We start from the raw sequence: 288358 nt of genomic DNA on the forward strand, positions 1-288358 counted from the left end.
TGACAGGTTTTTGCTGAACTAAAGTATCTCTTTTTTCTCACCTGGACTTTTCTATAATCAAGAGAATGCAGCCTTGAGATGACAGGGTGGAATGCACACTGTACTAAGGAATAACTTTTCTCTGCATGGCTAACTGGCTACTAAAATAGCAATAGAACTTGGCCTCTTTAACACCATACTTTATCGGGCTGACTAGCCAGAGCTTATGTTCAGGGTTAACAACATGCCTTCAGAATCTCTAATGATAATATCCATCCAGGAATAGAATAAATAAGCCAATGGTAATAATGCCCTAACAATTTACACTTAATTAAGGTTGCTCTCATTCCAGGAGTGGGCACTGCTGTCTCTGAGTCCAGTTGCTTAGCATTTAGTTACCAGCATTCAGCTGCCAATTCCCAGGGGCTTGAGAGATTCAGACCCTGGCAGCCTGACACATACTAATCAAATAAACAAAAGATCTGATTTGTAAATCAGAATGTCACTGTCTTACAGGGAGAATTGCCACTTGCTAAAGGACTATATTTCTTGTTACTCAATCTGTCCACCCTTGTCTGAGAAGGAAGCTAATGCAGTGCTTAGCAGGGGACCATAGTTGTGTAAATTGCTGTATTTGCGTTGCTAGATCCGAACTAGAAAAGGAACAGAGATTAGAATATTATTGCAGGGGTTGGATGGGAGAGGGGATGTATCATTTGGAATTTGTTGATTGCAAATAACAGAAAGCAATATTGGTTGACTGAATAAAGGGGAATTTATGGGAGGGTCATTGAGGATTCTCAAAATTACAGGAACCTGGAGATTCAGGCTTGGATACAGCAAGGGAGCAGCAATTAAGACCACTGAACAGTCTGTCTGCTCAGCTGGAGAGAAGCAAGCTAGTTCCCGTCTTTCTGGACCTCTGCTGGATTTAGCTTTAAAAATTTCATCAAGCTTTTAAAATTGCAATTAGACCATATCTAGTGTTTATATTATCTACTAAGAGTTGTAAAAGTAAAGACCCTACACTCAAAGAGTTAAGAATCCAATACTACATATCAATACGTAAAACACGTTAGACCAAGTTCATGGCAGAGGTGCCAAATCAGGGCTTTGTGGTTTGACAAATGAAGCAAGAATATGGGGTTAGAAAGATGGGGAGAGACTTCAAAAGAAAGACACTGGATATGGGCACTGGAGATGGCATGATTTTGCTAGGGAAGTTGGGAGCATTTCAAACTGAGATGTAAGTAACAAATACAGACCCAGATGTAAGAGCCTAATGTGAATCACATACTTGGTTAAGTTCCCTCCTCCTCCTCCTGTGACTGGGTTTACAGGGTTTACTAAATGAAGAGAAAGGTTTTGCAGGGAGAGGCCCCTGTGCTTTGGAGGGAGGAGGGCTGTGTGGGAGAGAAGGAAAGGTTGGAGGGGAGAGCAAGACCCACACATTTCACCTCCTGCAGACAAAAGTGTGCTTCTCTCAGTGTATCTGATGGAGGGTGGGTGGTAGGTGACAAACCTGGAAGCAAGGAAATGAAGGTGGTCTTTCCTTGATTTCCCCTCTCTAGGAAAGGGCTCATTAGCCCTGTTGATACTGGGTCAGGGTCCAATGCTAGTGGCAGCATCCAAAGGTACAAATTCTTATGTTAAGTGCCATCTACCCCAGAACAACCATCTGGGTCCTGCACAATCCATGCTTTAATACAAGGCTATTGGGTGAAGGCTGTTGAACATCAGACCCAATGTTGTAAGAATACAGCATCAGTGACAGTGATAAACAGTTCAATCATTCATTCATTCATTCCAATCTATATTTATTAACACTGACTGGAGTCTCTGCCCAAAATTGAGGCTAGAGGTTGAAGTAGAAAAAAGTAATGATAAGTCACTTCCTTTCCCTACTTCTGTGTTCTCTTCTGTCAAACAAGAAGCTGGAGTTTAATGCCTTTGCTTTGCTATGTCTCCTGTGCTTCATGAACTTACACGTAAAGGCAGGAGCAGTTTGCCCTGGCATGGGCCAGAGGAATGGCGTCAGGGGCTGAAGGGCAAAGGATAAGAGGTACTGCTTGTCCTCTGCCTCCTTGGAATGAGGTACCCTCTGAAAGGTGCTAGGGATGTACCAGCTCTGTGCAAACTAGAGGTCTGGTATTTGCCAGAAGCTTTGGCATAATGCAAGGAGAAATAGTGCATGAATGATGTGATGGAATTATCGCTGACCATGAATTTCCTGCCCAATTAGTGAGATGAGGTTGTGTGGGGTTTCATCTAATTGGAACTTTCCTCAGCAGATCTAGGTTTATTTACCATTTTACGTGATCTCAGGAGATGAGAGGGCAGCATGTTGAATTACAATAACCTTTCATTAAACAAAGTTCTTCCTCATTGACCTTTGATTCCCCTTTCCCGCATTGTGCTTCTGTGTTTCTCCATAGAACCTCGGTCACAGCTTCTTTGCAACCGAAGAGGGTACTTGGGTTTGAATTTTTTTCAGTGTCTGGTGCATTTGTCCCTCTATATTCAAGTCACAATAAATGTCTGTAAGAAGACTTTTCTGAATTGCTAGACTGGAAACTCATTGGGGTTCAATGTCTAGTCTATGTGCGTCTTGATATTTCACCTTACCATCCATCCCCCAAACCTCCTACCGATGCCTGCTAGAAGGAACTCAACAAATCTCTTTCAAAACATCTTAATTTATAGGTATAAATTGTGGCTTCCATAGAAATACTGGGTTTACATGAAATCCAGAGGATATCTGGGAGAGTTAACCATGGTTTCAAAAAGATTTAAAGTCCTTTCTCCCAAGGTAGTTCCTTTGAAGGATGAGCATTCTAAGGTGGTAGATAAAGAATGAGGGAAAGAGAGAAACTTGTTTTTGTTACATTTAGGGTTCCGTTAAGTATTCAAAGTTCTGAGGAGACTTTTCAGGGCCCCCTTTCACACCATTCACATTTAGAGGCCAGAGCTCATGCATCCCCACGCCCTTCCACTTTGTAGATTAATTGCTCTATCTCTTAGCAGCTTCAACCAAGGCCCATCCTTTTCTGAACATGTTGCATTGCTTACATCAGGAACCAGGTAGGAAAAATTAACTATATAATACTTGTATTATACAAATAATGGGAAAACATTATAAAAATTGGGAGACTAGAGAAAAAACTTCATTCCTAATATCTTTACTCCAGTCCAGGGGTTTTCAAAGTCTGGTCCCGAGACCAGAACATTAGTATCACCTGGGAACTTGCTAGAAATGCACATTCTCGGGCCCCACCCAGTCCTAGTGAATCAGAAACTGGCATGTGTTCCAGCAATTTGTGCTTTAACAAGTCCTTCGGGGGATTCTGATGCACACTAAAGTTTGAGAATGGCTGTTCAGGCAAAACTATTATTAGCATTTTATGGCAGTCTTTTCATGAGTGCGTGAGAGAGAGAGAGAGAGAGTGTGTGTGTGTGTGTGTGTGTGTGTGTGTGTGTGTGTGTATGCAGGCTTTACCAAACTGTTGGAGTACAAAAGCAGCCATTGTAACACTAACCCGAAATCTAATCTCTCCTGCCTAGGGCCCCACCTAGCCCTGCAGTGAGTCCAAACTCCTTCAGAGTTTTCTAATATCAAGAATCTGGGAATCATCACGGTGGACCTTATAGATGTGAGTATATGTGCCCTAGGCAAACCACTCCATGGGACCTCAGTAACTTCACTTTACTGGTTTTGTTCCTGGGCTCGGATGGATAAGTAGCCCTACTTATCTATCGGCAGGACTTTCATCTTTCCCTGTCTGACGTCCCTGTGAAACACAGATTGTCCCTTGCCCTGACATTCCTTTGGAATTTCCTATGGATCCCCAGAGCTAATTGTTCACTGTCTGTGGCTGGTAAGGAAAACACAGGGTAAGAGTTCAGGGTATGGTCACTGCATGGCGCCACCCTTTCCTCTGACCCTCAGGCCTGGGGGCTTAGTCTGCGCACTGCTTCAGTGAGGCTGCAAAAAAGAGAACACACCTCCCCAAACTTCAGTGAGGCTTTTGTAAGAAAAAAACAGGCCACTTCATGGACATCTAATGACAAAAAATAAAATACACGTGGGCCATGGCGGGAAATGGAAAATCTCCCCTCATCTTCTGAGAAATGGGAAAGCATTTTCTCTCTTGTGCATTAGTCAGGAGAGACTAGTTTGCCTACAGTAACAACCCCAGACTCAGTGAATTAAAAGTACTCAGGTTTATTTCTCACTCATGCTAAATGTCTTTCAACATTAACTGGGGACTTTACCCTGCTTCATCCTCACCCTGGATTCTGTTTGACAGACCACAGCGACCTAAAATACTGTTGGAGAGGGGAAAGGGCTTTGTAGCATCTCATTCCAACAGTTAAATTCTCTGCCAAGAGGTGACAGTCACTTACCTTCCTAACCCACTAGTTAAAACTTGTCACAGTGCTCCACTTAACCACAAGGGGTTTGGCAGGTGCAACTCTACCATGTATGTGGAAGGTACCTGAACATCAGTCATGACTAGCACGCTGGAGATTTTCTCCTTTTGTCTGCTTCCCTTTGCAGCCTCAGTCAGGAGTCCATGGGCTCTTGTTGCTCTGTGATCCACCACTATCTGCTTGATTCTGCCGTTATGAGTTTCAACTCACATTATCAAGAACTGTGATGGGTAGATCAGCGGGTGGACAGGATTCCCTTGTACCCGCTGTTCACCCCGCGCCCAAGTAGCCTGGCTGGCAGGGTGGGAGTGGGGTCTGTGATTCCTCCCAGGCAGCAGGGTTTGTAGAGGTGATGCAAGGCATTCCTAGTACTCCCACTCTGCCATTCTTCCGTATTCTTGGCAATGTCTCTCATCTTGGCTTCTGTCACTCTGGCTTCTTCTCCTTATAACTTTTGGTCCCCACATGGGGACCAAAAGTTCTTCTCTATGTGCTTCTCAGCCCTAGAAAAACAAGAGGAAGTGACTAATTACCAGAATACAGAAGCCGTCTAGTGCTGCGCTCTTAACAATTCATCTAGTTACAGCAGTTTCGCTTTAGCTCAGCCATATGTACTTCGTTGCATATGTAGTATTTGTACAATTTTGCGTCATGCTTTTTTACATTACATAATGCTTATTTTAGGTTGAAAATCCTAAATCCACTGTCATAAGTGAGTGCCAAGTTCATGTTTGGGCTTTTTCATAACTGTAAACAGAGGATTAAATGCTATTTACCTGACCAGCTTTAAAGTTTAAAATATTTTTCATCTTCTTTTTAAGTCATTAAATTGTGTCACATCGAACCCCCCCCCCCCCCCCCAAACCCAGCATTGGTGGCTTTCCCTAACGTTATGTAGGCTTAAGGGATAGTGAAACCAGGACAGAGAACTGTTTCTGTGCCCAAGCTAGCACGGAGCAATAACTTATTCATTACCCGAGAGAGAATGCCACTCCTCCTTTCCAGGCTGCAAACAGGCCAGGCTCAAAGGGCAGGCGGGCTGGCTTAGGCAGCGCCTCTGCGGCTACCTGGAAGCCGAACAAGACACCTGAGTCGTGCCAGTGCCTGGGCTGCCAACCTGCAGCCACCGGGCCGCAGTCCGTGGGGGCACAAGGACACTCCCGGGGCGGGAGGACCCCCTTGGTCCTCTAAGCAGGCAGCCGGCCCGCGGGTGCGGCGGCGCCAGGTGCCGTTGCCCAGGTAGCGCGTGCCCCGGCACCTGCCGCTCCAACCCCGCGCCCGGGGCGGGGCTTCCCGCGTCCCCTTTAAGAGTGCGCATCGCTCGCCCCTGACGTCAGGGTGTCTCTCCGCACGAGCCCGCGTCCCGCGCCTCTCCGCGCCCCCGCGCCCACTGCCCCGGCGGCTGCACGACGAGCGGCGGCCCGGCCAGCGCGCCGCACCGCTCGGTCCTCCCGCCCGGCTCCGCCGCCGCCCGCTCCCCGCACCGCAGCAGTCCCGCGGGTCCTCCTGCGCCATGTCGGTGGCCGGGCTCAAGAAGCAGTTCCACAAAGCCACTCAGGTAAGGCGCGTGACAGGTGCGCCGCGGGGCGGTCCCGGGAGGAGGCGCTGAGGGCGCGCTGGACGCCGGCAGCGGGCAGGGAGCGTGGGGACGCCGGCCAGCACCGAGCCGGGCCCGGCCGCGCCCCGCATTGCTCGCCCAGCCCGCCGCGGCGGCGGCGGCCCGGGTATCCCGGGGCTGGGAGCCCGCCTTCCGTCCCGCACCCCCGGCTCAGGGCGGCGCTGCGGGCATCCACGGGTCCCAGGCGTCCAGCCTAGTCGCTCCGAGTGTCGCCCCCGCATCGCCCAGCGCGGGCGCGACAGGGAGGGGGCCCCGGTGCAGCGCCGCCTCGGCGCGCAGGTGCCCGGGCGGCGCTGCGGTAGATTATGTAAAGTAGCCTTTTCCCTGGCGACCTTGCGGTGTCGGTGCGCCCGGCTGTCCCGGGATGTGCTGGCATGAGAGGTGGCCCGCTCTGGGGGTGGCTGCGGAGGTGCCCGCGGTCTGCGCTCTTCCCCTGTGGTCTCCGAATTCCGCCTTCCAAGGCGTCCGCAGGCTCCCTAGGAATGGGAGGATGGGGCTTCCTTCTGGGAAGCTCATGCGTTAACTTTTCCTTGGAGAACTCGGTCATGAAACTCCTTTGAGGCCAAGGCTCGACCGGCAGTCTGCATGCCTTTAAAAAATTCCCATGGGTTTTGCAGCGTTAACATTACCAAATCATCATGTATTTCAAAGTATTATTTTTAGTGAGCCTTTTACATCTTGGATGTGGCCATCTTTATGGGGTTAATAAGCTGTGATTATAATAAAACTTCTTTAATTCAGATTCTAATAATTTAAATCTTGCTGGGCTGGGTTGAAGAATTTTACATAGGGAAAAATAAGTGAATACTTATAATGTGACCTATTTCTTATATAATGAGTATGGTTACTTTTTTTTTTTTTTTTTTACCCTTCTGAAACAGTTCTAGTTTAAAATAAGAGGTCTTAAGCTAAGGACTTTATTGATTTCTTTAACTATTTAACCTAATTTAGCCTTAAATATTTTTTCATAGATTTGCTCATAATTAATAGCGAGCTTTCTCATAATTTCTCAGAAGTAGTGAGGTTTTTCCCAGGCTACCACAATAACAGTCCTATTATAAACCACCTCCAGAGAAGGTGAGGTTTATCTTTTACAGAATTTTGGTTAAGTTAGGGTGAGAGATGCAGCATGAAGTTCATCCCATGTGCCCACGTGCCATCTCTGTCACCACAGACCTGCCTTTATAGAATCGGTTACATTTGTCAACTTGGGAAATGGAGAAAAACTAAGACTATTTAAGTAAAAATACCCATTAATGTATTTTGGCTTTTCACCTTGGATCTTTCTGAGACTTCTCTGCCAGAAGAAATATTTGTAAGTATAAGTGCATTGTTGGTGTAATTTGGAAGGCCTCTAATAACTTTATATTTCACATTCCTTCAGGTTTACAGAAGCAGCATATGTGCTATCCAGAAATTGTCAGGCAGGATTTCTTTGATGTCACTAACCTTTTTTATTTCTGGTACTTGTCACATCTATAATGCATCACCACACCCCCAGCACCAAATTGACTAACACCACATCCTTTTTCCACTTTGATTCTGAAGACTTCCTTTGCAAACCTTGGTGTCCTACAAGGCAATTGGGAACCTTGGCTTCGGAGTGGGAAAGGCTAAGGATTGACCCATTTCTGCTGTCTATGACCTTGAGCAAGTTATTTAACTTTTGAATCTCTCCTTGCTAGAATGAGCATAATAACCATTTCTTAAAATTGATGTAAAGATAAATGAGTTTGTAGAACACACATTTAAAAGTGTTCAATAAATGGCATTAACATTAAAAATAATTTTTTTAGTATAAAATACTGTCCTTTATATTAGTAATAATGAGACATGAGGAAATTATAGAAGCTGGAATTTCTAGCTTTGCTACCTTAACAAAAAATTAATCAAACCACTCCATTTTAGCTAAATTGTGAAGTTACATGCAACTTTGAAGTTCAGAATAAAAACTTGAATTGTGGTATGAAAGAACTTCTTAGAGCCTTGGAGGAGGTCTGCTTGTGATGAGATGAGATTAGTATTTATCACACTGAATCCAGATGCAGAATCACTATGTCATTTTCATTTTTTTACTGAAAAGCCTTTCATTTTAAAGGTGAAGTGACGCGCAATCCCTTATCCATAACTTAATGTAGCACAATCTTAGAAAGCCCAAGGCAAATGTTTTTCTCCCTGTGCATGTGTGGGCATTTTCAAGGGCGTGTAAAGCCAGCGCTAATGTTTGCATGTGACAAAGATATTAGGGGAAGTAGCCATGTCCTACTTTTTAAGCCATTTCCCCCCATACAGTTCCATGAACTTGATCTTATCTACAGAGGAAACTTTAGACCTAGAATTACTCCTTTTTGAGAATGGATATGCTAGATTAGATACACTATGTTTTATAAGTGGAAGGCCCTGCTTCAGGAACATTCCTCTTGTCTCTGTGAAACTGAGTGTTTTGCTTATGTTTGTGAGGGATGATATTTGTATTAATAAAGCAGTTTATTTTCAGTGTTTACCCACTGATTGGAAATCTCTGAATTAGATGTGTCACCACTGTTCTCTTGGTTTGGAAGTGATTATTTCTGCCTTGTTGCTGACAATTATTTTCAACATCTCTGCTCTTTGGAGGTTAAAAAATGCCTTTGCCAAATAAATTTTGTTAAAGTGGAAAATCCTTTAAGCTTGAGAACATGTTAAAATAGCAAAAATTGATCTTTTTTACTTGAATATAATTTATTACTTAATTGCTCATAAAGATATAATTTATCATGCAATTAGAATAAATAAGATACAGTTTTTTAAACTGTAAAATAGGGCAAGTGAGCATGCATTATTCTACTTTAGTGAGTTTCATGTATATTGAAATTTCATTTTAGCAAGAGTAATGCCATTTTTTTTCATTTGTTGGTTTAAACCAGCAGCAGATTAGGTAAAAATAGCTCTCCGGTTCCAGTTAACATGCTGTTCTTACAAAATCTATACTTTTTAAAAAAAACTTTATCAGGCATTTAATATGGACACACCTTGCTGTATAGTGAAAGGTTCTTCAGAGTATGATTTGTTAGGTCCCTGTATTAGTTTGGTAGAGTTGCAACAAAGTATCACAAACTGAGTGCCTTAAACAACATGAATTTATTGTCTCACACTTCTGGAGACAAGGTGTTGGTAGGGCTATGCTTCCGCTGAAGGTACTAGGCAAGGATCTGTTCCAGGCCTCTTTCGTAGCTTCTCGTGGTTTGTTGGCAATCTTTGGCCTTTCCTGGTTTGTAGACACATCACCCCGATATCTGCCTTCATGTTCACATGGTGTTTTCCCTGTCTGTCTATGTCCATATTTCCCCCTTTTGTATAGACACCAGGACAATAGGGCGGATTGGGGGCCCAACATACTTGATGAGTATGGCCTCATCTTAAGTAATTATATCTGCGTGACCCTATTTCTAAATAAGGTCACATTCTGAGGTACTGGAGGATAAGACTTTGGCATATGAATTTGGAGTGGGGGCTAATCAGCCTATAACAATCCTTATTTTCCTAAAAGCAATCACCACAGTGTTCTTCTAAACATTGTGTTCGATTCAATGTAAAGGGACGACTCAGTCTGTAAATAATAACTTTTAATTGCATAAAATGAGAAATGCTTTCTTCTTTTCAATGAGTTTGGTTAGGCTATATACCTATTATAGACTATATCTTCTGATTTTTTTAAAGGATAAACCATATTTGGTTAGCCTGTGTTAATTATGATATAGTCTGGTATGTAATTATTGTCACACTCAGATTCTTCAACTGGAAACATTTAATTACATTGGTATTTTATGCTTTTCTGTTTTAACTAATTTCTTCATGCTTTCATCACATTTAAAATGCTGTGTTTTATATAGATGTTTTGCTCTGGAGAATGTTACATGAATCTGTTTATGCATTTGTTGATTCGGTGAGACTTAAAACTGGTTAAGGTATTTAATTAAATATATAATTAGTTATGACTTTATCTGAGTGAGGTTCTCAGTTCCTTAATTGCCTGCTCTAAGCAGTAAAATCTCTGCTGCCTTCACAATCTTCAGTATGACTTATCTCTATCCCTGCACCCTCTGTCAGGTTCTTTGCCTGGGGTCCATAATAGACTGCAGAGGGCCTATTTATTTGCTAAAATTATGCCACATTTTATATGTGCATTTTTCTGTGGGAGAGTGTCCTTAGCCTATCACCAGATTTTTAAAGGAATTCCTAATCCCTACCTCTCTTCCCCACAAAGTAAAAATACATTATAAGAAATTGATCATGTCATCAGGAGAGAATGAGGTGGTTCTTATAATAGTGATCACTCCCTCCATTCTTTTACTGGGCTTTAGAATGTCTGCTCGAAATGCAGCCTTCTCTGAATGAATTTTAGGGGCAATCAAATATAAAAAAAGTTTCTAGAGGTGTCAGAATTGAATGGGATGTTTGTGATAATGTATGTAATAACTTCCTGATACACTTGGCAAATGGACCTGTGGGGTGTTTAAACTGAAAGTGGTGACTGAGAATAATTTCCCTTGAGACTGAGATTCTTCTTGATTGAAGTTTTTGTTGTGGACACGGTTATATTTTTGCAAGGGCTCTTCCCTCACAGTGATTCTTTAATGCTTTAAATTGGGTTTATATGAATTTTGGTTTCAGTCTACTTGGAAAATTTAAAGTACCTCCCAAATTAATTAGAAGTACCCTTGAAAATGGCAAGGCTTTGGTTGGGGAAAATGGTGACTGTTTTGAGAAGAAATGTCATTGTGGAAGGAGGGTTTGTTAACACTGGGATGCTTAAGCTGGCAGAGCAGATTCCATTCTGCTGAGCCTGGCTGCATAAGGGCGTCAGGAGCCCTGGGCTTTCTTTAGAGTGGGTGGTTTGAGGAAGTGAGCAAGAAGGGTAAGACCACAGGTGAGTGAATAATGAGAATTGTGTGAGTTGAAGAACAGCTCCAGGGTTTACAGTGGTGGGGCTTGCCTAGGGATGAGAAGTCCTTCAGAAGTTAGGGCCAGATGGGCAAGATTCTGGGGGTTAGGAAATTAAAGGATTCCCTTGGCTTTCCTTTTTCCCCCTTTCTGTTCTTTTAATCCTTTGTACCCTTGTTTGTGTTCTTTTATGTGATGACCAGTTGGGTGTGGTCACAAGTGGGGAACACAGAGGTTTAGGAAAACAAAGTTTATCATACTCACAGGTCCTAGAGAGACAGAGTGACTGCACAGTGAGAGAGGTCACAGGGGAGGAGGGCCAAGAAAGTGGGCTCAACCAAGCAGGTGGGGAGCCAAGAGAGAGGATGAAGACCCATGGACAAGCACCTTTATGGAAGGTCAGGGTGGAGTACGCAAGAAAAGGCATGAGGGAATTTCCTTGGTGCATGAGAATGTTACTAGGTCACGGTCAGGGGCAGGCAGAAAAAAACAACCTTGTGGTGTGGCCCACCTTATCACACGGGTGCACTTAGTCACTGGGGTGGGGGGCTCACAGCTTGAGTGTGTGGGGATGTTGAGGGAGCAGGAAACAAAATATGAAGTTTTAAAGACTTTACAGTACAGCTTTTCTCTCTCTCTCGCTCTTTTTTTTTGGTTTAGATTTTCTTTATTTCCCTGACCAATTTGGAGCCAAAATGTTTGAGTGATTTATATGGTCTATAATGGATAATAAAGACTGAGGAGAGAGCTGTGGATAGCTGTACCTATTAAAATGCCATGTTGTGAGACCCTGTCAAGTATTCTTGCAGACTATCAACGAAGTATTTTCAAATGATATTGAAACTTCAGCTGAGTCTGATGCTTCGGGAAATTACTGTTTATGAAGATTTTACATTTAGTACAACTTCTAAATTCAGAATATGATGTTCTCCTTGCTTTGCTCTAACCTTTCTCCTCTAGCCCTGGGTCAAATCATATATGGTATATGACTGTGGAGAAGCTATCTGTCATTCTCTAGAACCACTCAGCTCCTAGGAGGTTTGCTCAGATTCTTTTCTAGCCTCTTCTGACTTGTGATATCTGAAAGAAACAGAAGTACCTTTCTTATAATTCAAACTGAATTTACAAATAGATCCTAATTGGAGCAGCTTAAGCAATATCTCAATATCAAGGTACAGTTCTTGTTAGGCACATACGGATGGTTTGCCTTTGCTTTTTAGTGTACAGGAAAGATCATCCACAGTGAACACTCCCACTTGGGAAGAGAAAGAATGGGAATCATGGCATTTATGGTCCGTAACAGTGATGCCGTCTGCTGAGTAAGGTGAAGTCCCCCGCCCCTACAGTAGAGGAAGTTCCTTGGTTTTACCCTGTTTCTGCAATCAGGGAAGAACTCTTTTGTTCTTTCTTTTGTTTGGCTGCGTCTAAAGGGAGTGACAAGGAGTGTGGCCTCTGGGAGCTGCAGAGCTTCTTTAGGTGGCTTCCTGTTTATTTAAATTTGGGGGTCACTTTCCAGTCACAGGCTTTTAACTACTCATGGCTCATGGCTGATTTGACCAATAACATTTCTTCAAAAACTTAGAAGACTTCTGCTATGTTTTATTCTTGTCGTTGCACTTGCCAGTTACCACAGTGGAATCTTTTTGTTCCCCACTGGATCCATTTGACCTTTTTTAGATCTCATTTTCAACCAGTACACTTGGTTTTGTTAATCTGAACTTTGCACGAAGTCCTAATGCTTTGGTTTAACCAAGGGGTCTTAAGGGATCTTTGTTGCTCTGACTTCTTTTCCTTCTTATTTCCTGTTATTTGCTTCAGGGATCCAGGATGACTAGGGTTCCGCCATCTTTAACACATGATTTTCAAGATTGCCAAAGGGAAAGAGTGTGTTGGATCAAGCATGGGAGATTTTCATGGGCCAGACCTGGAAGAGGAATGTGGTTGGCAGGACATTAAGACCTTCAGTGACCCTCCCTCTTATGTGGTCCCCTCCCCTTTGAGTGTGGGTCAGCCTGTCACTATGAAAAGATGTCCCTCCTGAGATTATTACTTTATATGGCAAAAGGGAGATTATACGGTTGGGATTAATCTAATCATATGAGCCCTTTAAAAGAAGAGCATTTTTTTCTGGCTGGTAGCAGAAGGGGAGGTCAGAGAGGACTGGACATGCTCTTGCTGTTCAGAGATGAAGGGGCCATGTGACAAGGAGTGTACTTAACCTCTAGGAGCAGAGAGCAGCTCTTGGATGGCAGCCTGCAAGAAAACAGGGACCTTCTAAGGTCCACAGCTTTTAAGAACTGGATTTTGCCAATGATGTGAATGGAAGAGACTTCTTCCCCAGAGTCAGCAGATAGGAGCCCAGTCTAGGTGACACGCTGTGGCCTCATGAGACTCTGAGCAGAGACCCAGGCAGGCTGGCTCAGGCTTATGACCTGTAGAACTCTGAGCAAAATAAATGGCTATTGTTTTAAGCTGCTAAGTTTGTGGTAATGCAACAACAGAAAACTAATAGAAGGAACAATCAGTTATGTTTAGGTTCAGTTCGCTGGAACTTGTAACCTGGCCAAGCCATGGAATACCTAAATGCAAGGGAAGAAGGGAGGAGGCTGGGAACTGTGGTCTATCAGGTGTACCCAGAATGTAGAAGTGGGTGTTGGTAAAAATCTAGAAGCCTTTGCGATGCCTTGTGTCTATAACACATTCATTTGTATGGGTGCTTAATGTGTGTATATGTATACACACACATATACATACAATGTAAACACTCACACATAAAATTTAAGTCTCATTTGCTGTCAATCTTATTACATAAGGTTCAGTGTTACTTATGCCTCTTTTAATACATGTTATATTTTGCAGGTTTTTCCCCATGGTTAGTTGTTTTGGTATTTTTCTCTGGTGAAACACAAGTTTCTTTTTGTAGTCCCTGATCAGTGTTAAACAGTGAAGCTGTAAATTACTTTCTGAGCCTCCTCTTAGCTTGGTAGGCTGCTTGTGCAGTGACAGCTTCATTAACCTTGGAATGGAGAGACTGTAGAACATTGAAGAGTTTTTTGAATTGTTAGTTTCCAACAAGGCACCAGGGATCCTTACCAGTGAGAGCGGAGTGGTTCACTGCTCATCCCACATCTGTTTCTGTGCTTGTGGAAGGCTGATGCCACCACAGGTACAGTGAAATGCCCTTATCTTGTATGGGCACATTAGACAGCTACATGGTAATTTGAAGTTGTTCATAAAGTAGTTGTTGAGTGTTCCAGACGACTGTGGCACACGTTGTGTTGTTTGTCAGTGATGTGTTAGCTTCATGTTCTTTGACATGATTCCTGGATCCAAAGCCCTGAGTGGTTTTCTAGGTGTAGCTGGTGGACAGTGCCAGACCTCTTTTGGAGAGGATGAGGTCTTGCACCCTGAGATGTCCTGTGAGGGCTTGGTGTCATTTGACAGCTTGGCCAGGGAGAGACTAGTCAGACAGTGTTCTGTGTCTGAGTGAAGTAACCTAAAGGTGATGTATCCTGTAGGAATTGATTACAGAATGAGTACAGCTTTCACCCTTGTCATTCCCTGCATTTACTGCTCACTGAAGTGACCCTGGAGTGCTTCTTTATGTTGCATGAATGTTGGCCATGTTTATAGTATTCATTAAACTGCTTAAGTGGCTACTTCTGGGCAATAGGGACCTGCAAACCCAAACCCTTGGCCGTGGCTGTCCTCCATCATGTTTGTAGACTGACTGAGTGAAGTGCTTTCTGGAGATGTTCTCTTCATTACTGTTACCAAGATTTTACTCATGCAAGTTAATATCTTGTTATCCAGAGATTCTATGCTGCTTCTTAACACTCAGCTTTTCAGTTGAGTGCTGTCTCCTATTCCACTTTCTGATTAAGTTTAACAAACAAAATTGTTTTTCATTAAGCTCTTTTCTGTCCATCTCATCCACTACCTTCTGTGTGACTTTGGTCCCTTTGAAGCTCACAAATCCAAAATCTTTAGATTTTCCACTTTTTTTTGCCCATTACCTTTACCTTAAACCCAATCCAGAATTTCCAAAGAGATACTTACAATGCTCATCATCCATCTCTTCTCTAAATTTTTTTGATGTAGACATGGAAAACTCCTTTTTCTTAGCTCCAACAGAAGCTTGGAAAGCTTATCATTGTTTACAAAATTTAAACTGTTCAGCAAGTATTTTGTGATCATTAAGATGCATTTAATTCATTTTTACAAGCTCTTTCAGCTACTTTCTGTGTCTCAAGATATGCACATTTAAATCATTTTGATCCATTTTCACCATAAACCCCCTTATGTGAAAGGATGTGTCCTAAACAGAAAGTTTATCATAAAATCTCTATATCAATGCATTTGTCTAAATTTGATTACTGTTAACTCTGCTTTTATGAGGCAATGAGTTATGCTGATATCATGTGATATGTATTGGCTTGCCCTTTATAACATTTAAATTACTGCTGTCTTATGTCACTGTGTCTGCTGGTTGCTGCCGTGAATGATTCAAGTGAATTTCTATAGGCTGTTTTGATTTCTGTAGGCTCTTTCCATATGATTATGGTGGAGTAATTTGACTGTTTCCCATATTTGGCATTCAGCTTTATCTTCATGACTTTTTGACATCTGCATTCATCTTTAATTTACTGACTTTAACAATGAATCGTTATCCTTTGATAAATGGAAAAACCACTGTCACTTATCATAAATAGAGGTATAGGAAATTATCATACCAAAAAGAGAGTTAAGTCCTACGTACTCTTGCTTGAGTAAATCTGTGAGCTTGAAGTTTATTATGCTTTTGTTAAAACAGGAGATTAACAAATGTTAGACAAGCAGTAAATACCCTAACAATACACTGAAGGCTTTTTCCTTTACAAAATCAGAACGATTGTAAGAAGACTAAAACAAATGATATCTTCATTGAGGGAATCAGTGTAATTGAGGACACAAGTCTGCACCAACTGTGTTGTTCAAAACTTGCCCCCTCCCACAATTTCACTGTGTAAATGGTCGGCTATTCTCTGACTGTCAGGGAATTTTCTGCCCATGATGTAATTTGATTATGTATCATAAAAGCGAAGGTCATTTGTTTAGAGCAGCACTGAGTCATCTGTTCCGTGCTTAATGTTCAGAAGGGAGCCCCAGGCGTGCTTCAGGAGAAGCTCTTGACATCCTGTAGAATATGGTAAAAGACTGTCCATCATTAGGGTAGCGTAAAACATGAGCAATAGGAACCTGGGATTAGAAACTCAGAGACCTCCGATATCCTCCTGGTTTTCCCATTCTGAGGGCCTGTGAGACCCCAGACAAGTCATTGGTCACTTGATTTCATCTCCACCCCCGCACCCCCCAGTTCCTAAGTTCCACAGCCGAGGCAAGATGGACTTGGACATGCGTGTAGGTTCTGACGTTCATGCTTCTGGTCTTGTTCCCCTCTGATTCGTATCTGAGTGGAGCTATAATCATCTTTCTAAAGAGCAAATCTAACGTTGCTCCTCTGCTTAAAACTCATCAGTGGTCCTTATGGCTCCCAATATAAAGCCCTTGTCAGTCCCATGAGAGAGTTTGCAGTGTGGTCTGATGCTTTTTACGTGCTTAGTCTCATCTTTCACAGCTGTGTAAGTGTGAGATGATCTTTTACCCCGTACTGCACACACTTACCTGCTTTTGGGCCTTTGCACCATACTGGCCTCTTTGTGGAAATTCCCCTTCCCTCTCTTCCACTTTATACTTGACTAATCACTGCTTCTCTTTCAGGTCTCAGCTTGATAATTTCTTAGGTCCCCTTCCCTCATTTGGTATGGGTTAAATGCCCTTCCATGTGCAATGAAAAGTGCCCATAGGGCTTCTCTTAAGTATGGGGCTGGGCCCACTGCACTGCTTGTTGGTTTATTTCCTTGTTGGTATCCCCCAGTGTGGGTATAAAGAAAGGGACTCTGTTTTGCTCTTCATTGTTTCCCTAATGCCCGTTCCTTAGTGGGTATTCAATAGACGTTTGTTGCATGAATACATCCTTCCTGTTTCTCTTCTATTTATCCGTATTTATGTATGTTTAAAAGGGGTTATCTTGTGTATGTATTTTTTACTTTATTTCTGCTTAAAGATACATCACATATTTTGAGTTAATTTAGAAGTTGAATTAAAACATGCTCTTATAAAATTGTAAATTTTTAAATTTAAAATAAACTTCCCTAATTATAAAAATGGCTAGCATGGTAGTTAACTCATTAATTACCCAAACCAACCCCATAAGGGCATTATTATCCCCATTTCACAGATGAGGAAACTGAAGCACAGAGTGGTAAAGTAAGTTGCCCAAGATGACGCAGCTTTGGTGGCAGAGTTAGGATTTTCGTCCAGACTGGCTAGTTTCAGAGCTGATAACTGCCAATAATTCTCAACTACGAGTCCTATTCCAGGCTTAAATGTCAAACTAAGAAATATCTGAAAGTGTTTAGTAGTCAGTAAGATAAAGATGAACATCTTAATAGAAAAATTAGAAAAGAATATGGAAAGGCAATTCAGCTTTCCCTTGTTATCCACAGGGGATTGCTTCCAGGACCTCCATGGATACCGGAATCCATGGTTGCTCAAGTCCCTTATATAAAATGGTGTAGTACAGTTGGCCCTCTGTGTCTTCAGGTTCTGCATCTGTGGTTACAGAGGGCTGACATTATAGGAAAGGACTACAAGTGGCCAGGATACAAATATAAAAATCATGGAAATCAAACAGCAATATATGACATTTCTCATTATTTACATCGGCATGGATTAAAGGGATGGTAACATTCTGAGTCAGCAAAGGTAAGTATGTGGGCTCTCGTTTGATGGTGGGAGTGTAGATGTCAGCAGTTTTCTTCCTTGTAATTCTGTTTTTAGGACTCTATTTACAGAAGATAAATGTATGAGCTTGCAAAACTTGTGTACACGGTTGTTCAGTAGTTATTGTAGTGAAAAGTTGGAAAGAACCTAAATGTCAAATGATAGGTGATAGGGAGGTAAATCGTGGTATGTCTGTATCATGGAATATCTATAGCTATTTTGTCCATAGGGGAGTATTTATCAGTGCAGGGAAGTATTCATGATGATTCCTAAGTGAAAAAAACAGGACATAAAACAGATGTGCGATAGGCCTAATAAAGGGTAAAGAGCTACAATAGTAGGTAAAATACACTGAGAATTTATATGCCAGGCACTTTGCTATAATGCTGTAAGATCATTTTTTAAATTAACATTTAAACAGTGTTTTTTCCTGGTCACTTGGGCTTATGGATGAGCAGTCTGTATTTCTGCATTTCTTCATCTTTTGTAATTAAATTTTCTCTATCACTAAATTTTCTTTCCACTCCATCATCCTCACTTCTTATTCCCATCCCCACTTCCTCAGGTTAAATTGAAAACAAGGAATAGAAGAATCTTGCAAGCCATCTCTGGGATTGGGAGCAAACCCCATTTCCAGCGAAGTTCTAGAGCTGTCAATCAATGTAGGTTTGCTCCGTTAAGCGTTTGGCTTAAGAGGATTAGAACACCTGCCTTGCCCTCCATAGAGCCCTGAATTAAATTGTGCCGCTTGGGTTTCTTCTGAATGCGTGGCTGCTTTTCCTGTTTCTTCAAGAACTGTAGAGGCCCCATGAATAAGAATGCTGCTAATGACTTTTGCTTCCATTTCTTTTGAATGATTTTTTTTTCTTCCAGATCCCTAGTCTTATCCTTAGGAAAGACAGTGTCATGGCTTTGACTCTGTTTTGCATAAAGGGAAAGAGGGCAGCTAGGACATGTATAAAAGAGTGCTTCTGCAAGATGCTCTCGGTCATTTGGTGCATACTGTCCAGCCTCATTCTTCAGCCCCTGTACCAGGAGTCTCCTGGGCATCTGTCACTTCTTAGCTTCTCAGCAAAAGGCCCGTAGGCAGTGCATCCCAGCAAAGAAGAATGAAGCATGGTGGAGACTCTCTAACAAGATAGGAGACATTCCAAGTGATTGTCTTTGAACGTGAATGCAGAATTCTGTTAACAGCCTCTCGTGGGCTTCCTTCTATTGAGGACAGAAAATGCAGAGTTTAGGGCATAAATAGAAAAATAATACCTTCTTCTTTGCACCCCAAGCAAAATAGAACAGAATGGAAGAACCATGACCAGGGGGCTTCCCTGGTGGTGCAGTGGTTGAGAATCTGCCTACCAATGCAGGAGACACGGGTTCGAGCCCTGGTCTGGGAAGATCCCACATGCCGCGGAGCAACTGGGCCCGTGAGCCACAATTACTGAGCCTGCGTGTCTGGAGCTTGTGCTCCGCAACAAGAGAGGCCGCGATAGTGAGAGGCCTGCGCACCGCGATGAAGAGTGGCCCCCCTTGCCACAACTAGAGAAAGCCCTCGCACAGAAACGAAGACCCAACACAGCCATAAATAAATAGATAAAATTAAAAAAAAAAAAAAAAAAAAGAACCATGACCAGGAAACACAGCCTCAGTAATGAGATGGGCCGGCCACCTTCAGGTTCCTCCCAAAGAGGACATGTCTGGCGGGATCAACCAGAGCACTGAGGGTGGCTGCCGGTTGGGTACCAGTGTGCCTTTATGGATAGTTTGGCTTTCTCTGGGGCCTGGCACTCTTTAATGGCTTCAATGAAAAGTGCCCCAAGCTCTAAGACGAATAGGCTGTGAAGTCATTTCTGGATTAAAGCTTGTTTTTCCAGCCTTTGCAGAATCGCTTTAAATTTCTGGAGCCAATATTTGTTTGTAAGTTGAGAAATAAGAGTTGAAGACTCTGCCTCAAGAAATTTGTTTTCCAGCATAGTAATCCTGCGTACACTAAACGGATGCTTTTACTTGCTGCAGAACTTCAGATTTTGGTCCTCTTAAGTGTTTTTGTTTTTTGTTTTTTGTTTTTTTTTTTATAATTATTTATTTATTTATTTATTTTTGGCTGTGTTGGGTCTTCGTTTCTGTGCGAGGGCTTCCTCCAGTTGCGGCGAGCGGGGGCCACTCTTCATCGCGGTGCGCGGGCCTCTCACTATTGCGGCCTCTCCTGTTGCGGAGCACAGGCTCCAGACGCGCAGGCTCAGCTGTTGTGGCTCACGGGCCCAGCCGCTCCGCGGCATGCGGGATCCTCCCAGACCAGGGATCGAACCCGTGTCCCCTGCATTAGCAGGCAGACTCTCAACCACTGCGCCACCAGGGAAGCCCCCTCTTAAGTGTTTTGAGACTTGAATATTTAAATATATCCCTGAGAAAGAGTGATTTTTGAATTAAGGTATATGTAGCATGATAGAACTTTGTTATCTATGCATTCTGTACTGTGCCCTTCTTAGGTGGTTCTCTGAAGAGTGGAAGAGTTTTGCAGGACATTTCTCTCATAATTGGGCATTACTGGTGGAAGGTGAGGTGTGAGTCTATTTGATTTGTAAGTTTTTTAGGGCAGGTTATTAAAATACGCTTTAAAAGCTATTCAGTGAATTATCTTGATTTAAAAACTATCTCCATGCAAGATAGATTCTTATTTGTATCAGTACTTTAGTCTCTTTTTGTTCTTGAATGGACCGTTGGAATCCTGAAGTCTTGGTTTATGGAGTACCCATGGACTGGGAAAAGGTGTGCAATTCTGTTCCTGTAGATTAAATTACTTCACTGTTTCGTTATACTTTTGAAGATGCTTTACCTTTGCCTCATGCTTCGTTCAGTAATGATTCTCACTGCAGCCTACCATCTCTGCGGGTAGTTTAAGGCCACTTACACTTATGCAGTGGTTCCCAAACCTGGGTGTGCGTCAGTCACACTTGGTTCCTACTGCATGGGAGTCTGAAATAGATCTGAGGAGGGGCACAGACATCACCATTAGAAAACTCAAAACCCCTAAAACAGCTCCTTAGCTTTAGGGACTGCTGTCCAAAGAATCTTCTATTAATACAACATGGGGGAGAGATACCTACCAAGACCAAATAAGTTTGAGAAATACTGGAAGCAAGGTTAAGCATGTTTCTGTACTGCAGGACTTTCCTGAGCCTAACCATCACAAAATGTTCAGAGTTCTTAAAGCAGGGTTTGACTACGGACAGTTGATTTACTAATCCTCCTGCCTGTTTCCTCCCCGCTCCCCTTCTATTCTTCTTTCCTTTTTTCCCTCATTCATTTCTCTTTTTTAAAAAAATTAATTAATTTTTTCGTCTTTGGCTGGTTGGGTCTTCGTTGCTGTGCGCGGGCTTTCTCTAGTTGTGGAGAGCGGGGGCTACTCTTCATTGTGGTGCACGGGCTTCTCACTGCGGTGGCTTCTCTTGTTGCAAAGCACGGGCTCTTGGTGCGTGGGCTTCAGTAGTTGTGGCTCACGGGCTTAGTTGCTCCGCGGCATGTGGGATCTTCCCAGACCAGGGCTCGAACCCATGTCGCCTGCATTGGCAGGTGGATTCTTAACCACAGCACCACTAGCAAAGTCCCCATTTCTCTTTTTTTTAAAAAAAAGTTTAAAGAAAGATTTGTTGTAGACCACCCATATATAAAATGATGGTTCTCCTTCAGAAGTTCTTAAAGTTTGGTTTTGATATGTGTTTCTTTAAGTGGAAGCATCATCTATATTTTGAAATAAATGTTAGGGTCTTTTGAATAATCCCTTCTGCCAGATGAAAGTTCTTTATTCAGTATGTCAGTTAATTAGATCATCATGATTTGGCTCTTCAGTAACTACTCAGATACTTGATTTTTTAACATCCATCTCAGGAAACTCACATTAACTTTTCCCTTTTTGTTGATGAATGTGGAGTGACACCTTAACATTTTATAGTGTGTATGTACTTATTTTACTATTCTAACACCTCTCTAAGGAGAAGGCATGTTGATACTTAACCATTTAACATATGAGAAAATGGAGTCTGAGTACCTTGCCTATAGTTTCTGCAGAAGTGATGGTATTATGAGAGTCTGGGCCAAACTTGTTTTGCATCCTTCTTGCCAATCAGCAGGCTCTTTGTGCCTAAACCACTACCAGCAGTGCCAGATGTGTTCATGGCAGCTGTGAGGGATCGGAAGGGAGAGAAGCAATGCAGGAGTGTGATGTTCTCAAGATACTGCAAGAGGCAAGGGCTGTAGAAGGCTTGCCCTCCCCGAAAAAGCCATTTGCAAATACAGAAACTCATTCCCTTCTCACATTAGAAAGAACTTAAAAATATGCAGTCGGAGGTTTTTCAGGAATGTTATGAGGATTGAGGAGTAAGCATTCAAAATTTTTTGGTAACATTGTGTATCATTTACTTATTTATTTTCCTAAGAGTAATAAACCACGGTGCTGTTGAGTTGCAAATATGGCAGTACAAAGGCCTTTAGCCACTAAGCTTTGTGGTCTTGATTTGATATTGTTTGTATATTCAATATATTTAATACACAGGAGCTGTCTTTTCATGGTTGATAATTCATGTCCTTTGGATGAGTGAAATTGCTTAGAACTGGGACTCTTCTGTGGGAAATAGACTTTATCTAGTTCCTACTCCCATTTGGCTTTATAGGTCCTTGATTACAGTGACTTATTTCTACATTGTACAGTCTCACATTTGTATCAAGGTTACTAATCATGTAGAATTTTCCTTTTTTAAAAATAAATTTATTTATTTATTTTCGGCTGCGTTGGGTCTTCGTTGCTGCATGCGGGCTTTCTCTACTTGCTGCAAGCGGGGGCTACTCTTCGTTGCGGTGCGCGGGCTTCTCATTGCGGTGGCTTCTTTTGTTGCGGAGCACAGGCTCTAGGCACACGGGCTTCAGTAGTTGTGTCTCGTGGGCTCAGTAGTTGTGGCGCACGGGCTTAGTTGCTCCACAGCAGCTGGGATCTTCCCGGACCAGGGCTTGAACCCGTGTCCCCTGCATTGGCAGGCGGATTCCCAACCACTGCGCCACCAGGGAAGTCCTAGAATTTTCTTTTCTGATGCCAAACCTCTCCTGTCAAACGTTGGCAGTTGTTGTAATGTCGGGTTTTTTTCTTTTTTTTTTTTTTTGGCTGCACCCTGTGGCATGTGGGATCTTAATTCCCCGACCAGGGATCAAACCTGCGCCCCCTGCCATGGAAGCGTGGAGTCTTAACCACTGGACCGCCAGGGACGTCCCTGTAATGTCCATTTTGAAATGCTGTGGAAGTCCCTCAGTCCACTGCTCACCGTCCCTCACCCCCCACCATCGTGGTTCAAGCTGTGACCCAGCATCTCTCCTGCCTCCAGTCAGGTCACATTTTAGCCAGAGGGATCCAAAGCTGAATATATCTTTGACACTTAGTGTGCTTAAAACCTTTCAGTGGCTTCTGGTTGCACAGACTAAAATCCTAAATCATGAGCTGCAAGGGCCTGTCTGATCTGACCCTTGCCTCTCCACCCTGATTTAGTGCCAGGTTTCCGCTCGCACTGTGCTCTGGTCATCCATCTGTCTTACAAATAGTAGGCGTTAAATCGATTACCTGCCATGGTCTGTGCTAAGTTCTCAGTGTAGGGAGGTGAATAAAATACTCATTCCCTGCCTTCACGGAACTGGCAGCGTAGTGTGGGAGACAGACCAATAATCCTGCAGATGTATGGTTAGACATTGTCACAAATGCAACAAAGAAATGCTGGGGTGCTATGACGTGAGGTCATACTTGACGTTGTGTTGTGGAGAGAGACCACACTCTCTTCACACCTGGGAAGGTTCGGGGTGCTTATCAGGGGCAGCAGGGGAAGCTCTTACCAGCAGAGACAATTCCAAATGTGAGAAAGGGACCATTATTTGCACATAAAGAGCAGATGATGGTTTCAGAAAAACCTGCATATGTTAATTCAGAAAGGATAGCCTTGAGGATAGATACTAATTCTTGTATTTTACTGAAGCTAGGATCTTGGAACATCTCTAGCTGCAATAGTTTCTGTTGAATGAATAAGATTGTATGATCTGATTTACAGCATTAGCATTCTTATCGAAGACCATATCTCTGGCTTTTCAGAGTGGATGATCATAGAGTGTCTCTCTGAGGGTGAAGAATTTAAACTGAGAAGAAACCAGCCCCTTGTGAAGTTGCCAGTAGAACAGGCAGATGTGGGGCTCTGCAGCCAGGCCTTTGTGGCTGGATTGTGTGTGCCTGTGGTCCCCTCACCCTGGGGACACTTCACTCCTACTCATCCTTTAGCCCTTAATGCAAATGTTACTTCTTGGAAGCCCCTTCTTGGATCTGATAGATTAGATGAGGTTCCCCTTTAATCCGTTTACTGTGGTTTGATACTGTGCATTAATATTGTGGCAATTTGATTAAATGTTTATCTTCTTCACTGGTCTCTAAATTCCTGAAGGTAGGGATCAAGTTTCTCTTTGTTTACTTTTGGGGATGATGATAAGGATAAGTAACATAAAAATAGTGCTTACCATTTAGCTTAACCCCATAAAAAATCTATGGGGTAGGTACTATTACACCCATTTTACTGATGAGGAAACTGAGGCACAGAGAGGTTAAGTGTCTTTTCTGAAGTAAGACAGCTATTAAGTGAAATAAGTCAGACAGAGAAAGACAAATACTGTATGATATCGCTTATATATGGAATCTAAAAAATAAAACAAACTAGTGAATATAACAAAAAAGAAACAGACTCACATATAGAGAACAGACTAGTGGTTACCAGTGGGGAGAGGGAAGGAGTGAGAGGCTAGATAAGGGTAGAAGATTAAGAGGTACAAACTACTATGTATGAAATAAATAAGAGCTCCATCAAAAAATAAACAATCCAATTAAAAAATGAGCGGAAGACCTAAATAGACATTTCACCAAAGAAGACATACAGATGGCCAAGAGGCACATGAAAAGATGCTCAACATCACTAATTATTACAGAAATGCAAATCAAAACTACAGTGAGGTTATCACTTCACACTGGTCAGAATGGCCATTACCAAAAAATCTACAAACAATAAATGCTGGAAGAGGGTGTGGTGAAAAGGGAACCCTCCTGCACTGTTGGTGGGAATGTAAATTGATACAACATCTGTGGAGAACAGTATGGAGGTTCCTTAAAAAACTAAAAACAGAACTAGCATACGACCCAGCAATCCCACTACTGGGCATATACCCTGAGAAAACCATAATGCAAAAAGAGTCATGTACCACAGTGTTCATTGCAGCACTATTTACAATAGCCAGGACATGGAAGCAACCTAAGTGTCCATCGACAGATGAATGGATAAAGAAGATGTGACACATATATGCAATGGAATATTACTCAGCCATAAAAAGAAATGAAATTGAATTATTTGTAGTGAGGTGGATGGACCTAGAGTCTGTCATACAGAGTGAAGTAAGTCAGAAAGAGAAAAACAAATACCATATGCTAACGCATATATATATATATATATATATATATATATATATATATATATATATATATATATATATATATATATATATATATATGTATATATGGAATCTAAAAAAAAAATGGTACTGATGAACCTAGTGGCAGGGCAGGAATAAAGACGTAGACATAGAGAATGGACTTGAGAACACGGGGAGGGGGAAGGGTAAGCTGGGGCGAACTGAGAGTGGCATTGACATTTATACACTACCGAATGTAAAATAGATAACTAGTGGGAAGCAGCAGCATAGCACAGTGAGATCAGCTTGGTGCTTTGCAACCTAGAGGGGTGGGATAGGGAGGGTGGGAGGGAGACGTGTATATATGTGTACATATAGCTGATTCATTTTGTTGTACAAGAAGCAATTATACTCCAATAAAGATCTAGTAAAAAATTAAAAAAAAATAAATAAGATACAAGGATATATAGTACAACATAGGGAATATAGCCAATATTTTATAATAACTATACATAAAATGTAACCTTTAAAAATTGTGAATCAGGGACTTCCTTGGTGGTCCCGTGGTTAAGAATCCGTCTTGCAATGCAGGGAACGCCGATTCGATCCCTGGTCAGGTAACTAAGATCCCACCTGCTGCGGGGCAACTAAGCCTGCACGCCACAACTAGAGAGCCTGAGTGCTGGAACTACAGAGCCCCCATGCTCTGGAGCCTGCGCACCACAACATAAAGCCTGTGTGCCACAGTGAAAGATCCTGCGTGCCACAGCTAAGACCCAACGCAGGCAAAAAAAAAAAAAAAATTGTGAATCACTGTGCTGTACACCTGAAACTTATATAATATTGTACATCAACAATGCCTCAGTAAAATAAATAAAACCAAAACAAAACAAAAGCAAACAAAAAACAAAGTAACACAGCTGTTGATGATGGAGGCAGAATTTGACCCTGGCAGTCCATCCTTTGGATACTGGAGTAGACTTTAAATCAATCACTTAGCGTTTCATTTATTCAGTCAGTGGAGCAGAATAGAAGGTCCAGTGATAAGTAGTGCAGGTGTATTGTGGTAATTTGGTATATGATAAAGGCAGCATTTCAAATCAGTAGAGAAAAGAATGGGTTATTCAGTAAATGATGTTTGGATAGTTATCTGTCCATTTGGAAAACTGGATCCTTTTATCACACTTTATACTGAAATGGATTTTAAGTGGTTGGAATGTATGAAGGTAAAAGAATATAAAGTAGTAAAAGGAAAATATGGGTTCTCTTGAACTGGAGAAAAACTTTCTGAACATGATTGATAAGGTGCAGAGACCGTACGGTAAAGGTGGGCGATTTTTTGCTACATAAAAATGAAGAGCTTCTGAGTAGCCAAAGCATCCTAAATATGGCTGTAACGACTAGTGGGATTAAGATATGCAGCATACAACTAAAGAATAAAATGGACAAAACCCAGCTTTGGCACGTGTGTGGGGTCAGGGGTTACTCTCATGTCCTGCAGGTTCCTCCTTTCTGGGAGCCAGTTAGGCAATGTGTCAATATGTAAGTTCCCTTTGATTAAGGCACTTCTTAGAATTTATCACAGATAGGAGAATAGGAAGTGTGGTCGAAGAGAGATGTTCAGAATTCATCACTGTGTTAATGGTAGTGAAATATTGGTGTGGTCATCCAGTGGAGTTCTGTGTGGCTAATGAAAATGACGTAATCTAGATTCATTCACGAGAACACCTTTCCTTGATATCATCGGGGCCAGGGGGTGGATTTTAGCAAGATGTGTAGAGCGTGAACCTATATGTAAAATTGTAGGCAGGACCTGTATCCGAACATGTGGCTGGGTGCATGTCTGGAATAAGGTTCACAGTGTTAATAATTATCTCTAGATATGTCTTTTAAAAGTTTTCTCTTTCTTAAATTTTTTTGGATGTTATTTCTTTCAAAAGGTATATGCTCATTGTTTGTATTTTGTTTTTAATAATAACAAAACTCTCCAGGAAATGAGAAGAAATATCTAAGGTGTATTTTTTTCCAATCTGAACAATTTTCCAGCTTATGAAATAAAAAAAATTAAGACGTTTTGTTATCCTTTTGTAAGTATTTAAATTCTTTTTAAATTTAAAAATTTTTATTATTTAAAGAATTTTTATGGAAGTATAGTTGATTTACAGTGTTGTGTTAGTTTCAGGTGTACAGCAAAGTGATTCAGTTTCATATATATATATATATATATATATATTCGTTTTCAGATTCTTTTCCCTTATAGGTTATTGCAAAATATTGAGTATAGTTCTCTGTGCTGTACAGTAGGTCCTTGTTGGTTATCTATTTTATATACAGTAGTATATAAAATACATATATAGTATATAGTATACAGTGTATATGTTAATCCCAAACTCCTAATTTATCCCTCCCCTCCTTTCCCCTTTGGTAACCATAGTATTTAAATTCTTATAACACTTATTTTTGGCTCCTATAAATGCTATTCCCACTTTTGTCCTTCCTAGCCACTGTATTAGGGTTGTTTGAAGTATTCAGGGTACTGAACAGAAGGTCAAACCCAAGGAAGGAAAAGGGGTTCAGAGCATTTTCATTAAAATTGCATGAATACTGGAGTTTATTCCACAGCACAAAGCCTTTCTGCATGAACTGGATCAATGTTTAATGGAAACAGCCTTTTAAGCATTCTTAAACTCTCTGTTCTTAAACTCTCTGTTTTTAATTAAACATACTATGTTCTTTAGCCTTAAAAGATGGAGTAACTAACACAAAGGAGGGGAAAAAAAGCATCAGCGTCAAAGATAGGAGTATAATGTCGAAGGGAGAATTTCAAATAAAGCACCCACACACACAGCTCCCTCAGAGATAATATTAAACAGCACAGCTGGTTCAGATTCTGATCTTTTTTCAGTTAGATCTTCAGAGAACAGTTTAATAAAGCATTAATTATGTAGCAGCCCTACACACACTGTTGACAGGGATAATCTCGCTGCATAATTTTGCTAATGATATTTCTGTAGGATACTATTTCTATCCTATTATAAGATATCTGTTCTTTAGTGACTAGAGGTAGGCTTATTTCAGAACCACAAGCAGCATTTGATATTCAACACTCTGTCTGGTTCAGTGGATATATGTACCACTCTTTTGGATTTTGTGAGGAACGGACTTTTAAGAATGGTTTTAAGATAATCTGCAATGTGTGGACAGATTGGGGATTTTTAAAATAATTTTTACTCATTGTCCTAGGTGAGGAAGATTGGAAGGCAGAGCACAGGGAAGGATGGGATAAATTGTCTACATAGGTGAAAAATGCCACATGGATTTAGGGTTTAGGGTTTAGGATATGGAGATTGTAATATGTTGATGGAGCTGCAGTAGGTAACAGATCTCTACAAATTTTTGTCTTTTTCGTTAGCTCTGTGATAAACACTGTGATTTTTTTTCCCCTTTAATCAGTGTGTTCCTCAGCCTTTTAAACCATTGTGTGCATGCATCACCCGAGCTTTTCTTTTTCTTGGATGCCTTCTGCATGTTGTCGTATCTTCGTCTTTATCACACCGCTTGGCATCTTCATCCCATTTAGGTCCTGTTGGGTGGTTTTTGTTGTTGTTTGGTTGGTGAAGCTCCTGTTGTCTTAAATGAGATCATATTCTTTAATCTGAACCAATCTGTTACCAAAGGACATACAGAAAAATGGGTGAAAGGTGGAAAAAATAAACACAGGGCTCAATGTTCAGAGGATATTTTTAGACTTAGAAGCAGCTCGCTGCTTTCCATGAAGTGGTCGCGTGTAATTAATGGCTCATGTTTCCCTCTTTGGCCAGCCGTTTTTCTTTAACGGATGAAATGCTGATTTTTAACTGCACGTGTGCGCTTGTGTGTATGTCTGTGTGTGTGTGTCTGTGTGTGTATTTGGTTCTCCAGGTTCACGGAAAGGAGTGTGGTTATTTTGTCTAATGGCTATGTGGATAGTATTTCCTTTTATCTCTTGTAAAGTATCCTTTTTAGTTGTTACAGAAATCAAGTCTTTTTCCTACATTAGCTTCAGAAAAGGTGAAGTGGTATATAAAAATAAACCATGACTGTGAGTAAATTAAAAAAAAAATTAGGTATAGAGGAGAAACCCAGTGAGTGGTTAAATGACATTGTTAATTTTCAGGTTCTCTAGAATGCTTAGGTACAGCCAGAAGTAATTTTTTTAGATCATTTGAGTTTATTTGCTGACTGTTGAATCCTCAGAATTTGGATGTGGTCATTGCGGGAGAGAGTCTCATTGTCGGAATCCAGAGTAGGTTTGATTCTGTCAAATAGTTACAAGTAATTCTAGTTCTAGTAGTTACAAAAGAGAAATGGTCAAGCTTGGGAATCATGAATTGTATTTTTAAGCTGGTGATTTTACAGATCATTTGACATAAGTGAAACTGAAACCTCACCGTTTTAAGGGCATTTGAGAAAGCCTTCTGGCTTAACTTGATGAAACCTAACTCTTTCTTCCCAGATTCTCTTCCTCCTTTTGAAAACCGAACTGGCATTCTTCATATAAAGTGCTAAAAAACGCAGAAGTCTTGTTTATTGGTGGTAGGACTTAAAAGAGGAAAAGACTGAAGAATGACAATCAGATATCCTTGCATTCTCCTCTGGACATGAGACAGAATGCTCTTGGTGTCCCAGCACCCTTTATCAGGATCAGGTTAGCTAGAGACAGAAATGATCTTAATTCATGGGACCATGACTTGAAGTGGGGTTGCTGGGCTCCTGGTTTTCTTTAAAAAAATGCTTGCAATAACCTTTGAGTTTGCTCTCAGTGCATTGTCTAACAAGCCAGGTCTGTCCTGCCTCTCTTTTGCCCTGAGGCTTGGCTTCTTACACACTGCAGTCGTCCCTTGGTATCCCAGGGGGATTAGTTCCAGGACCCCGCCCGGATACCAAAATCCATGGATGCACAAGTCCCTTATATAAAATGGCCTAGTACGGTTGGTTCTCCATATTCACAGGTTCTGCATCCGTGGATACGGAGGGCAGACTGCACCTCAGCCCACTTGTCTCCCCCAAGATGCATTGTCACATGTAAGGACATTTCTTTACTTTAGCTTATTTACCTCAAAAACCTACTCAGTGGTGTCGGTTTGACTGCTGTTATCTGAACTCTTTTAGTTTTACTTGGGTAGTTTGTGGTAGGTCACAGTTGAAGTCAATTAACTTCATGGCTGGGTTATGATGAAGCGTACAGAACTATCTCTGATTCAGTACATTTCATCCAAAACATTTTGGTGCGACTTTGGCTTCTCTCTTTCCAAGTGTTTTGTAGTGGCTTCTGCTGTAGAGGCCACCAGCTGCTTGTATCTTTCACCCTTGCCTCCAGGAGATTGACGGGTCTGATTACTGTCAAAATGGTGGATCTTGCCCTCCAGGTGAGACTTGACCCCTGGTATAGGGAGGAGTAGCCTGGTCTCATAGGGACCTAGCAGTGTAAAAATAACAAATATTACTGATATGAGAAAGAAGGATTACCAACAATGGTAGCAAGACAGTTGATCGTGATGTTTTCCTCTTTATTCATCCATTTTTTGGGAAAATGGAGTGGGCACAGATAGGAAACACCTGTACCAGAATGGAAAAATTTTCTTGTAAGAATAACAAAGGACTTCTATCATTGAATCTTTTTTTTTTTTTTTTTTTTTTTTGATGTTTGAACTAACTGCAGGGTGTTCAACATAAACAGAAATCCTACAGTTATTCTAGAAATTGATGTGCTGTCAGGAAAACTCCACCTTAAATCCCCTTTGGAGTGCATTCAGATGCTCCTGTTGTGGTATTTTTTTGGGAGATTATTTTTCTTGGGTAGCAAGTGTTTGTTTTATTTTTCAGTTACAGGCAAAGAGCCATATTAGGGATGGGGGCCTGGACCCCGTGATGGAGCAGTAGTGTGTGTGACTCTGATTCTTGAGATATGCTACAGATGCTTGGGCCTGTGTTGAGAGCTTGGCTCAGTTCAGGAAGATTTGTTTATGAGAGATCTCCTGATTTGTTAAAATTTTTTTGAACATTGATTGAATCCATCCTGTTCATTAATACCCCAGAGTTACTTGTATAACCATGTTCATAGGAACATGAGTCACAAGAGCCAAAAGGTGGAAGCAGCCAAGTGTCCATTGACAAATGAAGGGATACACAAAATGTGGTATATCCATACAGCGGAATATCATTCTGCCTTAAAAAAGGAAGGAGTTCCTGTCATGTTATACGATGATCCTTGAGGACATTATGCTAAGTGAAATAAGCCAGTCACAAAAAGTCAAATACCGTATGATCCCACTTATACCTAGAGTAGTCAAATTCACTGAGACAGAAAGTAGAATGGTGGTCCCCCAGGGACTGGGGGGGAGGGGGAATGGGGGGGTCAGTGTTCAGTGGGTAGAGTTTCAGTTGGCGAGGATGAAAGTTCTGGGGATGGATGGTGGTGATGGTTGTACAACAGTGTGAATATACTTAATGCCACTGAACTATGCACTTAAAAATGGTTAGTGTGGTAAATTTTATGTTATGCATATTTTATCACAATTTAAAAAAAATCCAGAGTGGATCATTCTGCTTTGTTCTGGCTTCGGGGCACAGTGGGGTGTGGCTCTCCCAGTCCTATGATTGTTGATGGAAACTATCGGCTGGAAGGGACCTTAGACTGCATCAGCTCCGACACTCTCATTTTGCAGGTGAGAAAGCCGGCTCTCAAGTGAGGGGATTTACCCACTTCATTGGTGGGCATAGTCCTCCAAGCTACGGCTCACCCAGTTTTCTGTGGAGGCAGTATAGAGAATATTAAGAGGCGGGCTGTGGGGTCCTAGTGCTGGGCTTCACTCTGCCTCTGCTACTTAACTCAGATTCACACAGATGGTTCAATTCTCCCATCCTGCTTCTGAATCTATCAAGTGGAAAACATAGTAGTATCCCATGAGGTTGTTATGAGCTGATCCATATTAGCACTTAACACTTAGCATAGTGTTTTGGCATACAGTAAGTGACAAATGAATGTTAGCTGTTTAAAACCTGGTGGTCCATGGGTTAGGACTTGGTGCTTTCACTGCTGCGGCCCGGGTTCGATCCCTGGTCAGGGAACTACGATCCCACAAGCCTCCCAGCGCGGCCCAAAAAAAAAAAAAAAAATTCTCATTATTGTTCTTGTATTGTTGCTGTTAATAGCTTCTGCAAGGAGGATTTGGAGACCAAGGTGTTGGGATCGAGGCTCAGCGGTAATTACATCCTAGCTCTCTGTCCTGAGCCGACCTGCTTAGTGTGTCCTTGTTAACCGGTGTGTGAGCGGGGCAGAGGAAGTGCCTGTCGTGGGGTGGCTGTGAAGGAAGCAGTGTGGAGCCTGACAGAGCTTGGTTCATGGTTACGAGCTGGGTCAGTCGTAGTGGTTAACCGGAGGTCGCCGCGGGCAGGAGGCCTTGCAGCTGCAGCTCTGCAGCCGTGGTCGTTAAGAGCGGTGCTGAGAGTAGACGTGCTCGGCTCCCGTCAAGGTGCGAGGCCGCAGGTGTGTTCTCGTGGGCCTGCTTTCCGGGGCCTCCTGAGGGAGGGCTCCTCGACTCCTCTGGGTCGGGGGTCCCTAGCAGTTGGCCCGAGGTAGGCGTGCAGGTAGGACTCGGCTTAGTTCAGGGCAGGGCACAGGCGTTTGTGTCATCTCACAAGCACTTCTGTTTCTGGTCCAGATGCTAAGCACCCCCTCACTACCGGCTCATTGTCTTGTCAGCCCTTTTTTAGCCCTTCCACCAGTTTATGGTGGAAGACTTCATCCGAAATTAAGCTTACCAGGGAGGTCATTTGTGCTCAAGGCAAATTCAGGTAACAAATAGGTATTGAGCGCCTGTGTGCCTAGCCGGGGGTAAGAGTCTGGAGCTATAAAGAGAAATGAAATGATCTTGCCCTGGAGGGGCTCAGCACTCTACAGTCAGTATACAGTCCTCGCCCCTGAGACCTGAGAAGAACTGGGCAGAGATGTTCATCTTAGCCCAGATAGCATCTTGGTGAGGAGGGCTGGGGCCAACATTGCAGTCATACCATGTATTACTTAAGTGTGTGTGTGAGTTTGTGTTCAGTGTATATATAAACGTTCATGTGTAAGTGAAATATATATATGGTAAACTTCCTATCAAAAAATTCATGGTGTGAGATTTGTCATAGTCTCTGACATTCCTAGTTAAAGAATCTCCTAATAGTGTAGACATCCAAACTGGATGAATCCTGAATGACTTTGAAACTCTGGTGCCAGAGTGGACAGCGGACATGGCTTCCTGTCTGGGTGTGTGCACACTCACCCAGATCAGGGTCAAGCAATAAGTCAACTAATTGTTTTATCTGCTCTAAAATTTCTGCACTTGTCCACAAGATCGCTGTCACTAATGGCTTATTCTTTCGTTCAGTAGTCTAATCCAGTGGTTCTCAACCCTCACTGCTGGGTTAGCTTTAAAAAAAATGCTCAGACCCCAACCTTCCCCAGACCAGTTAAACTCAGGTGATATCACCGTGCAGCCTGAGTTGAGAACTGTTAGCCTACCCTTTGCTTGAATAGCATCTCCTTTCCCTTTTGATGTGAGCTATGCTAGTCTTCTTGCTTTAATGGCATGGCTATGCCAGTTGGGTTTTTTCTTGTTAGCCATCCTAGAGGTTTTTTTTTTTTTTCTTTTAATAAATTTATTTATTTATTTATTTTTGGCTGTGTTGGGTCTTCGTTGCTGCGCGTGGGCTTTCTCTAGTTGTGGCGAGCGGGGACCACTCTTCATCACGGTGCGCAGGCTTCTCATTGTGGTGGCTTCTCTTGTTGCGGAGCACGGGCTCTAGGCACGTGGGCTTCAGTAGTTGTGGCACGTGGGCTCAGTAGTTATGGGTCACGGGCTCTAGAGCGCAGGCTCAGCAGTTGTGGCTCACGGGCTTAGTTGCTCCGTGGCATGTGGGATCTTCCTGGACCAGGGCTCGAACCCGCGTCCCCTGAATTGACAGGCAGATTCTTAACCACTGCATCACCAGGGAAGTCCCATCCTAGAGGTTTGCTATAGGAAACAAAAAGCTAAAATTAGTTTAAGAAGTTTATGTCAGATTTAACTGATGCTCTCTAGTGAAGGGAAAGCTTGATATTTTCCTGAAGTCTGAGCTGCCTAACATTTTCTGTTTGACGTTTTACTTTCTCTCCTTTAGGTGAGTAAAGAAGGAATTTAGTGTTCTCTGTTCTCTGTCCCTCAATGCTGAAAGCTACCACAACGGATAAGTAAAAGTATGGAATTCAAGATGTATTTTGACCAACTTCACTTCTTGTCTAGGCAGCTTCTTCTCTGGTTGTGAAATGGCAAATTAGAGTGTCAGCAGTTGAAAACGGGGCCTTGCTGTGATTTCGCATGAGTTCATGTGAAAGATGGAAGCACCCCACAAGCACACTGAGCTTCAGAGGAGCAAGTTCATTAGCTGTTGCCCTTTCTTCCTTCTCTTCTTATAGATATAGAGGAAGAGAGTTTGTGTGCCAGGGAAAGGACCACTTTACTATGGCTCTTTGAAACGATGACACGTTTAGCTGAAGGATTAAGTGAAATAAATCATACAAGGCCTTTTCCAAAGTATTTTTTACAGGTTACTATTCACAGTCCGTATATATTTACATCATATTCTGGGATGTGTGTAATATGACCTGCTTCTTCAAAATTTGAATGGATAAAACTTCTAGCAGCCTCCAAGAGTTGTCTGTTGTTTGTTTCAGCCCATAGCAGAATTGCCTGTATTGAAATTACATGAAAATAGTTGTGTGAAACATGATACCATCACAAACTGATTATTCAGACTCATGGATTAAATACAGTTTATTTTGTTTTATTATTTATTGAATACTTTTCTGTCCTAAATATCTGTGCTCAGTGCTGGACGTATTGATGATGTGAAATTTTTTTACCCTGAAGAAATTCAGGATTTTTCTTTCCCCTCAGCTCACCTGTTGAAATTAAAACAGAATCCTGGTGTTTGCGGGGGCTGAGTTGCACTTGTGTATCAACAACTGAGGAAATTATATATTTAGAAATAAAATCTTTTTTGAATTTGGAAGCAGCCTTCCTTATGGTCAGCCCTTATTAGAGAAAGCTGGTGAAGGAAACGTTGGTAAACACATTAGGTTCTCTCTCACCCAGTTCTCATCCACCCAGGTTGGAAGCAACAGTTATTTTTCTTTTGACTCATAATTTATCAAGTGACATGACAATTTGTTGATGGATGAAGCACAGTGATATTTCAGCTTCTTTGACATTCCCTAGGAAAGCATTGTTTCCTGCAGTTTGAAGTTTGAGATTGCTCATGTTTTCATGATTCTTCACTGTCTCTCCTTACATAAGACATTTTGAGACAGAAAATAAAATTATTCAAGGCTCAAAGCACAGGAGTTGTCATCTGGATTTGAGGTTAAAATTCAGTAACATAAATGTGGAAATACAATTTAACCAATGCTTTTTACTTCTAGTGAATATAAGACACTTAAAATCCCATAATTCATAATAATTTCAAAAATAACAGCTTTTTAGTAATTAGCTCTGTTTTGGTGGATGGAGGTCTAGGTGACCCACTGACACATAAAGGTGATCTGTTCTTTCACTGTCCTTATCAATAATGGCGAACTGATGCAACATCTTTTGCTTCTGCATCGCAGTGTTGGTGTCATGGGGGATGCAGAGCTGATGAAGACGTGGTCTTGCCCTCAGTGGGCTTTAGTCCAGCAGGTGACAGTGCTAGTAATCAACATTATCCAGCCCTTAATGAAAAATAATTCAAATAGCCTAGTGGCACCCCCTTTTATAGGTATGGCAGTGACATGCAGAGAGATAATAGCTTGCTCAAGATCACAATTTATATGAGAGAGAATTAGAGTTTCCACCCAGGTAGTCGGGGATGTACAGCCCAAGAACCAAATAAGTAGTTTAGGTGAAATTTTTCTGGGATTTTGCGAAGGAGGATTGAGACTGAAGAGAAGAAGCAAAGATGCCCAACGTTGTGTTCAAGCAGATCCATCGAGCACTTTTTGGGTCATGGTCTCTGTACCTACGAAACTCTGACAGGTAGCGGGGCTTACAACTCGAATGCCTGCAGGAGCCCGGTGGGTAGAGTGAAGCCTGCCAAGTGGGGCTGTGGCGAGCTGGAGATCCTCGCCATGGGACAGCCTCGAGGTGCAGCTGTAGCCACGGGGAGGTGAGCTCTGTATGACTGCTCTTCAGAAGGGCAGCTAATTAAAGGTCTGAAAAACATCTGTGGGCCATGACAAGTTTGTGCGTCTCTAGTGTGCAACCCTGGACATGTACTTGAAAGGCGGTTGGGGAGAATTTTTGAGAATGTGGGAAAAACACTTCGTTCTCTAAAAGAAATTTATACAGATCACATTACAGAGCTACGGCTGAGCTCTGTGAGGCTGCCCCTGAGAAGGGCCTGGGCTCCCCAGATCATGGCTGCCTGGGCTCTCATTGGTGGGTGGGAGGCTCTGGGAAGTCACAGCAAGATGCACCGCACTTGGGCTTCTCAAAGCATCATTATGCTGCCCCGAGATCTCCAGGCCACTAACAAGAGTACTTTCTGATGCAAGTGTACGGCTCAAGTACTTCTTTGCTAAGTTAGGGTGGAGCCCTTGGTACCATTCAATCCGATTTTTCCTAATTTGGTCAGTGTGTTATGCAGTGTTAACTCTCTGGGCCTGGATTTGGTTTGAGGCCCCACCTTATTGGAGCTTGGCAACCGTGGACCAGTTCTGCCTTCTCAAGATTCCGCTTCCTCAGGGTACTGGAAGGATTAAATACCAAAATACACATAGGGCTCTGGCATATGGCAAATGATAGTTTCCTTTCTTTTCATCCTTTTCATTGATCACTTGATTTATGGAAGTGATATCAAATGAGCTTTTCTGATCAGTGCTGTGTGTGAGCCAAGGGCTCTGATTTTTTTAAATATTATTTTATTTTTTATTGAAGTATAGTTGATTGACAGTGTTGTGTTAATTTCTGCTGTACAGCAAAGTGATTCAGTTATACATACATACATATATATATATATACATTTTAAAAAATATTTGTTTTCATTATGGTTTATTAATTATGGTTTATCATTATGGTTTATAGTTCTCTGTGCTATACAGTAGGACCTTGTTGTTTATCCATTCTGTAAATAAACGCTTACATCTGCTAACCCCAACCTCTGGCTCCATCCCTCCCCCCACCCCCTCCCTCTTGGCAACCACCAGTCTGTTGAGGGCTCTGATTCTGTTTGCAGTCTGTTCTGGCTGACAGGCCGGCTTGGGCATTAGGAGACTGAAAGATGGGAGTGAAAGGCCTGTTTCTATTCTCAGGGAGTTTGATTTAGGGTGAGAGACACGTAAAATTGGAAGTTTGATGGTGGGATTGGTTTCAGTGTTTGATACCTTTGGAATGGCTACAATGACTTTAATGGGGTGAGTGCACCCTGCAGTGGGAACTGAGAATTTAGGGAGACCCTCGCAACTGTTAAAACATATACTTAAAAAACAGGATGTAAGCGTTGTGATGGCTGAACAATATTTAGATTTTTTTTTCCCTTTGGGGGGAAGCACAAATTTCATACAAATTTTTAAAGCAAAGCTATTCTAAGAACTCTAGTGAATTTTCTAGTTTTTTTTTTTTTTAAATAAAACCTTAGATTGTCTTCTGTAAGCAAGTTAGCTGATTCACTGGAGAATTGTAATAAAAATAGGGCAATGACCCCTTAAAATGAGGCCTTTTCTTATGTTATAGGAACACTTTTTTAAATGAATAATTTATATTTACTGATCCCTTTCTTTAGGTGGTAGGCTCCTTACACTAAAGTTAATAGTTAAAACATTACTGTCTGGATAAAGAAAAGTTGTTAATAATGCCAAGGTGTTAAATAAAACTCTCATTTCTCTTCAGTGAAGCATCTTGTTTTGAATCGGCAATTAATGTTTTCCCCCGTTTCTCTAAGACTGTACTGAATCATTATGACAAATTTCATTTTATGAAAGATGTGAATAACTTCTTTAATTAGTTTTTGTTGTTTATGGTGTAGACATTATATATGAATGTAACTTGCAAATAGGAAGATATGCTTTATTAGTCTTTTGTTTCATAAAGTTTAACAATTATTTTGCTATAAAGAAATACACAGGTAAAGTAATTCCATCTGATTTTAAGACAGTCCTGTAATAAGTAAGTGGATGACTCGCTTTTTACAAGTCTTCTAAACTTGTTTTTGAAGCCATTTATAGAGAAATACATCATAAATATTTATTGAGTATTTTCATGATTATGAAAGCAAGATTAATTTTTATGGGGTAAATATGCATCCACAATAGACATATAGTACATTTTGGTTTCTTTTTTTCATTTTTGCTTTTGGTTGAAATTTATCATGAAAACTAAAATATATTCTACAGTGAAACAAGTTTTATCCTCAGGGCACAACAATTTCATAGAAAAGAAAGCTCATTTAGAACTTTATTGGCTTCAGTTCCATCTAGCTACAGCAAAATCAGAGACGTTGAATTTTCATGGCACTGCAGTGGTGTGTTCGAGAGGTGCATGAATTGAGTGTGGGACATTATACCTGAGACTCCATGACTGGTAACCATTATCAAGTTTGTGATCTCACACGGATATTCTCATAGGAAGCTGGTGGATCCCAAAGGCATGGACTAAGGCTTTTAGTGCCTCTCAGAACATGTCTTGTTTCACTTTGGTCGTTGAAGCCTTCCTTCTCTGGGAATCGGTGCTGCCCTCGCTCAAGCCCTTCAGAGGGATCACAGGGGGCAGTGCCTTGGCCTCTGTCTGCAGTGCTCCCAGGAGGGGGCGGCAGGAATTGCCCATCCCCAGAGTCTAACCAGCTTCTCTTGTCTTTCGGGTCCATCAGGGGAATTGGAACGAGAACTTGCCTATCTCAACACTTTGCCCCATCATACAATAATATGGTACTTTATGGTTCTTTAGGCTCTTTTTGCAAGCATTTTTTTATTTCACCCTGGAAACAACTCTGTGAAGTCCTCATCTAGTGGTATTGGGTCCAGTTGTACATATGAGAAAGTTGTCTCAGAGGTGAGGGTGCTGGGGGAAGGTCTTGCAGCAGTAGAGCTGGCGGAGAAGGCAAGCCCATGCGCCATCTGTGTGTAAAGAAGTCCAAGGGTTCAGTGGAGGAGTTGCCTCTCGTCCTGTCTGTGTAGCTGTGCCCGGGAAGCTCAGGGAGGAAACACCCTTCCTGGGATACTCCTTGGTGTGGCTCGTGGCCGGACTGGGGACAGTAATTCTTGTCAGTGCTCAGTGCTTTAGGATATGATGAGTCTGTATATGTGATACAGCCTCTGTGGTGTGGGAAGCGCATGACCCTCTTAACATTGCCATCCCTGAGAGCTTGCTAGAAATGCAGAATCTCAGGCTCCACCCCAGGCCTGAGGAATCATAATCTGCTCTTTCACAAGGTCTGCAGTGATTCTCATGTACCTTAAGTTTGCAAAGCACCATCTCTAGAATGCAGAGGACAAGAGATCCTCCAGTTGAGAATAAAGTGAGGAGGGGGGAGTGTGAGTGTGAGTGTGTGTGATTGAGATGATACTTCATTTTGCATATGTGTGTTTATCTCATGTAACTTTAAAAAAAATAAGTTTAATGAGCTATAATTCATGGGCCATGTAATTTGCTTATTTAAAGGGTACAATTGAGTGGTTAGTTTATCTACAGACTTGTGCAATCCTAAACACAACCAATTTAAAAATTGTTCACCACCCTAAAAGAAACTCTGTACCCGTTAACGTGCACTGGCCATTTCCCCTCGAAGCCCACCTGCCTTCCTAGAAGCCCCTGACAATCACTAATGTACTTCTGCCTTTTTGGGTTTGACTATTCTGTACATTTCATATATAAAGGAACTCATATAATATGTGGTCCTTTGTGTCTGAATTTTCTCACCTAGCATGGTGTTTTCAACCTTCATCCATGTTGTAGCATGTCTCAATACTTCATTGCTTTCTTTTACTGTCATTGTACTTGTCGTGAGTTATTTTGAACAGGAGTAAGGAGATGCTGCCTTTTTTCTTAGCCTTGATGAAGTTGAGACAGTCTTTTCACCATACAGTAGGAGTCAACAAGAGTAATTTAATTTCTTAGTGCAGTTGTTGCTTTCTAATGCCACAAACTCTAGGATCTGAGAGCTGTGTGACAGTGAAATGGAGCATTGCTACATGCTTTCAATTGAAAAGAATAAAGTATTATTTTCCATTTTCTTTCCAAGTGAAGTTTTGATTCCTTAATTTTCATCCACTTTTTCTGTGAAAGCAGTGGTATGCCATCCATGTTCTGCTGAAAACTCTGCCTGTCTTTACAAAATATCCAGCTGATGTTGGTGAAAATTAAAATGACAAAATATTGTGTTCAGATAAATAACAACAATAGCTATGTTTTTGGCAAGAAACCACGATTGTCCCTCCTCCAAGCAGTCTGTTCCCTGTGGTTCTGAAATGTTAGTAATTTTAAGCTTCCCGAAGGAAGACTACGTTCTTTCCTTTGTTGTCTGTGCTAAGCTCTGAAATTTTTGTTTGTCAAATAAAGGACAAATTTTCCTCTAGATGTTTAAAGATCTTTAAGAAATCTGTCATACAGAATACCTTACTGATTGAGGAAGATGTTTGCTTGGCCCTTGGGCTTTTTTTTTTTTTTTTTTTTTTAATAGATTTTATTTATTTATTTTTGGCTGTGTTGGGTCTTCGTTGCTGCGTGCGGGCTTTTCTCTAGTTGCAGCGAGTGGGGGGGCTACTCTTCATTGTGGTGTGTGGGCTTCTCATTGCGGTGGCCTCTTGTGGAGCCACGAGCTCTAGGCGCACGGGCTTCAGTAGTTGTGGCTCGCAGGCTCTAGGGTGCAGGCTCAGTAGTTGTGGCTCACGGGCTGTGTTGCTCTGCAGCATGTGGGATCTTCCCGGACCAGGGCTCGAAGCCGTGTCCCCTGCATTGGTAGGCAGATTCTCAACCACTGCGCCACCAGGGAAGCCCCAGCCCTTGGGCTTTCTGAAGATCATTTCATAATGCATTGTAATGTGTGATGACCAGGAAAAGAATGGTAACAAGATATTTTTATACCTGCACAGAAGTCATTTTAGCATTTCATTGCTCTGATGGTGTTACACAGTCACTTGGAAATGCTTCCTCTGGTTTTAGCAGTGTGAGAAGGTTTCCCTTTCCCTCGGCTCTCCTCCCTGACTAAGCTCATCTTAATGCCACTAAATTACCAGCGCCTTATTTGGCTGGCTGCCTGGTAAATCAAATGACTTGAACATACTGGAGATCTTGTGTGGCCACTTTCTAAAGGGTTTTGTACTTCTTTTGTACTCTGTCTCCCTCTCCTTCTTTGGTGGGTAGAGTCAATTATTTGGCTCTGTTTGAGAAGGCTCTGGGCAAAATGCCATTTATCTATCTTTTCAACTTTTGGGGACATGCTTTCTTAACAGATCTCTTTGGGAAGTAAGTTTCTTCCTTTAACCTAACTACTATTTTTTCAGTGCTGATCATTCTCAGCAAATCACAAGCATTCTGTTCTTCCTCAGCATCCCAACAAAGTTGCTGTTGTGTGTATGTGCATTTGTGTGTGTAATGCTGAAAATGCTTGGTTTCCAAGAAGAGAAAAAAAGATAAAAATCCTTGCCTCTTTTAGTCTTGGAAGTTAACATGACTGGGTTAACCAGATTCCTCTGTTGGAGGAAATAGGAAGGATTGGATTGAACCCTTTTATCAAGGAAGTTGACTTGGCTGGATTTCAGGGAGCAAGCTGGGCTGCCCCACTAAAGATTTGTGTCAGTATCTTTAGTAGCCTTGGAATTGGCACAGGATAGCTATCGTTTTGTAGTAGGTCAAACTCTGGGGAAAGGGGCTGGGACCAACATTGTAGCAACCTTGTGAGCTTTGTATTACTATTGTTGTTGTTACCACTGTTGCTTTATAAATGGAAAAACTGAGGCCCAGAAAGGTTATTCAAATTTCCCTGCATCCAGATAACTATAAGCAGCATTTCCAAGACAGGGGAAAGCTTCCCTGGCCTCCAGGGACCCACAGAGGGGCCCAGCTGCCAGTGACACCCCCTCATTAGTGTAAGCGCCCCCTTAGGTCCATCTGAGAATGCCCTATCCTCCCTCCTCTGAGGGTCCTCTCTCCTTGTGGCCCCTCCCAACTATATTGGATATTTTGGCTGTGTGCTGCTTGCTCACAGGTGCTAAGTGACTAGTAGCAACTCATTGTTGAGTGTTTCTTGCACAATTTGGTGAATCAAAGGTTGACCTCCTGGTGAGTACCCTCTAATGGGCTGAGGCTATGGACCTGCCCAAAGTCTGTTTTGTAGGAAGTGTTTTCTGGGACCTTTCAGCAGTTCTCAAATAAAGCCATGTAATTGACCACCTGTATTTTCTATGAATAAATTTGGTCTTTTGAAAAATGTATAATCTTTCCATCTTCAAAATTTCCCCTGTAACACCTTATTTTTTATTTCCCTCTATTAATACATGCTCATTGTAAAAAAACTTAGAACAAAAGTTAAATTAAAAAAACCCTACCCCATTATGAAGAAATCCTTATTAAAAAATTCTATATTTCTTTCCTATAGAAAAATTTTAACACTAACCTTGTAGACCTCACTTAAATGGCAGCATAATCATTTTAATCAGTTAATAATTTGCTCTAGTAGTTTAAAAAATAGTTTTGCACCATTGAATAAGAAAGTTAAAATTTGTGCTCGGTGGTAGGATCCAGAAAGGTGTTTATGGGAATGGAGGTTCTGAGACAGTCGGCATTCTGCCTTCTCCAGGCTTCCCTAATTAATGGCATGATGACTTTCTAGGATATACAGTGAATCAGTGATCCATTTTTCAGGAAGGTAGCAGCTGCATTTTGTTCCATTGTGGGGAAAACATAATATATGGGTACAACTTCAACTGTAGTTAGTTGGTTGTAGTGATACCTTTTAAAAATTGGAATCAACAAGGAGAAATCTGCCAAAATGAATTCCATATGCACTATGCTAATAAAAGAAGCTGCTGTATTTTTTTTTTTTTTTGTGGAGGTGGTGGTTTTATTTTTCTTTTTGTGAAGGGTGTGCAAGAGGGAGGGAGAAGGGCCTGGGAGTTGGAGGAGGCTGCAAATGATAGAGCAAAGTGAATAACTAGATGATGAATCTCGAGGAAATCATGAGGGGGAATAAAATATTGTTACTGCTCTATCAAAAAGTATTTTCTCCTTTATTATTTTAAAAACAAGAAAGTATCAGCCTTTAGAATCGTATCAGTGATAGGTTGTTTCTTGTTTTGCCTCTTTACTAATAGAGCCTGCAGTTTTAGTAACTTCTTTAATTTCTGTTTGAAAGAGACTGGTAAAATTAGTTTAAGTAGTTATTTTTAACTTTATTATTTTTTTCTGAGCATGTAATGCAGTCAGTATAGTACAAAAGATTAGACAGAGTAGTGTTCTGTTGTACTAGTATTGTGCCATCACTTACTTAACCTTTGTGCTTTTGGTGAATGTTTTCAATTTGATCTTTTGAATAATGCTGCAATTTATGAAATTGTAAACATAGGTACATTTGTGAGGAAGGAAGTGGAAATCAACAACTGAATGATGGTTTTAGGATTGTCTCTGGAAGTTGGGGCTCTGTCATTGTTTCCCAGACTGGTGCTCCTTGGAACCCTCATCAGGGAAGTAGACGTTTTTGGAGTATAAGGAAAGTATTTAATGGCCAAATAGGCATGGGAGATGTAGTGTTCTCTATTTTCTCTTGGAGCTTCATGAGCAAATAAGCATATTAAAGACTTAAAGTGATCACATGGTGCTAACAACAACCAAAAAAAAACGCCCAAGATAATTTTTCAAACTTATTTGAGCATCACAAATATCAAGATGCATATTAACATCTGTCAAGATGGTTTCTGGGAAAAACCAGTTCAGGAAATGTTGACCTGTGTGATTCTTCCCTGCCTCCCCACTTCCGTAGATAGTGAAAACTAGCTGAACAGTAGATTTTTCAGCTGAAAAATTGCTTGCCTTTGGAGTCATGTTTCTTGACACCTGTAGCTTGCTTACCTCTCTGGTCATAATGCTTAATGTGAGAAATGCCTTCTTGGGAAAGCTCTATGTCAGGACCATCTTCTGTTGGTGGGCATGAAGACAGGTGGATCAGGTGTTCTGGGCGGAGCCCAGTGTGAACTAAAGCCTTGAGTTGTGAAATCATGTTCTACTTGGAGGCAAAAGCAAGAAGTTCATTTTGACTGGGATTCAGGGTATTGTAGGGGGTGAAGGAGAGTGGTGAGACTTTCTAAAATAAGCAGCACTCCCGCAGAAGTTGCAGTTTGGAGTTTCTGTTGTGGAATATGGAGAGGAAAGGGGTAGTTTTTTTTTTTTTCTGTCATGCCCTGGTTCTCAAGGAGGGATGATTTACATCCCCGCAACCAGGGGACATTTGGCAATGTCTAGAGACATTTTTGGTTATCATGACTAGAAGGGTGCTTTTGGCATCTAGTAGTGACCAGGGATGCTGCTAAACAGCCTACAATTATACAGGACAAAACACCACAACAGAAAATTATTCAGTCCAAAAGGTCAATAGCACTCCGTTGATAAGCCTGCTCTAGTGGGATCCTGCCAGGGTTGGGGACTTAGTAAATTTATTTTATTTTTTTCCAAGCATCTGAAGTAGCATAAATCAGCCATGTGCCTTTTTGGAATGTTGCTGCTGCTGATGGTACAGATAATTTGATAATACAGATTCAGGACTTTTATTCACAGTTGTACATTTAAAAAGCTCTGAAAATGTAAAGTTTCTGCAGAATTTATTTAGCGGTAAAATCTCACCTGTACTGAGTTGTCTTGATTTATTTGATTCTGTGTGAATGTTAGTGTTTTGATAGTAGGGTGCTGGCCCACACCTGGCTTGGGGGTTTTATATCGAATGGTCAGTGCACACTGTATCATCTTTCTAAAATATGGAACATTCTGTATTTGAAAACACTTTGAGCCCCAAAGGTTTCTGATAAAGGGTTGTAGATTTATATATTGAGCTGAATTTTTGCCTAATTTGGTTTCTTTTAAGAAATTAGGGACTATTAGTGGATATTTACTGATTTTTTTTTTTTTTTTTTACTTCAAAAATGACATGGGATCCTTGTAAAGAATTTGATAAGTACAAAAAGGAAATAATATGATTAACCACCTGTGCAGTGCTTACTGTGTGTCAGGGGCCGTTCTCAGTTTACATGAATTAACTAATTCAGTCTTCAGAATTCTGTTGTTGATGTTTACAAGTGAAGAAACTGTGGCATAGTAACTTGCCCAGGATCCCATGCCTAATAAACGGCAGAGCTGAGCCTTTTTGAACTCAGCAACAAAGAAGGAAATCATCCATAGTCTGAACAGCTAGAGAGGTTAAAGGGTAGCTGAATGAACTATAATTTATTTAAACAGTCTTCTATTGCTGGGCATTTAGACTGTTTTCAGTTTTTCACAATAGAACATTGACATGAGCATGTTTGTCTTTAAATGTTTGTTCACATCTCTGATTATTTCTTTAGGGAATATTTTTAAAGGGAACCCTTAGAGTGCATAACTTTTTACAGACACTTCATATATGCTGTGAAACTCCCACTAGCACTTCACCCTCATCAGCATTTGAGTGTTAAAGTTTTTTTTCTGATTCTGAGATGTGTAGTATCTTGGTGTTTTCTGAGAAGATGGGACAGATGGCTGGACATTTAGCATGATTTTTTAATTTTTCAGGATACCAGAGTTAAAAATAAAAATTTCCCGAGAAAAAACACTCAAGTAGTTGGAACAACTGAATTTTAAAACTTTACATTTCAAAAAATTAAAATTTATAGCCACTTTCTTTTCAGGTTGATTCCTGAAGTTAAAGTGAGGCTCCATTTCAAATTATTATGCAGGGTTGGCAGAAATAAGGATATCTGGCATTAAGGAATATTTTGGTCAGAATCTAATTGGTATGTGATCAGTGCATGACTCAAATAACCATTCACTAAATATTCACGGAGCATTTTCTATGTGCCAAACACTGCCCTTTGTGTTGGAGATGCAGTGAGGAAAAAGGAATAACAAAAGCAAACGCTTGTAGTGCTTCTTAGGTATCAGGCACTGTCCTAACTGCTTACGTATATTAACTCATTTAACCCTCACAGCAACGTTATGAGGTAGGTACTATTATTATCTCCAGTTAATCGATGAGGTTGAATCACAGGGAAGGTAAGTAACATGATCACAGACATACAGCGGCGAAGTGGCAGAGTCAAGATCTGAACCCAGGCAAAGCCTGATTCTATGACTTTGAGGAGCAGACATAAGAGTGTTAGTGCAGTGATCTGGGCATGAGAAAATGGTGGTCTTAGCTGATGATCCAGTAGTGGGGTTGGAGAGAAATGGAAAGATCAGAAAGGTTTTTCAAGGTGCAATTCATCAGACTTGGTAAATTCATCAGATTGGCTGTGAAGGAAGAGGGCCACACCTAGGTTTTCTGGCCTGAGAGACTTGCTGGATGGTGGTACCATCGGTGGATTGGGGAAGACCAGGGTAGGAAGAGGAACGTGTTTTGGGGAGGTAGAGATGACTAGTTTTTGGATTGGTTATGTTGAAGGGGTCTGAAAGATGGAGATGCCCGGAAGGCCATTATCTCTAAAATATTTGAGAGTTATTAGGTTTGATGCCCAGGTAGTTTATTTATCAGAAAGTTATTTTCTTTAAATATTTACAGTGTGTAGTTTATGAGAAGGTTCTGCAGCTTTTACAGATGTCAACAAAGTTTCAGTTGATGGCTTTGGTTTTCATGTATCAAACATGTAAAAATTTAATTGTGTCATTTTAATGCCCTTTAAAAAACTCATTTTAATGCTTATAGACTGTTTTATAATGTGGTTGTACCATTATTTCTATAACCAACAATCTGTGAAGGGATAGGTTATTGGCATTTTTTCTTTAGATAGAGTGTAGATATAATTTTATAGTTAGTGTCTTTGTTCATAAAACACTTCTATCATTCGGGATTATTTCTTTGGAGGTCAATCAGAATGAGAACTACTAGATATTAGTGCCTATTGCAAAATTACTTTCTTGTGCTAATTTACGTCCACCAAATATGTGCAGGACTTACCTCTTGATCAGCCATTGGGTTGAATGTTGTCTTGATTTTTTGACGCCATCATTCACTTCCTACTTTTTATAACATATCCTATAATCACAATCATATGATGACTTTTGTATACTGTCTTTATTTCATTTTGATCAATACCCGATTCACATATTCACAAGAATTTTTACAAATCTCATCTGATAAGGGTGTGGAGATTATCATCATTGTTCTTGAACTCTGTCTAAAATATTACCAGGATGATATTTAAAGTCATTTGAGATTGTCTGCCAAAGTCTGGCTGATGATGATATAAACACCTGGAATTCAGCAAAAGATGCCTGTTCTTCAGTGTGTGGTTTGCCTGTCTCTATGTGATAAGTGGAGAATCAAAGCCATTATATGGATAATTCAGGACAAAAACAAATTTTACTATAAGTTATCTGGTTATTTGGGGCAAATAAAGATAACTTGTTGACTGGAATTATGCCAGTAATGGCTTCAGTTTTGTACTTTGTTTTCCACTTTGCTCAGTAAAAACTTTGCTCTCCAACCTTTAATTTCTATAAGTTTTCCACCACCAATATCCCTATTTTGTGTACTTTTCTTGAAGTTACTAATGCCTGCCTCCAGAGTCATGGTATTTGGCTTCTTTTGATTATTCTCAAGTGATATTTTGATAAAACTAGAATCAGGCTATTTGTCATGTTAGAATTTTCTGCATTTATAAACTGACCTTCTTACAACCTTTTAATGAACTTGCATATGAGTTGTGATGAAGGTTTATTATTCAGGGATTACTTATTAGCCTGGTTACTTGTCAGAGTGACACATTAAAAGAAAGAAATTTTTCTACCCATCTGCTTCTTCCCATATGCCCCCAAACAATCATCAACTGGGAGAATAATAATATGCAAATAAGCCATCTGCAATGTCCAAATGGGAGGATAGCTTCCAGTTCTTAGTCAGAGATGTGTCAGAAGCTGGGTAGTAATTTCAGTAGTTTTCTTAAGAGGGCGGGGATCTCTTAGGAAGTAGCTTGATTGAAAATGTTCCCATAGTATTGATAATAAGGACATTTGGATTTGAGTGCCCAGGCCACTTGTGAGTTAAAAATCTCCTATTTCCAGATTCAGCCTATAACTGTGGGATGCCTGTGTTTCATCATAGGTGTTCTCAACTTAATTTTTTTATCCCTCTACAAAGACTCCTCCCATCCCCCCCCCCAAAAAAGTGATACCAACTAAAAAATATGAAAGAATAGTAGTTCAGGTTGAATAATACCTTTGGTTTTCTGGTGCAGTTCTGGGCCTGTGTTGTTCTCTGAGAAAGTGGGTACCCTTGATGCCCTGATGTTCAAAATGAGGAAGGTGAGAGGCAGCCATGGCAGGTCAAGAAAAATGGATCCTGAACCTGACCTGCAGGTTCTTCTTTTGGAAGGGTATGTGTTCGGGACATGAGAACAAAGACTTAAAATTGTGACAGCTGGTGCTGTAGTTTTTGAGAATGTGGACTATACTTGGTGTCATATTGCAGAGTGAAATTATACCTGCTCTTTTCTCAGTTCCTCCCTTTCTCTTGAGCTTTTGGGTAGTCACTCTCCTTTAGCTTGCTGTTGTTGGAAAGCGGGAAATAGAGCATGGTTCTCTTCCTGCTCCTTTCTCTTCCATCTGAGTGGCCCCCTCAGTGGTGAGTAGGAGTGAGGAGTAAGAGTTTGGTGTCCGGTGGTGTTGCTTTATCAGGCCCCAGGCTGTGTCTGAATGTTTTCCAGATCTGGAAGCTGTGCCCTGTCAGTGCTGAGTGGCGTGTAAGGAGCTCGTGGGAATCTAGATGGAGAGGTCCAGTAAGTAGAGTGTTTGGGAATATAGACTTAGGTGGTGGTGTGTCCGTGTGTAGTTCAGACTTTGGGTGGGAGTTTATATAAGACACGGTGTAGACTGAGAACTAGGGACCTAGCAATTTTAGGGAATGAACTGAAGGAGAGTTGCCTATGAATAAGAAGTCAGAGAGGAAGTGGGAAATCCAGAAGAGAACAATGTCAGGGAAGCTAAGACATGACAATGATTCAAGAAGAATATAATCAGAGGATGAGAGCATGTGTGGTTTTTTTGTTTGTTTGTTTGCTTGTTATGTTTTTACTTGGAAATAATTTCAACTTACAGGAAAACAAGTACAAATAATAACTCCACTCTTTATGCAGATTCAACTGCTATTAAAATTTAACACTATTTGCCTTGTTTCCTATATACACACATGCACCACTATACACCTCTACACACCCACACAATACATTTTTCATTTTGAGGATATGTTACATACATCATGGCCTTTTACCTCTAAATTCCTAAATATTTATTTCGTAAGAATTGGGCTAGTCTCTCATATAACCACAGTACAAATTATCAACTTCAGGAAATTGAACATTGGTACAGTTTTTAAAGTCATATCTAACATTCATATTCTAACTTGGTCGGTTAACTCAATGATGTCTTTTTTAATATTTTCCCCTCCAATACAGGATCTAGTCTATGCTCAGATACTTACTTTTATTTCATTCATTAGCTTTCTTTCATCTGAAACACTTCCAAAGCCTTGTTTTATCTTTTATGACATTGACAGTTTTTAAGACTGTATCCCTCCCCTCTGAAAAAAAATAGAATGGTCTTAAGTTTGGGGTTGTTTGATGTTTCCTCATGGATGGATTCTGGTTATACAATCTCAGTTGGAATATTGCGGAGGTGATGTTGTGTCCTTCTCAGGATATCACATGTGGAGGCGAATAAGGCCTATGGGTGGCGATAACTTTGATCACTCTGCCAAGATGTGGTCCAGTTTCTTGACTGTATGATTGCTGTTTGCTTACTAGTTGCAGGAGAGGGAAAACAAATCAATGAGGAGACACTTTAAGATTATGAAAATATCCTGCTTCTCATCAGAATCCATGTAGTGTTTGGCATCCATTGGTGATTCTTACTAGATCTGATTTTTCCTGTGATAGGTACAAAATCACGGAATTCCAGCTCAGTACTCCTTCCATATTTACCAATCAGCTTTCAGCATTCTACTATAAGCAAGAGCGTGCCATTCATTCTTGTCTTTCTCTCTCTCTCTCTCTATCAATCAATCAATCAATAGGTTATTGGTATAGACTCATGAATTCTGTTTTCCAGTGCTTTATAAGTCACAGGTGAACTCAATTATTTGGTGCTCAAATTCTCCCAGACTTGGCCAGTGGGAGCCCCTTCAAGGTGGCTCTTGTGTCCATGTGGTATTTCCCCATCATTTTTTTGAGACCTTTTCTTACTTTCTGGCATAAAGAGATGTTCTGGGATCATTTTGTCCCTACTCCACCCCACCCCTGAAGTCAGCCATTTCTTTGAGGAGCCCAGGTTTCTTTTAGTAGAGAAAGGATACAGTACCTGAAGGTCTATGTTTTTGGTGATCCTCTCTGCTGTATAAGGTGTTGGGCCCAGGATTGGGAAACTGCCAATTTCTTGGTTGATGAATTTTGGATCAGGTAGAAATCTTGTGGTCATGAGGAAGGGCAGCTTGATTTTCAGTTGTTAAAGAAAGAATATATATTCAGAGTACGTCTGAGATGAGGATTGTTCTTGTATTTAATTTATTTGTAAGCCTTGGCTGGAGTTAGCCTGGCAGATGGTATCTCTTTGCCTCTGGCCATACCTTTTTGGAAAGGGTCTGGCCTGCATCTTAATGAACATGCCGTGAGTATTCTGGTCCTCTCCCATACCTGCATTTTTAGGTGTCCCTTTGTCACCAAGCTCTATAGACTATCCTTTAACACTGGATCATTGTGTATGAATGGACGGGCAGGGGAGGGGAGGGGAGGGTGTCTGGCTCCTCGGCGAGAGCAGTCTGCAGATGCCATTTAGTCCACGTCTGTCTGTTGTTGCCCGGGTCCTGTCTGGGAGCCCCACCTTGTACTGTGGTGTAGAATGAGCAGAATCATAATTGCAGGGCTGCGCGGACACATGGTTCCTTTTATAGTCCACCCCTCCTAATTTCCCCCATACAACCCACGGCTTCTGACCACTGGAGCTATTTAAGACGTATTCCTACCTGTCCCATCATGGGGTCCTCTCGACAGTAGCCTTGTGTAGCAATCAGGGAAAGATTAATTCTGTCTTACAGGTGAGGAAGCTAGGTAGAGAGAGATGAACTTTCCGAAGGTGAAACGGCTAGTAAGTGGCAGAACCGGGACTTCGGTCCAGCTTATCTGTCTCTTAATTCCACACTCTTTCACCTTGGTTTTGTAAATTTGAAGACTGAGGAAGGTAAGTGAGCCCTCTAGAAATGACCTAGGCATGGAAATTGGTGGGGGCAGGATGTGGGGTAGATTTCTCCCTTCTCAATCAGCTTCCTGTATGGGACTTCACATATCGAGGGTGTAATTTTTCAAAGTGAAAGAGAGGCCAAGGTCACTCTATGTCCTCATGGAGAACCAGACCCAGGAAGTATGTCCAAACCCCAGGGTTACCCCAGGGTAATTAGGGGAAACAGTATAAATGAGCCTCACTGCTTTGCGGTTGATGAAGCAGAGCAGAAAAGCTGTTCTTTTCTCCTTGTCTTTAGGTTGCACTTCCTCACCTGATCCTCCTTGGCTGACCTGATGGGCTCTCTTGCTGGACTGGGAGAGGTATCCTCTTGTCTCCCTGGCCACAGCACACAGCAGATGGAGCCAGTGGGAGCCCGTATTTGTATGCCTCAGCAGGTGCAGTCTGGGATGGGTTCTGACCTCTGCCTGGTACCGTATGTCAGGAGGATCTCACCCCATATGAGTATTTCCAGATTTCCTCTGGCCTGGGGCCAGGTTTGGTTTGGGAACACCAGCAGTGATGTTGAGGGGGGCCTTTGTGAGGGGCCCTGGAGATAGCCTGAGGTTAGAAAACCACCGGGCTGTCCCTTCTGAGCTGAGCTGTCCCCGCGGAGCTGAAGCTTCACGAGGGAGCTGAGCCTGAGGCGTAGCTTCAGAATGGCTGCAGTTAGGCTGTGTTCTCATCTCTCGTATTTCCCACTCTAGTTTTGTTTTCATTATTTTGTCACAGGCTCGTGAGCTTGGCTTTTTCAAATGGCAGTGATGATATTTTTCTTGTTTTTTTTTTTTTAAATATATTTATTTATTTATTTATTTATTTATGTATTTATTTAATTTTTGGCCGTGTTGGGTCTTCGTTGCTGTGCGTGGGCTTTTCTCTAGTTGCGGCGAGTGGGGGCTACTCTTCGTTGCGGTGTGTGGGCTTCTCACTGTGGTGGCTTCTCTTGCTGCGGAGCACGGGCTCTAGGCGCATGGGTCTCAGTAGTTGCAGCATGCAGGCTCAGTAGTTGTGGCTCATGGGCTCTAGAGCGCAGGCTCAGTAGTTGTGGCGCACGGGCTTAGTTGCTCCGCGACATGTGGGATATTGCCTGACCAGGGCTTGAACCCGTGACCCCTGCATTGGCAGACGGATTCTTAACCACTGCACCACCAGGGAAGTCCCTGAGCCCTTTAATTTGTGGAAGAGTCCAGGGAGAGGAGGCCTTGAACATGGTCTCTCCTCACTACAACACTGTGAGTCTTGCCCTCCCCTGCCTCCTCCTGGTGCCTTGAGCCGCACCCTGAGCCGGGATGACTTTCTTTCTTCTGGACTTAGTGTCAGGCCCTGGACTACATGCTGTGTGCACCTCCCCTCGTTTAATCTCAAGATTCCCCTGTAAGGGAGGTGGTAAACATTCAGTAACGCTTTTAAGCTATTAAATAGAGGAACTGGGACTACCAGTCACATTTGCCAGATTCCAAAGCCAGTGTTCTTCCAATACACTCAACAAAAATGCCAACTGTCATTGTCTGAGCTCCCACCAACGGGACACCCTCTAGTGTGCTCCCTCTCAGCCATCCTGCGGTGCTGCAAGGCACCGCACTGCACAGCGAGTCCTGGGGCCGCCTGGCAGCCCTGCTTCCCGTGAGAGGCAGAGGACTAGCCTGCTCTTCGGGGGACAGTGGCAGAGCTCTCAGAAGCTGCCCCATCCTCAGCCACTTCGCTGGATTCTTCATTCCTGGCCCAGATGAAGGCTCTTCTCAAAACGGAGACCAGAAACTGTGGCCTTCTTGCCTACAGTGGTTCTGCTGGAAGAAGACAAGTAACGCAAATGAACGATTAGCAAGCAGACACCATCCGTTATCTGACTTTTTAAAATTAGAAATAATTAAAGTAATCATAATTACAAGGTGTTTTTTAATGTAGTCACATTGGCATGAAAAATATAAACCCGAAGCTCAGGGATTTTAACTCTGGGGGTGTAATTTGTGTGTAATGCTGTGAACATTATCAGTTAAAAAAACAAATTGCTGCGGCTGTGCTCTGATGGCACTCTGAGAAGGTAAAGGTATTTATTATCTTGCCATGCCCCTTCATCTGTCGTGATGACCACGTAAACAAAGGATAAAACCCAGGTAAAGCTCCTGAGATAGAGGCTCCAGATGGCCTTAGCTGAAAGGACACCTGGCATCCAGAGTGGCCGTGTGGCTCTTCATACATGAACCATGGGGAATTTTTTTTTTTTTTTTTCACTGCTCTAGTGACTCAGGCACACAATGGTGATCTGCGAAGTTTGGCTTTTAGCCTCTCTGCTGTATTTAACCTCTCCATACCTCACATTTCTTCCTTTTTTCCAGCCATCACACAGGCTGACTGTGAAGATAAGTGTATGAGAGATACAAGCGCCCTAAGCTCTCTAGGGTCAAAGGAGTGCTGTCCCTCTGAGGAGTGTTTTACAGTACAAAGCAGAAGTCACTGCACATCGGAGACTGATGCTGTGGCCGTGGGAAAGTTACTTAAGCTCCCCTGAGCCTCAGTTTCCTCTTTTGAATATGATTCCATCATTCAAAATCATGGGTGATTGTTGTGCAAGTGAGCCAAAATAGATCAAGCACTTAGCATTGTCACTGGTACATGGGCACTGGGGGAGAATGTGACTCTTCTCCCTGCCCCCTCACCTCCCTGTGTGCCGCCAAGCCAAGGAGAACCTAGAGTAGGAGCATTCCTCTATTTCTCAGACACAGTGCCAAGCTTAAAAATACATCTCTGGGGCTTCCCTGTTGGCCCAGTGGTTAAGAATCTGTCTGCCAACGCAGGGGACAAGGGTTCGAGCTCTGGTCCGGGAAGATCCCACATGCCGTGGAGCAACTAAGCCCGTGCGCCACAACTACTGAGCCTGCGCTCTAGAGCCCGGGAGCCACAACTACTGAAGCCTGCGTGCCTAGGGCCCATGCTCCGCCACAAGAGAAGCCACTGCAATGAGAAACCCACGTGCTGCAACTAGAGAAAGCCTGCGTGCAGCAACGAAGACCCAACGCAGCCAAAAAACCAAAATCTCTAGCTCTGGAGATGGCCAGGGAACTTTATTATGGGGTGTGTGTGTATTAATCTATGTGAGTAAGTATGCATAAGTCAGGGTCTCACCTAACGAGAGGAAGCTTGCCTTGGTGGCTTCAGTTCTTTTTACTCTGATTTGAAGATCTTAAGGTGAGGAAAGATAGAGTAACAACATATATTTGAAGCTAGAAGACTCAGTGGCTTGTTTGGAGGATTTTTTTTTAATGGATAGCTTAAATTTCCAGCAAAAAGTTCTGGGTAGGTTTTGTCTAGCTAACGGGAGAATTGCATATCGGGCACTAACTATTAATGGATGAAATCCTGCCAGCTACCCTTTTATAGATCTTCATTGTGAAACAAGGCTTCATATAGGTTGCCAGCTAAGAATCGATCTTGGATCCAATTCCATCAGAGCAGTTTTAATATTTTTAGAAGTAACGCTCACCCAAGCACAGCAGACGGTGATATGGAATACCAGCTGTTTATAAAAATCTATGTTTTAATTAATTTCTAGAAAATTAAATTGCCTTTTTTTTCTCTCCGATGCCTTGTGTCCAAACTGTATGAAACTGCATCAGGGTTCAGGAAATGGCCTTTGCAGAGAATTTAGAGGTGAATTGGGATGTTGACTTGTAGGACATGTGGATAGTATGGTATTGGGATAGCTGGGGCGAGGAGACCTGGGCTCTAGCCCCAGTTCTGCCTTTCATGAAATGTGTGATCTGGGCCTGGTCACAAGGCCATTGTGGCCCTCAGATTGTGCAGTTATTAAATAAGGGGATTTTATGATCTCGGGGATTTTATGATCTCTAAACTCCGATCATGTTTTCATTTCAATAAGTTATTATTATAGCTGCATGATAGAAATGAAATACAGTGTTTGTAAGTCTCTATCCTAAAATTGTGATATTATATCCTTTAGAACCATGTAGCTTGGGTGATTCTGAAGAATAGTTTGGGAAAAATGAGATTTAAAGAACCAAGATATTGATTTTTAGCAGTCTGGCACTACATCCTCGCCATATTAAGTGGATTCTCTTGTTCTGTATTTGAAGGGCATGTTCAGCTTACCTTAAACCTATTACTTTCCCATTTACCCAGGTTTCACGTTTTGTGATCGGCCACTGTAAGGCCCACCTTCTGCATACACCTGTGATCAGGTTTCTCGGTTCCGTGAAGTCCTGTAGTCTTGTTCATTGTTACTGACTGGGGCTCTAAGATGATTCCTTGAAAATTTCTTTCTGTATATATTCTGACCGCTCTTAGGCCACTGATTGAAGTCTAGTTCCCAGGCCACCTGCAATAGAATTACTTGGAGGTTCTTGATAAAAGTGTGGTTCCCTGTTCACATCCCATTGTTACTGGAGCCAAGTCTCTTGGGATAAGACATAAAAATCCTAATTTTTTTTAGCAAGCTTCCCAAGTGACTCTCAAATTTAAATAGGCCTCAGAATCACTGTCTTTGGGAACTGAGGCTATACCTTTGTTCATGTTCTCAGGATCTAACATAACTGGAGTTCAATGATTATTTTTTGAGTAAATGAATCCGTGCATGAATGGGTGAATATGTAGTAGTTTATTGGAAAGCTATAAAATACCTTTACCCGCCCATTTGTATTGAAGGCTCTGAGATATTTATTGAATGAATGAATGGTGCTGATAACAAGGTGATGGAAGTAGTATTTTCATCGATAAATTTCTAACCTACCACCTTTCATTTCGTAAGTCTTCCTCAAACAATATATCTGTGTTAGAATATTATTGAGTGCGTACTGAATGTTACTGGAGGCGGCTCTGCTTGTGCACAGGTGTCTTTGACCTTGTGTTCAGAAGCACACCACTCCCTTGGTGAGAAGCTTGTAGGAGAACATAGGCATCGGGTTTCAGTGTTAGGAAGGCCATCAAGTGGACTGACTAAAGGGCGGGATGTGGAGGGTGGGTAAGAAGTAAAAGGCACATGCTCTGGCTCCTTGCTTTTGCTTGTTGTTTTAGAGCTTTGTGGTTGTTACATAACACCCTTAAAACTAGAGACTAGGCAAGGCCAAAGATGCACTGATTAAAGAAACTACTGCTAATTAGCAGTTAATGTGGAAATGGCCTATTTCCTTACTTCATTTTATAATGATGATGTAGCCTGAGGGGCTTCCAAAGCCCATTTGGCTGCTGGGGGGTGGTAAGTGGATTTTGGTTCTGAGGCCCAATCTCTGCCTGCTCTTTACAGTCAAGGCAAGGCTTGATCAGTGATAATTTCTTCAGTCATGGCCCCTTTCTCCCATAATGACAGGAGATGGTTAGGACCCTTTGATTGTTGAGGAACTCGGTTATTCAGCAGATAGATGCAATCAGAATGATGGGAAGGAACGGTAGGTAGCAAATGATTTAATATGTGGCCTTTGATAGAGATAAAAAGTATCCACAGCCTGTGAACGCTGCAATTGCTTGATAGTATAGTTTTAGTTTGAGTAATGGCATAGAGGTGGTGATTCTCTAGAGGGGTGGTTGAGAGGAAGAATTGAACTGATCTCTAGGCTTCTTAATTGTTAGAAACTTTTCTGTTAATAAAACCAGCCTAAAAAGGTGAAACGTACAAAGTTAATAGCGAATAATGTAAGCCTAGCAGACTCTTCACTGTTGTCACATTTCTTCTAAGTAATTCTGTTCTGGCAGTACATGTTGTTCTTAGAAAATAAAACAAAAATTGTAGTAATTCATTTTTCAGAGAGCGAGGATCTCTGAAATAGGATACTATCCATCTTTATTCCCTCTAGAATTCACAATAGCCTCCTTCACACAATCCCTGTTGGTGTGAAATATTTTTCTAGTCTTCTAAGATGAAATTTTTCTTCCTAGTCTCCTGAGTCTCGGTTTTCTCACGTCTAAAATGAGAGTTTTGTATCACAAATGATCTTGGATGCCTCTTTCAGCTCTAATAGTTAGATTCTGGGTAAGAGACAATTTTTTCTAAATGGATAATAAATTTAACCAAGATCACACTTTACTTGCAACATTTTAGATCTATTAATATTTGTAATCTAGTCCTAATAGCTTTCCTTAAAAATTTTTTTTTCTTCCTCCATCCTCCCTTTTGTAGATTTATTGAGAATGTATTCTATAGTTTGATTAATTTGCTATAGAAAGGTTGAACTTAGATTTTAGATAAACCGTGTGTATTCCAAGGATGAGCTGCAGTTTCCTCAGTTCCGTGAAAACTGCCGATGGTGGGTTTCTCTGCTGTGCCTTCCCCTGGACTCCGTTGGCCAAATTCCCTCTCAGGTTTCAGCGCAGTGGTGATGACTGTGACAAGAGGCCCTGCTTGTGTGGACAGGGAGCGAAGAGACCCAGGAGTCTGTGCGCACCAGGTTTCTGGGAACCCTGGCCATAACGTAGTCCTGGTTGTGCCGTGCATGGCTTGTGTGACATCGGTGGGGAGAGGCCACTGGTTGTGTCTTTGCCTTTGCTCAGCAGTAAAGTGAGAGGGTTATAGTAGACAGGCGTTGAAATAGATGACCTAATACTGACTGAATGCTTCAGATAACCAAAGTGTCTTTTAAGTCGTCAGAGAAATTACGCTAGTTATAGTTTGAGTGTAACACACACTTACATTCTAATTCACCAAATATTAGTAATGTAAATATGGAATAGAATAGAATGGGTGGTTTCACACTGGGTGTGTAAGATGGTATGTGGAGATGTAGGAAAAAATATTAGAAATGAATATTTCTACAGTTTTCTCCAGCTTAAAAATTGTTTTTATATTTTGAACTAATGTAGGATGCATATTGTTTCTAAATAAAAATATCAGGGCCCTGCATGCTGAATTTTTACTGATTGGGGTTTGTATTTGGGGTTAGAAGACCACTAGAATAGATTATATGTCTCTTTTGCCCAAAATAATGTATTTCATTAGGACATTCCAGTGTCTGATTGATAAGCAATAGGATCTTCTGCCTTTCCTTGGGAAAGATTATGATAAAGAATTATTGTTTGAGTGTGTCCAATTCAGCAAACCTTTACTGACTACTGTGTATCTTGGGGTGTGTTGAGAGGGGAGTAGGTTTAAGGAGGCAGTTCTTGCCTTCATAGCATATAATTAAAATAAAAACAACAGCTTATGTGTTCTCATACCCTCTTGTTCAATTCCTATGTTCACCTGGGTATGGGATCTATTTGGTGAACCTTGGCCATTCTAACTATTCCTGCTGCCATCTCTCTTGCTATTCTTTTCTGGGTTTATTGTAATGTAAACCGACCAAACAAGACTTCTGGAAGCCCTTTAGATGGAAAATATGAAGACTTAGTTTGATATCCTGGAGAAAATGAAGCCCCACCATACTGGATGTTCACATCAGCTGGGCTGGGTTACAGTGCTGGTAAGTGGGTGCTTTGAAGGCACTAGGGTTAAATGTTTTGAATACCACCCTAAGCAATAGGATCTTGGGTTCTGTGGGGCTTTAAAACATCCTTTATTCTATCCCACTTTTCACTGAGCTCTGCAAACATTTTATAATTTTCTATACTCTTTCTGAAAATGAGCTTTTTTATATCCCAATCATGTACCTGGAGGAGACATACTTTGAAAAGTAGAGAGGTTGGCTTATTGATGGGTTTAGGGCTTCTCCTTAGGTGCTCGTGTTTACATTTTTGAAATTGACCTAAAACATCAATGCTTTGCTTTAGTTTTGAAATTTGTATGATAATTCCTTTCTGGGCATGTGAAAATATTAAGTTTCTTGGCAAAAGCATTTTCTTTTTAGGGTTGAGCATCTTCTTTTTAATGGATATTTTGGGGAAGATTTTAATAGAGCTTAAGTACTTTCTTAACCACATACAACATGATTTTTTCTATAAATTTATGGGAAAGAGGATCCATGAAAGGGTTAGCATAACACTAATTAGTGAATGTCATTTTCTTTAAAGCTGGCCTAAAATTGTCTTTGCACGCAGAAAGAGTTTGAAAAATTGATCAAAACTTAGCACCAGAAATAAAAAAATATTACAAACAAATAGGTCTTTCACTGTAAAAACAAACTATCTGTCACAGCAAGGAAAAATAATATAAAAAATTCACTGTCCCTAGCTCAACTATTTTTATTGAGAGTTTTGCATGTTGTTTTTATTTTTGTCCATATAGTTTCAAATCACTTATTTGATCTGGAGCAATTAGTTTGTATTTTTGATATTTATCTGCCATTTATATATGATCACCCTTTTAGTTTTTCCATTTACTGTACAAATATTACTGAAATGGCTACATATTGGGTTATCCAGTTGATTTACTATAATCAGTCTCATATTGTTAAAAATTAGATTGTATCCAGTTTTTTGACACTGTAGACAATATTGTTGGAAAAGTATTTTTGCCTGTAGTGTTTTCCTTTTTTGGGATTACTTCTTTAAATTAAATTTGGACTTTACATTTGGAGTTTCTGGGTCAATGTTACTTTCATGGTCCTGAAATAAAAGTTTGTTTTATACTTTTTGGAAGAAGTTTTTCTTTTTCCAGCCAACTGGGTCACAAATGATGGGTAAGTTTTAAGTTTAGTGCATGAAGGGATCAAATAACTTAAGTTATTTATGTTTTAATGCATTCTGAAGATTTTGTGCACTTAATGTATGCCTGTTATTTGGGGTCTGCCTGAAAGGGATTCTGCCAGGGGCTTCTGCTAATTAAATTAAGTTGGTCCAGTATTTTTATCAAACCGGTAGCTGATTGTGGTGTTCTAGTCCTTCATGCTCATTCCTGGAAAAGGTTTCAAAAAAATGAGAGGATATTGATATTAGCCTGAGGACAAAAAATGTTTGGCGTTCCGCAAAAGAGCTGCCACTACTAGCCAGACACCTCTTGGAACTTGCTGGTCTCGCCTTTTCCCTCCTCTGAGCCAGCCATCATTGGTCTTTGGAGCACTGCCTTGCGCTTTCTGTCAACAGAGTCTTGTGCACCTTCGGGTGTAGGCTTTGCCTCTCAAGGGAGTGTGTCCTCAGTGGTGGAACTGAGTAATCTAGGAAGGTAACTTTGATGACCCAGGCATGTGGGAATGCCAGTAGAATAGGACTCTACGGTGATGTGGGTACTAACCACGCCTGGCAGGAGTGGACTAGAAATCTCGTGGGGTCACTGTGAGCCCTGTCCGTTGATGCGCACCTATGACGTGAGACGATACTGCTTTGCATTGCTTCCAGTGACATTGAAAAGTCTTTTGAGAGACCATGCAAATGGCTGGATAGCTGTTTAGAATGTATTAAATGTAAAAGCAAAATACAAAATGGTCTAAATATTGTGCAGGTATCCTAAAAGTTTTGCATATGTTCAAAATAATATAAGAAAGTATAAATAGTTATAATAGGGTATGGTGAGATTAAGGGCCTTCCCTCCCTCCCTCCCTTCCTTCCATCCTTCCTTCACACCTACATGTTCTTTAGTATTTTAGCACATTTTCAGTAGCGTTTTGAAGTTATTTTTTCAATTTAGACATGTAGGATTCTAAAGTCTCTGAAATGAAGTTGAAAGAGGAGGATTTGACTTTCTGGTTAAGCCACTGGAAAATGGAGGTTGAAAACAGCAAGCTTTTGTCTGCGTATCTTCTGGAACTGAAATGAACACTGTGCCCCTTCTGCTGTATGTCTATGTGAGTATGTTTTAAGATCTCTCTAGAGAGGAAGTTGTTATGTTTAGCAGGAAAATTGCTTACTATCCTAATACCTTTAGGAAGCTAAAGGAAAGGCTTGATGTATCTAAGAGTGCCTCCAGTATCCTTTGGCTGCCCCTTTTTGTGCTCCCTTCATCACTGTGATACATATCTCGCATTACCAGTTCTCTCTCCCGGCTCATGGAAACTCTGAGCTCAGTTGTGCACCCCTCGTGTGAAGCAGTAGAGCATAATGGTAAAGATGCTGATCCTGGGCTCTGGCTGCTTGAGTTTGAGTCCTGGCTGGCTTTGTGACTTGGGGCTCCGTACGACGGTTTCTCATCTGCACAGTGGAGACCCTGATAGTACCCACCCCTCAGGGTTATTGTGAAGATTATGTTGGTTAATACTAGCAAAGCCCTGAGCACAGTGCCTGAGCACAACAGAGTACTCTACTGTAGTTATGGTGATGATGATACGAAGATAATGATAAATATTCTAAGATTCTTGAGATTTTTACATAAATTTTTTTATCCTTTTTCATTGTGGAAAATCAGAAAAATAAACAGAATATCACAAAGAAGAAAAAAATAACCCATGATTTTTGTTTTGTTCTTTAAGTCTTCTACGATGATGAAATGAAAGGTGCTGTCCATTTAAGGAAGTAAAATTCTCTGTAAGTGGAGTGTTTCCAGCACCTCTGAAATAGATCCCCCTATTTTACCTATACTTAGCACAATAATGGGCTCATTGGCACTCAGTAGAGACTTAGCTTCATGTCTTGATTCTGCTACTAACTTTTGTTACCTGGGCAAATCTCTTAAATGTTTCTACGTGTTTTTTTAAAGCTAAAAACTAAGGTTAGGCTGGCTTTGTCATTCTCTCTTCTCTTAACCTTTGACTTGGTCTACAGTTTGTTCAGTGCCCTTTTGTGTCTCCTGTGAAAGAGCAGAGAAGATGTCTTTGGACACCCCAGTTGGCCAACAAATGTTGAGCCCCAAGTAAATGCTAGGCACTCTTGTGGAACAGGGAATTACAGAACTAGGCTATGCAGGTATGCTTTCTGCCTCATAGAGCTTGCAGCAGGATCCTGGATGGAGGAAGATAAGCATCCTCTCATGTCATGATGTGATGAAAGCTTCTGTGGGGAAGCACAGGGTCCAATGCAAGTACTTATTTGAAGGTCTCTAATTAGGATGAAGTGGAAAGAGAAAGGGATGGTGAGATGAGCAGCCAGACCTGAGTCATGAAGCCTGGGTTTGAACTGCTTCATTTCTTTAAAATTAATTAATTAATTAATTAATTTTGGCTGCGCCGGGTCTTAGTTGTGGCGTACGGACTTCTTAGTTGCGGCATGCGGGCTTAGTTGTGGTATGCATGCAGGATCTAGTTCCCCAACCAGGGGTTGAACCCGGGCCCTCTGCACTGGGAGTGTGGAGTCTTACCTACTGGACCACCAGAGAAGTCCCTAAACTGCTTCATTTTTAAGAGCTCAGTTTAATTAAGAATCCTGTAGGTCCCTGAAATGTATCAAGCATTTGCCTTCTGGGGGCTGGGGATGCACAGTTCCTGCCTTCACAGAGCACCTAGTCAAGCTGAGAAGGCATGTGCTTGCTGTGAAGGATACACATCAGGGGAATTGGATGGTCTGTGTTATCTCCTTGGAATGTCTGTTGGAGTCAGCTGTGGTGCCCATGGGGGTTCAGGAACAAGGGAGAAAAATGAGTTGTCCCCTCAAGGCTTTCTGGGGATTTCTTGGTTGTTCTGGACTCCCATGGAAGAGTATCACTGGAAGCTGTGGAAGGACGAAAGTCGCTCTTTTCTCTAGCTGCCATGTGTCAACCAGGTGCCAGCAGCAAGTAAACAAGAGGTCCTGAATGCAGTGGCTAATCCCTATGTGGCATGTGACCTGCTGAGGCATTCACGCACAGTGACACTGAAGCTTTACTTTTTTAGCACAAAATTTGGTGATCTTATCTCTTGTCTTCTTGCTGCGTTTTTCATGGAATGTTCATTGGGGTTGGATCTTGGGGTGTGCTTATGCATGTGTGTGTGTGTATACGCATGTGCAGGTGCTTGTGTGTGAAGTGTTAATGATGGGGTTTCTGAACAACAGTAAGTCTTCAAAAAGAGGCATCTAGCACAAGATGACCTTGGATTTAGAAGTCTAAACTACATTTTATCACTGTATTTCTGGATTCTAGCACAGAACTTGCCATTGTGAGCAGCATGGAAGTATTCAAAAATGGATGGATGATCTATGTCATGAACAACCTTCCTGACCTATCTGGAGTTCCCAGCATTTTATCCCACTCCAGGACTCCTTCCGTCTTTCCAAACATGTTGTATTTTCCTTTTAGCTAAACTATTTGTGTAAGGCAACCTTATCATGTACAATAACGTGCTGTAGCCCAGGTCCATCATTCCATTCTCCATGTTGATCGTAACTCTGAAGAACAACCTCTTCACTACTGGAATCATGTCAGGACACAACTTCCAGCAGTTTAGCTGTTTTTATAATGTTAAAAGAAATTAAATACTTTCTTTTCATCTAGGAAGATTATTTTCCCATTGTGCAAGTTTTCTAGCCATAGACTTAATAACCCTGACATCAAGTCAAATAATGAACCTATGCTGGAAAACAGTTTAAAGTAGACATTTAATTCAAATATTGTTTCTCTTGTGTCCACTGAACTGGCACTAGTTACTTTGTCCTTGGCATAGTCTTCAAAGCCACAATCAAAATTAAGGCCTGCTGTCTCTGTTTATGGTTGAAACAGTTGCCTGTACTGCTTTTCCTGGGTGAGTTTCTCTGTGGATTTAAATTCATAGTAAGTACTCGAGCATGTTGGACACTAGAGCAAAAAGGTCTTCAGTCACTTCATACATTTGAGTGTGTTGTTATTGCTGAATTTCGTTCATTTTGCTTTTAGTAGAATACCTGCTCTAACTTGCTGATTGCCTGGAAGGAAAAAGGATTCAAAAGATGGACTTAATAGGTGTAGTATTTATTGCTAAAATGGTGTGCCTTCTGAGAAGAACTGATGTTGTTGGGTGGAGCTTGCAGTAAATGGTAGCATTTTGGTTTGGACAGGAGGACAAACACTTGGTAGTTAATTCAGCTTATGTTATATTTTAGCCCAACAGTTAAGATCATATCACAGCTTTTGCAACATATTTTATTAATGAAGATTACTACTCAAGTAAGCGTTGCTGGTAAATGGAGAATGGTTGGGATGTGGCCATCAGATTCAGGCCCAAACATACCATTCTCAAATCCACAGTCTTAACTAAGAGTTGGTTTGGAACTCTGGGAGCTCCTTCTGAACTCCCATAACCCCCTGCTCTCACTTCCCTTGTAGCACTTGTTACACTGTTTATTACCTGTTGTTCTGTCTGTGTTCCTCACTTAGCTGTGAGCTGTTGGAGTCAGGAACTGTGTTATAACATCTCCAAAAGAATGAGTTCATGTAAAAGACAGCATTCCACACCGTTCTTTGTAAGGACAAAGAAATAGTGGAAACAGCATGCTCTTTGGATACTGAAGTGTGACTTGAGTCTTGTCTGCTCACTAGCTGTGCACCTTCAGACAAGTGTCTTCTTTTTTCTGAGCCTCAGCTTCCTTACCAATTAAGGTGGGGAAATAACCTCAGAAGTTATGGCTACTGTGTTCAGAACAACCTCAGTGCTTGTTTTGAGGGAGTTGGGGAATGTAATTAAGGACCCAGCACAGTGCCTGTGATACCAGCAGGTGCCCAGATAGTAGTTGTTACTCATGTCATTACTTGGTTTTCACTCCTCCATGAGGCTTACCTTTTGATCTTAAAACACTGCTTTCATAAGACTGGTGTTTTTCAAGATGTCTCAGAGAAGCCCTAAAAATTTTCTCGGTTCCCAGCATGTTTTTCAAGTAAGTAGCAAAAAAGTTATTATGCTATTGGATGTCCTTTTATTTACTCATCCATTATACAGATATCTTACTGAGTGTTTGCAGCATTTTAGGCCTGAGGCTGAGAGCTAGAGATACGAAAATGAACAAAACAGGTCAGTTCCCTGTCCTATTGGGACCTCCTAGTAATAGTAGAGACAGACAGACAGTGTCAACAAGCAAATGAAGGCATAGTTAGCTGTGAAAAATGCCACGCAGAAAACCAAATGATGAAGGCGGGGAATAGTTGGGCTGATGGAAACTATTTTGGACACGACGGTGAGAGAAGGGTCCTTTGAGAAGGTCACGTGAGCTGAGACTTAGAATGAGACAGGGCCACCACATCTCTCTTCTTTGTGGCCCTGGGAGATCTACAGAACAAGGTCTCCTTGCCTTGTGGGCTCAGCCTGAACCACCAGCCTCCACTGTGGTCAGCTCGGCCTTTTGAACCAACCTCAGCAGGTCAGTGGGCCTCCCTTCAGCTAAGTTGCCATCCTCTCTCCAGTAGAGTGGTCCTTCCATCCACCCCCTCCCCATCAGCCTGTAGGTGAACCCCTTTAGACCGTGGGGCCTGGCTTCTCTCATTCCCGGGTTCTCAGACTTTAATGGACGTCAGAATCACTGGGGTTTCTCAGAGCTGCATTGCTGGGCTCCACCTCCAGAGTTCCTGGTTCAAGGAGGCCTGAGAATTTTCATTTCTGCCAAGTTCCGAGGTGAGGTCAGTGCTTACACTTAGAGAGCCGCTAATACCTTTTTGCCCTCAGACAAGTCAGTTTGTGTGTCTCATCCCTTTGATCTATCTATAAAGCAAATACAAATGTGGGAGAACATATGCTAACATAGTGCTTACTACATGCTGGGCACTGAACTAAGTAAGTGCTTTGCACATGTTATGTCATTAATATCTCTAGTGATCCTTTGAGGTAGGTGTTACTGTTTTTCTCAGTATTACAGATGAGGAAATGAAGGTACAGAGAGGTTGGATGGCATTAAGTTCCCTTAACCAGGAAATGTTGGAGCTGGGATTTGAACACAGGCAATCTGGCTACAGAGTCCATATTCTTAACCACTAGGTGAAAACAAAGGTAGTGACAGTATCTACCTCCTAGGGTTTTCTATGACGATTATATGAGATAACCTTTGCAGTGGGCTGGCACATGTGTGTGTTTAAAGTCTCCTTCCCTTATTCTTATTCCATATGTAAAAATAAAGTTTAATTTTCCAGCTATTAAGCCCTGTGGTGTGTTAAAACCCTGACCAGAAAGTGACTTTTGGCAGGAGAGGCTACTAGCCAAGTGTAGTTTATGTCACAGTTGCTCTATAAAGGTATGTTGAATGAATATGTGAATTCTGAATTGTCAGAATTAATGTGAAACCATTGCCGTTTTCTCTTGTGACATTGGATTAGATTTCTAATCTAAGATTTCTTAAACAGGACACAAAAAGCACGAAGTACAAAAGAAAATAGTGGTAAAATGGACTTTGTCAAAATTCAAAACTTTTGTATCTTTCAAAGAACACCTGGGGATAGAAAAGCAAGCCGTAGACTGGGAGAAAATATTTGTAAAACATAAATCTGGTAAAGGGCTTCTGTTCGGAACATATAAAGAACTCTCACAATAATAATAATAAAACAGGGCTTCCCTGGTGGCACAGTGGTTGAGAATCTGCCTGCCAATGCAGGGGACACGGGTTCGAGCCCTGGTCTGGGAAGATCCCACGTGCCGCGGAGCAACTGGGCCCGTGAGCCACAATTACTGAGCCTGCGCATCTGGAGCCCGTGCTCCGCAACAAGAGAGGCCGCGACAGTGAGAGGCCCGCGCACCGCGATGAAGAGTGGCCCCCGCTTGCCACAACTAGAGAAAGCCCTCGCACAGAAACGAAGACCCAACACAGCCATAAATAAATTAATTAATTAATTAAAAAAAAATAATAAAACAGGCAGCCCAATTAAAATTTGGGCAAAAGATGTGAATAAACATTTCATTAAAAAGGTACATAAATAACCAATAAACACATGAAAGGATGCTTACCATCACTAGTTGTCAGGGAAATGCATATTAAAACCTCCGTGAGATACTATTACATACCCACGAAAATGACTGAAGTTAAAAAGACTAACAATGCCAAATGTTGGTTAGGATGTGGAGCAATTGGAACCTTTATATGCTGCTGGTGGGAATCCAAATTAGATATCAGTATGGCAGGATCTTATATAGTTAAACATAAATTTGCCATATAACTCATCACTCCAACTTTTTGGTATTTGACAAGGAGAAATGAAAACATATGTCCGTATAGACTTTTATATGAATGTTCATAGCAAGGTTATTCATAACAGTCCCAAACTGGACACAACCTAAGGGTGGCATATCTGTACTCTGGAATACTACTCACAAAGGAACAAAATATTAATACATGCAGGTACATGCTGACTTTTAATGAATCTTAAAAAATTATGCTATGTGAAAGAGGTCAAACTCAAAAGAGTAAGTATTGTTTAATTCTATTTATATGAAATTTTGTAACTGGAGAAACTAATGATAGAAAGCAGATCAGTGATTGCCCGCGCTGGAAGTTGCCTGTGCATATAGACTGCAGAGGAGCCCCAGGAAGCATTTCAGGGCGATGGGATTGTGATAACTTGAATGGAGGTTGTGGAGGTTACAAGGTTGTGCATAATTACAAAATTTATCACACTGTACAATTAAAATGAGTGGCTCTTATTGTAACTTATTATTTTAATTATAATTAATCAGTGAAATGATAAATTATACCTCATAAAGTGAAAACGTTTAAAATATATATAGCCTCTGCCAGTTTATCTTACTTGCTTCTACCAGTGAAGCATTCTGCAGTGTTTCTTAATTAAATGTGGTAGTAAAGAGTTATTCTTCTAAGCATTTTAGACTCTTAGTCTTTTACTAGTCATTATGTGAGTGGAGAATTTAGAAGGAAGTTACTTTTTCCCTTTCTTATTCTATGTTTTTTTAAACCATATTAATCCAATTTGCTGGCCCTTTATTATTTTTTTCCCAAGAGCATTTTTTCCACTTACTATTAAAAAGATAGGACAGGTTGAGGGGACACATATTCTGTTTTGTACTAGAGAGCTTGTACTTCATAATAGTAAAGAAAAACAATAACATTTGTATTTTAAAAGGGCCTCTCTCAACCTGTTTTCTTACCTGTGAAAGAGCCCGAATACTGCCCCTTGCAGGGCTGCTGTGAAGGCGAACTGAGACCACCTGTTTGCTGCGGCTGTACTGTATGCCCAGGGCATGGCCCTCAGCAGGGCCAGTGACTTTCCTGTGCTTTTCCATGACACTTGGTTCAGGTTTCTCAGAGCCAAGGCCTGGGAATGTTTTAAAAGGTTTGCTTGAAATGTTTATTTTCTGTGACTGTTTTATTTATTCCTTTACTTACTATTACTGTGTCCTTAAAATGAAGGCTGTATTATACAAATATTCTGATCAGATTTAACATATCATTCAGCCCTAAGAGAATATTCTTTTCTTTCAACATGTTGCCTAATGTAGCATAATAGCATAGGATTTCAACTTTCTAAATTAATTCCAAGGAAGAATGTAAATATAGAAAAGCTTGCCTTTAGAGATTACCTAAATTTATAAATTCTAAGTAAAATACTGGCAGTGCGTGTAGATACAGAATCACATAATCCTTGTGATTATAATGAAATAGAAAATTTTTGTTTGGTTTTTACCTGGATGAGTTCATTCGTAAAAATTATTTTTAAGCTTTTAAAAGGAGCCTTTTTGGGTGGGTAGATGCTGATTCTTTTTATCAGTTTTCTAATATTCTAGACTCTGTGCTTAAGTTGAAGTTTATATTTTCACCGCCGACACTCAGTAGTGTTTCCAATCAAGTAGCTTTTCCAGTTGTCTGAAATTAGGCCCAGTTGCTGTCTCCCTACTGCTCCTAGAGTACGCACTGCTTCTGGTAACAGATGAGAGCAAAGGTGCACCAATGAGATCAATCCATAAATATTTTGAACTCAGATTCTTCTCAGATTTCTATGGATATGAAATTGACAAGGCACAAACTGCTTCTCTAAACTGACTTGTAAAAGAAATTTATTTTAAGAAAAGATGGAATATTCTCTAATCACACATATATTGTTTGTTTCTCCAATGTATAAAAACACTATGCTATATATTGTGGGGAAAGACTAAAATGAATAATAGCTAACGCTCAGCAAGAGCTCATTGTGTGCCAGATGCTACACTAAATGCTTTATGTGGGTGATTTCATTTAATGCCTACAACAGCTCTGTGAAAGAGCTCTTGTTAGTTACACACACACACACACACGCACGCACGCTTGAGGAAACTGCTGCTTTAGGAAAATGCAAATGACAGAACTGGGATGCCAATTCAGACCACAGAGCTAGTGTTCTTAACTCCCATGATTAACATCCAAAGCCTCACCTTCCTCATCTGTAGAATGGGGATAACAAACAAGCTTGTCATGAGGGTTAAATATAGTCATGCTAAAAAACACTTGGTAGCACATAGTAAGTATACTTAATGGTAGTAGCTATTATGGCTGTCATTGGAAAGGGATTGTAAAGATTAAAATAAATAAAATGTATGTAAAGCACTTAGCAGAGTGTGGCACCTAGGTACTCAGTGGCACGAAGAGACACCCTTTGAATTGGACCTTAAAAATTGCCAGGGTTTTTACATATGGAGATCAGTGCTTGGGGGAAAAACCATGACCAATATTAGGGAAATGCATGTACAAAGACACTGAGATGGGATTGAGGACTGTTAAGTAGTCAGCTTAGCTACATTAAGGTACCTAGGAAGAGTAGGAAGCTGGGTAGCAAAGGTAATTTGGGGCCAAATCATTAAAGGTGAATGTCAGGCAACCAAGTTTGGCTTTATCCTTCTTTTGGAAAGCCAGTATGCCGATTTAACTTGCTCAAAATGTGCTGTATTTTTCCTTAGCATTAGTAAATTAATGATTTAGACACTTGAGAAGGAGAGTTCCCTTGGATTATTTTCTTGTTATCGTATCATTTAATACATTCATTTTCCAAAATGTGGTGAGATGGTGCCCTGATAGAATCAAAGCTGCTCAGAAAATGAACCATTGGCTTCTTTCAAGTAGCTTCTTAGGGTTCTAAATTATTGTGTTGTCAGGTCTCAGATACTGTCTAAAGTCTGTCTTTTGTTATATCTGATGTATTCAAAAGAGTTTTCCGTGATTTGGTTCATTCAGGTTGAAATGATGAAGATAGCTCCTAGAGAAAGCTGACAATGTAGGTTACAATTGAAAACCCGGAAGCAAAGTACTGTGGGCTGTTCATCACATCAACAATTGATTTTCTTTTCAAATTATTACAATGAAATCCAGGTAGAAAAAGCACTGCTTCATCAAGTATATTATTTTATTCTGAGTATAAATGTGTTTCCTGTGAGACATTCAGTGTGAGTGTGTGTGTATAAATCTGTTAGTGTGGGCTTTTATGCCTTTTTCTCTGAACTCACGTATTCATTATAAGGTTCTACAGTATATATTTTTAAAACATTTACTTTTTTATTAAAGTATAGTTGATTTCCAATGTTGTGTTAGTTTCAGGTGTACAGCAAAGCAAATATATATATACACACACACACACACACGCATACATTCTTTTTCAGATTCTTTTCCCATATAGGTTATTACAAAATACTGAGTAGAGTTCCCTGTGCTATACAGTAGGTCCTTGTTGTTTATCTATTTTATATACAGTAGTGTGTAGCTGTTACTCCCAAATTCCTAATCTATCCCCCCCCCAACCTTTCTCCTTTGGTAATCATGAGTTTGTTTTCTAAATCTGTGAGTCTGTTTCCGTTTTTTAAATAAGTTCCTTTGTATAATTTTTAGATTCCACATATAAGTGATATCATATGATATTTGTCTTTCTCTGTCTGACTTACTTCACTTACTATGATAATCTCTGGGTCAATCTATGTTGCTGTAAATGGCATTATTTCATTCTTTTTTATGGCTGAGTAGTATTCCATTGTATATATATAAACCACATCTTCTTTATCCACTCATCTGTTGATGGACATTTAGGTTGCTTCCATGTCTTAGCTATTGTAAATAGTGCTGAAATGAACATTGGGGTGTACAGTATACATTTTTAAAGACAGAAAACAACTATATTTTGTACTTAACAACTCACTTTACCTCACAAATACTGCATTCTGATTTGGCCAAAAGGTCTATGTTTTCAGTATGATTTAAATGAAAAAATAATTAATAATGGTATGATAAAGATAAATCTATGTTACCAAATGGTATGATATTTAAAAGGGCAGGGGGGATGCCATACAACTTTACTTTTTTCTATTTCAAATGAAAAATAAATTAGTTTTCTCTGTGCCTATTAATTAATACAAGTGAGTTTGCTTTATTAGACTTAGCTCAATGAGGCAGCACAGTTTTCTTTTAATAAAAACCTATACAAGGCATCATTTCAGGCATGAGGAAAATAATGAATGTTTTTAGTTATTTTGAATAAAAAATGTATAACACTGTTTTTCTTAGAGCAATGTAGGTGCTTTTTCTGCTATGCCTAAGTTTTGAACAGATAAATGTTTCAAACCAATTTGTCATACATCTGTTATAACAGAGAAATGAGGAACAAAAATCACAGTTAACAGTTTTGACAGGTTTGTACCAAAATGGTATTTAATAAATCCAGATGTTCTACCCGGAAAAAAGTGTAGAATGACTCATAGTTTAACTTAATCTAAAAGAAAAGCCTTCATATTCACCAGTTTTTATTTAGAGTCCCACACATTTCTAATATACTGACAATGACATCTTCCCTGTAGAGAGTAAAGTTGACTTCATACCAGCTCTGATTAGAATTTTAACTAAAAACAACAGTTCAGATGATGTACTTTTCATTCAGATTCTCAACTCAGTTATGGAATAAAATATTGCACATGTGTATCGATATAAAATAAATAAGATGTGGTTACTGCCAGGATTTTACTTAAACTAGAAATAAATGACATTCTTGTAATCATTTGAAGTACAAAAAAGAACATGAACTCTGGTTTGTGTGTTCCCCAAGGCTTAATAATCATGTTGCAGTCATCCCTTGGTGTCCGTGGGAAAGATCCAGGAGCCCTGTGGATACCAAAATCCACCAAAGCTCAAGTCCCTTATAGTCAACCCTCCACTGCCTCTGGGTTCCGCATCCGTGGAAATCTGTGGTTGAAATGTGTTTGAGGTGATATCCACGTGATGTTTTCAGTTAACTAACTGAAGCATATTTTTGTAAAACTGTTGGTAAATGGTAATATTCAGGATAAAGCAGATCTTAGTACATTATAGAATCTTGTCGTATTTGGAATATATAAATACATGAGATTGCTCATGATAATTCTTTGTTATAGAGCATCTAGAGCCTTTCCTCTACTGCATAGGTGTGTTTCTTATTCTATGGAATACATGGTTTCCTTCCCTTCACTGGTCATTCTCATATCCTAATTATAGAGCCATAGAATTTCCCCAAATCTGAATTCTGACACCCTATCACTGACCCCAGACCTTTTCTCTGATTCCCTTCTTTCCCCCTATTTATGTGTGTGTGTGTGCGCGCGCACGCGCGTGTATGATAGAAAGAAAGAAAACACGTATTCTGTTTCGTGACTTTGCTTCTTGATTCTTTTTCATTAGTTTTTACCGTTCTCAATTACTATGATATGATTAATTTTAATATCTGGCAGGATAAGCCCCTTCAGCTTTTGCTTTAGTTTCTTCCAAAAAATGTCTTAGCTGTTATTTTTCTTTTTTTCCTCCATACATATTTTTAGAATTAATTTTTCAAGCTCCCTCCAATTCCTGATGGGATTTTATATGAAATGCAGTGATGTTATAAGTTAATTTTAGAGAAACTTGATATCTTTAAAAATGTTAACTCATCCTGCCCATGAGCATCTCCTCTCTCTATTTATACAGAGATTTTTTTTTAAACATCTTTATTGGAGTATAATTGCTTTACAGTGTTGTGTTAGTTTCTACTGTATAACAAAGTGAATCAGCTATATGTATACATGTATCCCATATCCTCTCCCTCTTGCGCCTCCCTCCCACCCTCCCTATCCCACCCCTCTAGGTGGTCACAAAGCACTGAGCTGATCTCCCCGGGCTGTGCGGCTGCTTCCCACTAGCTATTGGTTTTACATTTGGTAGTGTATATATGTCAGTGCCACTCTCTCACATCATCCCAGCTTTCCCCCTCCCCATGTCCTCAAGTCCATTCTCTATGTCTGCATCTTTATTCCTGTACAGAGATTTTTAAATGTGCTTTAAGGTTTTAACGTTTTCTCCTTGAGAATCTCGTGCAGCCTTTGTTAGGTTAATTCCTAGATACAATGCTTTTGTTGTTGTATATTGTTTGTTGTATATTGTTTGTTGTGAAGAGGAATATTATTGATTTTATGTATATTGGTTTTGTACTTGACAATTTTGTAAAACTCTCCCATTTAGTTCTCCATTCCCTTATCATACACCTCTTTGTTTTATTTTTAGCGGTCTGTGGGTGATTAATTCTTTTGGCTTTTGTCTTTCTTAAAAAGTATTTCACATGCTAGTTTTGCTGGGTAAAGATGGTTGATGGTTTTTTGCTGTCAACATGTTCATCATGTCATTTTCATATTTCCAGGATTTTCTTATCGTTAATATTGATGTTACTTAACTGTTTTAAATTCTTATTCTCTTTGTTCCCTCACTGGTTATTTCAGTAGTTATTTCCTCTCTATCTTTATTCTGCCTTTAAACTCCTTGGATTTTGCTGCTTCTTATGGTGTGAGGGAGGGATCTTTGCCATTTCTTTGCCTTCTCTCTTGTCAGTCTTGCCTAAGGCTATTCTAAATCATTAGCCTTTAAAAAACACCACTTGGTTGTTTCTTAATCTCTCTTTTTTTGTTTTTTGGTCTTCTTCTAGTTCACTGATTTCTGCCCACATCTTTATTCCCTGCCTTCTCATTTCTGACTTTATTCTCTTGGCTTTGTCTTCCTTAATGAATTAACTTATTGGCTCAGAGTCTCCTGCTATTACTGTTTCAGGCACAGTCCATAGATTTTTGGCATGAGTTCTTCCCTTGTCATTATGCCATAAGGATTGTTAGTTCTCCTTACTGTTGCTTCTTGAAATCACATATTATTTTTCATTATGACTTTTACATATATTTCAGATAGGTAGAATATCTTCTAGTTATCCTTTTATTATTTGTTTCTGCCTATTATTATATTGAGGTAAGAACATAATCTGATGAACTTTTTGGTAATTTTTTGAGGATTCCATTGTCGTTTATGAAATGGTCAGTTTCTGTGAATATTCCATGAGTGCTTAAGAAGAACACATAGTCTGTGTTTCTAAAGTTCTATGTGTTACTATTAATTAGTATATTTACATTTTCTCTTATCATTTCTGAGAGGAGTATCTTAATATTATATGTAATATATATAATATTATTAATCATTTATTTAAATATTCTGTCAGTTTCTATGGGGAGCATATTAAAGTAACTGATGAAAATAGTTGATTTGTCTATTTATCCCAGTAGATCTGTCACTTGTTTACTTATATATTTTGTGGTCAAATTTTTAGGTACATAATACTTCTGTGATTATTGTAGTTTTGTTCTGTTTCATTCCTTTTCTTAGTAGGCAGATTCTCTCTTTGTCCTTGATGATGTTTTGGCTTTAAAGTCCATTCTGTCTGATAGTAAAATTGCTATATTGGCTTTCTTCCGTTTTATGCTCCTCTGACATATATTTTCCATACCTTTAATGTTGATTCTTTGAGTCACGATTTTTCAAAAATTCAATCTGAGACTCTTTTTGGTATTAAGTTTCGTACATTTACTTTATCACTGTTCTGTCAGCCTTATTTATGCCACCTTATTTTGTGTTTGGTCTTCATAGTGCTTGTTTTTTTCTTGCCTACTTGCTTGCTTTCCTGCATTGCTCTTCTTTGCTGCCTTCCGCTGGAAACTCTTTCAACTGGACGTTTTAGCCCCACCCCCCCACCTCAGTTCTTGGAAATTCTTGACTGTTAGCTTTTCAGCTTTTTTTTTTTCCCCATCTGTTTACATTTCTGTATCCTTATGAGACTCATCTGGAGAGTTTCTTGACCTGGTTTCCTCAGAGGATATAGATTGTTGTCTTTCATTCCAAGTGCTTGTGTTCCTCAGCTGCCTTAATATCTTCTCTGGACTCATTTTAATTCCTCTGGAATTATCACCTGTCTTGGTAATGATGTCTGCCTGAGACTAGAAAACTTTGATAGGAAAAAAAAAGGAGGAAAAACCTTTCTCTAAGTGAGAGTTTAAGACTCTCTCTGAAGCAAGAGTTGTGTGACCTTATGGGATAACGTGTTTGGACTTAGGTTTTCCCAGTAGGAAAAGAAAGGAATAAAAAGAATTCTCAATAATTGAGTTCTTTCATGTATTAACCTCTATGCCAGGCACTGTCCCGCAGTATCCTCATTTAATTCCAACAGAAATCCTCTGAGGGGTAAGTAGCTACCATTCCCATTTTACAAACAGACCTAGAGGGAGTAACTGACAGAAGGAGGTAAAGAGCAAAGGCAGAGCAGAGTCTGAGGGAGAGTCACCAGCTTTAGATACCCTGGCAAGACACAGTCATGAAAAGAGGAGCCCGGAAAAAGTCATAATGCTTGAGATTATGCATTCACTGCGTGATGATGTGTGGAAAGGGGTAGGGAAAGACCAATGTGTTGAAATGATTTGTTGCTCAGAGGAAGTTAACTTTTTCATGGAAGCTGGAAGGGTGAAAGCAGTTCATTCGGTGGGCAGCTGAATTGGGCTAGTCCTATGAAAGAAGAGGAGAGATGTTTCTTTAGCGAATGTTCACGGAGACCTTCATAAGAGGCCAACATGGAGGGTACGTGATAGCTTAGCTTCAAGTAGGTAGAAAACATCAAGTTCATAATGAAAGAAATGACTAGAAAGGTTTTTTTTTTTAACCCTGGGAAAAGTAGTTGTACAGTATATTTACACAGCCAGGCTTCTGTCATTATTCAGTCTACATTTTAAGCTTTGACTTTTCCTTGACTCTAATTAGCAACGAGCTGCTAGAAGGTGTCAAGCCAAGGAGAGAGCTGGCAGGTGGTGGGAGGACAAGAAATCAAGAGTCCAATGAGAATCCTTTTCCCAGTCAAAGGAAAACCAGGCTGGAAAAGTTAATATGTCTCTGGCTGCCCCCTTCTCTTCCCTTCTCTGTGTCTTTGTTCATAAATCATTCATGATCTCTCCTTTCTCTGGTGATTGTAACTTATTTCTCTGATGGGTTTCTGTGCTGTTTCCCCTGAATAACTGCAGTCCAGGAGAGAAGGGGGACTGTTGTGTTTTTTCGTATTTGTTCACTGAAGTTTTGCTATACAAATGAGAGGATAAGCAGTCATGGAAAATGTAGCCGTAGATATGAATCTTGGCTTTCTGCTAAGAAATGAGGGTTTTGATTTGTTTATAGGAGAGCTCTGTCTCTGAGTCAGTATGCCTGTCTGTAAGGCTAGCCCAGAAGAGTAGATTAGGGCCCAGAATCAACAGAATTTAATGATGAAGGTGATATATACCATGTCCAGGGATGTCCAGGGATCTCGTAAGAGAAAGTAAGAAAATGTTTAAAGAACATTTATGAAAATGAAGCTGTGGGTAAAAATGAATTTAATCACCACTGACTATATTAACCAGTAATTACTATGGATAAGAAATAGTATGCTGAAAGATAAGAGAACACATTGTTTTGTGACAGAAGTGTAACACTCTGTTGCAACTTTAAGAGTATAATAAGTAGAGAAAATGAGGTAATGGTAAAAAATGAAAAATAGCTGGGTGTGGTAACATGTGGACATTTTTCATCTAAATTGTTCCTTTTAATGACAGAGACATGCTGCTCCGGGAGGATGTGATTGGAGGTCTGCAGTGAGATTAAATAGGTCCCGGAAGAAACCATGGTTCAGTGTTCTGCAGATGTTCAGACATCAGACAGTTCTTTGCCTTCCTGTGAAGTATCCCTCAGCAGAGGGCGGTGATGAAGAGAGGAACTGGATCAGCGTGCATTTTTCTTTTTCTCTGGAAATGCTCTGGACCCCTAAGAGGCTTTGAGCCGGGGTCCATGAATGGGAAGCTGTAAAGGGGAAAAGAAAATCACAATCCAGCAGGTCAGAAGACCGTAATTTATTATAAAATAAGTACCTGGATGACATTTCGTTGCTTCATCTTTCTGAATTCGCATAGCACTTGCTTTTTCATATAACTATGGGAAGATGACGACAAGGAACACACTGCAGGCTCTTTTCCATCCCTCTCCCCAGGTTCAACTCTGTAATAGGGAAATTGGGTGTTTTACTACACGCTCTGGCTCTGCCTTCCTGATCATGCAGCTTGGGAAGCTGGTGACATGAACTGAGTCCATTCTAATAAAGCACTTAGCAGCACGACTTAATATTTCACAGTATGTTTTGTATGGTGGATCGATTTATGTGCCTTGTAAGTTGAGTCTGATTAGTCAATTTTCAAAAGTCATTTACGAAGAAATTTGTTTTACATTACACCTTGATTCCCTAAAGCCTTAAAAAAACCAAAATAGTGTTTATTTAAACATACCACTTAAAACCTAAATATTTTGAAGTGCTGATTGAAGCACTTTTCCTTTATTTTTCACATCAGCTGACCTAGTTGCTGTCACATCTTCTGGGTCTACCTCCTCTGGACTTCTAGCCCCAGTAATGTTCTTGAGCACACTGAACAGATCCAATCCATGTGGTCTGAACCGGGTCATCTCTAGGGTCACCATACCCTTCCTGCCTGCTTGCCTTCAGCCAGAGCCTCCTGAGTCAGCCCCACCTGCTGTGTCCCAGGAGGAGGGGAGAAAGGGGGTCCAGGTGGCTCTGAACAGAGACCTGTGTTTCTTGAAGCTGAAGGAAAGTACTGTTAAGGCCTAATGTGTTACATTTTAAGTTAGGATGAGATCTGAGGTTGGTTCACCCCTTCTGTTCTGTCTCAGTGCCCTGAAATCATACTTGGAATGAACCGTGGGTATGTATAAATAAACTCTTTCCTCTACCACGTTCATGTGCTGCTGTTGAGTCATATGCTGACACAGTTTTGGTTTAGCTGCCATATATAAAATATATTCATGCTCGGACCAGAACTAAAAGTGTTTGTATTCACCATATAGAACTTTGAATTGGTTCGGAGTATCTGCAGATACTCTATTAGTTATAAGCTTAGCTTAATTTCAGAAGCAGTAAAAATACCAGAGCAATACTTTAACTTTCAGCAGTGGCTTTGAGGTAACATTAGCCTTAACTTCATGGGCAAATGGACTGCTTAGTACAAAGGAAACTAACTCTTTTTTTTTTTTTTTTTTTTTTTAATAAATTTATTTATTTCTGGCTGCGTTGGGTCTTCGTTGCTGTACGCGGGCTTTTCTCTAGTTGCGGTGAGCGGGCGCTACTCTTCGTTGCGGTGCATGGGCTTCTCCTTGCGGTGGCTTCTCTTGTTGAGGAGCATGGGCTGTAGGCACAGGGGCTTCAGTAGTGTGGCACGCGGGCTCAGTTGTTGTGGCTTGAGGGCTCTAGAGCGCAGGTTTAGTAGTTGTGGCGCACGGGCTTAGTTGCTCCGCGGCATGTGGGATCTTCTCACACCAGGGCTCGAACCCGTGTCCCCTGCATGGGCAGGCGGATTCTTAACCACTGTGTCACTAGGGAAGTCCCCTCATTGTAGTTTTGATTTGCATTTCTCTGATAATTAGTGATGTTGAGCATCTTTTCATGTCCTTTTTGGCCATCTGTATGTCTTTGGAGAAATGTGTATTTAGATTTTCTGCTCATTTTTTGATTGGGTTGTTTGTTTTTTTGACATAGAGCTGCATGAGTTGTTTGTATATTTTGGAGATTAATATTTTGTTGGTCAAAAACATTTTAAATTATTAACAAAATGTGACTGTTCCTAGGGAATGGTCATGAAATAGAGTTTAGTCATCAACCTCAAAGAGGAATATAATCTAATAAACTTAAGCACGTTGAACTAGTATTTCATTTCTGCTTTTTTTTAGTCCCTACTAGTTGCCAGCCACTTTATATTGAGAATTAGTATATTATGTGATGAATAACTGTGTGATGAATCACTCATCATCTTGCCTTCCAGGAGCTTCTTGTCTAATAGGAGAAAAAAATGCATGAACAGGCCATTTTAATATACTATAGTAAACACTGTGATAAAGGTATGTACACGTGACCAGTTGGAGAATTTGGGGCAGGAAAGCAGAGAGATTTAAGGAGCAGATGGTCCTTGAGGTCTCCCTGTGTCATCCTACGTAGAGGTGAGATCTGTGGCAGTAGGTCCTTACACGCCCTATGTGGGTGGACTCTTGTGGTTGACTTGGTTTCTGATGTCAGCGCCTCTAACTACTTGTGCCTTTAGGCAAGTTACTTACCTCTCTAGTTGGTTTCTTCATCTATGAATTAGGGACAGAAGTAAAAATACCTGCCTCACAAGGCAGTTATGAGGACCAGAGAGATAATGTGCCTTAATGTGCTTTGTAAACAGGGAAACGGCACATGCGTGCTATTAGTTGACATTCTTGGCACTCACCTTGTGACTTGAGCTAATTACTTAATCTGTCTATACTTTGTACTTATGTGTAAAATGGAATAATAGTAGTTTCTTTGTAGGGTTAATTGTAAGGATTAATGAGTTAAAATATGTAAAGCCCTTAAGACAGTGTCTAGCACACAGTAGAAATTGGTTATTATTTTGATTATTATTGCAACAGAAGAGGTTGACCCTACCTCTCAGTGATTCTGATGGAAGATTTTCAGCATACTCATTTTACAGTGCTCTCAGCATAAAGATTCCATGTAGTTTTAATGGCTTAATAAAAATTGTGTGTTGTTGGACTGCTGTTATAGATGAGCATCCAGAATTGGATTAACTGCAGGTAGGATTGTAGGAGGTGCTCCGTATTAGATCACTCTTGAGGCTGAATTGTTTGGAAATGCTTCTTTCTGGCATTCATACCATATACTCTACTCTGGCTGCAGAAAGTTGGTTTAGTGAACAGTGAATAAGATGCTGCTCTTTTTAACAGTCTTTAATAAATTGTTAATTAAAAACTTCAGTCTGGAGTGTCTGATGCTGTACCTTCAGTAGGCCACTTATAAGGGAAAACCCTTTCCTTTTCTTGTGAGGGCTATGTAGTGTTGGTGGTTGCTGTCTTTTTCCTCCTGATACTTTTTTTTTTTTTTAATTTAAATAAATTTATTTATTTATTTATTTATTTATTTATTTATTTATTTATTTTTGGCTGCGTTGGGTCTTCGTTGCTGCGCGCAGGCTTCTCTCCGGTTGCGGAGAGCGGGGGCCGCACCTCGCTGCGGTGCGCGGGCTTCTCACTGCCGTGGCCTCCCTCGTTGCGGAGCATGGGCTCTAGGGGCGAGGGCCTCAGCAGCTGTGGCACACGGGCTTAGTTGCTCTGAGGCATGTGGGATCTTCCCGGACCAGGGCTTGAACCCGTGTCCCCTGCATTGGCAGGCGGATTCCCAACCATTGTGCCACCAGGGAAGTCCCCTCCTGATACTTTTTCCTTTCCTAGGAAAAAATAAAATCTATAATAGATCTATTTTGTTTATGCAACTACAGCAAGGTGAGTAGCCATTTCTGATAACTTTTCTTTTTTTTTTAGTAGTAAATTATAATGCTTCCTCTTTGTTTGATTTCTTCTTATGGCATATTTTAATTCCCTCCCCCTTGGGATGTCTAACAAAAGCTTTATTTCATCTGAATTTCACTAGATGTGTGAAAGAAAATGGGTTTATAATAACAATTAATGAAAAACAGTACCAAACAACATTGCTTATTAAATGTTTACTATCTATACCATCCACAGTGCTAGGCATTTTAATACATAATCTCATTTAAAAATCATTTAAGAACATTGGGAGATATCCCCCACAGTAATTTTTTTTTAAAAACTGGATGTTTATTTGAAGGTGGCTTGAAGCTGCATTTACATAGTAGGAACTCTGTAGTGTATTTACTGGGAGGGGAACTGTTGGAAATTACGGGGAGGAGTGTGACTGAAGTCCTCCAAGCTGTACCTTGAGGTCAACACCTCTCGCCCTACCAAGGGACCAGAAAATCTACCATGAGAAATGAGTCCTTTAGATTAAGTCTTCCCATCTTTGGGAGCCCCCGCTTAAAATGCAAATGTCCCTGAGAGGTAACTGATTAAATAGGATATCAGTCATGAAATTATCCTCCTCTGAGCAAGAATGGAGCTGAACAAAGGCTCAAGTGACTTTTAATGGGAGATGGAGAAATGGTGATGGAAATTTTCTTGCTAGCGGTAGTTCCTAGGGAATTAACTGACAGGAGAACGGGGGACCTAGGGAGGGAATACAGAGTGGGGAGGAAGAACGGGAAAGGGGAGAGAGCGTGAGGCGCCTCCCTGTACTTACATGGGGATCCCAAGTTACAAAGGAAGTCCCTGTTTGGCTCCGATCCCTCCCTCAGACAATGCTTTGGTTCTCTTTGGTCCGCTATTGTGTGTTCCTGGGATGACTCTCAGCCCCATGTGCAGGCTCAGCAGTAAACGATACAGCTGTAGGATAGGAGCCAGCAAATCCATTTTTGAGATGCCTGGTCGGTGTGGGGACAGAGACATAGAAGTTGTCCCTGGAATGTCAGCCCTTGAAGTAAGTGTGGTGTGTGTATGTTTTCACACCAACATATTCTGTATGTCCATGGGCTGGAGAGAGGTTTATGAATGAGTAGAGGTTAAGAAAATAGAATAGTTAATCTTTTGGGTGCCAACATTTAGATTCAGGGAGAGAACTCTTAGTCCTAGTTACACAGAATATTGTGTTTACATGTCCTCTTGAATTCAAGTTAGGAACTGGTGCTAAAACACAGAAATGAGTGTACTCTCAGGGTTTACTGATTATTTCATCAGATATACGGCTCATAGTGTTATTTATTTGTTCCATTAAAGTTGAAATTGGCTTACTTTAGAGGCACAAGAATCTGGACAGTGACCTCCAAGCTAAATAAAAAGTGCAGGTCAAGAAATATCTTCTAGTTTTAAGACTCACTGCTTGAGAGTCCTTCATCCCTATTTAAACTGGAACACATAAAACTGGGTTTTTGGTATTTCAGGGGATAATCTACTAGTCATTGTGACTTACTTCCCCCAATCTGTAAACGTGGATAATGGTAACTGACTCTGAGGGTGGCTATAAGGATTAAATGAGGCAGTATAGTGCAGGTGTTAATTAAACAGGCTTGAATTATGACTCTGCTACTTCTTAGCTATGTGGGCAACCTATTTAATCTCTCTGAGCTACAAGTTCCTCATCCATTAAAACCCTGGTTGTGGAAAGAAAGAAAGTATGCAAGATGCCTGGCATATATTGAGTGGTTTGCCAGTTGGATGTGGTTTCTTTGACCGGGACTGTGTCAAATTTGAAATCGTTGCTGACGTTTAAGCCTCAGAAGAAATCAGAAGATCTGGCCGCCTTGCACCTGTGTCTCTGGCTGCCTGCTTGAGCTGTGTGCCTGTGGGGTCCTCTTTGGGTGGGACCACTGCTCCCAGCTGGCTATACCTTGCCTGCTCATTCACTTATGCTGTCTGGCTGATCATGTAGGCATTTATTATTTTGCCCATAAATGGAGGTTTTGGTTAGGAAGTATGCAGCACTGGCTGTGACACTTGGCATACATCACCATGCTCAGTCAGTGTTTCCCTTTTTCTCTATTAGGCCACTGATGATGTAGTGAGAACCCAGGTTTAATCCAGATGATTTCAGCCCTGAATTAGATTCTGTCTCAATTGACTGGGTGACCTGAGAGAACCACTTAACTTCTCTGAATCGCAGTGTTTTTTTTTTTTTTCAGGTAAACTGGAGCATTTGGACTGGTTGGTTCTCAGGGTTTCTTCAAGTAGTGAACTTGTCTGACAAGTGGTATATACCACACTTCCACTTCCACAGGGTGTTTGCAGAAATCTTGTATGATATCCTAAAAAGAAAATGGTGAAGTATGGATTGTGAGAACAATTAAGTGAATTAAAAAGTGGCTGAAAAAATGTGTTCAAAGTTGTTGGTAATCCCAGTCTGACAAGCTGAAGAATTAACCCTGTGCTGTTGAAATTTTCATTCTTGATTGAATAAAGCTATTGAGGGCAGGTCCATCAATGTAGCAGCTCATGTGAAGCTGGGAGTGACAGTCAATGATGGATGACAGGCTTGGGATAGAATGGAGCAGTGGACCATAATTGAACAAGGATAAGTGGGCAGTGCTATAATTTGGGTGTGAAAAATGAACTGTATGAGTAAAGATGGGGAAGAAAATAACTTAAGAGCAGGTGAAAGAGAGGTAGGGTTTTGGATGGAATGCTCAACCTTGAGGGATATCCATGACCATCACTGTGTTACATAAAGAAAACATTAGGACCTCTGTTCATGTTTATTTAGACGAGCATCTTTTCAAAATATCTACTTTTTGTATGTTGACTTACATAGTAGGATGGTAGTACATGAATAAAAACATTTGGAACACAGGCTTTTAAAAAAAATAATATGGGAGGGTGTGATCAAGTTTGGCAATTACTGGATTGGAAGCTCTGCTTGTTGAGAGGTAACATAGTATTGTGGAAACTGTAGACTTTGGAGTCAGATATTGAATAAAATTTTTGGCTTTAACACTTAATGCTTATGACCTTACATAGGTAGCATAGCTTCTTTGAATCTCACGCTTTCATTAAGTGTACAATGTGTGTTACAGTACTTATCTCAAAAGTATGTTGGGATGGTTACAATGAGATAATTTTCTTACCGTCTTTCAGCTATTGGTTTCTAGTTTGGTGCCATTACGGTTGGAGAATATACTCTGGATAATTTTAGTTCTTTTCAACCTGTTGAGGTTTGTTTTATGACCCAGGATGTGATATGTCTTGGTGAATATTCCTTGGGCACTTGATAAAGATGTGTATTCTGCTGTTGTTAGGTTCTATAAATGTCGGTTAGATCTCATTGGTTGATGTGTTGTTCAGTTCTCTGTCTCTGCTAATCTTCTATCTAATAGTTGTATCAGTTGCTGAGAGTGGGATGTTGTAGTCTCCATAGTGAGATGATTTTTTGTAAAGTGCCTGCCCGGTGTGCCCGGAGTAGTGAGCATGGTATACCTCAGAGAAGAGAAGACTTAGTACCTGCATAATATTAGGTCTTCAGATACTCACAGGACTGCTTAATGGAAAACAGAGGTAGCCCCTCTGAACAAATGCAAAAAAACCACAGGCGTAGAGTTTTCAGTACCATACAAGGGAAGTGTTCTCATCTTATGGCTTCCCATGAATTCAATATCTGATTCTCTCACTATTAGCTCTCTAGGTTTATAGAAATACTGTCCTGCCTTTGTACCCTTCATGGTTGTTGAGCAACCTTGAACACCAGAACCTCCAATTTCCTCTCTATAAAATGAGTTGGATAAGTTATTCTTCTAGTTTTTAATGACTCTTAGATACAGATTCAAATATTTGGCCCTTTCTTTTGACACGTAGCACACAGAATTACCATGTTTTCACATTTCACAGTAACGTATGTAAAATTATATGCCTTCTGTTCTTTGGCCAAATCCTATCTTAGTAAACCTCTTGGGGAGGACATATTCTAATGCAGAAGAAAGGAGTTACATGTTAAGTGACAAAAAATAGCCACAGGCTTTATATCTTAACAAAGCAGTCATTCATCACAGTAACATTTTGTTTCTTTGTGCCTCATTTTCTGGAGAAAGCTGTCAACTTCTTTGGGTGCTTCTTTCCCTCTGGGATTAAGAGAAACTAAAGCAGCGTCTATTGGTGTCAAAAAAAGACACATAAATGTGACTGCTGAAACATCAGTATTTAGTAATAACCATAGCAGAGCAGTGCCATTATATTTCAGATGGGTCTCTTTTAAATAGCATATTGCTGGAATTAAAAAAAAGTCCAACTGAGAATTGATCTGTTAGCTGGTGATTTTTATGTACAACAGATATATCAACTGTGATGGCTGTTATATTGAGATTTATTTATTTCCTCAGTTTTTTCCTCCATTTTCTATTTACTTTTGCTTTTTTTTTTTTTTTTTACTATGCACTAATGCTTTTGCTTCTGTTTTTTTGTTTTTTTTAAAATTAATTTATTTATTTTTGGCTGCATTGGGTCTTTTTTGCTGTGCGCGGGCTTTCTCTAGTTGCGGCGAGCAGGGGCTACTCTTCGTTGTGGTGCGGAGGCTTCTCATTGCGGTGGCTTCTCTTGTTGCCGAGCACAGGCTCTAGGCACGCAGGCTTCAGTAGTTGTGGCACCTGGGCTCAGTAGTTGTGGCTCTCAGGCTGTAGAGCACAGGCTCAGTAGTTGTGGCTCACGGGCTTAGTTGCTCCGCGGCATGTGGGAATCTTCCCAGACCAGGGCTCGAACCTAGGTCCCCTGCATTGGCAGGCAGATTCTTAACCACTGCGCCACCAGGGAAGTCCCCGTAATGCTTTTTCTTTTTTATTGCTTTACCCTTATTTATTATATGGATTAAATGTTTTCATGATTTCCCTTCCACTGGTCTGGAATGTTACGCATTTTATTTCTGTTAGGCTTAAATTTTAACCTGTATGCTCTGGTTCATTTTACAAAAGATAAATCTGGCTTTTAGCAAAGTTGTTAATCAAGGAAGTAGGAATTTATTATGGTATCAAAAAACATGAGCACCAAGTTCTGAAATATGGACTTGTTGTTGTTCTGTGACTGCAGTCTGACATTCAGTAGTTACTTGTTAATTATATTCTTATTAATGGTGCTGGGGAATGATCCATCACAGAGATGTGAAGGCTGATGTAAATCTACCGTGAGGTGATTTAATCCATGCCTCAGCACTGCAGACTTGCTGTTAATGCATCTGTAATTAAAGTGAAGTTGCTGCCAGTGGCTGAACTTGAGTTAGGAAATGAAATAACAGTTAAAAAGCAAAAATAAACCTCTCTTATGAAACTAAAAAATATCTATTGGAACAGCATGAATTAAAGACTCACCATTTCATTAGTGAAATGAACTTTTTTTTTCAGGTATGGAAAGAGACGCTCTACCAACCATCATCTCTTGGTTATAGTCACCACCTGTGGCAGTTTTAAATGCAAGAATGCCAAGGGAGAAAAATTCTGAAACAGAAATATTGCTCTCATTTAAAAAAATGTCCTTTGGAAATGGTGTTTAGTTTTAGCTTTCCTGTATTCATACGCAAAAGCTTTCATTTATGCCTAAATGAAGTTGGTAGCAGCTGAGCAGCAGCTGTTGGGAATGCTATTAGGCTTAAATCTCTGGTTAAAACATTGATATTGTTTTTTTAATCTCTTTTAAGCAAAAATGAATTCCCATGAATATGTTAGAAAATGGGCTTCCTATTACTATTTCTCTTACCATATGTAGTATTCAGAAATGTGTGATCCAAAACAAATCAAATCAAGGCAATTGTGATGTGGAAATTGGATCAGACTTGTGGAGTTTTCCGTTCTTGGCCTGCCTTGCATTATTGATCCTGAGATGCATGCGCAGCACTGTATGACTTTGCTTTTAGTTTTTTGCTCTTTAAAAATGAAAATTATAATGAGTTTGAACTCACATGGTCGTGAGGCAGTTGAGGCTCTGAAAGAGGCAAACTTTTGCATTTAAATACATTGTAATAGAAATATATTAATGTCAAATTTATGAGAAACAAACTTATTTGACAAAGACAGGGAAAGTGACTGACTCTATGATTGTATAGAAAATTCAAAAGTACCTTTGGAAAGAGTCAAGAAATATTTTCCAACTATTTCCATGCATAACCTTTCTTTCCTAGACCTTCTTTTCCCTTTAATTCTCTCAACTCTCTGGAGAACAGTGACATTTCACGGGGAGATTCATTCAAAACACAGAGGGAGGTTTAAGAAGGTTTTCTTTGCTTCAAAAAAATGTTTCTATTTCTTTGCTTTGATTATATTTTAAAGAAACTGATGGCTTTTGAGTAACTTTTTATTTTAAAATGATGTCAGATTTACAGAGAATTCCATGATTTGCTTAAAAAACTACCAAACATACACATTACCCAAATTCGCCAAGGTTTGACCATGTACTTCACTGGCTTTTTCATTAGCTCTTTCCCTCTTGCATACATACTGTTTTTTTTCTGAACTGTTTGAGTTAGTTGTAGACTAACCCTTATGTATTTCAATACATATTTCCTAAGAACAAAGACATGTTCTCACATAACCTTATTACATTGATAAGAATGAATACATTTAAAATTTTATCTATTGTCCTAATAATGACTTTTGTAGCATTTTCCCCTTATACTGGGTCCAGGATCCATTTGTATGGATAGTATTTAATTGTCATGTCTCTTTAGTTTCTTTTAATTTGGAACCATTCTTTATCCTTACTTGTTCTTGCATGACCTTCGTATTTTTGAAGAGTACAGGCAAAGTATTTTTTAGAATGTACCTAAACTTAGATTTGTCTGATATTTCTTCATATTGTATTCAGATATTTGTTTGCTTGTTTATTTCTTCATTTCCTTATTTATTTATATTTTTGCGAACTCATGGATTCTTAGTCAGTGGTTTATAAACTGTTACTGCCAGTACTTACTTCGATGCTCAAATTCTCCCAAATTCGGCCAGTGGGAGCTCCTTCAAGCTGGCTCCTTAGCCTTTAGACATGCCCTCATCATAATTTGAGTTATTTACTTACTTTCCGGCACAGCATGATGTTCCAAGCTCATTTTGTATTGTGTACTTTCTCTGCTTCAGTCCTGGAATCAGCCAATTCACCAAGGAGCCCTAGTGCCTTTTAGGGGAGAACGGTATTTAGATCTTGGTGCTAGGTGTGTTCATTGCTACCAGGGTGTCGTAACTGTTAGGCCCTCTTGGAATTCCAAGCTAGAAAGAAAGAAAAAAAAGATCTATAGACAGACACATTACACATAATGTGTGTATACATATATACATACATATATACATAATGTGTATGTATACAACTATCTGTCCATCCATCCATCCATTAAAAACCATGAGTTCTTACTGGTACCACCACTTTCAGTCTAGTACCACAGAGCTCTTTCTGGCATTCATCCTTTCCCTATTTGTAACTCATTCACCATCTGTGAAAAGCCTGACTTCCAGTGTTCTCAATATACCTACTTACTTGCTCAATCCTAAAAATTTTTTTAGAATTTTTTTACCTATACTACTGTGAAAAAGAAACCTAGAGTTCAATATTTATTTATGGTTCTTTTTGTCCTTAGACTGAGGGTATGTAATGAAAGTACTGCATTCAGAAGTTGCTTGAGCTAATTCCCTTTTCCCTTTCTTCAATGTGATTGTGTTCTTTATTTGAAATACGGTTACATTAATATGTACCCAGAAAGTGAAAGTGAAAGTTGTACCCAGAAATGTCACAACTGCAATTCTTTTCACGCCCCCCCCACCCCAGTTCACATCCTAGCTCCTAGTACCTATAAGTAACTACAAGTGTCAGTTTCTGGTTTATCTTTCTTGTATTTCTTTTGCAAAAATATGCAGATACAGATGGTATATTTTCTTTTCCCATTCTCTCATACACACAAGGTGACGTATGGTATATATTTATGGACTTTGCTTTTTTCACGTAACCGTGTATATTCTGGGTTCTTCTTTTACAGCAGCATAGTGTCCTTTGTCTCGATATCACGTGGTTTATTCAGCCAGTTTTCTAAATGTTCCCATGTAGGTTGTTTCTAGTACTTTGCAATCAGAAACAGTGCTGCAGTGGATAACTTTATGTATGTATAATTTCATAATGTTAGAGGTGTATATTTAGGGTAGATTCCTGGAAGTGAGATTGCTAAGTCAAAAGGTAAACACGTAAGTTAATTTTGTTAGATATTGCCAAATTCCCCTTGGCTATACCAGTTTTCATTCCTAACAGTAAGCTATGAGAGGGCCTTTCTTCACAGTCTTGGCTAATATGCCTTGGTAACTTTTCTTTTTCAGTGATTTTCTAGCATGAATGGGGAGAAACAGTTGTTTTATGTCAGTGACATGATTTTGTCTAATTTAACCTGCTTATTGAATTGTAAATGAGCCATCAAGTAGCATGCCCTCTGTTTTCCCAACTTCAGTGCTATTTTTGGTCCAATTTAGCTTGGAAAATAAAGGGGCAGAATCAGGTTTTATCCCTCTCTTATCTATTCAAAGCAGTAGGACTTTATATACAATACTTAAGTGGTTCTCAAACTTGAGTGGGCATCAAAATCACCTAGAACACAGAGTGGTGGCTCCACCCCCAGAGGTTGATTCAGTAGGTCTGGGGTGAGGCCAGATTATTTGCATTTCTGTGATCTCAGGTGATACTGATGCTGCTGGTCTGGGGACTGCACTTTAAGTCTAGGGGCTTCCCTGGTGGCGCAGTGGTTAAGAATCTGCCTGCCAATGCAGGGGACACGGGTTCGAGCCCTGGTCCGGGAAGATCCCACATGCCGCAAAGCAACTAAGCCCGTGCGCCACAACTACTGAGCCTGCGCTCTAGAGCCCACGAGCCACAACTACTGTAGCCCACGTGCCACAACCACTGAAACCCGCACACCTAGAGCCCGTGCTCCGCAACAAGAGAAGCCACCGCAATGAGAAGCCCGCGGACCGCAACGAAGAGTAGCTCCCGCTCGCCGCAACTAGAGAAAGTCCGCACGCAGCAACGAAGACCCAGTGCAGCCAAGACTAAATAAATAAATAAAAAAGAACCCGTAGTCTATATTAATACAATGGTTTATGGAGTATCTCAAGGAAGCTGTTAGATCTTATGATTGATACTGTATTTGAGTGATTGTATAGGACAGATGTCATCATGTCTGTACTGCTGAAAAGGCAAGATATCTAACAGACCTTTAAATCTTTGTACTGAAAGGCGATAGAATAGTCAAGCTTTAGGTCATCCATTTATTGAATCATACATTTATTAATCACATTTATTGGTTTTGAACTGTATTTGCTAGAAAGTGCAAGCGCTTCTATTTTACATATTGAAGGCTTTTATTTAAGGAAAGTTAAATGTATTTTCTAAGATCCTGCATTTAAAAAACAAAAGCCCTTGACTTCAGGACCTTTTGAATAACCTTAGCAGTTCTGTGCCTCTTTGTGCACATAATTGATATTATTGCAGTGGAGCTGAAAGTTAAAGCTGAAATCTAATTTCACGAACTTAATAGTGGCCTTTAGAACTGGTAATGACACCTTGATTACCTTGAGATGATGGGGCTGTTGGTTGAAACACTATTTTTTTAGGTGTTTATCTCGCCACATAACAACTGTGTTACCTCATCAGAGATTGTACCTATACCTTGACTCAAATGAAACTATACCAGCCAATTAATCCCATTTAAATCAGTGTAGAATTGACTGGGAGGTACCCACGGACTAGTTTCAGAGCCTGGTATGTCACAGGAGACCTAATAGGAAACTGACCTCTGCAACATGATGTTTTATTTTGCCCTGAATCTACTCTGCCATGTGAAATACAGTTATTTAAAGATATGTAAAAATGCAGATATTGAATTTTCTTATTTTGTTGTGAAGGTGATACACAGACATTTCTGGTTTGGCAATAGTTAAAATTGGGAGTAGAGAAGGAAAATTTGAGAAATTTTGGTTTCCAAGCAACTGCACACATAATATCAGATCCGTGTACCACTTGCTTAATGTTAAGATTCCTGAAGTGTAAATAATTGATTGAATAGAGATGAAAACAGCCATTATAGTCAGCTGAATTCTAAACTCCTTGACCTGAGCTCATTATGGTCAGATTAGTGAACAGGATGACTAATTCTCCAAGAAGAGGAGCCCACATATAATCTTTGGCATATACATAGATCTTGAAGAGTTGATGGACTTAAATAAGCATTTAGTTTCCAATCTTTGATCTTGTGAATGTGGGAAACCTGAGCTATAACCCATCAGGAGGTGAATGAGCTGCAACAGAGCCTTGGGCTCTCTCCCTTCACTTCCCTCAATACAGAGGGCATAAGGAGTGATTATTGCTATAAACGAAGCAAAGTGTAATATACCTTACATTCATCAAATCCTATAATAACTTTCACTTCTAATTCTCCCTCTGATATCTCTCTTTTCACTCTAGAAGCTTTCCCTGGTTGATTTCACCTATACTCATAGTTTTAATTCTTTCTTCTTTTTTTTTTTTTAATGTAAGGGATTTTTTTTTTTTTTTAAATAAATTTATTTATTTATTTTTGGCTATGTTGGGTCTTTGTTTCTGTGCGAGGACTTTCTCCAGTTGCAGCGAGTGGGGGCCACTCTTCATCGCGGTGCGTGGGCCTCTCACTGTCGCGGCCTCTCCGTTGCGGAGCACAGGCTCCAGACGCGCAGGCTTAGTAGTTGTGGCTCACGGGCTTAGTTGCCCCGCGGCATGTGGGATCTTCCCAGACCAGGGCTCGAACCCGTGTCCCCTGCATTGGCAGGCAGATTCTTAACCACTGTGCCACCAGGGAAGCCCCATAGTTTTAATTCTTGTACTTATACAGATGACTTCCATATGTACCTCCAGCTATATTTTGTTCATAATTCAGACTTGTATATTCCAGTACATGCTGTGCATCTTAACTGTTCCATTTGTTAAGTCAAACTCAAAATGTCCGAGAAGGAATTTATCTCTTATCTACCTTCTCCTCCAGAGAAGACTACTGTGCCTGCCCTGCTCTGTCCTATTTGGAGGTGATACCTGGGAATAGTATCGGGCTCTTTGATTTCTCCCTTATTACCCTTTACATCCAGTCATTTGCCATGGCCTGCCAATTCTTTATAAGTAGTTCTCCCCAGTAAGTATACGCTCTCTTCTCCTATGGTCTCTCACCTTGACCTTGACTGTTCTACCTGTCACTGGGTGTGGCCCTCTCAATCTTCTGTATCTTACTTACTGCAACCATAGTCTTTTAGAAACATAATTCTAACCACAGTACTCCCCTTCGAACACTTGGATGATGCTTGATCACCAGCAGGATAAAGCCCAGACTCCTTATAGCCCACTGTGATCTCACTCTTGCCTACTTCTCCAGCTAGATGTCTTGCCGTTCTCCACCCATACCTCAGAATGCAGCAGTTCAGAACTGCTTTTAGTTCCCTGAGAACACCGTGATGTCTCCACATCCTCACTTGTGACTGTGCTAGTCTTTCTTACTAACCTTTATGCCCCTTGTAATTCTTTTGCTTTTAAGACTTTGCTCTGGCTGCTCTAGGATGCCTTCCTTAATTTCTCTTGCTCACTCACCTACTACCGTCTCAGATTGTCTGTTGATTTTTCTCTAAGGTCTCCATAGGATACTCTATGCATATCTCTATGGTGGAATCTTGTCTACTTCATTGAATTCATTTTTAAGTTCCTTGAGTGGAGGGTCTCTGTTTTGTTTCTCCTTGTATTCCTCTTGCCTAAAAGGCTCCTGAAGTCATAAATTGATCTACACATTTACTTATGAAGATGTGCAGAATTAACTGCATAGTGGTAGCAAGGAGTATCTTTGCCTTTTCAGTGACAATTTGAGGTAGTGACAGTTTGGGGGTATTTATTTAGGGTGTCTATTGATGCATACCAGAACACTCTAAAACTTTAGTGCTTAAAACAACAAACGTTTTATTTATTCATGATTTTCTTAGAAAACTTTGGGCACCTAATTGGGCTGGGCTTGGTTGGATGTTTCTTCTTTTGGTCTTGTCTGGGCTCACTCAGGTGTCTTCATTCATCTGATGGCCTAACTGAGGCTGGATGGTTTAGAATGATGTCACTCACATGTCTGACAGTTTGGTGTTAGCTCTCAGCTCTGCCTCTCTCTCATCCTCAAAAGAGCTGGCCTGGGCTTCTTTACATGGTGGTCTCAGGGCTACAACAAAGTGAGGGTGGAGGATGCAGGTCTATCAGTCACATGGTGGCACCTCTGTCACATTTTTAGGGCAGAGCAAGTCAGCAGGCCAGCCCAGATTCAAGGCATGGGGAAATAGGGGAAGAGCAGTCATATCACATTGCAAAGGAGTGTGCATAAAGGGATGGGAGGAGTTTTGTGACTTTTTTTTAAACCTTCTGTATTCCTTGTTAAAAATGGATTGACTTCTCTACTTTTTGAGTTCTTTTTGCACATTGTATTACTTCCATGGTAGTCATCTTACATGCTTTACAGCTTGTATGTTTTACTTCCTTCTTTAATTAAGTGATCTTTTTCTTGCATTTAGGAAGAGTATAATAAAAATAGATTTCATAGTGCATACCAGATTTTTTAATTTGGCAGGCTTTCAATAAATACTTAGGGAGTGAATTATTTTTTTCAATTAAGAAATATTTCAAGTACACAGAGAAGTAAGAGAATAATATAATATATAGCTGTCTACCTACCACTCTGAACATATTTCCTGAGATAGAAATAGTGCTGTGAACCGATAGCTAAAATAACATTGCCTGTGCAGTTACACGTGACTTATGATAAGATGTTGTTGGCTGACTTGAGCTTTTAACAACCATTTATGACCCTTGTTTCAAAGGGAGAATGAATTCAGGCACTCTGCCTTGCAAATTTAGTTGAGTCGTAATTTGGGGACCGCTTTCAAAGCCAAGGAAATACCCCTGCATGTGAATATTATAAGCATTTGGATAATGTCAGTATCTATCTGAAAAGAATGAGCTAATTACCGAATTCTTTAAGTTGTACAGAGGTTATTTTTTTCCCTGGAACTTCAAAATTCTTTGCTACAAGAGACTGAGGAGTAGATAGAGGTGCTTTAAGGGTGTAGACATGCTTTGTCTAGTACTGTTATTTGTTGTCAGTAATACCCTGCTAAAAATCTAAAGCTCTAATTGCATATTGGATTTGCTTCACAGATGACCAGCAGAACCCAGTAAAAAATCCTAAGGCTTTTACTTGCATATTGGATTTATTTCATGGATGGCTTTTCCCAGAGTGCTTGGAAGCTATGTGTACACCATAGGGAGCTGGAGAGTGAGAGAATGCAACAGGTTAGAAGAAGGGAGAGAAATACATTCTAGTTTAGGGACTGTGTGTACTGTTCAGTTCACTGTGCGCTGTGTTATGTCTGGAAAACATAAATCCCTGCAGTTAATCTTAATTCCTCATCTTAGTCTCTGATGTCTCCCCCTTTTTTTCTACCTCCCCCAACTTTACTATAAAAATAATTAAGTATCTAGAATTATTTTTGCCAAAAATTTGAAAAGTATATCACAGACCTCATTACATTTTCTTCCGTGATAAATAATTATGCATCTCTAAAAATGACACTTTCCTACATAGTCTCAGTATAGTTTTCACAACTCAGGTTTGTCCTCTTAAAATGAGAACGATGATTCCACCCTCACTGAGTCAATGGGGTTGTGGCTAAGTAGGTCTGAGACATAACAGGTGTTTCCCCAACTTGCTTTTCCATCTGTTCCTGGTTTCCTTTATGTCTTTTTTCTCTATTTCTTTTTTCCCATATTTCTGCCTCCCTGTTTCTGCCCTGAGTTCTCTTATTGGCATTTCCACCTTGTGTGCCAAATATCTTAACTCCTCTGTCTTGGTTTCTTGCTGAAGTGACTGATGGAAGCCATTGCAGCACCAGGGCTGCTCAGAGGGGTCACTGGCCGGTACCCCAGGAAAAGCATCCAGAGAGGCTTCCCCCTTCCTCATTTGCCTTCAGTCATCCCTGTGGACTTAGGGATTTACCCACAATTATATTCTGACTTGTTCTCTGTGAAGATTTCAAAAACATTTTTTTTTTTCTGAAAAGCTACATCTGTGCCCATTTGTGCAAACACTGGAATCTGTTCATTGTTTCCTTTTTTGCCCATCCACATGTTCACATTCACTAAATAATCTTGGTTTCGGCTTATGTGTGGCCTTTATGCATACGGCATGGATTGGATAATTTTCCAGTGATGCAGTGCTCTGACATTGTGCAGGTGATATTTCAATATTGATTTTTCTAGTGAATGCTTTGAAATATTATCAATTAGAAGCATTTAGCAGTTTCTAACCTTTCACCAGGCTCTTATTTTGGGGTCTACAATGGTTCCCTTAATATGTTAAATGAACAAATTATTATTTCATACAACTCACACCACATCTTTTAGCCACCTCTGCTTCTACAAGCTCTGCAGAGTCTGAAAGTAGCTACATTAAAATGAGCCAAAAAAAAAAAAAAATAGGTAGAAACTTATGATGGAAAGTACCACAAATCATTTTTAGGAAATGCTGTATTCTTAAACATAAGGGGGAAGAGAGAAGTGGCAAAAAATGTCTTAGTGTAATCAGTACAGGGTTGGAAGCCTGTGCTGTAGGAACAGCGAGTGACACCCTGCTAATATTATCAATTCATGCTTTTGTTCTCTTTTTCTTTGCTCCCCTTGTGTTGTCCTCTCACAACTTACCTGAAAAAATAAAAGCATATTTCTACACCTGCTGTAGGCTTTCCTGTGATACATGTCTGTGTCACCAGAAAGCCTCCTGACTCTTGAATTAAGGAAACTTGGTATCAAATTGGAAATGAAATGTTCCTCCTTTGCAAAATCCATCAGGGTTGGATCACTTCTACGAGATAGCATTTTAATTTGAGTCTCAAACGCTTGGTGATGTAATTCTCCGTAGCAAGTTGACATGATGTATGTGCATTTGTGTATTTCAAACACCAGACTCTTTCATGTTAATAAAAACAAACACACAGACAAAAACTCACAAGAACAAGCTACTGCTAGGATGTGGAAAGCTGGAAAGAGTATTGCCCCTATGCTTACAACAATAAAAAGCCAGATAATCTACAAAAGTCACAACTTTTCTTGAATCCATCAGAGATTGGATCATAACACAAATTAAATTAATTCATGAGTCCATACTAATATAAGTAAATAACTGAATAAATTAATAAATGGAGGAGAAGAGACAAATATCTCATGCAGAAGAATTCCAAATAACTTATGTACTCTGCTGTAAAGGAGGGGGCATGTAACTCCTCACTCCTTCAGTGTGGGCTGCTCATAGAGCCTTCCTTCCAAAGGCTACAGTATGTCAAGGGGTTGTGGGGAAAAGAGTAACTTTACAGTGGGGAGACCTGACAAACACTGTCTGAGCCAGGTGATCTAGGTTCATATTAACAGTAACAAGTCATATTGATAGTATGTACCCTTGATGTGTTATGATGAAAATGGCACTTTACCTCTGTGGTAAACCCACACATGCAGTCTAATTATGAGAAAAACATCAGACAAACCCTAGTAGAGGGGCATTCTGTCATTTTCCTGACCAGCAATCCTTATGACTGTCAAGGTCATCAAAACCAAAGAAAAGTCTGAGAAACTGTCACAGCCAAGGGGAGCCTAAGGGGACATGAAAACTGATGTGATTATGTGGTGTCCTGGATGCATGCTAGAACAGAGAAACATGTTACTAGGTTTAAAAAAAGGAAGGAAATCTGAATAAACTATGCACTTTGGTTAATAATAATGTATCAATATGGGTTCATTAACTGTAACAAATGTAGCATGCTAATGTAAGGTGTCAATAAGAGGAGACAAACAGGAGGCCCCTGGACCCTCCTTTAGACTATCCTGACCACAGGCTGTGAGGTTCCACACGATCTGGCCTTCTCTTTTCAGCTCCAAGTGTTAGCACTGCCCTCTTTAGCACTGCTCCAGCTGCATCGGCTTTGCTGGTCTTCCTTGAACACATCAAGGTTCTTCCTGGTTTTCACTGGCCATTTCCTCTACCGGAAATGTTTTCCCCCGGATGTTCACATATACTATTCACTGCATTCTAGTCTTTTGGCAAATATTACATCATTAGAAAGCCCTTTACTGACCATCCTACTTAAAGGTGTGTCTCTTGGAGTCTGTAACCACAAAACCTGTGTTCTTTTTCTTCATGGTACTCAGTATTTCCTGAATTTATTTATTTTTAAAGTTTTCTATCCACCCCACTAGAACTTAGGTCACATTTGGTCAGGAACTTGGTTGGTCATATTTACTCCTGCATCTGTAGCTACTGGACCAGTCCTTGGTACATGGTAGGTAGGCACCTTATATTGATAAATATCAGGTGAATGAAAGAATTCTCTAATTCTGCTCTTTTCTATTAATGCTTACACCATATTTCCTGTGCCTCTCAGGACAACTGTGCTCTGCTGTGCACTATGGTTCTGTATGTGTGAGACATTGTTTCCCTTCTAGATTGCTACACTGCAGCAGTTGGGTATCTCTCATTTATCTCCTGTCCCCATGGTATCTAGCTTGTTGCCTGGCAGGTCATTACTGCTCAAAAGCTATTTATGGGATAAATATTTGTGTCTGCATTGCATCTGTCTTATAACTGCTCTCAGCATAGCCCAGTGGGATGCCACAGGCACTGCATCAAAAGTTAGATACATCTGCTTTGCTTGGGGACATTACATCTTATATCCCTACTATTATTCTGAACTTCTCCATGCTTTAGCTCCCTGGATTTTGACCTCTTTGGCTTTGGTCTTGGTTTCTCCTGCATCATATGTGCTCTTTAGAATTGGAGACATCACTTTAATTTTTTACCAAGGCCATGACATAGGATGACATCTCATCTTGCCCAATAACTGGTTGTGAGGCATCTGGCTCCTGTGGCCAGCTAAAGACCAAGACAGATGTGAGGGCATCTGGGGAGGAAAGTCAACACTGTGAATGTATCCTGTGGCTTGCAGGAGGCAGGCAGTCTGCTTAATGGGAGATTGACTCGCTCCCCACTCCTTTCCTAGCTCCTCACTTTTATTAAGAATGACAGGCAAAGTGCCAAGTACTGGGTACACCTAGATGAGAAAATACAAAGACTTTGAAGAACTTATAATACAAATAAATGGTCTTCATATAGTTGAATCATGACACCTATGGAAAGCCAGGTCATTTGTTCATGATGCTTAAGCCAGGGTCCCCTGTTCACTTGGTACAGCTTCCATGAATGAATTGTAGGCATAAGGATTAGCTAGAAGCAAACAGACTTCTGCATTGTAGCCTCCCAAAACTTGCTCCCAAAGCAGTGGCAAATATACTTTTAAGTAAGCTCATCCTATGAAGAAAAGGGCATGTTTTGCGGAGTGGAGACTTTTGCAGTACTTCATAACCCATCAGAGTCTTATCATACTACTTAAGTCAGTGATGGATTTGTCCCTTGTAGGTGCAACACGCTAGATTTCTGCTATTTACGTTTGTAACATTTATATTTCTGTTTTCACCTTACTCTGCCAAGAATTAACTGCTGTGTTTTTTTTTAGGTTTTCAAGGGAGTAGTAGTGACCAAATGACTAAGGTTTCTATGCATTTATCTTCTTTACTTTGGGAAGAATTTCCTTTAGGAGTCTCATTCCAGAGTCTGAGTAACCTTAAGCACTGTGTTTTTTATAACCTCAGGACCCAGGAGTTTTAGAGAACAGTTTATTAAGTGATCTTTTGAACTAAGAAAGTCTCTGTAGTTAAAGCCATGCCTGTGTTTTAAGACTGTTTTTATGACTGTTAGGTGTCAAGGTTGGTTCAGAATAATTTTTGCAGTTGTGAAAACTGGCTCAGTTGAACATAACCGCATTTTTTTAAAGCAGGGAATTATGCTTGTGGCAATGCCCTTGATTCTGTTCAGCTAATTTCTTTTCTAGATGATTTCTTTGTTGGAGTACTTATTCCCAATTTATGGTCTCAGTTCTTAATTTCTCATGGACTAAATTCTTTATACAAAGTATAGAGATGGCAAATTTGACCTTGAAAAGAAAGCAGTTTCCCCTCTCCTCATATCTTTAGCAAAGAAACAAAACTCCTTTTCCTTTTGTCACATTTCTCATTTCTTCTATTCTCATTCAATTGATGATGAAACTATTTTCTTCTGGTAACTTATGGCAAAACAGATCTAGAGCTTAAAGGATCTATTTATAGTCCATCTTCTTTAAGACAAAATTGAAGGCTCTTTGGATAGGTAAGTCAAAATAGGCATTTTTTGTCACTATGCCCCTACAGTTTCCTGCCAGGTACTTGAATTATCAACTTTTGAATTTTATTTTCTAGGATTGACGAATATCCTTATTTGAGTATAGAGGGACAAGACTTGAAACTGCTCATAGTCATTTGCAATTTTGCATGAACTGTTCAGATTTATTGTTTGCATTGACTGGGCATTGATGTGGTAAAGTTCTGATGAGGGAGAACACAAAAGTATAATTTGGGGCTGTAAAATAATGCTTATGGAGAAAGATCTGTGAGGGTGCTGTAGTGGGCAGCCTGAATGGTCTAAGAAGACTCAGTTATTCCTTCAGCAGTTATGCCTTGAGCACCTGCTGTGTGCCAGGTACTGTTCCAGATGCTGAGCATATGCCCTGAAGAAAACAAAACCCTTAGACCTCATGGGACTTGAGCACTAGAGGAGGCGATTTTGAGAAGAGGCTAGTTCCAGGAGAATGCCTTAAAGTTCTTGATAATGTGGCCCAAGATTCATGCTGCTCCCCTTTCTTCCCCAGTAGTTTTGCACCTTGATATTAATTCTGCTGTACACACGCCGTTGAATAGAGCTATGGATTGTTAAGCGCTTTGCCAGTAGAATCATGTCCAGGTATTTCTTCAGTTGTCTTTATTCGTTGTTCTAGTTGTTGCTTTATAGGTTTTTACCAGTTTTGAAACTTTTTTTTGAGACCGCAATTGCCCTTTTACTTCCTTTCTAACCCTAAGTCCACTAGTGTTTTACCTTGTTAGTCAGAAAAATTACCATCATTATCAATAAAAACATTAAAGACGTTTTATTTACTTCTTGGACAGATAATATACAATTGATTAATAATACATTGCTTAGAAAAATATGAGTACTTAGTGCATTTCTTAGTAACTTTGATTTTTCAGAGTAATCTACAAATGAGTCCCTTCTATAATTGGTTTTCGTCAGTTTATTACATCTTAAGCCTGTTTTTCAATTTGTTTTCATGTGATTCCTATGTGTAAAAGCGAAAGTACTTTGTTTATTGAACATATGAAGCATGACTGGGTTTGTTTAAATCTACAAATAAACTGAATTGCTTTCTTCTTAATTTGCTGTTTTTGTTTTCAGACAAAAATTGATGAGATTTGTAATTACAGAAGATTTTTACACCAACATAGTTGGTAGTTAATTAAAAAAACAAATGTGCTGTTCTAGTAACTATAAGGATTATAGATTTTTTTTCATTCTTGAACATTATTTAGATTTTTTTCCTGGTCATCATTTGTCATTTTGTCAATATTCTATTTTGACTTTAAAATGAATGATTTTAAATGCTTTTGGCAGTTATTGTAAAGTACTACATACTCCATATAAATTGCCTGATAGTCTTTGAGGGTATGTACTGAAGAGGGTATGTATTTTAGTCATTAGAAGAAATGGCCCAATTAGGAAATATCTATCAAGATTACAAATGCAGTCAATTTCTGAGCATTTATTCTGAGGTATACTTATATGTGAAGTAACATGTGCAGAGGTACATTTTTGAAATGGCAGAGTATTGGAGAGAGACCATGTAATTGTATATTAACAGGGGATAGATGATGATGGTACATCAATAATGGAATACTGAGCGAGTGTTGAAAAAGCAGAGGGAGCTTGCTGTGTATTCACATGGAGGAAAGCAAGGTGCAGAACACTCATATCATGACAGGCTTTCTGTAGGAAGAGGGGGTGGTGGTTCTGTTGCAACAGTAAGGCTGGGTAAGAATCACCGAATTGGAGATCGATGAAAGGTAGCCAATATTCAGTTCGAGAATCACTTGGTTTATTTCACACCATTACCACACAAGTTAGTCAAGTAGTGAAAGTAGAAAAGAGGGTCACGAGCCCCTCCAAGAAGTCCGGGAAGGAGGCCTCTCAGCTGGAGCAGTGACCCCTGGTCCAGCAATGGGCCTCTTGACAAGTGTGAGTGGGAAGTTGCCTTCTGCTCCAACCGTGGAGCAGATCTTCCAGCGAAGATCTGTGGAGTTGTGTCTTCCAGCGAAGAGCCAAGTCCCTTGCCCAGTTGTCTCATTTTAAGGAGTCCATCAGTAGGGTGTTAACAGTTGCACTCCAAGCTGTCTTGTCTCTATGTTTGCTCCTTCTGTCCCGGTGAAGTCTCCCTGCAGACATTACCAAACAAATTGCTTATCTAAGGTAACACTCTTAATTTATCACACTAAGACACTCACAGTCCTGGATCAGATGTCTCAAAACAACTAATATGAAAAAGTCATTGCTGTACTCAAGGTTTTCTAGAATTTCTATGTTTTCATCGAGGAGTTTTATAGTTTTTGCATTTTGTATTCAGGCCTGTGATTTGTTTGAGGTGATTTTTGTGAAGGGTGTAAGATCTGTGTTTAGATTCATTTTTTTGCATGTGGATGTCTGGTTGTTCCCTCCCATTTGTTGAAAAAACTGTCTTTACCCCATTTGATTGTCTTTGCTCCTTTGTCAAAGATTAGGTGACTGTATTTACGTGGGTGTGTTTCTGGGCCCTCTGATCTCCTTGTTTATTCTTTTACCAGTACTGCACTGTGTTGTTTACTTAACTTTATGGTAAGTTGCCATTGAGTAGTGTCCGTCCTCTTTGTTTTTCTCCTTCAGTATTGTCTTAGCTATTCTGGGTCTTTTGCATCTTCATTTAAACTTAAGAACCAATTTGTTGACATCACAAAAATAACTCCCTGGGATTTTGATTGGATTGAATCTGTTGTTCAAGTTGGGGAGAACTGGTGTTTTGACAGTATTGAGTCTTCATTATTTAGGACTATCTCTTCATTTATTTAGTTCTTCTTGGTTTCTTTCATCAGAGTTTTGCAGTTGTCCTCATAAGGATCTTCTACATATTTTGTTATAATTAATACATAAGTATTTCTTTTTTTGGGTGGGCTAATGTAAGTGGCTTTGTGTTTTTAATTTCAAAATCCACTTGATTATTGCTGGTAAATAGGAAAGCAGTTGATTTTGTTTAATAACCTTGTATCCTACAACCTTGGCATAATTGCTTATGAGTTCCAGGAGTTTCTTTGTTGATTCTTTTCGGTTTTCTGTGGAGACAATCACGTCATCTGCAAAAACAAAGACAGTTTTATTTTTTTCCTTGCTGATCTATATACCTTTTATTTCCTTTTTATTATTTTTATTGTCTTATTGTATTAGCTAGGACTACCCATACATTGTTGAAAAGGAGTGGTGAGTGGGCACATGCTTGCTTTGTCCTTAATTTTAGTGGAAAAGCTTCTAGTTTCTCACCTTAAGTATGATGTTAACTGTAGGGATTTTTGTGGATATGCTTTATCCAGTTGAGGTAGTCCCTCTCCATTCCTAGTCTGCTAAGAGTTTTCAGTTGGTGTTGCGTTTTGTCAAATGCTTTTTCTGCATTTATTGATATGATCATGTGATTTTTTTCTTTAGCTTATTGTTGTGATGTATTATACTAGTTGATTTTTGAGTGTTGAACTAGCCTTGCATTCCTAAGATAAATCACACTTGGCTGTGGTGTATATATATAGTCTTTATACATTGGTGGATTCAATTTGCTGATACATTGTTGAGGAGTTTTGTGTTGATGTTCATGAGGACTGTATGCTTTTTAATACTGTTGGTGTTTTTCAACCATGTCACTGTATTGCCCACTAAAATTAAAAAGTTTTTAAAAAGAGTCTTGGCCACTTGGGACCTTACATGTATACCACTATTGATAACGAGTTTTGTAAATTTGCTGGGTGTCTCTGTGAGCAAAGAAAAAGTGATGTTTGTACACTGGATTGGGGTCCTCTTTTGAGATTTTTGATTGCTGGTGATCTTTTGTCCTTTGGCAAGCACCTGAGCTCTGGTTCCTGGAACAGAAATCCCAGCAGTAAGAAACCTAGTGGATACTCTTTTGGTTGCATTAGATGCATGAAAAAAACAAAGAGATGAACTAAATACACAATTTTCATTTTTTAGGAGTTGCCAATTGCTTCTTTGTAAAATGCGGATAGAGGTAATATTTTTGTTTTTATTTTGTTTGGTACAATGTAAGTGGTATAAAGGCTCTTCAAAGAAACAAAAAAAGAAAGGTTGCTTTTTATTCTACTGTTTTGTACAAGAGCCTTTCCATACACATGAAAGAGGACAGCAGAATTGCTGTGTGAACATTTATAATTTTCTCTCTAATATTGTTTTATAAGAATTGAGTTGAAATTGCTAAGAACTTGATTCATTCCCTGCTGGTTGAAATAAGCAGGCAGTGAGCTGAATGCATGGAAAAGTCATTGATGGGAGAGGGCTGTCATTTGGCTCTCAGGATAGGCACTGAACTTCGCTATATTTGGAATAATATTAACTACTTATTTCTTGGTTGGAAACTTATGATAATTTAATTCCTGTTGATAGAAGAGTTTATTATTGAATGTATAATGGAAATTTAGGATAATTATTAATGATCTGAATTTATATGAAGTATATGTTAGCTTTCATTTTACTACTTTCTTCCATGCCTACTATTTCTCAAGATATTCATTGGCAATGGTTCTCTCTTTTAGCTAGTTGGAAACTTTCATATTATTCAGAAAGGAAAAATCCTGGTAAGGAAGTTGGAGACAGGAGCAGATCTTGGAATGTACCAAGAGTCTGGTGTTGACCGCCCACTTTTTATGCTAATAAGAAAACATTAGTTCTTTTTTTCAGGGGAGTTTCTCAAGTGTTTTATTCTGAAAGGAACTATTGCTTTTTTATACCATAATCCTGGATTTGCTGTATGCTAGGCATGCCTCTACCAGCTTAACAGTATTGACTATCATTTAGCCTTCAGAATTCAATTTATAAAATGTCACTTTTTTTTTTCTTTCTGTCAGCTGAGACAGTAGAGCTGAAGCCAAGAGAGGAAAAAGCAACTATTTGAGAGTGTGAATATTATAAGTGTGTGACAGTTAGAAATGAAAATATCCATCTCTAGGTAAAGTGAGCATATTCTTTTTAGATTTCTATGTGCCAGTAAAATGGGGATGAGTCATTCCCTAAAGAGTTGCTCTGAGGTATTAAAATAATTGGGGTAAACACCAAACTTCATATTCATAGATCCCACTAAAATTTTTGCAAGTAGGAGTTACGGACTGGACTAATCTTTTTTTTTTTTTTTTGGTAGGGGATGGAGTAAGAGAGAAAGCACTTCAGTGACATCTTTCACAGCAATCATGATGTTGAGTTTTGAGAAAATCCAATAAAAATTATAGAGTGCTATAGAATAAATAAATAAGAAAAAACAGAAAATAGCCAGAGATTGCTACAGGGGAAAGAGGCAAAAATTACTAGAGGGAATACAGAGGAAGAAAATAATTAGAAAACAGGTCATAAGAAATATCATCTTATTCTCTCCCCTGGCTGTTTTTTATGGCTTTATTCATTGGGTGAAAATTCTGGAATGTTCGGTGATATCTCTTAGCTCAGCATTTTATCAAGATCTTTTCATTTTCTCATAATGAAATGCAATCCCTCTCCCTTCTTATGGTGACGGGCACATGATGAATGATGGGAAAGGAATTCAAGGACCCCAGGATCTTGTTTGTGCTTGATACACAGCATATGAGATGCCTGAGGTGTCAGTAAATATCGGAGATTTTATTTCCAAGTGGTTAGAAGCTTTCTGTACCTCCTCTCCTTTGCACACATACGGAGTAATTGGATTATTTTCACGGAGTCAGTCAGGATTTTGGTGTCACGTAACATCAGTGAAAGAAATGTGATTGCTTGAGTCTCACTCAATATACTCCTGCACATCGAAACTTTCTCTAACCAGGAGGTATGTGAACTCCTTGTGTGCTCGCCTGGAGCCTTCTGACCTTCTCTGTCAAAAGCGCTTTCTGTCCTGACGCTCCCGGTGATGGTCGTGGGTCCGATGGCAGTTACATAACCACAGTCCCTTTTGCAGTCAGGCTGGCCTTTATTCAGAGAGCTAGGACAGGATTTCTTCTTGGCAGAAATAAGCAAAGAAAAAGCTATTCAGATTTTTTTAAAAAATGGAAACATTATGAAAAACAAAGTATCTGAATGGCTCTGAAATTTGAGGATGGTATGTTATCTGAAGGAATTGGTGGGGAATATCAGGGTCATTTCTTAGATCTGATCTTTGTAAGTAATAGGGGCCTTTTTGTATTGAGGTTGCATTTTTAAAAGGCATCTTGACATACTGGGGGTTGGGGTCGGGTTGGCGGGGGGGTGGGGCACTAGATCAGGAGGAGACAAGCCCACTAGTTTAGTCCAGGCTGTGTTGTGGTCTCACTTGTTCAGCAGTCTGATTCACGAAGGCCCTGTGTGATCCCAAGGGCCTCGCAGTTCTGAAACTTGCTGTTGTAATTAGGGGCAGCTTGAGGAACCAGGAGGGCCACGTTATTGACATTAAGAAGACACCTATTTTTTTTTTTCTTTTAAAGAGGATATCTTTGAAAGCTAGTGTTGGAACTCAGGGAAGGATATTTTAGCCACAAATTGCTGTTACATTTGTATTTTATAATGATGATTTCAGATTTATGCTTGTGCCCTGAAGCTAACTGATTGTGAAGAAAACAAAAGAAAAAGGAAGAATGCTCGCATGTATCACAGCAGAAAAGCGATCACTTGACTCTCAGGGATGTGGCTCCTCACCTGCTTTTTCTGGGTTCTTCTAACCGCCCCCCTCTTTCGTGTGGGTACTAAACCTTAAATTGACCTCCATGCCTATCTTTGCAGCGTATCTCTGTGACCCTCTGACATTCCTCTACTTTCTTGGACTTGTGCTCATTTTAGGGTGGTTTTGAGAGACAGAACATATAGAAGCCTCAGTGTCTTTTACAGATACAGTACAGTAGTTGATTTAAAAAAAAAGTGTGTGTGTGTATATATCTATATCTATATCTATATATGGAAAGAATGGATGCACCACTGGGGAGTGGACTCAGTCTAGTTGGAACTTTGATGCTGTCCCAGGCTGACAGCTCCTCCTCAGGGGTCACTGACCCCACACAGGTACTACAGTCCACATGGGATGTGAAAACTGGGAGGTGAACACTTAGGGGTGGGCAGATATACTGCTAACAGATGCAGAGACAGTCTGCTCTCTTCCATGTTCATAGCTGGCTTTCCGTTTTCAGCTTGGGCTCATCCTCAAATGAATTCCTGTATAAACTCCAATCAGAGTAGTAGCCAGTCCCAGCTTTTGTGTTCATAATATAACCTGAGGAATTCAAAGCAACATTTTTAGTCATCTGGCATAAACAGTTCTTGTATTAGCAACTTCATTAGAAATCCCCTGGTGCATAATTTCTGTTAATGACTTCATCAGGGAATCCCCATCATTGCTTCCCAAACAGCCTTTTTGACTACTGAGCTTGAAGTGAAATCAAGGAAGGTTTAAATATCCCACAGTTTTGCAGTTACAGAAACTGCTAGGAGTTGTAAGCCGCGTCTCCTCACTATGTGGCCTGGGTTGCTTCTCCTGCATTCTTCTTGTCTTCTCATCTGCTCTATCATCATCAGGTTGCTTGAAAGGAAAAAGAAATACCAGATTGGCATTGAATCCCCAGAATCTGGAAATGGGCTATTAGAATTTGAAAAGCATATTCATTCTCTGCATTCTGTCTCTCTTTACTTACTCCTGTTCACCCCTAATCTTGTCCTGTAGCTGGTGTGTAGGATTCTGTCATCAGCCTTAAATATATTTGACCAGGTACTCCCCTAGAAAAACTTAAAGATGAATATTATGTACTTTAATAGACTCCTGGGTAGGAAGACTTGGAGACCTGGACTCAACTCCAGACACAGCTATTCACTTATGGCTTTGGTCAACACCTTAACCTCCCCAGGCTTCCATTGTCTGGTCTAATAAAGCATGGTGCCTTCTGACTCTGAATTTCTGCCTCATGAAATAATCCAAGCCATATTGTCAATGATTACTGCTCTTCATATCAGCCTTGGAGGTAGAGCTTTCCAGACCTGCTCTAAGTTCTGGACTATACAAATACATGAGCTTTTCTGTATCCAGTGGCCCCAGGAAAGTAAAATGTAGCTGGTGGCATTTTTGAACTTTGTTTGAACTGGCATCTATTTTTGGTCCACATAGAAATGGAATCGGATTGAAAAACAGCCTCATCTCTGTGCTGTATACGCCTTTACCCTTTATGTTGGACAGAGAAGCAAAGGCCTTGAGGTCATTGAGCCTTAAGATAGAACATTTGACAATAGTTATGGGGAGAGGTGGGGAAATCTCTGTGGGGAATGCAGTGTGCCTGTTGAAGAACCTTAATGGTGTACAGTTCTAGGGGATTAATGAAAGAGAAGACTTGTGCTCACAGGTGTGTGTGTGTATGAGAGAGAGGGAGGGAGGGAGACAGAGCAGAAGAGGTAGATCGATATCTGGAAAGTCTTCATGAATGGGAGAGAACCAGCAGAAAGTCCTTGGGAAGTTTTTATTTTTATTTTTTCATCTGTGTGAATATGTTTGTATTGGAATGGTTCTGAATCCCAGGCTTTAGATAAACTAAGGTAGTAGGACATAGTACCAAGAGGTAAAATTTCATCAGCCAAAGTTGATAAGTATTAAATGAGAAAGAAGAAAAGGAAATAAAAGATGAAACTAGATGGATAAAATGATGCTGGGCAGGTCATTTAGCAAACTCTCTGGCACTGTTTCTGCATATGTAGAGGAGTTGGACCAAATTATACTTTAAGCTCCTGTTCTGTGTAGGTTACAAGTACAGTGGAAGATGTTTCTGACCTTGAAGAGAAGTTAGATGTTTCATCAATTTTTTTCATTCAGTTTTTATGCTTTTCCTGAAGGTATAGCATGTGCAAACTGTAAAAAATAAAATTACAGAATAGCATGTGGGAAAAAAGCCAAAATTCCCTGAAATATTTCCATCTATATAATCCTAATGGATTTACTGTCAATCATTTGGTGAAGATATTATTAGACTTCTGTGTAACCAGCATAAACTGTTTCGTATCATTGAAGGTGAAGGAGACAAATGGTCACATCTTATATTTCTCCAAACTAAGTTAAAACCCACCGAAATATATACTTGCCAGATTGACAGGAATTTCAGTATTACCCTCCAGGGATGTCCTCTCCTGTCTCTCCCACCCCACGTTTACACAGTCCAAAGAGGAAATTCACTGAGATTGGCATTCAAGCAAGAAGAGCCTGAGTCTGTCTCCTGCGGCTCTCCCTGCCCCTTAGCCCTCCTGCCATGCTGAACACTGGCCCCACGTGGCTGACCAGCAGTGCTTGCCTGTTTCACTGTGTTATGTCCTGACCTTAAACTCCTAGGAAAGACCACGTGGCTCTTCGAATAAGGCCAGCTCCACTGGTTTAGCGCCCCATCCATTTTACGTGTTACATAGAATTTCATCGATGACATGTACCATCATTTGTTTAGCCAGTCATCTAACGGTGAATGTTTGGGTCATTGTCAGTATTTGTCATAATTATGTCATGGTGAAAACCCTATTCAATCATGTCTTTAGACTTAATACCCAGGGGTCATGTTGCTGGATCAAAAAATATACCTGTTAAATTTCTACCCTTATTGCAAATTTGCATCCCGGGATAGATGCATCAATTTACACTCCCGGTGAGAGTGCATGAGAGTGCCCTGCATTGTCACACTTGCTGGTGATCTCTCTGAAAGAAGAAAATCGTTCTGGCTACCACAATCTCCAAAGGAGAACATATGGTCCCACACGTGGGCAAAATTATATTTAGAGAACTTGAGCTCCTCTGTGTGTTCAGGATCCATCTGTTAGGGACTTATTGTTTTTTTTTTTCATTTTTTTTGTATTAGTTTGTTTTGAATTGATTGTGTCTACCCATTTGGACTCAGAGGATGGGCTATTTATCTCACATTCTTTCAATCATATTTGAAGACGTGGCCAGATTTCTCTCAACCTGCTGGGCATTTATGACTTTTTTATTATGTTTTTCCATATACATATGATTTACCCAGTAGAATAAATTTAAGTCCAGGAACTCTAATTAAAATTTCCTTAAGTGATATCCTAAAAGCCAGCTGTGAGCTGAAAACTCAGCAGAACTGTGACGTTGTTAGAGCTCTCTCCCTTAGCCCTCTTTTTCTGTGGTTTCCTGATGGCTAGGTTACCTCAGGTTAGCCAGTATTCATTTCTGAGTCTGTCTTTGTTGTTTTTCTGAAGATTACCAGTTATTGTCTATCTTTTGTTCTTTAGCCAGATTCACTTGCCATTAAAAATTTTTCATCTTTTCCCTTTATTTTACCCTTCTTCTTTGGAAAATTTCCTATATTCTATGCTTTTGATTTGAATGGTCTCCTAAATATTACAAAGGCCCATGTTAAAATTTTGTCAGCAATAAGGCCATATGGTTTCCTAGATGTTCCACAGACTAAAGAAAACACTTATTCTAATATTTTGAATCCAACTCTGAGGACTTAAACATATGGTATAAAGATGCTAGGCAAATGGCTTTTCATATTAGAACCATATCCAGCAGAGTGGCAGATGAACTCATCTCTAAGGCTTGGTTAAAGAGAGGGATGGAGCTTGCAGCTGTGTCTCATTGTGCTCATGTGCAGTGTGCCTGCCCTTGGGGCAAGTCCTTTCCTGTTGGGCCTTCGTTCCTCGTGGGTAAAATGAGCTGTAACGTTCCACCATTTCATAACCCCTCCCCTTGACGTGGGCCCACAGAAGCAGAGAGGGAAGCAGTGAAAATGGAGTGTCTAATCCATCAAGGAAGACCCCCTCTGAGGTCTGAATGAACACAATCTGTACATAGGAGAAATCTGTGCACAGAGGAATAAGACCAGAAAACTTGAAAAAAAAATGTCTTGCTACAAAACCTAGGAATGCTGGATAAAATATAACAATTATATGTTTTAATGAATATCAGGGATAACCAGAAAATAAAGGAAATATCAGGGACCAAAAATGAGGAGGTAACTGAAGACCTGATCTGTCCTGGGAGAAGTCGGGATAGCGGCCGGGTGAGGGGGTGGTGAGACCATAGGAGGTGGGGAATGAGGGTGGGGCTTGAGTTTTATCTTCTCTTTGAGGAGAGAAGTTGGAAGTGAGTCATCCTCTCAGAAACTCAGGACACTCAAATAACTTTTTAAATTCACATATACATGTCCTAACAGTACAAAGGAAAATATCCAAATGTTGAAAAACATGTAAATGCTTAAAGACAAAATATTACCTAAAATATGACAGAATTAAGACCAAAGCAGTGTGTATCCCAGGGCTGCTGTAACAAATAACCACACACTAAGTGGCTTAGAACAATAGAAGTTTTTTCTCTCACAGTTCTGGAGACTAGAAGTCCAAAATCAAGGTGTTGGCAGTGCCATGGTCTGTGTGAAGGCTCTAGGGGAGAATCTGTTCCATGTTTCTCCTAGCTTCTGGTACTCCTGGCAATCGTTGGTGTTCCTTGTCTTGTAGATACATCACTCCATCTGTGCCTCTGTCATCACAAGGTGTTTTCCCTATGTTTCTGTTTCCTTGTTTCTTCTCTTTTTATAAGACCATCAGTCATATTGGATTAAGGGTCCACCCTAATCCAGTATGACCTCATTTTAATATGATTACGTCTGTGATGGTATACCAAGTAAAGGCAGACCAACATTTTTAAAAAGCAGGATTATGTCTGAACCTACTATCAGACATACTTAAATTAAGGGAAGAAAGCAAAGAATTAAATGAAGCAAAAAATAGCTTGCTTTTTACAGAAGAATGACACCTAGTAAATGTATAAGGAATGATAGAGTTAGAAAATCACAATTCTGTAACCCCCAATTAAAAAATGATTTTGATAAATGATGTTAGAGTCATTAATATGTTTGTATGGTACTAGGTTGTCACACCACAAAATTCTTCCTAATTGAAAAGGTGGAAATCTGTCTTTATCAAGGGGAAACCTGGAGGTGACCACTTTAACCAAGTGATCAAACTGAGCATTGATAATAGTGGGACAACCTGACATGTATGCCTCCTGATGTGATGTAACCTGAAGCACATATCCTCACCTTAGGAAGCAGTCTTCAGCAAAATAATTAACCTGAACCTAATTAAGCCTTTGCACCTATCTTTGAGATTTCAAAAAATACATAGAGGACCAAGTTAAGTGACGCCATCAGAAAACAATTGGATGAATCTGAAGTTTGTAACATTCTCCAGAACAGTTGACCTGGTCTGTTGAAATATCAGTGTCATGGAAGAAGAGGAAGAAGGGGTAGGGGAAACATTTCAGAACTGAAAGACTAGAAGGATGTAAAAACTAAATGTCGTTCATGAACCATGATTGATGTTCTGGAAAAGTGAGTTTAAAAGATGTTCTGAAGATCTAAGCAAATCACATATGGATAAGATATGGATATTAGGAAATTATTTTTTCAAAGTGTGGTATTGGCATGTGGTTATTTGAGACAATGTACTTATTCTTAGGAGTTGCTTAATAAAATATTTGGGGATGAAGTGTCATAAAGTTGGAATTTGCTTTCACATGGTTAAGCAAAAAAATATATAAATCTGTATGTAATATGTATATACACATAATAAACAAATGTACAAAATTGTTAATTTAAAAAATCGAGATAGTACATATATAGATTATCCTTGCACTGTTGTTTTCAAGTTTTTTAAATAACAAAATGTAGGGGGAGAAATCCAGTTGGTCTTATTCCAGGGTCTTATTCAAGCTCGATGATGGCTTACTATTAGGGAGACTGCTAACACATTTTGCCATATTAGGTGCAAGGAGACGTATATAATTATTTCCAGAAGTGATAAAGGCATTTGATACAATTGAGTATTCATTCCAGTCATTCCTTATAGGAATAGATTAATGCTCCCTTAATCTGCCTCAGTCTCATCAACCAGCATCATGCCAAAATTTTAAAATACTCCCATTAGAGTCAGGAATAAGACTGTTGCTTAGCTTTATTCTGGAGGTACTTTGTCATCAACACAGTTCAACAAGGAAAAAAGAGTAGGAGTATAGAAACTGGAAGAGACAGTAAAATCATCACTATTATCAGATGATGTGACTGTGTACCTAGAAAGTTCTATGGGATCAAATAGAATAACATGATAAACAATAAGCACATTCATTTTAACGTACAGAAATATTAACATACAGAAATAGCTTACATAGATTAAAAACAACCACCAGTTAGAAGATAGAGTGGAAGAAAAGACCTCATTTGCAGTAGCATTTAAAAAAAAAATGACTAGGAATAAATTTTTTGATCTTAAATTTAAAAAAATAAAGTAAAATTCTTCCTTAGAAGGAGGCGTAAGAAATAGAAAGGCGTACCATGTTCTTTTTTAGATGAGGAGACTCAACATCATAAAGGTATCAGTTTTACCTCAATTAAACTGTAAATGTAACGTGATACTTGTAAAAAATGCTACTGTAAAATTATCATGAATTTTTTATGGAGAAATAATCAAGTATAGCTTGAAAAAATATAAAGAAGGATCATAAGGTAGCTAGCCCTGACAGATATTAAACACATTTAAAAATCTTTAGTATTTAAAACAGTGTGTTACTGGTTCTGTGACTTTGAAAATATTAGAAAAAAATAAATTAGAAAGAGAGGGTATATGCTGCAGAAAATCCTATTAAACTAAATTTAGACACTTCCCCCTTGCAGTGTTCCAAATGCTCTTGAATCTGTTAATGCCTTGCAGTCAGCTGGTTATGTCACTTGATTATCCTTTTGTTAATCCTGGCTCTTGCTCTGACCTGAACGAAGCCAGTTACTTTATCCTGCCCTTAGAAATCGCTTAGGACTGGGACAGAAGACAGCCCAGCAGTCTTTACTAAATCCTTCAAGGTGTGTATACATTAGACATTGGCAGGAACCTCAAGCTCTTAAAAGAAGACTCAACCCAGATGAAATGTGGAGGTAGCCTGGGTGTGTCCAGAATTTCTGATCCTTTGCCAAATGAAAATCAGCTACATTCTATGCGTAGGGAAATTTTTTAAGGATTTTGTGGCTCAGAAAAAAAAATTTTTTTTAACAACTAAACTAAGTGAACCTCTTTTCATGAAGATATTTAAGATGCTGTGAGACCAACTAATTATGAGATTGATCAAGGTTGAATCTTGATAATCATAATGATAAATTTGACTTTTAAAATGAGTGTGACTGTTTAGAATAACATGTGCTGGTTTCATCCAATTTGTAAATTTCAGATTTTAAGTAAAGTTTAGAATTGTATTATTTGAGAATTTACACCTTTTTATTTTGGAGTAAAGGGGCTCACTCAGGGCCACTCAGTAGGGCCTGGATTCCAGGTCTCCCAATCCCCATGCTTGTGCCCTTTCTATAGGATCATACTTCTTTTCACACCTTTAAATTAGTTATCTTCATTTCCTTAGAATGTGTGCTGAAGTTTTCAGTAGGGCATGATAGACGTGAATGTATTTTTATGGTGTCTTAATTTAAATGTTTTCTCCACATTGCCTGTGATGCTAGCACTTTTTCATGAACTTTCCTATGCTCTAAATTGCTGCCAGATGCAGCAGGAACAATTGCTATTCCTAAGGAAACCCATAGCTCACTTTATTTTCCTCTTATCTTTTCTTACCCTGGTAAACTTTCATGGTCATTTAGCTCTGTCATAAGAAGGAAAGAATGCAGTGAGTTTAATCTTCCCTGTGTTCAGTTATATGGTCCACCCTGTTTGTGTCTTCATTCCAGTTTTTTTTGTGTGTGTGTGTGTGAATGGAAAGTTTTATTTATGTAGGAAGATCTGCATCTTTTTTTTTCCCCCTCCCAGCTTCAGATGTCTCATAGATGGGCAGCTCAAGTCACTTGGATCTTCCTCATTTGTCCCTCTCTTCCTGATGTCTAAGGCTAATCTTATACTGTTAAAATGAATAATGACATAAAAAATAGAATCCTGCTTCCTATATAGGAGAGACTTAATTAAGAGCCAGAGAAGGCTAGAGAAAGCTGCTGTAGGGTTTTGCCTTAACAAAGTAGTAAGTGTTGAAAGGAAATGCAAGCAGTGTGCTTTGGTAAGAGAATTGTAGCATGTCAGGGTAACAAGGGACTTTTAGGCAACATGTGTGTATAACGATTTGACATATAAAGCCCCCCTACTGCTGACCAGTGGTCGGTCAACCGTTTGACCCACCCTGAAGACCAGAAACTTGTGAGTACAGCTAGAATGACAGAAAGAACCTTGGCTTTTGGTAGGTCTCTGTATCCTGACTGCAACACATGTGCTCTGTTACCTTGGGCAAAACCCTCTCTGATCCTCAATTTCTTTATTGTAATCTCATTAGGCTGTTATGAGAATTCAGTGAGATCACTATAACTATTATTCTCAGCTAGTCCATCACATTATTCAGTACTCAGAAGCAGAGCTGAAGATACCTTCTAGTTCTCATCTCTTGGTTCTGAGTGTACCTCTTGGGGCTATGCAGAACGTGTTTGTAATCTCAGTACCTATCCTCTATGGTTTAATTTAGTAATTTCAGATCTCACCTCTCTCTAGGGCTGTTTGTTGTCCTTTGTGTATTTGAAAGCTGTGTAATTGAAGGACAAATGCACACAAAACATTGGTAAGCTGGTGGAACCTTAGAGCATTCTCTGATCTACCTTTATCCTACTGTGTTATACTGAGTTTGTGCTACACAGACAGTCTCATTTGTGAACTTGGTGTGTTTATGAACAGAAGCTTAAATTTAAATGTTTCATTTCAGTCATCTACTGATGTGGAAAATTGTTCACTTTCTTGGAGAATATACTCTATACATATGTTTCAGTCAGAGGAGAGTGAGAGTTATCATTGGCAGCAAACATTTACTTTACAGCTGTTAGAACTTAACCCTAAATCCTTACCCCTAAGATATAAAGCACAGCCTATACATAAGTCTTTTCCACTTGCTACTGATAATCGAAATCCTGTCCCAACACAAGAGGTGATAAAGTAACCCCATAGACATATATGATCTCACACATACCCATCACATGTATTTACTCTTTACATTCCAAATATAGGGTGAGACCTGGAGAGACATATTTTCACATTTGTCCTCTTGGAAGCATGTGGCTTTTATGCATGCTGTCCCCATTGTGTTAAATAGAGTGTACAAAGATAATTCAGCAGATCTTTATCTCTGGGCATCTCAATTCTGAATGTTCTGTGATTCAGGGCTGCCCTCAGGGCCTCTGAGATGGGTCAAGAAGGGTCTGTCCCTAGATTCTGGACTATTCTTGTTGTCTTGTCCTCTTTCTTCCCCTCATGGTCATCTTTGCTCTTTCCAGTTGCTGTGCCTGCTTCTTGACGTTCTTATCACCACCTCTACCTCTTTGTTCTTTTTTTCTTTTCCTCCTACAATTTCCCTTACACTTCAGTTTGTTTTTCATAATCAGCGATACTGAATTTTGCTTCGGCTTAATTGATTGCCACATGTCATGCATTTGATTATTTGAGCTTCACCCTTCTTGGTCCTGTTTCATGTCAGATATTTCTTTCTAGAGAAACTCTACCTTGAGTAATTTAGGAACCCTGGAGTAGAACATATTCTCACTTGGGCTGTTAAACATGTACAATTTGAGGATGGACCCTGTTAGATCTTGACTTCCTTAGAACCTCGTCATGTATATAGTTAGCAAATACATATGATTGTATTACATTGCACTCATAAGTTAAATGTTCCCTAACCACAAGCACAGTGGTCAGGTCTCTCTGGTGGCTTAAACAGACCACTTTACTTACCCTCATGTAACTCAGATAATGAATGCCCTTTGTTGTGCTTCCAATTTGCTATGTGAAGGAGGTCCACTTCTGAGATCGGTTTTAAAAGTGCTGTTTCAAGGCTGTGTGCATGGCCCCATTTAAGAAATTAGGCTATGCAAATCCAACCTGATTACATGATTCAGGTCTAAGGAACTTCGAAGTTCATTTGAGGTTCTTGGTTACCATAGCTTTTAGATTTTACTGGAATTGAAAAACTGAATTTTAGGCTTTTCAAGTTTGATGCAAGAATTCCACTTCTGGCACCAGTATATTTTCTTTAATTCTGAGACCTAACTGACCAGGCTATAATTTTTCTCTATATTCGGAAATTGATTCTGTGGCCTTGATATACTTTTGTTTATCAGTTTATTTCCTGCTGCCATGATTCTTACTCCTATCAAAACACTTGTTTCTAATGTAGGTAAAGTGCTAAGCCCAGAGATTCTGCTGATCTGTAATGTTCCTAATTGTGCAGGTTGAAGTGTCCCAAGGCTTGCTCATTTAGGGTCCACGGAGAATGCATTTGGCCTGGAAGAAGCTTGTTTTGTTTACTTATATCTTGTGAGAGAGGTCACTCCTTTATAGCGACCTGGCATGGGCCTAGGGCACGACTCCCCTTTTAGGCCCAGCTCATCAGTAGAAAGCCGAGCAGTGTGGTTTGTGACAATTATTTTTCCTGTGGCAGTGCAGTGTGGAAAGCCAGAATCTTTTTGGAAAATCTGACGTTTTTTTCTTTACCAGAAAGATTCACAGAATTAAAGGAAAAAAAATCCCGCAGTCGTCTAGTGTGCACAGTTGGAAACTGTCATTTATCTTAGTTTGAATTGTTGCTTCAGGAAAACCATTATCCATAATCTTTTATCAGGTTTAGCTGCATGCTGAAGTACTCTTCTAATATCTTATTATTAGACAGTGAAACCATTTTTGCTCTGTGTATGAGTATAAAGCAGAAGCTTGTTAAAACTTTAATCAAGAAGTCATCGTCATCCCAGATTCCTAGTCCCACATGGAAGAACATATTTCTTGTGTGGCGTGTTCATAAAATCAAAGGCCCAGTCCATGCACAGATGCATGATACTCCTCAGCAGAGAGACACCCTAGATATTAGCCTGTATCTGGTACTGTGTCTGTCATTCAAGGGGGCTGTGTATCATTGGCCTCTTTTCCCCCACTGTGCTTAGCAGGGCCCCCAGACTGCATCATAAGGAGCTTAAGAATGAAAATGGAAACTAACATGTGAATGACTACATGTTACACGTAAAAAAAGAGGTTTTCTCATTACACATATATGTATGTGTGTCTAACCTATGTGTATTATATACACACACGCACATATATGTTTAACCTATATTCTGTCTCCTCTGTTACATTGCTTACTTTACAAAATGGCAATATTTGTATTCTTTGGGTAGCTGAACTGGCATTCATTCATATATGTATTAAGTTTCTGCTAATGTTCTAAGCACTATGAAAGAATAAAAATATGAATCCTGTTGTCAAGTAGCTTACAGCCTCCTGGGAGAGGTAGAACCATTAATATAGAGTTGACTGATGTGCTAATAGAGATACTATATGTAAAAGGTGCTTTGGAACCTTAGAGGAAGGAGTGAAGTCCTTGGGTAAGGGTCTCAGGGTAAGATGGAATTTTCTGGGAAAGACTCGCTATGCTGAGGAATCTGAATTTCACCCTAAAGTCAGTTAGGGAACCGTTAGTGAATTTTATCCCTCAGAATAACATGGTCAGATTTGCCTTCTAGGAAGTCCACTCTGTGAACTACAATTTAAGAATGAGAGGGTAAGGTTATTCCTCAAAAATTTAAACATAAAATTACCATGTGATCCAGCAAGTCCTCTTCTGAGTAAATTCCCAAAAGAACTGAAAGTCAGGTACACCCATATTCACAGCAGTACAATTCACAGTAGCCAAGAGGTGGAAACAACCGAAAGGTCCATGGAAAGATGGACAGATAAACAAAACGTGGTATATAGGTACAACAGAATATTATCCAGCGTTAAAAAGGAAGGGCATTCTGACACATGCCACAACGTGGATGAACCCGGAAGATATAACGCTAAGTGACATAAGCCAGTCTTCATCTGTGAAGTGTGATAATAGCACCTGCTTCATAAAACAACAGGGCAGTCCTGAGTGATAAATGAGTTAACTCATATAAAGTGCTTCAAAGGATGCCTGATGCACAATAACTCCTCAGATATTAGCTGCTGCTGGTGCTGCTTTTGCTGCTACTATTACTACTCCTAACTTTATTTGAAGCAGTAAGGGGATAGATAACAGCATATTAGTCTTGGCTCTTTGACTTTGATGGGATGTCCTATTTTTAACAGTTTTATTGAGGTACAGTTGACATACAATGAGTGCACCTATTTAAAGTGTACAGTTTGCAAAGGTTTGACATATGTATACATCCACAGAACCATTCATGAAATACAGAAAGTGAGAGTATCCATTGCCCCTCAGATTTTTCTCAGGCCCCTTGGTAATCACTCCCTTTCACCTCTGGATTATCTTTCCAGGCAACCACTGATGTTCTTTCCCTTGTTATGATTAATTTGCATTTTCTAGAGTTTTATATAAATATGGTTATACAGTATGTACTCTTTTGTCATCTGACTTATTTTAATCAGCATAATTATTGGGATTCATCCATATTTACATATGAATAGTTCATTCCTTTATACTGCCAAATAGTATTCCATTGTATGGATATACCACAGTTTGTTTATACATACGCACCTGTTGATGGATATTTGGGGTGCTTCCAGTTTGGGGGTATTACAAATAAAGCTTCTGTGAATACTCATCTGTAAGTTTTTCTGTGGACAGAGATATGCTTTCTTTTCTCCTGGGTAAGTCAAGGAGTGGAGTGGCTGAATCGTATAGCAGTTTTGTACTTAGGTTTTCAGGAAACTCCCAAACCAATTTGCAAAGTGGTTGTTCCATTTCACATCCTAGCGGCAGTATATGAGAGCTTCTGTTGCTCCACATTCTCACCAGCACTTGGTATGGCAGGCGTTTTAATTTTAGCCACTCTAATAGGTATACAGTGGTATTTAACTGTGGTTTTAATTTGTATTTCCCTAACGACTAATGATGCTAAGTATCTTTTAATGTGTTTATTTGCCATGCCTGTATTTTCTTTGATGACGTGTATTTTCACATCTTTTGCCCATTTATTGGGTTGTTCATTTTCTTGTTGAGTTCTGTTTTATATATGGATACAAGTCCTTTATCAGATATATGCTTTGTAAATATTTTGTCTCTGTCTATGGTTTGACTTTTCATTTTCCTAGCACTGTCTTTGGAGCAGCAGCAGATTTTAATTTTGAAGATCTAATTCATCATTTTTTTCTTTTAAAATTTGTGCTTCTGATGTCGTATCTAAAAAAATCTTTACCTAATCCAGTATTACAAAGATTTTGTCTTATGTTTAGTTTTAGAAGTTTTATTGTTGTAGGTATTAGAGTTAGATCTATGAACAGTTCAAGTTAATTTTTGTATATGGCAGAAGATATGGATTGAAGTTTTTTTGTTTGTTTTTGTGCATGGATATACAATTGTGATAGCACCATTGGTTGAAAGCTATTCTTTCTTCACTGAATTGTCTCTCCACCTCTGTTGAAAAAACTGTGTTGTCCTATATATCTTTATTAACTTCTGGACTCTCTATTCTGTTACACTGATCTCTTTGTCTATTTGATGCCAGTACCATACTGCCTTGATTACTGTAGCTTTATAGTAAATCTTGAAATCAGATAGTGTAAGCCCTTCAACTCTGTTCTTCTTTTTCTAAGTTGTTTTGGCTATCTGTGTTCTTCATATTTCCATTTGGATTTTAGAATCTGCTTGTCAATTTCTGCACATACACAAAAGATTGTTAGAATTTTGATTGAGATTGCATTGAGTCTATAGGTCAATTTGGGGTGATAGAGATCTTAACAGTATTGAGTCTTCTGACCTATGAACAAAGTATTTATTTAGGTCTCCATTTATTTAGGTCTTTTAAAAATTCTCAGCAATGACATAGTTTCCACTGTACAGGTATTGTTTCTTTTGTCAGATTCATCCCCAAATGTTTTACGTTTTTGAGGCCATCTTAAATGGTATTATCATTCATGGTTAGTATATAGAAATAGAGTTGATTTTTGTATGTTGACCTTAGATCCTACAACCTTGCTAAACTCACTTATTAGTTCTAGTAGCCTTTTTGGTAGATTACATTGCAGTTTCTACACAGAAAATTGTGTTATCTGTTTTCTTCCTTCTTAATTTGAATTCTTTTTCTTCTCTTTCTCATTTTATTATATAATAATAAATATCTCAGTGGCTAGAAGCTTCATTACAGTGTTGAATAGAAATGTTAAGCATGAACATCCTTGTGAATATTCTTGCTTTGTTCCTGATCATGGGAAGAATGACTTCAGTTTTATTGACCATTAAGTATGATCTTACCTGTACATGAAGTTTTAAATTTGAGGGCGTTCCTTTCCACTCCTAGTTGGCTGAGGGTTTTTAGATGTTGGGTTTTGTCAAATGCATTTTCTGCATCTATTGAGATGATTATATTATCTTCCCTTTTTTAGCTTCTTATATGGTGATTGATTTTTGGAATGTTAATCTAGCCCTATATTCCTGGGATAAACTTCACTTATTAGTCCTTTAAAATTTGTAGAATATGTAGTGATATCACCTCTCTCATTCCTAATATTGGTAATTCATGTTCTCTTTCTTTTTTCCTGATTAACCTGCCTAGAGGGTTGTCAGTTTTATTGATCTTCTCAAAGAACCTGTTTTTTGTTTTATTGATTTTTCTCTATTGTTTTTCTGCTTTTTATTTCATTGATATTTGCTTTGAACTTTATATATAAAAATATGTTATTTAACCATGTGTACATACATTTATATATGTGTATGTGTATACACATATATAATATATTTAACCATGTAGCATTTTCTGTGCTCTTCATTTTTTGTGTACATCTAGATTTCCATCTGGTATCATTTATCTTTTCCCTGAAGAGCTTCCTTTAACCTTTCTTCTAGTGTGGTTCTTGTGGTGATGGATTATTTTAGTTTTTGTATTTCTGAATATGTCTTTATGTTGCCTTTGCATTTGAAAGGTGTTTTCACTGAATATAGAATTTTTGGTTGACACTTTTTTCTTTTAGTACTTTTAGTACTTTTAAAGATGTTGCTGTTGTTTGTTTTATATTGTTTATGCTGTCAACCAGAATCCTTTATTCCTTTAATCCTCTGTATGTAGCATGTCTTTTTTCCTCTGGCCCACTTTTAAGATTTTTTCTTTCTTTCTTTTTTTAAACAGAAACAGACTCACAGATTTATTTATAATAAATTTATTTATTTATTTATCTTTGGTTGTGTTGGGTCTTTGTTGCTGTGCTCGGGCTTTCTCTAGTTGCAGCGAGCAGGGGCTACCCTTCGTTGTGGTGCGCGGGCTTCTTGTTGTGGTGGCTTCTCTTGTTGCAGAGCACAGGCTCTAGGTGCGCAGGCTTCAGTAGTTGTGACACACGGGCTCAGTTGTTGTGGCTCGTGGGCTCTAGAGCGCAGCCTCAGTAGTCGTGGCGCACAGGCTTAGTTGCTCTGCGGCATGTGGGATCTTCCCGGACCAGGGCTCGAACCCATGTCCTCTGCATTGGCAGGCGAATTCTTAACCACTGTGCCACCAGGGAGGTCTCAAGGTTTTTTTTTCTTGATCCTTGGTTTTGAGCAATTTGATTGTGATTTGCTTTGGTGTGGTTTTCTTCATATTTCTTATGTTTAGGGTTTTTTGAGCTTCTCAGATTTGTGACTTTATAGTTTTCCTCAAGTTTGGAAAAATCTCAACCATTCTTCAAATCTTTTTTCTGCCCCCCACCACTCTCCTACCCTCCACAAACTCGTTATCCTTATATTAGCTCACTTGAAGTTGTCACCCAGCTCACTGGTGCTCATTTATTTATTTTTTTAGATTCATTTTTCTCTGTTTCATTTTTGAGTAGTCTCTATTGCTATATTTTAAATTCAGCAATTTCCTGCAATATTTCCTGTTAATGTCATCCAGTATGTTATTCATCTCAGACATTGTAGATTTCATCTGTGGGAGTTTGATTAGCATTATATCTGTATCTCTATATATGAAACTAACATTTATTCTTGAACACATGGAATACAATTGTTTCAATGCTCTTGTCAATTAATTATATCATGCGTCAATTCTGAGTTAGATCTAACTGGTTGGTTTTTTGTATTATAGATTTTTTTGTTTGTTTCCATTTTTGATAATTTTTGGTTGTGAGATGTTGTGAATTTTATCTTATTGCTTGTTTTTATATTCTGTAAAACTTCTGGACCTGAGTTCTGGGACACAGCTAAATGACTTGGAAACAGTTTTCATCTTTTGAGTCTTTCATTTAAGATTTGCTGGGGAGGACCAGAGCAGGTGTTAAAGCACCTTGTTTCGCACTCCTGAGGCAAGAACTCTCTGAGTTCTCTACTCAGTGCTGAGTCAGTTATGGTTTTCCAATATTTCTGATGGGAATATACTCTTTTCCTCTCTCCATGTGAGTCTTGAATGCTGTTCCCTTTAATCTTCTTGGATGATTCTTTCAGCAGTCTTGGTTAGTTTCCTTACATGCTTGCGTTGATCAGTTCTCTGCTGAATAGTCAAGGGGACCCTCTACAGATCTCCATGGTTCTCTCTCTGTGCAACTGTGCAGCTCTCTCCACTCCAGTACTCTGCCCTACAAATTCTAACCTCCTTGCTCTCGTCAGACTCTAATGTCTGAGACTTCACCTGTGTTTTTCCTCTTTGCATTGTGGCCTGTAAAATCTCTCAAAGCAGTAAGTTGGGGCAGTTGTAGGGCCCATCTCATTTGTATCCTGCCAGTCAGGGATCAGTGTCTCATTTCCTGATAACCAGTCTTGAAAACTGTTGTTTCTTATACACACGTACGCACATATGCACACACATGTGCACAGGCATACTTACATATCATATGGTTTGTTCGTTAATTTCAGGCAGGGGGATAAATCAGTCCTTCTTACTCCATCTCGCGCTGGAACTAAGTCTGATAGGATACTTTTTTTTTTTTTTAATTGGAGTAAAATTGCTTTACAATGTTGTATTCGTTTCTGCTGTACAGTGAAGTGAATCAGCTATATGTATACCTATATCCCCTCCCTTTTGGACCTCCCTCCCCCTCTCCACCCCATCCCCCCATCTAGGTCATCACAGAGCACCGAGCTGAGCTCCCTGTGCTATACAGCAGTTTCCCACTAGCTATCTGTTTTACACATAGTAGCATATTTATGTCAAACCTAATCTCCCAATTTGTCCCACCCTCCCCTTACTCCCCGTGTCCACATGTCCGTTCTCTATGTCTACATCTACGTCTCTATTCCTGCCCTACAAATAGGTTCACCGGTACCATTTTTCTAGATTCCACATATATGTGTTAATATATGATATTTGTTTTTCTCTTTTCTGGATTACTTCACTCTGTATGACAGACTCTAGGTCTGTCCACATCTCTACAAATGACCCAATTTCGTTCCTTTTTATGGCTGAGTAATATTCCGTTGTATATATGTACCCCATCTTCTTTATCCATTCATCTGTCATTGGACATTTAGGTTGTTTCCATGTCCTGGCTATTGTAAATAGTGCTGCAGTGAACATTGGGGTACATGTGTCTTTTTGAATTATGGTTTTCTCAGGGTATATGCCCAGTAGTGGGATTGCTGGATCATACGGTAGTTCTATTTTTAGTTTTTTAAGGAACCCCCATACTGTTCTCCTTATTGGCTGTATCAATTTATGTTCCCACCAACAGTGCAAAAGGGTTCCCTTTTCTCCACACCCTCTCTAGCATTTATTGTGTGTAGATTTTTTGCTGATGGCCATTCTGACTGGTGTGAGGTGATACCTCACTGTAGTTTTGACTTGCAGTTATCTAATAATTAGGGATGTTGAGCATCTTTTCATGTGCCTCTTGGCTATCTGTATATCTTCTTTGGTGAAATGTCTATTTAGGTCTTCTGCCCATTTTTAAAATTTTTAATTGTTCGTTTTTTTGATATTGAGCTGCAGGAGCTGTTTGTATATTTTGGAGATTAATCCTTTGTCCGTTGTTTCATTTGCAAATATTTTCTCCCATTCTGAGGGTTGTGTTTTCGTCTTGTTTATGGTTTCCTTTGCTGTGCAAAAGCTTTTAAGTTTAATTAGGTCCCAATTGTTTATTTTTGTTTGTATTTTCATTACTGTAGGAGGTGGGTCAAAAAAGACCTTACTGTGGTTTATGTCAAAGAGTGTTTTTCCTATGTTTTCCTCTAAGAGTTTTATAGTGTCTGGTCTTACATTTAGGTCTTTAATCCATTTGGAGTTTATTTTTGTGTATGGTATTAGGTAGTGTTCTAATTTCACTCTTTTACATGTACCTGTCCAGTTTTCCTAGCACCATTTATTGAAGAGGCTGTCTTTTCTCCATTGTATGTTCTTGCCTCCTTTGTCGTAAATTAGGTGACCATATGTGCGTGGGTTTACCTCTGGGCTCTCTGTCCTGTACCATTGATCTATATTTCTGTTTTTGTGCCAATACCATACTGTCTTGATTACTGTAGCTTTGAAGTATAGTTTGAAGTTGGGGAGCCTGATTCCTCCAGCTCCGTTTTTCTTTCTCAAGATTGCTTTGGCTGTTCGGGGTCTTTTGTGTTTCCATACAAATAGTAAAAATTTTTTTCTAATTCTGTGAAGAATGCCATTGGTAGTTTGATAGGGATTGCATTGAATCTGTAGATTGCTTTGGGTAGTAAAGTCATTTTCACATTACTGATTCTTCCAATCCAAGAACATGGTATATTTCTCCATCTGTTTATATGTCATTTTTGATTTCTTTCATCAGTGTTTTATAGTTTTCTAAGTACAAGTCTTTTGCCTACTTAGATTTATTCCTAGGTATTTTGTTCTTTTTGTTGCAGTGGTAAATGGGATTGTTTCCTTGATTTCTCTTTCTGATTTTTCATCATTAGTGTATAGGAATGCCAGAGATTTCTGTGCATTAATTTGGTATCCTGCAACCTTACCAAATTCATTGATTAGTTCTAGTAGTTTTCTGATGTCATCTTTAGGATTTTCTATGTATAGTATCATGTCATCTGCAAACAGTGACAGTTTTACTTCTTCTTTTCCAATTTGTGCTCCTTTTATTCCTTTTTCTTCTCTGATTGCCACGGCTAGGACTTCCAAAACTGTTGAATAAGAGTGGCGAGAGTGGACATCCTTGTCTTGTTCCTGCTCTTGGTGTAAATGCTTTCAGTTTTTCACCATTGAATATGACGTTTGCTGTGGGTTTGTCATATATGGCCTTTATTATGTTGAGGTAGGTTCCCTCTATGCCCATTTTCTGGAGAGTTTTTATCTAATCATCTCAGTAGATGCAGAAAAAGCTTTTGACAAAATTCAACACCCATTTCTGATAGGATGCTTTTTGAATTGTCAGAACCTGTTAGATGAATGTTTTTCAAAGGCATCCAGTGTGGTGCAATGGGAACAGTGATATAAGGCTGTGAGAGCCTCATCCTTTCTACCAGTGACCATCTGTCTAAGTTTTTTCAAGGGATAGACTCATGGAGTCTCCTGGTTGGATGGGACTCTACAGGTTATGTGGCTGATCCTCCAGCTGATGCATAAAACCCTTTCTGTACAGTCTCTCCTATACTCTCCCATGTTGGGCAACTTGCCTTTTTAAAGGACACATTTCCTATTTAGATATTTCTCATGGTTAGAAACTTCTTAACTTACATGAGCTAAAATCTTTCTCCCACTAACTTCCATCTAGATTTGTATAGTGAAGGCATGTGAAATTACTCTAATCCCTTTTCCACGCAACAGCCCCCCTTACATTTGAGGGCCAAGTGCCTGCTTTCTTCCCAGGGCATCTCTCCAGGATAAATGTCTTGACCTCTCTGAACCTCAATTGTCTTATCTCTAGAATGTAGTTACAAAAAGGATTCCTGCATCTGTGAGTGCCTTCGTGAGTGAGACACCATGCTAGATGCTAAGGATACAGAAGAGAATATACTGTCTCTGCCTCCCAGAAACTCACCAGGGAAGAGAAGTCAAATGATGCAGCAGAGAGATAAAAAGCCCTCTTAATAGAAGTGTGCAAAGGGTGCTGGACCCTTCACAAGATTTTAGAGAGACTATCAAATTAATCAAGATATTGGAAGTGTAGTGTATACACTATAAAAGACTGTAAGTTTGTTTGGTATTACTATTAGCGGTAGTCAGAGATGTACCAATAGCTGATCTGTCCCCATTAGTTTTTCTGAAGCCTGTTATGCCTCTGACCTTTTCAGTTTGAAGCTTCTGTTTGAAACCTCTGAGTTCCACATAATTAATGAGTTTGGATATGTGATGGTGCCCACGGGGGGCTAGAAACATGCCAATAAGTTTATCTTTCCTCCTGCTCTTGCAGGTTGTTTGGGTTCAGGGCTTGTAAAAGACAATTATACTCAGTGAATTTTTAAGTGAATTCAGATCTTATAAGCTAGGGACACTGTAAATCTCCAGTGATGCTTTACTGTTTAAAACTCCAGATGGTGATGGTAATACTTCAGCTTTTCTCCATATGGAGAAACAGAAGACAGCTTTCAGAAGAAAGCAGTGGCAAAATTCAGATATCATCATTTTGTAGCACTAGGTCACTCTGTGTCTCCCTCACAGGGTGTTTGAGCTTCTCATCGTGATTTTTCAAGCATCTCTTTACTTTGCCAAGCATATCATAAATGGAAGTAAGAGGAAGAACTATATATTGATGTGACACGATGCTGAGGTTAGGGTTTGCCACAATATGGCAGCATTTCTTACAGTTGGGAAACTTCAAAATACAGATTCCCAGACCCTACCTCCAAATACTCAGATTTAGCTATCTGGTGGGTGTTGGGAGAGGGGGAGAGCTGCTGCATTGTACTTGAAATTAGTTTCTGGATAATTTTAGTACAGGTGGGCGCTGCATTGAGAAACACTGGGGGTGGAGTGCGCTTGTGCTATGAGGGCAGTAAATCTTGTCCTGCCTCTGACTTTGTATTTGTTCTTGCCTCCACTAACTTCTGAGGGTCTCCTTTTTATCAGGAGTTTATATCGTGAGGAGTCAACAAGATGAGTCAGATAGTTCCATTCTCAAAGAATCTTCAGTATAGCCTTAAGATGTCTGTAGATCCTGGTTTAGTAGCTACATGACTTGGAGTGGGTTACTTTTAAGCTTAGTGATATAACTTGGATAATACAGTCTACCTATTCTTCAGGATTGTTAGGAAAACTGATTAAAGGTTCTGTGGCTGTTATCTTCCCTAAGCTGGACAAGAACTGATTGAATATAGTTGATATCCATTATTCAAGAGAAAACATTTTCTCCATGCCATCATAAGCATTCATTTCCTCATGGAAGTACTTTTGTTTTGTTTCGTTTTATAGTTGTAATTTAACTATTTGGCTTTTGAGTGTGCTGTAAAATGTTGGGTTACAAAAGTTCCTTCTGTTACCAAATGGCTCACCAGGATTTAGACTCCTCTGGGCCACTTCCCTTCAGGGTCTGATAGGGCTGCTACCACCACCACTTATTGTCTTTGTAAATTAGCCGTTTTCTTCTGTCAGTAATTTCTGTTCAAATCTGATTATAACAACTAGGCTTCCAGTAGGAAGTGGTAGGTGTAGGTGTATCCAGGGCACTCTGAGTTTTTTGAGCTAGCTCATTATCTCAGCTTCATGGTGCCCCATACCCCTTTCTTTCACAGATGTCTTTATCTAAATCACCAGTACCTAATTAGTAAATTTGCTTCAACTGTAAAAGATAAACAGTACTCTACAGTAAAAGCACATTTAAAATACACAGAAAGCAGCAAAAAAAAAAAAAAAAAAACCCAATGCAACGTTTTCTGAGAGACGAAGCAAGCTTACCGCTGTGGTATAAATAAATGGTCTTTGTGGATTTCATTTGCATTATTTCTGTACCAGAGTTTTCATAATGTACCCTCAAAATCTCACCTTATATATTTCTTACTTCTTTTTTTTTTAAACATAAAGAAAACTACCAACAATGATATATTTTTGAAAAGTAAAACATCATCTGCTTTTTGTACATGCTTATAAGCCTTGCGAGAGCAAGGCCTCAAAAAATTGGGGAAAGATTCAGAATTGTTCCTCTCCAGGGAAATCTTTAGTAAAAGGTGAAAGATTTATATGATCTGAAGAGAAACCAGAGTATATTTCTTACTTTTTTGTAGCATCAATAATCAGTGTTCGAGGAGTCTTCTAGCGTTTCTCCTGACTGCCCACTTTTTTTTTTTACAAACATTGAAATCTTAAATTTTTAATTAAAAAATATGAATGAGTAAATTCTCTGGTTGTGTGGTGTAATTAATCTCACCTAACTTTTGCCTTTATTATCACCCACATGGTACATGCTTATAAGCAGTTAATAATTTAGTCACATCTTTCTGAATATTAACAAATGAGTCTATATAAATTTCATACATCAACTTAAATACAAAATGCGTTGATGACAGGTTTGGTTGAGAAATGTATCTCAACAATCTGTGAGATGAAAGAGTTGTTAACTTCTCATAAACTTTCAAATCATGTAGATGAGAGATTTTTTAAAAATTGACTGTAGTGAAAAGGTAAGTTTTAGGTAATACCTTTTAACACCTGAGATCAGTATTCTCTTCATATTTTCTCTCAGCACTACCTTCCTGAGGTAATTCTGCGTTCTTCCTCTCTTTGCCAGAGGATTTCTGTGACCTACGAAGACCCTTTCCAAATGTATTTTCTGGGACTTTCTCTCTCCCACAGTCAAAACTTATATGTCTTTTCCTGATTTTTCTTTAAGCGCTCTGGCCTCCATTGTTTTTGATGAGAAGTCAGCTGTTAATTTTATGTTCCACAGTGGAACAAGTTGTTTTCCTCTGGTTGATTTCAACAATTTATCTTTGGCTTTTAACATTTTGATGAGTTTGGGTGTGGTTCTCTTTGAATTCATCCTACTTGGAGTTCATGGAGCTTCTTAGAAATATAGATTAGTAGGTTTTTTAAAAATCAAATTTGGAATATTCTCAGCCATTATTTCTTTGAGTATATTTCTGTTCCGTTCTCTCTCCTTTCCTTCTGATAATTTCAGTGTGCCTATGTTCTACAGTTAATGGTGTCCCACCTTTCTGAAGCTCTTTTTATTTTCTTTCTTCTTTTTTCTTTCTTTTCTTTGGATTATATAGTCTCTATTCATCTGTTAATAAGTTTCCAGTTCAAATCTGCGGAACCGCTCTACTGAATTCTTCATTTCAGTTACTGTACTTTTTAACTCTAGAATTCCCATGTGGTACTTTGTTGCATTTTCTATCTTTTTGTTGATATTCTCTGTTTGATAAGACATTGTCATCATACCTTCCTTCACTTCTGTAAGCATGGCTTCCTTTTGTTCTCTGAATATACTTAAAACGGCCGCTTTCAAGTCTTGTTAAATATAACTTCTGGGCACCTGTAAGTTTCTGTTGCCTGTTTTTTTTCCTGTGTATGGGTCGTACTTTTCTGGGTTTTGTTTTTTCTGTTTTTTGGGTGTTTCATCATTTTTTTGTTGAAAGCTGCACATTTTAGGTAAAATATTGTAGCACCTCTGAATACTGACACTCCTTACCCCTTCCTTTTTGGAGGAAGTTTGTTGAAGTTGTTGTTAGGTCATTTATTTATCTGTTTAGTGACTTGGCTGGACTAATTCTGTAAAGTCTATTTTCCCCACATTATGTCCTCTACGACTTTCTTGCTTAGATTTTTTTTTTTCTTGTTTTTATTTTTGGCCTGAATTCTTAAGGGTTTTCTGTGGGTCTTTATAAACCATTTATTGATCACAGTTTGTGCTTAAGCCACCCTAGCTACATAGATGTGTGTGTGTGGTTTGTAGACTGCTTTCGCACTTCAGGGAGTTTACAGTTTCCACCCACTTTTAGGCAGGGTCCAGTAGTTCAGAGGTCTTCTCTCCAGTCTCTCCAGGGAGGGTGCAGCACTAGCTAGGCACAAAGTCTTCCAGACCATGAGGGATGAATATGATTTTATTTTTAAGCCCAACTTCCTGACTTGCTTCTAGGTTAGAGTGGCTTATTGTTTAGCCAGTGTTTTGGTCAAAGGTTGTGCTTAAGCCTTTTAAGTCAGTAAGACTTCCACATTTTGCTGATGGATCTATGTATGACTTGGGGAATTTTCATGTCTGCCCCAAGTCCCACTCTGGTTACTCCTGAGTGGGTACAGCCTAGGATATGTTCTCAATCTTTAGGACCCTCAGGGATGAGTGTGATCCCAGGAACACTCTTCTTGGATGTCTCTTAGGCTTTGTTAAATTTATGGCTGGTCCATCATTTTATAATTCGTATGATACATCATGATACTTACATCATGAAGCTACTAGGCGCATGTAATTATTTGCTTGCAACCGGAATCTCCATTGTTTTTGACAGTGTCCTTAGGCATGAACTTCTCCCTGCTATGTCCCAAATAAAACCAGTCGATTCAGGCGGCATCATAGAGCTCTCTGTCATTAGGGCTTGCCTCTTCTCCTGGGCAGAACCTCTGTGCCATTACATCAGATCTTTGGATGGGAACAGTAGCCCTCTTCTCCCTGAGTGACAGCCCCTCTCTACAAGCAGGCACTGCATGGTTTTTTAGCTTGCTTCTCTCAGTGTGGAATCTTTGCCTGATGAGTGAGCTTGGATTGCTCACTTGGTGATTGGAGCCCTAGTGTTCTCAACCTGTTGCTCCTGGGGCCAAGCCCTGCCCTGCAAGTAGAAAAGAAGTGGGGGAAGGGGATGTAGTCCTCTCAGCAGCACCTGCCCAGATTTGTGCTTCTGCATTGCAGGGTTGGGAGTGGAGGGATGGGAGACACTGGCAGCCTAGCCTGCCTCTCTCAGATGAAACCGTAGCCCTAGACTAGGAGCTGGGGAGAGATAGAACCCTGTTCTTGGCTGTACCTACCCAGAGTAGAGCTTCCATCACCCCCCTCTTTATCTGATTTTTTCAACGCTTTGCTCTAGGCTAAGTCACATTTAGCTCATCTGGCGATTAATCCCTTGTAGTTGAATGTGCTTCTTAGGTTGTGGTTTCTTATATCTTTATGTCTCTGTTGCTAGTACCATTAGTGTCATAGGAAGTACTCAGTAAATGTCCCTGGATGAATGAGTGGATGAATACCATATTTTTCAAGTGATGTGTTTATTTTTACTCAGAGTGGATGATGTATACAATGGGGCTTTTGGGTACTTGGGAGCTCTGCTGGGTGTGGAAGTAGGTCTACACTCTGCTGACCTAGGCCAGTCATAGCCAGCCAGAACTTTCAAAATAAAAGGAGGATAAAGCACTACCACATGGCACATGGGTAAGAAAAGACAACCCAATAGCAGAGCAAACATCAGTAGCAACCACAACAACAAAAAAATAGGCACATGATATGCACAGGCAGCGCATAGAATAGGTATCCCAGAAGATCAGTTAGTGTGAAAGGATGTTCACCTTCTCTAGTAATCAGGAATATGGAAATTGAAAGCAATATTGTAATATACATTCATAACCATCGGATCTGCAAAAATTAAGAAGTCTGACAAAACTAAATATTGAGGAACATGTGGAGAAACGGGAATTTCGGTACACTGAAGGGGGGGCTATAAATTGGTACAACTGCTTGGGAGAGTAATGTGGCAGTAATGAAATAAACTGAAGATTCGTGTATCATGCGTACCTTATGACACAGTAATTTCACTTCAGGGCACATATCCTAGAGAAAACTCCTACTCATGCAGCAGGAGACACTCACAGAGGGATGCTTATTGCTGTACTGTTTGTAATAGTGAAAAGCATAAAACGACCCAAGTATACATCACTAAAAAAATAAATTTTTATGTAGTCTTACGGTGGAACACTGTATAACAGTTCAAATGAATGTTCTGCCTCTACCTATAGCGACATCTGTAAGTTTGATGTGTGACAAGTTATGGAAGGATGGGTGCAGTATGATACCATTTATATATGCTAAAATCAGAAAACAAATCTTTACACTGTTTACGGATTTTGTAGCACAGGTTCCAGCATACTGTGATCTGTGGGCCAAATCTGACCCATGGCCTATGGTGGAACAACTCACTAGCTAAGAATGATGTTTATATTTTCAAATTATTGTAAAAACAAACAAAAAACAAGCAAACTATGGCTTTTCTCTGTAGCAGGTCAGGTAGACACTCCAAGGGAAGCTTTGAGCTCTGAAAGAAAGTTTACTGTATAAAAGGGAGAGTGTGCTTTAATTAAAAAAAAAAAAGTATGAGGCATAGAATGAATCTGATTGTCTTATCAGCCTGCTATGACAAAATACCATAGACTGAGTAATTTATAAACAACAGAAATTTATTTATCATAGTTCTGGAGGCTGGCAGTCTAAGATTTGGTGTCTGTTGAGGATCCTCTTCCTAGTTCATAGATTATCATCTTCTCACTGTGTCCCCACATGGCTGAAGATGCTGTCTGGGGTCTCTTTTATAAGGGCACTAATCTTATTCATGAGGACTCCACCCTTTTGACCTAATCACCTACCAAGGGCCCCACCTCCTAATACCATCACATTGGAGGTTAAAATTTCAACATATGAATTTTGGGAGGATGAAAACACTGTCTATAGCACTGACCCTCAAGTCCTAACCTAGTTCTACTTGCCACTTTACTAAAAAGTTTGCTGCTCCCTGGTAAACATATACTCTGTGTGTCTGGAGACATATTTCCTCAGCCTAGCCTGGTGGATAGTTCCAGCATCCTTCCTCCAGCCTTTCTGCCCCAGGAGTTTCTTCTATGTCTTAGAATTTTAGCTTTTTCTGGGTATTGCCTAACCTATCTGGAGGCAGCCTTCAACCAGTGGAAACATGAATCAGATGATTGCCCCAGCTTCATCCAAGGAACAGTACTGAGGTGTGTTCCACATGGTTCCTCGCAGGGACCACTGCAAGAGCAAGCCACATTACCCAATTCTGGAGTGTGGTAACCAGCTCCAGAACACACTCTTCTGGGCCTTGCCTTTCTCTGCCCCACTCTTCCTGCTCCCTCATTCTGCTTGCTGGGACCGCCATCCAAATAAACTGCTGCCACTTCATGCATGACCCAGACTCTGTTTGGGGAAGCTCCAAACTAAGACAGACACATAGGCAGTAAAAGAACAAAACTGCCGTTGGGAAGGAGAGTGGTACTGTGGGGGTGGCGGAAGCAGAGGGGGGCACGGGGAGCAGGAAAGGAGCTTTAATTATGTTTTTACAGTTTACTTATTTATAAGTATCCATAACAAATAGGGCAGAAGGTGAGCTTTTTAAAAGCTGAGTTGTGTACAGATGGGCATTTACATTTTAGAGTTTGAAATCATGTGCCAGATTTCTATGTGAAAATAGTCTTCCTCTTTTAATTTTTCTTCGGGAACCTGTTTCTTATGGTGCTTAAAATCCAACTTCTGCCTTGACATGTTGATCATACCTTTTTGAGTGAAAGTAATTCATTATGAGAATAAAAGAAAGGCACCCATATTTAAATAGTAGAGAATATGCACCAGAGTAATTAAATTGAAAGAGACTTCCCCTTCATTTTTTAAAAAAATACTTCACAGGATAACTTTCTCCTCTAGTAGTAGTGATATCGAAAACCTTCTGCTGTGTTCAAGATATGCTCCTGAGCTCTAAATGACAGGTTGAGCATGCTCTAAGTTAGGAAATATTATGTAAGAGTAGAGGTAATTCACTCCAGAGAAACACAGTTTACAGGAAACTATAAAATAACTCATTGGGGAAAAAAAAAAAAAAAAAAAAAATAACTCATTGGGAACATTTCCTTTAGGTTCCAGAAAATTAAGTCCCACTGTGGGTTTTCATGCAGAGTGTAGAAAAGGGAAACAAACCAAAACAAAAGGACAACAGCAACAACTAGATTGTGTTCTCTAAGCCTCCTTAGAGAGCAGGATGTTTTTATTAGCATATTTGGGACTTGATGCAGGCAAGACTTCTTTCAGAAAGAAGCCATATGTTCTCTTGTGCATGCCAGACTTGTGACAATCACGATTCTGTGGTCTTGCAAATGAAAGCAAAATGTTGTTTAGCCCTCCCAGCAGGGATGAAACCTTTTCCTAAAGCAGCATCCTTTTGTGATGCCAAGCTCTCAGTTGACTGAGTTGCTTTGCGCTAAGTATATCTAGCATGAGGTTTTAAAATTATAAATCCTCTCCTTTTACCCTCATTGCTCTTAGGATGAAGGCCTTCATTTGGCCCAGAAAGGCCTGCGGTGTCTGACTCCTGCCAGCATCTCCAATGTCATCTTGGGTGCCTTTTCCTTCCCTCTCTAATCTTCATTCATGCTGGGCTTTTGGAGGAGCCATGCTTACCCATTATACCCCAGGACCTTTGCACATCCTCCTCCTTGTCTCTTCCTTGCCTGACATATAAAAAGCATTCAGTAAATACTTTCCAAATGAATGATAGAGGTTAGAAAGTAGCCAGAATCTAACATGGTGGTGGTGGTGGAGATGTTGTGGTAGGCAACAAGTATATAAAAAAGGCACCACTTCTGTCTAATCACCAGTGTTTTAAATGGGTATGGAATAGGCCAACTCTTCCTTTCACTCTCCTATCTTATTTACATTGTATTCTTATCAACAGTCATGCCAGCATATTATATTAATAATAATTTTTTAAAAACTGTTTAAGGTACTACTGTTGGAGAATGTGTCCAGAGCTGCTGCTGATTATCCTGTATCCATATCCATTTTTTGCCATCAGACTTTGTCACCAGTAGAGGGGTATTTTGACGGAAGGAAGAAAAGATAAGTACAATGATTGTTCAGGGGAATGATACCAAATAGAACTGAAATAGGAAAAAAATAAGCAGACCAAATTAGTGCATAGGTTGGTGTACTGATCCACTGCCTGCTCATCTGCTCATACATTGCAGGCCAACCCTGTGCCAGGGCAGCGCTGGGCACTAGGAAACAGAGATGAACAAGACCAAGATCACTGCCTTCTAGGAACTCTAAAACGTTGGAGAGGCATTCAAGTAGATGATGATAGTACAAAATACAACCTAACAAGTGCTGAATAGAGTTTGACCCAGTGTTACCGAACCAAACTTGGGTCCACTCGCCTGATGTGCTGCAAAGCCGAGCTGCTGACACCAGGTTGTGGTGAAGGAAATACAGTGTTTATTGCCGGGCCAGCTAAGTAGACTGGGCAGCTTACGCTCAAAAGACCTGAATCCCCCAATGGCTTTTAGGGAAGGGTTTTTAAAGACAAAGTGAGGGAGTGGGTCATGGGGCACGTGATCAGCTCGTGCACAGTTCTCTGATTGGTGGGTGGTGAGGTAACCCTGTGAGGTCACAGGGGTCAGCATTATCAGTCCTCAGGCTCCAGCTGGTCTGGGGGCTACGTGCTCATGGTCATCATGTAGTTAGCTTCTTCCACCTGGTGGAGGTTTTAGTATCTGCAAAACAATTCAAGGATATGCCTAAGGATATTATCTATAGCCCCTGAGGAAGAACTAAAGGTTCTTGACTAACCTATTATTATTTTGTCTTGCTTGACTGTTTTCCTTTGCTTCTGCATTTTCTCACTTTTCTGATTAAATTTGTTCTTTGGAACTTGGGGAAAGCCTAGGAGACTAAAGCTTTTCTACAAACAAGAGGCAGGTGGGGGATATGAGGGGTGGGGGAGTCTGTCCTTGGGAAGGCCCTACAGTGTCTTGCTCAGTTTCACCAGGGCTGTGGGAGCACAGAGGAATTTGGACATATTTACAGGGGAAGGTACAAGTGACCTAGTGACGATTTGATCACAGTAGGTACACAGGCACAGGAAGAGAGTTACGGATTTATTATTGAAGGACAGTAAAACCTAACTGATATTAATCAAGTCTTGTTAGTTACCAAGAAAATACTTAGCAATGATTTTTAGCAATATAGACAGTTATGGAAAGCAAGTTAAATTTTTTAAAGAACTTTTGTACATTAAACTATCCTCTGATGCTGCAGATTGGTATCTATTGATTACAGCTAACCCAAGTAGACTCTCTCCTGGAAAACAGGATTTTTATTGAGTATGGGAATCAAGGGACCTGGATTTCAGTCCTACCTCTGGTATGACCTGGCTGTCTGACCATAACCTATCTGTTTATCTCACCCCCACATCCTCAATGCTCCCCATCCCTGCTCCTCTCCCTACCCTCCAGCACACACAGGTACCCATGGGATGATGTAGTCCCAACAAAAACACAGTTTTACTCCTGCAGTGCTTCTGTTCTGCGGAGTGACCAGACTCCCTCCTTCCTGCAACGTCACCTCAAATTAGAATTGGAATCCCTCATTTTGCCAGAAAACCCCAAACCCCCAAAAGAAAAAACCATACTGCATGGCCTCATGAATGTATTCACTTTCCTCTCACATTCTCCTACTTAACCTCTACTTGCTAACTCCATGAACCGATATAACACAGAACTCTGGTTACTGGAGTTGATTTGATAAGAAAACTTAAGAGGTCACTTCTGAAAACTGGATTCTCAGTATAGCATTGCATTCTGAAATGTAAATCTCCAGTTCATCTTTAACTGGTAACGAGTGCCCGCAGGAACACCATTTTGCTCTTTAAAGATCCGCATCTGGGTCGATGCCGTATGTGTTAATGGGCCTCAAGCCTTTATTTGGCCTGGATTTTGGGAAGTGTCTGTGTCTTCTTTCTACCACAAGTTAGTCCTGGGTAGACATATTTTGGAAGTCTCCACCTTACATTCGCCATGTCTGTGATGTCACCGTGTTACTTGTAGGTAACAGAGTCACGTGGTGGTACTTATAGAGTAACGACACTAATCCTTTGCGTTGGTGAAGTGCTTTACAGTCAACAAAGCAACTACTCAGTTATCTTATATAATCTTCATAACTGTCCTGTGAGGTGGCTTTGAATTATCCACATGTCAGAAAACTTGAGAGGTAAAATTATTTGCCCAAGGTTATCAACCTAGAAAATAACACAAAATGTCCATCACCTTATGGATGGACAAAGAAAATATGGTATATTCATACAATGAAACATTATGCAACCATAAAAGGAAGGAGGTACTAATACCTGCCACACACGGATGAACCTTGAAAACGTGATGCTAACTGAAAGAAGCCGGAAACAAAGGACCACGTCATTGTATAATTCCGTTTATATGAAATATCTAAAACAGGTATTTCCATAGAGACAGAAAGTAGATTAGTGGCTGCCAGGGGGTGGGGCCTTGAATGGAGTTGGGGGAGGGGGTTGGGAGTGACTGCTAATGTGTACCAGGTTTCTTTTTGGTGTGATGAAGCTGTTCAAAAATTAGATTATGGTGATGATCACACAGCTCTGTAAATATACTAAAAGTCATTGAATTATATATTTTAAATGAGTGAATTTTGTGGCATGCAAATTATATCACACTAAAGTTGTTAAAATTTTTAATTCATTTTTCTTTTCCCTACACCCCAGAGCTTTAGGGAAGTGACTTTAAGAAGTGTCTTCTTGATACATATTTGGCTTCACTTTTTTCTGTCATGAAAAGAGGTGCCCCGCCTCTTCTTAAAAGTCTGTCCCTTCCAAATGTTCCTCCATCTCTTCTCTCATGTCCAAATCGAACAAATAAGAGGACAGCCTTCTGAGTCCCTGTGTCCACCACTCCCTAGCTGACATTAGCACATCAGTAAGCCTGAGAAGAATTAAAAAGACAGTATCCTTTCCTGTGTCCTTTCCATAGTTTATTTTTTGGCATATTTTTATCAGAGCTTTGCAATCAGTCAACTCATTCAAGAGCAAGTCTCCCACATGGTTGGTTGAAAAGCACTGGGCAGAAACTTGAAAGGAAAGGAAGCCAGTAGTGCCAGTTTGGAGTGCTGGAATTGTATTTAGACCCTGTCCCCAATTTGGTGTATAACTTTGAGCAACTCTAAGCCTGGAGAAATGCCAAATACTTCCCACATATATGTGTGTGTTTATATACGTGTCTGTGTGTGAGTGTGTGTGTGAAATATAACTATTGGTACAGAATCGAGTGAGGCAATAGGAGATGGGACAGTGAAGTTAGTAGTTTCTTTCCACACCTTAAAAGCATATTGGGAAAGAAGGAGTCAGATTAACTCTTAGATGATGTGGGATGCAGTGACGTTATTCTGAATACATGCTCTAGCTGTTGCAGCAGCCTTGCCTGTGAAATATACCCTGCAGGGGCAGAGGACACTCAAAGTTCTAATACTAGAAATAATGGGTAAAAAGCAAACCAGGAATTTGTATATTGTCGGGGAGGGGAGCCTCCTCCACGTCTGACTCTGACTCTGACTTCTCTGACTTCAGCATGAGCCTACCAGGTGAGTCTCCAGAGTCGGCTGCAGTGCAGGCAGCAGACCTTGAAGCTTGAGGTAGAAGCAGAGTGGTGCATCTGTCAGGGCTTAGTCTTGTTAGGTGGTGACGAGATGCTTAGCATTCAGGAAATTCTGCCCAGATTATAAATGAAGTCTGTATCTGTATCTGCCTTGTCACTAAGGTGCTTTTAACATTTTTGGTTCAGATGATGGAATTTCTGTAGGTATGAGTTATCAAACTTGATATCTCAGACAGGGATCCATCTTTCTGAGTTTTGTGTTGTTATTCTGTGTTCCGAATTGAATCCCTCTATTAGCAGGTCAGTGATTTTTCTGTATAAGATGGTGGATCTGGTGTCTCTTTATTGAATGCCAAGTGGTTTGTCCATCCACTTTCATGACTATCTCTGAGGTCTCTTCATATCTTCTCTTTATTGTTATTTAAGGTAAAGCTTATTGCAGCTAAGAGCATGGTGCTAGCTTTCTTTGGCTTAGGAAGAGAGGAGGGTTTATCTCGGGATAGAGCTTGGCTGCCACATTTGGTGACGTAAAATGCTATATAGAGAGCTGAATGTATTGATGTGTGAAACACTTGTAGGAAGTCTCTCAAGTGTCTTCAAATACCCATTGGCTTGCAGTTTGTCCTTGAGGTTTGCTTTCTGCAAAGGTGAGGTACCTACCTTGAATGGATGGATGAAGGCTGTCCAAGCATTAGTGATAGAGGAGCATATTCTGAGCTGTGTGCCCTGCAGCTGAGACCCAGCACCTGTCAGTTACTCTACTTTTTATGGGCATCTCCTACTAAAGATGATTTATTGTCTTTTTTTTTTTTTTAATTTTAGAGCGATATTTGCATCAAAATAACCCTAATCTGAGAATCTGGGGGTGGGAAGGGGGAGAGTTCCATAGCATTTTCTCTTCCAACACTTTGCGTGGTATTTTCTCTTTGCCTTCCTTTCCTAATTATCTACCTTTGGTGTACTATAAACAGCACTCCAGCAGGTAGAAATTGCATCAGTTAGGGTTCTTCAGAGAAACAGAAACAGTAGGATATGGGGGCAGAATTTCTTCTTCCTCCAGGGAACCTCAGTTTTGTTCTTAAGGCCTTTCAGTTGGTTGGATGCAACCCACCCACGTTTTCAAGGATAATCTTATTTAGTTAAACTCAACTGATTGTGGAATTAACACATCTACAGAGTATCTTCATAGCAAGACCTAGATTAGTGTTTGATTGAATAACCAGGTACTATAGCCTAGCTAAATTGACTCATCAAATTAACCATAATAGAAATAGACATCAAATTTTAAATTGGAGACATCTTAGAACTCTCCTGGTTATCTAACCACACCCTACCACTCCCCCATTTTGTGGATGAGGAAACAGAGGTCCAGGGAAGTTTGTGATTTCAGTTCACAAAAAAGAAAAGGGCTTCCCAGCAGTTTCTTTTAACAATTGAAGGTCTAGTACCACTTCCCCTTGCCTTATCAGCTGAGTCATCAGGCATTAGGTTCTAGGCTATTCATTAACCAGGACTGAAATCCCAAATGAATTACTGGTACCTTTTTTTTTCTCTTTTTGAGTTCTGCTTTTTTCTCGAGGGATTTTATGACTGAGCTTTAAATAGAATTAAAAAAAAAAATACTGTGTGACATAATTCTAGCCCCAAGTCTTAGTGTCTATTTTCAGCAGAGACTGTCTTTTTATGTTTTGTTCAATTTTGGTGGCTTATTGCAGTAGACTATGAACATATATTTTTTTTTCCCTATTGCCAGGGATGGGAAACTTTATGGAAATACTATCCCACTCTGTGAATCCCCCTTGCTAAATTACCCCTTATCTGATGAGGAACTAGATTATTTGGGGGAGTTGAAAAATACAGAAGTGGTTATTGGTTTTTTATTCTGCACATTTTATATACTTAAAACATTTTTTTTTTTTTTTTCTGAAGGACAGAAATAGGATCACTTGTGAATGAAACTGTAGGTGATAGTATAAACTATGTTTCCAGGGAGGGACTGAAACTTGCATGATACCTCTCCTACCAACTCCTTTTGAGGGGTGTGTGTAAGCAATTAGCCACAGAGTCCATGGGAAGTTCTCACTTTAGGGAAACAGGGCTTAGAAAGTTATTGCTTTTAACTCCAGTGAACCACACCAGAAGCTCAGAACATCATGCAAATCAATTTCTGCATTTTCTATATAGTATTTGACAAGAAGCAGGATAGGTTGAAAGCTGGGGAAAAGGCCAAGAGCTTAGCTCACCTAAACTCATTTTAAAGTTTTTGGCTCCAGACATTCAAAGAAAATCATTTGTCATTCTATTGAATTCTTGGGGGGGAAATCACTAGTTTTTAGATTTTTAGGAACCTTTCAATTTTTCTTCAATATAGTGAGAAATAGAGTTAGCACTGTTAGCTCAATTAACTCAATTTAGATAGATGAAAATGCCTTTACTCATTTTCTAAGAAAGAATACAAAATTTCTGGATGGGAAAAATAAATATATATTTTTTGAAATTCACTTTCAAAATATCATGGCATTTAAGCATTCCAATTTAATGACAGCTAAGAAAAACTAGTGTGAAACCTATATCCCATAAAGTGTATCCACCCTGCCTTTCATACGTGGCAATACCACCATCTGGAAAAACAAGATCTACTTGTATTTAGCCAGATACCAAGAAAATACTGCTGTAATTTTGACTTTTCTGTTTCCTTCTGAATATTGGGTATGTCATCAAGTATTATCATTTAATTTTTAGGACCTAACCAATGAATAATAATTAAAGAACTTTCATAAAGATTCAGAGTATGGGCTTCTGTTATTTATTTATTATCATAGGTGATGCCTTTCTACAAATATTGGGAAAACAATATTTTGAATTTTCTATTTTTTTGCCTGTTGACAGAGAAGAAGATATGACACTTTACAGGGGAGGTAAGAGTCTCAGAAAGGAGACTGAGAACCAGTGCTCACTCATAGTTAAGGGTCCTCCTTCAATTTATTTTGGTCTTAGAATAATTCATTGAGATACATTTTTTTTTTCAACTGATAATTGTCTGCTCTGCAAACACTGTGTTAGGTACTGCAGTCTCAGATGTTTTCAGACAAAGAAGCATGTGACATGATTCCCACCTTTTGCATCTTACACTAAGATGAGCAGAAGTTCTCAGCAATTTTACTCATCAAGTAGCTAGTGCCAGGGAGTCCAACAGATGATGTGTTTCATTAAGAGTTCACAGGAAATCTAGTAACTTCCATCTAGGGCAATCAAGATGAAGATGGAGAAGGTGAAATCTGGGTGAGCAACTTAGAGAATTGGTAGGATTTGAAAATAAGAAAAGAGAAATAGGTCCAGGTACAAGGCAGCAGGAATTAACACAGCATATTTGGTGGATGGTAAGGAAACCTGGCTTTGTATAATGAATGATGAGACAAAGCTAAACAAAAATAGGGACGTTAGGCAGTAAAAACTTTGCAGGTGTGTGACGTATGAATCAATTTGGTCTTAAGTCTATTGAATTTCACTGATGTGATTTTCAAGGAGGCCTTTATAAAAAGTAGCTGGAGATATGGTAGTTGGATCTTCAGTGTTTGATTGAAATGCACTGCAGGGAAGAATCAGAGCTGCAACTAGAGAATGGAGTGTCTTTTGCCTAGAGGTGACAGTTAATGCGGGGGAGGGTGAGTCGTTGGAAAGCGGGAGGCATCCTTTGGGCTGGGAACAGTGGTCATTTATTTAAGCTGTCTCCTGCTGCTGATTCCCTTGACATTTTTCTTATTCGGCATATAGAAAAAAATAGCATGAGACAACACTACTGCAGACTCAGAATTAAGACTGAATTTAAAACATGAGTTGATTATGTTATTTATTTTCTTTCTTTGAAGAGAAAAACTATCCCTGAGTGAGGTTATCAGTCTTGTTTGCCTTACTTTATGCCTCCTTTCAGTCATCTTAACATTAACATTTACAAAATTACACTGTAGTTCAGTCCACAAATCTTTACTGAGTATGTGTTGTGAGGAATACAATGAAGAATAAGATAGAAGAAGGTGAGATTTTTGGTTTGGTTGGAATACAGAATATATGGAGAGCGTAATAGAAAATAAGATTGAAAGTATAAGCTCTCAGTGTTGTGCTACATGGGTACAATTGAAGGTTTTGAACAGAAGAGTTGTTTTTAGACAGTACAGGTTTTAGGAACCACCTCACTGGAAAACAGTAGGGCAAGCCTATTCTTAAATAAATGGTGCTAGGTGAGGAAAACAAAACTCATCGTTGGCCAAATGAGCTCAGGGAGCCTGTCTTCCTCACCTTGACTCTTATACACAAAGGCAATAGAAGTTTTAGTAATGTTATTTAAAGAACAGGAGGAGAAAATGTTTGGCATACTCCTAAGGAGTGAGAAGATTGTTATTTAACACATTGTTTAATTCAGTGCCTTGATATGTTTAGATCCTTTGTGACTTGGAAAAACAAAAGTAGCCCAGAGAACAATGTGGATGTCGTTTTGAATACTCTTCTTTTTCCGTCAATCTAATTAGATAAGAAAATTTATATCAACCAAATAATCAGACCAGGACCAGTATCTACCTGTTAGCTTCATTCAGAATATTTGGTGAACTGTTTCTCTCAGAGCAGCTCAAATGTCAGCTTTTGTGGAGAACAGAAAGATTCATATTTTCTCTTTCTCCCTTCCTCTCTGTCCTCCTGCCTTCCCCTGCCTCCCCCTCAGTACTTAAGCCAAATAGTTAAAGCCAGTGGACTGATGAGTTGTCCTCCGTGTGAGTTACCAGGACTAGTTCTAAATTACTAATGGCCAGTGTGATCCCATTTGATATGGAGCCAGCAATTGTGGTGCTAACCTGTTGATGGATGCAGAATGGGAGGAAATTAAAATTACTCTCAGTTGAGCAATGTGGGATTGAAAGTATTGTATAAGCCCTTGTGCTTTTGATGAAGGTCATATTTTATGGCTTAGAGATGGCCAAAATGTGATTAACCCAAGGTTACCAGGATTCTCTAATGTTACTATAAATGGAGACATTTCTCAGCTACTTGGTTTTTGTGACAGTTTTGCAAATGAAAATTAAATATCTCATTCATGGGTCATGGGAGGGGTATATCTATAATGATCCTCTTTAACTAAAATGGGGCCTTTTGATATAGTGAGTTCTGTGACATTGAAGACAGTCAGGTAGAACTGAGACAGTTGAGTCGGGGTTGTGTAGCTTATATTTCTTTATTGTGTAGGAGTTCAACAAGATTAGAGTTTCCCAGCCCAAATTTAACAGAAAACCACATACTTCAAGAATAAGACACAAGAGGGGCCTAAGTATGAGCTAAAACTGCCATCACTGAGCAAAGTGAAAGGGAGGGAATCGGTGTAAAAATCATAGTAAAATTTGTTTGGTGATAGGGAAAATTCGATATTAGTAACCTTTAAGTCCCCTTCTATTCCTGATTTTCTATAACTTAAACCTCAACATGCAGGTTAAGTTACTGGCACTTGGAATTCCACTAGGAAGTTCTAAACTGAATTCTAAGGCCTTCCCATCCCCATTTCTGGGCTGGTAAACATCTTTAAGAAAGTAGGCAAAGAAGCTGACTTCTGGGCCAGATCACAGTTGGTACAGGCTTTTTAGATTGCGTGATAGTGATGCTACACAAAACCTGGATCTGTGCAGACTGTTGAAATAGTTGATAGCCATCATCACCTAGGATACAGGTTAGGTGAGAGGGCTGATGTCAAGGACCGAAGGTTAAAGCGGTGAATCTAACTCTGGCCATCTGGCCCTTTGAATCTAAAGGAACTTCAGGCAGAAATGGCCAGCACCACGGACAGCTCTTCAGTGCTATGGTGCAAATGCAAAGCCACCTAGGGTTTACTTGGGAAAATTGCCTTCCAGGTCCTGGTTCCACCTCTTCCTAGCTAAAGATCCCTACCATGGACAGGCAGTTTAATTTATGCAAGCCTCAGTTTTCTCATCTGCAACATAGGAATAATATCTGCTCTACATAGTTCTTATGGTACGCATACTGGATGATAAGTTACAAGTGAAAGTGCCAGTTATACAAATTAAAGGTGTGAATATTGTTTTTTACTAACATTTCATTTTTAATCATTGACCTTTATCTGCCTAACATTGTATTATGTTAATGAAAATTGCTAGATTCTCCTCAAGGTACGAAACAACAGTTAAATAAACTGATGGGAAAAACCAGGGTATTTAATCAGATATACAATTTACTGGTAAGAGAACAGAACTAGGATATATTGCATGTCTTGTAGGTTCACACACCGGTTTTTATATTTACTGTGCCGTTTATTTTCATAACAACTCTGTGTGCCATGGCAGTCCATTCCATGTCCTTCCATCATAGCATATTCCTTCTGTTAGTGCTGCTGAGGTGAAATCTGGGCCAGAGTGGTGATAGAATTCAGACTCTTGGTTTTCCCAAGAGTGATCTCTTCTAAAGATTTTCCTGATGGCAGAATGCAGGAGTTAAAGAAAGAGAGTGTAAGGACTATACCTCAGCCCCCTATAAGGGGATATCAGAGCTTCCACGGCCAGAGAGATAGAGCCATGTATCCCAGGACTCTTTTAGAAGGAGGTAACCCAAGCTCACTTGGATGACCCAAGTTGTTACTGAGGTTGCTGCAGGTCTGGCCATGGTGGGGATCCTCTGCAAAGACCCTCAACACAGTGGCTATTAAAGGAAATGAAAAATTATACTTCAGTATCTGTGTGTGATAACTTTATGTGGCACAGTGACATCTTAGTAAAAAGCATCTAACTGGGCTTCCCTGGTGGCGCAGTGGTTGAGAGTCTGCCTGCCAATGCAGGGGACACGGGTTCTGGTCTGGGAAGATCCCACATGCTGCTGAGCAGCTGGGCCCGTGAGCCACAACTGCTGAGCCTGTGCGTCTGGAGCCTGTGCTCCGCAAGAAGAGAGGCTGAGATAGTGAGAGGCCCGCGCACCGCGATGAGGAGTGGACCCCGCTTGCCGCAGCTAGAGAAAGCCCTCGCACAGAAACGAAGACCCAACACAGCCAAAAATAAATAAATAAAAATAATTAAAAAAAAAAAAACAACACAGTTCGAGTACTTTAAAAAAAAAAAAAGGCATCTAACTACCTTTACAGTTATAGAGGAATGAAATTCTAGTGTCATTAGCATTTAATATTTCCTATCTTTGATGAAATTAAAGTATCTTCCTTGTGATCCCTTCATAATTTTCATTAGACTTAATTTGAGTCTTTATTTCAAAACAGAATAGGATATCTAATCTTTTAATGAACATGAATTCTGCATGTGGAAAATGACCATTGGCATATGTAAATTGATGAAAATAAGATGTATGATAATGGGAATTGATTGGGTAGCAAAGAAGTACCCTCAACCTCTTTCCACATAGTTTATCTTATGTATATAAGGACGTAGACAGCTACAGGGAGATTTATAAGACTACTATTTAAGTCCTTTTATCTGAAGATCAGCTAGGCTGATATTTTTCATACCAGTTTGATAGATGCTTGTGATTATCTGTTCAACAGCCCATTGAGGAATAGGTTGAGGATATAGCAATTTTCTACCTAGGTAGCATTTTAGATCCATTATCAGAGGGGAATGATTATTGTATGATGCTGTTGTCCCTTGGAACTCTCAAAAGGAAAGCGTTAGTGATTTGATAGTTGTGTGATGATTTATATAATAGAAAGAGCACTAGGGTTGAAATCAGAAGATATAAGTCTGAATTCTTGCTTCAGTACCTACCAGATGCATGGATTTTGGTAAGTTGTTCATATCCGCTGAGCCAAAGCCGTCTCCTATGAAAATGGGACGGCCCACCTACATCAGAGAATAGTTATGAGATTGTATTCGATGATGTTTGTCAAAGTGCTTAAAACTTGTGACATATTTTTAAAAGAAAATTTATTTATAATTCCTTTTTTGGGTTATTTTCTACAGAAAGTGAGTGAGAAGGTTGGAGGAGCTGAAGGAACCAAGCTAGATGATGACTTCAAAGAGATGGAAAGGGTGAGTCTTCATCACTCAGAGTTCCCTTGACATAAAATTGCCCAGCATACTAAGTGGAGAAGAGAGAAAGGAAAGGGGAAACCGTTCTCCACTGGTACCTGAGAATACATTTTGTTATTCTTAAAAGTACTCTCCTTTTAGTGTATATTTTAAAACAGAAAATGTAAAGTATCTGTTTTTTTTTTACTATCCTAAGAACAAAGCCTCCATGAAGGTGAAACGTCATAATGGATTTTATCGTTACTTTTCCAAATAGGGACAACATGGAGATGGTGTTTGAACTGCGCTGGGGTGGGACGAAAAGAGGAGAAGGTGGGGAATGATGTACCAAATGTTAGGGGGAGAGTTTGAGTCACTTTCTAGCTTTCGAGAACTTTCCTGAGGGGACTGTGCCAGCCAGAGGCAGCATGTGTAGTGAACACAGTGGTGAGCCGGTCTGACCTTGGCCTGAGCTCCACTTCTACTGCCTGTTGCACAAGTCAGCATATTGCTCTGAGCTTCTATACTTTCATAATGTAAAAGGAGAATATAAATTTGTTCTTCAGAGACTTTTATTAAGGATTAAAAATAATATAAATCATTTAACATTCTTCCTTAAAAGATAACAGGTTCTCAACAAGTGAGAGTGGAGGTGGTGAACAAAATAAGCCTTTTCATTTTTCTTGCGACAGATGCCGTATTTTCTCTTTTACTTTTCGTTCACTTTGAGACTGTCCATAGAAAGAGATACATAGGCTTATGATGGAGAGTGGGTATTGCATTGTGCAATTAATTATTTTAGATTTTAAATTGTGGATGGGTAAAGGATCTGGGAATACAAACCCTGTACTTGAACAGAGAGGATAGCGAAAGCCTGTGATACCCAGAAACCACATTTTTACTTTCTGCCCTGTCTTTTTCAGTTTTTCTTCTGAAGAATTCATTGATGAATACAACAAATTCTTGTTTTGTACCTCCTCTGAGACAGGCATGTAGGATATAGTAGTGAACAGGATAGATAAGATTCCTGACTGCATTAAATTCATAATCTAGTGGGGAAGATAGACTTTGGACAAATACTGACCAGTGTGGCAAGGGTAACAAAACATGTCACTAGAGAAGCTTGGGACAGAGGAAACTCACCCACATAGGGTGGTCAGGGAAGACTTTCCTGATATTTAAGTGAGGATATAAAGGATGAGTAAGAGTTAGCAGAGCCTAGTGCGTTTCTGGTAAAGGAAACTGCAAGCAAGAGAGAACTGGACAGGGACTTCTGTGGTGGTGCAGTGGCTGAGACTCCGTGCTCCCAATGCAGGGGGCCCAGGTTCAATCCCTGGTCAGGGAACTAGATCCCATGTGCCGCAGCTAAAGATCCCGATGCTGCAACTAAAAGATCCTGCAAGCTACAACTAAAGATCCCACATGCTGCAACGAAGACCCAGTGCAGCCAAATAAGTAAATAAATATTAAAAAAAAAAAAGAGAGAGAGAGAGAGAACTGGAAACATTTGAGTTCCTGAATAAAAGATGAGTTGCTGAGAGACAGGAGTCTTGTGAAATGAGACTGTTTAGTGTTTACCTAGCTGGTATTTCTGGCTAAGTTCTTGAGATGGACCTCACTGATAGAATAGGGAGCTTCACTGATAGGAGATTTAATGAGTCTCCAGAACCCGACACACCTGCTCAGAATGACTTGGCTTTGACTCCTCTGCTCGCCATAGTTCCACACCCCTCTTTATGAGCAGCCCTGCGGGTCTGTTCATTTGCACCAATCTCTGTCTACACCCAGTCTTCCTTCGTCCCCCTTATCCTTTGATGTCTCCCTCCCATCCCCACCCTGGAGGGAGTGTATAATATTCCACGTGGCCAGTGCCCTGTCATTAATGACAAATCAGGCAGGTGTTTAGGAATTTAGGACTAAGGAATCAGAATTTGAGTCCTGCTTTCAGCCTCTGCCAGGACACAAGGTAATAAGCTCGGTAGCCCACTGCCTAAACTGAGACAAACTAACTTTCTGTTTCTTAAATGAGATTAAAAAGAATAAGAAATTTGGAGAACAGTGTTTATAACTGAACAACTAATTAAGCCTTTGAATCCAGGCCAGTCTTGCAAAGTAATTGAAATAAAAGAGGATCTTACAAATATTTTACTTCAGGCAAAGACCCACAGACGTCCCTCTGAGTCTGTTGGTAAGGTTTATTTCTCCTGTTTCCTAGAAAATAATGAGTTTCTGAAGCTTTTATTTCAAAATCTAGATATTACCGTAATAAGGTTTTGCTGATTGAAGAACACACTTGTGGTTCTGTATTTGGGTTTATAACTAAGTAGACTGAGAGATTTACATCTTAGTGAGGTGTGGACATTGTTTATTCTGCTTCATTCCACACATCTTTTGCCTTATCTCTACTCATGTTAAATTCACATTAAAGGTGGAGGTTTCTGTGGTAATTGGAAAGCACATGCTTTAGATTTAGACTCCAAATCTGTTCTGTTTATATGTTTATTACACACAAAAACATTTTAGCTCAGTGTTCCCAAACCTGCAGAAGAATCACCTTTCCATGGTCAATTTCCTGTTCATCAAAGATTTAGAGCAGAGAGACCTTTGTTCACTGTGTTCTCAGAGGTGCAGTGAGACAACAAAACGAGATAAATTAGAGGTTTGCATCAAGCAACACTACGGGGAGAGAGAAGTGGGTATTCCTAGAGATTGTTTCCATAATCAGCCACCCCATCCACTCTCCTGCTGAGATACAGTAAAATTACCATGTGCATCTCTTAGCCCTTGTAGCCTTCCCGGCCCGGAGCTGATTGGGTGGACTCTTTCAGCTGTGTTTTCGCTGCAGGAACCCTGCCTGTAACCATTTCTGTCCTCCTCCTAAGTGCCTGCATGGAATTGTTTCTTTGTTCATTTTAAATGGTATTTGTTGCTTACAAGCACCCTCAAACACAGACTAAATTTCTTACCATGGTACAGACATTGTGTGGATTTTTTTCTTTGAAAAGCTGCAGATTTTTTTGTCAAGAGGAAGCACTAGAATTTGAGGGACCTCTGGTTTCTTCGAAATTTACGTCAGTTGCTGCAGTGATTTTGTGTGTGTGTGTGTGGTGTGTGGTTATGTTCATGAATTCACATGGAATATCTGTAAATGCCTCCACGTGGCAGGCATCCTGCTGGGCACCAGGAATACAAAGATGATTAAGGTACAGTTCTTGCCTTCAGGAGCTTCTAGTTTTGATGGAAGAAATAGACACATAAATTAGTGTCTTATGGGACATGGTGCTTGATGCCTTGGGAAGTATTTTCATGGAAGACCTAACTCAGGTTGGGTAGATCAGTGGAGGCTTCCTAGAAGAAAGGGCATCTGAGCTAAATCCTGAAATTTTCCGTTTCTGTGTATATGAGTAATGTAGAAGTCCAAGCCAAGGGGTACAGTGTCTCTTTTAGCAGCCTGAAAAGTATCATGGGAAATCCCTGCTGTAGAAACCAGGAGTCCTCAAGTTGAAAGCATGGCTATAGACCATTTTAATGAGAATGGAATTTTTCTGAAGGGGCAGCCTCAAGTTTTAAGGCAAGCAGATGTTGAGAAAGAATGGAAAGATTGTCATTCCTTATACGAGTGAGAGAATGTACTGTTTGCAGAGCAGCCTGTGCGGGAAGCGCTATAGGAGAATGTCCATGGTCATTATCTCCATATACTTAACTAGTCATTGGGTGGAGAGGAGCTGGATCCTTCTGTTTAACCCCAAGTGGTAGGCTAGAATTAATGAGTAGAAGCTATGGGGAGATAGATTCAGACTCAACATAAGAAAGAACTTTTTGTTGTCGGAGCTTTTTAAATAAAAAAGAGCCTTGAGGATTACTGAATTCCCCATCACTGCCCATGTTTAAAGAGAGGCTAAACCCACGGTTCCCACATTCTGTGTGAAGCACAATAGTTGTCATCTCCTTCGAGTTTTGTGGCAAGTAATTTGTTACTAATGTAATTTTTAATAATGTCAGTCTCACTTGGATTCTAGTGATCTATCCCAAATGGGAGAGAAAGGAGTAAAGTCCCAGCCAGCATGCTCAGAGTTTCACATATCCCTGAGTGCACCGTGGGCACCTGTCATATACGTGAACGTCTTCTTCATGGGTGTGGTGGTAAAAGAGAAGGTGTGGATTAACGGTACTGAGACACTCACTTGCTGGTGTGGAACTGTAGGATGGGTGGGAGCCCCAAACAAGATGAGCTTTAAAGACATTTTTCTGCTTATCCTGAAATTTAGTGAAGACTAGCTTCTTCTCAGTCACGTGTTTGCAGCATGTTTCCAAACCAATGTTCATTAAAGGTAAATGCCTAAGAAGATTAACAAAAAAATACATTGGGGCAATCTCAGCCTAATGTGTTGTTTATTTTTGTTTTCAACACACAGTTCATTAATCAGGCTTTCCAAATACATGAGGTAACTGCTGTAAAGCAGAGCAATCTGGGGACAGGTACATTAATTCTTCCATGTCAGTAGGGGACTATTAAAACATCCCCTTATTGGACCAGCCTGTATCTCACTGCCAGACAGACTTTCCCAGGATACTGTTTTCATCGTGTCTCTGTGACTTGTTTAGTTAGGTGTTCTCCTTCAGGTCCTGTCCTTTAAGTGGGTGTGCATTCATTCTTAATAGGTACATTTTCTTAATTTCAGTGACAGCAAAATTAAGAATTTGAAAGATTTTCGTGTTTCATATGACATTTTAACATCTCTTTTGCATAACCACTGTAAGTTAACCCGTGTCTAAGTGGGTGCTTAATTCATCTATTTAGTATTGATCCCTAAACCCACAAACTGTCTGTGCTCCATTTTAAGATGTCCATTTTTTTTTTCTTAAACTCTGCTACTGTGTCCCTGTGACAGCATCTGGTAACGCAGTGTCTGATGATGTGAAGTCATATCTTTCAGTCCTTTTGTTAGTCCACAAAGAATGCTGTGTTTTTCACCTGTGCTGCCACCTGTGTTCAGGAAACAGTGACTGCTCCTTTTCCAATGGGGAAGGGTAATGTTCAAATGCCTCAAAACAATAGCCCCATTCTAGTCAATCTGGTGCCTTTCGGTTCTCTTGTATCTTGTCTCTAAAGACTGAGACAGCTGGTGAAATGATGGGCATCCGTAGATTCAGCGTGGCATGCCTTTGTGAAAGTAGAACCTTAGCACAGGGAGCAGCAAACTTTCTCTGTAAATATATTAGGCTTTGTGGGCCAGAGGGCGTCTGTGGTCTGTGTTGCGGCTCCTCATCTCTGCTATTGAAGAGCAAAAGCAAGCATCAGTGGTATTTGAATGAAGGAGCATGGCTGTGTTCCAATAAAATTTACCCAAGGACGCTGAAATTTGCATTTTGTATAGTTATTATGTGCAACAAAATAGTCTTCTTCTTTTGAATTGTTCCAGCTCTTTACAAATCTAACAACGGGGGCTTCCCTGGTAGCACAGTGGTTAAGAATCCGCCTGCCAATGCAGGGAACACGGGTTCGAGCCCTGGTCCGGGAAGATCCCACATGCCGCGGAGCAACTAAGCCCGTGCGCCACAACTACTGAGCCTGTGCTCTAGAGCCCGTGAGCCACAACTATTGAGCCCAAGTGCTGCAACTACTGAAGCCTCGCACCTAGAGCCTGTGCTGCGCAACAAGAGAAGCCACTGCAACAAAGAGTAGCCCCTGCTCGCCACAACTAGAGAAAGCCCGCGCAGCAATGAAGACCCAGAGCAGCCAAAAATAAATAAATAAATAAATAAATATTTTTTTTTTAAAAAGGAAAAAAATCTATAACAACAGGCAGTGGCCCAGATTTGGCCCACCGGCCATGGTTTGCCAACCCTTGACTTAGCATGAAGAAGGGAAATGTTATAGTGAGTAAAGCGGGTTGAGAGAGCTGTTTCTCTCCCTACCCCTAATTGTAAATTACAAGACTGGATAGTGGAGGAGGAACCTGCTAATGTATTGAGAGTTGCTAAAATCTTGGTAATGAGAAAATTGAAGTAAAAAGACCAGAGGAATATGTGCCTATGCTTTTACTTTGAGGAAAATAAAACAGAACTTATTTCATACAGATAAGTTTTTATTTCCTGCAAACATGCCTGTATCTTATATAGCTAGCTTCACCTCCTCTAAACAGCCTTCCCTAATGACTCCCTGCCCCAATCCAGACAAGGGTAGTTAAAGAAACAGAGGCTCAGGCGCTCACAAAAATGGAGGTTGCCGTTTGGGATGCATCAAAACTTGTTTTCAAGCAGTAGGAAAATTTGGGCATTAAGGAAATCATTAGCTACATGTCATAAGTTCAGAATTAAACTGTGCTGTTCTCAAATGGGAATAAGCTCTTGCCAGTTATAATAAATTATTTAAGTGGCAATCTTCTTAGTTCATGGTAGTTATACTAGGCCTGTTAATAAGAGGGTATATGGTTGGACATTGACAGTTGCGGTGTATAAATAGCGTTCCTAGCAAGAGCCTGACAAGGAGCGTTTAAGGTTCTCACAGGGTGATGGCCTCACCTTGTCCATGGCTGACACAGTATAGTTTTGTTTAGCAAAAAGAGTTCTGGACAAAAAGGGGACAGAGACGGAGAGAAGTTGGACGTTGGTCAGCCTCCTACTGGCTGATGTCATTGGGCGATCCAGTTCCTCCAGCATTCTTCCTTGGAAGCCGTGTCTGATCCATGACCTTTGGAACTATATTTCTTCCCATGATAGCTGCGTGGGTTGTGTGACCTCAGAGAATTCATTTCCCTTCTCCAGGTTCAGACTGGCATATTTAAAAAATCAAGGCTTTGGACTGGATGCTATACTGGCCTTGTTCTCTTATGTTTATTAACTCTGTCAAGTGTAAAATCAGGAGTAAGATCCTAGTAAATGAATTTGCTTAGTAGCTCTCCCCTGTTTGGTGTATGTCCTGAAAATGCATTCTGCAAATTATTATACTGGATAAAGTTGTTTTCAGAGGTGGATTGCAAGTGAAGGTTATTTTATGCTCTGATCAAAAGGGTTTAGCTAGAAATTTCTCTAGATTGATATCTAGATCAGGTACCTGAAAGTGTTGAAGGAATCTGCCTCAGTGGGCACAAGATCTGGGGTTGTATGGGCTCTTCCCTGGGAGACTTTGGCCAAACCATGGGGGACACTGAGTAGTTTTTATTCTCACTCTTCTTCTAAGGTTGAATCCCACTTTGGGGACCAGATGCAATGCTCTAATATTGGTGTCTCCAGTGTCTCTGTGCCTCCCCCAAGACCACTGGCTTTAGCCAAGCTAATAGCTTCTGTTTATAGAGCCTGAGTACTTGGGCAGTCACGGAGCCCAGAAGGGAAAGGGGGTTTCATTTCACAAATGAGAACCACTTTTCATGCTTTCCTTGCTGACTTGCCCATGGACCACTCCAGATATACACTACTGGCACCCAGCCTCTGTAGAGAAGCCAGTGTAACTGAGGGCATGTGGTCAAACAACTTAGCCTGGGACAGCCTCCCTTTTGCAGAGGCCCAGGGTAGAATAGTTCTTGTGAATGAGTTTCTGTAGACTTTGAGGACTTTCAAAACAAAACCAGAAGGTGAGCTGGAAGGTGCTTTCCTCCTGGTCCTGTGTGGTTGGCCTCTGCCAGGTCTCCAGCTCCATCTAGGAAATGGTACAGAGAGCTTTGCAGCTCTGAGTTGGTGTCTCTCTTCAGGTTAGGAGATGTCCCTGTTGCCTTTGTGTGCTTTCAAGAAGTATTGGGTGGTAGTTAACAACACATACACTGGAGCCGGAATTGGGCAAGTTTCTTAACCTCTGTGTATCTGTTTCATAAGGCTTCTGAGGATTTGGTATGTAAAGATATTTAAAGCCCTTGGAACAATTTCTGACAAATATAAAACAGTTTATGATGATGGTGGTCATGATTATTACTGAGGGTAGAGATGGGGGAAAGTTAGAAATTGGTTAGCTCCCTCACATCAGATGAGTTCAGAATACCAAGTGGTCACTGGCCAATTCAGTTCCTCTGTCACTCTCCCTTAGAAACTTTGACCTTTGGAACTACTTTTCTTCCAGTCATAGCCACATAGGACATTTGGATCCATTTGACATTGAATGCTTTAAGCCCTGTCATATAGTCAGCAGAAGATCTGTGTTTTTGTCCTATCACACCTGTAACCTGGACTTTCAGCCTGTTTTTTCTGCACACACCCTTTGACTTCATTTCCATTACATTGAGTGCATAGTTGTTGGTTGGCATGTTGGTAATACTTCCAGGACCTCCGTGTATGGCCACACAAGTTCTGCACTATAAAACTCTGGGGGCCACTATTTATTGCAGAACTAAATACTACTTAGCCACATACTCAAATCTAAGATGTATTAAAAACTCAAGTTAACCAAAAGAATGTGGTACAGGGTTCACATGTGGGCAGACATCTCTTAAATAGGAATGCTTTTTGAGCTAATTTTATACCATGATGGCCTCATAAGAAAAAATGTTTCCTCTATTCCTCTACAGTAGTAGCAAGCTCCTTACACACACAGTAATATGACTACCATGGAAGGGGAAATTATTAAGTATTGAAAAACAAAGCTGAAAGATAAAATCTTCTGGTTATGGTTTGGTTTCTGATTATGAAAGAGAAGAAGGCTTACACAGACATAGAAAACAAATATACGGATACCAAGGGGGAAAGGGCTGGGGTGGGAGGAATTGGGAACTGGGATTGACACATATACAGTACTGATACTATGTATAAAATAGACAACTGATGGGCCCATACTGAATGGCACAGGGAACTCTACCTAATGCACCGTGGTAACCTAAGTGGGAGGCAAGTCCAAAAGGGAGAGGATATCTATATGTGTATGGCTGATTCTTTTGTTGTGCAGTGGAGGCTAACACAACATTGTAAAGCAACCATACTCCAATAAAAATTAATTAAAAAAAAAAAAGAAAGAGAAGGAGGCTTGCCCCATCCATAAGAGGTTGATTTTGTATGTAGGTGCAGTAGGTTACAGAAAAATTGGAATTGAGGGAGGAGCCCTTGAACTCTAAAGAAAACAACAAAGTCTCCTTGAACTTAATTGAGATCTGATATTCTGCCATCAAAAATTAATTCCCTTCATTCATACTTACGTATTCCATGTACATACCTTGGATAGGAGGATGCGCTAATTTTCAGTAGTCATTTACCCTGCAGAGTGAATGAATGGACCACACGTGTTGATAAGAAAAGGATTTCATGGGGGAATGTAGAGAGGACCTCACTGCATGGCCTCTTCATGTGGGAAAAAGGGTGCAACAGAGAGAGGACATGGTGACCTGCTGAGTGCAAATACTGACCATTCAGAATTTTGCAAGGATAGACTCTAGGACCAAGATTTTAATTTAGAATTAACCAAAAGTTCAAGAACTGCTTAGAAGTGTTTGCTCAAGATTTTTATGTACTTGGGATGTTCTCAGAAGTTAAATAAAAACTTTCCCTCTCTTACCTGAACAAGCAGAGTCGATGTTGCATGTTTCTTTCTTTAGAGCAGTGAAATGTGCCACCATGCCTGGCCCTCTGTAGACATCCAGTAAATGCCTCTGGGGCAAAATATGTTTCATAGCTCCACCTTACTTTTTTTAAATTTATGTTTATTTTATGCTGAATTTATTCCTGGGTCATATATTTTTGTTTCTTCAGTTTCTTTCGGGACATCTTCTTCTCTGCAACCTCCTCTTCAGGTTTAGGCACAATTTGCTCTTTTTCAATAGGGATCATCATAGTGTGGCAGAGAGGGCTCAGGTAGGGGTTAATCCGTCCATGAGCTCTGTAAGTCCAGGGCCCATCTCGGATTCTGTTCACCTGGATGTGCTCGATGCCAGAGACGCTACATGAAAACCCTTAAGTGTAACTTTACTCTCCGCATTTTTAAGCGTGTGCGGCAAAAAATTCACTCTTTTTTGGGTCATGGACCCTCTGTCCAGCCCCACTCTTTGACCTGGATGGATACACCAGCCAACTCCAACATTGTAATGATGGAATAGCATGCATTGCTTCTGTAAAGTGACATCTTTCAGAGACTTGGTGGCTTTTTGGATATGCACACCCTCTATGGCCTGGCCATAGCTTCATGGGTGTTCTTAAAGTGAACGTGAAGATCTGAACCTCTTGATTTGCAAGATTTTGTGGGGTTTTCTGTGTCAAGTGAGGAGTGAACCATTCTCAGAGACCACCTCAGGCAACTTACAGTGAGAGGAAGCTATATCCACCTTATTTTACCAGGGGGTAAGGAAGTATATTTTGAAACACATTTTAGGAAATTAGTAGTTTCCTTTTTGGGTAAATGGGCTTTCCAAGTCTTGATGGAACACAGCTGAATGCAAAGCCAGTGTTACTGCTGGCAGCTCTGTGAGCCCCTCACCTTCCACCGCAGGACTTGTTGCTCTGTTGTACCACCAGTGGTTGTATATATACTCAAGCAAAAACTACGTTTCTAAAGCTAATAATTTGCATCATTTAGAATATTTATTTTCTCATTTCAGAAAGTGGATGTCACCAGCAGGGCTGTGATGGAAATAATGACTAAAACAATTGAGTACCTTCAACCCAATCCAGGTAAGGGCTCGTTTTATACTTGCAGGGGTATCCCTCCAGGTAACTTTTCGTTTCTCTTTGGTAGACAGGCTAGGTTTGGTGCGCTTCTGCTTGCTCTATCCTCCCTTCTGGAAGTTCAGTGGCTTCAGGTGGAGCATTTCGACTGGGAAGGGAGGACTTTTTAGGTTCACACTGAAGTAACTGGAGGCTTCTGTGATATTTTATCTGACTGTAGTGTAATTAACAAATAGCACTGTGTGGGCAGCGTGGGTGGCACATGATGTCAGGGTAGCTGCAAGCTGTTATTAACTGGACACTGATTTGAAAGGGATTGTAAGAAAGAAAACTGGGAGGATTTTCAGATAAAACATAGTAATTCACCAAAGGTGTGAAAAAGTAGGAAGTTGAACGGTTTTTGTGAAATACAGAGGGTTTCCGTCCATACGCATCACTGAAGTCTTTGGAGGGTTGTTCTTTGTTCTGATTTTTCTCCAAGCACATCACAGATCAGCACTTGTCCTTGCTAACCTCTTACACTCTTAAGAGAAGGGAGTTATAATAGAGATAATGGAGCTGTACCTCGAAAAGAGAGCCAGGCAGAAGTGGGGTGATGTCGAAGAGCACAAGGTGTAACAGAGCAAAGCAGCTGATACTATAGACCTCCTCAGCACTCTTCCTGCAGAGCAGTTCCTAACTGCAGAGTATAGAAACTTGAAGCAAGGTTGAATATATTTAAGTAAAACGTATGAATACTGGGAAAACTGCGTATCTTGAGACCAGTTTCTTTGGGAGTTTCAGGTTGAGATTCCTGTGTCTTTGGTGGTCCTAGGGGAGATGGTTCAGGCACTGTGTCAGCCCCACTGTGTTTGTATTCTGAGCATTAACGGGTGAGAGATAAGAAAAGGAAATAACGTGGGATAAGAGGAGGCAGACAAGCACAGTCAGTGCTGACCAGCTCCCTACTGCCTTCTGCTGGCTGCAGCTTTCACTCAGCCCAAACTGTGGGAATAACATTCTCAGTTTTTTAAAAAACGGCATCAGAGATGGGATTATGTGAGGAAGGAAAATATTGAAGTAAGTGATAAGCCATAGGAACCAGGCATTTAACTGATAGTAGACCAAATTGTTGGCCAATTAGGCAACGAATAGCAAAAATGAAGTTTCCAATTTTTGCTTGCAGCCTTCTTCATGACCTCTGTATTCCACAGAGATTCAAGGATCTCTTATCTAAGAGATCTTCACCTGTTCCTAAGTATTTAAACAGCTGTGATAGGTCAGTTTTGAAAAGAGAATTGCTCGCCCCAAGTCTCATGGTAAGAAGTCATTGTTTAGGGAAGGACGTTTTTGTCTTTGAGTAGAACCTTGAAGTGCTCCCTCATTTCCCGGGATTTATGCATGAATGGTGCTAGGATTACTTAGCCCTGCTGTTGTAAGGCTAATATATATTTTTTTAACATCTTTATTGGAGTATAATTTCTTTACAATGTTGTGTTAGTTTCTGCTGTATAACAAAGTGAATCAGCTATACAAATACATATATCCCCATATCCCCTCCCTCTTGCGTCTCCCTCCCACCCTCCCTATCCCACCCCTCTAGGTGGTCACAAAGCACGGAGCTGATCTCCCAGCGCTATGCGGCTGCTTCCCACTAGCTATCTATTTGACATTTGGTAGTGTATATACGTCAGTGCTACTCTCTCATTTCGTCCCAGCTTACTCTTCCCCCTCCCCGTGTCCTCAAGTCCATTCTCTACATCTGTGTCTTTATTCCTGCCCTGCCCTTAGGTTCATCAGAACCTTTTTTTTTTTTTTTTTAGATTCCATATATATGTGTTAGCATACGATATTTGTTTTTCTCTTTCTGACTTACTTCACTCTGTATGAAACACTCTAGGTCCATCCACCTCACTACAAATAACTCAATTTTGTTTCTTTTTATGGCTGAGTAATGTTCCATTATATATATGTGCCACATCTTTTTTATCCATTCATCTTTCGATGGACACTTAGGTTGCTTCCATGTTGTAGGACCAATATTAAATGTAGGGAAGGAGAGGGAAAATATAGTATTTATTGAGCCCTAATGCATTTTCAGTATGTCGCTAGTTATATACACTGTCTCCTCTCTAAAACTAGCTGTTTTTTTTCCTGATTATAAAAAGAAAACGCAGTTGAAAAATTCGTAGTATAGCAAAGAAACTAAAAATCCATGAACACAGATCTTTGGTGGGGACCCATCTGTGTTCCTGAGTATAATGGAATTCAGGTGTATGGAGGTATGCTGTGCTGAATAGGATGTCCCTCAAAATCCAGGGCTATCCAGAACCTCCAAATGTGACCTTATTTGGAAATAACATCTTTTGAGGTGTAATCAGTTTAATGACCTTGAGATGAACTCATTCTGGAGTTAGAGTGAGCCCTAAATCCAACAACTGGTGTCCTTATAAGAAGAAGAGAAAACACAGAGAGACACAGGGCAGAAGGCCACGTGACGACAGAGGCCAAGATTAGAGTGATGCTGCCACAAACCAAGGAATGCCGGGAGCCCCCAGAGCTGGAAGAGGCGAGGAAGGATTCTCCCAGAGAGCCTCAGAAAGAACCAACCCTGCTGACACCTTGATTTCAAGTGTCTTGAACTGTGAGAGAGTAAATTTCTGTTGTTCTGAGCCCCACAATTTGTGGCGATTTGTTACGGCAGACCTAGAAAACTAATATAGTAGGCTAGCCTACTTTTCCTCAGGAAAAACAAGGGCCAGAGAATTTAAGAAACTTTCCCAAAGTTACACACCTAGGAAGGGATGAAACCAGGATTGGGACCCAGGTCTGACGCCCCCGAGCCCAGGAACTTTCCATTGCACAGTCCTGCTTCTGAGAAGAACGGGTTCTTCATTTAGGTGCAAAGGGTCCTTTGCTTTCAGAGTGGATGTGACAGAAATCCAGAAAGGGAACAAATTGTGGGGTTGAGACTTATTTTTATTTTAATAAAAAAGATAACAGGAGGAGGTAATTGGGGGAGATTTGAATTTTTAGAAATGACGTATTTTTAACAGAATCCTGAATGTGCCTATTAGCTACCAGCATATTGGTTTTATGGCTATTTAAAAATTGAATGAACATCTGCCACCAAGGAGAACAATTAAGGCCATCACCAGGCAATCACAAGGTGGTTTCAGAAAAGCAGTTATATATGGGCAGGCCACATATTTATACAAATAAGTGTCATCTAGAAGGGTCCAGAATTAAACAAAATTTCATATGCTCATTCTTCAGAATTTAGACAATTTGTGTTTAATTGGCTTATAATAGATATGACTTAGTTCCTCCATGAATTTCTTGCCCTGAGAGCAGACATTGGCTAGAGCTCCTGAAAGGTGGCTGAGCCAGTACACTTGTTCAGAGTCCAAGTGTCCTTGCGAAGGGGACACAAGAATCTAGCCAGCACCCAGAGGCTCCCAGTCCTTGGGCACAGAAGAGCAGAATATTCCCGAACTCATGCTGTGTGATAAATGCTTTGACCACTCAGCCTCTCTGTGACCCCAGAAACTGGGTCAACCAATACGGATCACTGGCTTCTGGTCCTGAATAAGCAAGATCTGGCCAGGGTCAGGATAGGGGCTTATGCAAAGTAACAAATTTACCTGGACAGGCCAGTAGGATCTGTGGAAATTAATGCTTTGAGGGTACTTTGAGAGTATCTTGTATTTGATTCATACTCTAGGATGCATTCTGGCTTTCAAATCTTGTGGTTATGGAGCATACAGATCTGTATAGTCTTGAAACTCAATTCCTATTGAAATGATGACCAAAGAGAGTTGGATTACTTTTCTTGAATCTGTAGCTGTGCTCTGTGTAGGCCCACCCATCTGCTCTTGCCCTCCTCCGGAGTGATATTTTAAAAGGCAGACCTGATCATGTCATCATCTTGCACAAAACCCTTCAATGGGTTTTTCACTGCTTTTAGGATTAAGTTTTACCATTTTTAACAAGGCTCAAAGGGCCCTCCCTACATGGTCAGCCCTGCCCTTTCCCCTCTACCTTGCCAGACAAACAGTCTCCTCAGGTCCAGCATCAAGGGCATTTAGAAGCCTTCCAGAAGCCCTGACTGCATTAGGTTCCACTGTCAGTGACCCTCTCATGATCCCAGCTGCTTTCCCCTGGTGGCACATGCCACACTTACTGTAATTGCATGGTGTGTGTGCTTTGGTTTGTCCTCCCCTGTAAGGACAGGGCTCTGCCTGTCTTATTCCCCGCCGTCCCCCCATATGCGCCCAGGCCCCAACTCAGATCCAGGCAGCCCATGAAATTTGGATATTTGAAAAAATGAATTATGAAGCACAGTTGATAGTCAGTGGCTAATGTGATAAAACTGCTATAATGTAAAAGAGAGAAGGAGAAACTCTTCCTTTCCCCTAACCCATCAGCTCTACCCATGTAACCAACATTTATCAAATGCATTTACTTTTATACAAGGACCTATGCAATTCTAGATGTAGTGGGGGTAGATGCAGAACCAAGATTGGGCCCCTGCCCCCTGGGACCTCACAGTCTAACAGCATAAAATATGTGTACTCTGAGGAGAGCTGCCCAGAGGCCTTCATGGCTAATTCCTTCTGGAAATTCCAGCTAACTGATGAAGTGAGGAGGGGTGAGTGGGGTCACAGGCCTGCAGGTGTGGCCTTCAAAGGCAGGGCTTTCGAGGACATAGAACAGAGAGCTGTAAAGTCTTTCAGCTTGGACTGTGAAATGATTCTGACAGGAACAACATAAACCAGTACAGATTTCCAAGCTGCTTAGATAAGAAATAATTTGAACTTGAGAAGTCCTGTGTACTTCTACTGATTGTGAGCCCCTATTCTCATGGTATCTAAGAGCAAAGATCATCGGAGAAGATATAAATCAGTTTACTTTTAATAAATTTATTTTATTTTATTTATTTATTTTTGGCTGCATTGGGTCTTCCTTGCTGTGTGCAGGCTTTCTCTGGTTGCGGCGAGCGGGGCCTACTCTTCACGTTGCGGTGCATGGGCTTCTCATTGCGGTGGCTTCTCTTGTTGTGGAGCACGGGCTCATGGCACATGGGCTTCAGTAGTTGTAGCACATGGTCTCAGTAGTTGTGGCATGCAGACTCAGTAGTTGTGGCTCGATGGCTCTAGGGCGCGGGCTCAGTAGTTGTGGTGCACGGGCTTAGTTGCTCTGTGGCATGTGGGATCTTCCCAGACCAGGGCTCCAACCTGTGTCCCCTGCATTGGCAGGCAGATTCTTAACTACTGTGCCACCAGGGAAGCCCTGAATCCGTTTTCTTATATGAGTATTCTGATGCCTTGTGGGGGGAAAATAAATCAGCAATGTCCAATAGAAATAAGATGCAAGGCACATGTGTAATTTTGAATTTTCTAGTAACCATATTAAAAAAAGTAAAAAAGAAAGGTAGAGAAGAAGCAAGAAGAACTACAATCCTGCAGCCAGTGGAACAAAAACCACATTCACAGAAAGATAGACAAAATGAAAAGGCAGAGGGCTATGTACCAGATGAAGGAACAAGATAAAACCCCAGAAAAACAACTAAATAAATTGGAGATAGGCAACCTTCCAGAAAGAGAATTCAGAATAATGATAGTGAAGATGATCCACGACCTTGGAAAAAGAAAGGAGGCAAAGATCGAGAAGATGCAAGAAATGTTTAACAAAGACGTAGAAGAATTAAAGAACAAACAAACAGACATGAACAATACAATAACTGAAATGAAAACTACACTAGAAGGAATCAAGAACAGAATAACTGAGGCAGAAGAACGGATAAGTGCCCTGGAAGACAGAATGGGGGAATTCACTGCTGCGGAACAGAATAACGAAAAAAGAATGAAAAGAAATGAAGACAGCCTAAGAGACCTCTGGGACAAAATTAAATGCAACAACATTCGCATTATAGGGGTCCCAGAAGAAGAAGAGAAAAAGAAAGGGACTGAGAAAATATTTGAAGAGATTATAGTTGAAAACTTCCCTAATATGGGAAAGGAAATAGTCAAGTCCAGGAAGCACAGAGGGTCCCATACAGGATAAATCCAAGGAGAAACACGCAAGACACATATTAATCAAATTATCAAAAATTAAATACAAAGAACAAATATTAAAAGCAGCAAGGGAAATATAAATCCAAGGAGAAACATGCAAGACACATATTAATCAAACTATCAAAAATTAAATACAAAGGACAAATACTAAAAGCAGCAAGGGAAAAACAAGTAACATATAAGGGAATCCCCATAAGGTTAACAGCTGATCTTTCAGCAGAAACTCTGCAAGCCAGAAGGCAGTGGCAGGACATATGTAAAGTGATGAAAGAGAAGAACCTACAACCAAGATTACTCTACCCAGCAATCTATTCAGATTTGATGGAGAAATTAAAAGCTTTACAGACAAGCAAAAGCTAAGACAATTCAGCACCACCAAACCAGCTCTGCAAAAAATGCTAAAGGAACTTCTCTAGGCAGGAAACACAAGAGAAGGAAAGAAAAGACCTACAATAATAAACCCAAAACAATTAAGAAAATGGTAATAGGAACATACATATCGATAATTAACTTAAATGTAAATGGATTAAATGCTCCCACCAAAAGACATAGACTGGCTGAATGGATACAAAAACAAGACCCATATATATGCTGTCTACAAGAGACCCACTTCAGACCTAGGGACACATACAGACTGAAAGTGAGGGGATGGAAAAAGATATTCCATGCAAATGGAAACCAAAAGAAAGCTGGAGTAGCAATTCTCATATCAGACAAAATTGGCTTTAAAACAAAGACTATTACTAGAGACAAAGAAGGACACTAAAAAATGATCAAGGGATCAAACCAAGAAGAAGATATAACAATTGTAAATATTTATGCACCCAACATAGGAGCACCTCAATACATAAGGCAAATACTAACAGCCATAAAAGGGGAAATCGACAGTAACACAATCATAGTAGGGGACTTTAACACTCCACTTTAACCAATGGACAGATCATCCAAAATGAAAATACATAAGGAAACACAAGCTTTAACGGATACATTAAACAAGATGGACTTAATTGATATTTATAGGACATTCCATCCATCCAAAAACAACAGAATACACATTCTTCTCAAGTGCTCATGGAACATTCTCCAGGATAGATCATATCTTGGGTCACAAGTCAAGCCTTGGGAAATTTAAGAAAATTGAAATCGTATCAAGTATCTTTTCCGACCACAATGCTCTGAGACTAGATATCAATTACAGGAAAAAATCTGAAAGAAATACAAACACATGGAGGCTAAACAATATGCTACTAAATAACCAAGAGATCACTGAAGAAATCAAAGAGGAAATCAAAAAATACCTAGAAACAAATGACAATGAAAACACAACGACCCAAAAACCTATGGGATGCAGCAAAAGCAGTTCTAAGAGGGAAGTTTACAGCTATACAGGCCTACCTTAAGAAACAAGAAACATCTCAAATAAACAACCTAACCTTACACCTAAAGCAATTAGAGAAAAAAGAACAGGAAAACCCCAAAGATAGCAGAAGGAAAGAAATCATAAAGATCAGATCAGAAATAAATGAAAAAGAAATGAAGGAAACAGTAGCAAAGATCAATAAAACTAAAAGCTGGTTCTTTGAGAAAATAAAATTGATACACCATTAGCCAGACTTATCAAGAAAACAAGGGAGAAGACTCAAATCAATAAAATTAGAAATGAAAAAGAAGTAACAACTGACACTGCAGAAATACAAAGGATCATGAGAGATTACTACAAGCAACTATATGCCAATAAAATGGACAACCTGGAAGAAATGGACAAATTCCTAGAAATGCACAACCTTCCGAGACTGAACCAGGAAGAAATAGAAAATATGAACAGACCAATCACAAGCACTGAAATTTAAACTGTGATTAAAAATCTTCCAACAAACAAAAGCCCAGGACCAGATGGCTTCACAGGCGAATTCTGTGAAACATTTATACAAGAGCTAACACCTATCCTTCTCAAACTCTTCCAAAATATTGCAGAGGGAGGAACACTCCCCAACTCATTCTATGAGGCCACCATCACCCTGATACCAAAACCAGACAAAGATGTCACAAAGAAAGAAAACTACAGGCCAATATCACTGATGAACATAGATGCAAAAATCCTTAACAAAATACTAGCAAACAGAATCCAACAGCACATTAAAAGGATCATACACCATGATCAAGTGGGGTTTATTCCAGGAATGCAAGGATTCTTCAATATATGCAAATCAATCATCGTGATACATCATATTGACAAATTGAAGGAGAAAAACCGTATGATCATCTCAAGAGATGCAGAGAAAGCTTTTGACAAAATTCAACACCCATTTATGATAAAAGCCCTGCAGAAAGTAGGCATAGAGGGAACTTTCCTCAACATAATAAAGGCCATATATGACAAACCCACAGCCAAAATTGTTCTCAATGGTGAAAAACTGAAACCATATCCACTAAGATCAGGAACAAGACAAGGTTGCCCACTCTCACCACTATTATTCAACATAGTTTTGGAAGTGTTAGCCACAGCAATCAGAGAAGAAAAAGAAATAAAAGGAATCCAAATCGGAAAAGAAGTAAAGCTGTCACTATTTGCAGATGACATGATACTACTATACATAGAGAATCCTAAAGATGCTACTAGAAAACTACTAGAGGTAATCAATGAATTTGGTAAAGGAGCAGGATACAAAATTAATGCACAGAAATCTCTTGCATTCCTATTCACTAATGATGAAAAATCTGAAAGTGAAATTAAGAAAACACTCCCATTTACCATTGCAACAAAAAGAATAAAATATCTAGGAATAAACCTACCTAAGGAGACAAAAGACCTGTATGCAGAAAATTATAAGACACTGATGAAAGAGATTAAAGATGATACAAATAGATGGAGAGATATACCATGTTCTTGGATTGGAAGAATCAACATTGTGAAAATGACTCTACTACCCAAAGCAATCTACAGATTCAATGCAATCCCTATCAAACTACCACTGGCATTTTTCACAGAACTAGAACAAAAAATTTCACAATTTGTATGGAAACACAAAAGACCCCGAATAGCCAAAGCAATCTTGAGAACGAAAAATGAAGCTGGAGGAATCAGGCTCCCTGACTTCAGACTATACTACAAAGCTACAGTAATCAAGAGAGTATGGTACTGGCACAAAAACAGAAATATAAATCAATGGAACAGGATAGAAAGCCCGGAGATAAACCCACGCACATATGGTCACCTAATTTATGACAAAGGAGGCAAGAACATACAATGGAGAAAAGACAGCCTCTTCAATAAGCGGTGCTGGGAAAACTGGACAGCTACATGTAAAAGAATGAAATTAGAACACTACCGAACACCATACACAAAAATAAACTCAAAATGGATTAAACACCTAAATGTAAGGCCAGACACTATCAAACTCTTAGAGGAAAACATAGGCAGAACACTCTATGACATAAATCACAGCAAGATCCTTTTTGACCCAACTCCTAGAGAAATGGAAATAAAAACACAAATAAACAAATGGGACCTAATGAAACTTAAAAGGTTTTGCACAGCAAAGGAAACCATAAACAAGACCAAAAGACAACCCTCAGAATGGGAGAAAATATTTGCAAATGAAGCAACGGACAAAGGATTAATCTTCAAGATTTACAAGCAGCTCATACAGCTCAATACCAAAAAAACAAACAACCCAATCCAAAAATGGGCAGAAGACCTAAATAGACATTTCTCCAAAGAAGATATACAGATTGCCAACAGGCACATGAAAGAATGCTCAACATCATTAATCATTAGAGAAATGCAAATCAAAACTACAATGAGATACCATCTCACCCCAGTCAGAATGGCCATCATCAAAAAATCTAGAAACAATAAATGCTGGAGAGGGTGTGGAGAAAAGGGAACCCTCTTGCACTGTTGGTGGGAATGTAAATTGATACAGCCACTATGGAGAACAGTATGGACATTCCTTAAAAAACTAAAAATAGAACTACCATATGACCCAGCAATCCCACTACTGGGCATATATCCTGAGAAAACCATACTTCAAAAAGAGTCATGTACCAAAATGTTCATTGCAGCTCTATGTACAATAGCCAGGACATGGAAGCAACCTAAGTGTCCATCAACAGATGAATGGATAAAGAAGATGTGGCACATATATACAATGGAATATTACTCAGCCATAAAAAGGAACAAAAGTGAGTTATTTGTAGTGAGGTGGATGGACCTTGAGACTGTCATACAGAGTGAAGTAAGTCAGAAAGAGAAAAACAAATACCATATGCTAACACATATATATGGAATCTAAGAAAAAAAAAATGGTCAGAAGAACCTAGGCCAAGACAGGAATAAAGATGCAGACCTACTAGAGAATGGACTTAGTAGAGGATAAGTCCATCTAGTAATGGACTTAGTAGAGGATAGTAGGTCCTTACTAGAGGACCTACTAGAGGATACGGGGAGGGGGAAGGGTAAGCTGGGACAAAGTGAGAGAGTGGCATGGACATATATACACTACCAAACGTAAAATAGATAGCTAGTGGGAAGCAGCTGCATAGCACAGGGAGATCAGCTCGGTGCTTTGTGCCCACCTGGAGGGGTGGGATAGAGAGGGTGGGAGGGAGGCAGATGCAAGAGGGAAGAGATATGGGGGCTTATGTATATGTATAACTGATTCACTTTGTTATAAAGCAGAAACTGACACACCATTGTAAAGCAATTATACTCTAATAAAGATGTTAAAAAATACAAACAAATTAAAAAAAAAGAAGAAAGCACCAAGGGAAAAAAGACAAATAACATACAAGGGAACTTCCATAAGGTTAACAGCTGATTTTTCAGCAGAAACTCTACAAACCAGAAGGGAGTGGCATGATATACTTAAAGTGATGAAAGGGAAGAACCTACAACCAAGATTACTCTACCTGGCAAGGATCTCATTCAGATTCGATGGAGAAATCAAAAGCTTTACAGACAAGCAAAAGCTAAGATAATTCAGCACCACCAAACCAGCTCTACAACAAATGCTAAAGGAACTTCTCTAAGTGGGAAACACAAGAGAAGAAAAGGACCCACAAAAACAAACCCAAAACAATTAAGAAAATGGTCGTAGGAAGATACATATCGATAATTACCTTAAACGTGAATGGATTAAATGCTCCAACCAAAAGACACAGGCTTGCTGAATGGATACAAAAAGAAGACCCATATATATGCTGTCTACAAGAGACCCACTTCAGACCTAGGGACACATACAGACTGAAAGTGAGGGGATGGAAAAAGATGTTCCATGCAAATGGAAATCAAAAGAAAGCTGGACTAGCATACTCATATCAGATAAAATAGACTTTAAAATAAAGAATGTTACAAGAGACAAGGAAGGACACTACATAATGATCAAGGGATCAATCCAAGAAGAAGATATAACAATTATAAATATATATGCACCCAACATAGGAGCACCTCAATATATAAGGCAACTGCTAACAGCTATAGAAAAGGAAATTGACAGTAACACGGTAATAGTGGGAGACTTTAACATCTCACTTAAACCAATGGACAGGTCATCCAAAATGAAAATATATAAGGAAACAGAAGCTTTAAGTGACACAATAGACCAGATAGATTTAATTGATATTTATAGGACATTCCATACACTTTCTTCTCAAGTGCTCATGGGACATTCTGCAGGATAGATCACATCTTGGGTCACAGATCAAGCCTCAGTAAATTTAAGAAAATTGAAATCATATCAAGCATCTTTTCTGACCACAAAGCTATGAGATTAGAAATGAATTACAGGGAAAAAAACATAAAAAACACAAACACATGCAGGCTAAATAGTACGTTACTAAATAACCAAGAGATCACTGAAGAAATCAAAGAGGAAATCCAAAATTACCTAGAGACAAATGACAATGAAAACACGATGATCCAAAACCTATGGGATGCAGCAAAAGCAGTTCTAAGAGGGAAGTTTTTAGCTATACAAGCCTACCTCAAGAAACAAGAAAAATCTCAAATAAACAATCTAACCTTACACCTAAAAGAACTAGAGAAAGAAGAACAAACAAAACCCAAAGTTAGCAGAAGGAAAGAAATCATAAAGATCAGAGCAGAAATAAATGAAATAGGAACAAAGAAAACAATAGCAAAGATCAATAAAACTAAAAGCTGGTTCTTTGAGAAGATAAACAAAATTGATAAACCATTAGCCAGACTCATCAAGAAAAAGAGGGAGAGGACTCAAATCAATAGAATTGGGCAATTGGGATTGACATGTGTACAGTGATGTGTATGAACTTGATGACTAATAAGAATCTGCTGTATATAAAATAAATAAAATTAAATTAAAAAATTTTTAAAAAGGTAAAATTGATTTTAATAATATTTAATCCAGTATATCCAAAATTTTAACTGATATTAAAAATCATTGAAAATTTTTACATTTTTTTTCTTATACTAAGTTTTGAAATTTGGTGTATGTTTTATACATACAGTACATATCTGTTTGGACTAGCCACATTTCAAATGCTCAATAGCCCCATGTGACCATTGGTTCCCATAATGGACAGCACAGGACTATATAGTTTGCCATTCTAGCTCTGTATTATATTTTGATATGTGTTTGATGTTTAGCTTTTTGGTTTATATATATTGATGGTTGATTTTCTCAGTAGAGAAATGGACTCTTGATTTTTGGATCAGGATATCTTTAAGGTTTTTTTTGTCCATTTCTTTCAGCATTCTGCAAATCCGTTTCATGGCACTGTAGTGGAGATCTTCCCCTGACATAGAACTGTAGGCATGGTGTGATTGGCTGGCTGTGTTTCCTTCCCAGCCTTAGCAGAGTGGTGATGACAGAGACCTTTTTAGTTTGCACTGAAAAGTTATTCTGGTCCTGATGTCATCATCCTATATAAACTTCCAAGATGTGTAGATAAAAAGCAGTTTAAACATGAAAAACATCGTGCGTCAAGGTTTGGTTTTCTAAAGAAATGCTTTTCCCTTGACTGCCTACACGGTCTGAGGTTCTCCACATGCCTGAGCTTGGGACATTAAGTCAGGGTCATTAAATGTCTATTCAGAACTTCTTAATAATAATTTAAAATCTCATTTGTGGAATGTTGCCTGTAGAAATAAAAGTTAACTCTATTAATTTTAAAATATCTCATTAATCCCTGAAAAGCTATTACATCAAAATTATTATATTTCTTTCTCATGGGCTGCCCTCTTAATCATCCCCTTCCAAAGATGCATAAGTAAGATATTTGGTGGCAACAGAGCTGAAAATCAATACATATATTGTTTGGCATTCGTGTCTCAAATACTTGCCTCCGAAACACACTGAATTTGCTGTATTTCGTGGAGGACAGGACTTGAGTCGTGTTCATCTTGTTGTCTTTCAGGACTCTTAGCATTGTGCCTGGTGCATTGTTTGCCCTCAATATGTCTATTGAATAAGTTCACGAATGAATATATCCATCCTTTACTTAAAGAATAAAGGATTTGTACTGCGTCTAATAGCCAGGGCTTTTGCTTTTCTAAATCCTGACACTGAAAGATAATGGAAATGCAAAAGGACAGCTTACAGAAGATTACTTGGCACTGGCTGTTTCCACTTCCTGAAGTGCCCCAACTGCCCTGGCAGGTCACCCCCTGCCTTCTTAGTCATCCTTCCTACCTCAGCTTAAATACTCTGGGCCCCCTGTCTAAATCAGGTCCACTCCACTGTCCTCATGACACCTTGACTCGAGTCCCCTCCATAAATCTCTCCAGTGGTTCCCCATTTAGAATAACATTGAAAGCGCTCAAGGTCCGATGATCTGACTTCATTTCCTGAAATCCTACAAATCTCTGTCTCACTCCGTCTGCACCAGTGTCCCCGGCCTTCCCATTGCTCCTCTCACCCACACAGCACCCTCATTCCTGGGACTGTGCCAGGCCGTCTGCCTGAACCACTTGTCTCCAGGTGTTCCCCAGGTCTTCACTCAGGTCTCTGCTCTAATGTCACCTTATTTGTGTGGCTTTACCAACCATCTTGTTTAAAACATCACCCTCTAAGCCATTTCCCTGTTTTGTTTTCCTTCGTGGCACTTGTTACTACTTAAAATTTATTCTGTATTTACTTGGTAAGGTGTGGCTTGTCTCTGCCACTAAACTGCAAGTGGCCTGAGTGTAGGATTGTTGTTCGTACATTGTAGTCAAAGAGCCTGTTCTCACCTTTTATTGTACTTATCACAATATTTACTTTCATAAGGTGTTTTTATTTGTTGCTGATCCTCAGCCATGCTCAGCTCGTTCCTGCCTCAGGGTCTTTGCACAGGAAGTTCCTCTGCCTGGAATAATCTTCTCCTGGCTCCCATTATGGCTGTTCTTTCTTGTCACTCCACCTCCCTATGGAGTCCTTCCCTGGCCACTCTTTCTGAAATAACCTCTCCCTACCACTTTTATATCCCCTTCTAATATCCCGTCACCATTTTAAATTGTCCTCTATTTTATATATTTTTAAAAAAATATCATCTACCCATCACCTACATCTCCCATCTAGAATATAATGTCCACAGGAGTAAGGGCTTTGTCTTGTTTATTATCCCTAATGTACAAATAGTGCCCTCATTATTTATTGAATGAATGCTGTTTATCTCTCCCACTGTATCATAAAATCATCATCAAAGACAAGGAATATGTCTGTTTTCGTGTGTGTGTGTGTGTGTGTGTGTGTGTGTGTATAACCTAGCACAGTAGTGCTTATTAGGTGCTTAATTTGTTGAATGAGAGAATCAAATCATGTTAATCATATTTGAGCTCCATGTATAGGAGTTGCTAAAGTTTCAGAGTTATTGTCTGCAGACCTGAACAGGCCAGAATCAGAGCTGTTACTCTGTCTGTATAATACCTACTTGGTGTCATGCGCAATTAATACATTTCACAGTTGCTTTTGAAAAAGTGTAGAAGTGCATAATCTCATGTTTAAGATCATTGGGCTGAAGCTATTGACAGCACATTCATATTTACATAGGTAATAGTTGTTCCTATTTTCAGATTAGAAAGCTGAAGCTTCAAGAGAGATTAAATAACTTGCCCAAAGTCTTGCAGCAAAAGAACAAGAATTCATATTCACATATGGCTGTCTCCTTGGTCCATTTTGTCTTCATTGCCATATGCTACAAAATATGAAGACACATTCAGTCTTGGTGTGTGTGTAGAATACACTCGAGTGGCCCCTAATGATTCTCATCCTTTGTAATCCCTTCCCTTTGAGTGTAGGTGGGATCTGTGACTTACCTTTAAAGAGTAAAATATGGCAAAGGTAATGGGATCACCACTCACCACTCCCTTGGTTAGGTTACATTACATGGCAAAATTGTGGGCTGTTATTCCCATGATCACATTACATTATATAAAACTTTCTTAGCAGCTAGAGTGAGAGGGATTCTCCTGCTGGCCTACGAGAAGCAGACTGCCATGTAGTGACTGTCTTAGAAGAGGGATGAGTGTCAGGGAGCTGGGGATGGACTCTAGCCAACAGCCAGTAAGAAGCCAGCGCTGTCAGTCAAAACCACCACAGGGAAGTGAAATTTTGTCAGTAACCCAAGGGAGCTGGGAAGCAGATTCATTGCCACTGAAGCTTCCTGATTACAAGGCAGCCTGGCTGACACCTTGAATTGAATATAGCCTTGTGAGACCCCGAACAGAGGACGCAGTTAAGTTGTGCCTGGACTTCTAACCTACAGAAACTGTAGGGTAATAAATCTGTGGCTTGAAGCCACTGACTTTGTGGAACTTTGTTACACAGCATGGAAAACTAATACAGTATGGCTGTTTGTTCCCCAACCAGAGCTCCTATTTCAAGCATATCACTGTCTGCTGGGGCCAACAGGTCATTTGCCCTTATCACTTTTGGCTCCTTAATATGGAAGCAGGAAGTAGATGGGGAAAGCCTGTCATATCTTTTCAGTTTTGGATGAAGACTCCTGAACCCCTCAGGGAGAGGTAGGACAAGTCCACTCTATGCTAAGACTGAAGATCTCTTTGAAATATGTGACAGTGAAAAGCATTTGGTACAGTGCCTGGCACTTTATAAGGGCTCGAGAAATGTCACTCACCTTCTCTTCCCAGTGGTCTGCAGCCCTACCTCAGGGTATCTCAGGGGCTTACCCAGCAATTCCTCCACAGGTAAGGCCTCCAGGGAAAAGTCCCACTGTAGGGCCCTTCTCACAAGAATATCATAGTTCTATCTGCTCCAAAAACCTGACGAAGCAGAAGCTCATGATGTTAGTGCACAGAGGATTGTGTACTTTTCAAATAGCAGGAACTGCTCCTGTGATGTAATTGCCTGCTTTCCCAGGGCACACTGTGAGACCTGTGCTGGCGTCTTATAACACCCCATGCGGAGGTGGGAGATGTTTGCTGTCCCATCTCACGGGTTCTTGAGGGCTGCTGACTGTGTATCACGGCTGAGTGTCTTAAAATACCTCCCCACTGTTTCCCACTCAGCAGGGGCACACAAGAGCTTTGCTACCTTGGAGAGAAGTGTTTTATAAATACCATTATTTGGGTTGAGAGTAGTATGATTCCCTGCTACAACTACATATTTGTATAAATCAGCAGGCAAAGCTTCCTCTTCCCTTTCCTCAGTCCCTTCTAATATTTAACTTCAAAAGCAACTGCAAAGGTTTGAGGTTATTTACCTAAGTCCTAATTACCATATAAATCTTTTGTACCCTTTAATAATTGTTAGTGTGCAAGGCTAGGAAACACGTTGCTCACAGTACAAGGCGCATCAGAGAGATCGTTTTAGACTTGCAAATATTCTGAGATTTCATCCGGAAAAATTAGGCCATTATACACAATCACCACAGGTTGCCAGTGTGAAATATATGCTAAAATGTTACTTATTACATACATTTTGTTGCAAGTATTAAGCCCCAAATCTAACTTAGTGTGATTTGGGGATTTGTATTCATATCCCAATTATAATCTCTGTAGAAGACTTTACAAATTCAGTTGATGTAATTCAGACTTAACGTTTTGCTCCAACTAAAGATATCATTGAGCTTTGATCGATAATAAAGAGGTAGGTAGATTTTTAGCTCTTGGTGACTATTTCAATGAAATGGGCATCAACTACAGTTTGGTTTTTTTTTTTTTTCCAGTCAAAAGAGGGAAAGGGAAGAAAAGAACTAACATTTATTTACTGCCTGCTTTGATTACATATATCACTTCATTTCACCATCACAACAATTCTGTTACTAAGTATTAGTATCTCTTGCTTATAACCAGGAACAGTGAGATTGCGGTAAACCTTCTCTTCTCAGCAGAGCTACAGTGAACCCTGTCCTTTTATCCCTTTGACAGCACATGCCCTTGCATTAATTAGTAGGGAATGATAATAGATTCCATCACAGAAGAATGCAGTTCTAATTTTTTTATCTTCAAAAAGAGGCTATATTTTCACATCTAAATATCACTTCTGTCCTCTCAATTTTAACTGCTTGTTCACAATATTTGTTGTATTTAGTAATTAACTTCCCTATTGAAATTTAATAACTTTCTACAAGAAGGGAGAGTAAATTACCTTCTTGTTTTCCTTGAAATATCTATTCGATCTTTTAAAAAAATTCTTGTTTTTGTAAAGACCCATACACAGAAACCAGATCATTAGGAAATAGTCTGGCTGTAGTACTCATTCTTTTAGGAAAAAAACTGAATAAAGGAGGGATTAAAAAAAAGAATAAAGGTAAAATCTTTACATTGGAGGTTTAAAGTAAGACCTATTGGTTTTGATCTCCAAGAGGGTTTTGCAAAGAACGAGTTTCTTTGGTTTTGAAAATTTACATTAAGGTTCTGTGTACACTGGGATAGATACCATGTACTCATTTGCAGGTGACTTAGTTCACTTATCCTAGTGGATTGTAGTGCATGTATGAGAGGTTGTCAGATCTGAAAGGCATTACAGACATCAGGTAAGCTGGTCTTCTTAGGTTCGAGGTGAGGAAGCAGAGGGTTAGGTGGCTCGCCCAAGGTTGCGCAGATGGAGAGACCTCCAGTCTCCTAACTCTGGTGCAGCACTCATCCTGCTTCCTGAGTCACAGCGTGTATCACACTTCTTCACCTCCGCATTTTCAAACACCTAACAAGTGTTAGTATAGCTAGAGCTCTACATCTTGCTGCTGACATGTCTTAATTTGACCTATTTTAATGAAGAAGTAATAAAGCAGCCAGAGTCAAGAGTGGCATTCTGGGAGGAAATCGGGTTTTTGAGACACAACTAGGATTCAGTTTTTGCTCAGCTTCTTGTTGCTGTGTGTCCTTGAGCAAGTACATCATTTCTTTCTGCTTCATTTTCCTCATCTGTAAAATGGAGAAGCTGAAGCTGTCTCTCGTATTTTGGGGAGGATTAAAGAGATGATGTATGTGAATTACACATAGTAGATATTTCTGAAATGATAGCTATGAGATGAAATGTCATCGTGATCTTCAGTTATTCAAAGATATTTCAGGGCTCTTTCTAAAATTTCAGTCCAGATGGTAGCATTTATGAAGACTAGTACAAGTCATTAAGCATTTGTCTGCTAAAGCTCTCTGATCTTTGAGGCAGCTAGGTTTGTTTTCTGTAAGGTAGGTAGAGATGAGAAAGGAATTAAGTCCCTAAAAGAAGTGAAAGGTTTCTGAAAAATTTATTCCCTGTCTTTGGCCTTCCCTGATGGACGCTAAGTCCATTAGGTTTCCCCTCTCAGTCAGAACATGAAAATGTGACTTGGAATGCTGTGGCCACATCTTCTGCCTGAGTGTGTCAACTGCCTTCATCAACACTAGCCAGGGTCGGGGTGGCTTTTATTCTTCCCTGTTGTGACAGACAGATGCCCTGTCACTATGTTTTTTTATTTGAAATTTCCTAGTTGAAGAGAGAAGGAAGCTATTCTTGAGAGCATTATACAGCAGTTTAAAGCAGGTTGTACTTTTTTTAATTTACAGAAGGTCTTTTGCCAAAAACTCCTGTCATGATCATTTAGCGGGGAAGAGAAAGATGGGGTGCAGACTTATCACTCATCCCTGCCCCCTTGCAGTGAACACTCATTTTCACCACCCTGTTCCCCTTCACCACCACCCCCAACCTGTGCTCAGATTTGTGCTGGGCCTCTTCATTCCAGCTTTCTGTTCCACAAAGACTGCTGTAAACCTTGATTTTGAATTATAGTTAATGAAACTAAAAAAAATATAAAATGACATCAGAACTGTCTCTCCTTTGTTTTTTGTTTTTTTCCCCCACTTAGGAAAAAGAGCGCTCCATCTTTTGCCATCACTGTCTTTGGGATCAACCCCTCTTTAGAAAACACCACTTTTGCCTTGTCCTCAGAGGCTTGGGATCCACTTGCCCTGACATTTCACGGAACCTTTCTAGAAAAGCAGTCTCAAGGGTTTTCCTACAGATGTCTGTCAGATCGTCAGCGCCCACTCACATGGGTGTGCTGCAGCCTGTTTTAGAGATGTAAAAGGAAAACTACTGTTCTTTCCCTACACTCTACCCACAGAACACTTCTGACACTAGATGAGTACGTTTTTCTCCCTACACCAACCAGTTCTCTGACTCTACCAGGGGGTCGTACAATTCAACTCAGTTCTGACACTATCTACCTGGAGTTGGCATTAGGTAAGGGCTCAGTCCCACAAGACTGCTCCAATGTCAGATGCCTCTGCTGCTTCTGACCCCCTCCTTGGGTTTGCTAATTTGCTAGAATGGCTGACAGAACACAGAGAAACGCTCATTTCATGTTTACTGGTTTATTATAAAGGAAGCAACTGAGGAACAGCCAAATGGAAGAGATGCATAGGGCAAGGTATAGGGAAGAGGCTTTCGTAAATGTGAGAGAATTCATTTCTATTGTTGGAAGTCACCCAGTTTATGGTAACTTTGTTATAGCAGCCCTAGGAAAAGAATACAGACAGTAATAAAATACTTATTTAAAATTGCTCCAGAGTCCCTGCAACACTCACTTTCAGGGGGTCTTCATTGGCCCAGCCAGCCAATTTGTCCCACATGACTCGATAAGGCGTCCCCTGACATAGCATTCACTTAGGAGAATATTAAGGTAGGAAGCACAACATGCCAGCAGGGCAATGTCATGCATTTTCTTCAGTGGGGGTTCTCTCAGCAGTTTAGACAGCAGTCAGGGGTTATTTCTGGCTCCCCAAGGGAGTCTAAATTCTGTTTTTGCCTCATAGTAACTTATGAGAACTTGGGCAGATTTTTCAGTCTCCCTGAGCCTCTGCATCTTCACCTTGTGGATGCAACCCAACCCTCTCTCCACAGTGGGAATGACACAGTGAGATCCACAGGCTGGTGGTGGTGGTGATGAAGATTAAGTTTAAATGTTTATGTGCACCACAAAACTACTGTGGGCTGAAGATGACAGGCCCCAAAGAGAAGAGGGGTCTGGGGCTCCCTGGAGGGTCTACCTCCAGCTAACATTAGGAACTTAATGCACATTTGCTATTTTCTGTCATCCCTTGAAGCTTCTAACTCAAATTAGTGATTTCCAAATACATAAGGTTTCGAAACGTGAAGATTTTTAAATCTTTATAATCTGTAGGTCACATGCTTTCCAACTTCTTAATAATTATCTGCCAGACCTTGGTCAGCCTCTTTTTCCCTCAGAATATCCCATCTAATCTGCTTGCCTCATAATTAATTCCTCATTATGCCAAATCTGAGCTAGTATTTTCCTCAAGGTTTTTACGAGCCCTGTCACACACAAACCCTTCTAGAAAACTGTGTAGCTAAAAAGCCATTAATAAACTCTCCTTCTGTGTGTCATCTTTGGAGAAATGTCTGTTTAGGTCTTCTGCCCATTTTTTGATTGGGTTGTTTGTTTTTTTGTTGATGAGTTGTATAAGCTCTTTGTATATTTTGGAAATTAAGCCCTTGTCGGTAGCTTCATTTGCAGATATTTTCTCCCATAGGTCATCTTTTCATTTTGTTTATGGGTTTCCTTTGCTGTGCAAAAGCTTGTGAGTTTGATTAGGTCCCATTTGTTTATTTTTGTTTTTATTTCTATTGACTTGGGAGACTGACCTAAGAAAACATTTGTATGATTTATGTCAGAGAATGTTTTGCCTATGATCTCTTCCGGGAGTTTTATGGTATCATATCTTTATGTTCAATTCTTGAAGCCATTTTGAGTTTATTTTTGTGTATGGTGTGAGGGTGTGTTTTAACTTCATTGATTTACATGCGGCTGTCCAACTTTCCCAGCACCACTTGCTGAAGAGACTTTTTCCCATTTTATATTCTTGCCACCTATGTTGAAGATTAATTAATCATAAGTGTGTGTGTTTTTTTTCTGGGCTCTCTGTTCTGTTCCATTAATGTCTGTTTTTGTGCCAGCACCACACTGTTTTGATTACTGTAGCTTTGTAGTATTGTCTGAAGTCTGGGAGGTTATGCCTCCTGCTTTGTTCTTTTTCCTCAGGATTCCTTTGGCAATTCTGGGTCTTTTATGGTTCCATATAAATTTTAGGATTATTTGTTCTAGTTCTGTAGGAACTGTCACAGGTAATTTGATAGGGATCACATGAAAAGATGCTCAACATCTCTACTTATTAGAGAAATACAAATCAAAACTACAATGAGGTATCACCTCACACCAGTCAGAATGGCTGTCATTAAAAAGTCTACAAATAACAAATGCTGGAGAGGGTGTGGAGAAAAGGGAATCCTCTTACACTGTTGGTGGAAATGTAAATTGGTGCAGCCACTATGGAAGACACTATGGAGGTTCCTCAAAAAACTAAAAATAGGGTTGCCGTATGATCCAGCAATCCCACTCCTAGGCATATACCCAGATGAAACTATAATTCAAAAAGATACATGCACCCCCCTATGTCATAGCAGCACTATTTACAATAGCCAAGACATGGAAACAACCTAAACGTCCACCAACAGATGAATGGATAAAGAAGGTGTGGTATATATTTATATACAGTGGAATACTACTCAGCCATCAAAAAGAATGAAATAATGCCATTTGTAGCAACATGGATGGACCTAGAGATTATCATACTAAGTGAAATCAGAAAGAGAAAGACCAATACCGTATGATATCATTTAAATGTGGAATCTAAAATAACGATACAAATCAGCATATCTACAAAACGAAAACAGACTCACAGATATAGAGAATAGACTGTGGTTGCCAAGGGGGAGTGGTGGAGGAGGGAAGGAATGGGAGTTTGGGATTAGCGGAGGCAAACTATTATATATAGAATGGATAAACAATGAGGTCCTACTGTATACCACAGGGAACTATTGGTATATTCAGTATTCTGGGATAAACCATAATAGAAAAGAATATGAAAAAGAATATATATATATATATATATATATATATATATAACTGAATATATATATATATATATATATATATATATATATATATATAAAATGGAATCACTTTACAGAAATTTACAAACACAACATTGTAAATCAACTATACTTCAATAAAATTAAAAAAAAATGTTTATGTAAAGCTCCTGGCTGATGGTAACACTAATTACAGCTAATTCCCACCTACCAAATATAAAACCAGAAGAAAAAGAAGACTTATGGAATTTTGTTTTATCTTGATTTGGGGGGGATTTTCTTCCCCTTCTTCCTTTTATCTAATGGCCTAGACTTCAAGATTCCAGGTGTTTCCTTCTTTATTATGGCTGAATAATATTCCATTTTATAAATGTATGCATACACACCAAAAAATTGTATGATCTCACTTACGTGGAATCTAAAGAAACCAAACTCATAGAAACAGAGCTCACATGGGTGGTTGTCAGAGCTGAGGAGTAGGGGGAGTGCATGAAATGGGTGAAAGTGGTCAAAGGGTACAAACTTCCAGCTATAAGATAAGTGAGTTCTGAGGATGTAATGTATAGCTTGATGACTATAGTTAACAGTACCATATTGTTTAACTTCTATATTTCAATACCATATTGAAAGTTGCTAAGAGAGTAGATGTTTAAAGTTCTTATCAGAAGAAAAAAAATTGTAACTGTGTGAGGATGCATGTTAACTAAACTTCCCATAGTGATCATTTCATGATATATGCATATATCAAATCATTATGTTGTACACCTTAAACTTATTCAGTGTTATAGGCCAATTATATCTCAGTAAAACTGGGAAAGAAAAAAAAAAGATTCCAGGTGTTACCAGATAATCTACCCTCTTTTGGGCTCAAGACCCATGTATTTAGTTATATGTTTAGTCCAATCTTGTGGATATTCTGTTAGACTTCGTATTTGCTGAATTTGAAACATCTCTATATTTCTTCCCCCAAGTCTCTTCCTCCTGTGTTCTTCATCTCAGATTTTTATCATTACCTACCCAGGTATTCAGTCTAGAGATTGGAATGCAATGTTCTCAAACTTGGTGTATGTTAGAATCACCTAAGGGACTTTAAAGACTGTAGCTGGCCAGACCACAAGGCAGACCAGTTACTCGGAAATCTGGGAGTGGGACACAGGCATCAGGTTTTGGGTTTTTTTCCTGAGCTTTTTATTGATCTATAATATACAAAAAGTATAGTGCTCAAATCATAACTGTATGGCTCAATGAATTATTACCAACTGATACTGTCATGTAAAGGTACCTAGTTTAAGAAACTGCACATTGCTGCCCTTCCAGATGCAAGCTGTCCTGACTTCTAAGGCCATATAGTTCTGTCTAATTTAGACCTTTGCTTAAACGGAATCATAGAGCATGTACTCTTTAGATCTGCCTCCTTTTGCTCAACTTTATATTTGTTTTGCTGTGTGTAGGTTTAGTCCTTTCATTCTCATTGTTGTCTAGCGTTCCGTTGTGAGAATAGAGTACAATTTATTTGTCTGTTTTCTCACTGATACACATTTGGGTGTTTCTATTTTCTGGCTATTTTGAATAGCCCATTTTTGTATATGAGTCTTATGCACATTTCTGATGGATATATGCCTACAAGTGGAATTGCTGGGGCACAGGGTGTAAGTCTTTTCAGCTTTTGTAGACAGATACTGCTAAGTTGTTTTCCAAAATGTTCTACCAGTTCTTACTCCCACCAGCAGAATTTGAGAGTTCAGGTTGTTCTACACCCTCTGAACACTTGATATTTTCTGTGTTTTTTTCTTTTCTTTTTTTTCCACTTTAACCATTCTTGTGGGTATGTTTCAATGTGGTTTTATTTGCATTGGCAAAATAATGAAGTTGAGCCCCTTTCAGATTAGATATTTGAATATCTTATTTGGTGAACTGTCTGTTCAAGCCTCTTACACATTTAAAAAATTGGGTCATCTTTTTCTTAATGGTTTATAGGAGTTTTTTCTTTTTAATATTTTGGATACAAGTCCTATTTTGGATATGTGTATTGTGAGTATCTGAACATTTTTTTGGTTGCCTTTTTTTTTTTTAATTTGTTTTTTTAATTTTTGGCTGTGTTGGGTCTTCATTGCTGTGTGCAGGCTTTCTGTAGTTGTGGCAGGGGCTACCCTTCATTGAGGTGCATGGCCTTCTCATTGTCGTGGTTTCTTTTGTTGCGGAGCACGGCCTCTAGGCGTATGGGCTTCAGTAGTTGTGGCACGTAGGCTCAGTAGTTGTGGCTTGTAGGCTCTAGAGTGCAGGCTCAGTAGTTGTGGCATACGGGCTTAGTTGCTCCGTGGCATGTGGGATCTTCGGGCCAGGGCTCGGACCCATGTCCCCTGCGTTGGCAGGCGGATTCTTAACCACTGTGCCACCAGGGAGGCCCCATTTTTTTGGTTGCCTTTTAATTCTTTCTAATGATTTCTTTTGAAAGATAGAAGTACTTAATTTTAACATAGTCCAATTTAGAAATGCTTTTTTTATGAATAAGTGTTTGTGTGTCCTATTTTAAGAAATATTCGCATATTCTACAGGTCATGAGTGTGTTCTCCGATATCATTTTCTAAAAATTGTACTGTGTTTCCTTCCATAGTTAGATCTGCAATCCACTTAGAATCAATTTTAGGTATAGTGTGAGGTAGAGTTGAGTCAATGTTTTTTCTTATAGAATCTCGTTGACCCAGTACCACCTTTGGAGGAATCAGTAGTTTTAAAACCTCCCCAGGTGATTAATGGGCAGCTGGCCACTGCCCTAACACCATCCTAGATGCCCCTCTTCTTTCTCCTCACATTTATCCAGTCACCTGGTTAATGCTACCCACCACAGGACTCTAAAGTTTCTCCCTTCTCCTATTTCCTTAGGACTCATCTATTACAGCGTTTTCATAACTGGTCTCTTTGTCTCCAGTGGCTTCCCATTTTAGGAAGACCCCCTTCCCACTTCTCAGTTTCCCTAAATTGATGATAGGAATCTTTTTTCCAAAATATAAACCTGATATAATTTGAATTAAAGCCCTTTTGAAGGTCTAGATGTTAAATAACTCTCTGTCAGAAACCTTTGATGGGAGACTCTAAGCTCCTTAGCATGCAATTCAGGGCCCTTCACAGCCTGCTTCCAACTCTGTGGCCTCTTCACATTGTTCTGTTTGGCCTTGCACCTAAGCCACAGACACTTTGAAGTTTCCAAATGCGCCAGGCATTGTTGCGTGCCTTTGCTCATAGTCGCCAGATGCCTGGAATGGCCCTTCCTACCCCTCTGCCTTTACAGCTCACTCTTCCAGAAACCCAGCTCAAGTGTCACCTGTTTCATGACCCTTCCTGGCCTTACTCTCCTAGCAGAATTCATTGCTCAATTCTGTGGTGTGAATACATTATAACGTTACTCACAGTATGGCCCAAGTCTGCCTCAGATCATGGTGAGTGGAGGCGCTCTCTGACTCTCCAACTAGACAATAAGCTCATTGAGGACAGAGACTGGGCCTTGCTTCCCTCAGAGTCTCTCTGGCATAGTCCCTCTCAGGCAATGAATGTTTTATTCATTTAATCACTGAAAAAAATCTTTAGAAAGCTGATTTTTTGGGTAGATACCACTTCACTCAGGGAGTGCAAATTCATAATTTTTCTGTATTGGGGGATACATAATTGTTTCCAGTGTCACCTATGTATTGATTTTTATTGATCTTTTTTTTATCCCCTTAGGGCTTATAATTTAGCATAGGAGCCCTCTTTTGTTGGGAGAAATGAGAGCCTCTATCCTGATTCCAGGGGATTGTGTGATCAGCTTCTTATCATTTTCCCATAAAGCAGTTTTTCATGGCATAATTGAGAGATGACTTGCTTCCAAAGAGCCAGCGTTAATAATGAGTGAGTAGAAAATGGGGTCTCACCCTTCTGCACTTTAAAGAATGGAGTCAGGAGACATGAAAAGGCCGAGCATCCTCGGAAATCTTAAAATCTCGTGTATGTAAGGGAAACACCAGCCAGATTGCCATCAGCGTGACCTGCTCTCCCAAATCATCCTATCAGATCGCAGAGTTCGTGTGTAATTAGATCTTATCAGCAGCCTCTTGCTCTGTTTTAGAGCACAATAAGAGATTGTTGTGCTTTTGAACAGGGAAGTCTTTTCTAAGGATTAGAAAAAAATGATACATACAGAAAATTGTATAAAAAACCAAAACTTTTAAATGAAATCATTCAGCCCACAGTTAATAAGTAAGCACCTGCTGTATGCTTGGCCCTTTGCTAGAATTCAGTAGGATGTGGTTTCCTAACTTGTATCAGGAAACAGACATGCAGAAAAGAGAGAAAGTATCATGTGAGATATGATCTGTGTATGTACAGGGCACAGTGGAGACATAAAATGAGGGAAGGGTCACGTATACTTGGAGGCAGTAGAGGTAAAGGGTAATTGGGAAAGACTGTAGAAAAGATGTGCCTGGTGTTGTGTTGGGCAGGTAGACAGAGAATGGGGTCATTCCAAGAAGAGGGACAGTTCTAGCAACTTCAGGAAACTGCTGAAGTTTTCTACGGCTGAAGGCCAGGGCATGCTTTCTTGGAGAAGTCTTCTATCTAAGAAGAACCACCTTAAGTAGGGGAACTTGGAAGAGTTTTAGGAATTATCCAACTGTCTCCTTTTGTTTTCAACTTTTTATCAGTGAAGAACCTGAGACTCAGAGAGGTAAAGTAACTCATACAAAATCACACAGGGAACTTGCTGGCATGTCTGATACTCACAGAAATAGCCAACATTTATTGAATGTTTATCATGTACCAACATTGTGACATACATTATATCATCTAATCCTTGCATCATCCTAACCTTACAATGAGGGGGAGGTACCATTTTACAAATGAGGAAACTGAGGCCCAAAATCATCCAGCAAGAAATATAGCCAGGGGCTTCCCTGGTGGCGCAGTGGTTGAGAATCTGCCTGCCAATGCAGGGGACACAGGTTCGAGCCCTGGTCTGGGAGGATCCCACGTGCCGCGGAGCAACTAGGCCCGTGAGCCACAACTACTGAGCCTGCGCGTCTGGAGCCTGTGCTCCGCAACAAGAGAGGCCGCGATAGTGAGAGGCCCACGCACCACGATGAAGAGTGGCCCCCGCTTGCCGCAACTAGAGAAAGCCCTCGCACAGAAACGAAGACCCAACACAGCCATAAATAAATAGATAGATAGATAGATAGATAGATAGATAGATAGATAGATAGATAGATAAATAAATAAATTGCTTTAAAAAAAAAAAAAGAAGAAAATAGCCAGGATTTGGTCTCAGACAGTCTGGCTCCAAAGTCTGTGTCTTAATCCCACCTTGTTAAACTGGCTGTCCTTTCTGGTTTTCTTTCCACACTTAGCAGCAAACTCCCACCTACAGAGCTGCAGAAATTTATGTCTATCCTGAAAACAGAGTTGCAGAATTGAAATATTTACAATCATTTTTATTGACTTACTTTCAGGGCTCTATCAAGGATAAATCATAAATTTTTGTCAATTTGGATATTGGACCATCAGCCACTGTGTCAGTCAGAGTTCAGTAAGGGAAGCAAAGACATGGTGGATACTGTGGACTAAGAGATTTATTAAACGAACTAGAGCTTGTACAGTTGTAGGAAGATCTGGGTAAATAAAGGCCAAAAAAGTAGAGTTAAGGATCAGAGAAAGTTCACTGACCAGCCCTGACCCAGGAAAACGAACTTACAGGAATCTGGAAGGTAGGCAGGCCCAGCTGCTGGAGCAGCACTGACAGGGCAGCTGGCGTGGAAGGCTGCGGAAGACTGTTGTCTCCTCAAGGTTACCACCTCTGTGAGTTTGCGGCAAAAGCTCTGTGGTGGGCCTGGGGGCACTCTTGGTCAGCGGAATCAGCATTCAAGAAGAGCTGGGCACAGAGTATGAAATCGAGGACAAACTGGAACCTGTTTTCACCTCAGCCTTCAGAGTGTATGGCTGCTGCTTCACCTTCACCTCCCAAATGTGCACAGCCTCACTTTGGACCAATTCTAGCTTGGAAACATGCAGGGGAGGGGTTCTGGGAAATGTAGTTTCCCATACAACCAAGTTGACAGTGGAACACTCCACACACACTTCTAGAAAGAGAACATGAAGGGTAGAATGGAGTGCTTCCCCCCCCCCCCCCCCGTCTCCAATGCCTGTGGCGTGTGTCTGTGCTAGTTGCTCTTTTGGCTGTTTATCACTGAATCCTGATAATAACTTTCAGAATTAAATGATTTTTCAGGGATACACAGCTAGCAAGATTTGGAGCCTGGATTTTTACCTGTGTTTGTATGAACCAAAGCTAATGTTTATTGTAATGCACTATGCTGTTTTCCACGACAGACAAGACCTAATGGTCTGTTTTCCTGTTTGTTCATTTGGATTAAGAAATAATTTTTTTTTTTTTTTTTTTACACTAAGATTTAGCAGAAGTACTGGGTTTTCAACATTCCCAGTTAGTTACCATGCTAGTTGCTTAGGAGAGACTGAGCAGTGACTCACAGGGACACCACTTTTAGGTCAGAGGAAAATAACTCCATTTGGCAGAGTGAGCAGAGCTTCTGTTTTACTCTCCGCAGAGCTTTGACTTCCCTTTGGCTGTGCCCAGAATTAGAAAGCTCTTCAAGGGATGGTACAGATTATGCTTTAGAGTCCAGAGCTGGTACAGATTGAGCTTTGACTGCCCCTGTTTCTCTTCCTGAAAAGATAGTATAAATTTTTGAGGACAAGAAAGAAACTGCTCCCCCTCCCCTTTTTAACAGAAGACAAAACAATGGAAGCCCTTTGGGGGAATAAATTAGCTTTCTTGGTCATCCTAATTTTACTTCCTGCTGTTTCAGTTCACCAGATACATTTCCTTCCAGAAATCACCTAGATGTGGACTCATCGAGACCTTGCCTCTGATGGTTTTTTCCTTGATGGCATTTCACCTGTTAATCCTTATTAACTTTTCTCTTCCTAGCCAATTCTCTTTATACCACTGAACATATTTTTCAGCAGAACCTTTAGGTGGAAAGACCCTTGAGGTTAGAGCAGTGCCCAGATTGTGAAGATACTATGAGTATTTTATGCAGTTCAGCCACTAAATTAGGTCTACTGATGGAAAAAGAAGTGGGAAATATGTTAAATTTAGTACTTCATAATGGAAGTAATATATGCTCATATTAGAAAAAAATAAAATATTTTTTTAAAGCTTTTTACAAAAAACAGCAGTCCTCCTGGAGTTGCTTCCCCCATTTCCATTTCCCAGAAACAACACTTTCAAAACCTGTTTGGCTGTTTCTTTGGTTTTTACTTCTGTCTTGAAACAACAGGCTAATGTTGCCTCTGCTTAGTTTTCCAGTTTTAGGTGTTCAGTTTGATTCCCATTTTAAAAGATGAGAATTGTTTGCTCTTTTCCTGTTTTCCCATTCTTCCACATCTTTCCCCTCTCTCATTTTTCCAGTATGTTTATAGCATAATTTATGTTGGATCAGTATTCAGTATTTACATTTTATGCCCTTGTAAAACTTGTACAGATCTGAGACATGCAGAATAACATGGTTATATTTCTTTTCTTATACAACCTTTTTGTTTTTCCTGGAGTTAATAATTGTTTTAATTTTCAGTTTCTTAACTTTTTGTGTACCTTTCACTGATTCTTTCCCTAACCCTCTGCCACAAATATGAATTTCCTGTCAGTACATTGAAACGTGCCAGGTGTCAATCATCTTTCAGATACGTATCTGATGCTGCATTCTAGATTGGTTACTGTCTTAGTATGGGTCCCCCCAAACTAAACCATGTGCATGGATGTGAGCACAAATGGTTGATTTAGAAGATGATTCCAGGAAATCCTGTTAGGGGATTAGGAAAGGGGAGGAGGCCAATGAAGGGTGCATTATAAAGCAAGGTACAGTAGTGGACAACTATAACCTGATTCCAGTGGGGATCATGGGGAGCCTATAGTTCCCTTTAGCTCATGGCTCCCTGAGCTGCATGCACCTGGTTATGTATAGTGTCAGCTACAGTTGGTGCTCAATGCCTGATGCACAAGGACCATCTTGAGATCTCCCTTTATCATCATTTTCAACTCTTTTCTTACACTAGATCCCTTTTTCTAGATCCCTTAACCTGTCCCTTTTCTCAACTGACACCTTTGTTTTGGTAGAATGCCTCTTCCATTGACCTTGGGAAGATAAATTGAAATCTTCCTCGTGTATTTGAAAATGTCATATGTTACTTTTATACTTAATTGATAATTTGAATTTAGGATTATAGATTATTTCTTCCAGAAATATTGGAGTCATTGCTTCATTGTTTTCTGAGGAAATTTCTCATGTTGTTCATGGTTTTCTCATGTTCAGTGACCTTCTAATACTTGATACTTTGTGTGTAGCCTATTTTTTCCCCTCTGAAAGGTTTTAGGACTGTCTCTTTGTCTCCAGTGTTATGAAATTTCATGTTAATAGTCCTTGGTAGGATCCTTTTATCCATTGTCCTGGGCATTCGATCGACCCTTTCAATCTGGGAACACGTTTGTTAGTTCAGAAATTTTTGAACTTTTAAAAAGAATTTCTTCCCCTTTTATTTCTGTGTTCTTTCTTTTTGGAGCTTCCATTATTCAGCTGCTAGACCTCCTGAACTGATCCTCATTTTATGTTTTCTTTCTGATTTTTTTAATCTCTGGTTTTTTGTTCTACTTTTGGGGGGATTTGCCTCAACTTCATCATCTGTGCTTCTATTGATTTTTTTTAATTTTATGTTTTACTGAAATTCATATTTAAAGTTAAATTATATTTTAATTTCTGAGTTCTCTGTTTCTTTTTTATTTCATTGATAAAGTATCGTAGACACCTAAGAATGTTAATGATAGTAATTTTTCTTTCCCTGAGTTGTTTGTTTTTTTACAATTTCCTTGTTTGTTTTGCCTCTCTCATGTTAGAAACTTTCTTCAAAGTCTGATGTTAGTGGCTAACCTTTTCCCCTTAGGTGTAGGACACTAAAGCTGAGTCAAGGGAGGGTGCTTATTTACTATTACAGCTTCATTCTAGGGTAATCAGCCTGAAGTTGTTGCATTGGGTGCTTCCAGCTGTGAATATCTGTAGGTCTTTTCTCTTGAGTTGGTTGTATTCCCCAGAGAAAAATCTTCCAGTCTTCTGCCCAGAGGGTTCGAACCTGACTGCCAGTTCTCTAGGGCAGGGCTCCCCAACCCCCGGGCCGCGGACTGGTACAGGTCCTCGGCCTGTTAGGAACCAGCAGGAGGTAAGCAGTGGGCGAGCCGTGGAAAAATTGTCTTCCATGAAACCAGTCCCTGGTTCCGAAAAGGTTGGGGACCGCTGCTCTAGGGGACCAGTAGGGGAAGTGCACTGGCAAGTCTCACAGTTCACAGTCTGGACTGGCCCTAAAGCCCTGTTTTCAGTATAGGTCAGGTAGCTTCTCTCTGCAAAAGAACTCTATTAGATTGCTACACCTTTTATTCTTCATAAAAGAAACAAGTTTTCTAGTTCCCATTCTCTGTTATGATTCAAAAGGCTGTCAGTCACGTGAGCCAAAGGATATGAACAGAGTCTGCTTATGAAAACCACTGCCATGACCGCCTACTGGTTTCCAAGATAGTCTATTTATTCGTTTATTCTTTCCTTCAGCAGTCAAGGTTAAACATCTAATGCGTGTACATATATATGCTAATCCTGGCTGGGAGATACGCAGAGCAGCATACCAGTATCCTGCTCTCATGGGCCAGGGGAGAGATTGCTATTAGGAAGCTGTTTCTGCAGTAAACCCAGTGGGGGCAGGTTGAACTAGAATAGCGAAGGTGGGAAAGTAAAGATGGGGGCTTAGTCAGAGAGATTGTAACAATTTGAAAGAAAGGCTAAAGCTATGGCAAATATAAAGATAATGTGAAGGAGAGGAGTTAGGTCCCTTTAGAAGAGAAGAGAAGGGTCCCTAGGGGCACATCTAACTTGGTGAAGCTGTCTAGGCTGAGATCATATTATAGGAATCCTAGTGTCTTAAATTTGTGTTTTTCCAGGCTTCCTCTCTGTTTCTTCAAGTACTGCTTTTTTTTTTTTTTTTTTAATATTTATTTATTTGGCTGTGCCGGGTCTTAGTTGTGGCACGTTGTGGCACGTGGGGTCTTTTAGTTACGGCATGCGGACTCTTAGTTGCAGCATGCACGCAGGATCTAGTTCCCTGGCCAGGGACAGAACCCAGGCCCCCTGCATTGGGAGTGTGGAGTCTTAAGCACTGGACCACCAGGGAAGTTCCTTCAAGTACTGCTTTTAAAAATCATTTAAAAATAATTATGTTAACACTTAAAAATGGTTAATTCAGACATCTGATGGTGTTTTTCAAGAACACAGAAGTTTTACTAATCCAAGCGTCTTAAAAATAGTTAATAGCTGTGAATAAATTTAAAAGCTGGTCTCTTCAAATATATGAATCATTAAATATTTTAGATGATTTGAAGAAATAAGCTAATAGAATATGGTTTTCTTCCCCCTTCTCGTGAAAATGTAGAACATATTCAAGATGTTCCTAAGTAATTAATGGAAGAATTGAACAACATAATCGAACAACATTGAAAATGATGCATTTGAAAATCAGCCACAGTATATTAAACTGTTACAGTTATTTCAGGTAATTACTTACCGGAAGACGACTCTTAGCAGAACCAAGATCTAAGCACAAATCAGTAACCAAATTCGTAAAAGGAATAAATCTTTAGAGTGTAAAATGGTGAAAACAGGACTTGAAGGGATTAACCACCGTGTGTGTTTTCATTACTCGGTTTCTTTGATCTCCATTTATCTTCTTTCCTTCTGTTCATTTGGTACCTCTTATTGTCTGGGTCTGCTTATTTCAGTTTTATTTGTGCTAATGTTACTCCTCCTCTGTGTTTCCCTGGTACCTTGTGTGTATTAGCTATGATTGCATTTATCACATTTGTTGCCACTGTTTATGTATCTGACACCTCACTCTACTGTGAGCATGTTGGCAGGGACTATGTCTTTCCTGGATTTCAGATATGACTTATTGTAGAAAAGTCTTTGAATATATACTCTAATTATATCATTCCCCCCGAAAATGTGTCATCATGTGACATTTTCAATTTTTTAAATTTAACGTGTATGGTACAATTTTCTATGAGAAGCAAAGTAAAGAAAATGTGAATTTTACATTTTTTCCAGGAACCACCAGGCTTTACATCTGTTAGCATGACTAACTGCTACTCATTATGTGATTCTAAGCTTAAAGATATTTCTCACCTGAAACCTTCTTTGCGCTGCCCACTCCTACAGACTAGGGTGATGCGATATACTTTCGTGACTTGCTGTAATCTCCCCACATGACACTTAGTATATACACTTCACTCTAATTGCTTTTAAAATAGACGCTACCCTCAGTTCACTATAATCTTCATAAAGGCAGAGGCCATAGCTGTCTTGTTCATTATAATATCCCTGGGGCAAACTTGGGAGGGTGACCTCTCATAATAATTCTCTTTGTCTGCAGATTCGACCTTTGAAGCCCAAAGTTTACATTAAAACCTATTCAAAACAAATGTTCAAGATGAAATGGCAGCCACTAAATGCTGGAAGTGTGTGCTTTAGCTGTGATTCTTTCAGGGGTTTCCAAGCAGATGGAATCCTGGGCATAATTCTAGGTTAATGTACATTCCCAACTCTGATAATGAACCTGAGAAACCGTAGTATCCTAGCATCAAGTAAATCATTGTCTTTAACAGTGTGCTAATAAAGCTGTTTCTTCCATGAAAACTGGATTTGCCTTCTAGGCATCTTCTTTTATAAAAGTAAAAGCAAAAAAGAAATTGAAAGGCTGTCTTTGTGGCACAAAACTAATTTTCAGAAGCAGTTATGTGCGAGAAAAGTAATTAAGTCGTTTTAATGAACACAATATTTCTGTTCTTCATGGGACTGTTTACTGTTAGAATCTTAGTTGAGAAGTGATTTTGAAAATAGTTCTATTTTATACATGGTGTAAGTGAAGCATGGCGTAAGGCCCACACTGCAGGAGTGATCAGTTAATTTCCTACTTCAGTCCATAGGCTCCTAGAATTGAAATAAAAGGTAGAATCCTAAAACTTCGAGATCACATAATCCCGTAGTTTTTGAAGTGCTTTCTGTGGGCCACCCAGGTCCACAGAGGGACTGAAGGGCCACAGCAATGAAGAGAGTATCAGCAAAGGCACAGGAGTAGAGAATAGACTTGAGGACACGGGGAGGGGGAAGGGTAAGCTGGGACGAAGTGAGAGAGTGGCATGGACATATACACACTACCAAATGTAAAATAGATAGCTAGTGGGAAGGAGCTGCATAGCACAGGGAGATCAGCTCCGTGCTTTGTGACCACCTAGAGGGGTGGGATAGGAAGGGTGTGAGGGAGACGCAAGAGGGAGGAGATATGGGGATATATGTATACGTATAGCTGATTCACTTTGTTATGCAGCAGAAACTAACACACCATTGTAAAGCAATTATACTCCAATAAAGATGTTAAAAAAAATAAAATAAAAAAAGAAAAGACACAGGAAGACAGGCAAGATGGGATCTTCACCTGGAAGAGCTTTGCCTTTTCTATTAAATTCCTCTTGAGATTTTGAGAGAAAGGGAGAGTTTAGCGATTAAAAGAGCAGGCCTGTGTTTATCTGTGGACCAAGCTGCACATATTACAGATGAAGACATTGGTGGAGGGGCAATTTTCGGTAGCTGAGCTGGTTTAGAGACCCGTGAAGGCCTGACTCCCCACCCAGCCCTGTCCCTCCTACATCATGTTGCCTGCTTTGAAAGTCTCTTATCTCTTTGTCTCCAGCTTCCAGAGCTAAACTCAGCATGATCAACACCATGTCAAAAATCCGTGGCCAGGAGAAAGGCCCAGGCTATCCTCAGGCAGAAGCACTGCTGGCAGAGGCCATGCTCAAGTTTGGAAGAGAGCTTGGAGATGACTGCAACTTCGGTAATGTATGCTTCCTCACATTTTCATTTGTCCATGGGGATTTTAGTGCCACTGAGAAAACCCTGTAGGAAATAATCCAAACCATTTTATATTTTGATTCTCAATTTTAGGTCTTGTCCACATGGGCCCCAAATTTGTTTTCAGAGTCGTTTCATCATTTTTAGTGTCATTTGTCTTAGGAATTTTATTTATTTTCTTTTTTCCGAATGAGATCCCATCATTACAGTAGCTGGTTGACACATCCAGATGCCTGGACATTTACCGTTGCACGTGTCTGGCGGTAACTAGAGTGTTGGGGCAGAGGGAACTGTCACAGTCAGCATGAGTCAACGCCCCCCCCCGCCCCCCGCCCCGAGCTTTCTCTTTGCTCCCTGCTCTTTTATATAGGGTACCTAATTTGACTGCCGCAGGTGAATTCCTTCACCCCTCTCTCCTTTGACCCTCAGCTGCCGTACTAACCACCTTCTGTTTTCACTCCTTCACAATGTGAGGTCGCAGCAAATGACTGTCCTTCCTGATTGAGCCCTGCTCTCTGCTCCTGGTATTTGCTTTTGCTGAATGCGCTGGCCTTAAAGAGGTCTCCTCTAAGGGAAAGCAAACACTTACAAAGGAGGGTAGGGAGCTTCCAAATTGCTTTTTAAAGGAAAAGCAAAATTTTACGTTCTTTATAATAAGGGGTCCCTCTACCACCCATTGGGGGCATTGAGTCTATTATACTCCGCGAACTTTCATGAACTGTCTCAGGTGGAAAATACACTGATCTCCAGAGGGCATTATATGCTGTCTGTTGTCTTGGTTGTCTTCAGAAGACAGACAGTAATCCCAGGTTTTTCGTCTGTGATGGGTGCTGCTATTGCAAGTGCATTTCACCTTCACCTTTGTTCTTTAACGAGTACAAGTGCTTAGTTATCCCCTTGCAGGCCCAGCGCTTGGTGAGGTGGGGGAGGCCATGCGGGAACTCTCGGAGGTGAAGGACTCTTTGGACATGGAAGTGAAGCAGAACTTCATTGACCCCCTTCAGAATCTTCATGACAAAGATCTGAGGGAAATTCAGGTATCTGCAGCTAGTTATTTGGGAAGTGGGCTGTTGGAATCGTACAGATGCAGGTGCCCTTTTCCTTTAGGAAACATTTTTTAAAGCTTACCGTGCATGTTGTCAGCACTGAGCATGTGAATTGCAAAACAGTCCAGCATGATAAATCTAGAGGAACCAGAAATGCAGTACTTTTAGCCCCAATATTATGATGATTGTGCCACTCCTGAGTATTACATTTGACTTCTCCGCGTTCAATTTTCAAGTTTTTTCAAGCTTTTTTCTCCATGAGGGTAATATCCTTTCCCTGATAATATACAATTTTCTTTATTATTCTGTGGTTTTCTGGGGGCGATTTCACCTTCTAAAATGCTAAGTGTACCAGTTGTTAGCTTAAATACATAATTATTCTATTACTCTGTAAACATGTGATTTCATATTTTCGTAATGTTTGTTAGGATTGAGGAAGAACCCAACTATCCTCTTTCTAAAACATGTAGAAGAATTTAGCTATTCCAAATCATAAACTTCAACTGGCTTTACCTAGAACTAGGTGTGTAATGTTTACTCATTCATTCTTTTAACAAATATTTGTTGAACTTGTCTGAAATTTGATTTTCTTGACTGTAAAATGAAGTGCCATAACGTGAAGTCTCCCTGATCTCCTTATTCTAGCTTAAATCTCCTTCAGCCCTACCACTGCCTCAAGGTCCCACAGTTAGTATGTGGCAGACTCACTCCAAATCTAACATGTAACCCTGACTCCAGTACTCTACCCTGCAGCTGACTGCAAGTTCAGATGTTTTAAAAGAATATTCCTTCCAAAGATACACACATTTAGTTTGGATCAGGGCATGGATTGGAGGCGGGGTGTGAGGTGGGCCGGAAGGTCGAGGATATTCTTCCTCCTCCCTTCTCATTTCTTCACCACTCCCAACTCTGTTTCTGTTTCTTTCCCTTTTACTCCTTGCACACCCAGGATCAAGGAAAGTCTGGCATTTTCTCCCACCCATTAGTAGCGAAACACTGCTGCTCATAGGACAAAAATACTTTGTAGCTTTGGGAAACTACTTTCCTACTTGGTCAGTGGAGGTGTCGGACAAGGCTGGGCAGGCACACACCTGGAATATGTGCATCTGGGGTGATGCAAAGAGGGATTGATGCGCAGTGTATGGTGTTAGGTCCCTTCCGAGTTAGGTCTTATGACTAAGTGTCATCATCTGTTAGATGGGAGACTTAATCCATGATTCACCTAAAGCTACATCAGTCAACTAGGGTAAGTGTTGAGACATAGATTCCTAGGCCTCAGCCCTGGATATTCTAATTCAGGTGATCAAGAATCCATATTTTTAATAAGCATCTTAGGTGATTCTAACAGACTGGATTACCTCAAAGATAAATCCTTTCCAGCACTCATGTTCTATGATATGAAAAGGAAGAATACCATGCTATCTCACTTCATTTCAAGGAAAGCATTTTTCCTCTGCCTTCCCATGAGATACCATTTCCCCTGAAGATGGGGACTTGTGAGCCCCACATACCTGTGCTTTCCAAATGTGTAGGGTGTGTACACACATTCCTGGCTTCTGTCATGGGATGGAGAGGGATATATTCCACCTCAGCTTTGACCCAGCAGGCGTAGAAAATAAAGGGTATTGGTATTTCCCACAATTTCTTTCTTGCTATTAATTATTTTTAAAGATGTTTCCCAACATAAATGTTTTAGCATTTGGAAGCGTTTGCCCTAGTGATGCAGGTTTCTTTATTTTTCTGGTGACATGATGTTTTAGAACTTAGCCTGTCTTATTTTGGAAGCTAATAGGCATGATGGGGAAGTGAGCTGTAAATAGGCCTTTTCTGTACGTCCTTTCAAAGCATATTCCTACCCTTGACTTTTTCAGCATCATTTAAAGAAGTTGGAGGGTCGACGCCTGGACTTTGATTACAAGAAGAAACGACAAGGCAAGATTCCAGATGAAGAGCTACGTCAGGCTCTGGAGAAATTTGATGAGTCTAAAGAAATTGCCGAGTCAAGCATGTTCAATCTCTTAGAGATGGATGTGAGTGACTCTCCTGTGGTTTTTAATTTAGCTTTGGCTTTGAGGCACAAGATTAATGAGTTAAAAGGTTATGTAATTAAAAATGTCAATGACTGTACTGTGTGGCGAGAACTTCAGTAGATGGTTATTCTTTTAAATTATTTAAAATTATAAAGTAGACAGAAATGGTGAAGCTTTTTCTATAGTCCTATAGTTTGATTTAACTAGATTTTTGTCTGCTAATGATCTTAAAGTATTATAAATAGTGGGGAGATAAAGAATGTTTCTGATGATCTGTAGAAGTCCAATAGCTTAAGCAAACACTCTGTTGAAATGTGAAATGTAAAGCAGATTGACTTCAGATTAAATAAGAATATCAGTCAAGTAAAATGTATTCAGAAGTGAGTGTCCAACATAGGTTAAGATGGTCTGTATTTTGAGGTAAAGTCGACATTTTCTTTCCAAAGATAATTTCAATTGAGATTGACGATTATAGCATAGATACTACATTTGGGACATAGATGAGATAGTTTAAAAGTTGCCTTCACATTTCCAGAGTGCTGAATTACTATTCATGGCTTTAGAACTTACATTCCGACCGCTCATGTCATAAAACCTGTTAACCAGCCTTCCTGTCCTTGCTCATCCCCACCTCCGGCCCCATCAGTTGCTGACCAACTTCTGCCAAGATATTTACAGAGCCTTTATGTACTTATCACTCCCCCTGACTGGTGACGGGGGAGGCAAGTTGAACATATCCAGACTTTCACACCATCCAGAGACAGTGTCGGAGTGTGTGTTGATGTGAAACAACGTGTCCACCTAACTACTGAAGAGGAACGCCGTGGGGATGAGGGAGACCCGAATCACAGTGTTCCTTCCCTTCACCCAGGACCCTACCCCACCCCAAAACTCATGGGGCAGCATTGCCTCTGTTAACTCAGAGGCCATTATTCAGCTGGATCACAACACAAGACGCAACATGAAGAGTAACCAGAGATGCTTAGAATATTAGAGCTGAAATGAACCCAACATGTCACTTGACTCAGCCCTTTTACATTGCAGATGAGGGTCAGAGAGAAGAAAAGATTTTCCATCATACCACGCTGTCTCCCATAGTGCTTCATGTGAGAGATCAATACCCACATTTTTATTAACAGCACTAATACTGACTTGGCATGAAAATATTGAGAGCAAAGAATGTTCTAGTCAGTGCATCTTTTGTCCTATAGGAAATCAATAAAATAAGCCAACTCCTAATCAGAAGGTTGTAGCTAAACATGAGACTGTTTGATGAGAGTTATGTCATCTTCAGGAGGATTCTGACTAAAGTTTCTTCTCATAGCACTAGAGTTTCCAAACACAGGGATGCTTTCGTATCCTTAATCAGTTTGTAACCTGCGAAACTATCTATCGGTCAGCCTGGCTCGCCGCACAGTCACGGGCATCGCTGAGCACTGGTCCGCGTGTCCGGGGTGGCTGTGTCGTGTGGGCTGGGCACTAGCCGCTGGTTAAGGTCAGTTACCTGATAACTGACACGTGATTCCCCCGTTGATCTGCAGATCGAACAGGTGAGCCAGCTGTCGGCGCTCATCCAAGCCCAGCTGGAGTACCATAAGCAGGCAGTCCAGATCCTGCAGCAAGTCACAGTCAGATTGGAAGAAAGGTATTTTACAGTTCCCTGCATTTTCCATTTCCATTTCCTTGCTATGAAATGGTGTATAAAAAAGTGGAAATATTAGAATACATTCGAAGAAAACCTTCCACCAACATTCCTGCTGATCCTACAAAGACACCTTAGGGACCATTTGTTTTGATTTTATCTTGTCTTGGGCTTTGTTTTAACTTTGTTCGGTTGAATCTAGTCTTGAGTTTATGAGAGCTAAATACTTAGGGAGTATTTTGGATGCCACAGATGGGACACCAGGACTCTACTAATGATAATGGATGTGATTTGCTGAGCAGCTATTCTGTGTGGGTACTGAAAGTGTATCATCATCAATCATATAAGAGCCCTGTAAACAAGTACTGTTAGCCTCACCTAACAGACGAGCAAACTGGGGCTCAGGGTCACACAGTGGTGCAACAGGGGTTCACGTTTAAGCATAACCTGTTGGAAAGCCTGTGTCGTTCCATACCTTGTGTTTCTCTGAATGGTGACGAGGTCCATCAGAGGGAGCTGCTCTCTTATGTCTGTTCCACCTCCTCAGGTGGGCCTCATAGCCAGGCTGGGGTGGTTTAATTCCATGAATGAGTCTCTCTAGAGCTGCAGGACACAGCCTGCACAGCTGTATGCGGTAGCCCTGTGCTATATCATATGTGTTATTTTAGTTAAACTAAATGCATGTACATCAAAGGATTGCCTCAGCAGCTTTTATTCTCAGCTCATGGCCAGAGTCAACTCTCATAGCTGATGATATGACTGTAAATGCACAAGGCAGCCTCCAATTATGGTGCTGTATTACGGGAAGCGACCTCACCCGTTTCCATCTGGCCAGCCTCTTCCTCTCCTCAGTATCTTCCTTGACTAGTGCTTGGATTGTTCATCTTTCCTCGGTGCACCCTTGTGGAATTATGTGTAACACTCTGAAGCCTCTAGAATGGTTTAAAACCATGCACTTCCACGTACTAAGGAAATATTATATGTCTTTGTGACATCTGTTGAGCATGAAAGCCACTTTTCTTTTTTTCCTCTGAAATATGTTCAAAGCCACTGTCATTCTACAATCGCCATACCCTAAACTCCCCCCACCCTTGCAAATCTGCTGTGCACTTTGCTTCGTGAACACCTGAAGCTGTGGAAAATACTTCCGGGTGTGCAGAATACATTTACTGCCTGTACCTTTCCACCTTTCTCCTGTCTCCCTTGGATTCTCTCCCCCTTCCTCTGTGCTGTTCCCAGAGCACACAGTATTTCCCCCTTTCCTCCCTCCATACCTTCTCAAGCTCTACAAGAAATAACTTTCTTCTGGAAACAGCTGTGCATCTAGAAATGACTCCTACCTATCTATTACCTTTTTTCCTTAAACCTTCTCCAGCTTCCCCAGGGACAGGTACACTCCTCACCACCCCCAGCTCCACCCCTGGGTTCCTGTGGCATTTTGTCCCATCTCCATAGCAGCACTTACTACAGTTGACAGTAATCAGTTGTTTATGTTCTGTCTCCCCTCCAGGCCATAAGCTGCTTGAGGGTAGGAACTGTGACTTATTCATCTTTGAGTTCCTGGCACCTAGCACCCTGCATACTTGCAAAGGGAGCTCTGAGTAAATGAGGGAGAAAGTGAGAGGAAGGATGAAGACAGTGAGGGTATAACCACAGAGGGTGTGACCACAGCACTAAAATGGAGACAGACACAGATAAGAAAACTAAGGGTCCTTTTCAGATTTCCCATACTCCACAATGGTAGGTTGGTGGGTGACCTAAGCATTTTCAGGATTGTATTGCTTTTCTTTTTCTCCTTAATTGGCTGCATACTCTACCCCCCTTTTTCTTTTTAATGCAGAATAAGACAAGCTTCATCTCAGCCTAGAAGGGAATATCAGCCCAAACCTCGAATGAGCCTGGAGTTTACAACTGGGGACAGCACTCAGCCCAATGGGGGCCTCTCCCACACGGGCACTCCCAAACCTGCAGGTAAGGAGCGGAGGCCTGCAGAACCCATTCCCCGGGCCTGGGCACACCCCACTGACACTCTTCCAGAAATTCTAGGAGCAGTCCGATCTGTCTGCATAAGGAATCCACTATAATATATTTCTTACAGGATGGTTTTGTCAGGTAGAAACTCTTAAAGGAGTTCCTTCTTGTCTCATTGATTATCATTTCCCCTCCTTTACTGTCTCTCCTCTATAAAACTTTCTTTGTAAGTCCCTTTTTTCTCTCACTGTCCATCATCAGCACATACTTAAGTGTTCAAACAAACACATTTGATTTTGACCCTCCTTTGTGGTCTTACGGTTACCTTAATATGTGAGTTTAGTTGTAGGGATGTCATCTTTTCTTCCTGTTACTCTGCTTCCGTGGTTCCTGCCTGCATGCGGAATCATGCTCCTGGGCAGTGCGTGCCCACATACACTCACTTATAACCCACAGACAGCAAGCAGCTCCAGGAACTTGCTGAGTTGGATTTCTTGAGTCACAGAAACATGTGGGTGAATATATTTGTAGATGAATATATTCTGAGTCTCAGCATCTGCTAGACTTCCCTCCTGTCTCCACCCTCCAGCCAGTTCATCGTGCTGTGGTATAAGAGGTTGGTACAATGAAAGCTAAAACTTATTTTCTATCAGGAATATTGATGTATAGCCAGTAATGTATTCTTTTAGGTGGTACCACTGCTCTCCACCCCCTACACACAGATCAGATAAAAACCTGTGCTTGAAATACATTCAACCTTGGTAATCTTCTTGGTTGAAGAACAGGAACTATCTTATACTGGATATGGATTTTAAGGATATGCAGCTTTCTCCTGTTTTCCCTGTATCCCCAGTGCTTGATGTTCTACAGTAGGAAACGTAGATGCTCTCAGGAGACCATGAAGGAAAAAGTGAGGTGTGTGATGACAGTTGGAGTTCTCTGCCCCTTGTGCTTAGCTCTGCTGCTCAGAGCCCGCAGTGTGCGGATAAACAGCAGTGGTTTCTAGAAGTTATCTGGTTACAAGGACTAGTCATATAAGTTATAGGTAACCTGCTTCCCCCTGCTCAAAAACCAATCTCATATTTCACTTTTCTTTTGGAGACTCATTAATTTGCTTTCTCTAAGTAAAAAAAAAAAAAATTCATTGTTCCCCTTCAAAGCCATCTAGATGGCATGGAGCTGTATGCACTTGTCTGCGTCGATATACATATGTGTGCGCCTGCTGTGTTAATATATTTGCTCATTTAACATAGATCCCTTTTAAGCTATGATCCCATCCTTCATTATTTAACTCAAGGAAGAATATATTATTTTTTCTATGCCGTAGCTCTGATGCACACCTCATATTTTATACGCAATATATAACGCAAAGGTGTAAATTATATCATTTTTACATAATCTCATTTAATAGCCAGAGTAGTACTGTGAAAAGTAAGTTCTACTGTTAGTTCCAATTTTAGACAAAGAACCTGAGAGCAAAGTGCCTTATGCAAGGTCACAGAGAGTAAGAACTTGAACCCAGTGTGTTATATTGTCTTATTTTTACTACATTACAACGGTTTCCAGAGGCTGCGGGGGTGGGGGGGGGCTTTATTTTTAAAAAGTGAGAACTGCATTGTTATTCTGAAGTTGTAAAGTTTTGTCCGTGTAATAAACTCTATTATTTCACATGTGCAGAGATCTTAAAGTGCTAGCATGGAAAGAATTCTGGCCATGCTTCATGTTGAACCTAAATCTCGTTAATACTCCTTAAGTCATGGGGTCTCCCATCTCTGGGTATTGTTAGCAAGGCCAACCTTGATGAACTGTGTTGTACGTATCACAAGGATAGATGTGGCCGATTTTTCATACTGGAAATAGAAACAGCAATTCAACAACTTCCAGAAACATGAGAAAGCTTCTGAAGACTGCTAGAGGGCAAGGTGCCATGCAGCAGACACTGGGGACCAGTAGCAAGAGGAAGCTTCAGCGGGAAGAGGAGTGAGGGAGGAACCAAGGGGGACAGCAGGCTGGGCAGGTGCAGCAGGAGGCAGATCCGTGCATTAAATTCCCCTTGTCTTTCTGTGTTCTTCTCTCCTGCTCTTACTCCCAGGTGCCCCACTGGATCAGCCCTGCTGCCGAGCTCTGTACGACTTTGAACCTGAAAATGAAGGGGAGTTGGGTTTTAAAGAGGGTGATATCATCACACTCACTAACCAGATTGATGAGAACTGGTATGAGGGGATGCTCCATGGCCAGTCAGGCTTCTTCCCCATCAATTATGTGGAGATTCTGGTTGCTCTGCCCCATTAGGATGTTATGCTGGCTGGCTCACCTCTTCTTGACCCAGATAGTTAAGTGTAACCACTGCTTCAGTAATGCTGCTTACAACACACCCCAAGTGCAGGCTGCAGTGGTCCAAGTCATCAAGCCCCACTCAGTACGTTTCGTTGACTTGTGTGATCCCACGAGAGTCATGGTGATGGATGGTTATCTTCTTAGCCTGGTGGGCATGGCATGTGCTTCTTAAATACCATCTGAGACCAGCCAGAAGTCACAGAACTGCTGTTTACACAGTTCTCAGGAGGATGTGGCTTCTTAGAGTATGCCCATCAGCCACATCACAGATAAACCATCCTGCCGGAGATATTATCTACCACCCGGGGCCATCTCAAGGTCTCAGGTTCTCCATTTAAATAGAGGAGGAAGTTCTCGTTTTCACATTGACCCCTCCCAAACATGTGAGTCACAGAATTGTCAAAGAAAGCCTCCCTCACCAGCAAATTGTCTTCTGGTCTGAATGAGTGAGTCCCTTGATGCTCTCAATATGAAAGTGTTGAGTGTGGGTTCAAAGCCTTCTCTGAGAACGGTCACCTTTGTTCCACAGCTTATGCCTATTTCTGAGGTACAGCCGGTTTTCTTCCCTCCCTGCTATTAAAGCCAGAGGGGGATTCCTATTTTACTTCTAAGTAAGACAGTTAGCAGTCAGCATATTGAGGGAGGAGCTGAAGAGATTCTCCATTATGAGGAACTGGGAAGAGATCTGGTTTCCAAGCTTAAATTTCTTGCTGTACAGAAACCATGTATATATACAGGGCATTTCTGAAGGTACATGGACAGGGGAACAGATATCTTCACTTCAGTCTTATTTATGAATTACATGTTTCATGAATCCATTTGGTATAGAGACACAAGAAGAAAAACACTAGAAACCATTTTCCCACTAGTTCATAGACCAAGAAACAGTAACTATCTTCCCACTCCACTTTCACCTTGTGTTCTTTGAACATCATTTGTGCATATTCTGCCCTCAATGAGGACCAAATAAAGATGATTTTTGTGCTTAGCAGTTTAAGATGTGTGGCTGCATATGCAAAACTCTTTCCCAACTCAGTCACGACTTTTATTTCTGTCCCTTCTATCTCCTCTTCATTTTGTGTGTACAGTGCTGTGCGTAAACTTATGAGTGGTTTTCTTCGTTTATTGGTTTTTTGGGTTTTTTTTTTTTTTTTTTGTATCAGTCATTAAAGTCCTGTTAGGCATCCAGAGTTCTATTTATCTAGCTGTACAGATTCTTTCAGAGGTTTAATGTGCTGCTTTGGATGTGCCACCTGCGGTAGTGGATCATGTGGAGTGAAAGGCAAATCTTACTGCTTAATGTATAAACTTAACCACGGGAAGCGTCGCTGTTTCCAATAAATATTGCTGAAGACAGAACCAAAGGCTCTGGCCCTTTATTTTGTGTCAGTTCTCTGGGTCCGACAGTGGGTGGACGAGTCTTCATTGCCTTCTGATGCAACCAAAGCAGACCTGGTTCCAACCTCACACCTACTTCTCTGTAAGCAGGGGAAGTTCCATTATCAAGAAGCGAGTTAGCCTGGACACTGGTAACTTATTGGTAACCCAGGGAAGGAGGAGATTTGAAAAAGAAGATAAGAAAGTGGAGAGAAGAGGTCTTCTAGAAGTTAAATGAGATAGCATCATGGTGATATAATCAGAAGAATGTAACATTCAGAGGAGCAAATAAAATGTATCATTTCAATCAGTCTTTTGTTTTCTTTCATGCTTAAAGAGAAAGGAATAGATGTGGAAATACAGACTGGCCAAAAGGTGGCCGCCTTTTCTCTTGGTGTATATATGGGGGGAGGGGAGCAGTGCATACAGAATATGTATTTCCTGAGCTCCTGAGAAAATAAACATGTTCTTTATGTACTGGGTGCCCTTTGTATTCTTCCATGCTGAGGCCAATAGTCCAAATGTTCTAATCTAAAACAAATTGTTTTAATCAGATATACTAGGTTCACATATATACTGTATGTGAACTGCTCTAACATGAAAATAATATTTTTGCTAGCTATGAGTTAGAGTACTACAGATCAATTCTTCAAACCAATTGAAAGAAGAAATTACCAATGACATTATTGTGAATGGAGAAAATCCAGAAGCGTCACAGATAAGCTATTAGCCTCAACAAGTAAATTTAATAGGATTACTGGATATATAGTCAATATCCAAAAAGTTTTTATATACCAGCAACGGTCATTTAGAAAAAAGTAATTAAAATGTATATCATTTACAAAGGCATCAAAAATTCAAGTCTATAGACATAAATCTAATAAGAATTATATAAGATCTCTACATAGAAAATTATGAAACATGTTTGAGAAAAAATAAAGAAGACCCTAATGAGTGAAGAGATATTTACATTTATGGGTTGGAAAACTCAGCATTGTAAATATGTTATTTCTACCCAGATTGACCTATAGGTTTAGTGCAATTTCAACCAAAATCTCAGGAAGTTTTTTTTGTGTGTTTGAATATTGACAAGCATATTATGAAAGTTATGTGAAATGCAAACGGATATGTCTTCTTAAAGAAGAGCAACTTAGTTGGAGGACTTTCTCTAGATATAAAACATCAAGCTATAGTAATTAAGAAAGTGTGATGTTGATTCAATGATAGGACAAAAGATGATCCGTACAGAAGAGCAAGTCCAGAAAGAGGCATATATGTATTCAACCATATTTGAACCAGTAAAGCTTTCTGTTGTCTTTAATGTTACACATTCAGGTGTGACTGTACCTGTGTAATAGTAGTTCTGTAACCTCAAAGGGAGACTAACAGCAAGACCCAGCGCCAAGTAGAGTAATCTCAAAATGAGTTAACGTCAAATGAAACTAAATGACCACAGCTTCCAGGAAGAACTTAATGTTTACTTAAGGGAGTCTTTTGGAGACCGTTAATAATACACTTACCAGATCCAGAACTGTCTGAATTACTTACTTTTTTTTCAAAATTTTTAAAATTAATTTAATTTTATTTATTTATTTATTTTTGGCTGTGTTGGGTCTTTGTTGCCGCGCGCGGACTTTTCTCTAGTTGTGGCGAGCGAGGGCTATTCTTCGTTGCGGTGTGCAGGCTTCTCATTGCGGTGGCTTGTTGCGGAGCGCGGGCTCTAGGCGCGCGGGCTTCAGTAGCTGTGGCGCATGGGCTTACTTACTCCGTGGCATGTGGGATCTTCCCAGACCAGGGCTCGAACCTGTGTCCCCTGCATTGGCAGGCAGATTCTTAGCCACTGCGCCACCAGGGAAGCCCTGAATTCCTTATTTTCATTCAAGTATAATAAATTCCTTTTTATAAAACTTTAAATATAGAAAAGAGCAGGCAACTTTGTGGACCACCATTGGAGAAGTTGAATCCACCCCCAAACACTTGTTTTTCTAAGTCTAATCACAGAATGATCTGTCTGAGGTGGAAACAGAAGCAGAGCTAAAGTAAACTGAACCAATATGGCAAATTGTGAGGCGATTGTCTCATTTTATTTTTTGTATTAGGTCTGATAGGTCTTAAAGAGAAAACTTTTTGGAAAAATAATTGTTTTTCCTTAGTTTTTCTTTGCCAAAAAAAAAAAAAAAAGTAGACAATAAGAATAACATGACCAAGAATTGAAGTTTCCCATACACTGTTTATAGTATGTAACATGTATCTGGAATTTGCTAACTCCTATTCTGCATCCACTTCGCAATGGTTTAGGAAATCAGGACTATCCCAAGGCTCTATTTTCAAGACAGCCTCTAGAGTTCTGAACTGAACCACGTGGGCACTTTTAAGACTTATATTTCAGTATCCTCTTGTTAACCAGATTAAGAACTGCATTGCTGATTATCAGAGAAATGCAAATCAAAACTACAATGAGGTTATCACCTAACACCAGTCAGAATGGCCATTATCAAAAAGTCTACAAATAGGGACTTCCCTGGTGGTCCAGTGAGTAAGAATCCACGCTCCCAATGCAGGGAGCCTGGGTTCGATCCCTGGTTGGGGAACTAGATCCCACATGCATGCTGCAACTAAGACTCCACATGCCGCAACTAAGACCTGGTGCAGCCAAAATAAATAAATAGATATTAAAGAAAAAACCTAACAATAAAAAAAAAGTCTACAAATAATAAATGCTGGAGAGGCTGTGGAGAAAAGGGAACCCTCTTGCACTGTTGGTAGGAATGTAAATTGGTGCAGCCACTATGGAGAACACTATGGAGTTTCCTCAAAAACTAAAAATAGATTTACCATATGATCCAGCAATGCCACTCCTGGGCATATATCCAGAAAAGATGAAAACTAATTTGGAAAGATATATACACCACAATGTTCATTGCAGCACTATTTACAATAGCCAAGGCATGGAAGCAACCTAAGTGTCCATCGACAGATGAATGGATAAAGATGATGTGATGTGTGTGTGTGTGTGTGTGTGTGTGTGTAGTATATATATGTGTATATATATATATATACACATATATATACTACACACACACACACACACACACACACACACACACACACACACACAGTGGAATACTACTCAGCCATAAAAAAGAATGAAATAATACTATTTGCAGCAACATGGATAGATCTAGAGATTATCACATGAAGTAAAGTAAGTCGGACAGAGAAAGGCAAATATCATATGATATAACTTATACGTGGAATCTAAAATATGATACAAATGAACTCATTTACAAAACAGAAACAGGTTCACAGACATAGAAAACAAATTTATGGTTACCAAAGGGGAAAGGAGTAGAGGAATAAATTAGGAGTTTGGGATTAATAGATACACACTACTATATATAAAATAGATAACCAACAAGAATCTATTGTATAGCACAGGGAACTATATTCAGTATCTTGTAATAACCTATAATGGAAAAGAATATGAAAAAGAATATATATATTATAAACTGAATAATTGCTGTAAACCAGAAACTAACACAACATTGTAAATCAACTATACTTCAGTTAAAAAAAATCATGCCTCAGTAGTAAAAGTCGGTTTATAGTTATAAAATTAAAAAAAAAAACAAAACTGCTTTTGCAGACTGCCTTTCATCCCATGGGGGTGGTGATGGTGACGGGAAGGACTTAATGCTAAAGAAAGCAACATCTTGAAGCTACCGTTTGGAACTCTGTGCAGTGGTTGGTGAAGACTTACTGGGCTGCATGGAGAGGTGGCTACACCAGCAATTTCTAGGCCCAGCTGTTGGGGACCTGTTACGGATCCCCGTATTAAAGGAGATGCCAAGGAAAAGAACACAACTGTTTTTGAAAGGACCCGATGAAGGCTAGCTGCTTAAAGGTCAGGGTGTTGAATGTCACTCACTTCTCAGGTGCGTCTGAGTGATGGCGGCTTCCCATCTGGGTCAGGAGGAGCTCTGATTCTTGACAGGAGTGAGGCAGGCTGTCAGCTTTGGAGGTAAAGGAGTGGAGAGCAGCATCTCAGTACCATTTTCTCAAAAAGGAACCCTGGACTTTTTTTGTACTACCTTATGTGATTATTCACCCATATGTACCGAGGCCAAGATTTTGGGAAGTCCCTTCAGATAAGAAATAACAAAGCTTCACAGTAGAGGGGTGGAGAATAAAGATTGAATATCAGGAAAATTCGAAGATGTTTGGAGACCTTCGTGTAATCTGGGTTCTCGATTTTTTTTCTGCATGACAAGTGTGGTCTCAGAAACAAGGGTTTCATATCTGTTTTTGGATGTCATCTGAAAAATGTTGGCAGCATTCGCGAAATTAGGAATTTTCCTTTCCTTATATTCCAGGCTTGCAAAATGTAGATTTCTTCACCTGGCAGAGTCTATCCTGATTATAGGCTTTTAGGGGCCTTTAAGCAATAAAAATAGATGTGTATTTACAGCTGTGTTTGAATTTCCTGTATCATTGTTTTCACACCAGGGAATCAAACACATTCAACACTTTTATCAGATGATGCTTGTAATTGTTGCTTGTAATTGTATTACCGTGTATCGAGCACTTCACTAAGCTCAATATATGTGATTTTGATTGAAGACTAAGGTGTTAAACACTTGGCTCTGTGGGGTCAGACACTGGAAGAAAGAGAGCTTTGTAAAAGGGTTGATTGTTTACCCAATGTAGTCTCAGGCTTACTGGTATTTAGAGCTTAAAAAAGAAAAAAGAACTTACCCACATTATGAAATACCTTAGTAGCAAGACAAAGAAAAGGTGAGCTCCTTGATGGTGAAATAAAGAGACTATAAGGTCTTATAGAAGGCTGGTTTTATAGAATGTCAGACATAGGAGATGAAGAAAGTAAAGAGAGAAGTTTCGAAAGAAACATTTTTCACACTTCCCTGCTAGTGTTTTGGCTTCCTCTGACTCTTTCTGTGTGTGACTGGTAAAAGAAACATCACATTTCTTTATTTGTCTAAACCCAGTTTAAGTATGGCTTTCTTCCCGCTCCCACCAGAATTGGCAGGCAGTGCTCTCTCGGTTCTGTCTGTGGGGAAGGGCCTCTGGTCCTCAGCGTAGGCGACGCTACTGCTGCCAGGTTTTCTCGCCCAGGCCTTTGTGGTCTGCTAGAAAGTACAGCTCCAGCCCTGTCTGCCTGAGCTTGGTGCTGGGTCTTTGCTGGAAGTCCCAAGCTGGAACACCAGCACCCAGCGCCCCTAGGCACAGCGCCATGACCCCCTGAAAATTTACCCCTTCTTCATTTAAGTCCCTCTCTCCAGTAAAACAAAATACATCATTTACTGCTTTACCACCTATCCTAGATACAGTGATTGACTAGATTTGGGGAAAAGGCCAGAGAATCTGTATTTTTAAAAAGCTCCACAGTGATTCTTACCTGCATCTCTTAACCAAAACATCTGCCTCCATCAGGGCTCATGAAGATGAAGAAATCAGGAAGGCACCTACAGAGCCTCCTAAACTTACCTAATGGTTAGGAGTCACGTGGGGGAACTTGTGCAAATTTCCAGGTTCTCTTTGCAGCTGCTCTTAATCAGAATGGCCCACTGAAGGGCCTGGAAAGGTATATTTACCATCAGAAAGGTTTAGGAAACGATCTTCTACAGTGCTTCTAAAACTGAAACATGCATGAGAATCCCCTGGAGCTTGTTAAAACAGATGCTTGGGCCCCACCCCCAGAGATTGATTCAGTAGGTCTGGGGTGGGGTGAGAATGTGCACTTCTAATAGGTTCCAAAATGATGTGTTTCCTGATCCCTGGACCACACTTGGAGTAGTACTGCTCTATGAGGTACACTTCTTAGGAAGAGCCAGCTGTGTCACCACTCCTGTCAGGAGTTAACCTGTGCATTCTGCAATACTTGTAACTATCTCTTTTCACGGGAATCTGCCTTGTAGCACGCACCTCTTCCTGCTTCTGATGGGAATGGAGTGTGTGACCCATTGATCTAAATAAAAGCCAAGGCAGATTCCTGGGTCCTGATGCCTGAGATTCTGATTCCGTTTCCTAGAGTGGGACCCAGTATCTGCAGGTGTGTCAGGCATCCTGTCCCACCTCATAGCTTATGCAGGCAGTCTTCAGGCCACATGGAGAAACCCTGGTTCAGACTTGGGACCCCTTAGGTTTGTGAGTACTGTGGAAGAGGATCCCTTAATAGACATGGGTTGGCAAATAAGAAGGGGAAAGGAGAGAGGAACCAGCTTCCTCTCACATGTAGGTGCCAGTGCTTCCCGTAAAAAAGAGGGAGAAGTATTGCATAATGCACAGGTTAACCCCTGACAGGAGTAGTGACACAGCCTTTTTCTTGCCTTGATTTTTCTTTTTATCAATAGGAACATCAAAGCATCTAAATGTATTATGTAGGAAATATAGATGGGAGGAGAAGGGTGGAGAACGGGAAGGAAGAAAGTGGTTCATGAGTCTGAGGAAACCAGACTGACTGCCTTAACAAACCCAATCACCGAAAAGTTGATGCCATCTGATTATTATATATTGTCTTTTATGTTCTTTTTCCCCCTTTTTGTTTTCTCTTTTTTCCCTCGGTTTCATGGGACCTAGATTGCCCTCTGCTGGCCAAAACAAAAAAAAAATTTTTTTTTAATCAGATAAAAAGCTGACAAAATTTCCTGATTGTTTTATAATCATCATGTATAAACAAACCTTAAGATCTGTCTCTTTCCAGGGGCATGATGATTAAGCTACTGCTCTTTTAATCAGTTAGTCATTTTTAGCATAATTGATACCTAGTGAAATAATGTGTGATGTTCAGAAAGAGAACTGATTTCCTGCTCTTGTCATAAAAAGTACAGCATAATTATCCAGTTAAGACACATGTGATTAGCAATTTACAATGACTGCATGTGTGCAGTATGGGAATTAAACTGTGGTCTGCCCCCAGCTTTCTGAAGCTAAGCTGAAAAGAAGTTGTAGGTCATAGTATCTCACCTTGAACAACAGCCTTCAAGAAATGCCATCTCCAGAAACAATAACAAAAGTTACAAAGTCTAAACAATGTACTTGGAGTAATTTTTAAAGCCGATTTACTGAGGTATAATTTACATACCATAAAATTTACCTATTTGAGATATACAGTTTAATTATTTTTAGCAAAGTTATAGAATTGTGTACCACTATTGAAATCTAGTTTTAGAACATTTCCATCACCCCAAAGGGATTGTGCCCATTTGCAGTCAATTCTGCTTCTACCCCCGCCTCTAGGCAACCTCTAATCTGTGAGTAGGGTTGTTTTAAGGCATAAAAATTGAGACATCTTAGTTAAGTGGAAAAGATAATGATTTAATTGGTAAACGGTACTGGCATAGTCGGCTATCCATCTGGAAGAATATCCCGTCTAACTTGCTCACCGCCGTGAATCTTGCCACCTCTTCCTTAACACTCTGCAGAGCAGCTCTGGCCTCTCACCTCACTTACTGTGGACTGTCACCCTATCTAAGCTGGTAGGAGCTGTCTCAGTGACCTCTTAGGATGGCTCGAGGTGTTGAATGCAGGGTCACAAGAGAGTCCTCCCAAGCCAGTAAATGCTGCACCTGCCAGCCTTACGCTCTGCACACCCATCCCCACTTCAGCACGCTCACTAGACATCCACTCCCACGTGTCTTCCCCTAGTTCCTGCCAGCTCACACCGCCTCCTCTTCTTTCACTGTGGAGACTCTTTCTCCCAGACCAGGGACTGGATTTCTGGGTTCCGGGTGTGCTGAGCTCTGACGCTGTTTATTAGCCTGGAAGCAGTGAGAAGCAGCAGGCTCTGCAGGTGGAGTCTTTGTAGGGGCTCCAAGGAGGCGGAGGCTGCTCTCCGCCGACAAAGTGGAGGGAGAATGGGCTTCTCTCAGATGGGATGATTTAGGGGGCTCGGGAGTGTAGGGTTCTGAGCTTTGTCCACCTGGACGGCTCCATCCTAGTCCTCTGGGTCCCATTCTCCTGACTTTGACAGAAGGGAACTGTCAAGACTGTATAATCAGTTTTCTTTGTAGCTTTGCCTCCTTGGCAGATTTTGAGTTGACTTCCAGTACAGTCTGCCCTGCGGTTGCAGGAGATAAGGGTTTCCCAAGCGCTTCCCTGGAGGCCCTCTGTTTTTTTACAGTTCATGGCTGGTTGACCTGTAGCTATCTTTTTTTTTTTTTTCCCCAAGATATTCAAACAGTTACCAAAGCAACGAACACCACACCCACAGCCGTCATAATTACCATTTCACTGTGCTGTTCAAGTGTTCTTCACCTTCCACCAGTGCCTAATCCTATTACCCCAAGGTAAGAGTTCATTGTGATGCTTTGTCCCTCAAATGGCCACCGTAATTGGGGCCCTTGCCATCTGACCAGTGGGTAGGCAATCAGCTGCCAAATCCTACTCTGAGAGTTTGCTTTCCAGGCCATTTCTGGTACTAACTTTCTTAGCCTGGTACCCCAATATCCAGAGACTGAAACGAAGGCTTGCATGCGGGTGGGTTTGGAGGGAACTGTGATTCCAGGAAGCAGGAAATCAGGATGGGGAAGCAACAAAAGACAAAGATACATTTTTGAGGTATTTTACTGCTTTGCAATTAGTGTTTGATCCCACTGGATTCTACCAAGGAGAAATATTCTCTTGGGGAATGAAAGGGGTAAGCACTGATCTATTGGCTCCTATGCCCTACACTTCTGGGTTTCTCATGGCCAAGTGTAAGAGTGGGTTCCCAAGGGGTGAGAGGTAAGCAGCCTTAACCCGAAGCAAGGCTCTGTCTCCCTGCATCTGTGCAAAGCTAGTCAAAGCTTGCATGGCAGTGGATGCTGCAGCTTTTTGGCTGGAGTAAGAAGTAGGGGCAAGAGGATTTTGAAGTGCACATCATACCTATCCTGCACCTCATGCAGCTTCTACTCAATCCATTTTTGCCCTTCTCTCCTCAGATCTTGCAGCTCTTGTTATATTCAAGGGATTATCTACCACGTTGGGATAAGCCCCTTACCTGGAGGAAGTATATTCTTGCTGGCATCTTTTGAGCCCCTGAACCAGCTTATTAAGCATATCCCCCTGCACAGCTTCTTCCTAAATATCTCCTCACCCGATTTGGTTATTTTGGATGACCCTTGGATGTTTTTTTGAGCCTGAGGGTTACATATCCCTCCTAATTTTGCTCAAAATGTCATTATTCATACTGCTATTGTTTCCATTAATCTTGTTTTGTATGACATCCTGGAGGAGAACTGGAAATTTCTGTCTCGTGCTGCCATGTTTATACTGGAATTCCTACTCTGATTCTTTTAATCACACAGAAATGGAAATGTCAGGTCCCTGAGTGAGAGGCAAGGTAGAAGGTTTCACTCTCTCCTGTGTTAACCATCCATGCAGGGCCAAATGCTATTTAGATACTAACCTTGTTGATTTTAGCCCCTGCTGAAGGCAGGATGTTTCAGTTGTCTCCACAATCCTGGCTCCAGAGCTGGTGTGACTCCCTTGGTGATGATTGGTGGGGCTTTGTCTGCACGCCCAGCCAAGCCTCCGTGGTTGCCACCAGGTGAGCGTTCCCTAGGAGAGGGGGGAGTACATGTTCTGACATATTTTATTATTTTTCCTCGGGGTAGAAAATATAGGCCCACGGTGATGTCTAATTGCAACTCTCTTACCTCATTTGTGGCAGATATCTCCCTGTGCTTTTATAGAAACATAAAAATCAAGCAAGCATGATTTCTAACCAAAGAGAGACTTTTAAACATTTTTTTTCTTTCATTGCTGTGTATGAGTGGCCTGTTTCCTAAGAAAGGTCTCAAATGTTTCAAATATCTTGTTCAAAACTCCACAGGCAATAGTTTGTCAATCCCTTCTGCTTCACAGGAGGAGGGATTTTTCCAAGGGTTTCCCATAGCTCCTGACATATATTATCTCATTTAATCCATGCAACAAACCCAAGAGAAAGGTGTTGTCAGCCATTTCTATATATGAAGGAACTGAGACTCAGAATTCTAACTCAAGTTTTTCTGACTCCAAAGCCCATACTCTCCTGGTACCATAGGACACAGCATTTCACATAACTTGTATTTTGTGGATGAGGAACACAAGTCCCCAAATTCAAAACACACGACCCCCTCCATTTACTAGTTTTGTTATGTTGGGTAAACTACTTAAACTCTCTGTGCCTCATTTCTTTGTTTATGAAATGGGGATAAAATAATACCTACTTCATTGTTGTGGTAGGTTGTTGAGGATTAAATGAGTTAACATGTGAAGTGTTTAAAATAGAGTGACACAGGGAACTCCCTGGCAGTCCAGTGGTGAGGACTCTGTGCTTTCACTGCTGAGGGCATGGGTTCGATCCCTGGTTGGGGAACTAAGATCCCACAAGCTGCATGGTGCAGCCAAATTAAAAAGTAAAATAAAATAAAATAGCGACACAGAGTGGGCATGCCACATGGTTTAATAAAACCAAACCAAGGTTCTGGGACTAAAATCAATTCTTCTGACTCCTGCTCCAACGTCTTCCTCTGTGAAACATCTCTGAAATGGTAACTAAAGTCAATGGGAAAATGCGTTATATTTTGCAAATGCTTTATGCACCTTTTTTCAGCAAACATTTACAACATTAAACAGTGACAATTTATGTCTTTGGTTATTTGGACACTGCATTCAGTGTAGAATAATTCAAATCCATTCACTAGAAGACCATTTATTGTTCATGCCAGGGGGAGAACAGGAGCTCGTAAGGTTGGAGCTAATGGATCTTTAAAGAATGGAGGTAGCAAACTGGGGAGACCAGGTAAATGGAGGCTGAGCAGGCCAGGCAAGCCATATTTGTCCTACACATTGTAGTGGTGAAAGTCTTCACTGCAAGTGACAGTAACCTAAACTGTCTAAACTAACTAAACTAACCAGTGCGCCAAAACAAAAACAAAGAAAGGAAGGAATTGGTGCATGTGATTGGTAAGTTCAAGGATAGCACTCACTTCAGGCAAGACTAGATCTAGGGACTTGAGCAATGTCATTGGAACTTACCCCATCTTTCTTCCCCCCTCATCTCTTCTTGTTTCTTGTTTCCTAATAATTTATTGGCTTCATTCTGTACTGCCGGAGACAACTCTTTGTACATCATAGGGAAAATGATTACTGACACATCCATGTCTTCATCCTTACAGGAAGGAGACCGCTTTCTCTTCAATATCCAAATAGAAAAATCTCATGGAAGAACAGCAATTGGCCCTGCTTGGATCTGTGTCCATCCTTGGACCAGTCACTATGGTCCGGTCACTATTGTTAGTTGGATAGGGTCCCATGAGAGGCCCAGCCTTGGTCATTGCCCTCCCTCATGGAGTAGGAGAGTCAAGGCTTTGGGCTAGAGAAGAAATAGCTCTCCAATTAAAAGGGGAATACTAGACTAACAAAAATCCATCAATGTTTCTTGCCCTCTGTATACAATCTCAGGTTTTCTCAACTGTTTTCTTCTCCTTTCCCCTCAAGTCTATTTCCAAACTGGTTTCTGGCTGTTGGTTTAATTTACCTTCCATAATCTCACCCTTAGACTTAATGTTTACATGTGAACCCCAGACTCCTGACTCCTGTCTGCACCTCAAAGATTATGGCTCAGATGTGTTCTTCCACTCTTTCTGCTTTAGACAACAACATTAATAAGATTTCCTTCCTTGGCAAATCCTATGGAGCCCAATTTCTAGCACCAGTTTCATCTTCCCAATTCCATTGAGCTTCCCAGAATCAGAGATTTTGTGTGACATGAGGGTACGTTTAGAGTACATTAGGACTTCCCTGGTGGCGCAGTGGTTAAGAATCCGCCTGCCAATGCAGGGGACACTGGTTCAATCCCTGGTCTGGGAAGATCCCACATGCCGTGGAGCAGCTAAGCCCGTGCACCACAACTACAGAGCCTGTGCTCTAGAGCCCGTGAGCCACAACTACTGAGCCTGCATGCCACACCTACTGAAGCCCACGTGCCTAGAGCCCGTGCTCCTCAATGAGGGAAGCCACCGCAATGAGAAGTCCACGCACCGCAACAATGAGTAGCCCACGCACACAGCAACGGAGACCCAATGCAGCCAAAAACAGATAAATAAATAATCATAGAGTACATGTGTCTGATAGTAAGTAGTAAGCCTTCAGTTTATATAACCCACTGAGGGCTGGGATCTCAAGAACACTGGAATAGGAGGCACCTGAGGATTAACAGTGGATCAGAGTAAGAGCATTTCTGTAGCTCAGGACCATTTCTATAGGTCCTGGGAAAACTGCGGGACTTTGAGATTAAAAGGGAGCAGATTCATTCCGGGGTTGATAAGAAACATGGGGACATCAACACAGCTTCCTTTTACTGGGGGGAGGGGTTGATATGTCTCTTAAGACTCACTTAAACTGAAGGTTTCTTCTCTGTTTCTTTCTTTTATTGCAATTTGTTGAAGACGTAGGATCATACATTTTATAGAGTGTTCTCAGTAATTTGGTATTTGGATCTAGACAAGTGACTTGATCAAATTCAAGCTTGAGTTTTTAGCAAGACTACCGCTTAGGTAGTGTGTTCTTTCTTTAGGAGGCATTTAATCTTTGAGCATATATATCTTTTTGTGATTTTGGCAGTCATTGAAAATCATTCTTTAGATACATTAATAGAAGTTGCAAAGTACTGATCTTCTAATTCTGTCATTCCTTCTACACTTATATTCTAGAATACTTTTATAAAAAGAAACTTCCTTTTATCAACTATTTTTTTTTTTCCTAGTGGTACACTGTATACAGGAAAGGCAGGATAAATTCTTGATTCCTTTTTCTGTTTTCCTGTTTTCAAAATAGTTAATTCATTAGCATCTCCAATAGTGACCAATAGATTTTGTAAGTATCGTTATGAACTCATGGATCTAAACATATTTAATATGTTTCAGTTCATTGAAGTTATCCGTATTGATACTCAGATTGCCCCTATTTTGGCCAGTGTGAATCCCTTTAAGTTGGCATCTGAGTCCTTTCAATACAACCTTAGGAGTCTCTGCTAACTTCCCCGCTTTCTAGTGAAATGAGATATATGGGCTCATCTGGTAGGTTTCTTGCCCCAAAACTGGAATTGGCCATTTCTTCAAGGAGCCCTGGTTCCTTTGAGTAGTAGATCTCAAGACCACAGCCGAAGTGCTAGGGACTTATTTTATCTTCTGAATTAACAAGAAGGCAAAGTTATCCAATTACAGTCTACTTAAGTAATATGAAGGCTCTGAAGGTTACTAGTTCTATGAAAAGGCCCTATAGATTTTCAGAAATTTTGGACAGTATGTTAGTCAGGGTTCTCCAGAAAAATAGAAAATAGAACCAATAATCTGTCTATCCATCCATCCGTCCATCCATCCATCTATCCATCTACACATATATATAAAGAAGATTTTTTAATGAGGAATTGGCTCATATGATTATGGAGGCTAAGTCCCACAGTCTGCCGTCCACTAGCTGAAAACCCAGGAAAACCAGTGATGTAATTCCAGTCCCAGTCTGAAGGCCTGAGAACCAGGGAAGCTGATGGTGTAAATCCCAGTCCAAGGGAAGGAGAAAACTGAAGTCCAGTTTAAGTGGATCGGCAGGAAGGAAATGAATACTCCTTCCTCTGCTATTTGTTCTATTCAGGTGCTCAGTGGATTAGATGATGACCACCCACATTGGGGAAGACTCACTATTGTAATGAATCCACACATTCAAATGCTCATCTCATCCAGAAGCACCCTTACAGACACACCCAGAAATAATGTTTCATCTGGCCCTGTGGCCCAGTCAAGTTGACACAAAAAATTAACATCACAGAGAGTATGTTTGACAGTATGGGTATGTTTAAATACTTTTGTGAAATGCCCCCTAATTATCTCAAGAAGGTCTTCAGGGGCTTTTTAAAGATTCAGGCTCTTATCCTCCAGAAGGGTTGAAGCTGAGGTATGATGAGAGGCCCCTGGGACTGCTGACTGGGTGAGATGTACTAAATGAACAGAGAAATCAAACTGTGGTTCAAGTATAAGCCTAAAATTGAAGTCACTGGGCTAGATGCTTCAAATTGCAGGCATTGATTTGCAAGAGCAAGCTGTTTTTCACATGGGCAGCCCTACGTAATTGGTCTCAGGAGGACTGGCGGCTTGGATTTATTTATTTAACAATGGTTAAACATTCACCCAAGCAATGCTGGATGCCAGCTAGTGGGAAAGCTATCACACAGGCTGAATAGGCCATATCAGTCCATCTGCATGGTTTTTTGTTTGTTTGTTTGTTTTACATGGGTGAACTGTGCAGAAAGCTAAATTTTAATCTCAGTGTACTTCATCTGAGTTCAGCTAGTTGTTGGTGGTAATGTTCAGCCTACCGTGCTCTGACAGCCTGTTGCAATTATTTCCACCATGGGGCTGGCCGGCCATTCCTGCAGGAGGTCTGGAATGCACCTTTCACTGGTCAAGTTCCTTCCCTGGACATGGCTGGAGGCTGTTCAAGTTGTGTAAAGAGCCATACTCCCCTTTATGAGTGAGTTCATACCACCACCTCCCCTTTATCTTAAAAATATGGCATTTTATGTGTTTTCTGATGCAGGTCAACTAGAGAGTTTTGGAATCTTTAGCTGGGGGGATTCTAGGCCTTGCACTCAGCATGTTAAGCGCATGAAGACTTTGAGTGACACTTGTCCATACATCTGAAGGAGGTCATTGACTTTGCTTTCCAAAAATGATTCACTTCATTCTTTGGACCTGAAGATGGACAGTGGACTTTTCAGAAGGAACATCTAAGTCGCAGAGCTGATTGGCTTCTGGGTGAGAATGTCAAATTACAGTTGTATGTTTGGGGCTATCACCAATGTCAGACTAAGGATTTGGAGTGACTAAAATCAACTGATGGTCAGACCCTGAGATAGTGTGACATCATATTGTCCAGCTAACATTAATAATGTAACTCTTTTTTTTTTAAATTAATTAATTTTTATTTTTGGCTGCATTGGGTCTTCTTTGCTGCGCGTGGGCTTTTCTCTAGTTGTGGCGAGCGGGGGCTACTCTTTGTTGTGGTGCGTGGGCTTCTCATTGCGGTGGCTTCTCTTGTTGTGGAGCATGGACTCTAGGCGCGTGGGCTTCAGTGGTTGTGGCACGCGGGCTTAGTTGCTCTGAAGCGTGTGTCATCTTCCCGGACCAGGGCTTGAACCCGTGTCCCTTGCATTGGCAGGCGGATTCTTAACCACTGTGCCACCAGGGAAGCCCAATAATGCAACTCTTAAGTGGTACCTATGCCATGTTGTAAAGTCTCTCTAGCTAGTGCAATACTGAGAAAGCATATTCCTATGGTATTTTTATTGAGGAGAAAGCATATTCCTATGGTATTTTTATTGAGGAGGTTGGCTACAGTGCTTTTACTTCTAAGTAAGCACAGAACTTTCACCTTCGCCTTACATCAATTTATGAAGGAGAGAGAGCTTATTTGGGTCAAAAAAATGACACAGTTAGACAAGCATATGTAAGAGTAGAATTTCTGGCGGGCAGATAAATGAATTATAAACAACATTGATTGAGAGCATATTATATGACAGGAACAGCTCTAATATTTTACATGGATGGTTTCTCACACTCCCGTGTAACAGCCCAGTTAGGTAAGAGCTGTTGTTGATCCTTGTCTTTGTCCATTCAGGCTGCTATAACAAAAATGCCCCAGACTGGGTGGCTTAAATAAAAACATTTATTTCTCACAGCTCTGGAGGCTGGGAAGTCCAAGACCAAGGCACCAGCAGATGGGGTGTCTGGTAAGAGGCTGCTTCCTCGTTCATGGAGATGGATATCTTCTCACTGTGTCCTCACAGGGCAGAAGGGGCAAGAAAGCTCTCTGGAGTTTCCTTTATGGAGGCATTAATTCCATTTATGAAGACTCTACCCTCATGACCTAATCACCTCCCAAAAGCCTCACCGCCTAATGCTATCACTCTGAAAGTTAGGATTTCAACATATGAATTTTGGGAGGAAACAAACATTCAATCCATAACAACCCCCGTCTTGCAGCTGAGAAAACTGAGGCCCAGAGGAATTAAGTTATGCTGAGTGCATGTTGTTTGCCAGAAACTGCTAAATATATTTTTTAATAGATCTTTATTGGAGTATAATTGCTTCACATTACTGTGTTAGATTCTGTTTTACAACACAGTGAATCAGCTATATGCATACATATATCCCTATATCCCCGCCCTCTTGAGCTTCCCTCCCACCCTCCCTATCCCACCCCTCTAGGTCATCGCAAAACACCCAGCTGACCTCCCTGTGCTATGCTGCTGCTTCCCATCAGCTAACTACTTTTCATTTGGTAGTGTATATATGTCACTGCTACTCTCACTTCGCCCCAGCTTCTCCCTCCCCCCCGCCATGTCCTCAAGCCCATTCTCTTTGTCTACGTCTTTATTCCTGCCCTGCCACTAGGTTCATCAGTACCACTTTTTTTTTTTTTTTAAGATTCCATATATATGTGTTAGCATACTGTATTTGTTTTTCTCTTTCTGACTTACTTCACTCTATATGACAGACTCTAGGTCCATCCACCTCACTACAAATAACTCAATTTTGTTTCTTTTTATGGCTGAGTAATATTCCATTGTATATATGTGCCACATCTTCTTTTTTCATCTGTCGACAGACATTTAGGTTGCTTCCAAGTCCTGGCTATTGTAAATAGTGCTGCAGTGACCATTGTGATACATGACTCTTTTTGAATTATGGTTTTCTCAAGGTATATGCCCAGTAGTGGGATTGTTGGGTCATATGATAGTTCTGTTTTTAGTTTTTTAAGGAACCTCCATACTGTTCTCCATAGTGGCTGTATCAATTTACATTCCCACCAACAGTGCAAGAGGGTTCCCTTTTCACCACACCCTTTCCAGCATTTATTGTTTCTAGATTTTTTGATAATGGCCATTCTGACTAGTGTGAGATGATACCTCATTATAGTTTTGATTTGCATTTCTCTAATAATTAGTGATGTTGAGCATCTTTTCATGTGCCTCTTGCCTATCTGTATGTCTTCTTTGGTGAAATGTCTATTTAGGTCTTCTGCCCATTTTTTAATTGTATTGTTTGTGTTTTTGATATTGAGCTCCATGAGCTGTTTGTATATTTTGGAGATTAATCCTTTGTCCGTTGTTTCATTTGCAAATATTTTCTCCCATTCTGAGGGTTTTGTTTTCATCTTGCTTATGGTTTCCTTTGCTGTGCAAAAGCTTTTAAGTTTTATTAGGTCCCATTTTTTTCTTTTTGTTTTAATTTTCATTACTCTAGGAGGTGGGTCAAAAAAGATCTTGCTGTGGTTATGTCAAAGTGTTCTTCCTATGTTTTCCTCTAAGAGTTTTATGGTGTCTGGCCTTACATTTAGGTCTTTAATCCATTTTGAGTTTATTTTTGTGTATGGTGTTAGGTAGTGTTCTAATTTCATTCTTTTACATGTAGCTGTCCAGTTTTCCCAGCACCGCTTATTGAAGAGGCTGTCTTTTCTCCATTGTATGTTCTTGCCTCCTTTGTCATAAATTAGGTGACCATATGTGCGTGGGTTTATCTCTGGGCTTTCTATCCTGTTCCATTGATATCTATTTCTGTTTTTGTGCCAGTACCATACTCTCTTGATTACTGTAGCTTTGTAGTATAGTTTGAAGTCAGGGAGCTTGATTCCTCCAGCTCCATTTTTCTTTCTCAAGATTACTTTGGCTATTCGGGGTCTTTTGTGTTTCCATACAAATTGTAAAATTTTTTGTTCTAATTCTGTGAAGAATGCCATTGGTAGTTTGATAGGGATTGCACTGAATCTGTAGATTGCTTTGGGTAGTATAGTCATTTTCACAATATTGATTCTTCCAATCCAAGAACATGGTATATTTCTCCATATGTTTATGTTGTCTTTGATTTCTTTCATCAGTGTTTTATAGTTTTCTAAGTACAAGTCTTTTGCCTCCTTAGGTAAGTTTATTCCTAGGAATTTTATTCTTTTTGTTGCAATGGTAAATGGGATTGTTTCCTTGATTTCTTTCTGATTTTTCGTTGTTAGTGTATAGGAATGCCAGAGATTTCTGTGCATTAATTTTGTATCTTGCAACCTTACCAAATTCATTGATTAGTTCTACTAGTTTTCTAGTGGCATCTTTAGGATTTTCTATGTATAATATCATGTCATCTGCAAACAGTGACAGTTTTACTTCTTCTTTTCCAATTTGTGCTCCTTTTATTTCTTTTTCTTCTCTGATTGCCGTGGCTAGGACTTCCAAAACTATGTTGAATAAGAGTGGCGAGAGTGGACATCCTTGTCTTATTCCTGCTCTTGGTGGAAATGCTTTCAGTTTTTGACCATTGAATATGATGTTTGCTGTGGGTTTGTCATATATGGCCTTTAGTATGTTGAGGTAGGTTCCCTCGATGCCCATTTTCTGGAGGGTTTTTATCATAATTGGGTGTTGAATTTTGTCAAAAGCTTTTTCTGCATCTATTGAGATGATCATATGGTTTTTATTCCTTAATTTGTTAATATGGTGTATCACATTGATTGATTTGCATATATTGAAGAATCCTTGCATCCCTGGGATAAATCCCACGTGATCATGGTGCATGATCCTTTTTTTTTTTTTTTTAATAAATTTATTTATTTATTTTATTTTTGGCTGCGTTGGGTCTTAGTTGCTGTGCACGGGCTTTCTCTGGTTGCAGCGAGCGGGGGCCACTCTTTTTTTTTTTTATCTTTTTTTAATAGTAATCTTTACTTAATTAATTTATTTTTATATTTATTTTTGGCTGTGTTGGGTCTTCGTTTCTGTGCGAGGGCTTTCTCCAGCTGCGGCGAGCGGGGGCCACTCTTCATCGCGGTGCGTGGGCCTCTCACTATCGCGGCCTCTCTTGTTGCGGAGCACAGGCTCCAGACGCGCAGGCTCAGTAATTGTGGCTCACGGGCCTAGTTGCTCCGTGGCATGTGGGATCTTCCCAGACCAGGGCTCGAACCCGCGTCCCCTGCATTAGCAGGCAGATTCTCAACCACTGCACCACCAGGGAAGCCCCACGGGGGCCACTCTTCATCACAGTGCGCAGGCCTCTCACTATCGCGGCCTCTTTTGTTGCGGAGCACAGGCTCCAGACGCGCAGGCTCAGTAATTGTGGCTCACGGGCCTAGTTGTTCCGCGGCATGTGGGATCTTCCCAGACCAGGGCTCGAACCCGTGTTCCCTGCATTGGCAGGCAGATTCTCAACCACTGCGCCACCAGGGAAGCCCGGTGCATGATCCTTTTAATGTGCTGTTGGATTCTCTTTGCTAGTATTTTGTTGAGGATTTTTGCATCTATGTTCATCAGTGATATTGGTCTGTAATTTTCTTTTTTTGTGATATCTTTGTCTGGTTTTGGTATCAGGGTGATGGTGGCTTCGTAGAATGAATTTGGGAGTGTTCCTCCCTCTGCAGTTTTTTGGAAGAGTTTGAGAAGAATCAGTGTTAGCTCTTCTCTAAATGTTTGATAGAATTTGCCTGTGAGGCCATCTGGTCCTGGACTTTTGTTTGTTGGAAGATTTTTAATTGCAGTTTCAATTTCATTACTTGTGATTGGTCTGTTTATATTTTCCAATTCTTCCTGGTTCAGTCTTGGAAAATTGTACCTTTCCAAGAATTTGTCCATTTCTTCGTGGTTGTCCATTTTAATTGGCATATAGTTGTTTGTAGTAGTCTCTTAAAATCCTTTGTATTTCTGTGGTGTCAATTGTGATTTCTCCTTTTTCCTTTCTAATTTTATTGATTTGCATCCTCTCCCTTTTTTTCTTGATGAGTCTTGCTAATGGTTTATCAATTTTGTTTATCTTCTCAAAGAATCAGCTTTTAATTTTATTGAACTTTGCTATTGTTTTCTTCATTTCTATTTCAAGTATTTATGCTCTGATCTTTATGTTTTCTTTCCTTCTACTTTCTTTGTTCTTCTTTCTCTAGTTGCTTTAAGTGTTGGGTTAGAGTGTTAATTTGAGATTTTTCTTGTTTCTTGAGGTGAGCTTGAATTGCTATAAACTTCCCTCTTAGAACTGCTTTTGCTGCCTCCCATAGGTTTTGGGTCATCGTGTTTTCATTGTCATTTGTTTCTATGTTGATATTTTATTTCTTCTTTGATTTCTTTAGTGATCTCTTGGTTATTTCGTAGCACACTGTTTAACCTCCATGTATTTGTGTTTTTTACAGGTTTTTTTCCTGTAATTGATTTCCAGTCTCATAGCGTTGTGGTCAGAAAAGATGCTTGATATGATTTCAATTTTCTTAAGTTTTCTGAGGCTTGATTTGTGACCCAAGATGTGATCTATCCTGGAGAATGTTCCGTGTGCACTTGAGAAGAAACTGTATTCTGCCGCTTTTGGGTGGAATGTTCTATAAATATCAATTAAATTTATCTGGTCTATTGTGTCATTTAAAGCTTGTGTTTCCTTATTTATTTTCTGTTTGGATGATCTGTCCATTGGTGTAAGCGGGGTGTTAAAGGCCCCTACTATGATTGTGTTACTGACGATTTCCCCTTTCATGGTGGTTAGCATTTGCCTTATGTATTGAGGTGCTCCCATGTTGGGTGCATAAACATTTATAATTGTTATATCTTCTTCTTGGATTGATCCCTTGATCATTATGTAGTGTCCTTCCATATCTCTTGTAACATTCTTTATTTTAAAGTCTATTTTATCTGATACGAGTATTGCTACTCCAGCTTTCTTTTGATTTCCATTTGCATGGAATATCTTTTTCCATCCCTTCACTTTCACTCTGTATGTGTCCCTAGGTCTGAAGTGGGTCTCTTGTAGACAGCATATATATGAGTCTTGTCTTTTTATCCATTCAGCCAGTCTGTGTCTTTTGGTTGGGTATTTAATCCATTTACATTCAAGGTTATTATTGATATGCATGTTCCTATTACCATTTTGTTAATTGTTTTGTGTTTGTTTTTGTGGGTCTTTTTCTTCTCTCATGTTTCCCACCTGGAGAATTTTCTTTAGCATTTGTTGTAAAGCTGGTTTGGTGGTGCTGAATTCTCTTAGCTTTTGCTTGTCTGAAAAGCTTTTGATTTCTCTGTCGAATCTGAATGAGATCCTTGCTGGGTAGAGTAATCTTGGTTGTAGGTTTTTCTCTTTCATCACTTTAAGTATATCCTGCCACTCCCTTCTGGCCTGCAGAGTTTCTGCTGAAAAATCAGCTGATAACCTTATGGGGATTCCTTTGTATGTTATTTTTTGTTTTTCCCTTGCTGCTTTTAATATATTTTTTAATTTAATTTTTGTTACTTTGATTAATACGTGTCTTGGTGTGTTTCTCCTAGCATTTATCCTGTATGGGACTCTCTGTGCTTCCTGGACTTGGGTGAATATTTCCTTTCCCATGTTAGGGAAATTTTCCACTATAATCTCTTCAAATATTTTCTCAGACCCTTTCTTTTTCTCTTCTTCTTCTGGGACCCCTATAATTACAGTGTTGGTGCATTTAGTGTTGTCCCAGAGGTCTCTGAGATTGTGTTCAATTCTTTTCATTCTTTTTTCTTTATTTTGCTCCTTGGCAATTATTTCCACCATTTTGTCTTCCATCTCACTTATTCGTTCTTCTGCCTCAGTTATTCTGTTATTGATTCCTTCTAGTGTATTTTTCATTTCAGTTATTGTGTTGTTCATCTCTGTTTGTTTGTTCTTTAGTTCTTCTAGATCTTTGTTAAACATTTCTTGTATTTTCTCAATCCGTGCTCCATTCTATTTCTGAGATTCGGATCATCTTTACTATCATTATTCTGAATTCTTTTTCAGGTAGATTGCCTATTTCCTCTTCATTTATTTGGTCTTGTAGGATTTCACCTTGCTCCTTCATCTGTGACATATTTTTTACTCTTTTTTTTTTTTTTTTTTTTGATGAGTGGGATTGCGTTCCTCTCTTACTGGTTGTTTGGCCTTACGCTTCCAACACTGGAGTTTGTAGGCTGCCAGGTAGAGCTGGGTCTTGGTGCCGAGATGAGGACCTCCAGGAGACCGCATGCTGATGAATATTCCCTGGGGTCTGAGGTTCTCTGTTAGTCCAGTGGTTCGGAGTTGGAGCTCCCACCACAGGAGCTTCGGCTGGACCCCCACCTTGTGAACCAAGATCCCACAAGCCACGTGGGGTGGCAAAAAGAAAAAAAAAAGGACAACAATAACAAAGTAAAAAATAAAATTAGGAAACTAACAGTTATATTAGAAAGAATATAAAAATAAAAATATGGATAAAACAACAACCAGAAGGTAAAACAGAACCACAGTAGTAAAGAGGAGGAGGAGAAGAAAAAAAAGGTGGAAAAGGCCTTGGCTGTGGAGGGCGGGGCCTAAGCAGAGGTGGGGTTTGGGTGGTGGGTGGGGCCTATGCTTAGGACCCACAGGGCTGGAAAAGGCCCTGGGGGCTGTGGGTGGGGGGACTTAGGCTCAACAGAACCAACGGGGCCCAGGCGTGCCTCCTGCCTCTGGTCTCAGAGGGCAGGGGACCCCACCTGGGAGCCCAGCAGGTTTCCCAGGCTCGAGTGGGTGGGGCAAACGTCCTTCACTCCTCTGCCTCTCTTCCCATCCCTAGGGACCCCTCCTTCCTGCCTTTCCTCTTCTCCCCCAGCCTCCCTCCTATGCCCCCAGAACCAACACGGCCCAGAGGGGCCCTCTGAGAGCATAGGACCTGGCCAAAGAGCCGGGCAGACTTCCCTGGCCGATCGGGAAGGGAAAATTCTGGGTATGCTCCCCCCTGATCTGAGCCCCCGAGGGTCCCTCCAGGCATGGGAACCCCTCCCCCCTCTCAGCCACCCCTCAAGGGTGCTGCTCCTGTCCAGCCTCCACTTCTCCTCCCCCCTCAGTCCTGCCACATCCTACCAGTTCGCCTGGGGGTTCCTCCTGTCTCCTTGGGCATCGAGGTCTCTCACCAGCATCTGGCAGGCATACTAGTTGTGGGGAGATGGGAACTCCACGTCTTCTGTGCTAAATAGTTTACTTGGATTATTTCACATAATTCCTTACAATGACCTGATAAAGTAGAACTATTAGTAATCCCCATTTTATATATGAGGAAACCAAGGCAAAGAGATTTAATAATTTCCCTAAGATCACACAAGGGTGAGTAGCAGAGCTAGAATTTGAGTTGCAGAGAGTCCAGCCCTCTTAAAGGACCCTTTTGTTCTTGGGATTGTTTTAGCCTCTTAGGATTTATTTCTCATATAGCAGCTGTGTTTGAGTGGAGGGGACATCAACTTTAACAAGTCCTATAAAACAAGGGTGGGTTTCAGGGCAAAAGAAGCAGGAATTGGCATCTGTCCTGGCTCTATAGGGTCCACATGGCCCCACAAGGGTGGCTGGGAGCCCACCCTCTGGGTGCCAAGAGGGCCACATGGAGAATCCCAGCTCTGGGTTCAGACAATTTCCATGCAACAAGCCCTTTCCAAAACCATGTCACCCAGAAAGCCTGCAGTGCTTTCTGATGGGCTATTATTATTGCTAATAATACTTTGTAACTGAGTAACTTTCTGAACTGGGTTGGTCTTCTTCTCCTCCTCCTCCCCCTCTTCCCCCCTCCTCTTGTTACTTCCCCCCATCCTCCCCCTCCTCCTGTTAAGGCAACTCTAAAACAAGAGAGCCCAAACAGAGCATCAGGGAGGCATAATGGAAAGGCCACCAAGTGGGGTCTGAATGATGAGGGCTTGCATGTCACTTCCTTCCTCCTGGATCTTGATTCCTCATCTAAAATGATGTGTTAGGCTAGACCAAGAGTCCCAGTCAGAATCTCTGGGGTGTGATCCTGAACTCATTTGTAGACACTCCATGGGTGAGAGGCAATGTTGAGAACCGCTTCCTGAGAGGAGTAAGGTCAGTGTCCTCCAAGTTTTCTGTTGCTGCTTCCAAACCACAGCTCTCCTGTGTTCTTGTAAAGAGAGGCTGCGAGGCTCATGTATCTGCCTGTCTCTGTCTTTATTGTTCCATTCTGTCAGTCACCACCCACCACCTTCGCTGATGATTTTGACAAGTGGCTCAGAGACTTCTTTCCACTGTCTTCTGATCATCCTGGTTACTTTCACTATAGCCAGTTCAACTTTCTAGCTTAGTTGCTTGGTGTTTTCACTTCCCCTCCATGACCACCACCTAGAACTGCATTGCCTCAGAGATCTTGAACAGCAGTAGTCTACTCTTGACCTACATTCCATGGTCCCCATTGTAACTGGTCTCTAGCTAGTACCCTTGTCTGCTTCATCCCTTTGTCTTTCTGCCGTGTCTCTGGCAGCATCCCATTCCATCCCATGATGCAGCTGTGTGCTTTCTTCCCTGCCCTAGGGCCGCCAGGCTTACTGGAAAAAATCACACAATAACACAGATGCATGCCATAACAGTGAGTGTTTTCTAACTCCAGCCAAGGACTTAACATTGCTAGCAGTACTTCCCTGTTCCCTCTCCCCTTCCTCACAACAGCTGTTTTGGACTTGTACCACAATCCTCAGGGTACCTGTCCCTCCCTTATGCCATCTCTATCATTTTTAGTAGACATTCTTTCTGCTCAGCTGGAGAAATCCTTAAATTCCTGCCCTGCCTCGAAGAGATTTTCTTCTCTTGTGAAGGTTGATGCATTTTTCAACCTGAATTTTGGATTCTACCTCCATGACAGAATAATTTATTGTGATGTTAATTTGTGCTTGCCCTGTGTTCCTCACCCATCTCCATGCCCACGACCCCCCATCTCAGGGATGGTTTGTGGCAAATGGAGTAACAGAGGTTGCTGGAATCCATGTTCTCTGTAAATACTCAAGTTTATGGAAAAGGGGGCAGGTAGAGAAGGGCTGGCCTGTAAAGGCAAGAAGAGAGGAGAATGATTTCTCGCAGATCAGGAGGATCCTAAAGGTAGAAAGGAGAGGAGAATTCCCCTGAGTGATGGGGACTCAGTGGTAGGGCCCTGGGGAATAGTGGGTTGTCTATGTGATAAATCTAAGGATGCCCACCCCCAGGCCTATGGGCTCACAGTCTCCCTCAAAGCAGATTGGGCCCTGCAGGCTTGAAGAGTGAGCATCTCTGCGCCCTGTGCTAACCAGTGTGGTGAACAACCAGAGTGGCTTCTAGATGTTTTGATGCTAGGAACCTTGCATGATTTTGGGAGGGAGGAGGACCCCGTTATTGACTGGGATTGAATTTTCCACCAAAGAGTTAATTTGCTTTAGAAGGAACTGTGATCTGAAATGGTTTGCCAAGTTTACGCTTCCAACTCCCCCCCGAGAAACTTCAGGGTCTCACCTCTTCAATTATCACCTCAATCCCCTCTCTCTCATACCTCTGCCCACCTCCTCTGCTGGTTCCTTCCCCTCAGCATGTAAACACACTGAAACCTCCCACATCTTGAAAAGATACCCTTCTCTGGGCTCCATGCCTTCCCTAATTATCCTTCCATCTCTCTCTTCCTTTTCACAGGCTTCTTCCTGAAAGGACATCTACTTGGGTCATATCCATTTCATCTTTTCAACGTCACCAACACTTGGCTTCTTACCCAGTGCTCACCAAGGGTTAAGGTCACCAAGTGTGTCATTTCACTTATCTCCTCTGAAGTAGGACGATTCCTTCTGGAACCTTTGTTTCTTTGCCACTGGGGAAACACTTCATTCTCTTTACTCTCTCCCTTTGGCATTCTTAGAATCAATGGAGCTTTCATTCCTATCTGTCTCTCAATGTTGACCATCACAGTGTCTCTTCCCTGACCCTCTCCTCTTGTCTCCCTCACTCTAAATATGCTCCAAGGAAAGTGACCAGATCTGCTTCCATGGCTTCAATAACCATGTCCTTGTAGATATGTTGAAAATCTTTATCTTAAATCCAGATCTTCTGAGCTCCAGATATAAAATTCAACTGCCCCCTGGACTCCACTTGGCTCCTGAATTTCAGCATGTCCCAAGCAGAATTCATCATTTCCCTCCCATCCGTGACCTGCTTCTTCTCCGAAATTCTGCATATCCAGGAGTGACCTACCTACTTATTATCCAGGCCCCAAACTTGGGATTCACTCTTGACTTCTCCCTTCATCTCATGTTCCAGCTCCCTACATAACCAAATACTGTCCATTTTACTTTCTAAACATTTTTTCCCCCCTTCTCTTCCATTCTTAGCAGTTCAGAGGCCACGTCCTAATCTCTGCCTCCCTCCCCATCCACACTTGCACTTTTTTTCTTATTTTTTTAAAATTTATTTTTGGCCGCGTTGGGTCTTCGTTGCAGTGCACGGGCTTCTCACTGTGGTGGCTTCTCTTGTTGTGGAGCACGGGCTCTAGGTGCGTGGACTTCAGTAGTTGTGGCTAACGGGTGTAGTTGCTCCATGGCATGTGGGATCTTCCCAGACCTGGGCTTGAACCCATGTCCCCTGCATTGGCAGGCAGATTCTTAACCAGTGTGCCACCAGGGAAGTCCCCACACTTGAATTTTTACAAGTCTCCTAACTGCCCTCTGGCTTCTCATCTTGTCCTCTTCCATTCGTTCTCTGATAGTTATCAGCCTTTTTAAAACCTTCCATTATTCCTCATGTCACAGAGTATGAGCGTTATCAGTGAGCATACTTTGGTTAGAAATAACAATATGTAACCAGGAGTGGCTTAAGCCCTAAGGGCATAAGAGGGCTGCCCCTAGGTTCATCAGAACCACTTTTTTTTTTTTTTAGATTCCATATATATATGTGTTAGCATACAGCATTTGTTTTTCTCTTTCTGACTTACTTCACTCTGTATGACAGACTCTTGTAGTAGGTCCATCCACCTCACTACAAATAACTCAATTTCGTTTCTTTTTATGGCTGAGTAATATTCCATTGTATATATGTGCCACCTCTTCTTTATCCATACATCTGTCGATAGACACTTAAGTTGCTTCCATGTCCTGGCTATTGTACATAGAGCTGCAATGAACATTGCGGTACATGACTCTTTTTGAATTATAGTTTTCTCTGGGTATATCCTGAGTAGTGGGATTGCTGGGTCATATGATAGTTCTATTTTTAGTTTTTTAAGGAACCTCCATACTGTTCTCCATAGTGACTGTATCAATTTACATTGCCACCAACAGCGCAAGAGGGTTGCCTTTTCTCCACACCCTCTCCAGCATTTATTGTTTGTAGATTTTTTGATGATGGCCATTCTGACTGGTGTGAGGTGATACCTCATTGTAGTTTTGATTTGCATTTCTCTAATGATTAGTGATGTTGAGAATCCTTTGATGTGTTTGTTGGCAATCTGTATATCTTCTTTGGAGAAATGTCTGTTTAGGTCTTCTGCCCATTTTTGGATTAGGTTGTTTGTTTTTTTGGTGAGCTGCATGAGCTGCTTGTAAATTTTGGAGATTAATCCTTTGTCCATTGAGTCCTTTGCAAATATTTTCTCCCATTCTGAGGGCTGTCTTTTCCATCTTGTTTATGTTTTCCTTTGCTGTGCAAAAGCTTTTAAGTTTCATTAGGTCCCATTTGTTTATTTTTGTTTTTATTTCCATTTCTCTAGGAGGTGGGTCAAAAAGGATCTTGCTGTGATTTATGTCATAGAGTGTTCTGCCTATGTTTTCCTCTAAGAGTTTGATAGTGTCTGGCCTTACATTTAGGTCTTCAATCCATTTTGAGTTTATTTTTGTGTATGGTGTTAAGGAGTGTTCTAATTTCATTCTTTTACATGTAGCTGCCCAGTTTTCCCAACACCACTTATTGAAGAGGCTGTCTTTTCTCCATTGTATATTCTTGCCTCCTTTATCAAAAATAAGTTGACCATATGTGCATGGGTTTATCTCTGGGCTTTCTATCCTGTTCCATTGATCTATATTTCTGTTTTTGTGCCAGTACCATGCTGTCTTGATTACTGTAGCTTTGTAGTATAGTCTGAAGTCAGGGAGCCTCATTCCTCCAGCTCGATTTTTCTTTCTCAAGATTGCTTTGTCTATTCAGGGTCTTCTGTGTTTCCATACAAATTGAGAAATTTTTTGTTCTGGTTCCATAAAAAATGCCATTGGTAGTTTGATTGGGATTGCATTGAATCTGTAGATTGCTTTGGGTAGTAGAGTCATTTTCACAATGTTGATTCTTCCAATCCAAGAACATGGTATATCTCTCCATCTATTTGTATCATCTTTAATTTCTTTCCTCAGTGTCTTATAGTTTTCTGCATACAGGTCTTTTGTCTCCTTAGGTAGGTTTATTCCTAGGTATTTTATTCTTTTTGTTGCAGTGGTCAATGGGAGTGTTTCCTTAACTTCTCTTTCAGATTTTTCATCATTAGTGTATAGGAATGCAAGAGATTTCTGTGCATTAATTTTGTATCCTGCTACTTTACCAAGTTCATTGATTAGCTCTAGTAGTTTTCTGGTAACATCTTTAGGATTCTCTATGTATACTATCATGCCATCTGCAAACAGTGACAGCTTTACTTCTTCTTTTCTGATTTGGATTCCTTTTATTTCTTTTTCTTCTCTGATGGCTGTGGCTAAAAATTCCAAAACTATATTGAATAATAGTGGTGAGAGTGGACAGCTTTGTCTTGTTCCTGATCTTAAAGGAAACGGTTTCAGTTGTTCACCATTGAGAAAGATGTTGGCTGCGGGTTTGTCATATATGGCCTTTATTATGTTGAGGTAAGTTCCCTCTATGCCTACTTTCTGTAGGGTTTTTATCATAAATGGGTGTTGAATTTTGTCAAAAGCTTTTTCTGCATCTATTGAGATGATCATATGGTTTTTCTCCTTCAATTTGTTAATATGGTGTATCACATTGATTGATTTGCATATATTGAAGAATCCTTGCATTCCTGGGATAAACCCCACTTGATCATGGTGTATGATCCGTTTAGTGTGCTGCTGGATTCTGTTTGCTAGTATTTTGTTGAGGATTTTTGCATCTATGTTCATCAGAGATATTGGCCTGTAGTTTTCTTTCTTTGTGACATCTTTGTCTGGTTTTGGTATCAGGGTGATGGTGGTCTCGTAGAATGAGTTTGGGAGTGTTCCTCCCTCTGGTATATTTTGGAAGAGTTTGAGAAGGATAGGTGTTAGCTCTTCTCTAAATGTTTGATAGAATTCGCCTGTGAAGCCATCTGTTCCTAGACTTTTGTTTGTTAGAAGATTTTTAATCACAGTCTCAATTTCAGTGCTTGTGATTGGTCTGTTTATATTTTCTATTTCTTCCTGGTTCAGTCTCGGAAAGTTGTGCTTTTCTAAGAATTTGTCCATTTTTTTGTGGTTGTCCATTTTATTGACATATAGTTGCTTGTAATAATCTCTCATGATCCTTGGTATTTCTGCAGTGGCAGTTGTTACTTCTCCTTTTTCATTTCTAATTCTATTAATTTGAGTCTTCTTTTTTTTCTTGATGAGTCTTGCTAATGGTTTATCAATTTTGTTTATCTTGTCAAAGCTTCTCAAAGAAGCTTTTAGTTTTATTGATCTTTGCTATTGTTTCCTTCATTTCTATTTCATTTGTTTCTGATCTGATCTTTATGATTTCTTTCCTTCTGCTAACTTTGGTTTTTTTTTTGTTCTTCTTTCTCTAATTGCTTTAGGTGTAAGGCTAGGTTGTTTATTTGTGATGTTTCTTGTTTCTTGGGGTAGGATTATATTGTTATAAACTTCCCTCTAAGAAGTGCTTTTGCTGCTTCCCAAAGGTTTTGTGTCGTCGTGTTTTCACTGTCATTTGTTTGTAGGTATTTTTTGATTTCCTCTGATTTATTCAGTGATCTCTTGGTTATTTAGTAATGTATTGTTTAGCCTCCATGTGTTTGTATTTTTTACAGATTTTTTCTTGTAATTGATATCTGGTCTCATAGTGTTGTGGTCGGAAAAGATATTGATATGATTTCAATTTTCTTAAATTTACCAAGGCTTTATTTGTGACCCAAGATATGATCTATCCTGGAGAATGTTCCATGAGCACTTGGGAAGAAAGTGTATTCTGTTGTTTTTGGATGGAATGTCCTAAAAATATCAGATAAGTCCATCTTGTTTAATGTATCATTTAAAGCTTGTGTTTCCTTATTTATATTCATTTTGGTTGATATGTCCCATTGGTGAAAGTGGGGTGTTAAAATCCCCTACTATGACTGTGTTACTGTCGATTTCCCCTTTTATGGCTGTCAGCGTTTGCCTTATGTATTGAGATGCTCCTATGTTGGGTGCATAAATATTTACAATTGTTATAGCTTCTTCTTGGATTGATCCCTTGATCATTTCGTAGTGTCCTTCTTTGTCTTTTGTAATAGTCTTTATTTTAAAGTCCATTTTGTCTAATATGAGAATTGCTACTCCAGCTTTCTTTTGATTTCCATTTGCATGGAATATCTTTTTCTATCCCCTCACTTTCAGTCTTATGTGTCCCTAGGCCTGAAATGGGTCTCTTGTAGACAGCATATATATGGGTCTTGTTTTTGTATCCATTCAGCCAGTCTATGTCTTTTGGTTGGGGCATTTAATCCATTTACATTCAAGGTTATTATCGATATGCATGTTCCTATTACCATATTCCTAATTGTTTTGGGTTTGTTTCTGTGGGTCTTTTTCTTCTCTCGTGTTTCCCACCTGGAGAATTTTCTTTAGCATTTGTTGTAAAGCTGGTTTGGTGGTGATGAATTCTCTTAGTGTTTGCTTGTCTGTAAAGCTTTTGACTTCTCCATCAAATCTGAATGGGATCCTTGCTGGGCAGAATAATCTTGGTTGTAGGTTTTTCCCTTTCATCACTTCAAATATGTCCTGCCACTGCCTTCTGGCTTGCAGTGTTTCTGCTGAAAGATCAGCTGTTAACCTTCTGGGGATTCCCTTGTATGTCATTTGTTGTTTTTCCCTTGCTGCTTCTAATATTTTTTCTTTGTATTTAATTTTTGATAGTTTGATTAATATGTGTCTTGGCATGTTTCTCCTTGGATTTATCCTGTGTGGGACTCTCTGCGCTTCTTGGATTTGATTGACTATTTCCTTTCCCATATTAGGGAAGTTTTCAACTATAATCTCTTCAAATATTTTTTCAGTCCCTTTCTTTTTCTCTTCTCCTTCTGGGACCCCTATAATTTGAATGTTGGTGTGTTTAATGTTGTCCCAGAGGTCTCTCAGACTGTCCTCAATTCTTTTCATTCTTTTTTCTTTATTCTGCTCTGTGGTAGTTATTTCCACTATTTTTTCTTCCAGGTCACTTATCCGTTCTTCTGCCTCAGTTATTCTGCTATTGATCCCTTCTAGAGAATTTTTAATTTCATTGATTGTGTTGTTCATCATTGTTTGTTTCCTCTTTAGTTCTTCTAGGTCCTTGTTAAACGTTTCTTGTATTTTCTCCCTTCTATTTCCAAGATTTTGGATCATCTTTACTATCATTACTCTGATTTCTTTTTCATGTAGACTGCCTATTTCCTCTTCATTTGTTTGGTCTGGTGGGTTTTTACCTTGCTCCTTCATCAGTTGTGTGTTCCTCTGTCTTCTCATTTTGCTTAACTTACTGTGTTTGGCGTCTCCTTTTCGCAGGCTGCAGGTTTGTAGTTCACGTTGTTTTTGGTGTCTGCCCCCAGTGGTTAAGGTTGTTTCAGTGGGTTGTGCAGGCTTCCTCGTGGAGGGGACTGGTGCCTGTGTTCTGGTGGATTAGGCTGGATCTCGTCTTGCTGGTGGGCAGGACCGTGTCCGGTGGTGTGTTTTGGGGTGTCTGTGACCTTATTATGATTTTAGGCAGCCTCTCTGCTATTGGGTTGGGTTGTGTTCCTGTCTTGTTAGTTGTTTGGCATAGGGTGTCCAGCACTGTAGCTTGCTGGTCATTGAGCAGAGCTGGGTCTTAACGCTCAGATGGAGATCCCTGGGAGAGCTTTCACCATTTGATATTACCTGGAGCTGGGAGGTCTCTGGTGGACCAGTGTCCTGAACTTGGCTCTCCCACCTCAGAGACACAGGCCTGACACCCGGACAGAACACCAAGACCCTGTCAGCCACATGGCTCAGAAGGAAAAGGAGAAAAAAAGAAAGAAAGAAAGAAAAAATAAAATAAAATAAAATAAAATAAAGTTATTAAAATAAAAAATTTTTAAAAATATTAAAAATAAAAAAAATTAAGAAGTAATTAAAAAAAAGGAAGAAAGAAAAGAAGAGAGCAACCAAGCCAAAAAACAAATCCACCATGATAACAAGCGCTAAAAACTGTACTAAAAAACCCAAAAAAACAAAAAACAAAACGGACAGACAGAACCCTAAGACCAACGGTAAAAGCAAAGTTATAGAGACAAAATCACACAAAGAAGCATACACATAAACACTCACAAAAAGAGAAAAAAAAATCTATACATATAAAAAAAGGGAGAGCGCAACCAAATCAAGAAACGAATCTACCAATGATAATGAACTCTAAATACTAAACTACAATAAACATAAAACCAGAAATAAATTGATGCAGAAAGCAAACCCCACAACTACAGTTGCTCCCAAAGTTCACTGCCTCATTTTTGAGATGATTCATTGTCTATTCAGGTATTCCAGAGATGCAGGGTACATCAAGTTGATTGTGGAGATTTAATCCGCTGCTCCTGAGGCTGCTGGGAGAGATTTCCTTTTCTCTTCTTTGTTCGCACAGCTCCTGGGGTTCAGCTTTGGATTTGGCCGTGCCTCTGCATGTAGGTCGCCTGAGGGCATCTGTTCTTTGCTCAGATAGGACGGGGTTAAAGTAGCAGCTGCTTCGGGGGCTCTGGCACACTCAGGCCAGCGGGGAGGGAGGGGTATGGAATGCGTGGTGAGCCTGCGGTGGCAGAGGCCGGCATGACGTTGCACCAGCCTGAGGCGCGCCATGTGTTCTCTGGGGGAAGTTGTCCCTGGATCATGGGAACCTGGCAGAGGCGGGCTGCACAGGCTCCTGGGAGGGGAGGTGTGAATAGTGGCCTGTGCTTGCACACAGGCTTCTTGGTGGCTGCAGCAGCAGCCTTAGCATTTCATGCCTGTCTCTGGTGTCCGCGCTGATAGCCGCGGCTCGCGCCTGTCTCTGGAGCTCGTTTAGGCGGTACTCTGAATTCCCTCTCCTTGTGCACCCCGAAACAATGGTCTCTTGCCTCTTAGGCAGGTCTGGACTTTTTCCTGGACTCCCTCCCGGCTAGCTGTGGTGCACTAGCCCCCTTCAGGCTGTGTTCACGCAGCCAACCCCAGTCCTCTCCCTGGGATCCGACCGAAGCCCGAGCCTCAGCTCCCAGCCCCCGCCCATCCCGGCAGGTGAGCAGACAAGCCTCTCGGGCTGGTGAGTGCTGGTCGGCACTGATCCTCTGTGCGGGGATCTCTCTGCTTTGCCCTCCACACCCCTGTTGCTGTGCTCTCCTCCGTGGCTCCAAAGCTTCCCCCCAACCACCCCCTGTCTCCACCCTTGAAGGGCCTTCATAGTGTGTGGAAACTTTTCCTCCTTCACAGCTCCCTCCCAGAGGTGCAGCTTTCATCCCTATTCTTTTGTCTCTGTTATTTCTTTTTTCTTTTGCCCTACCCAGGTACATGGGGAGTTTCTTGCCTTTTGGGAGGTCTGAGGTCTTCTGCCAGCATTCACTAGGTGTTCTGTAGGAGTTGTTCCACATGTAGATGTATTTCTGATGTATTTGTGGGGAGGAAGCTGATCTCTATGTCTTACTCCTCCACCATCTTGAAGATCTCCCCAAGAGCTGTTTTTAATTCAGGGTCTTCTGTTGTTCTATGTAAATTTTAGGATTATTTGCTCTAATTCTGTGAAAAATGTCATGGGTATTTTTATAGGGATTGCATTAAATTTGTAAATTGCTTTGGGTCGTATGGCCATTGTAACAATAGGAATTCTTCCAATCCAAGAGCATGGGATATCTTTCCATTTCTTTGAATCATATTAAATTTCCTTCATCAGAGTTTTATAGTTTTTAGAGTATAGATCTTTCACCTCCCAGGAATTTTGTTTTGATGTGATTTTAAACAGGATTTTTTTTTACTTTCTCCTTCTGATATTTCATTATTAGTATATATAAATGCATGGATTAACAGACACAGGCCACTACGTATATATAATAGATAAGCAACAAGGATATACTGTAGAGCCTGGAGAATTATACCCATTATCTTGTAAAAACCTATAATAGAGTATATTCTGCAAAAATACTGAATCACTGTGCTATGTACTTGAAACTAACACAGTCTTGTAAATCAACTGTACTTCAATTAAAAGAAAGAGCAGTTGTCACAGCTTTCAGCTCCTAGAGCCCTTGAGCATGTTCTCTGTCACTTCCCTGCCTCTGCCTTCATAGATCCATCACTTGGAATCTAACTCCCCGTATGTACACAGCAGTGCCTTCACTGGCTACCTCCTAGCCCCTTACAAACCTCGGCTCAGATATCACCCCTCCCCCCTGCCCACTGGATTATATGTCCAGCGTGTGTTCTGAATTACATCATTTATCCTACTCTAATTCCAAATTTCCATTCCTCATAGCAATCTTCAACCCCCTTGAAAGCCGGGACTGAGGCTTTTCCCCCTGTTATAGCTACAGTCCATTTTCTTTGAAGGGGCTGAAATATTTTTAATAATCCCATTTGTGGATTTGAATATAAAGCCACTTCCTCTTTGTGGTTTTTCCCCATGGTTTGGTTAGCTGCCCATAGCCAGTAGAGGGCACTCTGGCCTTTGACTAGAGTGCCCTTTGGTGGTAGTTTGATTCCTTCAGCATTAAACTTGCTTTTATTTTCATTTTCCCCCAAAGAGGTGCTGATTTGAAGTTTCTTAATCAAGAGGCTGAAATCATACATTAGATATTTAAAGTTATATCTTGTTTGTATAATGCATCCAAAGAATATATTGGAGTCGTGTAGAGCGATGGCACACCTTCACTTAATAGTCTGAGGTTTATTGCTGAATCCACACAGGCTCAAAAATTCCCCTCCTTAGGCAGAGTGGGTGCAGCTGCTGAGTTCTTGACAGTAGCTGAAGGGATCTGAAGAGCATAATATGGTGTCATGCAAACGTACTAACCTTTCAGGGCTCCAAAGCCTGCTCCACCCCTCACTTAGGTGGGGTTGGCCTAGGGTGGTTTTGATGAGTTGTGATAGTAAAAGTGAATATTATTTGAGGACTGGAGGGGGAATGAGTCTGGTTTAGGAAGTGAGGGTAATGGGTTGTTCATTCATCCAGTCAGTCTTTCACATGTTTAATAAATATTTGAGAACCTACCATGTACCCAGTGCTATTCTCATCACTGGACTACAGCAATAAATAAAACATATTAAGTCCCTGACCTCTTGGAGCTTATGTTCCAGGGAGGGATATAAAATTAAATTTAAAAAAATATAATAAAATATAAGGAAAAATCCCATGGGGGGGAAAATACAGCATGCTGAAGGGTTAGAGAAACAAAGAGGGTGCAGTTTTAGGTGTGTGCCATAGAGGGGAGAACATTCCAGACAGAGAGTTCAGCAAGTGCAGAGACCCCAAAGCAGAGAGTGCCTGGTGAGCTGAAGGGATGGAAAGAGGCCAGAAGAGCTGGAGCAGGGCTGTGTGGGGAAGGTGGTGGGAGATGAGGTTGGGGAGGTATCAGGGGTGGGGCAGGGAGAGCTGGGGGGCCTGGTTAGGACTGGGATTTTCTTCACAGTGTGATGAGAAACCATGGGACGGATGGTCAATAATGGAAGCACGGAGAACAGCCTGGGGGTTAATGCAGAGTCCAGGCAAGAGGTGCTGGTGGCCGGAACACAGTGGCAGTGGCAGAGGTGGTATGTAGTGGTCAAATTAGGCTGTATTTGAAAGACTTTAAAGACAGAGTTCCTGAGATTTGCGATGGATTGATTATATGAAACGTATATAAGAGAGAGAGTGGCCAAATCCAGGGTCTCGTTTTCCCCTTTCTTTTCTTTCTTTTTTTTAAAAATAAATTTATTTATTTTATTTATTTATTTTTGGCTGCATTGGGTCTTCGTTGCTGCACACGGGCTTTCTCTAGTTGCGGCGAGGGGGAGCTACTCTTCCTTGTGGAGCACAGGCTCTAGGCGCACGAGCTTCAGTAGTTGTGGCACACGGACTCAGTAGTTGTGGCTCGCGGGCTCTAGAGCGTAGGCTCAGTAGTTGTGGCACACAGACTTAGTTGCTCTGCAGCATGTGGGATCTTCCCAGATCAGGGCTCACACCTGTGTCGCAGGCAGATTCTTAACCACTGTGCCACCAGGGAAGCCCCTCCCCTTTCTTTTCTTAGGATGCATTTAAACTGAAGCCAAACTAGTCATCATCCATCTTAAGCTCTTGTATCCCTAACACCAAACCTAGCACTGAACAGCTGTTGTTTATGCTGCCGTTAACAGTGAGGATTTCTTTTTTTTTTTTCTTTATTTATTTTGGCTGCGCCGGGTCTTAATTGCAGCAGGCGGGATCTTTAGTTGTAGCATGCAGACTCTTAGTTGCGACATGCATGCGGGATCTAGTTCCCCGACCAGGGGATCGAACCTGGGCCCCCTGCACTGGGAGCTCAGAGTCTTACCCACTGGACCACCAGGGAAGTCCCAACAGTGAGGATTTCTGATTTCAAATAACAGGACTTCAGCATAGGGGCTTCCTTCATTGTTCTATGATTGACAGCAGTCTGTTCATCAGGTTTGGATGATCTGCGAGGTGTAACATGAGCACCAAAGGTTTTTCCCTTTGTGGCCTCTGTTTCCCCCAATCCTCTTTCTGCTCTTTTATCTAGAATGAAGCATTTCATTTTGTTAGCTGAAGAAAGCCACCTTTAAAATTTTTATCCCTATACCCCCAAGAAAGAACATTTTATATCCCTTCTGAAAAAGTGCAATGAAACCTCAGTGTGGTATTTGTCATTATTTCGAGTCAGGTTGGCGAGAATCTCCGTGATCAGGGCAGATTTTAATTCTTCTGGGCTCTGTGCCTGTAATTCAGAGAGCTGCCACCAAGTGGCGCGAAGTGTAACGGGCTAGGCCTCTCTGGGTACAGGTAGGAATGGAGAGCAAACTCCAGGCTTTTTTTTTCCTCAAGAACTTGCAGTTTATAGAGATGAACCTCATTTAAAAGTATACCCAATAACTTGGAAAGAATAATAGCACAATAATTCATAATGAAAAAGCCTGTCTTTTAAATGTTTCCCATATCTCACCTTCTCTGCAGCTCACTGCCTGTTTTAGGTCCCCTCCTCATCATGTCTCCCCCATTCCCACATCAGCAACCTCCTAATTGCATTCCCTGCCCCTCATCAACCCTACCCAGTCTTTTATTTTATTTTTTACCCCCAAAATGATGTCTCTAAATCACAAGTTTGATCTCATCACTCTCCCCCTCAACACTTTGCCTCCCATTGTCTACAGAATAAATCCCGAACTTCAAGCCCTTCATAATCTGGCCCAGTTGATCTTCACGTCTGCATCTTCTCCCACCCCATCTTTTCAACCCTATGGTCTCTTGGTACTGGCCACACTCGTGTTCCTTTAGTAAGATGTACATTCAAGCCTTTGCTTTTCTCCATGCTGTTCCTTCTGCCTGGAATGCTCTTTCCTTTTTCCCTGGAAACTTCATACTGATTCTCCAAGCCTCTGCTCAAAGCACCTTCTCTGTAAGATCTTACACAGCGTACTCATGACAGGCTCTCCTGGTGCTGCTGGAGCAGTTTTTACAACCCCCTATGCCTCTATTCTAGTGCAGAGGCTAATCACCAAAGCTGCTTTTTGTTGGTGTCTTTCTATGTGCCAGGGACTCCTTCAGGTCCTTTGTCTTAACAATAACGTGGATATGTCTCCCATGCAAGATGTCTTGAAGATCAAGGTTTGCTTACATTCTGTAACTTTTCAGAGTTTACTAATATACCAGAGGCACAGCAAATGCTTATAAATTTCCCATCGATTAAAGACCCAAAGATTTTGGTTTTGATCTTGTGGGTTCTCAAGCACCACCTGGTGATTGTAAGAATTCCTGTAAGATTTTTTAAGAGTTCCCATAAGAATTCTGACAAGACTGAAATATGCCCCTTTTCACTGGGATGAGGTTTGGGGAATGCCTCACTTTATAAACCATGGGCTATAAACCACAGAGGGAAAACCCGGTCACCCCTCTCTTATTAAGAGCATTTCCAACTTTCTGACAATCATTGTAGATTTAACATGTTTTGGATAATAAGATGAAATGTAATCAAGTTACCCAAAGTGTTGTGAGGTTCTAGTCACATGTGCGCTAAATAAATAACTCAGTTATTGTCTTCCCTTCCCCTCCTCCCTTGTGTAATTTAAAATGTTTTAGGAGTTCTAGTACAAAAATAGAGAGCAAGTGAAAATTTTTCCCTTCACTCTGAAAAGTTTCAAGGGTTACTAGGAGTTTCTCTACAGTTTGTTGGAATGTAAGAACATCACAGATACAGGGAATTGTATGGATTCACTTTCTTCTCATGCTGTTTTGGAGCAAGAAGGGTAGAACATCTGCAGACACCTGTTTGTTCTTGTAACTGCAGGGCGAAGAGGCCGATCTAAATGTCTACCATGGGAACTGGGGTGGGAAGGGATATTCTTTCCGTGAGAGAAAGAATAGGTGAAAAATATGGAGATAGATGATAGACTGATTGATAGTTGTATATTCAGGCCCTTCCATGCCTGGATTAAGACTCTTAAACAATGTATGGAGACCAAAATTAATACCTGTCTCTGGGATGAGTGCCCTGAATATGCAGAGGTAACCTGCTGAAAACCAAAGTGGTATGATCTAGTTTGGGGTCAGAAGGGAAAAGTAATTTTTAGTGTAAACCTGGGTGGTAGCATTCAGCTGTCTTCCAAACCAACCCCAAGAATCTTGGACCTAAATTCCTCAAGACTGGAGACTAAAATACCAGGGCATGTTCCTGTCCTGGAGCCTAATAAGGAACCACAAATACTAGTGTAAAGTGAAGCCTTCCTCATCAACTCCAGAAAAGGAAAAAGTCCTGGAAGGGAATCGACAGTAGTTACAAAGGAAGCCCCCAGGGGGCAAGAAAAGAGCACCATCCATGGCAGTGGTAAAACCTCAGTGGATACTTTAGGAGAATGAAATATGTGACTAACTTGGGAAAAGGGTAACTTCGGGGGTCTTGGATTTCCACTCATTTTACTGGGTGTCCAACAGAAAAACATATCCATTAGGTATGCTGCCCAGCCATTTTGCCCAGACACAGTTCATACTGACTAATCTGATGTGTGAATGCACTGGGGGAAACTGTAGCTTGTAAGCATTTCCCTACAGCTCTTGCTATGTTGTACTATGATTTGTTATTTGTGTGTCTGTCTCTCTTGCCAGATTGTAAACTATTAGGGAGGAAGAAGTAAGCATTATTCATTCTTGTACCTCTAGTTCCTAACTTAGAAACTACACTGCCAGTTGATCAACAAATCCTGGTGAATGAATGAATTTCTGAATGAATCAGTGAGTCAGTGGATGAGGACATGGTTTGGCCCTCTCTCTGCTCCTGAAGCCTGACTCCACATGCTGCTTCCTAAAAAGTATTTCATGATTGCTGAGGAAGTTTACCACTAGCACAGTCCTTTGCATTTTAAAGGTGCAGGATTGAGAACAATTGCTTATCTATGCAGACAAGGCTGGAAAGAACTGATTCATGGTTTGCAGGTCCCTTCAGTAGGTACAAACAAGACTTTTCTTTGACTTGTGTCTCCAAATGCTCTCTACAGACTCAGCCCAGCTTCCCATAGCTCAGATATTGGACCAAAACACCATCCACCTTTAATTCATTTCTTTCATCAATCGTTGATATGATTTTCAGGCTCTGGGAATGAGTGGACCAAAGGGTGCTGTGAAGGAATGTATGGGGACCCTGTGACAACTTCCTGTGTGGAACCATGTGCGTCTATATGAAATTCAGTACAGATTAAGCAAGTTACCAGGGTATTGTTTTTGCTTGTTTGCTTTGCTTTGTTTTATTGTAAGCTTGTTATCATCATCATCAGACACCTGTGAGGGCAATTTAGGTTTCAAATAAGCAAACCACAAATACAGGCAAGCACATAAGTATATTGAAGAACAGAAAGTTGGTGGAAATAGTTACCCTCTCAGACGCAATCTCTTTGTGAATGAACACTAAATGAAGAGAACTCAGAGATGAGTCTTTTCATGATGAACATCTTTGTATTTTATGAAGAACTTGGAAATAACTTACCTCTATGGATGGGCTATAAAGAGTCCCTGAGCCTCTAGTAGCAAAAAACCAAAAAACAAAAACAAAAACAAACAAAACAAAACAGAAACCAAAAAACTCACTCTTGTTTCTAGGGTAATCATAAATTAGTTGACAAGTTTTTGTGATTCCAGAGGGCTGAGAACATTTTATCATGGTGCATTTATTTTAGAATGTACTGGGGTGGAATTGTTTTGGTCCACAGCTGTGTTTTTGCACTTTACAATTACCCCACTATGCTAAATTAATTTAAAAGTAATTAGATTTGAATGATTTAAGTTATGGTGATTAAGATTTCTATAAGGTTTGCAAGTCTCTGACATTTGAGCTTCTACAAGCTACTGTGGCACTTGCATCTTGTGGAAAGTGATTTATAGATGGTTAGGTGACGCAAGAAGTTCAGGACCTATCTTGCCCCAACCTCCAGTCCCCCTGGAATCTGAGGGAGAAGATGAGGATGACAAGCAAAGGGCTGGTTGGAGCCTGACCTGGTGTGGAGCTTGGCCAGCTCATGGACTGAGTGTCTCTCTCACCTGAAGTGTGCTGGCTGAAGGTCCAGCTCCACAGCAGAAGAGGAGGCTTGCTCAGCTCCCTTTAACCCTGTCCACACTGAAATCTCAGGTCTCTGAAGGTTACCCTTAAGGGGGAGGAAGGGCAAGCCCAAGGAAAAGTATTCCAAGAAAGAGGAGGAGCCGAATGCTGCAGGAAGCTTTCTAAGCACGAGCTCCCCATTCACCTGAAGAAGGCTGTTGAGTCAGTCCACCATCTAGGAATTCCACGGGGCTGCCAAGGTGGAGGGAGCTAATGGTGACAAAAAAGGGAGCAAGAGCTGCCACCAGAAAACAAACCAAAAAATTTTTTTTGTCTGTCTTCGTATAAGAGTTTTTCATAAACATGGTGTTGTCCCTGGGCTTACTTTTCTGTAAATGGAGAAATGACTCATATCATCTAATCATTTCTATCCATAGTTAGTGTTGTATTCATGATGGACTTTGTAGTCTTTGGACTAAATCTGTTTTATAGGGATCAAATAATTATATGGAAACAGCCAAGTGTTGTTTCACAGTTATTAAACCAGTGAACACGTGTTAAACTTGTTTTTACTGTAGCTACCCACACCTGTAGCTCATCATTGGAAACACCTGGGGAGCTTTCTGGTTGGCCCTTAAAAATCTGTAGAGTTCAGAGTCACCAGGTCTTTCTGATGGTCAGCCAAGATTGAGAACTGTCAATCTAGCCTCCTAGTTCTAGCCTCCTAGAACTGTCAATCTAGCCTCCATGCCTAGTGGCCTCCCCAAATAGGTGTTTTGTTTATGCTCATAATTTAAGTGTTTTTCTCTATGTTCTTTTTCTAAACCCTAACTCTTCTCATGCCTCTTATCTTTGACGAGACCTTCTCTGAATATGTGATTAAGCAAAATACTCTTAATATCTGAATACTTACAGAATATATTTCTCCCCTTACATACTTAGTCATCTTTTGAGGTCTGTAAATCTGGCTTCCCAGACCTGGGGGCAATCAAGTGTATAGCTCTTTAAGACTTCTAAGAGATTAATGGCTACACAAACAGATGCTCAGTGTACATTTGCCAATTAAAAAAAAAATAGAATTCTAAACCTAAATTGATTAATGCTAAATACTTCAATTTTGAGCCTACTTAGAAATTTTTTGCTAAAGAGAACATGAAATTACAGTGAAATTGGTGGTGTAAGTGTCAATGATGGGATTCTCTTACAGTAGAAACCTTCCAAGCCTAAGGCTTGATAACACTGAAAGGGATTGTAGGCTCTCTGTTCAGATCTCAAAGGCAAGCCAATCTCTTGGATAGTAAATGACTTAAGGGGTTGAATGACAAGGTCCATATTAAGGTTCTTGCATGAAGTAGTACAGTCCTCCCTGTGCATGGCTGCACTATGCATGAATTTCAGTTAGTTAAATAACACCCGTCCCACAAAAATATGATTCAAATTTCATTACCATGTTATACTTACTGTGAGTAATTGCATAACATACAATTTGCTCCTAGCTCTTCAGGCAACAAATATCTATGTAAATAACATGCAAATCATGATCAGTAACCAGTCATGCCCTTTATTTCAAAGTCTGCGAGTGATTGGTCTATACACTTCCTTTTTTAATTCGCACAGTCAGCAAAGCATGTAGTTGTATTACCTCCTTGTCTCCCAGGGATAAACCAACATGACATTTTATAAAAATAGATAATCAAAAAGGGAATTGGCCAACAAAGATAAAAGTGCAAAAATGAAATGAAAAGTGATAACCCTGGGAGTGAAATTTGAATCAGACATAAATGGAGTTATAGAAGTACTGCTGACTATGGAAATGTTGACAGGGCTGCTATTTGAAAGATTCGAAATATACAGCTGGAGGAACTTAGGGAAGGTGAAATTATGTATCTAAATTAAGGAAAGTGGTTGTGACAAAAAGGATGAAGATACTGCAGAGGAAGTGGGGCTATCTAGTAAAGAATTCCTCAGTAAGTGAACTTTCAGAGCTGTTTCATGACATTGAAATTGCAAAAGATACAGTATTGGAAGTAGATCCTAACACAGAAAGGAGTATGACAATTCACCAACATATAAACAATGCTCATTCTATATCATAAATTATATGATGAAAAGGAAAAGGCAAACACTGTTCAAACTACTCTTGACAGGTTTTTAATGAACAAATAAAACATTTTAATGTTCAATGTTCCTAATGTGCTAAATTACAATGTCCTAGCTAAACATTAGTTTTACTATTTCTTTCCATTTCCCTATCCATTTATGACCAACAGTAGGAGAGTTTTTAATATTTTGACAAAAATTTTTAAAGGTCACAGAGCAACTGTAATTTCCCCTATTGATTATTAACATTGCTTTGCACAGTTTCAGCTTCCAGGGTCATTTTTACAGTCTTGCACTGCCATACATAGTGAGGACTACCTGTATTATTTCAAAGTAGACTGTTATAAATTAAGAATGCTTATCATAATGTATAGAGTAAACACTTAAAAATACATAAATAAAAGATACATAGAAAAGGTATAGCTAAAAGGTTTATAGAAGAATTCAAAGAGATTACTTAAAATTATTTGATTAACTCAAAAGAAGGTAGGAAATTAAAAATAGTGAAACAAAAACATCTTTTTAGATGGCAGCAAGGTAATAAAGTCAACTATATCAATGATTACATTAAGTGTACATGTACTAAGCACTTTAATTAAAATTCAGAGATTGTCAGATTGGACAAAAATCAAGTTTCAACTATATGTTGATTACAAAAGACACAATTTCACATAAAGGTGCCCATAGATAAAGGTGAAAGCAAAGGAGAAGACATTCCCTACAAATAGAACTGTAAGAAAGGTGGTACAACTTTTTAATATGGAATAAAGTAGACACCAAGCAAAGAGATTATCAGAGATAATGAGGGACACTTGATAATGATAAAAAGATTTATTCATCAATAATACAAAATAATCATAAATATGTACATATTCAATAATTTCAAAATACATAAAATAGGAGAAATAGAAATATCAGTAATTATCATTAGAGATTTTAATATCCCTTTCTCGGTAATTGATAGAATAATTAGATAAATTCAGGACACATAAAGATGTGAACAACACCTTGACCTAACATCGCCAGAGCACTACCCACAACATCTGCAGAATACATGTTCATTCCCAGTGCATATGGGACTTCCATCAAAATAGACTATTTGCTAGGACATTACATTTTGAAAGATTGAAATATTATGCACCATGTTCTCTGACCATAATTAGAAATAAATAACAGTAACTTAATACATTAATAATGCATAATAAGACAAAAGATGAAAATTTTGCATTTTTATAAGCATATTTTGTATTTGGGTCCAATGTGATTTTTCTCTTCATATATATTCTTTAGAACTGTCATAAATAGGCCCTACCCCAATGGTTAATTTTGAACATTGTAAAATGGCAGCATTAGTCTCATAGGAGCTGTGATATTTGAATTAATTCAAAGAGCACCTGGCATGGTTTAGGTGACAGATTGTGAAAAGACTTAGCTACTAGAGGACCAATTGGACCAAGTGCTTTGGTTCTGTTTATCCAGATGGCATATTAAAGTTTCCCCATTTTAAAAAATCCACTCTACCAACCGGTCTTTTAATTGATGTATTTAGACAATTTAGTTAGCTAATGTTAGGCCTTAAGTCTACCATTTGTTTTGGTTTGTTTTTGTCTGTTCTTTCTGATTTTAGTTTCTCTGTTTTCTTTTTTCTGCCTTCCTGTGTTACTTTAAAAAATTTTTAGAAGTCCATTTTCATTTATCATTTTTACTTATTAACTATAGTGGTTTTGAGTATACCACTTTGTATAGCTTTTTAATCAATTGCTTCAGGTATTATATTACATATACTATATATATATATATATATATGTTATATATATCATATGTATGATGCACAGTCTACTGGTATCAACATTTTACTAGTTAGAATGAAGTGTAGAAACTTATGTCATTTTATATCCCTTTACCCTCTTCCATTTATAATTGGCTTAAATCAATATTAAATTTAAGAATTTCCTCTATGTATATTGAGAACCGAATTAGAGAGTGTTATAATTTGTGCTTCAAATGTCAAACGTAATTTTAAAAACTCAAGAGGAAAAGTAAAATCTTCTTTACTCGTATTGCTCCTCTTTCCATTGTACTTTCTTCCTTCCTGATATTCCAAGATCCCTTCTTTTATTATTTCTCTCTGTTTAGAAGTAGGAAGCCACGGCTTATTGCTGACAGGTGTGGTTGGAAGTCCAGGTTCCCCAGTTGACATCCAATGACACTCGATGGGGGGGGGTGGCCCCTTATTACTGCTGATATCACCCCTTGTACCCTGTCATTACTCTAGTCACAAGGTCCCTAGCCTATCTGCCTTTTGCTCTCCACCTTTCAGTCTTCTTGTGTTTCTTTAATCGAAAATGTCCAATATTTTTAGCTGTACTGAATAAAAAGAATAGGGAAAAGTATGTCTACTTCATATTTGCAGATGTGGAAATCTTGGAAAATATTTCTAATGCAATGATAATGAAAACTCAATCTATCAGAATTTGTGAGATGCAGCTAAAGTAGTATTTAGCAAGAAATACATAAATCTAAAAAGTTGTATTAGAAAATAAAAATGATCTATAATTGGTGATCTAAACCTCCACCTTAGAAAGCTAGAAAAAGAAGACCAAATTAAACTCAAAGTAACTAGAAGATGGAAATGATAAAGAGCACACTAAATGTATCGGAGAACAGAAGAATAAAAAATTCTTTGAAATCAGCAGCCCTTTCTTTGACAAGATCAACAAAATTGAGGAATCTTTAGCAAGACTGATCAAGGATAAAAAAGAGAGAAGATGTAAATTGCCAGTACATTCAGTTTTGATATAACACTTGTTTTGAGATGTGAATTCTTTCCAATACAATTGGTAAACTAGGGAACACCTTGAGTGTAGCACACTTTCACGTTCACTTGTGCGTGATTCTTCTGTGCACAAGAAACATAGGTGAATGCTGAACCCAGCTGAACCAAGTCACCTAGGAATACACAATATACACATCTCTGCACAGCTCAGCCATCTACCAGCTTCCTCATCTCACCACGTGTGTGTTGGGCCACACCCATCCACATCTGGTGTTGGATCTTCCTGTTCAATTTTAGAAAACTATTTCCATCACTTCATAACTCATAAACTGCAACCCTTCTGATGCCTGCTTCCACAAGCAAGCTTCAGGTCTTTTTTTAAGGTAAAGTGCCATTTTTGTTGTAGCACTTATGTATTGCTTAAGCATTCCACATGTGTAAAACTGCTACTGTTTTTTAACAAGATTTCTTTTTCTTTTTCTGTTATGTGTCACCAGCAAAAGTTTTTGAATGTTGTACCCTTATTCCCATTTTCCCCATAAGCCTTGTGGTTTTTACTGTGTAATTTTGCATAACACCGTGATTTTTAAGGATATATATGTAGCATTATAGCAAAAATGACTGTTACTTTACCGGGTGATGAAATTTACTATCCCTGATAGTACAACCAGACATTATGTGCCTCCTGATATGTTGCAATATGAACTATACAGCATCTCCTGTGAAGACTTCTTACCAAAAATCTTGAGCCTGAAGCTAATCAGGACTTTAGATCTAACCTCCAGTGGTAAAAAAAAAAGAGAAAAAGAAAAAGAAAAAAACCACAAGAGAGGGTGAGAGAAATAATTTAAATGACACCATGAGGAAACCACTAGATAAATGCAAAATGTTACAACCAAGCAGATAGTTGGTCTGGTCTGATTGTATCCTATTTTGGAGAAACCAACTATAAAATACATTTTTGGTACCACTGGGGCCACTTACTAGAGACAAGGTATTACATGAGATTATGGAGTCATTGTTACTTTTAAGAGTAGTAATGTTATTGCTGTTAAATCGCAAAATGTCCTTGTTTGGGGACTATAAAAACTTACGTATTTAGAAGTGAAATGTCCTGATGTGCGTAATTCCTTTAAAATGTTTCAGCCTTTTACATATGTGTGTACATACACACACATGCACATGCATATATTTACATATATGTATATGGAAATAGAAATGCAAATATAAGTATATAAGAGCATTTATGTACTTATTTATACACTTATTTATAAATATGTAAAAGCAAATACAACAAAATATTATGGATGTTCATTGTACTAATCTTTTCACTTTTTGTATGTTTGACATTTTTTTCTATTCTATTTTTATAATTTTACAAAATTGGCATTTAAGAGGAATTAAAATATTATTCACCTGCTTTTTTTCACAGAAACTCCTTGACTTTAGGGACCACCCCCCCTCCCCCCGCCAGGTCTCAGGGCCAATGTATCCTGCCTGCTCCAAGTGGACACCGTCCGATCTCATTGCTCTCGAGTCTCCTGTTATAAAAGCGCTCCGCTCAGGAGGCCTGTGCCCATCTTCGGGATTCCTTGCATTCCTCCAGGATATAAGGCTCCCATTGTATTCCCTTGACTGGCCCCACAAGGGAAATTTAGCATAACTTTCTCTCTTACTTGGATTTTTTTTTTTTTTTTTTTTTTCCTTTGAGAAAAGGAACAATCAGATCAGAGCAAAATCTGAAAAAGTGGAGTCATGCTTAATGTTCACCAGGAGGAGAGACAGTGTTCTAGACATTTGGGACTTTGGGGGAAAAATTTTTTATGCCTTTAGCGAAGGCTTTAGCACAGATGGTCAGCCCAAGGGGGAAGGCAGAGCCAGGAGAATGAGTGTACAATGTGTGTGCCTGAGTCCTGCCTTCATGAAAAACTTGGCACAGCGAATCTGTCTCTCCCAACTCCTTGTTGACTCAGAGCTGCTGAATCCGAGCCAGGTCTGAAGGAAATAGATACCTGAGTACAACACACACTGGGACAGCTCGTGTGCACACTGCTGCAGTGATTACATGGAAACCTCGGAGATGAAGGGCATGGGGGTCGGGCATCCTGGAGATGAGTTAGGGTATTTAGGAGTGATTATAGGACTTTCTTGTGGCGTTTTCTTTTTCCCTTTAATTTTTCGCTCGAAGAGGTGATTAACTGTTGTGCATCCAGAAGTGGTTTAAGCTAAACCCAGCATAGCTGGCAGAGGTTGTTATAAAATAGAACTTGGTTGTGGGAATGCTGCCTCTTAGCTGTAATCCTTCCCCTGGGTAAAGTGATGTCAATGCTATGCCCCCAGGCCAAGGTCAACCTTGAGAATCAGGTGTAAGATCTCAAGTCTTTAATTTGGGGGGGGGGGGGGGAAAGGTCATTCTCATGGGTATGCAAACTATCTGAAGTTAGAGGGACCTTTTCTTGAATAACCATCATCTTTTTTAGAAGTGGAAGAGACCACTATTAAGAAGATTTAGTTCAGATTCCCAATTTTATAGATGAGGACTATAGAAGTAATTTACCCAAGCTCACATATAGGTAATTGGTGATAGAGGTAAGACTCCAAGTTCAGTGCATTTCTCACTATAGCATGTGGTTTCTCTGAATTTAGGATTCTTTCCCTCATTGATTTATGATTAAATGTGAACTCAATAGAATACGATTAAAACTCAGAGGAGATTGTGCGTTGTCCTTATTGACCTTGTAAAACTTTGATTAGGTTCTCAAAGGTGGGGAGAAGACTGTAGTTGGAAGATTGTATGGACACAGTCAGCAAAATAATCAGAGCCTCTAGTTAGAGGCAGGTGTTGCCCTTTAGGTGGTCTAATCTCAGGGGATGCTCAGAGATGATTCCAGGTGTGCCATCTGAAGAGCTACATCAGCATTGTACGTGTAGGTACCTGTGTGAGGTGGAGAACTAAGCATTATGGAGTTAGGAAACATTAGGAAATAAGAAAGGTGGCTCTAGGACCCAAGCTAGGTGTGCATAGAAATATCTCCCTGCCTCCAGCTTTAGGTGAGTCCCCCCTGCATGGGATGCTATGCAACAATTTTTTTCTTCTGTAGAAACTCCCTGGAAAATTCTATTCTATTCTATTCTTTTTATTCATTCATTCTTTTATTTATTTTACTTTTTTATTTTTTTAATTTTTTAAAATTTTTATTTATTTATTTATTTTTGGCTGCTTTGGGTCCTCGTTGCTGCGCACGGGCTTTCTCCAGTTACGTGAAGGGGGGCTACTCTTCGTTGCAGTGAGCGGGCTTCTCATTGCAGTGGCTTCTCTTGTTGTGGAGCATAGACTTCAGTAGTTGTGGCATGCGGGCTCTAGAGCACAAGCTCAGTAGTTGTGGCACACAGGCTTAGTTGCTCTGCGGCATGTGGGATCTTCCTGGATCAGGGCTTGAACCCTTGTCCCCTGCATTGGCAGGCAGATTCTTAACCACTGCGCCACGAGGGAAGTCCCCATTCTTTTATTTTTTAAAATTTTTATTGGGGTACAGTTGATTTACAATGTTGTGTTGGTTTCAGGTGTACAGTAAAGTGAATCTCTTATACATATACCCACTCTTTTTTAGGTTCTTTTCCCATAGAGGCCATTACAAAGTATTGAGTAGAGTTCCCTGTGCTATACAGTAGGTCATTATTAGATATCTATTTAACATATAGTAGTGTGTATATGTCAATCCCAACCTTCCAGTTTACCCCCACACCCCCTTATCCCCTGGTAACCATAAGTTTATTTTCTACACCTGTAACTCTATTTCTGTTTTGTAGATAAGTTCATTTGTACTCTTTTTTTAGATTCCACATAGAAGTGATATCATATGATATTTGTCTTTCTCTGTCTGACTTACTTCGCTCAGTATGACAATCTCTAGGTCCATCCATGTTGCTGCAAATGACATTATTTCATTCTTTTTTACGGCTTAGTAATATTCCATTGTATATATGTACCACATCTTCTTTATCCATTCCTCTGTTGATGGACATTTAGGTTGCTTCCATGTCCTGGCTATTGTAAATAGTGCTGCAATGAACATTGGGGTGCATGTATCTTTTTGAATTATGGTTTTCTCTAGGTATATGCCCAGGGGTGTGATTGCTGGATCATATGGTAGCTCTATTTTTAGTTTTTTAAGGAACCTGCATATTGTTCTCCATAGTGGCTGTACCAGTTTACATTCCTACCAACAGTGTAAGAAGGTTCTCTTTCATTCATTCTCTTAAAAAAACTTTTTTTGAGGAAATAATTTCAGACATGTAGAAAGGTTGCCAAAATATTGTTAAGAATTCCCATATACCCTTCACCCAGATTCTCAACATGTTAATGTTTTACCAGTTTGATTTATCATTCTTTCTTTCAGAATCATTTGAAAGTATATTGCAGATATAATGTCTCTTTATGCCTAAATTCTTCAAGGTGTATTTTTTTAAACAATGATATTCTTTTATATAACTATAGTACAGTTATCAAAACCAGGAAATTAACATTCATACAGCTATTATCTAATCTACATTCACAATTCGTCACTTGTCACACTAATGTGTGAATGTATTTTTGTGATCTAGGATCCAATCTAGGCTCACATGATACATTTAGGTGTCATGTCTCTGTAATCTCCTTCAAGTTCCTCAGTCTTTTTTATGACCTAGACGTTTTTGAAGATTACTGGCCGGTTAATTTGTAGAATGTTTTAATTTTTGCTTTATCTCATGTTTCCCACGATTGGATTTAGTTTATACCTTTTTGGAAGTAACACCACAGAAATAATGATGTGTTTTTCTCAGTACATTATCTCAAAAGGCAAATGATACCTATTGCCCATTATAGGTTATAACTGAGCAATTGGGGAAAGTGGTGTCTGTGACATTAGTACACTGTAAAGTAACTTTTTTCCCCATTTGTAATTAATAAGAGTCTTGTGGGAGATACTTCCAGACTATGTAAAGATTATGTTTCTCATCAAACTTTCACTCGTTGGTTTTAGCATCATGGTGATTCTTGGTTGCTGCCCAATGCTAATTATTTTCTAATTCCACCACTCCTTCCATATTTATTTCATCATGTCTTCTATATCTATATCTATTAGGTACCATTCTAAGGCAAGGAAGAGATTTTTTTCTTCTTTCTCATTATTTATTTATATATCTACATAAGTACAGACACATGGAGTCTTATTGCATTTGGTGGGTTATAATCTGTACTGTCAATATTTATTTTGAGGCTCAAATTGTCCTAGTTTGAGTCCCTTTAGGCTAACTCCTTATCCTTTTGACATGTCCCCATATTCCTTTAACACATCTCTACTTTCTGGTGCAGCAAGATGTTCCAGGTTCATCTAGTAATTTCCCAACCCCACCCCTAAAAGCAGCCGTTTTATCAAAGAACACTGATTCCTTTCAGGGGAGCATGGTATTTAGAATCCCAGGTCTGGGTGCTAAGTTTGCTTATTTGTACTGAGATGTCCCAAATGACACTTTTTTTTTTTTTAATTTTATTTATTATTTATTTATTTATTTATTTATGGCTGTGTTGGGTCTTCGTTTCTGTGCGAGGGCTCTCTCCAGTTGCGGCAAGCGGGGGCCACTCTTCATCGCGGTGCGCGGGCCTCTCACCATCGTGGCCTCTCCTGTTGTGGAGCACAGGTTCCAGACGCGCAGGCTCAGCAATTATGACTCACGGGCCCAGCCGCTCCGCGGCATGTGGGATCCTCCCAGACCAGGGCTCGAACCCGTGTCCCCTGCATTGGCAGGTGGATTCTCAACCACTGTGCCACCAGGGAAGCCCCCAAATGACACTTTTGCAAGCACTATTTTCATCATTTCACTTCTATGAAACTTGCTGGGCCTTTCTGCTAGAAGACCCGGGGTCCACTTTTCCATTTCCAGGCCTGTCCTGGTGCTGCCTTCTGTCTTCCAAGAAGAAGCTTTCACCTGCTTGTTCTCATATTCTTAGTAGCATCTGTTCTCCCAGTGGCTGTGAATTTGGATGCAAGCTCCCCAGAGCCCATCTGTCCAACCAATTCCTATAGCAACCATGTATTCTGAACCCCAAACTAGGAAATTTCAACACACAACCTCCCAAGCTTAAATATACTTATGGATAGAATGGAACAAGGCCTTTGAAATCTGGAAAGTCCTGGAAATTCTATCCATCAACAAGTACAAAGACCTCCCGCTTCTTCAAGTAGGGGCACAGATGTGAAGAAACAAAATTGGTAATTGTGGGTAGAGCTCAACCTTTCCAAACGTCATTTGTGAACCTGTAGCCTGTTCCCTGGTCTATATTTCCCAACTAATCTTCTGAGAAGTTTCAGGGAGGGTCTTTGTCAGTTATGCCTCTTTAATTCTTGGAACTAAAGCTCATAAATCCTTCTCTGTCTCTAATCTTGGGTATCTCAGGACTGAATTAGAACCCTGTCAAAGCATTTGCTCTCCATATGAATTCCCAAATGCTCTAAATAGCAACTCTCCAAAAGAAGACCAAATACAGTGAGTGATGGTGGACAGGAAAAGTAACTAACATAACATATATGTTTTATTTTCCCAGTCCTGAAAGTTTTCCCTGGTCAAGTCTGGCATTTTTATTATGTCTTAAAGTTGTGCTTTGTTATCATTTCATTTGAAAACACATGTCTTTGTTTAAAAATGTGTTAGTTGATGCTAGTTGTATATTCTGAAACATCTTCCTGGAGTCATAGTAGTTTTCATTAATCTCAGAAACCATGGCCTTTTCTAATGCTGGGGAAGCAGAAGCACAAAGGAGGACTTGTCAGAGCTGACTTCCAGCTCAGGGCTGGATTTCAGTGTAATCTTAGCAAGTCACGCATCTTGTGTACTGTGTCTACTGTTGCCTCTAGCCCATGTGGTAACTCTGCATGGATTAGAAAAAAGTGCCTAAAAGGTCTCCAACTCACAAGTAATTAGTTGGTCACTTCCACTCACAACTAATTAGCCAGAATTAGTCACATGACTTCATCCAGTCACAAGGCTGTCAGGAAGTGTCCCCTCATGTACCCAGAATGGGGGGAAAACAGGAAATATTTGGCAACAAGATTAATGACAACGAAATGCCTTACAATTGGTTGTATCTTATAATTGATCGGCAATATTTTACCGTATTAGTGGTAGGTAAAATAGTGGTGCTTCTTACAATATGTGGCCTCTCAAATTTTGTGAAATATGGCTGCTTTTATGGATAGTATGAGACTTTTAACAGGATTTCTTCCGAGCCCCACTAACACATGGGGTAAAAATCAAAGACTATGGTCATAAAAACACTCATAGCCAATAAACTAATACAGAAACTCACAGGATGTCTTTGTGGGCACTGTTGGGCCAAGGCTATGCCATTTGCATGTGTATAGGGGGATCTGCGTCCATCCTTGGCCATCACTTTTGACCCTCTCTCTTTGTCCTGTATTCCTCCCCCATCTTGTGGCCATTGTAACTGCTGCTGCAATGCCTGGGGCCAAAGTCTCTTTGCTTGTATGAGTCCTGGTGGTCCCGTGGCTCTTGCCATGACTACTGCTTCCCCTGAGACCCTGGTCGCCGTGCCATGTCCATTAGAGTTAATTACCCCTATTCCAGGAAGGAACCGCACTTAGGCTAAGGCTTGGGATCTGGGTCCGATGGCCTCATCTCAGCCTGAGCCCTGGTACAGCTCTGATGCAGGTCATCTGGATGTTTGGAGCCCAAGCTGATGCTGGTATCTGGGCCCAATTCTGGTCGCCACCTGGCCAGACTCTCCCAGGAATGCCCCACCTTGACCGCATAGCCTGTTTTGCTCTAGCCACCAATACCCTGACTGGCCAGCAAAGTGTCCTCCTCCAGCACCCCATCATGCTGCTGAGGAGGCTGTGTTTCTCCTGCTCCAGGCTGTTAATGATCTTCTCCCAGAGGATAGTCCTGATGAGAGAAAGTCTGTCCCTACTGCTCTGTGAAGCTTTAAACACCATGCAGGGCTTAGCACTTGCTCCACAAATCACTTGCTCTCCTTCCAGACCCACTGCAAGCTTTCCCATCCTTGCCCATTCCCCTCCAGCCACACTGAGCTGTCTGCAACCACCTGCTCTCCAATACACCAGGCTCTCTCACACCAGGCTCTCTCATACCTCGGGTGTTTACACAGGCCTTTTGTTTAGAATATCTTTTGTTTAGAATACATCTTGCTGTATCCAGCCTATTCTTACACATTCTTCAATGTCAGGCCAAAGGCTATCATCCCTTGGACACCTTCCCTGATTTCTGCAGCCTGACTCACTCTCCTTTCCTTCAAGTCCTCCTGAATTTCAGCCATACTCATGTCAATCTAACCACTGTATCACATTATAGTTGAATATATCTGTCTCTTCAAAGCAAGCTCCTTGAAGGCTGAAGCCATGCCCTTGCATTTCCGTGTATCTCATCTCTAGCACAAAGCCTGGCACGTTGCAAAGCCCAATAAATGTTGAATGGATACAGGTCTGTGCTCTTGATGAAGAAAATGGGAAGTCAGTCACCAGGCATGCACACTTGAAGGCTCCATTAGGGCCCTCTCACTGGAAGTGGGGTGACACCAAACCTCGAGACAGAACAAATGGGAGCAGGAGAGGGAGATGCCATCCATGTCAGCTTTCCTCAAGTGTAGTGAGGGGCAGGGAGGGACCAGCAATGATGCCAGGGAGGAAAGATGGGGCATTTCTCAGACACCAGTGTGTGCTAAGGAAGAGCTGCAACACAGAGGCCAATAAGGCAAGAGGCTCAGCCTAGAGAGGACACCCGAGGGGTCAACTCTGTAGCCAGGATTTCACTGCTGAGCACCAGAGCTGTTTTCCCAGCTGCCCACTGGAAATATCCTGGACACCTCAGGTTCGGGATGCCCAAACCTGGGAATCATTGTCCTCCTCTCTACCTCCTGGGCTTCCTCCTTGGTGAGGGTTCTACCACATACCGAGCCAGGAATCTGGGTATCATTCCTGATGCTTCTCATGCCCTCACTTCCCACATCTGATACACTATCAAGATCTCTCAGTATTTTCACCTGAACATCTTTGGATTCTCCTTGCTAAGTGCCTCTTAATTCCATCTCCTTATCTCCACTCCATTTTCATTCTCTTGATTCAGGCCACCATCCTCTTCCAGACTTAAAACTGATGGCCCTGCCTTTAGTCCCTGCACAATACTGTTAGGTACTTCTCTCCCTTCTCTGAAAGACTTTGGAACCTACTCATTGTCAGGATAAAGTCTTATTTCCTTAGCATGATAGAATCACCTTCACAATCTGGCCCCTTCTTCAATGTCAAGCTTTATCAGTTAAGATTCTTTCAGCTGTAAGTGGCAGAAAATCCTGATGCAAAGGACTTAAACCAGTGATTTCCTACGTGGCAGACACATGTCTAGAGTGTGTGCAGGATGACCCATTGGACTACAAGGAAAAAATATTAGAACTTCTTAAAAGTAAGACATCAAACCTTCCATAGGTTTAAGAGTCTGAAGGAGGAGATAGAATTCCAAATTGGGGAAGAGTTGACCAAGTGCAATCCAGGTGTGCCTGGCTCAGTGAATTTAGAGATCGTACTATCTGGATTTTTTGGATGGTGAAGATAATGAAATGATTTTCCTTTTAATTTGTTACTGAAACATAATTTATAAACTGAAATATACCATAGATTAGTTTTTCCTTTTATAGAACTTCTAGAAGTAATAGAAACAACAGAATATACTCTTTTGTGTTTGCCTTTTTTGCTTACCATAATGCTTTTGGGACTGGGATTCATGCGTGATGATGTGACCTGGTATATGCTTGACTTCCTAAGAAGCTGCCAATTTGTTTTCTAAAGTGTTTGTATGATTTTGTACTCCCGCCAGTGGTCTATGAGAATTTAGGTTACTCCATATCCTTGCCAACATTTGATGTTGTCAGACTTTCATTTTAGTGATTGTAGTGAGATGGTATTTCATCTGGGTTTACATTTGCATTTCCCTGATGACTAATGGTGTTATTTACCTTTTTATATGCTTGTTATCCATTTGTATATCTGCTTTTGTGAAGGATCTGTTTAAGTCATTTGTCCATTTAAAAAAATTGATTGACTTTTGTTTAATTTGTAGGAGTTCTTTATATATTCTACATTTAAGTACTATATCAGATACATTTGTTGCAAATATTTTTTCTAGTCTATGACTTCCCTTTTCATTCCGCTAGTAGTGTTTCTAATTTTGGTAAAGTTTTAAAATTCTGGTAATTAGACTTTATATATTTTTTCTTGTGGTGTTAGTACTTTCTGTATCCCATCTAAGAAACTTTGTCTGATTGTGAAGATACCCTCTTGTGCTTTATTCTAGTATAGAGTAAGAGTAAAAAGCACATAACCTCTTAGTATCATTATAAATCAGTTTTGAGTTCACAGACTTCCTGAAAGGGTCTCAGGGGCCCCCAGTGATAACCAGAACACACTTTGAGATCCTATGCTTTATATCTTTACTGATTTTTTTGTCTACGTTTTCTATCAGGAGTATGAAATTTCTAGGTCTAATTACAGATTTTTTTTCTTTGGTGCTATCAGATTTTGCATCACATGTTTTAGAGCTCTGTTATTTCATGCATACACATTTAGGATGTTTATGTTTCTCAATGATTTGATCCTTTTATATGTCCCTCTTTATCTTTGACAATGCACTTTGTCTTGAAGTCCAATTTGATATTCATATAGCCACTCTATCTTTTAAAAAATATAAATAATGATTTCATAATATATATTTTTTCATCCTTTTACTTTTAACCTGTCTGTGGAATTATATTTAAAGTGCATTTCTTGTGGACAGCATATAGTTGTTTTTGTTTTTTGTTTTTTTTGTTTTTTTGTTTTGAACGCCAATATGACAATCACTTTCAAAAATTAAAGTTTTTAGTCCATTTAAATTTAATGTAATTATTGACATGATTTGGTTGAAGTCCACTGTCTTGCTGTTTGTTTTATTTGTCCTATCTGTTTTTGGTTTACTTTTCTTTCTTTCCTGGTTTCTTTTGGATTAATTGAATATTGTTTAGTGTTCCTTTCTGTATACTCAGTTGGATTTTAGTTATACCTCTTTGCTTTATTTTTTAGGGGTTGCTTTAGGAATTAAAACATCCGTTCTCAACTAATCACAGTCTACCATGAATTAATATGTTTAACACTTCATATACAACTTAGGATCCTTAACAGCATACTTCCCTGTACATCCTCTTTCCTTTGTGCTGTTGTTGTATAACATTTTACTTTTATATATATATAAACCACACAATGCATTGCTTTAATTTGTATTTTATACATATAATTATGTGAACCCTTTTACTGTGTAGACACATGTTCATTTTTTAGCTCAGAAATATGTTCTTCTATGACTTAATTATGTTTAATAATGGCCTCACTTCTTTCTCTTATTTTTTCTTCTTTTGAGACTGATTTGTTTTTCAAGTTGCCTCAATATATTCTCCAAGCCTTTTATCTTTTACCTCATGGCTTTTATCTGTTTGTATTTTTGCTCAGTTCTTTGAAATATTTCTTCCATTTGTCTGGCTTATGATTTGAATCTCATAGTGATTCTTTTGTCAATTCAGTTTTTGACTTTTTCAATTCTAAATAGTGTTTTTTTTTTTAGTACTAACAGCCATCTCTGTATTATCCTTGACTATCTTTAATACTGTCTTTCCTGTTCAATTTGTTGTTAGTCTCTGTCAGCAGCTCTGTTTCACTAGGGCCTGTTCAGAATGGTTCTTTTTGTTCTTCCCCTCTCTGACTGCCAGACACCATTACATATAATTGGTAATTGAGTTGATGGTCTGCTCACTTAGGCTCAGATTCAGCTGCTGACGCACCTGAAGTAGGGCTGTCCTATGAGCGATGAAAAACTTGGTGGTCTCTGCTCCTTTGAGCCAGTAGTGGAACTACAGGCACTTCATTGTCCTCTACTGAAGTGTCAGTGTCAGGAAGAAGCCGTTCTGTTTCTCAGCCTCTCTGGGTTCTCCCGTCTTAGGAGCAAAGAGAAGAAAATCCCTGTTCTCAGCTCCTCCTCAGCATTTTAGAGTCAAGGAGCCCAGGCCTAATGGCTATTCCCTTGGTAGTGTTGTTAGGGTGAGAGGTGGGGTTCCATGGATCTCAGTGGACTAAGTTCCCTTCATGGATCCACAGTATTCTAATCCTTGACCTTAATGTCTCCATTGCTGTTTCCAGGTTCTCACCTTGCTCAGGTGGAAAAAGTCCTGCCCACATAGTCATCTCTACTTTTATCAATACCGTTGTCAACTGCAGTCATGGCAGTGCTTGACTCAGTAGAAGTAGCTGGACCAGAGTGAAGGGAGTCAGAACATAGTCAAGCTGCCATTCTTCAGGAATTTTCTCTTCTAGGGACTATTGTTAGACAAAGGAAAACTGACCACAGAGATTACCAAGGTAACCATCATGTTCCCCATCGAGTGGTGTGTGAAGCAGTGTGGTGTAAGGGGAAAGCTTTGGGGTAACCCAGACTTCGGTTGGAACCCCAGCTCTTCCACATACCCATAGTTGGCAAGTTATTTAGGGTCTGTGAGCCTCACTTTCCCCCTCTATAGAACAAGGAAGATGAGAGCTCCTTTACAGAATTGCAAAATCTAAACCAGGTATTACATGCGAAGCCCCTGCACAGGTACCTTGTAGGTTCCCTTCTCCCTTTTCTTTAAACCTCCTTCTGCTAACATTCATCTATTTTCATGCCTCACTGGCCAGCTCACAGACATGTCTCATAGCCCAAAGCAAGGGTACCTACAAGATCTCAGCTCCAGCACACGTTTTCCTAGTTGTGTGGCTATATAATGCTACAATGTGTTCTTGTACTGTAAACAGCGAGGTGCCACACCCTGGATATCCTGAAACAGGAAGAATTGATATTTTGTGTAAATAAGCAGGGTTTGAGGTAGAGAAAGAATATTTCCTAAAACCCTGGAGTTAGCCTGGGTAATGCAGTGTGTGAGCAAGAAGCTGGGTCTGGACAGAGGGAGAGGAACTAAAAGGGTGGAGTTTAAAGGAAGATGACTTGGGACTGGTAAAAGGACTAGGACAAGGATAGGGGTTGAGAGAGGGAGAGGCACTGGGGCTGGCCCTTTAGACGATGCATGTGCCCCACAGGTAGACAGAGCATAAGAGCACACAGGCAGAACTGGCTGCTAGCCGATGGCAGCTTTCCTGTAACCTATGAGTCTGCCGGTCCATCCACACACCCTCCATGCCTGGAGAACCAGAATGGCAACCTGCAAACTAACTGGAAGTATCCTCTACTCAGGGCCCTCTTTATTTTGTCCCAGATATTCACATTCTTTCCTGTTCCTCACCTTTATCCATTTTCCTTTTGTCAGCTCTGCTCTGACCTTGGTGCTCATTGACTAAGTTTAGTTTCCATGGCTTGGCTCTGATGCTTGCTAAGGAGGCTTAAAGTCATCTCTCCCTTTAGCTCCTGGCAGTAACTCCATCCCAGCTTCAGCACCTGCTCTTGGAATGGAGGTTGACCATCAGTCTGGCCACTAAACTAAGTTTTCTTTTCTAATGTGCCTGATGCTGTCTCCTCTGTCCTTTCATGATTTGAAAATGTCCTTGTTTCAAAGTCTAATTGTTCCAAAAGGTACTTCCTTCATTGCCTGCATCTCCACCACTATGATAGTGATTACTTTAGCAATCACTGTTTATTAATCACTTGCATGTCTCATTCATTATTTATAGCACTTAGAAAAGATAATATCCTCTTACATAATCAGCAGCAATTGTTCAATCAGGTTAGCTAATCAGCGTAAGTGAATGAAAAGAGGTCAGGATGTAGATGGGAGGTGAAAAAGAAGTTTCAAGAAAAAGCTGACAATTCATGTCATTTAGGGAAAGCAGCATTATTAGGTAAGAGAGCTGGTTAGAAATGCACTATATCTAAGTTCATTTTACTTTATATTTTGCTTAGGGAAGGCAAGATTTAGGGCTGGGGAAAAGCTTTTCCTTACCATTTTCTGTTTATTAATATACAAACAGTTCTTCAAGCTAAGAGGCTAGTTTTATTAAAATCCAAATTGTCTGAAATATAATTTGTCTTAAAATCACCTTGTGTACCCCCAACTAATAACCTAGTTTCTAATTTAAGAAACTAGAAAAAAAGAGTGAATTAAACCCAAAGCAGGTAGAAAGTAGGAAATTAAAGATTAGAGCAGACACCCATGAAATGAAAAACCAGCCAAAAAATAAAGACAAAATCAATGAAAACAAAAGTTGATTATTTGACAAGATCAACAAAATTAAAACTTTATCTAGACCAGTGGTTCTAAACCGGGGATAATTCTGCACCCCAGGGTACACTTTCCAACTTCTGGAGACATCTTTAATTATCATACCTTGGTGTGTGTGTATGTTTGTGTGCCCATGCACGCATACACTCTATTGCCATCTAGTGGGTAGAGGCCAGAGATGCTGCTAAACATCCTATGATGCATGACAGCCTACTCCATAATAAAAATTATTGGACCCAAATATCAATAGTACTGAGACCGAGAAACCTGATTTAGTCTGACCAAAAAAAACCCCACAAAAACCCAAAAACAAAAACAAACAAAGAAACCAGAGAAGACACAAATTATCAAAGCCAGGAAGGGAAAAGGAGACATCACTACCACCCTTATAGAAATTAAAAGGATTATAAGGGTATACTATGAAAAAAACTTTATGCTAACAAATAAGACAATTTAGATGAAATACGAAGGTTCATACAAAGACACAAATGAATGAAACTGACTGGAGAAGAAGTTGAAAATCTGAATAGACCCATAACAAAGAGTTTGATTAGTAATTGAAAATATTCTCGCAAAGAAAAGTCTAGACCCAGATGTCTTCACTGGTAAATTGTATAAAACATTCAATGGAAAAATAATACCAATTTTTCAAAAAGTCTTCCACAGACTCTTCCACTTCCCACCTAATTCCATAAAGCTAGTATTACCCTAATACCAAAATCAGACAAAGGCATCACCAAAAAACTACAGACCAATACCCTTTATGAGTCTAGATGTAAAAATTCTCAACAAAATCTTAGCAAAATGAATTTGTCTGCATATAAAAATATTATACACCATGACCAAGTAGGTTTTCTCCCAGGAATACAAGGTTGGCTTAATATCTCAAAACTGATGTAATATCATATTAATAGGATGATATGAATAAAGGACAAAACCTACATGATCATCTCCATAGATGCACAGAAAGCATCTGATAAAATCTAATACTCACTCATGATGAAAACTTCCAATAAACTAGAAATGGAAAATATTTTCCTCCACTTGATAAAGGGATTCTCTGAAAAATCTACAGCTAGAATCATACTTACTGGTGAAAGATTGACTGCTTTTCCCTCTAAAATTGGGAAAAGGGCCATGTATTGTATGACCCCATATATATAAAATGTCCAGAGAAGTAAATCTATAGAGACACAAGATGGATCAATGTTTGCCTGTGATGGGAATAGGGAATGACTGCAAATAAGCACAAGAAATCTTTATGGGGTGATAAGAATATTCCAAATTTGGATTGTGGTGATGGTTTCACACCTCTGTAAATTTACTCAAAAATTATTGAATTGTACAATTAATATGGGTGAATTTTATGGTATCTAAGTTATATTCAACAAATATCACTCTTAAAATATCACCATGTGGCGTATGGTGTATGTGTATACACATGTGTGGGAATGATTATCTGAATTTCTAAGGACTTAGGCCCTAGTCCTGGCCTGATGTCTAATTAGCTGTCTATCTTTGGTAAAATTTCTTTATCATTCCAAGTCTCAGTTTCTTCATCTATAAACTGAAGGGGAAAGGCTCTTTGATTTCCAAGGTTTCTTCCAGTTCTTCTAACATCATAAGTATCTGGGTGCTTTCAGGTGAATTGTGGTTCATGAGCCAGGTAACTAAGGATTAGATGCTAGACTTCAGAGAAAGCTGTTACTCTCTGCTTTAGAGAGTAAGAGACCATTAGGATGGGAGAACCTCTTGAAGATCAGTCAGGGCTAGGTTACCCCCTTTGCCATGTAAATGAGAACACTGACACATTAAGTGACTTGTTCAAGTCACACCAACCCAGTGGGACTAGAATCCACTCACCTGGTCCTCAAATCAAAGTCCTTGCTCAAGGGAAAGCCAATGTCCTCTCCCAGAGCAAAGCTGTCCTTTTACATTAATTTTACTAAGAGCTGGGGAGCAGAGCTTGGAGGAAGAGTAGGTGAGAAAGGACTGTTTGGTGCCTGTATGTATGGGTTATACCTTCATGCAAATAGATGCGAGGCTGGGTCTGAGGATGGTGTGAAGGGCGTTGCTTGTATGTTTAGTATCTTCCTTGCACAACTGTAAACACATTCTTCCCTTTTCTAGCCACCTTTTCCCCAGTAGTCTCCCTGTCACTGAGTAAAATCACCACAAGCATCAGCTTTCAGGAAAACCCCTGTTTGTTATTCAACAGATATTTTATTCCTACAAAAGCCAGACAACAAAGTAATCACATAAAAGTCAAAGTATAGTGAACTCCCTGTAAATTCATGGCCTGATTTCATGGGTCCCACCCTGCTTTGTTTCTGGCTGTGAGCATGTGGGTCCAGGTTCATTTCTTTCTCCTCTTTCATCATTTACTGCTTTCTTCCTGCTTCTCACCTCCAAGCTAGATCCCAGAGCATGAATTAGGGTATCAATTGTCTGCTGCCTTGTGGCTGGAAACGTAATGTTATAGGTTAAGTTCCTTGAATCTAGAGAATTTGGAAAGTTGACTATCAGGGTAGTAAAACGCCTAATACTCATGACTAATTGTAAGAATAGCTGCCATTTATTAAGCACTGTGTTCCAAGCAGCATGTCAAGCTCTCTATATGCATTAATGTGTTTACATCTCAAAACAGCCTTATGAGACAGGCACTCTTCATTTCCTGATGAAGCAGCTGAAGCTCAGAGAAGTTAAGGAGTGGTCAGGGTCATGTGAAATAAGTAATGAGGCTCCCAAGTCTGTCTGTTTCTAGAGCTGAGCTCCTAATGTAACAATTGCACCCCGCTGCCTCTGGACCCCATCTCATCTGAATCCAGTTTCATCCACTGCTCAAATCCCTCCACCCTACCGCCGTCAGTGGGCCATCCATCCTCACCATGGCAAGGAACTCACAGCCGCTGGGGTACCCCATTCTGTACTTGAGGGACTTCTTGCAGCTTATGTTCAGTATTTGTCCTGGAATTTCTACACAAACAAGTTAAAACCACATGACTGACTTTCACATTAAAAAATAAATAAAACAAAACAAGAAGAAGCATCATGTCCCTTTGCCCCTTGAGCACCCTCCCTCCCCCCCCCCGCCCCCAAATAGTCCTATTCTTGAACAATCTCTATGTGACAGGGTTTTGCACCTCCCTACCATCCTGGCTTCTCTCCTTTGCACATGCCCCACGTTATCACTCCTCCCTCTTAAAATGTGGTGTGGAGCCCACAGCACAGAAAGGAGCAATGACATCACCTTCCTCTTTCTAGTTTCTGTACTTCTTTTAATGCTGCCTAAGCCTTGCTTAATTTTTGGTGGTCACATCATTTTGGTGGTTAATTACCTTGGGAAATCCATTTCCATCTCTACATGGTTCAAATAAAATAGATTCAGAAATCACAGATGAGTACATACTTCAGGCTTCAAGAAATACTTGTTAAATGACCTTAGGTATTCACTTCATCTAATTTTAGATTAACTGATTGCCTCAATGTCTATTTCCACTTAATCTTGCTGATGATTTTATTCCTTGATCTCATAATCCAAATTTGGCCAAGGATTTTTGCCAGTCTTTTTAAAAAAATGCCCTTTCCCTTAGAAGAAGAAAAAAACAAACAGCTCCTTCTCGTGAAGAGCCTGGCTGAGCCATGTGGCTGAGCTGACGGGGGTGCGTCCTCTGTGCTCATTCCTCTCCTGACTGATGGCCAAGCTGCATATTTGACCACGGAAGATGCTGAGGAACTCTTCCCACTCCAAGTTTAGCCTTGATCTTGTTGAGCAGCAAAAATATCTATGTGTCAATGGCTAAAATTACCTAGTCAGGCTCTCTCCACCCCTGGCCTGCATTATCCGTCATCTGTTTATTTGTAGTGGGAAGAGATCATCTTCTAAAGTGGGCCAAAAGCAGATAGATTCAACTCTACCCCCTGTTGAGGCATAATAATTTTCTAAATCTGCCTGGGGACTTAAATTAGTTCTGGATGCTTTCCTGTCACTTGGGTGGAGGGCTTGTCCCCAGCATTAATATTGATGGAGATATAAATTGTTGCTGCCTATCTAGTTATTAACCAGTACTTGAAGTTGAGTTTTAAAGCCCTACAAAGATTAAAAAAAAAAAAAAAAAAAAAACGCAAAATGCTTGCCAATTTCTATAGTTCTTGAAACACTCAAGCAGTAGGGTCCTCCCTGATGTCCTTAAATCATAGGAACATTTCCCCAGCCCAGCCCCTGTCCTGTAATTCTACCTGAAAGCAACTTAATGTGTATTTGAGGTTGTTGCCTTCTTCCTACAGCCCAACACAGAAGGTGATTCAGTGAGATGAAATCCGAGCTGGGCCTGGCATGCCTGATTTTTAAAATATGTCTAAAGCATGTATTTAGCTGTCACAGAGAGATCTGACAGTTTATGGGAAAGGTGCTGTGTACAAAGGACCAGCAGTGGGCATTCCCAGCACACACCCACTTAGAGTATGCTGTGATCTGAGTGTCCCCTGTCCCCAGAGCCAAACACAACCTCTGTAATAATAATAATAGTAATAATAATAAACCCTCATTTATAAAGCACCAGAATAAGCCCCAACCATGGTTTTCTTTTGGGGACACCCTACAAGGACATGGATGCAGGTAGAAACAAGTAACCATAACCAAGTTAGCTCATCAAAAGTGTGCTTTTCCTTCTTGGATTAAAGTAGTACAGGGAATATTTGATTTTAGTCATTGCCAGAGATCCTGGAACCGACTGAATTTCTTAGCACTGGGATTTCTTGGTTGTTGGGCTGCATCTCCGCTTTTGGCTTCTGAAATACTTCCTCCTGCCATCATCGAACACTTACCAAGCATCCTCTAAACATGGGACATTGTACTTCACTGCCTTATTAAGTCTTCAAGGCAAGGTAGGCATTGTCAGCCTCTTTTAGAGATGGGAAAAATGGAGCTCAAAGAGGATAAGGATCTGCTCCAAGGCCACACAGCTCATGAGCAGGAGAGCTGACAAAGTGGCAAAGCAGCCAACAGAGCCTAAGGTCTCCACCTCTAAAGCCCTTGCTCTTAACCACTGTGCCCCACTGCCTCCATGGGACCTTCTCAGGCCTGTGCCCACCCGCCTCCCATCCAAATTAAGAGTTGGGATTATCCCCAATCACCTAATGCTACCTCCAGCGAAATGAATTGTCAAGCTTAAGAAAAAAGTCCTACCATTTTCTCTGAGAAAGGAGAGGCCCTATCAGTGGAGAGATGCTCACCCAGTCCCCAGCATCCCGACCCAAGCATCTATCCAGCCTTCAGAGGACCCCAGCCCCGCTATCTGACCACAGCTGCATGGAGAGACCCCAAGTGAGCCCATCCAAGCCCATCAACCCCAGAACCCTGAGAAAGAAAACTAAATTGTTCTTTTAAGCCACAAAGTGTTGGGAAATTTTTTATGGCAGAAAAAGACAACCAGAATACTGCAGTTAGTGAATTAGTCCGTCTTCTCTCTAATTCACTCAAGATCCATAGTACCTAAGGTCTAATGCAGAAATATCTTGCAGAGATACATCCAACCTCCCACATTATAAAAAAAAAAAAAAAAAAAAAAGAGAGAAAAAAAAGAAAGAAAAAATCCCCAAATGTTCCAAACCCACGGAGGACCACTCAATTAAATTTTGTTGTCATTGGGTTGAAGGGCAGTGTTGGAGCTTTAAGAAATTCCTTATCAGCCTTTTACTCCTATGTTGTCACATAATGCAACAGAACAGGTCTTGCCTGGGAGGAAGAGAGGAGAGAGGATTGTCAAATCTCAATTACTGTTTCGGTAGTTCATCACTTGACATTTATACTTCTAACATGTCCAACGTGCCTGTGAATTTGACATTCCAAATGATTGACCATGACTGCTAAAGGGTACTTCACATCATGAAGGAAGGCAGGGTGTAAATTCTCTGAATGACCAGGTGGATCACTAGTGGACAAAAATGAGAGGGGGAAATCATATTCTACAAATGCTTCCTATGTGTGCAAATACTTCCTGTGTGTCAGGGACTGTCCTTGAGTTATCTCATTTGATCCTCATTCAAACACCTAAGGGAGTTACGCTTCTCCCCATTTTACAGACGGGAAAACTGACTCAGAGAGGCTGTAATTTGGGGGTCGCTGGAAGAGCTAGGACTTGAACATTCAGTCTGATTCCAGTGTCTGTTCTCTTTTTCCTCATTAGCGTCAGCTACACAGAGCCAACCGATGTGACTTCAGTGCAGATGTCAAAGCAATATGAGTGGATCTTTGCTGCCTCCCTCTGCCCCTCCCTGAGGCAGGGGCCGTTCTTTGACTTGTCTCCAGGAGTGCATGGCTATCATTGAACCAAACGTGTGCTGCATGGGTAAGAGCTTGTGCTACACTCTATTTTCCCTTGTATCCAAACCCAGGATGCTGTGTTCCTGCCCTGGCGGGAACATGGGTATCTACTAGTGTTGCTGCTGCCTGAGCTGGACATCACTTCGAGTTACTGGCTCTTGGGCCACCATCGTGTTTCCAAGGGTTTGGTTACTCGGAGCAGAGTCCTAGATGACCATGCCTCTTCATTCACAGAGAAAATAGAGGCCTATCTACATGAACGTCCCAAACTTTATAGTGCCACTAATCTCTATCCCCCTCACGCCCACCACACACTTACTCATCGTAGCAGAAAGGTTCCAGTCACAGCTTAGATGTACAGCCATATAGCTCTCGTTATATATTACTCCTCAACTGGGCTGGAATTTCTCACAGCCTCCCCTTTTCCTCTGATGGTGACATATACTTCTTTTGCTACTTCAAGATAACTCAGTCACTTATAGTTTTACATATGGTCAGTTCTGAATTTAGTTCTTTCAATGCAATCCGAATTCCTGGTGGCTTTTTTGCCTGGGGGAGTTGCCCTTGTCCATGTGTTGTCCTTTGTTCTTTACTCACAGTGGCTCTGCTGCCCCACGCCTCCAAGCCATGGCCATGGCCTCCGTGCTTTCTGTACCCTCTGCTGAAGCATCTATGGCTGGTGTGGTGTGTGGATCTCCTCCTGGCCTCCACATACCCCTGCAGCTCAGTTCCACCTCAGCTTAGTAACGCTGCTGCCCTGAGACTCAACTCCGCCCTCCTGAGGCTTCTCTGGATTGTCACCTCTCCCCAATCTTCCCAGGGCTCTGGCTGGCACAGTGACTCCCTTTTACCACAGAAAATGTGGTAATCATTAGTGTTGCTCACCAATAATCTCTGAATTACACTCACTGGGCCCCTGATAGGTGACTGGGGCCATGTAATTCATTTGAACAATAAGCAAAAATGAGGTGAGTCAAGATGAACATCTAATTGTCTGAGCAAGACCCTCCTGAATCCTCTTCCTCTGCCAGAGTGATCGTCTATGTTCACGATGGCCATTGCATCATTACTCTGCGTCCCCGAGTATTGAAATAGACTGACCTCCCTGCAGACTAGTGATGGTCATATATTGTGTACAAAAAAAATAAGTTTGTTCAGTTTCTTAGATTTCAGGGCTGTTTGTTATAGGAATTTTTTTCACATTTTTTCCATGCCCCACTGGAGGCCAGGAATAGTTCTAGGGTTGGGGGAGGGGAGCTGTTCAGGCCCCCCCCGCCCCCCACCGCCCAGCCTAATGTGCCATTATTGCTACCATATTTTCTCTGTTCTCAGGTGACTGAGGCACTTCAGTTCCCTAAGCCTATCTGGGTATTTCCATCCTGTCTTCATGCCCCTGCTGGTTTTGACCTTGAGTAGTGAGGCAAAGAACAGGCCCTCCGGCCCACCTTCAGGCTCTCTTTTAATCCTAAGGTTTCCTCTCAGCCAAAGAGGACTTTTACCTCCTTCCTGTGTGATGGGAAAACTTACTTTGACATCATATGCTGTCTCCTTCCTATGGCCTCCTCCTGCCATCCTGCCATGCTATGGCTGGTTTTATAGGCCTGTGTTCTCGCCTTTCAGGCTTGCCCCACATTGTCCAGCCCAAGCTTTTCTCTTTCTTTTTTTTTTCATTTTATTGAAGTATAGTTCATTTACAATGTTCTGTTAGTTTCTGCTGTACAGCCGAGTGATTCAGTTATACATATATACACATTCTTTTTCATATTCTTTTCCATTATGGTTTATCATAGGATATTGAATATAGTTCCCTGTGCTATCCAGTAGGACCTTGTTGTTTATCCATTCTATATACAATAGTTTGCATCTGCTAATCCCAGACTCCCACTCCATCTCTCCCCCTTGGCAACCACCAGTCTGTTCTCTATGTCTGTGAGTCTATTTCTGTTCTGTAAATAAGTTCGTTTGCATCAGTTTTTTAGATTCCACATGTAAGTAATATCATATGAAATTTGTCTTTCTCTGTCTGACTTACTTCACTCAGTTTGACAATCTCTAGGTCTGACCATGTTGCTGCAAATGACATTATTTAATTCTTTTTTATGGCTGAGTAGTATTCCATTGTATAAATAGACTGCATCTGCTTTATCCATTCATCTGTTGATGGACATTTAGGTTGTTTCCATGTCTTGGCTATTGTAAATAGTCCAGACTTTTCTCTTTCAACCAGCCCAGCTCTTACAAATCAAAAACACTCAGCCTTCAGACTTGCCTTAGCCCGGGACTTGAGAAGCTGTATTTTGAAACTGAAAGCTGAGTTTTTCCACTGAGGACAGTGAGTAAGAAAGCCATCTCTCCTGCCTGGCAGGTAGAGGAAGAGAAATAGAAAAGACATTAAAAAAATAAACCATTGTTCAGCATTGCAACCTCCCACCCCTACATCTGCACACCCATACCCAGCCCTGCCTCATCTGCCATCAGAGCTCTGGTCCCAGCCCGGCCTTGCCTCTCATTCTCTTCCCATTTCTGCGATATCTCCCTCTTTACTGCTTCCTATGCCTTCATCATTACATCATCTTTCCATTTTCCCTGTGAAATTAATTAAACAAATTAAACAAGGTAAGACTGAGGGGCTTCTCATGCTTTAGCAGCCTATGTAAGCAAATCAAAACCTAAGCCTGAAATGCCTCAAGGTTAAGAAAATGAAACCTAAGGACAGCCGGTCATGCACAGTCAACGAGCCTTTCCCAAATAAAGTGGCTGCTTAAGCTAGAGCCAATCAAATGATTTCCTTGTTTGGCTTCGGTCATCTTCTCTATAAAAGTCTTGACCCAGCTGTTGCCAGTGGAGCGCTCCTAACCACTTCCAGTTTGGGACTGCCCAGTTCAAATAGATTTCTGCTCACATAAACTCTTCAAGTTTTCTATACGCCTCAGTTGATCTTTCAACATCCCCTGCAAAAACCTACAAACAAAAAGTCCCCTTCAACAAACCTACAAACAAAAAGTCCACAAAATTCCCTGCCTACTGCGTGTCCCCGTCTCTCTCTCTCTCCTGCACAGGTTTTCTGAAAGGCAAGCACACTCACCATCCATTCCTCACTCCCGTCCTCTTCCATTTTGGCTCCCGAGTCCGGTGGGCACGTGTCAGCCTCATCTCCCTTGACCTCTCTGCAGGATTTGCTCGCATTGACCGCTGGCCTCTCAAAGCTCTCTCCTCCCCTGCCCCAGGCTCTCCTGGGGTTCCTCCCACGTCTCTGGCCATTTCTCTGCCTCTCTAGTGAGTCCCTCCACCTCTGCACATGCTTTTGAGGTTGCTGTTGCCTGGGTTCTGCCCGAGGCTCTTTTTTCTGTTTACATCCTCACTCAAGGACTTAGAGACCACCACATATACCCTTCACATCTGTCTTCCAGCCCTTTGAGTTTCTTCTTTGCTCCTAAACACATGCCTTCTTAGCCTTCTGATCGAAGGCAGCTTGTGTGTGTGGCAGCGTGCCCCTCTTCTGGGCGGTCAGTGCCCAGCTCGTCAGCGCCGCTAGGGTCTGCTGGCAGGGGGGTTCTTTGTGCTCTGGGAGGCCTCTCTTTGTCATCAATCCACCTTGGATCCTGCTGTTTCCATCCCGCTGTTTCTCGCAGGAGTAAACGTGGTCCCATTCATTATCCACCCCCTGATGGTAACGACTCAGCCGTTTCCGACAACTTGAGCGTTCTCCTGTCCAGCCAGCTGAAGATGTTTTGTTCTCTGAGGTCTCAGCATCCCTTTCAGAGAGAATTGCACGATTTGCCTGGGGGGCCAGGGGTGGAGGCAGAAGACCGCCTCATTTAGGCCTTGTCACGGGAACACAGTACTGACCACATTTGGGTGATGGCAGCCTCTGTGTGGGGTAACTCTTCCTGACAGCACCAGCTCTATCTAGCCTCAGAACCTTTGTACTAGCAGTTCCCTTTGCCAGGAACATTCTTTCCTTTCCTCTCCCAACTTTCTGCAGGCCTCTGCTCAAGGATCACCTGTGTTAACTAGCACCGCTCAGTCCTCTCCCTCCCCTTATCTGGTGTCCCACCTTTTTGTTCTTAGCAATTATCACCATCTGACACATTTTAACCTGTTTGTCTGTTGTCCTCCTCTCTCTACTGGAATATAACCTCCATCAATACAGGGATTTTTACAGCTTTGTTCAATGCTGTGTCCCGTCTCAGACAGGGCCTGGCATGCTCAGGGCACGTTTGTTTAATAGATAAATGGATGAATGGATGAATGAATGAATCATGATATCTATTCTCATGAGAATAAGTAGTTTAGGGCAGTAGATCTTAAACTGCTCCAGATAAACCAAGTCAGAAACCTGGCTCTTTCTTCTCCCCAACATTCAGTATCACTCAGTTAGTTCTACCTATTGGACGTCCCTGAACTTAGTCCCATCTCTCTGCCCTCGTTCCCAGTCCAGAGCCACATCGTCTTTCACCAAGTTACAGCCAAGCTTTCACGCCTGTTTTCTCTGACCTTAGTTCTCCCCCCTCCAAATAATCCTTCCCACCTAGCCAGAGGGTGTTGCCGACACCCAAAGCAGCTAATGGCACTCCCTGGATTGAAAGACTTCAAAGTCTTCTCATTTCCTCCAGGGGAAACCCAACCTCTTTTGCACGTACAACGCTTGAGATCTGGCTTCCACGGCACTGAGCAGCCCTGTCTCTCACAGCTTTTCCCCTGGACTCAGTGCTCGCTCCACAGCCACCCGAGCCCCTCCGCCTGCTTCAGCAACCAGCACATTCCAGACAGAGAGGGGAGTGTGGACTGGGAGGGGCTCTTCCGACCTGAGAGTCTTCACAGACTCCAAAACAAGCCCACAAACAAAACCTGAAGCTTCTGCTTCCTCAGCCTACCCGCCCCCCCCTTCTATATTCAAAAAGGGCTCTGTGCTTCCCTCTGCCACGTATGCAAGTATAACACTGCATTTTAATTGTTTGCCTGTTAATCTTTCTCGCCCATCAGATGGTGAGTTCCAGTGCACTTTTTAATGTATGGTTTATACGCTCAGTCTCACAAGGAGGCTTGCGCATGGGGGCCACAGAGGAAATGTTGGTTGAAAAGGTGATGAATGAATACAGCTTTAACATACACATTAATTTCATTCATATAAACTGGAAGGAAAATACAATCATCTTTTACCATATAGGAAAACAAACTAAGTTAGATAAAAATAACTTCCCTTCCTAATTAACAGTTTCATATTTTACATGCTACTGCTCCAGGGTGTGTGCTGTTCTTGCTGGTGTTATTCTCTATATGTGTCCATACCTGCCCTTAAGAGTGAATGCTTCTAGTACATAATGCAGGAAAATATCACTCGCCATCCTGAAAGAAATCATCAACATGATGAAGAGGCATTTAATTTGGGGGCTTTGAAGACCGAAGCGTGTTTAGTGTATGCCTGGGGCAGGCGTGAGGCCAGTGGGACAGCGGGACAGCAACCCTCCTTCCTGCCCTGGGGTTGACGGCACGTAGAAACGGAAGTGGTTGTACAATCTCCAAGGTCTATTTAATCTTTGGCCTAGTTATTGAATTTGCCAAAAAGGAGGCCAGTTAGTTCCAGGTGTGATGCTGGGGTCTCTGATGTGGAACTTCCCCAAGGGGAAGTTGGTTCACACCTGCCTTCCAATGGCCCCAGCATTATTACCAAGCCTCTCTCTTGCCTATGGGCTGGGAAGGGAATTCTGTTCACTTATTTTACGTCAAAGTCAGTGTCCCGTATCTTCTGGGGAATCAACTATGCATTTGGTAATGTTCCTTTCTAATGTGAGAATTCGGTGCTATTTGGGTCATGCAATTTACACATAGGAAATGACCCTCTGAAAGATTAGATCTCAAAGTGCACTTTATTGAAAAAAAGCATTTCCCTTTCGCTGGTTAAAAAAAAAAAAGACGTCTGTGCTGATGAAGCCTTTCTTGCCCCTCACTCATGCTGTGACTCTTTTTGCCCAAATGGGTGATTTGTCCCCAGAGAAAATGATGTAACAGTTTTTTCCTCCATGAAGGAACATAAAGTAAAAACTGGCCTAACCTTCACATGCTCTAAAACCCCCTTTCTTAATACTTTCCAGTGTAGCATGCTGGTCTTGTATACCCCTGCAATTTCCCAATTTCAGTGTTCCTTTTTCCAGCCCCTGGGAAAACCAATTTTACTATTAGTCTTGCACACTTATAGATCCATGTTTTCATTCTCAACCAGGAATCATGGCGAATTCGCAGCAGCAGATATATATACGGGGAGCTAACATTGTTCATTCTTTAAAGAGCTCTCTGTAGTGTCAAATGTATCATGAAATTCATGGGAGCAAGAAGGCAGCCACAACTCCCTAAATGCCTGTGGCTTACTCTGTTTCCCCAACTCCTGCCAGGCCCTCGGTCCCTGTGGTTTAAACAGAGGCCTGTGACCTCAGACTTGAACTTTGGGGAGGTTGTCCCCACCCACATATAAAGAGTATCTATGAGCAGAACATGAGGATTTGATTAGGAAATGTGTTCAGGAGGTTGGACAGCTATGTACCAAGAAGTATACTCTCATTCTTACATAGTGTATAAAACCAGTGAACAATTTAGGGTTGCTTAAGAAATATTGCAGTTCTATAGCATAGGATGTGAACTCCTCAAAAGAGAAACTAGTGCCATTTATAGCACTAGAGTCTAACTTAAAATTCAAATGCATTTAAGAGCAGAATCAGGTAAATGTGCATTTTATGCTCCGTAAAGATCACAATTATAAACCAGGTACCAATCTTTTATAAATGTCAAGATGAACTCCAAAGACTGTATCCTTTTTGGAGCTCTAGTAACACTGGAATATTTTCGTAACACCAACAAGGAACAATGTAACTATGAAAACACATTCTTATAGTCTGTCCAGGGTATTTACTCTGAGCATTCAATTTTCTAAAATTCCCTAAGATCATTGTATGACGCATGCTTCTTAATCAAGTAACTCCTAAGCTTTAGAATGGAGGGTAACATGAAGCATAAAACAGTATGGCAATGACTGTGAAAGAAAAGAGCCCCCTTTAGACATAGATTTAAAAAACACATCAAAAAACCTTAAAGGTAGCTGATAAATGTTGGTGACAATTTGCTAAATACAGTACACGAGCTCCCGCTTCAAGATTAAATATATTTAGGAATGTTGGCATTTGGTCCTTTGTAAACTTTAGATGACGCTAGTGCCAAGTGATAAGTAAAATTCTTTTGCCTAGAGGTTCCTGAGAGATTGGGGCCTATAACATAGATTACCAGTGTAGTTCTGAACCCACAAGAAAGCGTGGGGAGGAAAAGCGTTAGGAATAATGGGGATACAGCAGTAGATCTTTCAAAGGTGTTGGAAAGTTTAACTGTAACTCATTTTACTCTTCATACACAGTTTAGCCACTAACCGTTTGATAATTGATGTTCTTAAAATCAATGGTAAGATACATTTCAACAGTTTTCCCTCTGACAATAAGGAAAGTCCTCCTTCATTTCAATTAGTAGGTGTTAGTGATTTTGGAAACTTGACCCTCTGGATATGAATATCAAGGAACAGAGTGAGACCTATGTTATGGAAGGTTGCCAGTGTTTATGTCACAACTCCTTACATTGTGCCTAACACATGTCTCACATTCTTTTGGAATGAGGTGGAACATAGACACAATTTAATAAAATACTCAGGCGTAATTGAGCAAAGACTTGTTTCACACACATAAAATCAGTTTGCAGAAAATATTCCTCTCTGACAATATTTCTAGATTTCTACTTATTGATAAACTTTGTTTACTTGTGAGATTTTTTATCTATTTATTTATTTTTTTACCACCTTTCCTATTTTAGCTGAATTAAAAACAACATTACTCGTTTGGGAAATGTGATATGCTCCACTGAGTCCCTGTAGGAATACAGAAAATGTCCTCAATAGTCAGGAGGGAAGATGCATCATCTGGGGCATATATGCTCTCCGTGGACAATTTTGGATACTCATGTTTTTAAGCAGATGTTCTCTTCATTTTAAATGGCCCTATGATTAATGTACCAGTAGAAAGTAAAGGTGTTTTCAAAATCTTATGCATATTAGATAGGTCATCCTGCATGCATTGTACACATGGACCTTTAATTCTCAGGAAAGACCTGGAAATTATTTGATTTCACCTGCGGTACGTGCACTTGTTAGTCCCGAAGGATTTTCTCAAGTTGAGTTCAGATCTTTAATTGCCTTTTTTTCTTCCTTCCTCTTTATTAACGCATTTCCTTTCTTCCTTTTGCTGTGTTGTTTTTGCTTTTCTTTTCTTCCTTTTCCCTCCCCTCTAAATGAGAGTCTTGCTGGCTGTGGTATCCCACGAGCCATAAATCCTCTTGTTGGCCTGCTCAAATATCCTGCTCACTCCCCTCTTCAACATTTCAGACCCTTCCCCAGCATCCTCTTGGTCTGCGGAGCACTTGGCTTGTTGGAGAGGAAGACAGAATATGTTTCTCTTTGTTTTGGAGGTAAACTGAGAGCGGTCTTCCAGCAAATCACTCTTACTCTCGACCTCTTCACCATCATCTGTGAGCATCTCCTTTCCAAAAGCAAAAATAATAGCCCCTAACCTGGCAGGTACACTGCCTTCTAAGTTGAGATTCCAAAGTTTTTGAATGCAATGTTAGTATGGCAAAGCAATCCTTTCTTTTCCTTCCAGTTTTATCGAGATGTAATTGATAGACAACACTGTATAAGTTTAAGGTGCCCAGCATAATGACTTGACTTACATACATCATGAAATGATGACCACAGTAAGTTTAGTCAACATCCACCATCTCATATAGATACCAAATTAGAGAAATAGGAAATATTTTTTCCTTGTGGTGAGAACTCTTAGGGTTTACTCTCTCAACAGCATTCATATATAACACACATAAGTGTTAACTGTATTTCTCATGTTGTACATTACATCCCTAGGACATCCCTGGCTATGAATTCCAAACACCTGGGCACATTAACAAGATTATTTTAGGTGCCTCTGAGAGACAGTGAAGGAACATCGTTCAGGAGTGTCAGATGGTAACTTTACTGATATCTGCTTTAAGAAACAGAGAGCAGGTTCCTTCTTCCCAGTGTCCCTAGGCAAGAAAATATTCCCATGAATTAGGGCGGGGCTGGAGTCAGAGTCATGCTATTACCAGAGCTCTGGAGTTTCCTGATCTGTGCTCAGGGCCGGGAGCAAGAGGGGACTCAGGCCTCACATTATGGTTTACCTATGTTTAGCTACGTCTCCCTCAGAACAAGCTGGGGGTTCTCTGTAGGCTGACTTCCCTGTTTTTGAAGTAGAGTCCCAGGAGGCTGTCAAGACACCAGGGAGGGAACTGTTCCTTGATGCACTTAGGCAGATGATGCTGTGGTCAGCCTCACTGACATCTGTGTGCCTCGAATGCAGAGTGGAAGAAGGGGAGAAAGCCTCCAGACTGCGTGGGCCATGTGGACCTGGGTGACAACCAGCACAGAGAGATGAGTCAATGGTCAAATGTTCCCACCCTCCCCAAGTACAAAGACCTCCCTTATTGTACTTGCACATGTTGCTGGAATTATGGGAGCCTGAGAATGAAATTAAATTTTGCTGGATAAAAAAGGTTAAAATATTTTTTTAAAAATATCTTAGAAGTAGATAAGACATATACTTACTACATTCATATGTTTGACATTTTGTTGCAATTTAACAACAGTGACTTTAGTTTATAAAAGTGATAAATCCTTAACATAAAATAATAATGACGATAAATAGCAATAACTTTTTAATATAAAATAAATAAAAGCAACAAATCTTACCAAATACCTTCCCTTAGAGATAACCTATATTGACAGTTGGTAAACCTCAGTCTAGATACATTTCTATGGGTAATCAGATGTAAAAGGATGGATAGAGAGAGAAAAAGAGAGAGAGAAATAATTTTATTAAAATGGGATCATACTATATATGATATATATATATATATATTTAAATAAGAAGGATTATAATTTACTTGAATTTAACACAGGAAAAACGGTATTGAAGCAAAGCTAAAGGAACTGCTATTCTTCACATAATTGTTTCTTTACCATAAGAGATACTAGTTTGCATAAGATTCCTTAAAAGTTAAGGGGGGAAAATGAGGCTTAAATAATTACGTTTTGTTTATAACAGCACCTTTTGATTTAATAAAATATCAATTGATTCCTTGATAGAAAATATGAGATTAGTGTTTTTGTACTTCTTCCCACTGTACTGCCTCCAAATTTAAAGTCTGATCTCCGTGACTCTGGGCTTGGCCATGTGACCTACTTTGGCCTATGAATTGCGATGGAGCATGACATTTGCCTCTTCGAAGCAAAAAGTTTTAATTCAAATGTGTGTTTTGGCTTGAGACACCTGGCTTTAGCCCTCCACGATGCAAACAGCATGTCCTGAAGAGGCGCTACTCTTTCAGTCTGGTTTTAGCAAGGAGAAAACATGTGGAGATGGACCCAAGAGAGCCACAGCTGATCCACAGCCCTTATCTAGTGTGAGCAAGATACAAATGTTTGCCAGTAGGATATTGAGTTTGTTAGTTTTTTGTTTTTTTTAATAAATTCATATGTGAATATCAAGAATATTTTTAAATTAATTAATTAATTTATTTATTTTTGGTTGTGTTGGGTCTTCATTTCTGTGCGAGGGCTTTCTCTAGTTGTGGTAAGCGGGGGCCACTCTTCATCGGGGTACGCGGGCCTCTCACTATCACGGCCTCTCTTGTTGGGAGCACAGGCTCCAGACGCTCAGGCTCAGTAGTTGTGGCTCACGGGCCTAGTTGCTCCGCGGCATGTGGGATCTTCCCAGACCAGGGCTCAAACCCGTGTCCCCTGCATTGGCAGGCAGATTCTCAACCACTGCGCCACCAGGGAAGCCCGAGTTTGTTAGTTATAGCATCAAAAATAGTAACTACATTTTTAAAAGTTTATGTATTTATATTCTGCCCTATAAACACAATTTTTTCCGGTTGTTTAGTCTTAGCTTTGTATTTAAATGGATTTAGTATTTAGCACCACTTATTGTACTTAAAGCATCTCCATTTCTGAATGATTTGTTTTGATTCATATCTTGATGAGTAGATTTTATCATAACATACATTTGTCTGAAAGAGTTCAAGATTGCCATATTCTGTGGGTTATTTCGAGTTTGTTAATACCGTCTTGTGGCCCTTGTCTACCTGAATACCAGCTTAGCTAGGTATAATATTCTCACCCATTTACTTTCCCAACAGTGCATAAGGTTTCTTTTCTCCATATCCTTGCCAACACTTATTTGTTGTCTTTTTGATAATAACCATTATGACAGGTGTGAGGTGATATCTCATTGTGGTTTTGATTTGCATTTCTCTGGTGATGAGTGATGTTGAGCATCTTTTCATGTGTCTGTTGGCCATCTACATGTTTTCTTTGGGATTTTTAAAAATTGTGGTAAAAGAGACATAACAAAATTTACCATTTTATCCATTTTTGAGTGTATGGTTTCAGTGGCATTAAGTACATTCACATTGTTGTACGACCATAACCACCATCCATCTCCAGAACGGTTTTAATCTTGCAAAACTAAAACTCTCTACCCATTAAACAATAGCTCCTCATTCCCTGCTTCACCTACCCCTCGCAACCACCATTCTACTTTCTGTCTCTAGGAATTTCACTACTCTAGGTATCTCATACAAGTGGAATCATGCAATATTCGTCCTTTTGTGACTGGCTTATTTCACTTAGCATAATGTTTTCAAGGTTCATCCATGTTGTAGCATGTGTCAGAATTACCTTCCTTCTTTTTTTTTTTTTTTTAAGAATTTCACTTTTTTAATTAATTAATATATTTATTTATTTTTGGCTGTGTTGGGTCTTCGTTTCTGTGCGAGGGCTTTCTCTAGTTGTGGCAAGCGGGGGCCACTCTCCATCGCGGTGCGCGGGCCTCTCACTATCGCGGCCTCTCTTGTTGCAGAGCACAGGCTCCAGACGTGCAGGCTCAGTAGTTGTGGCACACGGGCTTAGTTGCTCCGTGGCATGTGGGATCTTCCCAGACCGGGGCTCGAACCCATGTCCCCTGCATTAGCAGGCAGATTCTCAACCACTGCGCCACCAGGGAAGCCCCACCTTCCTTTTTAAGGCTGAATGATATTCATTTGTATGGATATACCACATTTTGTTTATCCATTCATTTGCTGATGAACACTTTGATCACATCCACCTTTTGGCTATTGTGAATAATGCTGCTATGAACATAGGTACACAAATATCTGTTCAAGTCCCTACTTTCAACTCTTTTGGGTATATACTCAGAAGTAGAATTATTGGATCATATGGTAATTCTATTTTTAAGTTTTTGAGAAACGGCCGTACATTTTCCATACTGGCTGCACCATTTTACATTCCCACCAGCAATTCACAAAGTTTCCAATTTCTCCCTCTCCTCACGAACACTCGTTTTCTGGGTTTGTTTGTTTTATAATAGTCATCCTAATGCGTATAAGGATCACTTCTTGATCTATTCTCTATATATACCATCTCTTCTCTATTTGCTGTCATCTTTTTGTTATTATTATCTATATTCTTTGTGATTAATTCAGATCTTTCAAATTAAAGAATTTAGCTATATTGATACTTATTAGATATATTGTTACATACTTATTAGATATACTATGCTCTTGTTTTGATGATTTGTCAGTTTCCTTAGCTTTGCGTCATGCATTTTCAACTCATTCTGTAGTTTTCTGATACTCCTTTATTGAATTCAGATATTTTAAAAATGTTATATCTCAAAACATTTCCAAGGAGTATCATTCTGTCCCTTGAGACAGATTTTCTTTGAGACCAGGTTCATTATGTCTTTTGCCTGCTATTTTCCTTTCCTTTTCTTTTTTTCTTTTTAGCATGTTTATATAGTTGCCATGCCACTTCTCCTCTTGTTTATATTTAATGTATAATACAGGCATCTCTAACCAGTCTTCTCTTTGCTCTGAGAAATTATGATACATACGCCTTGTCATGCTTCCTTCTTTTTCTATGCCTACTGTTTTTCTTTTCTCAGCTGCATTTTGAGGGATAAATGTAGATTTCTGTCCATTTATTTGTAGCCTGAAGGAATTGCAGCAGGGAGGCAGGGAGAAATTAGTTGGGGGCTGGATGCAATCTTTGTCGAAGGACTTGAATTCTCTCTGTTTTAAGAGTCCATTAAATGCCATGTATTATGACCCATTTCTTCAGGAGTACACCCCACTCCCATTGCTTTGGATTGTTTCCCCCAATCAGCATCTTTTCCTTTGACTTGGATCCTTCAGGCTTGTAGGAGTTTCTACCCTTTAATACTTTTTCCTGAGCTGCCTACTCTCTCCCATAACCTGCCTCCATTCAAATTGGGAAGTATTTTGTAAATTCTTTCTGTAGTATAATTTTTAGAAGGGTGGGATTAGAAAGAAAGCCACAAAGGAACCTTTTGTTGTCTTCCCTTGACATTTTCTTAACATTCATATCATGAAGCTTAACCTCTTTTCGTTTTTTTGTTTGTTTTGTTTAATTTTTTAAAAAATTGAGGTATAATTAACATATAACATTATATTAGTTTCAGGTGTACAAGTTAATTATTTGATATTTGTAGACATTGCAAAACAATCACCACAGCAAGTCTAGTTAACATCCATCCCCATACATAGTTTAAAAATATTTTTTTTTCTTGTGATGAAGACTTTTAAGATCTACTCCTTTGGCAACTTTCAAATATGCAATATGGTATTATTAACTATAGTCACCATGCTATCCTTTACATCCCCATGATTTTTTTTAAATAGATAAATAAATAAATTTGTTTAAAAAAAGAAAAGGAAGGGCAGTTGATATAAAGACTAGATTTTCTATCAGCTAAGAGTCCACATTTATCAACTGTTAAAACATACAACTTTCTGGACAATCTTAAAGATATTACTGTCATTTTTGAGAAAGCAATTTGTATAGGGTATAACTTTCATGTATAATTGCTGCTAGTGTAGGCAGATTGAGGCATTGCTAGGAGCATCCCCATGATTTTTAATGCATTTTTTTAGGTACCAGAAGAAGAGGATACTCTAATCAGGATTTGTCTTGCTGTCTTTTCCTGAAATTCAATATATCTTTTGAATTTCTGCTCCAGGGCTATGAAGAAACTTACCTGCCTTCTAAAAAGAAACAAAGCTTGTGGTTCTTCAGCATCAAGGGGATGTTTGTTAGAACTGGTGTCAGCTACACTGACCTTATCTTTTTCACTTAGTGTATTTCAGATGCTCTTAGAACCTTTCTACCAGTGGATCAAGAGAGGGCCCTGTCTTTTTTATTTCAAATGCTAACCTCTTGGGCTTGATGTGGATTTTGAGAGGGCCTTTTTCCCTCGCCAATATCTGAAACCCCATTTTTTTTCTTCTATTGATGGGGAGAGTTGAAGAGAAGGTGAGGTCAGGAGGAAATTCAGCCTGAGGAGCTGGAGTAGGTGGGCGATGATTTCGCTGGCTGAGGAGTGGGGCAGCTGCCCCCAGGGGGCGTGTTGTGGGCTCTGGTTCCTGAGGGAGTGGGGCAAGCTAGATTCTCTGCAGCCCGTGTTCTGTTTTACTCCCCTACCTGCCTGCTCCTCTCACATCTACCTCTGCTGCTTTTGCCCTCCGTTCCTGTACTCTTCCATCCTGCTCGGTCCGGGCCCAACTCCACAAGAAGTTTTGTCACAGTAGTGTACACTGCAGAAATAGAATAGATCTCTTTTGAACATCATGGCATCGTCACATTTGTATGTGATTAGGTACCCATTTTTATCAATTATTTTAACCACTCGACAGGGCTTGTCTTTGGATCTGAAATGATTCATGATGTTTGGATCTGTATGTCTTGTGAAAAAGAAAATAAGGAAGTGCTTTTGATTCACAGAAGAGTCCATGCACTTACAACTAAAATATCACAAATACCAAAGAGCACCAAAATGTTCACAATGATCCAGAAAGAAATGTTACAATAACTTTTCTGATATATGGGAAAAATTATACTCTACCTGAGTGATCTACCATATCTGCATTATCTTTACCTTTTGGGGTCATAAATTACTAAATTTTGAACATGCTGGAAAAGATTCAGAGTCCTCAAAATTCAGATAGAGCCCTGAGAAAGGGAAAAATTTCTGGTCCCACATGGCTTGCTCTGCTGGCTCTGGCTGGGGCTTGCCAGATGAGTGCCCATGAGATCTGGCCCCCTGGGACTGCCTTTCAGAGTTCCCTTCTTCACTTCACTTGACTGCACTTGGAGACTTTCCCCTGGATGACCTGGGTGGCTGAAGAGGCAATATTGTGTTTGTTTTTCTCCCCAAAGATTGAGTCTGCGAAGAACTTGAACTTCAGTAGTATCCTTGCCTCTTTGTGCTTGCGGCCAGTAAGAAGAAGGGCCTTGGGCATCTAGCCACTCATCTGTCCTCTGAGAATTCACCTGCTTTCTGAGAATTCTTTCAGGCAGATCTAGTGGCCTGGTCAGGTTTTCATGGACTACCTAGTCACACATTTCATATCTGAGACTCCTTTCTCTTAAAAGACAGTTTGTGTCTTGCCAGACACCATCAACAAGATTATGAGTCTGAGTAAACAGTTCCTGAAAAACATTCCATATTCTCTTAGTACATACCACCAGTTAAGTAGCTCATCCCACCATGGGTGATATTTCTAAGCAGATATATTTTATTTGAGAGGATGGAGGTAGACTAGGTCAAGGCCTGAAGTCTGGACCCATTCTCCCTATGATTTGAATAATTTTATTATTTCAGTAAAATATCCCGATGAGTAAGGTTGTGTGAGGGTTAATTTAAAATAATTTATACAAAGCACATAACACAGTTCCTGACACATAGTAAGTGTTCAATAATAAAAATAAACAAGGATTCTTGGAAAGTCACTGTAATAGATGCATGTGCCTGTAAGCCCACATACATTTGAACAAGTTAGCCAATATCAAACATGTGTGGAAGATTTCCTAAACCCACTATGTAGGCTTCTATTTTTAAGCAAATCATAGGAAATAAATATTATATACAGGATAAAATATATATTATTATTATATTCATGTGTAGAATAAAATTAATAATATATTAGTATATGTAAATGAAAACAAGCTGTGTTTACTAATCATTTTAAATATTATAGCTGTTTTGTGGAGCTCTGTCTATGGACCAGGTGTTACACAAAGCACTTCACAAAGGTGATCTCATTTAACCCTACAACAACAGTAGGTGCTACTGTTATTCCTGCTTTATAGATGGGGCAATAGACTGTGTGTGTGTGTGTGTGTGTGTGTGTATGTGTGTGTTGCCTTAGGTATCTTCCCTGTGCTCACAGATCTACTAATTGAACAAGCCAGGATTTGAACCCAAGTGTGTCAGAGTTCGAAGCCAGTGTCCTGATTCTCTAAAAACCACTGTTTCTCTCACTAGTTATTTATTTGCTGGGCTAGTCCCCAGGCTACCACTCACAAGCTTTACACTCCTCCAAGGAGCTTTGATGTTGACTATAACTTTAAATGTTTGTTTGTTTGTTTCATGATAAAAGACCATTTGAATTGAATGCTTGTTAAGTACCAGATATTTTGCTAATCACTTAATGTAGATTATCTTAATTGTTCCTCAAGGCTTTCCCGGATCCAGCCTCTAACTCCTGCTTACTTCTTCAGCGTCAATTCTCTTTTTTAAAAAATCTAATTTGTTTTTTAAAATCTTATTTGTTCCCCTTAGCAACTCTGCAAGGTAACTACTAATATTCTCCTTTTACAGAAGCTCAGGGAGATGACATCACACAACTCTTAAGTAGCAGACTAGAATTGACCAAGAGTCTACAGTTCTTTCATCTTTCCACTTCACCACACCCATGCCCACACAACCATCACCCATGACGTGGAAACCTTTGCCCTGTGCAGGCAGCCCGTCAGCTCCCTGGTGGAGGCCTCCCCAGCCTCCTGGTCATGGATGTGCTGGAGTCTGATAGAAGCGGAAGAGGACCAACCAATGAGTCAGTGGGTTGGCAGTCTTGGGAAACCTGCCTTTGACCCGCTGCTCCAGCCCAGCCCTATGGAGATGACGAGGCCTGACAGCTTCAGAGCTAGAGGTGTGGTTGGCCTGCAGTGCTTTGATTGATATTTGTCACAGTTCTAAAGCTGGGTGTTATTGTTTTAGCAATTCATCTATTTTGGTTTAGATGGCTGGTGGTGAAGATTTTCATGGTTATCTTTTGGTTAACCTCGAAGAAAGAGGAAGTTAACAAGCACTAAACGTGTTTGGAAGGATTTCAACCCCAATTAAGTGCATACTGTAGCATGATTTGATTTGTGGGAGAGGCATAATGAGGAATTCAGAATAAATCATATCCAACATGACACCAGGAACTAAATTTAGATGCTTCACATCATGGAATGTGCAGTTGCCCACCCAGGAACACAGCTATCCCTGCAAATTCTTGCAGGCTGCTTGTGCTGGCTGACTCTCCAGATGTTCATCGACATCCCATAAGTTTTTTCCTGTTGAACCATGAAAGTGGGAATCACTATTTGGGTTTCCCCCCCATATTTGCTAAGAGAGTTATAAGGAGATCTGCTGTCAACTCCTTGATAGAATTGTGCTGCCTCCGTGCGAAATAGACTCCCATGGCAGCATACCCTTATTTCCACCTGGGCCTGGGAAGTACACACGGGCCTGGGAAGTACACACAGACCTGGTCTCAGGGCACCTAATACCCACTAGTTAGAGAAGTGTGTGTCCATTCTAGTCGTCCTGTTTACAGACCCAGTGCTTTCTTGACTTTCTCCCTCTCCCCACTGTGAGCCTTTTACTTAACTTTCACCAAAGGAAAATGGTGAACTCAGCAGCTTTGGAAGAGCTCATTTTTTCCCTCCATTTAGTTCCACTGAACAAGCTAGTGTTTTTGGAGAGGTCATAGCTCTGTCAGCGTTCTTTTAGACCTCTTCATTTCATATTTAACCATCATCCACTGAACCCATATTACATGACACTGTCTTAAACTATTTTAATTTTTGGTAGGTGTCAAAGTTTTCTTTATTTTTATTACTGATTGAAATTCTGCTGTTCAGTGTTTACTTTCTTGGCAGTCTCTGTTTTACCTACTCTCATTCATTTTCCTCTCATGGTTTATCACTTTAGCCAATTTTCAAGGCGCATTTTTGCTCCCCTCTATCTGCTTACTAAGGATGATAAGATGGTTTTCTAAAATTTTCTACTAGTTACTATAATAAATCATTTTCAAATTTTGGTTCATCCTGTAAGTCTTCAGAGTCAGGATTCTTTGTTTTGTTTTTTTTTGTTTTTTGGGTCTGGCATTTTAAATAGGCCTGATGTTAGTATTTTTTCCACCTTTCTTATTTCTAAAGAAGGGAAGATACAGTATTTTCCATAGACAGAGTTCGTGGTTTGATCTCATTCTTCAGATGAACAGCTGAAGTGGATGTTCACATGCACAGCTACCAGACCCTCCTCAGACTCTAGGCTGAGAAGTCTCAAGGGCTCCTGGACATTTCATTCTACCTCACTCCCACCTCCTGACACTGACCCTGATGAAAATCCTAAAAAACCGTCATCCCTCGTTATGTGCCCTTCCCGGGAGTGCTTCCAGAAAGCAGTGCTGCCTGTTGTGATTTACTTTGGAGAATTGTACCTTCCATGCATTCGCTGGGAATTCCCATCTCTGACTAAATATAAAAAAGAGAGAGTTGGGCCAGGAGGAGAGGTAGATGAGGATGGCATGAGTCCCCAGAGAGCATCACCACATAGAGAGATGGCCTCTGTCATCCCATTAGCACATCTCTTGCATGTCCGAGCCAGGGATCGGATGCCAAGAAGGGGCAGGGACTATTTACCTCCTCCCATCTGTTTTCAGGGTGGGAGGGGGAAGCTAGCTCTATTTCTCGTGGTTACAGCACAAGGAGTCATGGATTGTGGTTTTAACCCCATTTTGCCTATCTTGCGGTTACTGGAAATTGATCCTAGACTCTGAAAATAGGTTATTTTGTTCCAGTTTTGGTGGTGGCATAAGTTTGCATTTTTTTCTGTGTCTTTATAGGTATTTTGTTGAACTGTTGGGACTGGCCGAATAAGAGCCTCTAAGCCAGATGCCATTTTAAACCCAACTTTCTCCCAGGCTTCATTTCTT

General features: G+C 40.3%; 1 protein-coding gene and 1 non-coding gene across 2 annotated transcripts; one reads left to right on the forward strand and one right to left on the reverse strand.

Annotated features, from left to right (window-relative positions):
• The first annotated feature begins 5939 nt into the window (after window positions 1–5939).
• SH3GL2 (SH3 domain containing GRB2 like 2, endophilin A1) lies at window positions 5940–202938 on the forward strand. The gene is made up of 9 exons (XM_068552452.1): window positions 5940–5968; window positions 146571–146639; window positions 157130–157202; window positions 192430–192573; window positions 193494–193627; window positions 195508–195666; window positions 197208–197311; window positions 199149–199279; window positions 201372–202938. The coding sequence occupies exons 2-9, from the start codon at window positions 146631–146633 to the stop codon at window positions 201569–201571; spliced, it is 954 nt and encodes a 317-aa protein (XP_068408553.1). The 5' UTR covers window positions 5940–5968; window positions 146571–146630; the 3' UTR covers window positions 201572–202938.
• On the reverse strand, window positions 128325–128440 carry LOC137771076 (U5 spliceosomal RNA). Its single transcript, XR_011075292.1, has one exon. It is a non-coding gene; the product is annotated as a U5 spliceosomal RNA (small nuclear RNA).
• Window positions 202939–288358: the final 85420 nt, after the last annotated feature.

The sequence above is a fragment of the Eschrichtius robustus genome, chromosome 10 (assembly GCF_028021215.1).
Source record: "Eschrichtius robustus isolate mEscRob2 chromosome 10, mEscRob2.pri, whole genome shotgun sequence".
In the NCBI taxonomy this organism is placed as follows: Eukaryota; Metazoa; Chordata; class Mammalia; order Artiodactyla; family Eschrichtiidae; genus Eschrichtius; species Eschrichtius robustus.

Bases quoted from the DNA above. Each gene is read 5' to 3' on its own strand.
- SH3GL2 (XM_068552452.1), top strand. The intron at 157,203-192,429 runs GTAAGGGCTCGT...CTTTGTCTCCAG, and splicing joins GTACCTTCAACCCAATCCAG to CTTCCAGAGCTAAACTCAGC. The intron at 195,667-197,207 runs GTGAGTGACTCT...GTTGATCTGCAG, and splicing joins TCAATCTCTTAGAGATGGAT to ATCGAACAGGTGAGCCAGCT.